This window comes from Salvelinus namaycush, chromosome 18 (assembly GCF_016432855.1).
Source record: "Salvelinus namaycush isolate Seneca chromosome 18, SaNama_1.0, whole genome shotgun sequence".
NCBI classification, from domain to species: Eukaryota; Metazoa; Chordata; class Actinopteri; order Salmoniformes; family Salmonidae; genus Salvelinus; species Salvelinus namaycush.
Window position 1 is genome coordinate 23,882,115 of NC_052324.1, and position 288,358 is coordinate 24,170,472.

The 288,358-nt window shown below is 43.3% G+C and overlaps 2 protein-coding genes across 6 annotated transcripts in view; one reads left to right on the forward strand and one right to left on the reverse strand.

Annotated features, from left to right (window-relative positions):
• Positions 1 to 17,383: 17,383 nt before the first annotated feature.
• galnt9 (polypeptide N-acetylgalactosaminyltransferase 9) lies at positions 17,384 to 140,371 on the reverse strand. The gene is made up of 11 exons (XM_039012819.1): positions 140,131 to 140,371; positions 117,847 to 118,030; positions 101,407 to 101,573; positions 95,443 to 95,617; positions 83,055 to 83,252; positions 68,809 to 68,926; positions 28,489 to 28,674; positions 23,640 to 23,777; positions 21,224 to 21,319; positions 18,012 to 18,179; positions 17,384 to 17,530 (listed from the first exon to the last, which is right to left on the reverse strand). The coding sequence occupies exons 1-11, from the start codon at positions 140,369 to 140,371 to the stop codon at positions 17,384 to 17,386; spliced, it is 1,818 nt and encodes a 605-aa protein (XP_038868747.1).
• Positions 140,372 to 278,303: 137,932 nt separating this feature from the next.
• The window catches only part of LOC120063255 (autism susceptibility gene 2 protein-like), a 462,402-nt gene continuing 452,347 nt past the window's right edge, over positions 278,304 to 288,358 (forward strand). For all 5 annotated transcript variants that reach the window (XM_039013504.1, XM_039013509.1, XM_039013505.1 and 2 more), the window contains exon 1: positions 278,304 to 279,678. In XM_039013504.1, the coding sequence (XP_038869432.1) occupies positions 279,385 to 279,678 (294 nt within the window). In that variant the 5' untranslated portion in view covers positions 278,304 to 279,384. The remainder of the gene's footprint in view (positions 279,679 to 288,358) is intronic.

Consider the following 288,358-nt stretch of genomic DNA (forward strand, 5'->3'; position numbering starts at 1 on the left):
CACTTACATTCAGTAATCTTGCTGTGATTTGTCATCCTGCGGATCCCAGAGATAAAATGTAGCATAGTTTTGTTTGATAAAATCAATGTTTATATTCAAATGTAGGAACTGGGTTCTACAGTTTGACCCCACTGCTGTCTCTGGCTCCACACCCACCTCGCCCGGCCATCTAGATGTGTGAAGGTTAGTGTATTTTCTGTAGGGAAGCTAATGATCCATAGTGTATGACATTCCTGGGAGTGTGTAAACTTACATTTTTGATTGTTCTCTATAGTTATGTACTTGTAAATGTATAAATTGACCAATTCAGCACATTTGGGCAAACTCCTGGCAGACTTGATAAAAATATTGTGTAGTGATGTAAATCTTCACTGGATCAGTCTGACACTTTGCACACACACTGCTGCCATCTTGTAGACAACATATAAATTACACCTAGAATCCTTTCTCAATGTATGGCCTTTCTCTTGCATTTCAAAGATGATGATAAAAAAAATATATATATATATATGTTTTTTGTTCATATTATCTTTTACCAGATCGAATATGTTATATTATCCTACATTAATTTCACATTTCCACAAACTTCAAAGTGTTCCCTTTCAAATGGTATCAAGAATATGCATATCCTTGCTTCAGGTTCTGAGCTACAAGCAGTCATTTTAGGCAGAAATTGAAAAAAGTTTCCGATCCTTAAGAGGTGAAGGATTTTAAGCTTTAAGACAATTGAGACATGGGTTGTGTATGTGGGCCATTCAGAGGGTGATTGGGCAAGACAAAACATTGAAGTGCCTTTAAATGGTATCCCCTTCAAATTAGTGGATTCGGCAATTTCAGCCACACCCGTTGCTGACAGGTGTATAAAATCGAGCACACAGCCATGCAATCTCCAGTGACACACATTGGCAGTAGAATGGCATTACTGAAGAGCTCAGTGACTTTCAACGTGGCACTGTCATAGGATGCCACCTTTGCAACAAGTCAGTTCGTCACATTTCTGCTCTGCTAGAGCTCCCCCGGTCAACTGTAAGTGCTGTTATTGTAAAGTGAAAACGTCTAGGAGCAACAACGGCTCAGCCGCAAAGTGGTAGGGCACTCAAGCTCACAGAACGGGACAGCCGAGTCCTGAAGCGCTCGGCGGTCCCAAACTGCCTCTGGAAGCAACGTCAGCACAATAACTGTTTGTCGGGAGCTTCATGAAATGGGTTTCCATGGCCGAGCAGCCACACACAAGCCTAAGATCACCATGCGCAATTCCAAGCTTCGGCTGGAGTGGTGTAAACCTTGCCGTCATTGGACTCTGGAGCAGTGGAAATGCATTCTCTGGAGTGATGAATCATGCTTCACCATCTGGCAGTCTGATGGATGAATGCATTGTGCCAACTGTAAAGTTTGGTGGAGGAGTAATAATGGTCTGGAGCTGTTTTTCATGGTTCGGGCTAGGCCCTTTAGTTCCAGTGAAGGGAAATCTTAATGCTACAGCATACAATTACATTCTAGACGATTCTGTGCTTCCAACTTTGTGGCGAAAGTTTGGGGAAGTGTAAGGGGTGCGTACTGGCGGCAGGGAAGTCAGGCGCAGGAGAGCAAAAACTTGGTTTACAACGGAGCAGTTTAATACATAAAACCACCGGCATCCAGAAAAAACAATCAATGGGTACAAAACCTGTCGCACACCAGATAAACGTGCACATGCACTTACAATAAACAAATCCGGACAAGGACATGGGGGGGAACAGAGGGTTAAATACACAACATGTAATGAGGGACTTGAAACCAGGTGTATGGGAAGACAAGACAAAACAAATGGAAAATGAAAAGTGGATCGATGATGGCTAGAAGACCGGCGACGCCGAACGCCGCCTGAACAAGGAGAGATACCGACTTCGGCGGAAGTCGTGACAGTAAGGCTCTTTCCTGTTTCAGCATGAAAATGCCCTCATGCACAAAGTGAGGTCCAAACAGAAATGGTTTGTCGAGATCGGTATGGAAGAACTTGACTGGCCTGCACAGAGCCATGACTTCCACCCTATCGAACACCTTTAGGATGAATTGGAACACTGATTGCAAGCCAGGCCTAATCGCCCAACATCAGTGCCCAACCTCACTAATGCTCTTGTTGCAGAGTGGAAGCAAGTCCCTGCATCAATGTTCCAACATCTAGTGGAAAACATTCCCAGAAGAGTGGAGGCTGTTATAGCAGCAAAGGGGGGACCAACTCCATATTAATGCCCATGATTTTGGAATTAAATGTTTGACGAGCAGGTGTCCAAATACTTTTGGTCATGTAGTGTAGATAGAAACCGTCTCTGAGCCTGTTGGTATCAAACCTTGTGCTCTGATACCATCTGCCTGATGGTAAGGGAGTGAACAACATGTGGCTGGGGTGTGTGGGGTCCTTGATGCTGCTGCAGGCCTTCCTCAGGCACCGTTTTGAGTAGTGGGAACACGATCCCACCACCGGCTGGAGGGTCTTGTGGTCGTGAAAGGAGCAATTCCCGTACCAGGCCGTGATGCAACCAACCAGGACACTTTCAACAGTGCAGCGGTAGTATTTTTCCAGCCGCCTTAGGAAGTAGAGACACTGTTGTGCCCTCTTGACAAGAGTGGTGATGTTGTTGGTCCATGTCAAGTCCTCAGTGATGTAGACGCCGAGGAACTTGAAACTGCTGACTCTCTCTACCGCATTCTCATTTATGCAGATCGCCTCCTCTGCTTCCTAAAGTAAACAAACAACTCTTTTGTTTTGCTGACGTTGAGGGAGAGGTTGTTGTCCTGGCACCTGAATGCCAGTTCACTTACCAACACCCTATAGGCTGACTTGTCATTGTTGGTTATCATACCTACAACCGTGGTGTCGTCAGCAAATTTGATGATGAAGTCGTGCAAAGCCACACAGTCGTGGATGAAAAGGGAGTACAGCAGAGGGCTGAGGACACACTCCTGGGGGGCCCCTGTGTTAAGAATCAGTTTAGAGGAGGTGTTGTTGCAAATCCTCACAGCCTGTGGTCTGGCTGTCAGAAACTCCAGGATCCAGTTGGTGTCCGACCCAGGGATGTGAGCTTGGTGGCGAGCTTGGAGGGAACAATAGTGTTGAATACTGAACTGTAGTCAATGAACAGCATTCTCACATAGGTGTTCCTCTTGTCCAGATGTGTTACAGTCATGTGAATAATGATGGGAATGGCATCTTCCGTGGATCTGTTAGAGGGTAGGTAAATTAGTGGGTCCAGTGTGCCTGGCATGCTGGCCTTGATGTAGGCCATGATCAGCCTCTCTAAGCACTTCATGGTGAGCGGGGTGAGTACGACGGGGCGATAGTCATTTGAGCATGTCACCTTGTTTTTCTTGGGCACTGGGAAGCAGGTGGGCACTATAGCCTGGGATTGGAACAGGTTGAAGATATTCGAGAAGACACCCCCCAGCTGGTCAGCACACACTCTGAGGACACGGCCAGGGATGCCATCTGGGCTGGCGGCTTTGTGAGTATTCACACTTTTGAGAGTTTTCCTCACGTCACCCTCGGAGAGTGAAAGCACCTGTTCATCCGGAGCAGCAAATGTCTTCCTGGATGGCTTGGTATTTTCTGCATCAAAGCAAGCATAAAATGTGTTAAGCTCATCTGGGAGGGAGGCTTCAGTGGGCACCACACAGCTGAATTAGCCTTTGTAGCCTGTGATAGTCTGTAGTCCTTGCCACATGTGTCGAGAGTCTGAGTTGTCGAACACCAATTAAAGTTTGACTGACTATGTATATTCCTCATTGTTGATGGATGAGTCCTGGGTGGATGAATCTTTGAACATATTCCAATCATTATCTCAAAACAGTCCTGCAGCATTGAGTCTGCCTCTGCCCAGCACCTGTAACGGTGTTCCTCCTCCTCTTCATACGAAGAGGAGGAGTAGTGATTTGACCAACGTGCAGCGGGTTGTGAATACATAATGAACTTTATTTAACAAGACGAAACTAAACACACGAAGAACACTTGATAATTTTACAAAACAACAAAACGAAGTAGACAGACCTGAACGAGAGAACTTACATAAAACATGAAGAACGCACGAACAGGAACAGACTATTACAAACGAACGCTACAGTCCCGTGTGGTGCGCAGACACAGACACGGACGACAATCACCCACAAACAAACAGTGAGAACAACCTACCTTAATATGACTCTCAATCAGAGGAAACGTCAAACACCTGCCTCTAATTGAGAGCCATACCAGGCAACCCCAAAACCAACATAGAAACAGAAAACATAGACTGCCCACCCAAAACTCACGCCCTGACCAATAAACACATACCAAACAACAGAAAACAGGTCAGGAACGTGACAGCACCTCACTATTCTCTGTGTTGGTGGCTCCCTCTTGAGTTTCTGCTTGTAGGGGGGTAGGAGGGCGTGGGATGACGTGGGATGGCTTTGTATGTGTTATAAATGTTGTGTATACATGGTCCAAAACTAGTTTTTTTCTTGTGGGGCAGGATACATGATGATGATATTTTGGAAAAATGTGTTTTAAATGTGCTTGGTTAACATTACCAGCGACAATAAAGACTGCTTCTGGATGAGAGGATTCTTGCTGGCTAATGATCTTGTACAGTTCGATGAGTGACGACTTGGTGTTTGCTTGTGGCGGAATGTAAACAGCTGTGATAATAACACACGTGAACTACTTCTGCATATAGTGGGGTCTGCATTTTAGCATCAGAAAGTCTGGTGAACAGGAGCTCGAAATGTTTTTAAGTTCGGTACACCAGGAATTGTTGATGAGAAAACATACCCCTCCCCCCTACTCTTACCTGCAGCCACCAGATCCATAAGGAAAATGGAAAAGCCACCTGGTTGAATAGCAGAGTCGAGTGTATTGTCCGTAAGCCATGTCTCTGTAAAAACAAAGACACAGCATTCCCTGACGTTCCTCTGCGATTGAAGCCTTTCTCTGAGTTCAACGTTTATTTTACAGCGATTGGACATTAGCCATCAGAATACTAAGAGGTATGTGTAGCCAGAAGAAGAGGCTGTGAAGCCAGTCTTTTCAGCCTAGCTTGGAGTCCCCCTTCCTTCCTCTTCTTCATCACCAGCGTTGCCTTTGGTCATCTTGGTCAGAAGCAACAAGAAGCCCACTGTGGGGAACAGAAGAGTTAATGTATTATTCCAGATCTGGGAGGCTGAGAGATACAGTCAGTGTATAGATTCTGATTCATGATCCAGAAGTGTTTGTCGGTCATAGGGAAATTATTGCACAAACATTCTGAGCAAATTAACAAAATTAACAATTAACAAAAACAAATCCATAAAAAAAAGCAAAGTCGAGTAGGAACCTGCAAGACGAGCACCCTCCTCAGCGCCGCCATCTTAATTACATCTCATGATATATTCCTGCTGTGCCACTATATGTCTCTCTATAGATTTTGCTTTCTTTGACTTCACTGCTGAGGAGTTGAACAGGAACACATATTGACCCATAGCTGAGTGTAATGAGCTGAAATGTTTTCTTTCCTCCTGCTCTGCTGTCTAATCAATGTCTTTGTTTACAGCACTCATGCTGGGAGCTGGATATAGACATATGCGTGCTGTTGGGATTGTTCTTATAGTTAGTGTAGTTATTCCCTTTATGTTTGAAGTAGCTCTGACTGACAGCCTTGTTGATAAGTTCAGAGCAGTACTGGATATAAGAGAGTATCCCATAATGTACACTCTTGTTGTATATTCGTAAGTACAAAAACTACCGTGCCGTAAATTAATTGCTCATTAAATTCATTTCTCTTCCATCTAAGCTATGTGGAGGTCAGATGCCTCTCCATACAATGTCAGTAAAAACATGTCAAATTCTTTACACATACTGTATGTCCTGAGAAGCAGCCAGGAGAGGGCATTAGAAAGCCACAGGAAAGGGTTTAAAGACTATAAGTATGCAAATTGTAGCTTGCAATTGAGGAGAATACAATTAAAATCCGCAGGTAAAATTGTTCATGTCTATTTGTCTAACTTAAAGGCATACTTATAGTGTACTGTTACACTACGCACCTATTATTATATCTTAACCAGCTGATTTAGATAAGAATAAATATTTCAACTTACATTAAACGCCAAGCCTCCAACAAACGCTGGTTTCTTTCAATGGCTGGTCATGCTTCACACAGACAGCATCTGTAATAATAACTCTTTATTATTCATCGCCTCCCAATGGCTTACATACTGTACACACTATTCTTTAACGGTCAATGGTACACAAGCGTGCATGCACGCACGCAAACACACGCTAACACACACATACAAACATACACACACACACACACACACTCGAAGGACACACACTGCACCTCTGTACTATTCTGTACTACTCTAACTTGGAGGTAGAGCTATGCTGGTCTAATTGTGTCTTGGAGCTACTCTTGTCATCTCTGGAGATCTCATTACAGGATCCACAAGCTGTTCAGGCACGTACAACCCCCCTTCACTCTCTCAGCACATTAACCCATAGTTAATGTACAGTACAGCTCACTCAGATGAATCTCTATTGCACTGCATTACATTGACGTCATACCTACATCAGTTATTGTTGATGATGAAAGTGTGCATAGTGAAAGCATCGAGAAATAAAACAGACACAGAAAGAAATTCAAATAATTGGTTCCTCAAGTTAGGTCTCCCTTATTTACTGCATACTATCCATCCATATCTGACATGTCTATTTTCTTCTCTCTCTCTCTCTCTCTCTCTCTCTCTCTCTCTCTCTCTCTCTCTCTCTCTCTCTCTCTCTCTCTCTCTCTCTCTCTCTCTCTCTCTCTCTCTCGAGCTAACGATGTGATGTCAGTTCCCTGAATGTTAGCAAAGTTTGGTCGTTGTTGAGGATGTAGCTGTAGTAGCTTACTGCCAAATACCTCTCTCTAGTTGATGACTGCTGACAGTATTGTATAGTAACTCATTGTGGAGAAGTTTAAGAAAGAACATTCTCTCTTCCATTGATTTGTAAAAGGAGAACAAAAATGTGATTTATAATACCTTTCTATACTGTAACTATGCAGATTTTAAGTCCTTATGAATTTCATGTCATGTATCTTGTAAGAGAATTGCAATACCAGGATATTGGGTTCGATTCCCGGGACCACCCATACGTAAAAATGTATTCATGCATGACTGTAAGTTGCTTTGGATAAAAGTGTCTGCTAAATGTTATATATTATATTTCAGGAAGGCCAAACCTCTATTCCTCTTGGGTGCAAAGTCAATCTTGGACCTGACCTCAACTTCTCCCAAAATGCTGTGCTGCAGGATGACACACTCTAAAGTGCAGTCATGCACAGCAAAAAACATTGGTAGGGCCTTTTAAAATCTTTTTTCCCCAAATTATGTTTTCTTGGTTTTGTTTTTCCTGGTTTTGGGTTTCCCACATTATTTTATTTTACCCCGTTTTTTTCACACTTTTTTAAAAACAAAAACAACAAAATTAGATTTTCTGAGTTCACAACAATGCTTAAACCACAGCAGAGGATGACTTTTGACGTCTGGGAAAAAAGAAACTTTGATTTTTGAGTGTAGTTGCTCTTTAATTCAGTGAGCATACCCTGCATTGTTGTTCGGTTAGCGGGTTTTCTGTAGTGCAGTAAGCGCACATGTGATGTGATTCAGCCGCCAATGGAATGGGTGGAGTAAAAGGCCAGAAACACTCTTATTCAGAGCCTCATGAAATGACACTATCTATACAGGACATTCTACTGACCCTACTGAGTATTACCTACAGTACTTTTACTGCTGCACCCAGAATAGTTATTGCTGTGAAACCAATATCTATTCGATATAGTTATTCACATATGTTGCATTTATTTGACCTTAGAACATGTTTTAAAATGTAATCCAAATGTCATTTAAATATGAACAAATATGAATCATTGTTAATGTTTAGACAATTATTTTTCATATATCATGAATGGTTATTGACCCTTTTCTAAATGTTTCTACTATTACGTGTGGGACTTGTATTGTTTAAAAATGTACAAATAAAAGGAAATGTGTGGTTTAAACATATATTTAATGTTTATTTGTTTTAGCTGTTAGATGGTGACGACAGACATGGCAGGTCTGCTTCTAGCCCCTAAGCAACTTTGCAGTATTTCGTTTTTTTGTGTGTTATTTCTTACATTATTAGCCCAGAACGTTTTTGTGTTATTACATACAGCCGTAAATAACTGTTGGAAATCAGAGCGGTGGTAACTCACCAACATTACTACCAGGAATACGACTTTCCCGAATTGGATCCTTTGTTCGCACGCAACAGAACAATTTAACTTATCCCAGAGGCTGCTCCAAAACTCTGCCGGTGGAGAAGAGGTATTCGGAGTGGACTTCTAGTCCGACTCAGGAGGCGGGCACACCATGCAGAAGTGTCTGGGAATGAGATTAGGTGTAATGTGACTAAAATGACTAAAATCGCTTTAGAGCATTTGCCATCCTTCGACCCAACATGTCACCCTTTATAAAGCACATGTTTATATCATATTCGACATTGTGCGTTATGTCACATTTGACATGGGTGATTATGTCACACATTTATGCCACATTTATCAACCCTTTATAAAGCATGACATTCAGTTATAGATGCTTTGTAACACATTTATGTAGTGCTTACAGTAATGAAGGCATTGTGAAGGCTTTATGAAGCCTTTTTAAGCTGAACGTCATTTAAAGCGGGACCGAATATGGGTGGTTGGAGGAATGGGATGGGAGGTTGGGGTTGGAGGCTCACTTCTTTTTGTTGATTTTCCTTTACATACTGGGTTTATTGTAACTTTTTTTATTCTGTAATTCATAATGATCAATACTTTACATTTATGTAAAAAAAAAAAAAATCTTTGGATGTTTTTTGGCCACCCCGGATTGAGATATTAAAATAGGTTAAATATTGGTCAAGTAAATTATATTTAATCTCAGGGAGCTCATAAACTAGATAACATTAATATGCTAAGACATGACCCATTTAAACTCACCATGAAGTTGCCTCCGACAAATAGTCAGGAATTGCATATGGTGTTGTAAAGGGTTGCGTTCCACATTCTTCTTACTGGAACTGAACTATCGTAAAATGTCCATGAAGTGCCAAACCTCCAACAAACGCTGGTTTCTTTTAATGGCTGGTCATGCTTCACATTTAAGCAAATAAAAGCCGGTCTCTATTAAATGCCAGGTCAAAAACGTGTAATTACAGGTACTGTAGGTTATGCATGTGCTGCGCTAGTGGAATTCCACAGTATCTCTTCTCTACCATAGAGAGTTCATATGTTTTTTCATCATCTCTGTCAATTCAATTCAAGGCTTTATTGGCATGGGAAACATATGTTAACATTACCAAAGCAAGTGAAGTACATAATAAACAAAAGTGAAATAAACAATAAAAATAAACAGTAAACATTACACTCACAGAAGTTCCAAAAGAATAAGGACATTTCAAGTGTCATATGTCTATATACAGTGTTGTAACAATGTGCAAATAGTTAAAGTATAAAAGGGAAAATAAATAAACATAAACATGTGTTTAATTTACAATGGTGTTTGTTCTTCACTGGTTGCCCTTTTCTTGTGGCAACAGGTCACAAATCTTGCTGCTGTGATGGCACACTGTGGTATTTCACCCAGTAGATATGGGAGTTTATCAAAATAGTTTTGTGGATCTGTGTAATCTGAGGGAAATATGTCTCTCGAATATTGTCATACATTTGACAGGAGGTTAGGAAGTGCAGCTCAGTTTTATTTTGTGGGCAGTGTGCACATAGCCTGTCTTCTCTTGAGAGCCAGATCTGCCTACGGCGGCCTCTCTCAATAGCAAGGCAATGCTCACTGAGTCTGTACATAGATTTCCTTAATTTTGGGTCAGTCACAGTGGTCAGGTATTCTGCCACTGTGTACTCTCTGTTAGGGCCAAACATTCTAGTTTGCTCTATTTTTTGGTGAGTTATTTCCAAAGTGTCAAGTAATTATCTTTTTCTCATGATTTGGTTGGGTCTAATTGTGTTGCTGTCCTGGGGCTCTGTTGGGTCTGTTTGTGTTTGTGAACAGAGCCCCAGGACCAGCTTGCTTAGGGGACTCTTCTCCAGGTTAATCTCTCTGTAGGTGATGGCTTTGTTATGGAAGGTTTGGAAATTGCTTCCTTTTAGGTGGTTGTAGAATTTAACCGCTCTTTTATGGATTTTGATAATTAGTGAGTATCGGCCTAATTCTGCTCGGCATAGATTATTTGGTGTTTTACGTTGTACACAGAGTATATTTTTGCACAATTCTGCATAAAGAGTCTCCATTTTTAATGGTGTTTTTTACATTGGATAAAAGTAAAGAGTCAGAGCTAGAAAATAGCATATCATACACTACAGTTGAGGAACAATGGGAAAGTAATTCTGCTTTGAAAGTTGATAAACTTGTCACGCCACTTTTGAGAAAATGGCCCTTGAATATTTTGGTGCACATACTGGAGAGCTCTTATTTGTCTAGACCCATTCAGCATCGTTCACAACCTCTTAAGCCTTAGCCCAACCCATCTCTTTAAGGATTTACATGCATGACATCAGCAGCCTGGGGGTCCAAAATAGCATAACTGGTGTATTTTAACGGCAACAAACCTATCAGTTTTTAAAGAAATTTAGTATATGTCAATCTAGCAAACCAGGCAACTAACTTTCTAAACAATGTTTTGGCTGGTTTCTAGCACATCATATTGCTGACAAAGTCTTATCTTTAGCTAATTTGTATTAATTATTACAGGAAAAATAAACTCACAACACTATCATTATTTACAAATTAATGGCAAGCTAATTACAGAAAATATCTTACAGTTGTGAGTGTGATGAAATAAAAGCAGGAGATTCTACCAGAGAATGTCTTGTTGGCCTAAAGTTATATATTCTGGTAAAAACTCATTATATCAAATAAAGTCAATGTTTATTTGTCACATGCATAGGATACAGGAGGTGTAAATGGTACAGTGAAATGGTACCTTGCATAGTGGAGTCTTTTGTTTGGACATGTACTGTAGCTAGCTAGCTAAACAATTAACCATAATGCCAACTCATAACGTTACAACCCTACATGAATCTGCAGGTAGCTAACCAACTAGACTCAATGTTAGTTAGCTAGCTAACATTAGGCTATAACTAGCAATGCAAATGGTTCTGATATACAAATAATATTACTACACAGATCATACATGTAACGTTAGCTAGCGAGCCAGCCAGGTAACTTTAGCTAGTTAGCTAGCAGTAAGCTTTAACTTGCAATGAAAATGACTTTCTGACACAATTAGAAATGCATACTATCTGAAAATTTAGCTAGCTAGACTCTCTTACCCGGATGAATGCTTCTCCTTCTCTGTCACGGATGCCATGGTTGCCCTTAGTTTGAAGATGTAATCCGGAGACAGGTGTTTCATACAACACCCTTCTGTGTGCTCTCTTTTCGACTCCCTCTGCATATTTGCAATCAAATGCCAGAATTTTCTCCATCTCCTTATCTGTCATACTCTGCTTCCACCGGGCATTCCCCTGATTTCAAAACTCTGTCCTCCAGAAAGTGGAGAGCAACACTTTTGCAGTTATTTGTGATATCTTTAAAAAAAGATGCATTAGAAAGGAATACCTGAGCAGCCCTTTGTTATAGACAGAAGCCGGCTACAGCGAGCTACATGGCAGACCAATCTGAACTCATCTCTCATGTCCAGCCCATCCATTATCTCAGTCAATCATGGCTAGCAGGAAGGTTCCTGGCTTTTTCTGTGGCTAAACCAACTAGAATTGTAATTTAACAATTGTATTTGTATTTACAGATGGCATACAAGTTTGTTATTAAGGCACATGAAAGTTAACATGTTCCAGAATACATTTTTACATTGAAATGCCTCGCCTGTGAAGTAGAGATGCGCGACATATGCCTAGTTTCCTGAAACAAGTCACATATTGTATCACATATCAAAATAACAGAACAGATCATGGATGGATCATTATTCAATGTATTTGAGCCTTCATTGGTACACCAAATATATACATTTTTTTATTTGACATATCTTCAAAGGATCTTATATCTACTACAGCATACAGTTGGTTTATGTTTCTTTCCCACCCCCCATTAAACTATGCTTATGAATATCCACAGAATGCTCTGGCTCAGTGGCTGACTAGCTCCAGTGCTGGAAAGCTATCCTCTTTCTGGTACTGTACATTCCAATAATTGCAGTCAATGTTTCTGTAGAATAATTCTCAGATTGCAGTGACGAGCTGCCTACGTACTGTATATGCAATCAGACAACGGAACATAGTTTATAGGCCAACAGTTTGCACTGTTCCCAAACCAAGTCTCACAGAATCTCACAGCAGTACGACTGACTGTATTTGGCAATGAGTCCTATAAGATTCTGTGTGATGCACCCTTCCCCCTTCATTTGTCAGGGATTGCTCCCTCCATCTGTCTGAGTAATGAAGTCACCTCTCCCTGTTGGTTGGGCCCCAGGCATAAAAATACTATTGTCAGCATGACAATGAGTAACTACCTGGTCCCCTGCTCATGACAGCTGTGTGTCCTTGTCCACCTGCAACTCTTGCCCCCAGACCACTCCTCCATCACTCCCCCCTCTACCACCCTTCTGCCACCCCAGCCCATCACTCACTGTCACACTATCTGTCTATGCAGCACGTAATCAACAATGACATGTGTAATGCATTCTCTGTCGGATGATCTGCTCCAGTCTCCGCTAGGAGTTGCGCAATAGCTATTGTGGAATTTAACTGTGTAATGCTAATCCACTCACACAGAGTTTCCGTTGTGAAAATGTGGCGACAAACATTTGACCTGCAGCATTTTAATTTACCGGTACATTTCTCTACCAATATGCATTGGGTGTGTATCCTGATTAGGGCGTCCACCCACGGTGCTCACAATGACAAATCACATTTTGTTTATGGTAATTAAATATTAACAGAACATGCAAGTCCAGGATGCAACGATGTGCGGTTCTTCTTAATGAATTCTGAGTACACTTTGAAGATGTTAGAATAACTGTCCACATTTACTTTTCCTCAGCCAACAAGACCAGTAACTAAGAGCAAAAACACTAACCTATGATTAGGTGGCACGTGAGTTTCAAGTTTGGGGAAGCATATTTTCATAAAGCATTTCATGCATCATCACATTTGCAGATTTATGTAAGATAGCCTACTATTCGTAATGTGATGAGTAGATTGGATAGTCGTAATTTAGGCTAATAATATAACTCAATCACTGTTCGCAAAAAAGACAGTTCAATGCATGGCTGAGCATGTATTGTGTAGAGGCCAGGCTATAGGCTATATCACATATGTTTCTTCTTTCTTTGCATGGGAAATACACCTTTCATGCAATTATACTACACTTTATATGACTGGAGACATTAGCAGAATCTGTTTTAATACAACAAATGACAGGCTAGTCTACTCTAATGACACTGACAAACAGGTCAATAAAAACTACGTTGTCCACATAATATACCTACGAGAAGAGGAGACACAAATATAATATGACGTCCATCTAAACTGGAGGAGGAAATGATTGTCCAAAAACAAACTTTTAAGTGGTACTGACCCAACAATTATAAAGAGTGAATATGCGCAGGGCACACTCAGGACGAGCTGCCAATGAGCCTATGTCAATCTACTTTCCCCCATAGTACAAACGTTTACCTATTCTATTGGTCAGCTTGTCGAGAAAGAAATAGCCCAAACAGACTCTGGGACAGTTGTGGGACGATAGATCCCACATTCATACAACCAATAGGCCTAGGCTACATTAAAAAAAACACTAAAAATCAATGAGTCTGATGCAACAGATCAGAATGTTTAGCTTAACATGTTGATAAACTATTATTTCTTTAACATTATTGCGCAGCAATGCTCTCAAGGCAGTAGCTACGCGCGAAAGTGCATTTGGCTATCGACAAATGAAAGAAAGTTGAAAACCAATAGAACATAGACTACGGATTTCAATGGTATATGGAAGTCTGTATACAATAATTGACTCCACAGATGTGGTTGGATTTTTCCAGGCTTCACTACCATTCAAAAGTCACTTAGAAATGTCTTTGTTTTTTAAAGAAAATCGAATTTTTTGTCCATTAAAATAACATCAAATTGATCAGAAATACAGTGTAGACATTGGTAATGTTGTAAATGACTATTGTGGCTGGAAACGGCTGATTTTTTTAATGGAATATGTGCATAGGTTTACAGAGGCCCATTATCAGCAACCATCACTCCTGTGTTCCAATGGCACGTCGTGTTAGCTAATCCAAGCTGATAATTTAAAAATGCTAATTGATCATTAGAAAACCCTTTTGCAATTATGTTAGCACAGCTAAAAACTGTTGTTCTGATTAAAGAAGCAATAAAACTGGCCTTCTTTAGACTAGTTGAGTATCTGGAGCATCTTCCTTTGTGGGTTTAACTACAGGCTCAAAATGGCCAAAAACAAAGAACTTTCTTCTTAAACTCATCAGTCTATTCTTGTTCTGAGAAATGAAGGCTATTCCATGCGAGAAATTGCCAAGAAACTGAAGATATCGTACGACGCTGTGTACTGCTCCCTTCACAGAACAGCACAAACTGGCTCTAACCAGAATAGAAAGAGGAGTGGGAGACTGCACAACTGAGCAAGAGGACAAGTACATTAGAGTGTCTAGTTTGAGAAACAGACGCCTCACAAGTCCTCAAATGGCAGCTTCATTATAAATAGTACCTGCAAAACACCAGTCTCAACGTCAACAGTGAAGAGGTGACGCCGGGATGCTGGCCTTCTAGGCAGAGTTCCTCTGTCCAGTATCTGTGTTCTTTTGCCCATGTTAATATTTTCGTTTTATTGGCCAGTCTGAGATATGGCTTTTTCTTTGCAACTCAGACATTAAAAAAAAAAAAATTTTAACAAACGATTGCATTTAGAATTGTTGCGCAATGACTGGACTTATAAAAGTGCTGTCTGACAGATTTTCCGCTCAAAGGCTCTGTATCTGTATGCTGTGCGCAGGTGATAAATAAGATACATAAGGAATGTACACATGCACCAATTTAATTCCACAAACTTATACAAATGAACCCATAGACCAATAAGCATGACAGGTCAAATGTATTTACGTCAATGGGTATTTCCATCAATGAATAGGCTAAAAAGCCTTATTTCACAATGGGATATTTTGAGGGGGACAATTGGCTGGAGCCAATTTTATTTACTGTGTTTTCCATTTTTTTGCCCCAAAAGCCGGCTATTACCGGCTAATGGAAACCCTGGCACATGCACGCACAAACACATACACACGCATTTACACAATCAGTGAGTGTACATGAAGGTAAGAGCCTCAGGGGAGCCTCAGCCTCCTCTAGTTCTCAGCTAGCTGCCATTAAGCCAATAGCTGTCATGTGTACTGTATTTGTGTACTGTATCTGTGTACTGTATTTCCCCCAAGGTGGGGAATGTAAAATATCAAGAACACTAGCCTATTTCACGGCACAGTAGTTGGCCTGCTATCAATTCTCCCAAGTAGAACATCATTACTCTGTATGTGTGTGTTCAAACAACGCATAATTGACAAAATAATAATTTCCTCTGTATTTACCAACACTATGAAACTGATTTGGCTCATCAGTGCTGTTTGTAAATCTTGCTGGTGTTTGAATAAGACATTGCAGTGGAAAGCCCAAGCCTTATGATGCGCTTGACATTTTTAGAGGACAGAAATTATGCATTGCTTTTATGAAATGATTAGAGGAGAGGTAGCGTGGCATGACACGAGAGCTCCAGCTATCTCTGGTGGTGAACCAGCTGGAAACCAAATTAAAACTGGCCTCAGGAGCACACAGGTGGATATAATGGCCATGCTTATTGGAGGAGGAACGTCTGCCTGCCTGGTGCTGCGCATGATATCTGTCCCTGGGTTTGGAGGATAGATGACATTCAAGGACATCTCTTGCAAGTAATAACAGCATTCAACAGCTTTAAAAAATATAACACACTTGTCAAGAAAATGTTGTCATTTGCACCTCTACATTTTGACCATTCATTAGGATGAATGAGGCACAAAATATGGTACCAAAAAGGTTTAGAGAAGAATTATTTATCTTCAAAGTTGGCCGGGCATCAGAAAATACAGTGGGGAAAGTTTCTTGTTGAGCATAATAAATTGGAAAGCTTTCAGTACTTTGTGAAGACATGCTATCCTGTGGGTGGGTTTTAATGATTAGAGAGTTGAGGCCAGAATCCAGTAGGAGACTAAGTGGAAACACAACAAAGGCAGATAATTGTGCTCGCTGTCAGTGTCAAACAACCACCAGCATCTGTCTTTACATCTGTAAAAATAGGCCCTGGCTTCCATGTAACATGCAGTGAACAGCATTGTGAGTAAGGAACATCTTTAGAAATCTTGGAATGTTCCATTATATACACTACCTTGCTCTGTGAACAATGGTTTACAATCTAGAATTCTTGAATGAATCCAGTTTTACAAAATGTACTCCTGGGTCATCATAAAAACATTTTTATTTTCCTAACTGTTCTTGGAGGACTAATATCAATTTGACAACATATTACTATTATTTAGCCATCTTTACGTTGGTTTATATATTAATTACTTTAAACTAATTTGTACATGCTTGTGGAATTGACATTCCCTGGTCAGATGACTCATAAGGATGGAAAAAGGCACGTTATTGCTCGGATAATCAGTGGCGAGCAATACAGTCAAAAAGAAAAAGAGAAAAGAATATCCTTTTGTATTTGTGAGAACAGTAGTTGCTTTGCATCCTAATCAGTTCATCGGGAGGATGAACAGCTTTTTGAAGCATATTAAATCTCTTAACAGGATAGCGAAATGTCCAAAGAAATTCTCCAAATGATAGCCTGAAGAAAATTACAAGTTGATATGGTGACTGATAAGCAATTTCATATTTTGATCTGCAAAGATTCCTGGGATTGGCTTTATACCAAATACACATTGCTTGTCATTGTCAGTGTTGAACCCCCCTTAGGAGTTGCATTCCATTGTCTTATTATTAATTTTGTACATAGGTGGATGTTCTGTAAAAAAGCATTTCAAACAGTACTGTATAGCTCGCTGTAGGCCTATGGTATGCTCTCCATGTTTGACCCCCAGCTCAGCTGAAAACATATATTCTTCTAAAGATTCAGCAGTTGAAAGCTCTATGCCCTAAGGGGAGGGCACAGTGCACACAGTCCATTGAAGAGTCCACACACTGAACTACTCATCTCATCAGTACCAAGGCCTATAGCTATCTCATATGGAATGCTCTCAGACTGTCTGTCCATGGGTTTGCCCTCCAAGATTGAAACGGTATTCTTTTCTCAGAGGTAATGTCTTGCCTCAATGCTTCGGATGCTTTATCCAGTTCCGTATCATCCACTTTTGACCAGAACACCTCTGAACCACCAGTCGAAGGCCGAAGTTGGCATCTTTGGACATCTCCACCTCCATGCACCGTCCAGTGTCCCTGCTGATGATTGGACCATTCTGCAAAACAAGATGGGAAAAGATCATATCAGAAACACTGAGATTGAAAAAGAACACATTCTTCCAAATAACTTTGCATAACCTCAAATCACTCTCTATAATCCTGATGGTAGATATTATGGTTCAAATAGTGTTATTATACTCAGTACTGGCACACTTCAAAGTAGAATCCACATTGCTATTATCCTTCTATGAGCCAGTTGTGAATGCAAAAGCACTGAATGAAAGTGGGAAATGTGTTTTGCTATGACTCAGTGGGATTTTGCATAGTCTTCTGCAATGGAGGGACCTTTACCAGCAGCAACCACATTTAATCTAACATTTAACACATGGCTCATCGTATTATACAGAACAAATTATTTTACCTCAATGCCTCTATATGTATGCATTACATGACTCAGTTATTCAAAAGAAGCCAGAGGCTTTTTTCAGAAACATTGATCAATTATTTGATTTTAATCCATTTGTGTTTTGTTTTTACCTGTGTAAAATCCCACAGCCTCTGGGAAACCCGCGAAACAGAGTCACATTTTTTCAAGCTGGGCGTGCGCCCTCTTCCGTCGTCGATGAGACATTTGGTGTCAGGCAGAAAGGTGGTCGACCCTAGGGGTCCTAGTTGTAGAAGCCCCTCTGTTGAGTAACGGGCAAGCTGAAACAGAGATGAACATCAGGCAGTTCATTTGATTGTAGCAAAAATAAGCATGGATCCAAAATACTGTACATTTGAGTAAATGCTGCAAATAAAATTGGCAAGTAGTTCATAGATATTGCAGTGCACCGGAAGGTATTTTCATCATCCTACTCTGATTCAGTGAGCAAATTCATTAACCGTATGCAGACTTCAATTATCTTAATATTTTTGGAGCTAAGTCTATTATGTGACTTTCCTAGGGCATTATATACAGATAGAAAGTATATAGTTAATTAATCCTAAAGATTTTCGCAACCAAATATTATCCCTAGACGTTTAATCCAGTACATGAAATGGTGTATGTCTGTGCCTCATATCTTTTACATAAGGATACAGTAGAGTTAACATATATTATTCATTACACTGATCCGCTCACAGAAATTAGATGCCAAAGATAAAGGGGTCTTCAATACAACCCACTTGACACACACTGTGAAATGCTGCTCTTCTCCATTGTTCCCCAGTCATCCAGCTAAGAGGGGGTATTGTAACGGAGCTACACGTAACTGTATGAACCAGAACAAGAGGAGGGTGATCAATGTAACAGAATGCTTTTGAACCCATACTGTTGAGGACTTGGCTTAGATGGAGAATATGTGAGCCTTGCAGCTGAATGAATGGCTGCTGATAGCTGCCGGTTTATATTTTCTGTTACCACTCTCTTAAACCAAATACTCAGAGCTGGATAAACGATATACGAGCCAGCTCATGTGGGGCTGTACTGTAGCTATGACTGAAGCTGACTGGGTGCCCTTTTAGCAGAGTGCTGCACTCATAAAAACCTTATAACGATTAAGAGACACCAATTTGGAACATATGAAAAATATGGAATGGGTTTGCCACGTACTTGTCCAGACTTTAAGGTACACTTGTTTGAAGGAGGCTATGGTTTGAGTAAAAAATATAAACTTTTACTACCTTGGGCCTGGTTAATATCCTTTTCACTATTTCTATTGAAATACCAAGAGAAAGTGTTTCAAATACCAATAAAGGTTTTTAAAACTATATGCTGTCTGCTGCAAAATTCCATTTGGAAGTGGGTTCCTGCCTGGCAGCAAGGCTAATAGATTGTAAATGATTAAGTGATTTATTTTGTAATTCATTCATTTCACTCTTCTTTTTCTTCCTTCAAAATACCTCAAAAGGATTTTCCATCCTAGTGTTTACGGGTTGTGAAATGTGTAGTAAACGGCATCATAAGATGATTTATCAGTAGTGTGAACAAGAACTGGGCACAGGCCAAAGACATAATCCCTGTTAAAATGTGTTGACAGCGTTACGGAGTGGATGCCTTTATTTCTTAATGCAGTTAAAATGTTACTATTACAAATACTTAGCCAACATAACAAAATTATTCTGCCAAGCCAATCAACCTGTTCTCAAAGCATTATATTAGAAGCTGATGCTCAATTACTTTCTTGACGCCATAAGGTTTGGGGGGAGCCTCTTTGGGTCAGGCTAATCATGTGTTCACTAATTGGCTCATTAACACAGTAGGGTAGAGCACAGTAAATTATGTTTGTGTTTTATTGTATAGGAGGAAGTATTTCAGAGGGAGACCACCTGCTACGGTAATCCCCTCTCCGCCCCTCGCTCTACCATGGAGCGACAGCACTGCAATGGCCCACTGAGATTACTGTACTTTGTGAGGGGCCATGCAGGCTTATGTTACATGTATGGCCCAGGCAGGTAGGCTGACCGTATATTAGCCTGGACAGAAGACAGGACATGTCCTCTCCCTATGGGGGCTGAGCCACAGCAGGAGACCAGTGTTTGATGTGAAACACCCTGTTTGTGTCCCAAATGGCACCTTATTCCCTATGGGAAGGGTGCGAAGGTTGCGATTTGGTATGCAGGCCATGACTACTACAGAGCCCCTGGCTGGGGACTTAAGAGGCCTCAGCATAAGTGGTGAAAACAGAAAACAGGGAGCAACATCCAGTGCTCCATGTACACCATACATAGCTGAGATTCCTGCTGGGATGAGCCAGGGGGTTGAGTGGGGAGACCCTGGGCCTGGAACCTCCATCCATGCCCTCCAGCCATGCCCTATATTAGGATTAGCCAAATGGACAAGGTGTGCCATTGTCCTCCTGGTTTTAAATTTCCTTATAGGAGGCATGGTGGAAACAGAGACAGACTTTTAAGAGGCACAATAAAGATTTATTCAGCACAATTACATTTTTCATACGGAATTGGAAAGGTTCAGTAAAATCTAAACGGCTCCAAAAATTGAATTGGATCCTGTGTAGTAGCATAGTGCCAGTCATCGTTGTAATCTAATGATACAATGGCATAAAATTCATTTCCATTTGTTTATTTCCCCTGAGGTTAGGATTAAAGACTTGATGTAGCTTTACATTACTGGACTGCACTGAGCTCTCTCAGAAGGAGGGAAGGAGGAAAGAGCCACCCAGTGCTCAACAATTTATTTATATTCAGCATGCGACTGATAATAAACATGTCACTCCGCATCTGGAGGGTGAAAAAAGAAAAATCAGCCATGAATAATATTTGCATGATTGTTTCTCAGGCATGAGCTTCAGTTTTGCTGCATGTGCACAACAAAAATAGTCGCAAAGCCCCTTTTGCCCCGGCACTCACAGGTCAGCACCTAGTGAACATTCTCTAATGAAACTTCCAGGGGGCTTTAGAGGCCATGGATTAGAATATTAGAACAAACAAATAAGAAAGCAAAAAGCTACTGGCTGATGAATTACTTCCACTTCAGGAGGACTTTGTAGTGCCTAGACTTCTTAAAACCACATTTAGCAGAATATATTCACAATTCTGAGCTTTTTCCCCAAAATGAAATGTTATTTTGCTTGGCTGTCAATAATGAGATACCATGGCATTACACTGTATAATGTAAGAATAATGCTTAAACAGTGTTATTTGTTGAAGAAAAAAGGTACATTCACGTTCAACCAACTTTGAAAATATGAACAGAGTCTTTATATTATTTGTAAATATCAAAGATAATAGGAGTGAAATCTGCTAACCTGTGAGGACATCCCGTGGCAGGGATAGAGGATGGCTTTGTCATCGTCCTCTGATCCCTGGTCCAGACAGTAGCCACTGGCTTTACTGTTTCGGACCTGCAACACAACAGACAGAGACCTTATTGTTCCTGATTCAGGTTAAAGTTTGCATTTGTTATTTTGAGAAGGAAATAAAAAGGTATAAATTGAAAACTGTTGTTATAACAGTCTTATCTAACACTTTTTCTATAATTTTTTGGAGGTGTGTGTTGGAGGAGGTGTGTGTTGGAGGAGGTATGTATTGGTGGAGGTATGTGATTTGAATGTGTATCACTTTATTTCCACCCTGTGAAGATATCTATCATGTTGTGTTGTCAGATAGGCTCTGCTCTGCTGGTCTGGTCAGTGCAGGGGGTGCAGCTGAAGTTCCAATGACAGATGAGCTTCAGCTGCTGCGCTATGGCAACACAAGGTAACTGTTTCTTGGCTTGTCGGAGATTTGAAATAGTGCCACCTAAATGGGAGCTGCTTTGAGGAATCCATTTGCAAGATGCCGGCGTAGAGAGCATTCATATCAAGACTGTAGAAGAACCAGGGCCACCAACATTGTGCTGCTTGATGAATCTGTAGTTTACTTCTGATATATGCCGACCATATATTTGAAAAGGCTGATTTTCTTCCCCTTCTCTGAATTTGAAATCAAAAAGTAAAAGGCTTGACTTATATTTTACAATGATTCTGAATTGACTGTCTGACTTCTTGCATTCAATTTCTCATCCTGTCAGAATATTTTTCGCTGTGCAGGGTTGTGCAGTCGAGCTTGAAACAATCAACTAGGCATCGAAAGCTAATAACTGTTTAATTAAATCTCATTACGGGGAAATTGCATTGAATCTTGTAGCTGTGCCGTGTTGCTATGGAAACATGATACCTTTACCTTTCAATGACTCCCTATGAATGAATTAATTTCCCTTCAACATGTAATCTTTGAAGTGCAGACGGGATGAAATACACTGTCAACGATAGATTGCTTGTGCATACAGTATTTAAACATATCTTGCCTAACACTGTATGTGATATTGAAACAAGCACTGCTTCTTATACTGAAGCATTCCTTACATCAAAGCACACTCTGCAATCACTGCTCGAGACAAGCTAATTCAACAGAAGACTGAAGAGGACATTTCAAGAATGTGTGGGTTGATGAATAAATGATCTCTTGGCAAACTAATGTGATGTTTTTATTCTTTGTAGAATGTTATTGTCAGCTTTCTTCAAACACACAGTAGGCTGCACATATTCCCCCTGTTTTTGTATTGTGTTGTGAAAATTGAGTACAGTACAGGTCTTCCACTACATCCAGTACAGGTCTTCCACTACAGGTCTTCCACTACATCCAGTACAGGTCTTCCACTACAGGTCTTCCACTACATCCAGTACAGGTCTTCCACTACATCCAGTACAGGTCTTCCACTACAGGTCTTCCACTACATTCAGTACAGGTCTTCCACTACATCCACTACAGGTCTTCCACTACATCCAGTACAGGTCTTCCACTACATCCAGTACAGGTCTTCCACTACATCCACTACAGGTCTTCCATTACATCCACTACAGGTCTTCCACTACATCCAGTACAGGTCTTCCACTACATCCAGTACAGGTCTTCCACTACATCCAGTACAGGTCTTCCACTACATCCAGTACAGGTCTTCCACTACATCCACTACAGGTCTTCCATTACATCCACTACAGGTCTTCCACTACATCCAGTACAGGTCTTCCACTACATCCACTACAGGTCTTCCATTACATCCAGTACAGGTCTTCCACTACAGGTCTTCCACTACATCCACTACAGGTCTTCCATTACATCCACTACAGGTCTTCCACTACAGGTCATCCACTACAGGTCTTCCATTACATCCACTACAGGTCTTCCACTACAGGTCTTCCACTACATCCACTACAGGTCTTCCATTACATCCACTACAGGTCTTCCACTACAGGTCTTCCACTACATCCACTACAGGTCTTCCATTACATCCAGTACAGGTCTTCCACTACATCCAGTACAGGTCTTCCACTACATCCAGTACAGGTCTTCCACTACATCCAGTACAGGTCTTCCACTACATCCAGTACAGGTCTTCCACTACATCCAGTACAGGTCTTCCACTACAGGTCTTCCACTACATCCAGTACAGGTCTTCCACTACAGGTCTTCCACTACATCCAGTACAGGTCTTCCACTACAGGTCTTCCACTACATCCAGTACAGGTCTTCCACTACAGGTCTTCCACTACATTCAGTACAGGTCTTCCACTACATCCAGTACAGGTCTTCCACTACATCCAGTACAGGTCTTCCACTCAAAACCTGAGTATGTTTTTGTATTGTACACCTATTATTGATAGTGAATAGGGAATGTCTCACCTCCCCATATGTGATGGTGTTGTTGTAGATGCGCATCTCTGGGTAGACATTCTCCAGGTACCAGCGGAAGCTCCGACACTGCAGCCTCTTCCTCAAGGCCACCCGCTCAGACACGTCCCCATAGTCAACCCCAGGGTTCTGGTAGCAAACACGGAGAAATCACATTAAACCAGGACACAATGACTTAAGCTAAGCAACATATGACTACTCTTCATGTAATTAGAAAAATGTAGGCCTCAAAAGATTTCTGGAAGGAGAAAGGGTGGAAAAAGAAAAAAGTTAAGGAGCCTGAGAGAAGAAGAGTGTATTTGGTTAAGAGATGGATGGAGGCTGTCATGTGGGACAATCATTGTTCTTTCATTAGACATGACAGTATGCTGTGCAAATTCTAATCAGCTGCTTAATTATGAGTGTTCATGGCCCTGCCACGCCGGGCAGCGTTGTGCATGGAGGTGGCTTCCCAAATTGATGTGGGGAATGCTTAATAACTGCTTTGCTCTGAGGTTTGCACTGTGCCCTGGCCTCCACAGCAGACATGCACTGCCTCATTAAGAGAAAGACTCACTGGCTGCGGTCCAAACAATGAAAAGACACACCCTATCCCCTCAGCCCTCAAATTAAGTGGACACTTCTAATGACGTATCATGACATCTGACGAGTATACACTTGCAGGGCAAGTGGCGAGGGAGGAAGGAATGATTTTGAAATGGACCACCCTTGGCCGGAAATGTGTCACTCGTTCAACCCGTGATGATTGTGTTTTCAGCCACCGGTAGCTTGTGGGTACTTTACATGCGCTACAGTCAATTATGATTGCATGTCTACTTATCTTCTTATGGCTGTAGTCCCGTTAACGGGATCGATATGACAACAGCCAGTCGAAGTGCAGGGCGCCAAATTCAAAAAACAGAAATCTCATAATTAAAATTCCTCAGACATTCATGTGTCTTATATCATTTTAAAGGTAATCTTGTTCTTAATCCCACCAAAGTGTCCGATTTCAAATAGGCTTTTCAGCGAAAGCACTACAAACGATTATGTTAGGTCACCACAAAACCACAATAATCACAGCCATTTTTTCCAGCTAAAGATAGCTTCACAAAAACCAGAATAGAGATAAAATGAATCACTAACTTTAGATTATTTTCATCAGATGACACTCATAGGACTTCATGTTACACATTACATGCATGTTTTGTTTGATTAAATTCATATTTATATCACAAAATCTGAGTTTACATTGAGGCGTTAGATTCACTAGTTGCAAAAACATCAAGTGACTTTGCATAGCCACATCGCTTCAACAGAAATACTCATCATAAATATAGATGATAATACAAGTTATACACATGGAATTATAGATATACCTCTCCTTAATGCAACCGCTGTGTCAGATTTCAAAAAACCTTTACGGAAAAAGAAACCCACGCTATAATCTGAGACGGCGCTCAAAAGTAAAACACCACAGCCGCAAAGATGGCGTCAACATAAACAAGAAAATACATGATAAATATTCCCTTACCTTTGATGATCTACATCAGAAAGCACACCAGGAATCCCAGGTCCACAATAAATGTTTGTTTTGTATGAAAAAATCCGTTATTTATGTCCAAATACCTTCTTTTGTTAGCGCGTCTGGTATACATATCCAAACACTAATTCTGGTCAGCGTTATATCGGACAAAAACTTCAAAAAGTGATATTACCGGTCGAAGAAACATTTCAAACTAAGTACAGAATCAATCATTAGGATGTTTTTAACATATAGCTTTAATAAAGTTCCAACCGGAGTATTCTTTCTTGTCTTCGTGAGCAATGGAAAGCAAGTTACTACCATGAGGAATAAGCATGATCAGAAAATGGCTGCTTGATGGACACCTGACTGATTCTGCTATCATTCACTCCCACAACACCATAGAAGTCTCATTATAATTTCTATTGATGGTTGACATCTAGTGGAACCCCTAGGCAGTGCACAATCATTCATATCTCAAGGGGATTTCATTGGGGACTCTGGTGAATACATACAAGCTCAGATTTCTGACTTCCTGTTTTGATTTCAACTCAGGATTTTGCCTGCCAATATCTCACAGACATAATTCAAACAGTTTTAGAAACTTTAGAGTGTTTTCTATCCAATACTAATAATAATATGCAAATATTAGCGACTATGACTGAGGAGCAGGCCGTTTGATATGGGCACCTTTCATCCAAGCTACTCAATACTGCCCCTTCAGCCATAAGAAGTTATATTACATATATAATTATTAATATATGCCTACTGTGTGATAGCTAGCAAATGTATTAGCTAACTTACGTTAGCCTGCCTAGATGGAACTTCTGAAGAAGAAAAATGTTTTATTTCTACAATTTCCAAAATTGTTTTTACTTACACTTGTACGTTGACTTCTCCATTGATGTTGTTTTTACGTTTTCGCAGACTTTTCTTAGCGGATGTACAATCGTCGCAAATTGAATTATGGGGAGTTTCAGGCCCTGGAGTGAACATAATTGTACACTCGCAAAGCCGACTGAAAACGAGGGCTGAGGGGCTTATGTTGCTTCCCTAGCTTGGCCAATCATTTGGACCGCCCTCCAAGATGGCGACGGGGATTCCCCAAGGGCATAAGGCGAGGGTAAGTGGATGAGGGTGTGTCTTTTAAGTGTTTGTACTGCAGCCTGTTTCTGTTTGGACCGCAGCTGTTTCTAAACCATAAATATCAAATCATTTGTTGGTAACAATTAAGTACCTTACTGTGATTGTTTACAATTAAAATTGCCAAAAATAAAACATAAATAGCTTCTTAGCAAAGAGCAATTTCTTAAGTGGGGAGGGGGAAACAGAAAACTAGCTGTTATTGGCAGAGAGGTTTGGAACTCTCTTTCTTATTGGTCTTGTGATGTAACCAGGAAGGCCAAAACTCCATCCCACCTAAACAGGCTGAAATTTCAGGAGGTATTTTCAAACAGCTCTTACAATAAAAAAACATTATCATAATTTTCTCAATTTCTGAGTATTATTCCAACCTCATAGCGTGGAAATATACACTGAGTGTACAAAACATTGTTCTTTCTATAATATAAACTGACCAGGTGAATGCAGATGAAAGCTATGATCCCTTATTGATGTCACCTAAATCCACTTCAATCAGTGTAGATGAAGGGGAGGAGAAAGGTTAAAGAATGATTTTTTAAGCCTGGAGTCAATTGAGACATGGATTGTGTATGTGTGCAATTCAGAGGGTGAATGTGCAAGACAGAATATTTTGGTGCCTTTGAAAAGGTATGGTAGTAGGTGCCAGTCGCACCGGTTTGAGTGTGTCAAGAACTGCAACACTGCTGGGTTTTTCACGCTCAACAATTTCGCATGTGTATCAAGAATGGTCCACCACCCAAAGAACTTCCAGCCAACTTGACACAACTGTGGGAAGCATTGGAGTCAACATGGGCCAGCATCCCTGTGGAACGCTTTCGACACCTTGTAGTCCATGCCCGACAAATTAAGGCTGTTCTGAGGGCAAAGGGGGTTGCAACTTAATATTAAGAAGGTGTTTCTTGTGTTTTGTACACTCAGTGTATACAAAACACAGGCAATTCATGTTTTGATTGCAATGGGCCTTTAAGCATACTTCACTACATCCAGCCACAGGTATCAGCCATATTTTAATATCTGTGAATAATGAGCACTGGCATTGTCCTCTGTTATTTTTATTAGCTATAACAGATGCATTCCATTTGAGAGATGTTGTTTGGACTACATGATGGTGGTAATCACAGTGAATCAGACCCTGCCACCAGAGTAATAGCGTTCTCCTCCAGCCTTTCTAACCAATAACAAGACTATGTGATCCTGTGTGTGTGGTGTTGGTAATGGGAGATATATTTGTTATAGCATTATGCACAAAATAACTCTGCACCATGGGACAGAGGGTTAATAGAGCACTGTACAACTGTGTTCGTAATTACATTGGACGAAGAATGTTGGGCGATGAGGCAGTTTGTTAATAGGGTGCTGTCTTAGTTACTGTCCTCATGCCTGTATCCATTGTGCCTCTCCCTGTGTTTTGAATGACCGTTCTGCCATATTAACAAAAGAATTGGCTTCCCTGGGATCATTAACGTAATGTGCCCCTGTGCAGGAGGCCTTGTTTGAGTGAAACACACTCCAAAGTTTGTTTCTAATGGCAATAATGTCTCGAAAACATTACAATTACTACCAGGCTATGTTTTAAAGCATTGTCACCGCCCACTGTGCCACTCAGATCATTGCAGTACTCCTTTACTAGACATGGCAATTAGTATTCTCCATTAATCCCTTTTTATTTATTATTGAAAATAGCTGTTTATTATTTTCCATGCCTATTTCAAAGGCCCTTGAAAGCAATTACGTCTTAACTGATGTGTATGAAAGTGGCACTGATTAAATTAGTCATTAATTTGGTTTCAGCTCTTCACTCCGCTCCACCACTCAGAGCCTGACGTCGTCGTTCAGATCTCACTGAGCTGCTCTGAAGGTTGAGTGGAATGAAATCTGAATATCCATTGAGGCCTAGCAGTCTGTCTAGAGGGGCCCACCCCGCTCGGCACAGAACAGGCTGCTGGTCTGAATGAACAAGTGGTGAGGATGGGATGGATGAATGGGTGGGGTGAAAGACCAGCCAGGCTCTTGTGACCAGCTGCGTTGTGAACCACAAGTCTTCAGGTCTCAAGCAAGGTTCCTTTAGATTAGCAATAGAATGCCTGTTGTGTCATATAATGTAATTATTTTTCTATGGATACAAAAGCCATGACTCTAGCCATTCTAGGTTTCTTCATAGGTCAGGTGCTGTGAGACTATGGTTACACTCACATTCATGGGGATGTTCCAGGCCATGTAGACGTGGGACCTGTACTCATCCATCCAGACCTCGGCGGCCCGCAGGGCGTTCCTCTTGGCGTAGTAGTCAATGTCGTTGTTGTATGGCTTCTTGGTCCGCTCGATGTGCGCCACTCTGGCGCAGGGCAGCACCTCCATGCTCCCCCCACACTGCCACACCTAGAGGAGAGAACAGCAGAGAGAAGACAGTGACCCTGCAGTATGCCAACTCCATCACCATCACAAGGCATCAAAGGCTAGACAGAGGCAGAGGATAACATCAGAGCTGGCAAGCAAACTGAATCACCCTCATGTGGCATCAACTGCATCAGCATCATCAAGCATCACCTGGCATCACCATCATCTAACTCAGATTAGGAGCCTGTGATCACTGATCTTCTGAGGGAGTCCTGCTCTATGGCTATGACAATGTCATCTTGTCCTTTATTTTGTTGTGTGTTATTTGTGTAACCCAAGTATGCCTAGTAGGCTAGCTCTACTGTGTAGCCTAGGCCTTCTATGTTTATGTATGTACATTTTTTAACCATCTTCTTTAGTTTTAAACAGCCTGTCTGGCATCGGTATGAGACAGAAACATTCAATCTAGTGTCAGAATTTACTACAAAGTGTAAATAGGATAATTTTGGTAATAAAGTCAGTCTCGTCCAAAACTGAGTTTTGTGTTTGTCAAAACTTACTGGAGGGTTGGGTATGAACTATGATCATGTCCACTTGCCCAATGCCCACTAACACAAGAGAAGCAGCTGTGCTGATTGCGCTCTATCAGCTGTGCGCTTTATCCAATCATAGCAGCCAGAACCTCCAGACAGTGAGACAGACCTGCCCATTACGCAGTGCCTCAGACTTGTTTAGTTTACATAAGACAACACGTCGCCAATGTTATGTTGAAATCACCCTTGGCACTAAGCCTTTTACGGAGTGGCCACTTCCTTTTGTGTTTGATAGTGTCAATCGCTCTAGTCTGCCCATTTGTTGGGCAAAATGAGAATTGAGACAATCACAACTGTAACTTCCCATTTGCGAGCATTTGTGTCCTCCCACGACCTGTTTTGTAACATGATTCCCTATGAAACACTGCCTGACAGACTCACACTCCGGTAAGTGAGAAAGTTGTAAAAAACTAAACGGCACTGAAGCACAAACGTCGCCACTCACCAATGACTTGATAAGCTGATTGTGGCCTGGCTGCTCAATGTGCCTACTGGCTACTATTTGCTAGCTAGCAAGTGATTTTGGGCACTGATAAATAGCGTGTAGCTTGTGCTTTATTTACGATAGTTTAACAGCTTGCAGACATGTTATTGTTCTCAGAAATCAGCCTTGAGTGCACAGACAGAATGTCCTGACTCAATAGACTGTATGCAGTGCATTTTAGCACATTTTTTTACTTAAAAAATACTGCACCAAACACTTTGCTAGATGTAAAACTGCATTACTAGGACCTCCTTGGCAAAAACGTCTAAATTAATTACAGCTTTCTTGATTTATCTTAGATATAATTCTGACTATTTTAAGAAAGTGACTATTTTGAGGAAGTGGCTATGTTGTTGCTATGGTGACTCAGGAGGGACAAACAACCGTACCTGTCAGGGTACAATATGCGAACATAACACACCCACATCAAATCACACCCCCAAGATAACTCTCAATTAGCTTCAGTCATTGCCGCTAGCATTTCTTAATGAGCAATCTTCAAAACGAGGCCAAATCAGGACGTGCAGTCACCATTTTAAAAGGACCACAACTTTTTTGTGTCATCCTCGATGATTTCAAATGCATTATCCACGTGTCGTTGTATTATGTTTTAACCTCTACAGGATCGGTGTCCCCCCAACCCCCATGGGACGGTTAAGCTAACATAGGCTAATGTGATTAGCATGAGGGTGTAAGTAACATGAACATTTCCCAGGACATAGACATATCTGATATAGGCAGAAAGCTTACATTCTTGTTAATCTAACTGCACTGTATAATTTACAGTAACTATTAAAGTGAAAGAATACCATGCTATTGTTTGAGGAGAGTGCACAATTATGTATAAATTATGTATAAAATTACGTATAAATAAACCAATTAGGCACATTTGGGCAGTCTTGATACAACATTTTGAACAGATATGCAATGGTTCATTGGATCAGTCCAAAACTTTGCACATACACTGCTTCCATCTAGTGGCCAAAATATAAATTGTGCCTGGGCTGGAATAATACATTATGGCATTTTGTAACGGGGTGCGTACTGGCGGCAGAGAAGTCAGGCGCAGGAGAGCGAAAACTGATTTACAACAGTGTCGTTTAATAAACATAAAACCACCGTAAACAGAACAATAAATGAATGGGTCAAACAAAACCCGGTATCCACCAGCATAACGTACACAAGCACTACAAGAAACAATTCAGGACAAGGACATGGGGGGAAACAGAGGGTTAAATACACAACATGTAATTGATGGAATTGAAACCAGGTGTGAGGGAAGACAAGACAAAACCAATGGAAAATGAAAGGTGGATATGCGATGGCCAGAAGGCTGGTGACGTCGACCGCCGCACGTCGCCCAAACTAGGAGAGGGACCGACTTCGGCTGAAGTCAATTTCAAAGTTGATGGTAAAAAATAAAATAACATGTTTTTTTTCTTTGTATTATCTTTTACCAGATCTAATGTGTTATATTCTCCTACATCAATTACACATTTCCACAAACTTCAAAGTGTTTCCTTTCAAATGGTATCAGGAATATGCATATTCTTGCTTCAGGTCCTGAGCTATAGGCAGTTAGATTTGTATATGTCATTTTAGGCGAAAATTGTAAAAAAAGGGGCGGATCCGTAAGAGGTTTCAAATGGTCAAATAAATATATCTATCTACCCTAGACCAAAGCCTGTTACAGGGAAAGCAACATCACTGATCTTCCATAATGGTAAATGGTAAATGGCTCTGACAGAGAAAACATTTGTATCTGCAGGATTTCTTGTTCGCTGTTATAGCTGCCTCCTTGTTTATCTTTTTACAAAGGAGTGCTTTTCCTTGATGCAGCAATTAGGTTGCACGGGCCATTATTTTCTGCTGAAGTAGGCAAAAAGGGGCCTAATAAATGGGTGTGTGTTGGAATGGCCCATAAATATGAGTGTCCCTGGAAAACTTCCTGTGACACATATAAACCCTGACACTGGATTACTCCCGAATAGTGTCTGCCTGTGCATAAGGGGTAATACATAAAACTAGACAGTAAATGCGTGTCATCCTGGAGAAAAACATCCATCACTGCCGAAAGTATTGATTGAATACAGCCTGAAAAAATGCTGTGACTCTTGCCCAGACACAAAGTTACAGCATAAAAAGAAAGTGTCACAACTAGTCACAACTAGAGAGAGAAAGAAATAGCTTAAATGAAAACTCTGTCCAGAGCAGAAAGACATTAGAGACGACAGCATATGGTAATGAACTTCTCCTGTCTTTTAAACTGCAGAGCCACCGGCACCCTGAGAGTCTCTTAATAACGATCATCACAACATAACAGATGTTCCGAACCATTAACATTCCACTGAACCCAACATTTACATCATTCTCAGAATACAAGGAGACAGACAACTGCCTGCATGCCGCAGAAAAATACCCTGAAGAAATCATGGAGCTCCACCAGAGAAAGTTATCGTACCGAAATACAAAGATGTACACTGAACAAAAATATGAACGCAACATGTAAAGTGTTGGTCCCATGTTTTATGAGCTGAAATACAAGATGTCAGAAATGTTCCATACGCACAAAAAGCTTATTTCTCTCAAATTTGGTGCACAAATGTCCTTATATCCCTGTTAGCGAGAATTTCTCAGGTGAGGCATATCAAGAAGCTGAATAAACAGCATGATCAGTGGACAGGTGCACCTTGTGATGGGGACAATATAAGGCCACTCTAAAATGTGTAGTTCTGTCACACAACACACTGCCACAGATGTCTAAAGTTTTGAGGCAGCGTGCAATTGGCATGCTGACTACAGGTATGTCCACCACAGCTGTTGCCAGAGAACTGAATGTTAATTTCTTTACCATAAGTTGCCTCCAACGACATTTTAGAGAATTTTGCAGTACGTCCAACCAGCCTCACAAACGCAGACCACGTGTAACCACAGTAAGATTTGGACCTCCACATCCGGTTTCTTCACCTGCGGGATCAAGTTAGACCAGCCACCCGGACAGCTGATGAAACTGTGGGATTGCACAAGCGAAGAATGCTTGCACAAACTGTCAGAAACCATCTCAGGGAAGCTCATCCGCGTGCTTGTCATCCTCACCAGGGTCTTCACCTGACTTCAAATTGGCATCGTAACCGACCTCTGTGGGCAAATGCTCACCTTCGATGGCCAATGGCACGTTGGAGAAGTAGGCTCTCCACGGATAAATCCTCGTTTCAACTGTACTGGGCAGATGTCTTGTGGGCGAGCAGTTTGCTGATGTCAACGTTGTGAACAGAGTGCCCCATGGTGGCTGTGGGGTTATGGTATGAGCAGGAATTAGCTACGGACAACGAACACAATTGCATTTCATCAATGGCAATTTGAAAGCACAGAAATACCGTGACGAGATCATTGTCATGCCATCTACCGCCATCACCTCATGTTTCAGCATGATAATGCATGGCCCCATGTCGCATGGATCTGTACACAATTCTTGGAAGCTAAAAATGTCCCAGTTCTTCCATGGCCTGCATACTCACCAGACATGTCACCTATTGAGCACGTTTGCGATGCTCTGGATCGATGTGTACGACAGTGTGTTCCAGATCCCGCCAATATTCAAAAAACTTCGCACAGCCATTAAAGAGGAGTGGGACAACATTCCACAGGCCACAATCAACAGCTTGATCAACTCTATGCGAAGGAGATGTGTTGCGCTGCATGAGGCAAACGGTGGTCACACCAGATATTGACTGATTTTCTGATCCACGCCCCTACCCTTTTTTTGTAAGGTGTCTGTGACCAACAGATGCATATCTGTATTCCCAGTCCTGTGAAATCCATAGATTAGGGCCAAATTAATTTATTTCAATTGACTGATTTCCTTATATGAACTGTAACTCAGTAAAATCTTTGAAATTGTTGCATGTTGTGTTCATATTTTTGTTCAGTGCATTTGAATGACATACTAATGATTCACCTCCCTAAGGGAGAATTTTGTTTTTGACTAGCAGTGACGTCACCATTGTTTTGGAGGGGTTAGTAAGGAATGCTTGACATGATGGGGGCTTTATACTGTAGGTGTACTGCTAATGTTGCATATTTTGTGCTAGCATGGACTTACACTGTGCTTTATGTCAAACATAAGGTGGTTTCATACCAAACCACATGCAACGATGCATGGTGGTCCACTGAGTGCATGTTGGTATAAGGCATAGCAGAGAGAATTGAGGCAGGAGGATAAAGGTCATTGCTCAAATTCGATTGATAGATGGATCCCTAGTCAGAACGTTTGACGCAATTCATCCTATCTCGAATCTTTCTGTTGGACAGGGTTGCATAAATAAACATAAATAAATAAACCCATTGCATTCACTAGGGCCTTCCACTGACACATTGAGAATGCTCTCATTAGGAAATGTTGGTTTGGCTGCGTTTCTGACGCATCATTTGTGCCCAGAGGGGACATATAGTGTATGCTGTAAGTGTATGACCCCAAAAAGACTGCTGCTATGCAGAGCATATACTCTTCCATCTTTTCCCTAGCAGTTTGTGGCAGCTTATGTTTTAACTTGTTGTGATTCACCACACATTACGCAGAGGTATTTGAGCGATAGTGTGACAAGCACTATACTAATATAGTATGCTGTGCAAATATTCAAATAAGCCAAACAAATTCTTGCTGATAAGTGGGTCTGTGAAATTCATCGAGGTAATATGTTGGAGCCGCTGAGCCACCGAGCCATATGGTACAGTGTGACATGTTCATGGAAATTACAGACATCAAATATTAATCAAGTTGTTGCTACCATAATTTACATTTACAGTAACATTCAAGTGTGTTTATGTGTGTGTGTTTAATTTAATGTTTCATTCACTGAATTAATATGGATGCTTTTTGACCCATTTCATAGTTGTGAAAAACCTTTTCACCTCCTCCATATCACACCCTCAATGGTTTCCTTTCACTCAACCAACCTCCATAATTACCCAGATTGGCTGTAAACCCTCTCTTAGATTAAACAGCAGTGGACCTTGGAGTGACTCTGGACTAAGAAATCAATCAGCCCCATTACCATTACTTACCCAATACGCACCTGCATGGCTACAACGTACCAACTACTTGCTTTCATTGTGAGTCTGTGGATGTCGTTGTAATGCATTCACTAATGGATGACTTCTCGTTTTACTGATCAATGATTAGGTTTCAAACAACAAACACAGACTTAATCAAACAAACACACACTAATCTTCAATGTTGCCTCTATTAAAGCACAGGCACTTCACAAATGAACATTCTGTGGTAATGCACTATTGAAACTTCTCTTTGCGGTAATGCACGTAATGGGAGGAGATCCAGGCCGGAAAGAATCGCCTTCCATGGGAGCAGACGGAGGCAGCGAAGGAGGAACAACGACGACACCGGGGTTCACGACCACGACGGAAGCCCGAGAGGCAGCCCCCCAAAAATGTTTTGGGGGAGGCACACGGGGTGGTTGGAGGAGCCAGGGTTTGAACCAGAGCCAACTCCCCGTACTCACCGTGGGGAGCGTGTGACCGGGCAGGCACCATGTTTTGCGGTGATACGCACTGTGTCTCCAGTGCGCATCCAAAGCCCGGTGCGTGCTGTGTCAGCTCCCCGCACTTGCCATTGCGAAAGTGGGCATCTGTCAGGACGGGTGGTGCCGGCTCAGCGCGCCTGGTCTCCAGTGCGCTTCCTCGGTCCAGGATATCCTGCGCCGGCTCTACGCGCTGTATCTCCGGTGCGCCTTCACAGCCCAGTGCGTCCTGTGCCAGCTCCCCGCACTTGCCGTGCGAAGGTGGTCCTTTGTCCAGGACGCGTTGTGCCAGCTCTACGCTCCAGACCTCCAGTGCTCCTCCACGGCCCAGTATATCCTGCGCCGGCCATACGGACTGTGTCTCCAGTGCGCCTTCACAGCCCAGTGCGTTCTGTGCCAGCTCCCCACACTTGCCATGCGAAGGTGGTCCTTTGTCCAGGTCGCGTTGTTTCAGCTCTACGCTCCAGAGCTCCAGTGCGCCTCCACGGTCCAGTATATCCTGTGCCAGCTTCACGCTCCAGAGCTCCAGTGCGCCTCCACGGTCCAGTATATCCTGTGCCAGCTCCATGCACCCGGCCTCCAGTGCGTGTCTCCAGCCTGGTACGTCCTGTGCCTGCTCCACGCACAAAGCCTCCAGTGATGATCCATGGCCCGAAGCCTCCAGTGATGATCCATGGCCCGAAGCCTCCAGTGATGATCCATGGCCCGAAGCCTCCAGTGATGATCCATGGCCCGAAGCCTCCAGTGATGATCCATGGCCCGAAGCCTCCAGTGAAGATCCATGGCCCAGAGCCTCCAGAGACGATCCAAGGTCCGGAGTCTCCATTGACGGTCTGCAGTCCAGAGCCTCCAGCGACGGTCGGCAGTCCAGAGCCTCCAGCGACAGTTTCCAGTCCGGAGCCTCCAGCGACGGTTCCCAGTCCGGAGCCTCCAGCGACGGTTCCCAGTCCGGAGCCTCCAGCGACGGTTCCCAGTCCGTAGCTACCAGCGACGGTTCCCAGTCCGTAGCCTCCAGCGACGGTTCCCAGTCCGGAGCATCCAGCGATGGTTCCCAGTACGGAGCCTTCTGCGACGATCTACGGTCCGGAGTCCCCGGCGATGATCCACGGTTCGATTCCTCCGGCGAAGAGTCACGGTCCGGAGGTTCCGGCGACGATCCCCGCACCAGAGGCGCCACCGAAGTTGGCGGAGCCACAAGCGGAGTGGGGTCTGCGTCCCGCACCGGAGCCGCCACCGAGGGTAGATGCCCACCCGGACCCTCCCCTATAGGTTCAGGTTTGCGGCCGGAGTCCGCACCTTTGGGGGGGGGGGGGGGGGGTACTGTCACGCCTTGATCTTAGAGATCCTTTTAATTCTCTATTTGGTTAGGTCAGGGTGTGACTAGGGTGGGCAATCTAGGTTTTCTATTTCTTTGTTGGCCGGGTATGGTTCCCAGTCAGAGGCAGCTGTCTATCGTTGTCTGTGATTGGGGATCATACTTAGGCAGCCTTTTTCCACCTGTAGTTTGTGGGATCTTGTTTTTGGTACTGTGCTGTTTAGCCCTACTAGACGTTTCGTTTTGTATTTGTTGTTTTTTCGGTGTTCATTTAATAAATTTAAATGTACGCATACCACTCTGCACCTTGGTCCGATCCTTCCATCGACGAACGTAACAGTAACTGCTGATTGAACAGAAACACAGTTTCATAGTAATCTATTTACGTACACTTGTATGAATATATCAAATGTAATTTGGAACAACATGTAAACAAATATTGTTTATGATACTGTAAACATACTGAACTTTAATAATAGACTATATTGTTGTGAAATTTTAAGTATTTTGTGTGCCATCTCTGCATTGGCTTGCCTCATTGAATAAAATGTATTTCTTAAAGCCTAACTGTTCTTTCTTTTACAATTTAAACACATTTAGCATAGAAAATGTAATTGTTGTAGTAGTCTTAGGCAAACCATCTTCATTATCACAGTGGTACTTCCTAGTGCCACTCAGACCTTCTGGGGAAAAAAGTATCTGGCATTGAACTTGGTAGTAGTAGTAGTACGTTTTAAGCTAGGACCCATCATCTCCTGCTTCGACATTTCATCTACCTAGATTACAAGGGTTGGATTCGCACTAAACTATTTCATGTCAGCACAAGGCATGTACAACATCTGGTATAATAATTAGCCTAATTTACATTGTCTACTGGTATGGTACTGGTTTTTAAATTGAGAACATATAGCTCAACAATATGTAAACAATGTGTGAGTTAAGCTATTCTCTGCTTCAGATGCACTTTCCAGTGGTGAATCATAAAGGCCCTAAAGGCTAATACCATTATACTGTACGCCTATGGCTGCAAAGGCATTGCATGCCATTATCATCAAATGCAAAATGGGTTCACATGGCTGATATCCAGAGATTACAATTGAACAAAAAGGTAATGTTAATTTGAGAATACAACACAGAAACACAGACAAATAAGAGACAGATTCCCTTCCCCTCTTTATTGCAGGATTGTGATCTGTGATGAATCAACATTGAATAATAGTTTTAAGTTAACAATTAAAACAAGTTTAAACACTTCACTTCAAAGAATCAACACTTTATTTAATATAATTTTAAAGTGTATAAGTAAGCTAACTCAAATATAAAGGTTAGTAACAAGTTAGCTATTATTACTAAAGCATAATTTCAGGTGAACAAAAAAAAGTAAATACCAGAGGAGGCCAACCTCACTCTACAGATCACTGATCTACTTGGGCAGCAGATTTCTATGCAGCCCACCAATAGCACACATGACTATCAACTAATTTGCTAAATTGAATCAGGTGTTAGTGCTGGGCTGGAACAGAAACCTGCACACCCAGCAGGGTTGGCCTGCTCCAGTTACAATAGGTTAATACATTGTGTGTGACTTTAAACTGTGTTTTTGTTTACAACATTTGCTAACATAGGCACACACACTGAGTGCACAAAATATAAGGAACACCTTCCTAATATTGAGTTACACCCCCATCTGCCCTAGGAACAGCATCAATTCATCGGGGCATGGACATGGGGGGGGGGGGGGGGGTGGGGCTCGAGCTATGCATTTGGTTTGCTAACTTGCTAGCTAAATGGCTACTTGCAAGATAAAGCTTTTTGGTTAAAACCAAACAGACAATCAATTCCCCCTCATTTCCTTAATTTGTTCTGTGTGTAGATAAAATGTAATAAATTTACATTTGAAAAGGACTAATGACCCTTATGTTGGCAGTACTGTATAGTACAGGAACGGTATGAAGGTATGAAAATATGAATACCGCCCAACCCTATCTTCCATGTCTGGATTTTGTACACTGACCTTCTTCTCAACCCTGTTCTTTGCGCACTGTTGTATGACGTCAGTGTCAACACGTGGGCACGTTCGAGGTCTTTGTTATTGCGAGCATGTTGCGCAGATGGGCAGATCTTGAAATGTGTATAGAAACCCTGGATTGCTGATGCTATGTATTGTACATTGAGAGGCTTAGAAGCCACCAGTAGGAGCAGTCCTCCATAGGAATGATTGGATTTCTACAGTATTTCAATCAATTGTTTCAAGGACAAAATAACATATATTTAAGTATTTTTATTGTTGTAATGGGGACAGTAGCATTAGTAATCTCAAAAAATTCTACTTCAATTTTTTTTCCTCCATTTTATGTTTTTTTCACATAATATTTGAAAGTATATATTGAGGTGTCTGTAATAGAATACATGTGTCAAAAACGAATGTAGACATTAATAAATGCATTTCTATAGCTTCCAAAATATAGATTTTTTATAAATGTTGGGGGAGTGCCAAGTAGAGGTACAGTGGTTTTACCAGCACCCCCTATCAGTCAACTAGTGTATATACAAATCATTGAGATCTTGGCATGATGCCTTAAGTAAATAATTGCACCATGGAATCCCATCCAAAAGTGAGAATGTTCCTCAACAGTAAAACTCTTGCAAGGTTACATGATGGAATAAGAGTTTGTCTTATGACCATTTTAAGTGCATTTATATTTAGACTTTTATTATATTTTAACTTTTTATTAACGGTTGTTGCTTAATTGCAGAGTTGTGTCAATGAGGCTGTCGATTTTCAATTGGCTAACACTTATCACGTGGTTTGTGCAGGCTGAAATATGGTGCGTTGGGATGCTATCGGAAACTTTTGCAACAAGCATGGTAACAAGCATTTGTTGTTACACCCCTCTAATTACAGACTGCAATTACCACCAGTTAGTTACATGTTGTTATTACAAGGTAACTATGAGTTATTACAATTAATTACAATACTTGTTACTTGTTAATAAAAAAAAACTTAAAATGAAGTGTTACCCTAACTGCAATCTGGACCCAGTCTTGTCAATTACAAAAGCATATAGACTTCCTGTAGTCTCTTAGTGACGAGAGAGAAGAAGACTCACATTGAGATAAAGCACAGTATGCTTGACTGCCACTGCTCAAATAGAGCGTAATACTTGGATATGACATGTTTGGACATGTAGTGGGTAGTCGCACATCAGAGAGAATTGATAAAACAGTTAGCTAGCAGAGAAAGAGCACAGTCAGGGACTTCAATTAGCTGCACAATTTCACTTCACTCTCCACCATTAACTTTGACGTTTTATCTGTCCTTCTGAAATTGCCTGTACTGTATCTGGTATGTAATGGCTGGTGTTGTTTGTCATGGTTTTCTCTCCCCCTTCTCCCCCATCTCAGTCACTGTGCACACAAGAGTAATAGCTGGATCATTGCAGGGATTTGCCAGATAAACGTTGTACTCAGTGTCATAATTTGTGCCCAGAAGGGACATATGCTGTAAGTGTATGAACCCCAAAAGACTGCTGCTATGCAGAGCATATACTCTTCCATCTTTTCCCTAGCAGTTTGTGGCAGTGTAACAGGGTTATATTGGTGATTCCCCTTGCCACTTTATTGTTAAGCCAATGGATTTTTGGTTTTAGTTTTGTCTTGCCTTCACCTACTCAACATGGCATCTTATTGGCTGGTTTGCGTAGCTTGCTTACGAGGGAGGATGTTTCAGTTAGAATTGTCCCAGTGAACAAGCACCAAACCAGCGGTAGGTTGTTGGTTGATGATTTAAATGTACAATTTATATAAATTTGTTTGTAAATGTTATTCGAACATCACACATAAGATGCAGCGTTTTTTGGTGAATATTTATTGTGCATTTTGTTGTAGAGAATTCCCGCCAATACTAGCTAGCAACTTACTGTGTCTGGTGGGGGGGGTTCGTATATTTTGTACAGTGCGTGAGTGCAGAGTTGGATGGTGAGCCGTGCAATTTTGTGCTGTTTCTATCAGGTACATTGTTCAAAATATTATATTGTATATTGTAATTGTTGTATTATTTTGGTAACTACATTGCCCAGTGAACAAGCACCAAACCAGCGTGCGTGAGTGCAGAGTTGGGTGGTGAGCCGTGCATTGCATGACGTGCAATTTTGTGCTGTTTCTATCAGAATAAAGCTCCATGACTGGTGCTACAAGTTGGAGTTCGTGTCGATGATAGATTGTACACAATGCAAGAAGAGTACTGTTACAGCAGCTTATGTTTTAACTTGTTGTGATTCACCACACATTACGCAGAGGTATTTGAGCGATAGTGTGACAAGCACTATTGTAACGTTCGTTCTCCTCCTCGTCTGAGGAGGAGCAAGGATCGGACCAAAATGCAGCTTGGTATGTTTCCATATTTATTAAAGAAAGACGAAGACGGAAAACACTTAATAAACTACAAAACAATAAACGACGTTACAAGACCTTGTAATGGCTGTCTAATGCCTCCTCCTTGGATGAGGAGGAGGAGTAAGGGTCGGACCAAAATGCAGCGTTGAATGTAGACATAATTAATTTATTTGACAAGACGAACACTGACACGAACTACACTTGATAATTAACAAAATAACAAACCAACGACGTAGACTGACCTGAACATAAGAACTTACATATAGACACGAAGAACGCACGAACAGGAAAGACTAGCCAAACGAATGAACAAACGAAACAGTCCCGTGTGGTGCAACGGACACAGACACAGCAACAATCACCCACAAACAAACAGTGAGAACAGCCTACCTTAATATGGTTCTCAATCAGAGGAAACGTCAAACACCTGCCTCTAATTGAGAACCATATCAGGCAACACATTTAACCCAACATAGAAACACATAACATAGAATGCCCACCCCAACTCACGCCCTGACCAACTAAACACATACAAAAACAAGGAAAACAGGTCAGGAACGTGACAGACCTGAACATGTGAACTTACAGACAACGAAGAACGCAATGAACAGGAACAGGCACAGGCACAGACTAACAAACGAAACGAAACAGCCCCGTGTGGTACAAACACTGACACAGGAACAATCACCCACAAACAAACAGTGTGAACAGCCTACCTTAATATGGTTCTCAATCAGAGGAAACGTAAAACACCTGCCCCTGATTGAGAACCATATCAGGCTAATTGAAAAGAACCCAACATAGAAACACATAACATAGAATGCCCACCCAGCTCACGTCCTGACCATACTAAACAAAGACAAAATAAAGGAAATAAGGTCAGGAACGTGACAACTATACTAATATAATGCCGTGCAAATATTCAAATAAGCCAAACAAATTCTTGCTGATAAGTGGGTCTGTGAAATTCATCGAGGTAATATGTTGGAGCCGCTGAGCCACCGAGCCATATGGTACAGTGTGACATGTTCATGGAAATTACAGACATCAAATATTAATAAAGTTGTTGTTACCATAATTTACATTTACAGTAACACTCAAATGTGTTTATGTGAGTGTGTGTGTTTAATTTAATGTTTCATTCACTGAATTAATATGGATGCTTTTTGACCCATTTCATAGTTGTGAAAAACCTTTCACCTCCTCCATATCACACCCTCAATGGTTTCATTTCACTCAACCAACCTCCATAATGACCCAGATTGGCTGTAAACCCTCTCTTAGATTAAAAAGCAGAGAACCGTGGAGTGACAATGGACTAAGACAAATATACAACATACCAACTACTTGCTTTCATTGTGAGTCTGTGGATGTCGTTTTAATGCATTCACTAATGGATTACTTTTTTTTATTGATCAATGATTAGGTTTCAAACTACAAATACACACTAATCGCACTATTGAAACTTCTCTTCCTTTTAATCTGTAGCAGAACCACATGCCTATTGTAACATACTGTATCTATTGTAACATATTAATACAGCTTGTTTTCTTTGTATACGGTATGCTGTTCAGAATGGATAAACAACCAGGGTTGTGTGTGTGTGTGATTGCAGTGCTTGGCTACTAGAATATACCCTTCCTTGCACTAAAAGTCCATTCAAGATCAATATCTTTCAGTCGTGATTTCCAAAGTGTCAAACTTGTGAATTACAACAGCATATAGACTTCCTGTAGTCTCTTAGTGACAAGAGAGAAGAATCACATTGTGATGAAGCACAGTATGCTTGACTGCCACTGCTCAAATAGAGTGTAATACTTGGATATGACATGTTCGGACATGCAGTGGGTAGTCGTACATCAGAGAGAATTGATAAAACAGTTAGCTAGCAGAGAAAGAGCACAGTTAGGGACTTCAATTAGCTGCACAACCCGCGCGGCGTGCAGGTCAAACGATTTGCCGTAAGCACCAACACTTAGTGCACTTAGTGTTAAATAGTGCAAAAACAATTGTAAAGGATGAATTGCAAAAAGGAATATTTGTGGAAATATATCCATGAACAGATATTAAAATAAATAATTTGTTCCGTGTGCACCTACCGACCTGGCAATGTCTCTTCTTTTCTCTCCCGGGTGTGAGCTGTGCAGGGGGGGGGGGGGCTTTCAGATGAAGACCCCACAATATTATCAGCATGGTCAATTTCAGGCGGCTCCATATCCAATCCATCCGACTCCAGCTCATCCAATACTGTAACATCTGCAATGCTGTCAGCGTCCATTCCTTTGGTTCGGCTTGCAATTGTGAACTACACACATCATATGTTGTAGTCAGTGTCTGATTATAATCTCGCCGAGGGAAGATTACATACAATTTCCAGCCTTTCGTAAATAAAATAATTAGACCGCTCAAAACGGCCACAATTGTTTATCATTACACTATTGTTCTAAATTCAATCACCCTCTTTACCCTCTTCATCATCCTCATCATTCAGTTAATTGAAATTCAATTGGGAAGTAACATGCACAAATATCAATTTCTATCGCCCATTCATCCATTTATGCCATTTATTCAGTGAGGAGAGGCAGATTTAGGTACCAACGTCCTACAGCACATTTGTCATGGCCCCTTAATAGGTGTAAAGAAAAAAAACAGGTAAAAAGCCTGTCACGTTCCTGACCTGTTTTATGTTATTTTTGTATGTGTTTAGTTGGTCAGGGCGTGAGTTGGGGTGGGCATTCTATGTTTTGTGTTTCTATGTTTAGGTCACTTGTAATTAGCCTTATATGGTTCTCAATCAGGGACAGGTGTTTGACGTTTTCCTCTGATTGAGAACCATATATAGGTTGGCTGTTCACACTGTTTGTTGGTGGGTGATTGTCTTCCGTGTCTGTGTCTGCGCACCACACGGGACTGTTTCGGTTTGTTCGTTCGTTAGTTGTAGTCTGTACCTGTTCGTGCGTTCTTCATGTTATATGTAAGTTCTCATGTTTTAGGTCAGTCTACGTCGTTATTTGTTTTGTAGTTTATTCAAGTGTTTTTTCGTGTTTTCGTTTTCGTCTGTAAATAAATCATTATGTATTCACAACCCGCTGCATTTTGGTCCTCCGATCCTTCTCTCCTCTCCTCGTCCGAGGAGGAGGAAGAACTAGACAATCGTTACAAAGCCTCTGTTTGTGGTTTTCTGACAACTGTGCAATGTAAAAAAAATATTAAGGAAAGATCAGGGAAGGAGCAGGATGTTGCTTTTTTTGGCAGATTTTTTAAATGTACAAAATCAAACATCAATGACCATTGGTGGTTCTAGTGTTAAAACGCAAAATCATCAGTGATGATGTGACCTTTGCAGCATGATGAGACAGCGAGAGAGAGCATCCCAGTGTTAGTCAATCAGAGCGAGAACAGGTGGCGTGCAGCAGACCAGTACCAGGCAGAAGAAGGAGCAGACTGCTGGCTTCTCATGTATGTCACGTCTGTTTCAGGATGTCTTCTCACACTGCTGTCTCGCTCTCGTATCTTTGGAGGTGTCAGCCAGGGCATTAGCAAAACAAATCAGACCAAATGCCTTCTTTTCCCTGGACACAAAAGGCATAATGATGATGTGATGATTGTTCCAGGGCTGCGTGGAAAACACATTTACGCCATGCTGAGAGAGCCTTGCCTGTAGCACAGCTCTCGCCTGATCTCCTCAAATAGGCAATAATTGATCTGCAGGTGCATCATCTGGCCCGTCAAGTCACATTAAGAAGTGGTTTTTTTACCATCAGTAATACACATTATTACCAAGGTAAAATAAACATTTGTCTCAAAGTTTGGTGTTTTCCCCTGATCTATGAGTGTTGACGTGTGTGCCTTTATAGGACTCCTATGGCATTCTATGGAGTCAACAGTCATGTATCATGGTCAGTTGGTAACCTACATAGAAGCATCATTCACACATGACCTTTTCACCTCTGAATAGATCAGGAAATAAACATATGTAAAGTCCTACACCAGTCTCCTTTTCAGCTCATTTATCAACTGATTTATTTAACCTCATGGCATGGCACAAATGGGGAGTGGGCCTTTCCTCTTTTGTTCTCTATTGCTCCTCTATTGTAAATCAAGCAAGGGGGAAGCCAATGACATCATTAATCCCCATCAGACTAACTCCTTGAACGCCCAACTAATTGATGTTTACAGTTGTGTCTAAAAAACACTATTTAATTATTATTTATTTTTTTGTGTGTACTTTACTGTATTTATACTAACAGTAAAAATTCAAAAATCACTGGAGGACGTCTTTAAGTATCCTTCTATGGTTTCATAGGAATACTGTATACACTGAGTGTACAAAACATTACGAACACTGGCTCTTTCCATGACACCAGGTGAATCCAGGTGAAAGCTATGGTCCCTTATTGATGTTAAATCCACTTGTTAAATCCACTTCGATCAGTTTGGATGAAGGTATAAGGGCACAAGGCGAGATCCAAATGCAGACACAGGAAGCAGATGGTTGAGCTCAGATATTTATTAATCCAAGGGGTAGGCAAAAGGTAGGTCTGGGACAGGCGAGAGTTCATAAACCGGGTCAGAGTCCAAAACAGTACCAGATGAAGGGCAGTCTCGATGTCAGGCCAGGCAGGGGTTCAGTAACCAGATCCGAGTCAAAACAGTACAAGGGGATAGGCAGGCTTGAAGACAGAACAGGAAGAGCGGTCAGGAAGGCGGGTTCGGAGTCAGGACAGGCAAGGGTCGAAACCAGGAGGACTAGAACCAAAGGAGACTGGAAAAAAATAGGAGCAAGGAAAACCGCTGGTTGACTTGACAAACAAGACGAACTGGCACAGAGAGACAGGAAACAAAGGGATATATACACCGAGGATAATAAGCGACACCTCTAGGGGGTGGAGACAATCACAAGGACAGGTGTGACAGAAGGGGAGGAGACCGGTTAAAGAAGGATTTTTAAGCCTTGAGACAATTGAACCTGGATTGTGCATTTGTGCCATTCAGAGGGTGAATGGGCAAGACAAAATATTTAAGTGCCTTTGAACGGGGTATTGTAGTAGGTGGCAGGCACACCGGTTTGAGTGTGTCAAGAACTGCAACGCTGCTGGGGTTTTCACACTCAACAGCTTCCCGTGTGTATCAAAAAATGATCCACCACCCAAATGACATCCAGATTCAGATCAACTTTATTATCCCACCAGGGGGAAATTCATTTGGTCATATGCTTTAAAAGGCAGTACATAAAACATGAAAACACAGAAACTACACAAAATAATTTATTCAAAGTGCTATAGCTACACATTTAAAGTGAAAGTGCAATATGTTGTATACTCGAGGGACCAATAGACTATTTATTATACAGCGTAATGGCTGTTGGAATAAAAGAGTCCCCTTATCTATCTGTTTTTATTTTCTTTTGAAGATGTCTCTTTCCCCTTGTCCGGCTGCTGCTGTGACTGAATTTTGAGTGAAGGGGATGAGTACTGTCCTGTGAAATGCTTTCAAGTTTTAGGGGGATGAGTTTTGTGTACAGGCTGGTGGCTGATTCTTGATCTATACCAATTATCCTTCCCGCCGTCTTAATCAAGCGCTGAAGCTTGACTTGGTCTTGCACTCGCATGTTTCTGAACACGCATATCAGACCAAAGGACAGCACACTCTGCAGGGCAGATTTATAGAACATTTGTAAGACATGGCGGTCAACTTTAAAATGGTTCAGTTAGACTGCAATTTCTTGCAATTTCTTTATCTTTGCAAAGGCACAGTCATTGAATTTCAGTTTATATTCTATTTTGATTCCCAGGTACTTATATGTGGTCACTCTATCGACTGATTCCTCATTGATCTTAAAAGGGGGTAGTGGAGTTTTGTTCCTTCTGAAATCAATTTCCATCTCTTTTGTTTTCTTAACGTTTATTTCAAGAAAGTTATCTGCACACCACAGGACAAATTTGACTGTTTTCTGTCAAAATCTTGAAGAGAGGCTTGGTCTGTGTAAGGGGTGCGAACTGGCGGCAGAGAAGTCAGACGCAGGAGAGAAATAACTGTGTTTCCAACGGCGCAGTTTATTAACAAAACCCACCGGAAAACAGAATAATAAAACACATGGGTACATAACCCAACGCACACCAGGACAGACGTGCACAAGCACTTACAACAAACAATCACCGACAAGGACATGAGGAGGAACAGAGGGTTAAAAACACAACATGTAATTGATGGGACCAAGGCCCTGACGAAGGCCATGCAGCCGAAACGCGTCGGTTTTTAAACAACTTTGTTTCTATTGAACATGCCATACTAATAAAGGCATTTTAATTTATTATATGAAGAGTGCCTTGGTCCTCCTTTCTTTTTGATGACCAATTTACACCTTTTACCAAAGAGCACCTTCTTTCTACCAAAATATACTATAGTGTACCTTAGTAGCGCTTCCCTTCCTCCTCTTTCTATCATGTAATTGATGGGATTGGAACCAGGTGTGATGGAAGACAAGACAAAACCAAAGGAAAATGAAAAGAGGATCAGCGATGGCTAGAAGGTCGGTGACTGACCGCCGCCCGAACAAGGAGAGGGACCAACTTCGGCGGAAGTCGTGACAGTCTGGGTGGAGGAAATCCACAACAGCGGTGTCATCTGCATATAAACAATGTGTGGGTTGCGTCAGAGGCTTGACAATTGTTTGTGTACAGTATTGTATGTATCGGTGAAAGTACGCAACCTTGAGGGGTTCCCGTATTCACCGTTGTAGTAGAAATGGTGGAGTTAAACTTAACTTGTTGAGTACGGTTTACAAGGAAACTATTTATCCACTTGATCGGTAGAGAGTTAACACCCAAATTCACCAGCTTATCCATGAGTAGGTGGGGTTGGATGGTGTTAAACACACTACTGAAGTCAATGAATACAATTTTCACTAGGCTATTTGCCTTTTCTAAATGTTCGTAAATATTGTTCAGCATGACCAGTAACGCATCATCAACACCCCTGGAGTCATGGTAGGCAAATTGGTTTGAGTCTATTTGGGATGAGAGACCAGAGAGATTATTTTTTTTTCATTATTTATTCAAAATTATTCATAGGTACAGATTTCAAGGGCTACAGGGCGTAATCGCTATATTCTTTTGGCCTGTTGTTTTTAGGTATTGGGACAATCAGTGACTTCTCCCATGAGTCTGGAATTATCCCACTGTTCAGTGACAGCTAGCACACCTTCTGGAATGGAAATGCGAGCTCGTCTGTGCCTTGCTGTTGACGCCGTCTGGACCATATGATTTTCGTGGGTTTACACATTGAAAGTATTGCTTGACGTTATTCACAGAGATCTGTATATCAACAGCTGGTATGCTGTCTATACTGTCCAATGCCACTTTCTGCTGCGATGTAAAATCACACATGTCAATAGAAACTGTTCAAATCATTTGCAAAAGCAAAGGTCATACACGATCATACAATGTCTCTTTGGTTTGTAGACTGTGATGGTTTGTAGCCCTTGCCAGGCTTTCCTACTGTCTTTCTCCTTGAAAAGGTTTTGTAATTTGTCCTTGAATGGTATCTTGCACTCCTTGTTTTAGTAAGTTGTGGGAACAATCTGGTGAGAACAATATGGGGACAACAAAAAAGATATGTTCCCAAAACACAAAAACTGTCCAGTTTGTATAACATGAACGTCTAGCAACCCAAAGGTTGCAAATTTGAATCTCATCATAGACAACTTTAGCATTTTAGCTAATTATCTTCTCTGGGATATGTGGGACGCTAACGTCCCACTTGGCCAAAAGCCAGTAAAAATGCAGAGCGCCAAATTCAAATAAATTACTATAAAAATCAAACTTTCATGAAATCACACATGAAAGATACCAAATTAATGCTAGACTTGTTGTGAATCCAGCCAACATGTCAGAATTCAAATAGGCTTTACGATGAAAGCACACCAAACGATTATGTTAGGTCAGAGCCAAGTCACAGAAAAACACAGCCATTTTTCCAGCCAAAGAGAGGAGTAACAAAAAGCAGAAATAGAGATAAAATTAATCACTAACCTTTGATGATCTTCATCAGATGACACTCATAGGACTTCATGTTACCCAATACATGTATGTTTTGTTCGGTAAAGTTCATATTTATATAAAACAATCTGAGTTTAGGCGGGACGCTACTGTCTCACTTGGCCAAAAGCCAGAGAAAATGCAGAGCGCCAAATTCAAATAAATTACTATAAAAATCAAACTTTCATTAAATCACACATGAAAGATACCAAATTAAAGCTACACTTGTTGTGAATACAGCCAACATGTCAGAATTCAAATAGGCTTTTCGGCGAAAGCAAACAATGCTATTATCTGAGGATAGCAACAGAGTAAACAAAGAGAGAGAAGCATATTTCAACCCTGCAGGCGCGACACAAAACACAGAAATAAAAATATAATTCATGCCTTACCTTTGATGAGCTTCTGTTGTTGGCACTCCAATATGTCCCATAAACATCACAAATGGTCCTTTTCCGTCGATATATATCCAAAATGTCCATTTATTTGGCGCGTTTGATCCAGAAAAACACCGGTTCCATCTTCTGCAACGTGACTACAAAATATCTCAAAAGTTACCTGTAAACTTTGCCAAAACATTTCAAACAACTTTTGTAATACAACTTTAGGTATTTTTTTACGTAAATAATCGATAAAATTGAAGACGGGATGATCTGTGTTCAATACAGGATTAAAACAAACTGTAGCTAGCTTTCTGGTCACGCGCCTCTAACAAACAGTACACTTCAAGTGACCCTCGTTCAAGATGGCCGTACTTCTTCATTACACAAAGGAAAAAACCTCAACCAATTTCTAAAGACTGTTGACGTCCAGTGGAAGCGGTAGGAACTGCAAGAAGGTCAATTAGAAATCAGGATTCCCAATGAAAACCCATTGAAAAGAGAGTGACCTAAAAAAAGAAAAATCTGAATGGTTTGTCCTCGGGGTTTCGCCTGCTAAATAAGTTCTGTTATACTCACAGACATGATTCAAACAGTTTTAGAAACTTCAGAGTGTTTTCCATCCAAACCTACTAATAATATGCATATCTTATCTTCTGGGGATGAAAATCCTGCCCCCTATCCTAGAGAAGTTAACAACTTTTCAACTACTTACTACTTTTTAGCTACTTTGCATGCTAGCAAACCCTTCCCCTAACCCTAACCTTAACCCTTTTGGCTAACCCTTCCCCTAACCCTAACCATACCCTTTTAGCTATCCCCTCTAACCCCTAGCCTAGCTATCTTTAGCCACCTAGCCACCTAGTTAGGATTTGTAACATATCATACAATTTGCAAATTTGTAACATATTGTTAATTTGCCAAATTTGTAAGTTGTTCTATGGTTTATAACACCAATTGTAATTTGTAACATATCATACGAAATGGGTGAAGGACATCCACAAATGAATACATATCATACGAAACGTAACATATTCTAAATGGAGTGTCTCAGATTTACGTACAGAATAATACGAAATGCTCTGAGACCAAGTTTCCCCCACACCGCTGGTGTTGTGGTGCGTGAGCGAGTGTCTTCGTAGCCAATCGCTAAAATAGAACTTGGTTCTATTTGAGACGCTCCAAATGATGCAAATCCCCTCCTAACTGTATATCAGGAACATACAAACCCATGTGGTTGCTTGAAAGACGAACGAGGATACTCATACTAACCACACTAACCTTACTATTTGTGATGTCATTTGAGTATGTAGTATGCTTATTGGTTATAGTATGGATATAGTTAGTATGCCAAAAGTTCCCGGATGTCATACTACATTCGTTAAAATACGAAGTGTACAAGCAGTGGACACTATTTCTGTGCTTTTGGGGCCCATAATGCAAATCTGTAATGCAAATAATGCAAATCTGTCCATCTGTAAATAGCACACACAACTACCTTATCCCCAAACTGTTCTATATTTTTTTTGCTCTTTTGCACCCCAGTATCTCTACTTGCACATCATCATCTGCACATCTATCACTCCAGTGTTAATGCCAAATTGTAATTATTTCGCCTCTGTGGCCTATTTATTGCCTTACCTCCCTAATCTTCTACATTTGCACACACTGTACATAAACTTTTTCTATTGTGTTATTGACTGTACGTTTGTTTATCCCATGTATAACTCTGTGTTGTTGTTTTTGTCACACTGTGTCACGTCCTGACCTTAGAGATCCTTTTTATGTCTCTGTTTTGGTTGGTCAGGGCGTGAGTTTGGCTGGGCATTCTATGTCTGGTGTTCTATGTTGTCCTTGTGTTGTATTTCTATGTCTGGCCTGATATGGTTCTCAATCAGATGCAGCTGTCATTCATTGTCTCTGATTGAGAATCATATTTAGGTAGCCTGTTCCCACCTGTGTTTGTGGGTGGTTGTTTCCGGTTTAGTTTTTGTGTCACCTCTCAGGACTGTGTGTTTGTCGTGTTTGTTGTTTTGTTTAGTGTTGCATATTTTATTAAATTATATGAATATTTACCACGCTGCACCTTGGTCCTCTTCTTCTCCTCCAAACGACAAGCGTTATACACTGCTTTGCTTTATCTTGGCCAGGTCACAGTTGTAACTGGCCTACCTGGCCTACCTACTGGCCTAAACTGGCCTACCTGGTTAAATAAAGGTTAAATTAAAAAAATGAATTAAAAATTCTTCAGAAAATGAGTGTGACTTCACAACATTTTCAGATTTGAAGAAAATGGCGGAAAATAAGCAGACAAAGTCTGACGAATGAATTATGACAAATGTTTAGAAAATATTGAGCAATGTAATAAAGTAATGCCTTTTCAAATAATAAGTTCTCAATGGACATTATTAATGAAGTTGTAAGATGTCTAGCTAGTAATTTGTTAGCTATGCTAACAAGATAGCAAGAAGTTGCATATCAACAGCATCAACTTCCGGTAGATAGGCGAAGCGCTAGTACACTCAACTGAAAGGATACCATTCATTTACACTATACTAAAATGAACTAATAGTATATAGTATGTAGTATATACTCATTAAGTATGTAGTATACAGTATGTTAGTATGGGTATTCGAACATAGCTTAAGTTTCCCTTTTTATCTGTAGATTAATCGTCGGAGTAACGAAACACAATTTTATTATGATCTACAAAGAACCAGCTAGAAAGGGGACCATATGCATGATCAGGTAAAATAACAACCCAATGTCTCCCAGGACAAACTGCTAGCAACACCTATCTAGCTTAATGTACATTAATATTTCATGTGTGTTTCGAACTGTCCCAAAATGTATATAGTTGGTTCACGGATGGTTTTAGTATTTTAACCTGCGTGTGATGATCACGTCTGGTGGGAATCGACAAAATCAACAAGCATATTCGCATGCACACATGTAGCCATGGTGTCAGTCTGAGATCTTCAGAAGTTTGGCTGAGGTCCTGCAGACTTTATTTTCTGCCTCATCTTACTTGACAGGCAGCTGACTGATTTGACAGAGAGTGTGGGAAATTGTCCAGTGTTAGTAACTAATACTGGACAATGTTGGTCCTTTCCAGTGACTGTAGAAGCTGCCTGGGGGGGCACAGAGAGTTAAGCTCTAATATTTACTAGTCATGTTGTTAGCATGGATGGCTGAGACAAAGGCAATGTACCGAGGTATGACACAAGGAGACCTCCATGTTGGAGTTTATAGCCAAAAGAAAACATACATTTTCCATAACTACTTCACTGATGGTCAACTGTAAATGTACTGTAAAATGCCCCTCTTTTGCAAATTGCACACCTTTTGAAATTGGTAACAATTTATAAATACTTTATAAATGTGGGTATATACCACTGTATGTGTCTATGTTCCACAAAGGGAGGTTTGCAATCAACCATATGGTTATGAAAATCTATACCTTAGACTTAGATAATGGCCTTCTCCCACTGACAATCACACAAATCACAAAATTGACATTTCTGAGTTATAACACTTCAAACATTCAAAAGTCTATACAGATCTCCCCTATATCGCATACAGTACATTTCTACGATTAGCATATACAAAGGTCTAGTAACAGTCATGTTGTCACGTTCGTCATATGAATCGGACCAAGGTGCAGCGTGGTATGCGTACATTCTTCTTTAATAAAGAAAGAACACTGAACAAATTAACAAAACAACAAAACTAACGAAACGTGAAGCTATATGAAATCGTGCAGACAGGCAACTAAACATAGAATAAGAACCCACAAACACCAAAGGGGAAATGGCTACCTAAATATGATCTTCAATCAGAGACAACGATAAACAGCTGCCTCTGATTGGGAACCATATCAGGCCACCATAAACATACAAATACCTAGACCTACAAAACCCTAGACATACAAAAACCCTAGACAATACAAAACCCCCTAGACAATACAAAAACTAGCGTAATCCACCCTAGTCACACCCTGACCTAACCAAAATATAAAGAAAACAGAGATATCTCAGGTCAGGGCGTGACAGTACCCCCCCCCCAAAGGTGCGGATTCCCGGCCGCAAACCTGAACCTATAGGGGAGGGTCTGGGTGGGCATCTACCCTTGGTGGCGGCTCTGGTTCTGGACGCCGCCCCATCTTTACGCTGATCCCTCCGCCTTTGTAGAACCGGACCGAGGATCATCGCCGGAGGCTCCGGACTGCGGATCATCACCGGAGACCCCGGACTGGGAACCGTCGCCGGAGGCTCCGGACTGGGGACCGTCGCCGGAGGCTCCGGACTGGGGACCGTCGCCGGAGGCTCCGGACTGGGGACCGTCGCCGGAGGCTCCGGACTGGGGATCGTCGCCTGAGGCCCCGGACTGGGGATCGTCGCCTGAGGCCCCGGACTGGGGATCGCCGCCTGAGGCCCCGGACTGGGGATCGCCGCCTGAGGCCCCGGACTGGGGATCGCCGCCTGAGGCCCCGGACTGGGGACCGCCGCCGGATACCCCGGACTGGGGACCGTCGCCGGATACCCCGGACTGGGGACCGTCGCCGGATGCCCCGGACTGTGGCCCGTCGCCGGATGCCCCGGACTGTGGCCCGTCGCCGGAAGCCCCGGACTGGGAACTGTCGCCGGAAGCCCTGGACTGGGAACTGTCGCCGGAAGCTCTGGACTGGGAACTGTCGCCGGAAGCTCTGGACTGGGAACTGTCGCCGGAAGCTCTGGACTGGGAACTGTCGCCGGAAGCTCTGGACTGGGAACTGTCGCCGGAAGCTCTGGACTGGGAACTGTCGCCGGAAGCTCTGGACTGGGAACTGTCGCCGGAAGCTCTGGACTGGGTACTGTCGCCGGAAGCTCTGGACTGGGTACTGTCGCCGGAAGCTCTGGACTGGGTACTGTCGCCGGAAGCTCTGGACTGGGTACTGTCGCCGGAAGCTCTGGACTGGGTACTGTCGCCGGAAGCTCTGGACTGGGTACTGTCGCCGGAAGCTCTGGACTGGGAACTGTCGCCGGAAGCTCTGGACTGGGTACTGTCGCCGGAAGCTCTGGACTGGGAACTGTCGCCGGAAGCTCTGGACTGGGAACTGTCGCCGGAAGCTCTGGACTGGGAACTGTCGCCGGAAGCTCTGGACTGGGTACTGTCGCCGGAAGCTCTGGACTGGGTACTGTCGCCGGAAGCTCTGGACTGGGTACTGTCGCCGGAAGCTCTGGACTGGGTACTATCGCCGGAAGCTCTGGACTGGGTACTGTCGCCGGAAGCTCTGGACTGGGTACTGTCGCCGGAAGCTCTGGACTGGGTACTGTCGCCGGAAGCTCTGGACTGGGTACTGTCGCCTGAAGCTCTGGACTGGGTACTGTCGCAGGAAGCTCTGGACTGGGAACTGTCGCAGGAAGCTCTGGACTGGGAACTGTCGGCGGAAGCTCTGGACTGGGAACTGTCGGCGGAAGCTCTGGACTGGGAACTGTCGGCGGAAGCTCTGGACTGGGAACTGTCGGCGGAAGCTCTGGACTGGGAACTGTCGGCGGAAGCTCTGGACTGGGAACTGTCGGCGGAAGCTCTGGACTGGGAACTGTCGGCGGAAGCTCTGGACTGGGAACTGTCGGCGGAAGCTCTGGACTGGGAACTGTCGGCGGAAGCTCTGAACTGGGAACTGTCGGCGGAAGCTCTAGACTGGGAACTGTCGGCGGAAGCTCTAGACTGGGAACTGTCGGCGGAAGCTCTAGACTGGGAACTGTCGCCGGAAGCTCTAGACTGGGAACTGTCGCCGGAAGATCTGGACTGGGAACTGTCGCCGGAAGCTCTGGACTGGGAACTGTCGCCGGAAGCTCTAGACTGTGGAAGCGCACTGGACGCCTGATGTATGGTGCCGGAACTGGTGGTACTGGGCTGATGACACGCATCTCAGGGCGAGTGCGGAGAGGAGGCACAGGACATACTGGACTGTGGAGGCACACTGGAGGTCTGATGCATGGTGCCGGCACTGGTGGTACTGGGCTGAGGACACGCACCTCAGGGCGAGTGCGGGGAAGAGGCATAGTTCGTACTGGACTGTGGAAGAGCACTGGAGGCCTAATGCGTGGTGCCGGAACTGGTGGTACCGGGCTGATGACACGCATCTCAGGGCGAGTGCGGAGAGGAGGCACAGGACATACTGGACTGTGGAGGCGCACTGGAGGTCTGATGCATGGTGCCGGCACTGGTGGTACCGGGCTGAGGACACGCACCTCAGGGCGAGTGCGAGGAACAGGAACAGGACATATTGGACTGTGGAGGCGCACTGGAGGTCTGATGCGTGGTGCCGGCACTGGTGGTACCGGGCTGGGGACACGCACCTCAGGGCGAGTGCGGAGAGGAGGCACAGGACGTACTGGACTGTGGAGGCGCACTGGAGATCTAGAGCTCAGAGCTGGCACAATGCGTCCTGGCTGGATGCTCACTTGAGCCTGGCAAGTGCGAAGGGCATAGAGCGCACCGGGCTATGAATGCGAACTGGAGACACCGTGCGCATCATTGCGTAACATGGTGTCTGACCAGTCACATGCGCCCCAGCACGCCCGCTCTGCAGCGCTCTCAATGCTAGCACCTCTCTCCGGAATCTTGCCGAACTCCTCATCCGACTCTCTGACTGGCTCTGGTTCGCTCCTCGGCTCCGCCGACTGCTCCATGTGCCCCTCCAAAACTTTTCTTGGGGTTTCTGTGGCCTACCTCGTTGGTATAACTCCTCGTAATATCACTGTTCCGCTTTTTCTGCCTCTATTTCCTCCTTCGGAAGGCGATACTCCCCAGCCTGCATCCAGGGTCCTGCTCCATCCAAAATCGCCTCCCAGGTCCATTCCTCCTGAACACGCTGCTTGGTCCATTTATGGTGGGTTCTTCTGTCACGTTCGTCATATGAATCGGACCAAGGTGCAGCGTGGTATGCGTACAAACTAACAAAACAACAAAACTAACGAAACATGAAGCTATATGAAATAGTGCAGACAGGCAACTAAACATAGAATAAGAACCCACAACCACCAAAGGGGAAATGGCTACCTAAATATGATCCCCAATCAGAGACAATGAAAAACAGCTGCCTCTGATTGGGAACCATATCAGGCCACCATAAACATACAAATACGTAGACCTACAAAACCCTAGACATACAAAAACCCTAGGCAATACAAAAACTAGCGTAATCCACCCTAGTCACACCCTGACCTAACCAAAATATAAAGAAAACAGATATCTCAGGTCAGGGCGTGACACAAGTTTCTCTAACACAGAGGCTCCTAAACACTTTTTGCCTTGTAATATACAGTACCAAATACAACAGTACCTAGAAAAACTTGAATAATCTTGTGATACCAATGAAACCAACTAAAATGAAACTAATTATAGCCTTTACCCAGTTTTACTTCATGACACAGAATGGGACTAGCCACGAGCCACCAGTGATTCCTGACTCATCGTTGGGAGGGAGACTGCCCTAAAGGTCCTTATTTCCATTTCTGCCATGGAGCTGCAATTCTGTGAAAAATGTTGCGTTAAATTAGAGTGAAGCAACAAATGGATGAGGGAGGATTAAAGGGGATTGGGATATCTTATTGCTTTTTAACAAAGCCCAGTGAATCCCTCAACAGCTTTACTGTCAGAGCCTTACAGAGATTTACACTACAACGCAGAGCGGAAATATTCACAACTATAAGAAGAAAGACTTGCATTTGTGGGCTTGTTTTACCACTTGACTTAATAAGCTGTGTGTGTGCTCAGTTGTGTCTTAGGAATTTGTCTCTCTGTCTCTGGTCTTAATTGAAATTATTCTCACTGGCTTCTAGACCCAGGAGAGATCTCCTCCTTTTAACATAAAATCTGAAAGATTTGCCCATTTCAAAGACATAGCAGGAAATCCTGACCACAACGTGATATCTTCTCCCATGAAGCTGTTTTGCTTTGTAAAGAAAAATAAATATCCCTCACATCCGTTTCTTGTATGCTTTTCTGACAGACAGTGTGACTTTGAAGACGAATTAAATTTGAGAACCCCACTGTGCAGTGTGGACACCTAGCATTCAAAGCACTGATGTAATCACTCCTCCATGCATATCACATATACTGTACATGAATTGATTCAGTACGTGGCCATGAAGAACAAAACATTTTAAAAGGAACTTAAAATCTTTCCCTCAAATGTTCAGTATGAATAGTAGAATAATTAAGCATGTCCTCTATAACAGAGAGATGGGCCATAAAAAAAAAAAAATTGCTACACCTTGGCTTGAGCATAATTCATTCGGCCTACACCCCCCACTGGTGTTTTTGTCAGTATTTACAGTACCAGTCAAAAGTTTTGTCACACCTACTCATTCAAGGGTTTTTCTTTATTTTTACTATTTTCTACATTGTAGAATAATATTGAATTCAAATCAAATCAAATTTTATTTGTCACATACACATGGTTAGCAGATGTTAATGCGAGTATAGCGAAATGCTTGTGCTTCTAGTTCCGACCATGCAGTAATATCTAACAAGTAATCTAACAATTTCACAACAACTACCTTATACACACAAGTGTAAAGGAATGAATGCCGAACGGCATAGGCAAGATGCAGTAGATGGTATAGAGTACAGTATATACATTAGAGATGAGTAGTGTAGGGTATGTAAACAGTATATAAAGTGGCATAGTTTAAAGTGACTAGTGATACATTTATTACATCCAATTTTTTATTATTAAAGTGGCTAGAGATGAGTCAGTATGTTGGCAGCAGCCACTCAATGTTAGTGATGGCTGTTTAACAGTCTGATGGCCTTGAGATAAAAGCTGTTTTTCAGTCTCTCGGTCCCAGCTTTGATGCACCTGTACTGACCTCGCCTTCTGGATGATAGCGGGGTGAACAGGCAATGGCTCGGGTGGTTATTGTCCTTGATTATCTTTTTGGCCTTCCTGTGACATCGGGTGGTGTAGGTGTCCTGGAGAACAGGTAGTTTGCCCCCGGTGATGCGTTGTGCAGACCTCACTACCCTCTGGAGAGCCTTATGGTTATGGGCGGAGCAGTTGCCGTACCAGGCGGTGATACAGCCCGACAGGATGCTCTCGATTGTGCATCTGTAAAAGTTTGTGAGTGTTTTTGGTGACAAGCCGAATTTCTTCAGCCTCCTGAGGTTGAAGAGGCGCTGTTGCGCCTTCTTCACCCCGCTGTCTGTGTGGGTGGACCATTTCAGTTTGTCCGTGATGTGTACGCCGAGTAACTTAAAAGTTTCCACCTTCTCCACTACTGTCCCGTCGATGTGGATAGGGGGGTTCACCCTCTGCAGCACTTGTTGACTGCTTTTCCTTCATTCCGCGGTCCGACTCATCCCAAACAATCTCTATTGGATTGAGGTTGGGTGATTGTGGAGGCCAGTTCATCTGATGCAGCACTCCATCACTCTCCTTCTTGGTCAAATAGCCCTTACACAGCCTGGAGGTGTGTTGGGTCATTGTCCTGTTGAAAAACAAATAATAGTCCCACTAAGTGCAAATCACATGGGATGATGTATCGCTGCAGAATGCTGTGGTAGAGGGCCTCCCGGGTGGCGCAGTGGTCTAAGTGTGCCACAAGAGACTCTGGGTTCGAGCCCAGGCTCTGTCGCAGCCGGCCGCGACCGGGAGGTCCTTGGGGCAACGCACAATTGGCCTAGCGTCGTCCGGGTTAGGGAGGGGTTGGCCGGTAGGGATATTCTTGTCTCATCGCGCACTAGCGACTCCTGTGGCGGGCCGGGCACAGTGCACGCTGACCAGGTCGCTAGGTGTACGGTGTTTCCTCCGACACATTGGTGCGGCTGGCTTCCGGGTTGGATGTGCGCTGTGTTAAGAAGCAGTGCGGCTTGGTTGGGTTGTGTTTCGGAGGACACATGGCTCGCGACCTTCATCTCTCCTGAGCCCGTATGGGAGTTGTAGCGATGAGATAAGACAGTAACTACTAACAATTGGATACCACGAAATTGGGGAGAAGGGAGTAAAAAAATTTATAAAATAATAAAAGAATGCTGTGGTAGCCATGCTGGTTAAGTGTGCCTTGAATTCTAAATAAATCACAGTGTCACCAGCAAAGCACCCCCACACCATCACACCTCCTCCGCCATGCTTCACGATGGCAACTACACATTCAGTGATCATCCGTTCACCTACTCTGCGTCTCACAAAGACACGGCAGTTGGAACCAAAAACCTCAAATTTGGACTCATCAGACCAAAGGACAGATTTCCACCGGTCTAATGTCCATTGCTCGTGTTTCTTGGCCAAAGCAAGTCTCTTCTTATTATTGGTGTCCTTTAGTAGTGGTTTCTTTGCATCAATTCGGCCATGAAGGCCTGATTCACGCAGTCTCCTCAGAACAGTTGATGTTGAGATGTGTCTGTTACTTGAACTCTGTGAAGCATTTGTGGGCTCCAATCTGAGGTGCAGTTAACTCTACTGAAATCCTCTGCAGCAAAGGTAACTCTGGGTCTTCCTGTCCTGAGGCGGTCTTCATGAGAGCCAGTTTCATCATAGCACTTGATGGTTTTTGCGACTGCACTTGAAGAAACTTCTTGACATTTTCCAGATTGACTGATCTTCATGTCTTAAAGCAATGATGGACTGTCGTTTCTCTTTGCTTATTTGAGCTGTTTTTGCCATAATATGGACTTGTTCTTTTATCAAATAGGGCTATCTTCTGTATACCACCCATACCTTGTCACAACACAACTGATTGGCTCAAATGCATTAATGAGGAAAGAAATTCCACAAATGAACTTTTAACAAGGCACACCTGTTAATTGAAATGCATTCCATGTGACTACCTCATGAAGTTCGTTGAGAGAATACCAAGATTGTGCAAAGCTGTCATCAAGGCAAAAGGTGGCTACTTTGAAGAATCTCAAATATAAAATATATTTGGATTTGTTTAACACTTTTTTGGTTACTACATGATTCTTATGTGTTATTTCATAGTGTTGATGTCTTCACTATTATTATACAATGTAGAAAATAGTAAAAATTTTGAAAAACCGGAATGAGTAGGTGTGTTCAAACTTTTGACTGGTACTGTATGTTATACTCATGCAACACCATGGTTAACAGAATCAGAATTAAATCAGACCATCTTCTAAGCTCTTGAGAATGATTAGAATACCCGGCAGCAGCATCATCATAATGTGTTGCAATGCAAAGGTAGTGTGTGTCTACCCTGCCCCTCCCAACGGTAATCCTGGACCTATGACATGAGTGATGTTTCAAAGCAGAATGAACTGAAGGTTTCATATACTCTTCCTCTCTCTCTCTCTCTCTTTCTCTATCTCTCTCTCTTTCTACATACAGAAAATGTATAGTTCAAACCAGGACATCTCAGGGATGTGATGCTGCTCTTTCAACTCTACTGTCAAAACATGCAAAGCAATTGAATCCCCTGCTTCTCCTCGGTAGTCCCTCTTGATTGTACTGCAGTGAGTTTGTTTGTGAAATGTCTAGCATACTTGCGAATTCCTCCGTTTTTTGTGTTACAGTAGATTAGATGTCAAAATAATGTATATCTTGTCAAACACATCGAACATCTATCTAACACCATCAAACACCACTCAATTAAAGTTAAGTTAGTAAAGTTAAGTAAGTATGGTGACTTCAGACAGAGTTGGGTGGTTAATAAGCTTAACTTTTTCGAGGCATAATAGTTTCTGAAAACACAGGGTTATGAAATGAACAATACGTCTTAATGCCTCGTCAATGTGTGTTTAAAGATAGATGCAAGTGAAGTCACACTTGAAAGAGGCCTTTAATGAAGTTTATGACTCGTGATAATAGGTGCACCGACAAGTTCAGCCTTATTGCTACTCCCTCTGGCCCTGAATGGGTAGAGCTAGTCAAACTATCTGACTGTCTGTCGAGTGCTACATTATGTTTTTGATACCCACATAACCATGGCAATCCTCAAAAGGCTGTTGGATTCAAGAATTTTAAAGTCTTGAAAATAAGCTGCATGGGCTGTTAGGGGATCAGTTTGCTTTTCAAAACCTGATTCACCATAAATTACTGGCAGATTACTGTTACAGCACTATACCTTATAAAACAATATAAACTCAGTCCAACACTACAATGCAAATTCTAAACGTGTTTTAATGCTATCTGGTTTTAAATGAAACAGCGCATTAAAACAACTTTGCATCAAAATGACTGCTTATGTAAATACATGTAATGTCATCGCTAATCACTTTGACATAGAGTACACAAAAGCTGCCCATATCTATAGCGTATTTACTTCAATATTAACTTTGAGAACTGGGACAGACACATTTTGTAAACTCACACCATTGAATGAATGGAGCTTTAAGAGTCCCTATATGGTATTATAAGAAAAAGAAAGCTATATATCACTGTAGTTCCTATTCTCCTCTGTCCTCCCTCCTGTGACAAGTGGTGAGGTAGTGAGGCACAACCTACTGTAATGAAGCATAGAGTAAATACCTCTGTCCATTAAGCTCTAGCAGATTGATTCAGGCCCTCTAAATAATGCATGTATTGAAAAAGACAAATGCTTGATCAATATGGTATGGTCTCCCCCATTGTTACCTTTGCACTGTGCCTATTGATAAAAAACGGATCTTTTCTCCCATGTCCTCTCGGTTAAAGGACTGTATTATGTGAGAATGAATCATTCATGTAATGGGGAGATGAGCCAGTGGAGGAGAGGAAGAGATACAGCATATCTGTATATCTGTAGTCGATATTTGATATACGACACAGATCAGGTCTCCTGTTGCAGTGATCTTTCACACTAATGTAAATATTTCTCATCTATCACTTTCTTCTCGCAAGGCTCATCATGTCTACCTTCAAACCATGACGTAGTTTAGCCAAATGATCAAATTCCCTCAGTAAGTGGCTCAAATCAGTCCTATTTTTTTTTAAAGTGGTCTGTTTGTTTTAGTGGGCCCACATATGGTCAGCCACTTTGTCATTTGCTGCCTGATGGACGTGGGCCTCCGGGTGATTTAGCTTTAGCAGCGGCTGGAACTGGAATGGCTGGTTACCACAGAAGGCTGAGGCTTAATGTGGGCTCATAATGACAGGGCTGACCTTTTCAAGGTGACTCTCTCGCTCTCTTTGCTGTGGATGTGGGGATACGGAGGAAAGCAAAGCAAACACCATTACAGAGAGATCTCCTCTCCTCTTCGATATTATGATTGTGTACCCTCTTCCCAGTATGAACTCTATTGTGATTTTGTAAACATCATAGAGCTATAACACTATTTAATTCTGTGGTCAACATGAACTGTGGTAAGTGTAGTGTGAGGACATCTTGAAATGTGTAGCTAACAACTATGTACCACCACCACCATTGCAAAATGACTTGTGTTTTTGATAAAAGGAACTATCCTCTAACAATCCATTTGGCAGAGTGTCGGTCTCCCGAGCATAAAAGGAACATTTGCTGTAAAAGGAACAAACAGTGGACAAACTAGCCACAGCATCTGAAAACAACAATTCAAAGTGGTGAGTGTTTTACCTGAAAGCTTTGGCATTACCCAAGTTCAATAGTGTACCAATCTTTGTCTGGTTTTCTTTAACTACAGAAATGTTTGAAGTTTCAAGACAAACTCCCTCCAATTATGTTCAACTGTAAAAAAAGAAACAAAAAAAGAACAGTCTTATTTAAAGGCATGTGAATTTCCTTTTCTACTGTGTGGATTCCCTTTTCTCCCTTTTCTACAAGTACCTGAAAATATCCTGCCAAACAACAAACCCTGAAAGTGAAGCGGCAGGAGTGTATCCTATTTTTTGGGTAGGAGAGGACCCAGCTGAGTTGAGCGATGTCCGTCTCCTCTACAACTTTGTGTTGATGTTTCTGGTGTTTTAATTAAGCCAATTCCCTCTCAAACTGAAGTGAGATTATGACCATATGCCAGGGATGAACCAGAGCCAGTGTGGATACGGTAGAGGGGCTTTCAGGAAATTATTGCAAAGTTTTTGTTAAATACATGTGCAATGGCTTGGGTTGGTTGAATTAATTTGATTGTCCCAAGAGAAGTGCCCTGGTGGGATCACTCACAGATGAGTTTAGTTAAATTGGGGCTGAGTAAAACCTGAATTCTTGAAGAAAACCCTGCAGAGCGCAAAGTGCCTATATACCGATAAGACCATTTTGGTGGGAACTAACCTGTAAAGAATATGTCTGTTTATCATTTATTTCTAATGTAACAGACTAACAAATGTCTTACAGACATACTTGATTTGTATCTACAAATTCATAAGTAGGTATTTATACTCCCTGTAACTCTTGATAAACCCTTTACAAACACGTGCAGTGTCACTCTTGACCCCTAGATATATTTTATGTATGTATGTACAGTACCAGTCATTTTGGACACACCTACTCATTCAAGGGTTTTTCTTTATTTTCACTATTTTCCACATTGTAGAAGTTTCTTCAACTGCAGTTGTGATGGTGTGGGGGTGCTTTGCTGGTGACACTGTCAGTGATTTATTTAGAATTCAAGGCACACTTAACCAGCATGGCTACCACAGCATTCTGCAGCAATGCGCCATCCCATCTGGTTTGCGCTTAGTGGGACAATCATTTGTTTTTCAACAGGACAATGATCCAACACACCTCCAGGCTGTGTAAGGGCTATTTGACCAAGAAGGAGAGTGATGGAGTGCTGCATCAGATGACCTGGCCTCCTCAATCCACAATCACCCGACCTCAACCCAATTGAGATGGTTTGGGATGAATCCGACCGCAGCGTGAAGGAGAAGCAGCCAACAAGTTCTCAGCATATGTGGGAACTCCTTCAAGAATGTTGGAAAAGCTTTCCAGGTGAAGCTGGTTGAGGGAATGCCAAGAGTGTGCAAAGCTGTCATCAAGGCAAAGGGTGGCTACTTTTGAATAATATAACATCTAAAACATATTTTGATTTGTTTAACACTTTTTTGATTACTACATGATTCCTTTGTGTGTTATTTCATAGTTTTGATGTCTTCACTATTATTCTACAATGTAGAAAATGCTAAAAATAAATAAAAACCCTTGAATGAGTAGGTGTGTCCAAACTTATGACTGGTACTGTATGTATACTGTAGCTACATATACCTAAGGGGACATGAAGAGCGATGTTGTGGTCTCATGAGATGGTTTATCAGCAAACAGTAAGTGAGAGATGAAAAAACCATGACGCAATAAATGTGTATTGACACCTCTGGCAGAATTCATAATTTCTATTCCTTCTTGACATTGTTTTCTCTTTGCAAACTCAGCCTCAAGGTAAGCAATATTTTAATGTCTGACACCTGGGTATGGGTTTCAAATTACACTCATTTGTAAGTCAAAGTGAACTGCATCAAAAATATACTACTTTAATACTAATATTTTATTGGAAGTGCTGCAATGGCATCGACAATCAACATCATTAATATCTTGGCTAAATTACCTACATTTTACACATACTGAGATAGATTGGCAAACTGTGTTATCAAGGTACTTTAGGTCATTTAGCCATGATATTAATGTTGTTGATTATCGATGCCATTGCAGATGATTCACACAGTCTCCTCTGAACAGTTGATGTTGAGATGTGTCTGTTACTTGAACTCTTTGAAGCATTTATTTGGGCTGCAATCTGAGGTGCAGTTAAGTCTACTGAACTTATCTTCTGCAGCAAAGGTAACTCTGGGTCTTCCTTTCCTGTTGCGGTCCTCATGAGAGCCAGTTTCATCATAGCGCTTGATGGTTCTTGCGACTGCAAAGTTCTTTAAATGTACTATATTGACTGACCTTCATGTCTTAAAGTAATGATGGACTGTTGTTTCTCTTTGATTATTTGAGCTGTTCTTGCCATAATATGGACTTGGTCTTTTACCAAATAGGGCTATCTTCTGTATACCACCCATACCTTGTCGCAACACAACAGATTGATACAAACGCATTAATGAGGAAAGAAATTCCACAAATGAACTTTTAACAAGGCACCCCTGTTAATTGAAATGCATTCCAGGTGACTACCTCATGAAACTGGTTGAGAGAATACCTAGTGCGTGCAGAGCTGTCATCAAGGCAAAGCGTGGCTACTTTGAAGAATCTCAAATATCAATATATATTTTTATTTGTTTAACACTTTTTTGGGTACTACATGATTCCATATGTGTCATTTCATAGTTTTGATGTCTTCAATATTATTATACAATGTAGAAAATAGTAAAAATAAAGAAAAAACCTGGAATGAGTAGGTGTGTCCAAACTTTTGACTGGTACTGTACATGCAGGTATACAGTTGAAGTCGGAAGTTTACATACACTTAGGTTGGAGTCATTAAAACTTGTTTTTCAACCACTCCACAAATTTCTTGTTAACATACTATAGTTTTGGCAAGTCGGTTAGGACATCTACTTTGTGCATGACACAAGTAATTTTTCCAACAATTGTTTACAGACAGATTATTTCACTTACAATTCACTGTATCACAATTCCAGTGGGTCAGACGTTAACATACGCTAAAGTGACGGTGCCTTTAAACAGCTTGGAAAATTCCAGAAAATTATGTCATGGCTTTAGAAGCTTCTGATAGGCTAATTGACATAATTTGAGTCAATTGGAGGTGTACCTGTGGATATATTTCAAGGCCTACCTTCAAACTCAGTGCCTCTTTGCTTGACATCATGGGAAAATCAAAAGAAATCAGCCAAGACCTCAGAAAAAATATTGTAGACCTCCACAAGTATGGATCATCCTTGGGAGCAATTTCCAAACGCCTGAAGGTACCACGTTCATCTGTACAAACAATAGTTTGCAAGTGTAAACACCATGGGACCACGTAGCCATCATACCGCTCAGGAAGGAGACGCATTCTATCTCCTAGAGATGAACGTACTTTGGTGTGAAAAGTGCAAATCCTTCCCAGAACAACAGCAAAGGACCTTGTGAAGATGCTGGAGGAAACCGGTACAAAAGTATCTATATCCACAGTAAAACAAGTCCTATATCGACATAACCTGAAAGGCCGCTCAGCCAGGAAGAAGCCACTGCTCCAAAACCGCCATAAAAAAAGCCAGACTACGGTTTGCAACTGCATATGGGGACAAAGATCGTACTTTGGAGAAATGTCCTCTGGTCTGATGAAACAAAAATAGAACTGTTTGGCCATAATGACCATTGTTATGTTTGGAGGAAAAAGGGGGAGGCTTGCAAGCTGAAGAACACCATCCCAACCGTGAAGCACGGGGGTAGCAGGATCATGTTGTGGGGGTGCTTTGCTGCAGGAGGGACTGGTGCACTTCACAAAATAGATGGCATCATGAGGCAGGACAGTTATGTGGATATATTGAAGCAACATCTCTAGACATCAGTCAAGAAGTTAAAGCTTGGTCGCAAATGGGTCTTCCAAATGGACAAATACCCCAAGCATACTTCCAAAGTTGTGGCAAAATGGCTAAAAGACAACAAAGTCAAGGTATTTTAATGACCACCACAAAGCCCTGACCTCAATCCTATAGAAAATTGTGGGCAGAACTGAAAGTGTGTGCAAGCAAAGAGGCCTACAAACCTGACTCAGTTACACCACCTCTGTCAGGTGGAATGGGCCAAAATTCACCCAACTTATTGTGGGAAGGCTGTGGGGGGCTACCCGAAACGTTTGATCCAAGTTAAACAATTTAAAGGCAATGCTACCAAATACTAATTGAGTGTATGTAAACTTCTGACCCACTGGGAATGTGATGAAATAAATAAAAGCTGAAATAAATAATTCTCTCTACTATTATTCTGACATTTCACATTCTTAAAATAAAGTGGTGATCCTAACTGACCTAAGACAGGGACTTTTTACTTGGATTAAATGTCAGGAATTGTGAAAAACTGAGTTTAAATGTATTTGGCTAACGTATATGTAAACTTCCGACTTCAACTGTATATTAACTCAATAGCCTGTTTGTTTAATGATAATGTCTTTCATTTTCTTCACACAATACCAGAACTAAAGAAAAGGTTTGAAATAAAAATACTGTTTTATGGTGAAAGACAAAGAGAGACTGTTATGCCGATGTTTGTGACATTGGTGTAAAGTTATTATTATATGACTCAAGGAGAGTGCAATTACTTTATGTAAGCACAGTGCAAATGTCAGACCTGACACAAGTCATCCAACTGAGCAGAATAAGAAAGAGTAGTACATCAGTATAGAACACACACTCCAGTGGATTTGTTATAACACTCTACTTAGTGGCCTTGTCTGAATGAATCTCCTACCCTATGAACCCACCCAGTGGCATGGTTTGCTGTGTAAAGACAGGTCCGGTGAATAACACAACACAGTTAACCTTGAAGACTGAAATTCGGGATGGCACACCGAATACTGAAATAACCATTAGGAGCAATGAGGAAGTTGACTGTTCACTGAAATTAAACCTGAAACAAACATTTACTGCATAATGAGACATGGAGAACATATTACTGTCTGAATGCCTCTTACTATTTGGGGGGGAAACCTTGCTATTGATGAGGATATGTTATGCTAGTCCAGTTGGAATGATGAGGACTCTGAGACGGTCATTAGCTACTATAACACTGCCTTCAGGTTCATCTGAGGGGTTGAGTTATCAATAAACCAACCAGGATCTATCCTCTCGCCTCTGGAGTCAGTTTTCAAAGGCTACAGATACCCTTCTGAAGCACCATTCAAGCATTCTGAAGATTTTGAAATGGAAGTGATGACATTAAATGAAGAAGGATCTTTCAAGCATTTCTCATTTCAATAAGCAGAGTGAGTTTACATTCAGAGTGCTTCCACTTGGCTGAGGAGAAACATTTTCTGAATTTAAACGCTACCAATTCTTCAACCAAGCCGCCGCTCACATGAAGCATTAAATTCAACTAAAATCAGCTGCAAAGATTTTTACATTTTCAGTATAGGGCTTTAAGGCCTTTGTGTTGACTGAATATTTATTTGCATTAAGGGTTTTCCCTCCCATCTGAGAAACTTTCTGACTTTGCAGAGTTTAAACATCTCTCTGTTGATACCTCTGGGTATTGAATCTTAAGCTGTAACCCTTTAAGCTACAAAAAATAAGGAAACTTAATCATGAGCCATTCCAAAGACGGGAAAATATATTTCATAAATATTTTCACCAGTGACTTCTAAGTGATCCGGCGCTACTGTACCTAATATTGGATTTGTAATGACTGCTATTGTGTTCCGGCACACTAGCCTTTCCTTTCCACCTAGCAATCAGAACCCAAACCCACTAGCTTTAGCTGAAGAGACTCATTAACAACCCCAACTTTTCTAATGGCATTTCTAACTACTGTTCTTGTGTGGTTATGATGTAATACCTTCATGTTGTAACTTCTCAAAAATAAATGTCTCCATTTGAGTATAGGAAAGGAATGTGGATGTATTTGATAAGCAGAATGAATCAGTGTTGTTGTACTCACCCGCATGCCAAGCTCAATGTTCTCGCCTCCATAGACTTCCATGCCAGGATCAAGGAGGCCGATCTCACCAAAGTATTCTCTGTCCACCACAAAGGAGCAGCCGATCATAGCTGGCGTCCTAGATGAAAAGAGAGAGGGAGAGAGGGGGAGAGGCTTTCAAAAACTGTGTTCAATTGTCTTGATCAGCTTCAGTGACAAACCTTTATACACCCACTGTGCATTCTGTTGATTAGAGCCTTTACTAAAACAACAGGATTCATAGTAATGTTTATAATCACTGCACACAAGGCAGTATGCACCCCGGGCTACATTGCAGGCCAATACACGATTGCCTTGAATTTATTTAGTTTCCAAATCTATGCAGAATTAACCTTGGAAAACCCTTGAATAACAATGCATTTTATATGTGTTGCTATAAAAATAAATAACAGAGGACACCATTGTTTTCTCTTAATTTTATATTTGCATGTGAGGTACAAGTGTACTCAGACATGAACGTGTTTTGATAAATCTACAGTCTGTGAAAATACCACAGACTCAGGGTTTGGCATGTCTTTAGATATGCATTTCTCCATGGGTGTTACTGTTAAACATCAAAAGGACCAACTTCCAGAGACATCCTAATAATACAATGTAACTAAGTATACAATAAAGCTTTTCAAGAAAGATTGCTTTAGGGACATTTGAGGGGTATGAGGGGGAAGCTATGATGGGGACAATGTCCTCTAGTAAATATAGATGACACTGTCAGAAATGGCAGGAAGTTTCCCAATGGAACACACACATGCCATGAGATGTGATGGCCTGAGGAGGATAGGATGGGTTACTCTTTTCCACTCCACCCTGCTCTCCCTCTCAGGGTCTCTAAAGTAGTTTTATTTCCGGGACTACTGTCACCATAGGCATGCTTTTACTGGCTTTATCCATAGAACTTTAAAGTGCTCTGTGACAAAGATTTCATACTTTATATAGAAATATAGCAGTCCATGTTGTGTGATGGCATGCATCGTTAAAAGGCTTCTTTTCAATCTGATCAGCGTTTAGCCATTATTTACTACAGCATTGTGCCTGCAGTTAGTACACCATACATGAACATGCAGTGGAAAGTACAGTCCACTACGACTGGGCCTACAGTAAATTAGTGGAAGGAGGCTATTGGAGAGGAAGGATGAAGAGGAGACTATAATGATTTCATTGATAATATTCAAAATAATGTTGTTTTAGGGCTATCAAGGATGCTGTGCATGTATATATTTGTATGCATATAGTTGTGTTTAGACGATAACTGTAGTAGTTTCTTTTTCACAATATAATCTGTTGGAGTGTGCTTTTTGGAATTATTGTGGGGGAAGAAAGAAAGACACACACACACTCAAAAAACAACCTAAGCATGTCTAATTCTCTCATCTAAAATGCTTTGTCACCACCTCCTACTGCAGTCAGTTCTCTATAGATATCTGGCAAAAAAGCTCCCTTTTCCAATGTACACACTGCTTACACCTTCTATTCTTATGTTATTACGTTTTCATACACTCTTTGTAACCTGACAAAGTTTATAAAAAGAGGCGCGTTTCGCTTTTATATTGAACGTGCCCAAATACATGAGTGCGAAGGCAATCGGTCTCAGCTCTGAATAGCCATAGGTCTATTGTTGGTGGGCAGAGAGCTTGAGGAAACAAGTACAGAAATGATTTCCAATATGGATCCACACGGCTGACACACTACCTGCCCCTTTAGGCACTCTGTCCAGTCATAGCAAAGTATCAATAACAGGACCGCAAATAGCAAACAGCACCTGCAATTTTTGCTGTTTTGTGACACAGAATTCTTAAGCTCATGCTTAACATTATTTCTGGCACATTTTGCAAGGCACATTTTGGAAAGACAATTTATGTCTAACTGGCAATGCATAGTTCGGTTGTACGCAATTCAAATAATGATAAGCAAAGTAGCATAGCCATATTGTCAGAACAGCCTGTTTGAAATCTTCCTTAAGAGGGTAAGGCTGATTCTTATCTTGTCTCTGCTGTCGCTCTTGGTTGGCTCCTGACATTGTGTGAAATTACAATCATATGCTAATATGCTTTAATGCCTCAACAAGAAGACAAATGGCCCATAAGTTCAGCAGTCACCTCCAGTGTTCAGACACAGCATTTGGGGTTATATGAATAATGAATTTAATCTCTTTATGACCTGATTTACCAAGTGTGTGTTTTCGACCTTGCCCAGCCAAACACGTCTGGAGAAATATGTTTCTGTGTGATGTAGAATATATGATATAACACTTTAATCGTGAACATATTAATTAAGCAATAATACATGAGAGGCCATGTGTTATGGCATTTTTATCACAATGGGCTACCAGTGTTAAAAAGCAAGATTCTTTCTCAAACTATACATTTTTCAACAAAACGTGAAGCTACATTCACTAACACTTGTTGTCCAGTGCAATCGTAGGTATTCTCTGGTCGTTAGTTTTATTCATATTGAATGCCATGTAAAGCAAAACTAACCAAGGCTGGTTGATAGTTCCAGAACTTTGCAGGTTGCTATGGTAAACAAAAATGGTTGCTATGAACTCCCCCCCTGCTAGCTAGCCAACAACACAGCTAACACAATCACTTCAGATTGAAGCAGGAAAGACAGCAAACTAGCTACATTTTGTTTCGTTTTGGCTTTTTTTGTATTGAAATGTTTTTGTATATATCCATAAAAATTATGCTGGTTCACGATTTCGACTGACTGTGAAAAGCTGGCTCTCTGTCTCCTCCCGACTTCCAACAATGTTTCACTTTTGAACAATGTTGCAAATGTCAGAGATAATGTCTAGATGCTTTTTACAGTGGAGATCAAGTTCATAAATTGCATGGCTGGACAGTGCATTTGTAAAAGTAGTAGTAGTAGTGTGTTGCTAGGTAACGACCTAAAGGATGGCAAGTTTTATGAATGAGCAGCCATGTGTAAATTGTCTATTATAAAACTGCTTGTTTGGATCCTGGATGGATTGGACGATCAGCGTTCCAAGGCGTGCTGTATTGGTCATCATCACAGACACTCCTATGCTTGCTAAAAGTTCCATCTGAAAATGAACACTGCGCCTCCATAAAAATATCATGGTAATTTTACTGTCCGAATTATCTCTTGTATTTATCTCAACACTCACATTATTTCCCCTTGCTTCCAGCTTAGCATTTAGTTTGGTACAGCATGGTTAATATAAGCCTAACTGTCTGCCTGCCTCGGAAACAATGTTTCACTTTTGAATTTCGATTTCTGTAGCTAGTACTATACATAGAGTGAATGGTGCCCAGACCAGACAACTTTTTTTTTCTGAGCCAGTCAAAATCAAATCCAAGTAAATACCAATAGAAAAGAAGCTCAAACAAACGAAAATGCAGCTAGTGTACTGTCATTCCAGGTTAAAAGTTTGACATGAGTGAATGAGTTAGCTGCAGTTGCCTAGCTAGCTAGCAAATAACAAGACATGTTTTCCAGCCTGCATAGCAACCATTTTGTTTAGATCTGAAGACCAGTCCTTTTGCATAGCAACTATGCCAACATAATTAATGACTAGGGTCGTGTCTGTAACAACATGACCAAAATTACTAACAACCAAATTTTTGTCTGGACTATCCACCTCATTTTCGAATGTTGCTATGGGCAAAGCCAAACAACGGAAGTGATGGATTCGACTTCCGCTTTACTTACCTACTGCAGTACACCCGTGGTAAATTTGCAAGAGTAAATTATTTGAACGATTCAATTTATAGTGTAAAAGTCAAGTAAACAAGTGTAAGTGTAATTGTATATGTATTTCATTCAAGTTCGCTAAAGGTGCTAGACCTACAAGTATAATGTTCTGTATTTATTTTCTTAGTCAACCTTGTGTTCTGTTTCGTTGTGTTCTTGAACGTAGCCCTGTTTCTTTGTGTTCTTCAACGTAGCCCTGTCTTTCATTTTTGTTCATTGATTTCACCTGTGTTAGTTACTCACCTGGTCTCATCAGCTCCTTATTTAGTTCTTTCTGTTTGTGCCTTTGTGAGGTATTGTTCGTTTTGACTCTACTAAGCCTTTTCCTAGCTCGTTTGTGAGAACCAGTTATAGCCTTCGGTCCTAGTTTTGATTCACCTGCCTGTTTGCCTACCTGTGTATTGCCTGCCTGTGACCACGATTCCTGCCTTCTGTAAAGGCGAAATAAACACCTGCCTCGCTCTGCGTGTGAATCTACACCCTTTTATCCATGAGTATTCATTACAACAGGTAGTTATGTTGTGATAATTACGTTAGTTGTGTTGTGTAAGAGTTAAGGGCCATCCACCAAGCCTATAACGATAACTATAATGATCAACTAGGCTACATAACTATAAAACGTTGGTGAGCATCCACAGGAAAGTTTATCGTTCTACAGTCCTGCACCTGTCAATCAACTGATCAACATATCCTATTGCACGCTGCCTATTAATGTGGTACCACAAGACAATTTGAGGTCACTAAGGCACAGATACTGGTTCAGACCATTCAGTGTTTTCAGGGTGTGTTCATTGTCATAGTGACAACTGCAAATAATAATTCAATGTACATGTAGCCCTAATGAAAAATAATATAGTAACTTGTGTAACAGGGTTGGTTATGTTTCCACTTGCCTCTAAAGAAATGTGTATTTAATGTTCAAGCATTCTTATTGGTTAGTTCAACTCTGATGACAATAAGGTGTGTTGTGATTGGCCCCGCTTGCAGATAGGGGGAGATCGCGAACGTCAGGTCTTCCCAGTAGGAAAATGTGATGCAAGGGGTAGGTCACGTTCTGAATACTGTTTTCTATTTTCTATTTTACAATGTGTACAAGTTTGCTGTACGTTACTGATTTATACATGTGTGGGTATATGGTACCTGTTAGGGATTGAGTGGCTTTCTGGGATGTGCTTTAGCATATGATTGCTGTAAATAAGTGTGTTAGCTAGCATACACCGATGGCATGGTCACATAAGCCACTGCTAACACAGTTGTCTTCATGCTATAGATTTTGCCATCGACAGTCATCAATACCGTTAAGCCCTGCACAACTAACGTGCTGTTTCCCATTTAACAGGTATTTACACATGTTATATTTTGTATTGTATTTTTGTATTTTGTTCGCCCAGTAGGAAAATGTGATGCAACGGATTTTGCCATCGACAGCCATCAATACCGTTAAGCCCTGCACACATCAACAACAGTCACCCACGAAGCATCGTTACCCATCGCTCCACAAAAGCCGCGGCCCTTGCAGAGCAAGGGGAACCACTACTTCAAGGTCTCAGAGCAAGTGACGTCACCGATTGAAAGGCTATTAGCGCGCACCACCGCTAACTAGCTAGCCATTTCACATCCGTTACACTCACCCCCCTTTTGACCTCCTCCTTTTCCGCAGCAACCAGTGATCCGGGTCACGGCACCAATGTAACAGTTTAACTTTATTCCGTCCCTCGCCCCGACCCGGGCGCGAACCAGGGACCCTCTGCACACATCGACCACAGTCACCCACGAAGCATCGTTACCTATTGCTCCACAAAAGCCGCGGCCCTTGCAGAGACTACTTCAAGGTCTCAAAGCGAGTGACGTCACCGTTTGAAAGGCTATTAGCGCGCACCACCGCTAACTAGCTAGCCATTTCACATCCGTTACACTTGTATTTAAATGTAGCAATTCAACAACAAACGCCCTTTAGCCTGCACATATTTTACGGCATGTCATTGTCTCATTGCTCAAGTGGTTTACAAGTGATTTCCATTTTTCTATTGGTTGTCTATTCCTTTGGGTATTTTTCACTGTGCTCATCTAGGCTATGTCCTGTGCAACTATTTGCGATGCATCAGTGCAACAATGTTATCATAACCGGCCAAAAGTGATCACACCAATGAACTTTCTCTCCTCCCCGAAATTGATTTTCTATGCTGTAGGCCTGTTTTACATTCGGCAATTAGTAAAAACAAGCCTGCTTCTTTCCCCAATTAGGCTATTAGGCTTAGTATTTTTTTAAAGTATCAAAATAAATGGCCTCTAGCTTTTGCAGCCTATAGCTTTCCTGGGATTTCACAATAAGAGGAATGGCCTATTGCGGAGAGGGTTTGTAGCCTATTGCCTGTTGGCACAGGAACAACTGCACAGGAACCGCTGGAAGAGAGGCTTGTGATGTGTAGCAGAGGTAAGAAGCTAAATATTAGCTAGATATTAGGCTATTCGTTAATGGATATTAGGCCATTCGCTGAATATTAGGACTATAAGCTAAATATTTCCCCGTCAAAGTGCAAGAAACAAAAGTTAACAGATGACGAAATGGCAAATCTGTACTGCCTTCCTCCAGGCTGCGCTCTGTGGTCCCCGGGCACGCTAGGTCTACGTTTTTAAACCAGTCAATTATTATACCTGGGCTACGACAACACAGTGCAACAAGGAATGTATTATTGTTTTCAAGGGAATACACAATTATTGTCCATAGGTTGTAAACTACAGTGATGTAGGCGAATTTTAACCGCTCAAATGTCCTATTTAGTTTCATGCCGAAATAACTGCATAGACCTACAGCCTAGGCCTGATTATGTAACCATTTGGATCAGTTTGGGTTTATTCTCAACAGTTTAGAAGAACAAGCAAGGTACCTTAGCAGGCCACTCATATGGTTTATTTCGTCAGGATGTATCCCAGTGTCAAGATAGGCCTACTATAGGCCAACACACCGCCCGTTCTTAGTACTGTAGCCTATATTACATTCAGCAAGCAAGAGCAAGCGTGCATCTCTCCTCCAATAGGCTATTAGTAGGCTAAAGAAAAAAAGTTTGAATTAAGTGTCCAACAAGCTTTTGTAATCTGGCTTTTCCTGGGACTCCACAAGATTTAAGAGGAATAACCGTGGCAGTAGAGAGGCCAGGTACTTAATTGTGCAACAGAACAGAGACCGGCTTGAGATTGAACCTATAGCCTAAGTAAAAGCATAAGCATATTAGACAATTTATAAGCTCAATGATAGGCTTAATACTGCAGTGAATATATTCAGTACATTTACACAGCGAAAGAAAAAAAAGTTTATCAGACAACGAAATCGGTAGTTACACTATGTGCACTCTCAAGGCAGCGACAGAAAAGCTCCCATGTTTCAGTTTAGGGACAAGAAATGTATTCTACTTAGGCTACAACAACACAGTGTAATGAAGAATGATATTATTGTTTTCAAGTGGGTACAAAACTCTAGTCTATGCTGTAAAGTGCAGGGAATAGCCTATGTAATAGTGGTGCGAGGGTCAGCTGTTTGTTCACCCGCACCCGTCCACAACCACTTACTGTATGTGATAAAGTGAAAATCTGAGGCCGGCACCCAGCCCTAACCTGCAAATATAAAAATGCGCTATAGGCTACAGTCAAAGACTGCAGAACGAGTTTGTGAAAGGGGTGCAGGATAATTTTTTTGCCTGATTTAGATATTTTTCTGCTTATAATTTCCGACATTTTCGTAGGCTATATGTTAGTCGACTTGTCTGTAATTATATACATGTAGTTTGTATCGATAGATTATCGATTAGATACAATGTAATATATCTATAGAATGAATGCTTCAGTCTAGTTGTTGTGTTGACCGTGTTGTTATGTTGTATTGCTACCATGCTGTGTTGTCATGTGTTGCTGCCTTGCTATGTTGTTGTCTTATGTCTCTATTTATGTAAGTGTTGTGTTGTCTCTCTAGTTGTGATGTGTGTTTTGTCCTATATTTATATTGTATATATTTTTAATCCCAGGCCCCCGTCCCCGCAGTAGGCCTTTTCCCTTTTGGTAGGCCGTCGTTGTAAATAAGAATGTGTTCTTAACTGACTTGCCTAGTTAAATAAAGGTTAAATAAAAATAAATAAATAGTTGACATCGGTGAAGTTTTCTTTGTCATCTTTCGCGGTGCAAAGCCGTTTAGGGGCTGGGGAGAAAATAGAATAAAGCAACAACAACAAAAACACGATTTTCTGTGCAAATACATCAGTTTGACCAGTTGTAAGGAAAAAGAAAGCTGTGAAAACAACCGAATGCGTTTCTGATAAGATTTCAGTTCGGCTTCGATGCATATTTTATTTGGTTAAAATACTATCAGCTTTTATGATGTTTTTATGATGAAGACAACACCTCTACAGATGGTATCTAACTGAACATTGCATTCTCTCAAGATGCAGAAAGAATCTGGCCCTCCCTTCTCTATATTTTCAACTCTCCTTTTGCAGCTTTTGTCATTTGTAATTAAACCGCTACAATGTCATTTTTGCCTCTAGATTGATGTTAACTTTTTCTGCCCGTTCCCAAAAGCATTATTTGGGGATTGGCTGTGTAGGCTATTTGAATAACCGCTCAAATGCCTTGCATCTACTGTAGCCTGCCTGCCTGATTGGGCAACCATTTTAATCCGTTTTTTTCTAGGCCGTTTAGTTTAGGTCCAGGCACATAACATGCTGACCAGACCGCTCCAGTCGCATGCGCCAGTGTTGCAAAATAAATGTAAACATACGTTATTCAATTATTGCACCCACACTGCTCTGCGTTGCCAAGGGCTAAAATAGAAGTCAGTTCTATTTGTGACGCTGATCACGGTGAAAGTCCTGCCTCTCCCATGTCCTCATTGGTTTATAGAAGCAGATACCCACATACCATCTCCTCATTGGTTATGTCAACGTGGGTGATTGAAAGATGAACTGAGTTGGGTCTTGTTGTAACTATGAAAGTTAGATGCCAATTGCCATATAAAGTTCAAAGAAGAAGAAGCCTGGAAGGAGGAGAGATGACTAGAAACGATTCGGTTGACCGTTTTATGTGTTGATTAATTGTCAGAGTAGAGGACCTTGTGCATTTCAGGTAAAATAACTCAACATTTATATCTCTGGACAAATTAGCTAGCAACAGCAAGCTAGCTAAATAGGACAAATTAGCTACCAACTGCAAGCTAGCTAGCTAAATTGCCATAAATGTTTAATGGTTTTCGACCTGTCCCCAAATTAATATGATTGGTTCAGAGTTTGTTTTGATATTTTAACCTGCGTGTCGTGATTGCGTTTGGTGTGGAGGGGCAAAATCAATTTGCGCACGATGCGCCGGTTTGGGTATGGTGTAAGGCCAGTAATATGATGTATTTCGTCAGGATGTTTCGGTTAACAGAAACATGCTAATGTAGGGATTTCTAGTGGCTCGCATATAAATTATGATAATACACGAGCATGGAGGAAGTTGTATCCATAGTTTCCGCGTTTGTCTTCCGTGTTTTAAAAGCGTTCGAAAATGAGGTGGATATCTTCTGGTGAAAGAATGACATTGTATGAATTGACTTATCAAAATAACATTTTAATGAAAATATGTAAATCATTGTCATTTTAATATGTCGTTAACAGTTTCATAAAAGTAATAAAGCACACTAGACAGTGCTATATCATGCATACAGTCACAGGTAAATGGCCACTGCCTCTTGTGTCTTATTGCTTAAAGTGGATCTGACAGTGTTTTAACTACTTTGCAGATATGAAACAAACAGACATAATCAGTCCAGATATCAAATTCCCAGTTTATACTTCAAAATCAACTTTATAAGAGGTTTAAAAAATAGGTTCTATTTCACTGAAAATTCCATGACAAACAGTAATGCATTGTTGGCACAATAGATAAATGCAGTTCAATGCACGATTAATATAATTCCCCAATGCATTTCTTGCTATCAGGTTGCAAATCACAGCTGGCCTGGTACATTGTTTGCTGCCACAACCCAAATGGGACCCACGAAATTACAGCACTCGCATCAGTGAATTCAACTTCAATTGCGCTGATTTCGTGGGTCCCGTTTAAGCGTGCAGCGGTGGGAAAGTGTATAGACACATGCCACAGTCCTAGCTAGGCTAGTAAAATGTTTTGAGTGCGCCAAACAGCAATGCTGCATTCAACCGCACCAGTGATCCATGCAGTGCAAAAAATAAATAAAACATGTTTGAGGTTTAAATGTTGCAACAACCTATAGCTATGTTTTTGTTATTTAGAGTTATTAAATACTTTTTGATTAGGGTCACAGCATATTATGCACATCTGCAAGTATAGCAGCAAAGGCTGGTCAAATATGATTTCTCTCTTTTGTTTTAATATGTTAAAATACTAAATACAGCATCCTAAGTATATACAGTTGAAGTCAGAAGTTTACATACTGTCACGATCGTCGTTAGGTGGAAGAGAGGAGGACCAAGGCGCAGCGTGATATAAATACATCTTCCTTTTTAATGAAGACGAAACACACACTTTTACAAACTAACAAAACAACAAACCGACGACCGTAGAGCTATACAAAACAAATAAGTGCAGACACTGGCAACTTACACTTACACATAGACATAGACAATCACCCACCACCTACCTAATGACTATGGCTGCCTAAATATGGCTCCAAATCAGAGACAACGATAAACAGTTGTCTCTAATTGAGAACCAATCTAGGCAACCATAGACTTACATAAACACCTACACTGAACACAACCCCATGAACTCTACAAACACCCCCTAGACAATACAAACACCCTAGACGAGACAAAAACACACACACATCCCCCATGTCACACCCTGACCTAACTAAAATAATAAAGAAAAACAAAGATAACTAAGGCCAGGGCGTGACACATAAATTTAAACTGTTTTTCACAATTCCTGACATTTAATCCTAGTAAAAATTCTCTGTATTAGGTCAGTTAGGATCACCACTTTATTTTAAGAATGTGAAATGTCAGAATAATAGTAGAGAGAATGATTTGTTTCAGCTTTTATTTCTTTCATCACATTCCTAGTGGGTCAGAAGTTTACATACACTCAATTAGTATTTGGTAGCATTGCCTTGGAAATGTTTAACTTGGGGCAAACATTTTGGGTAGCCTTCCACAAGCTTCCAACAATAAGTTGGGTGAATTTTGGCCCATTCCTCCTGACAGAGCTGGTGTAACCGAGTCAGGTTTGTAGGCCTCTTTGCTTGCACACACTTTCAGTTCTGCCCACAAATTTCTATGGGATTGAGGGCTTTGTGATGGCCACTCCAATACCTTGACTTTGATGTCCTTAAGTGATTTTACCACAACTTTGGGAGTATGCTTGGGGTCATTGTCCATTTGGAAGACCCATTTGCGACCAAGCTTTAACTTCCTGACTGATGTCTTGAGATGTTGCTTCAATATATCCACATACTTTTCCATCCTCATGATACCATCTATTTTGTGAAGTGCACCAGTCCCTCCTGCAGCAAAGCACCCCCACAACATGATGCTGCCACTCCCGTGCTTCACGGTTGGGATGGTGTTCTTTGGCTTGCAAGCCTCCCCCTTTTTCCTCCAAACATAATGATGGCCATTATGGCCAAACAGTTCTATATTTGTTTCATCAGACCAGAGGACATTTCTCCAAAGTACGATCTTTGTCCCCATATGCAGTTGCAAACCGTAGTCTGGCTTTTTTATGGTGGTTTTGGAGCAGTGACTTCTTCGTTGCTAAGTGGCCTTTCAGCTTATGTCGATATAGGACTTGTTTTACTGTGGATATAAATACTTTTGTACCTGTTTCCTCCAGCATCTTCACAAGGTCCTTTGCTGCTGTTCTGGGATTGATTTGCACTTTTCGCACCAAAGTACATTTATTTCTAGCAGACAGAACGCATCTCCTTCCTGAGCGGTATGACGGGTGCCTGGTCCCATGGTGTTTACACTTGCGTACTATTGTTTGTACAGAGGAACATGGTACCTTCAGGCATTTGGAAATTGCTCCCAAGGATGAACCATACTTGTGGAGGTCTACAATTTTTTTTCTGAGGTTCTTTTGATTTCTTTGATTTCTTTTGATTTTCCCATGATGTCAAGCAAAGAGGCACTGAGTTTGAAGGTAGGCCTTAAAATACATCCACAGGTACACCTTCAATTGACTCAAAGTATGTAAATTAGCCTATCAGAAGCTTCTAAAGCCATGAAATCATTTTCTGGAATTTTCCAAGCTGTTTAAAGGCACCGTCAACTTAGTGTATGTAAACTTCTGACTCACTGGAATTGTGATACAGGGAATTATAAGTTAAATAATCTGTCTGTGAACAATTGCTGAAAAAATTACTTGTGTCATGCACAAAGTAGATGTCCTAACCGAATTGCCAAAACTATAGTTTGTTAACAAGAAATTTGTGGAGTGGTTGAAAAACAAGTTTTAATGACTCCAACCTAAGTGTATGTATACTTCCGACTTCAACTGTAAGTGGACATTATAAAGAGACATATTTTTTCTAATAAAACAATGGCCAGTTTGGGTCGCAGTTGCTAGCTATTTATTTAACAAGATAAAAACACGGAGCCTAACGTTACCTAGCCATCGATTAAATGCAATTATCTTCATTGTCTTTGCTTATGCCTGCCCATACCATAACCCCACCGCCACCATGGGGCACTCTGGTCACAAAGTTGACATCACCAAACCGCTCACCCACACGACGCCATACACGTGGTCTGCGGTTGTGACGACCTACTGCCAAATTCTCTAAAATTACATTGGAAGTGGCTTATGGTAGAGAAATTAACATTCAATTCTCTGGCTACAGCTCTGGTTGACATTCTGGCAGTCAGCATCCCAATTGCACACTCCTTCAAAACTTGAGACATCTGTGGCATTGTGTTGTGTGACAAAACTGCACATTTTAGTGGCATTTTATTGTCCCCAGCACAAGGTGCACCTGTGTACTGATCATGCTGTTTAATCGGTTTCTTGATATGCCACACTTGTCAGGTGGGTGGATTATCTTGGCAAAGGAGAAATACTCACAACCATGGATGTCAACAAATCTGTGCACAAAATTTGATATAAGCTTTTTGTGAGTATGGAAAATGTTGGGTATCTTTTATTTCAGCTCATGAAACATAGGACCAACACTTTACATGTTGCGTTTATATTTTTGTTCAGTGTACATATTTGCAGAAATCTATTCAGGTGTATTCTGTGGCTTTGGAAAATGTGTTCTAATGATCTAAAGTCGAGCTGTTGCTACTGCCTGTTTACACACAGTCCAGTTCATGGCTTCTTTGCATATAGACCGACTGTATGTCTGATTGGCTATGGCACACCGGTCTCCGTAGACTCTGGTCCTGGTCAGGACAGATGTTTTATTTGCTGCAGTGTCTATTTATTGTCCAAATGCATGGCCGCTATAGAATTTTCACAAATTACTTACTATACGTCATTCCCAAACATTCTGAGAATTTGTGAAAATGACCATATCTGTCACACCCTGACCTTAGAGATCTTTATTTATTCTCTATGTTTGGTTGGGTCAGGGTGTGACTCGGGTGGGAAAATCTATGCTTTCTATTTCTTTGTTGTTTTGCCGAGTGTGGTTCCCAATCAGAGGCAGCTGTCTATCGTTGTCTCTGATTGGGGATCATATATAAGTTGTGATTTTCCGTTTGAGTTTTGTGGGGGTGTTATTTTCTGTTTAGTGTCTGTGCCTGACGGGACTGTTCGCTTTTGTTTTTGGATTTGTTATTTTTGTTTGAGTGTTTCTTGTAAATAAATATCATGAACACTTTCCACGCTGCGCTTTGGTCCACTCTTCCTTCCACCGACGACGAGCGTTACAATATCCAAGTGCTCGCATGGCAGAAAATGTAATAAAAAAAAAAAAAGTGTCATATTCTGTCTAGGGGTGTATGTGAACAGATTCTAATAAGATTTCATGTTGCTAAAATGCTGTCAGTTCCACTTTAAGTATATCATGAGCAGAATAGGCTCTAACAATGGGAATTCCAAATCACCCGTTGTATAAAAATACATAAAACATGATTTACCTGAGGCCCCTAGATTAATAATTATGGTAATCATAAATTCTATGATTACAGTGACGATATTGCTTCCATACAGTAGAGAACCAACCCAATAAACACAGTTGTGTAAACTAGAGTATTGTACAACGCTCACCCACCGTATGGAAAAACACAAATGACCCAATATTCAAGGCTTCCTCTCGTGCACCGCACTCATCAATAATAAGATATTTATCATTTTAATTAGATACTTTTTTTCAATAGAGAGGTTCACTGTTGGTTGTTTGGCCTGTACACTTGTACCAAAGAGCTATAGAGCCATATAGTTGATGGCTCTAACAATGTACAAGTCATATCCGGGACCTATCCATATTTCATCAAAGATCCTCATCTATAATGGAGGGGGTGCTCAGCTATGGTGAGGGGTGTTACCTGATGGGAGCTGTCTCATCGCCCTTGTCCAGCCACTCCTGAGGGGGGATGATGTACATGCACCACAGGCCCCAGTTGTAGCCGTGGGCCGCGTTGGCGTACTGCTGCACCTCGAATGTGTTGAACTTGATGTTGTCGATGGCCGGGAGGATGATCCGGGTGTGGTCCTCCTTCACCCTGGTCAGGATAGGCTCCGCCCTTAGTTAAAAGAAGAGACAGACATCAGGGATGAGCTACTGTACTGTGACACTGTCATAGAATAGTTTTCTCAAGCACAACCATCAAACAAACATCCATCAACATACCTTTAGGTAGGTAAAACAGTAAGGAAATAAATTGAAAACATATGCCCAGCAATAAAAAAGCAGTGTTGGCTCCCTTGAGATCTTTAGCTACTATTTCCCATGTACAGGGTTGCCAGTGATCCTCAATAAAAATCCGTTCTCCAAAAGCCTGCTGTTCAACAGTGGGTCGTGCTCTAGGGTGTTGTTTGGCACATTCTGTGTCAGAGTACATCAAGCAGTGAGAAGGACTGTGTTGGTGTCCCCAGGTCATTGAAGTGGCTGGCTACAGAGTTGACGTGTTTTGTGTCCTTTCTTTCCTACTCCGTTGGCCTAAGACATGCATGCTGATACCGTTAGGTAGATGGTAAGGGAATAATCCAGGGTCGCTGTCAATTATTTAGCCATACTGTCAGCCCTGGCTATATTTTGATCATCTGTCTAATGTCGGAAGGTCTGCTTCAGTACAGTTTTAGAGCAAATATCCATACCGAGAAGCATTATTCTCAATCTGACAGGAGGCTGCAATTACGACTCATAATTAAGGTAACTCTTAAAAATACCCACTCCCTTATCTCTCTCCATTCTCATCCTCTATCTCTCTCGCCACCTTTTCTTAAACTCTCTTTCCTCTTCTCTCTCGCTTCCTCCCCTTTCTCTCCATTTCTTTAAAACCAAGCCCATTTATCTTCCAAAAGCAGAATTATTCTTCATCACATCAAGGTAGGAGAAAGAGTGCAGGGGAATGGATCCAAATGGAGCTATAAGTGGGTTTGCCAGTAAAAATGACTGACAGAGGCACTACTTAGTAAAAGCAATCATTTAATAACAGTGGAGTGATTGTAAAAAGCTTCCCATCTCATTGAGAAAGATTGGCATATGAGAGACCTGGGCCTCTACTTACTTTAAGGCATAATGGCAATGATAAAAGTCTGTGTGGGAGAGGGTTTGAGTTCACCATCTGCTGTTGGAAAGTTGGTTTGTATCCAGGTAAAGAAAGGTGTTGATGAACCAAATTGTCTGACAAACATTATTTACCATATGTGTTTTGAAGTCAAACTGGAATGATGAAAAGAGTCAAACTTGAATGACGAAAACATAATAATTGAAGGGTGATAAAGAATATTGCAATGCTACTTAATATTGTCAATGAACACTTTGAAATTAATTGAAAATGACTGCATAAAGATTCATTAACTCTAGGATTTGTGTATAGCCCCCCCTACTCTCCCAGTTATTTCTGAGCTATCTATTGACATTGATATGTCATTTCTCAGCCACTACTAAATATAGATTTCATTCTGCTTCGAATGAGTAGGCTGTGTTTTAATTCCATAAACAACCTTCTGTAAGCTTCGCATTGCCATGTGCCTAACATGGATAGGCAAGGATGAATACAATCTCACATGCTGAGATGTTGCTGATGGTAGATTCTGTATGCATTCTCTAACCTTGAGGACCCAGAACCCCCTTCTCCAGTACACTCCATCAGCCATTCATCTTCCCTTGTCCTTCAGAGTCTAGGGTACAGTAGCACCCCAGAGGTAGCTAGCAGCATGCTCAACACTAGCTACCTCAATAGGTACCTCAGGGATCCAAGTGTTGATGAGGGAGAAGACAAGGCGTAGAAACAATGAGGGATCAGGTTTGACTGATGATGCTTGTCATTTTCCCCCTCTGCTCTTCCTATCTTTTCATATGCACCATCACCGGGAGGGTTATTCACCGACATCTGTCCAGATTCAATCTGGTTTCATATTCAAATAGTGTTTTTTCCCTCAGCGATGACTCATGTAATATTGTGAATACATTGTGGCAATAGGTCTTGCCATTAGTTGTTATTCTAGAGCTTCTCTCATTTTATTCCTACCTTGCCTGGTTTCAAGCCTTTTTCAAGAAATGTACAGACGTTTTGGAAAAACTGATTATTGTATCTGTTGTTTATTTCCATGATTTGATTTATTGAATGTCTACATGCTACAAAATAAACAGCCTTGCGTGTGTTTTTAACACACGCAAAACCAATTAAAAGATTGTCTAATATTACGATCAACACTGATTTTCCCAACCTAAGCAAAGTCACACATACCTGGGGTCGTGGAGCGTCATATGGCGGGATAAAAATCTGCTCAATCTCTATCTGTGTGTACTTGAGTCTACATGCCACCTTCTGAGGATGGCTCCTCTCCCTATCTGTCCTACTTTGTCCTCTGTACAGAGCCCAGAACGCAGGCCATGTAAGATTACAACTGCATTTTTCCAGATTAATGGAATTCCTGTTTGAAAAGTTTCTCAAGCACGGATTTATCAGATAATGGGATCTAGCTTCATTCACAACCATACACCCACAGAACTGCAGGCACCAAGTGCCTAAAATAGGATCAGTTTAATTTGTTTGCAGGCCAAATGCAGCAGAACATGTAAATTGCCTGTGCAGAAAGTAGAGGCAATTTCATTGTGACATACTGTAGCTTCCATTTACGAGAACATTAACGCTGTGTGTGTGTGCATTCACATTTCTGTGTGTGTTTGTTTGTGTGAGAGAGAGAGAGAGAGAAAGAGAGTGTGTGTGCGGGCATCTCAGACTTCATCGCTTCCGGTCATGTTCTAGCACAGTGATGGGCAACTTTGATGGGGCCACAAAAAAGCTGAACTCATCATGAGGAGCCGGTGTGGCTCGTGGGTCTGCGTATCTACATCTGATGATCAATGGCCCCCACCCCGGTCAGTAATTCGACCATGCTTACTGCAAGTTTAGATAGCTGGCCACTAGACTAATTTACCAATCTAAACATGTGCTAATTGAGTGACTGCCGATGCACAATCAAATTTAGAAATTGCACCTTGTGTATTCTATTATTCGAACTCTCAACAGTAAGTTGAGATCCCGACTGAGTTCCTAAAAAATGTAGGGTGAAATTGGTCCGCAGGCCTAGAAAAGGGGGGCCGCGGGCCGCCAGTTGTCCATCCCTGTTCTAGCACATTAAGACTGTACACTGTGCACAGATCTTAAACTATCCAGTCTTCAGAGTTGTTTCTTTGGATAAATAATGCTTGAATCTGTAGCAAAAAGATCAATATTATATACTAATCCTGTAAAAATGACTGCTCCAGATGAAAGGTAGGGAAGGTAATTCACACTGAATTTAAAGTTACAGTGAAATAGATTTTGCCAATATCCTGATAGATTCTTGATATTACTTTGTACGTTTTCAGTTTACCTGGTAGGTATACAGTATAGGCTTGGGGGTTAAGGCTGATTTGATAGCGCTGTTGCATTAGCAGCATAAATCTCTGTCTATTCTGTATTTTTGGATGCCTGCCTGGTGTGTGGTCTGAAGCACTCACTGTGTAAGCGTTTATACCATCCTTCTCTTTTCAAGATGGATAAACACTGAACCAAGACCAGTCAGTCAGAGCGAGGTGGAAAGAAAAGTCATGTTTCACTTTAGCTCAGAATTCAAAATAATACTTGTAGTAATAGACCTGGACAGAGCAGCAACACTGAGTTCTGTCACGGCTGTTGAAGGAACTGGACCAAGGTGCAGCGTTGTGAGCGTACATGCTTTTAATAGTCTATGTCACCAACAAAACAATAAACAATACCAAAACAAACCGTGAAGCTTAAGGCTATGTGCCATCAAACAAAGTTAACTTCCCACAAAGACAGGTGGAAAAAAAGGATACCTAAGTATGGTTCTCAATCAGAGACAACGATAGACAGCTGCCTCAGAACCACACCCGGCCAAACACAAAGAAATAGAAAACATAGAGATAAAGAAACTAGAATGCCCACCCTAGACACACCTTGGCCTAACCAAAATAGAGAATAAAATACTCTCTATGGCCAGGGCGTGACAGTACTGTCCGCAAAACCTGACTCTAACGGGGAGGGTCCGGGTGGGCTTACTTTACGGCGGCGGCTCTGGTGCGGGACGTAGACCCCACTCCGCCTCTGGCTCCCCCCACTTTGGTGGCGCCTCTGGTGCGGGGACCCTCACCGCCGACCCCGGACTGGGGACGCTCGTAGCGGGCCACGGACTAGGCACCCTCGTTGCGGGCCCCGGACTGGGAATCCTCGCTGCGGGCCCCGGACTGGAAATCCTCGCTGCGGGCCCCGGACTGGAAACCCTCGTTGCGGGCACCAGACTGGGCACCCTCGCTGGGGATTCCGGACTGGAGAACGTCGCTGGAGGCTCCGAAATGGAGGCCGTCGCTGGAGGCTCCGGACTGGAGGACGTCGATGGAGGCTCCGGACTGGAGGCCTTCGTTGGAGGCTTCGTGCCATGACTCCTCACTGGAGGCTTCGTGCCATGGATCATCACTGGAGGCTTCGTGCCATGGATCATCACTGGAGGCTTCGTGCCATGGATCATCACTGGAGGCTTCTTGCCATGGATCATCACTGGAGGCTTCTTGCCATGGATCATCACTGGAGACTTCGTGCCATGGATCATCACTGGAGGGAGGAGACGTATGGGCAGTCTGGTACGTTGAGCTGCCACAGGGCTCACCAGGCTGGAGAAACATACAGGAGGCCCTGTCCTTCTGGGAACAGGAACAGGATACACTGGGCCGTGGAGGCGCACTGGAGGTCTTGAGCGTAGAGCCTGCACAACCCGTCCCGGCTGGATGGTTATTTTCGCCCTGCAGATGCGGGGCGCAGGCACAGGACGCACAGGGCTGTGCAGACGCACCGGAGACACAGTGCGCAGAGCTGGCGCAGGATATCCCGGGCCGTAGAGACGTACTGGCGGCCAGATGCGCTGAGCCGGCATCCTCCGACCTGGCTGGATGCCCACTCTAGCCTGGCCGATTCAGGGAGCTGGAGGTAACGCACCGGGCCGTGCACGCGCACTGGAAACACCGTGCGCTCCACCGCATAACACGGTGCCTGACCAGTACGACGCTCGCCACGGTAAGCACGGGGAGTTGGCTCAGGCCTCCAACCTGACTCAGCCACACTCCCTGTGTGCCCCCCCAAAACAATTTGGGGGAGCTGCCTCTCGGGCTTCCTTGCTAGCCGTGTCCCTTCGTAACGCTGCCGCTCTGCTCTTGCTGCCTCTAGTTCCTCCCGTGGACGGCGATACTCCCCAGCCTGCCTCCAGGGTCCCTTAACGTCCAGGATCTCCTCCCAAGTCCAGGAATCCTGGACACGCTGCTCCTCCTTACCACGCTGCTTGGTCCGCTGTTGGTGGTGGGAAGTTCTGTCACGGCTGTTGAAGGAACTGGACCAAGGTGCAGCGTTGTGAGCGTACATGCTTTTAATAGTCGATGTCGCCAACAAAACATTAAACAATACCAAAACAAACCGTGAAGCTCAAAGGCTATGTGCCCTAAACAAAGTCAACTTCCCACAAAGACAGGTGGAAAAAAGGGCTACCTAAGTATGGTTCTCAATCAGAGACAACGATGGACAGCTACCTCTGATTGAGAATCACACCTGGCCAAACACAAAGAACAAGTTCATTATATCCATTAAAAGCAGGAGCACCGGAACTGGCAGTGTGAATCCAGGCCCAGCCAATCAAGGTGGCTATTATTGTTTTTATATACACTGCTCAAAAAAATAAAGGGAACACTTAAACAACACAATGTAACTCCAAGTCAATCACACTTCTGTGAAATCAAACTGTCCACTTAGGAAGCAACACTGATTGACAATAAATGTCACATGCTGTTGTGCAAATGGAATAGACAACAGGTGGAAATTAGAGGCAATTAGCAAGACACCCCCAATAAAGGAGTGGTTCTGCAGGTGGTGACCACAGACCACTTCTCAGTTCCTATGCTTCCTGGCTGATGTTTTGGTCACTTTTGAATGCTGGCGGTGCTTTCACTCTAGTGGTAGCATGAGACGGAGTCTACAACCCACACAACTGGCTCAGGTAGTGCAGCTCATCCAGGATGGCACATCAATGCGAGCTGTGGCAAGAAGGTTTGCTGTGTCTGTCAGCGTAGTGTCCAGAGCATGGAGGCGCTACCAGGAGACAGGCCAGTATATCAGGAGACGTGGAGGAGGCCGTAGGAGGGCAACAACCCAGCAGCAGGACCGCTACCTCCGCCTTTGTGCAAGGAGGAGCAGGAGGAGCACTGCCAGAGCCCTGCAAAATGACCTCCATCAGGCCACAAATGTGCATGTGTCTGCTCAAACGGTCAGAAACAGACTCCATGAGGGTGGTATGAGGGCCCGACGTCCACAGGTGGGGGTTGTGCTTACAGCCCAATACAGTGCAGGACGTTTGGCATTTGCCAGAGAACACCAAGATTGGCAAATTCGCCACTGGCGCGCTGTGCTCTTCACAGATGAAAGCAGGTTCACACTGAGCACATGTGGCAGACGTGACAGAGTCTGGAGACGCCGTGAAGAACGTTCTGCTGCCTGCAACATCCTCCAGCATGACCGGTTTGGCGGTGGGTCAGTCATGGTGTGGGGTGGCATTTCTTTGTGGGGCCACACAGCCCTCCATGTGCTCGCCAGAGGTAGCCTGACTGCCATTAGGTACCGATATGAGATCCTCAGACCCCCTGTGAGACCATATGCTGGTGCGGTTGGCCCTGGGTTCCTCCTAATGCAAGACAATGCTAGACCTCATGTGGCTGGAGTGTGTCAGCAGTTCCTGCAAGAGGAAGGCATTGATGCTATGGACTGGCCCGCCCGTTCCCCAGACCTGAATCCAATTGAGCACATCTGGGACATCATGTCTCGCTCCATCCACCAACGCCACGTTGCACCACAGACTGTCCAGGAGTTGGAGGATGCTTTAGTCCAGGTCTGGGAGGAGATCCCTCAGGAGACCATCCGCCACCTCATCAGGAGCATGCCCAGGCGTTGTAGGGAGGTCATACAGGCATGTGGAGGCCACACACACTACTGAGCCTCATTTTGACTTGTTTTAAGGACATTACATCAAAGTTGGATCAGCCTGTAGTGTGGTTTTCCACTTTAATTTTGAGTGTGACTCCAAATCCAGACCTCCATGGGTTGATAAATTTGATTTCCATTGATAATTTTTGGGTGATTTTGTTGTCAGCACATTCAACTATGTAAAGAAAAAAGTATTTAATAAGAATATTTCATTCATTCAGATCTAGGATGTGTTATTTTAGTGTTCCCTTTATTTTTTTGAGCAGTGTATTTTCGTTGTAGCCTATTCGCCAATAATGCAATAGGTCCACTTGATTCAGCTGCCCTGAATGCCCTGCATTCCCATTTTAAACCATTTTATTAGTGCGAAGATACCACCTCTGCCTACCCGGTGGGCCCAGAGAGCTCATTCAACACTTGTAGAAATCACACTCTCTCCCTCCATCCGACTGACCATCAGTCCAGTGAGATAAAGGTCATTTCAATGTATGCTACAACAACTGACCTATTACCAGTGTCATCATATAGCCTAGCTTGACACTCCAGTTTTGAAATATAAGGGTTATTTATATTAAGGGGAAGGCCTACATGGAGAAAAACAGACCTCTCTTATATGAAATTAGGCAAATTAATGAAACAATATCTATTTCCAGTCAATAGCCTGTAATTTTTAGGAATGTAATCTAATTGGAAATAGAATTTAGCTCTGTGCTTCTCCACCCATGCACTATAGTTAGGCCCTATAGACTATTAATCATTTCATTGATATCACACAATACATTGTAGGAGCACTTGATCTCCTGCACCCAGCAGAGAATTGCATTGTGACTCAGAAAGTGATCTCGACTAAGAAAATGTTGGTGACCACTGTTCTAGTCTATATAGGTTATGGAATATTATTATGTGTATTAGAATACTGTTATAATTGACCTTTCCTTTGATGGTGTTTAATATACAGGGCCTGGATTCACACTGCCAGTTCCGGTGCTCCTGCTTTTAATGGATAAAATGAACTTGTCACGTCCTGGCCATAGAGAGGCTTTTATTCTCTATTTTGGTTAGGCCAGGGTGTGACTAGGGTGGGCATTCTAGTTTCTACTTTGATTGGACTGCTCCCGAGCGGCGCAGCGCTCTAAAGCACTACATCTCAGTGCTTGAGGCATCACTACAGACACCCTGGTTCGAATCCAGTCTGTATCACAACCGGCCGTGATTGGGAGTCCCATAGGGCGGCGCACAATTGGCCCAGCGTTGTCCGAGTTTGGCCAGTATAGGCTGTTATTGTAAATAAGAATTTGTTCTTAACTGACTTGCCTAGTTAAATAAAAACTAAATGGTTACATTTGTGGCCGCCTACCCTACTATCTCCTGGTCTCTGAGACAGTGATCTGAGAGATTGCCAAGCCTATTAGGATTATTACTGTTATATCATGGCATTATATTCTAGTCTCATAGTCTATTAATTAAGCTATAGGACTCTAGTTTATTATGTGTAGGTCTATGTGAGTCATGGATTTACATAGGCCTACAAGACTATTTGATCTGTAATGTAAAATCACATGTTAGATTGTTTGTTGTGTGCGATTGATTACAGTAGGGTATAGGGTAGGTAATGCTTTTATGATAATTTAATGATGATTTGAGTGCCTACATTTTGTCCCACAAACATTTTTGCTGGCTGTGCCACTGATTTAAAAGTGATTAATTTCCAAGCTTTGAGAAATATGTCAGATTACTTTTTAATTGTTTCGCACATTTAACTACATGGGATAAGGTCTGTGTGTTGCCATCTATCCCATTTCCTTTGTTTGGAAAACAAGTGGTAAGTTCACAAATTTGTCTAAGATAAGCATCTAATTGAATTCTGTTTAAATATATAAAACGTTTCTGAACTACGAATGCAACGAATGCAAAGCACACAATCCAAACCAGTTGAGAGGTCCTTGGAAGAGGTTGGAACAGTCATATTGCTCTTTTCTCTTTTATTGGTCCTATTTTCCATTCCCTGACCTCAATCTGAATCCTGGGAAACGGTGGGATCACAAGGTGTAGCAGCATCACAGCACCATCAAAGCGTGGAGTTGTGAGCCGTGCATTTCATTACAGCCATGCAGCCAACATCCAACACCCACAACCTCTAATCTCCCCCACACACTCAGCAGGCACACATACACACATAGCGCTCGCGTGAACTATTCATTAATAACCTGAGATTGCAATGCTGCAGAATAAAAAAATAAACAATATCAATTTATATGAGGCTCTCCCTGTGAGTTCAGAGTTCAAGAGGCGTGGATGCTTATTACAACCCTGCTGTATTTCCACCACATTAATTGTATTTACTGAACAGAAAAATGGAGCTTAGTGGGATTAGAATGTTCGCCTCGGAATGAATGACCCTGTTTCTCAGCCTTGGATGTATAGTTGTACTGGAATTGCTTCAGAGGGAGGAAATGGATTGTTCACATATTTAGATGACACAAAATAATGCAATGATATCCTGTAAAACTGAATGTAAATATGTTCCATCCATTCCATTTGTGAAAACTATTCACATGAGAACTATCCACACTTAAATAAAACAAGTATGATGCAATTATATCTAACTATCCTATAAATCCAAACATGTGTATAATCAATTGCATACTAGACTCAATCATGGACACTCTTACTGACAGTTGTGGCTGCTTTGCGTGATGTATTGTTGTCTCTACCTTTGTGCTGTTGTCTGTGCCCAATAATGTTTGTACCATGTTTTGTGCTGCTACCATGTTGTGTTGATACCATGTTGTTGTCATGTGTTGCTGCCTTGCTATGTTGTCTTAGGTCTCTCTTTTTGTAGTGTTGTGTTGTCTCTCTTGTCGTGATGTGTGTTTTGTCCTATATATATGTATATATATATATATATATATATATATTTTTTTTTTATTCCAGGCCCCCGTCCCCGCAGTAGGCCTTTTCCCTTTTGGTAGGCCGTCGTTGTAAATAAGAATTTGTTCTTAACTGACTTGCCTAGTTAAATAAAATAAAAAAAATACAAAGGGTAAACAATATCAACTAGACAGCTTCTTGGCTTCAGAATTCCAGCAGGTTCACTTGGATCAGCAAACTGGATGCCTGGGTATGCACTGGTAGTTTTTACAAGGTCATTCACTGTGTCTCATGACAAAAAGGCAGGGGAACAATCCATCTCACTTATTACTGTAGTATGTGCCATATTGCATAGTCATATGATGATGAATACAGGGGCTTGTGACTATAATGAATGGACACATCTAAGGCTGCGCGCTAGCAGAACAATACACCACATACATTCAACAAATTTGTAATGTTTTTTCCCCCCTATTCCCACTGAAATATAATCTATTATACTCAGCTCTGTGCACACATACTGTATAAGCACACTCACAGTTGAAGTGGGGAAAAATGGACTGTATGCAACACAAAACCTGTTTCCTACAAGAATGTAGTGGCTGATGCTTTTCATCTCATATATAGTATCTCTATGTTTTTTAACATACCACAGCTTCTTCGATAGAATCAGTGGGATCCAAGTGCACAGCTGTACTTTTCAGAAATATAGACTCATGCAAAGCAAATGCACGGCTGCTGTATCGAACAGAAACCACGCTTTAAATGTAGAGTGTGAGTGTATGCGTGCGTGCGGCGTGAGTCATGAAGGCAGCAAGTGAGCTAACTCAAAGGATCATTTTGATAGATCCCTGCATGTAAAACAGGGGAGCGAACATCAGAAACAATGAGGGTGGACCCGTGGAGGTGAAAGGATGGTAAGGGGGCGGAAAAGCACATCCATTTTTTAACAGGAGCAGATGGGGAAACAGAACAGGGAACCACCAGGGTATCAATTATCATCACCCACTCCAACTCCTGATGAAACCAACCAACTCCCCGATGTAGCTGGCTGACTGGCAGAGACACCCTGTGGGTTTGGAATGTCCATTAAGTTCTCACTAAAAGTACTCCTGGGCGAGAATCAAGGTACATGAGATCCTCCTCTGCCCAGAGGTCAAAAAGATGACAGTGATGAATGATTAGCGGATCACAGTAGATGGACTGTCTGTGGCAATATGTGATTTGGTTTGATTTTGTATGATACTATCTGTGCTCATATTTGTGTATGTCTTTTTCAGTTGTATGCTGTTTATTATAGTCAAATCTGTGTTGGAATCACACAGTTGTTTATTCATAAGTAGTGAGGAGGAGACCAGGACTTTTTCCTGACCACGTGACCTGACTTGGTAAATCTAGTCAGACCACGTGACCTGACTTGGTAAATCTAGTCAGACCACGTGACCTGACCTGGTAAATCTAGGCCCTAGATTTTCATGTTACAGTCAAACTCTATGCTTTATTCATAACACGATAGAATTCAATACTCTTGAACAAGATATTTAACCACAATTTTATTGAAGCGATAAGTAAATATATTCTGCAAATATTTGTTGTCTTCTCTTCCCTTTCTGGCTGATGTTTCAGTTATGAAGCAGCGGTGGTATCTTGTTAGGTGAAGTGCTTGGGCTACAGCCAGGGAGGCAGACAAACAACTTATTACCCAAACCTTTGGTTCCAGCCCTCCCCCAGCTTCCCCCCAGCTTCCCCAGGAACACACCACACACTCTACGTCTTGAAAAGGATGACAGGCTCAAATTAGGTGCCAATTACAAGGCGCTTGAGTGACTTGTTTGGTGGTAAGCATAGGTGCCAGCCAGACATTGGGTTGAGACCCCCTTAAGTAATTTCCATCATGCTTATAACACTAAAGCCTAAGGCCGGAGGAGGGTGAAAAAATGTGGCAAAAACAACATTGAATCTGTTATCTCTTATTTCATTGTCCCACCACTGTAAAAACAAGGCTTAGGCTTATTTCAGCGACTTACCATACAGTACGGTACAGGTAACATAATTGAAACTCAAACAGTGTCTTTTCTATTGGCCATTAGTCACAGTTCAGAAGTGATGAGTTTGAACCTCAGGAAAAGCTTATTAACTGTTCTAACTAATTCAAAATGGAGGTCATGTTCCCTGAATGTGCTGCCTCAGTAACAATTCCTCATAGCGTAAGCACAGTTTAGCTGACGCTTAATCAAAATGCTTGAGGGGCGACCCGCATATTTAATATACGATTATGTAGGGCTACAACCATTGCACTCTAACATGAACCCCAAGAGTAAAAAGGACAATGAGGAGATACTGTATGAAGATGAAGCACAGTTCTTACCAGGCAGTGTTGAACTCTACATGGGCATCAAAGAAACCTACGACCGGGGCGGTTGCAGCATTCCAACCGTGTATCCTGGCTCGGATCAGGCCTTCCCTCTTACTGTTGCGGACGATCTTCACCAGACCTGGGTAACGCTTGTTCACATACTGGTCCAGATTGAACTTCAGCTCCACTGGAAAAACAAGAGAAAGAGAATCAGTTATTTTGGATAACAGAAACACTGACAAGTATTGACTTCACTGCAAATGGGCCTGTAAGTAAGAACTTCATGGTAAGGTCTGCACCTGTTGTATTCTGCGTATGTGACAAATAAAATTTTATTTTAACATTTTATTTGAAATTAATAGCTTGCAGAAAGTGTTGAATCTGGTATACAACAATACACTTGTTATTCTGAAAAGAATGGGGTTATGAATTGCCCCAAGAACAACAGAGCTCAGCATCATGAGTTACATAGAGTAAGTAAAACTAGAGCGACCCAGCACAACACAGATTACCTTATTCTTTCTGTACTGTAAAAACTTTATCTCCCTCTTACTCTACTCCAAGGGATGAGCCTAGCTTTCTTTCCGTGTCACTGTCATCCCTGGAAATAAAGGCTGTGAGGTAAACAAGCAATTCCACAAATGGCAGACTAACTGACTGACTGAGCCCAATGTAATGTTTGTGGAGGATTGACAAGTGTTTGAGGTTCTCCCATCAGGTTGCTAAGTACTCGACTTTCTATGGGAGGGAGAGAAAGAATAATAAGGGCAATTGGCGTGCACAGTTTTATAACGGAGCAGACGCCTGGAGCAGACGCCTGGAGCAGACTCCTGGAGCAGACGCATGGGGCAGACGCCTGGGGCAGACGCCTGGGGCAGACGCCTGGGGCAGACGCCTGGAGCAGACGCCTGGGGCAGACGCCTGGAGCAGACGCCTGGAGCAGACGCCTGGAGCAGATGCCTGCTCCGCACATAAATCAACCACTGAAAGAACACCAGGGCTAATAACAAATAAAATGTTATTTGAAGTTGACATTGAAAATGGTTAAGGTTAAGAATAGGGATAAGGTTAGGTCAGGGTTATGGTTCGGTTAATGGTAGGGGTGAAGGTTACTAACCGTGACAGTATGGTGCATGTCTCTGTGTCTCTGTGCCTGCCTGTTGGCTTATGTGAGTGTGTAGACGCATTTATGTTTGTTTACTAGAAAGGTTTGTGACCTATGTGCAAGCTGTGGCTACACAGATGTAGCTAAAAGATGATGAAACCCAACAGAGTGCAATAATTGCATGGCTGTTTTGCTGGGAGGGAGAAATGTTAAAGGATCCCCTCTGGTGCACAGCAAATAAATAGAAAGTTGGAATGCATCGGCAGCACCGGAGAATTATGGACCAAGGAATAGGTTTTAAAGGGATTGACAGTGCAAAACAGAAAATATGAGTTTTAATTTAATAGCCCCCGCGACATGCAACTGTTCAGGGAAGTCAGGAACCAATACATGCAGTCAGTCAGGAAAGCAAAGGCTAGCTTTTTCAGACAGAAATTTGCATCCTGTAGCTCTAACTCCAAAAAGTTTTGGGACACTGTAAAGTCCATGGAGAACAAGAGCACCTCTTCCCAGCTGCCCACTGCACTGAGGCTAGGTAACACGGTCACCACCGATAAATACATGATCATCGAAAATTTCAATAAGCATTTCTCTACGGCTGGCCATGCTTTCCTCCTGGCTACCCCAACCCCGGCCAACAGCTCCGCCCCTCCCCCCCCCCGCAGCTACTTGCCCAAGCCTCCCCAGCTTCTCCTTCACCCAAAACCAGATAGCAGATGTTCTGAAAGAGTTGCAAAACCTGGACCCGTACAAATCAGCTGGGCTAGACAATCTGGACCCTCTCTTTCTAAAATTATCCACCTCCATTGTTGCAACCCCTATTACAAGTCTGTTCAACCTCTCTTTCGTATCGTCCGAGATCCCAAAATATTGGAAAGCTGCCACGGTCATCCCCCTCTTCAAAGGGGGTGACACTCTAGACGCAAACTGTTATCGACCTATATCCATCCTGCCCTGCCTCTCTAAAGTCTTCGAAAGCCAAGTTAATAAACAGATCACTGACCATCTCGAATCCCACCGTACCTTCTCCGCTGTGCAATCTGGTTTCCGAGCTGGTCACGGGTGCACCTCAGCCACGCTCAAGGTACTAAACGATATCATAACCGCCATCGATAAAAGACAGTACTGTGCAGCCATATTCATCGACCTGGCCAAGGCTTTCGACTCTGTCAATCACCGTATTCTTATCGGTAGACTCAATAGCCTTGGTTTCTCAAATGACTGCCTCGCCTGGTTCACCAACTACTTCGCAGACAGAGTCCAGGATGTCAAATCGGAGGGCCTGTTGTCCGTACCTCTGGCAGTCTCTATGGGGGTACCACAGGGTTCAATTCTCAGGCTGACTCTCTTCTCTGTATATATCAATGATGTCGCTCTTGCTGCGGGTGATTCCCTGATCCACCGCTACGCAGACGACACCATTCTGTATACTTCTGGCCCTTCTTTGGACACTGTGTTAACTAACCTCCAAAGGAGCTTCGATGCCATACAACACTCCTTCCGTGGCCTCCAACTGCTCTTAAACGCTAGTAAAAACCAAATGCATGCTTTTCAACCGTTCGCTGCCCGCACCCGCCCGCCTGCCCGACTAGCATCACTACCCTGGACGGTTCTGACCTAGAATATGTGGACAACTACAAATACCTAGGTGTCTGGCTAGACTGTAAACTCTCCTTCCAGACTCATATTAAACATCTCCAATCCAAAATCGGCTTTCTATTTCGCAACAAAGCCTCCTTCACTCACGCCGCCAAACTTACCCTAGTAAAACTGACAATCCTACCAATCCTCGACTTCGGCGATGTCATCTGCAAAATAGCTTCCAACACTCTACTCAGCAAACTGGATGCAGCCCCTTATACCACCCACCACTGACCTGTATGCTCTCGTTGGCTGGCCCTTGCTACATATTCGTCGCCAGACACACTGGCTCCAAGTCATCTATAAGTCTATGCTAGGTAAAGCTCCGCCTTGTCTCAGCTCACTGGTCACGATAACAACATCCACCCGTAGCACGCGCTCCAGCAGGTATATCTCACTGGTCATCTCCAAAGCCGCCGTTCCTTCCAGTTCTCTGCTGCCAGTGACGGGAACGAATTGCAAAAATCGCTGAAGCTGGAGACTTAAATTTCCCTCACTAACTTTAAACATCAGCTATCTGTACATAGTCCATCTGTAAATAGCCCATCCAATCTACCTACCTCATCCCCATATTGTTTTTATTTACTTTTCTTCTCTTTTGCACACCAGTACCTCTACTTGTACATCATCATCTGCTCATTTATCACTCCAGTGTTAATCTGCTAAATTGTAATTACTTCGCTACTATGGACTATTTATTTCCTACCTCCTCACGCCATTTGCACACACTGTATATAGACTTTCTTTTTTTCTATTGTGTTATTGACTGTACGCTTGTTTATTCCATGTGTAACTCTGTGTTGTTGTTTGTCTCGCACTGCTTTGCTTTATCTTGGCCAGTGTCATGGACGTTGAAGGAGGAGGACCAAGGTGAAGCGTGGTGAGCTTACATTTTCTTTTATTTAATCAAAATGACGCCGAACAAAACAATAAACACTACAAAAACAAACCGTGAAGCTCAAAGGCTATGTGCTAAACAAAGTCAACTTCCCACAAAGACAGGTGGAAAAAAGGGCTACCTAAGTATGGTTCTCATTCAGAGACAACGATAGACAGCTGCCTCTGATTGAGAACCACACCTGGCCAAACACAAAGAAATAGAAAACATAGAAATAAAGAAACTAGAATGCCCACCCTAGTCACACCCTGGCCTAACCAAAATAGAGAATAAAAGCCTCTCTATGGCCAGGGCGTGACAGCCAGGTCACAGTTGTAAATGAGAACTAGTTCTCAACTAGCTTACCTGGTTAAATAAAGGTTAAATAAAAAATTAAATTAAATAAACATTTGAAGCATGAAATTCACACATATTGCACCGTACAGGTAGCCATAGGATTTCAGGGTGGTAATGGTAAGGTAGTGAGAACATGCCTAGCGTTAGGCAGGTAGCCTAGCGGTTAAGAGTGTTGGACCAGTAACCGAAAGGTCACTGGTTTGAATCCCGAAGCTGGCAAGGTGGAAAGATCTGCCATTCTTCCCTTGAGCAAGGCAGTTAACACACAACATGAACTGCTCTCCAGGTGTCAATGATGTTGATTAATGCAGCCCCATGCACCTCTCTGATTCAGAGGGGTTGGGTTAAATGCAGAAGACACATTTTGGTTGAATACATTCAGTTATGCAACTGACTAGGTATACCCCTTTCTTTGCTATAGATTTGAATTCCAACAGGCTCATTAAACCGTTTACATCTAATACTTTGTGAGCTGGAACAATGAATGAATGCTTGGGACTGTTACTGTATGGTATACACAGCTAGACTAAACCCTGATCAAGTAGAACATGCATTTTGCTCCCCCGCCCGCCCAGCTATGGCTAAGGAGCAACCCTGAAAAGAAACCTCTCAGCAACCAATAAATGTCCCAGCTAAAGGATATGTGTCAGAGAGACAATAAAAACATGTTCCCTGTGTGTGACTCATTATGCCACTGTGCTGTGCCTCAAGTAGCCAAGCCTGCATGTTAATAGTCTAATGTCACTGGAGAGAACAGCTTCTACATGTGCACACATAACCTTCACCAATCACAACCATTAAACAATGGGGTATTCAGAGAGGGGAGAGTAAGTGGGTTGGTATTTTGACGCAGCGGCTGCCATTTGTGCCTACCTCGTTTGGTTTAAATGGTTGCCTATTGCCTCTATGGGGACAGTAGGCATGTGCCAATGTTGACTCTTACTTGGTCCTCTTTCAAGATGTTATTTATGCGCCTCCTCTCTGCGCCAGCCTGGGGGACGCTGGGACTAAGCCCAACTCCATGCCAAGTGATGGAGGGCCAAGTGTCGGTTGGAATCTAGTTCATTGTCCCTGTCCACTGAAACAGGCAGGCTTCTGGGAGTCGTGGCTGAGCAGGGCTGGCTGCCATGGGGCGTGCAGGTGTGTGGAAGCAACCAAAACCTCACGCAGACCAAATCACAGTGGAGGTTTTTTTCTGGTTATTTTTAAACTCACTAACAGTGTTCAAGAGCACACCCCCGAGGGTTCATCATCCCTCTCTCCCGCTCTCTACTTTTCCCTCGTTCATTCTCCTCTCTTCTCTGAACACACACACACACACACACACACACACACACACACACACACACACACACACACACACACACACACACACACACACACACACACACACACACACACACACACAGACAGACAGACAGACAGACAGACAGACAGACAGACAGACAGACAGACAGACAGACAGACAGACAGACAGACAGACAGACAGACAGACAGACAGACAGACAGACAGACAGACAGACAGACAGACAGACAGACAGACAGACAGACAGACAGACAGACAGAATCCCACTTAAATTGGACATGTATTTATTGTTAAGAAACTTGACTAGTTTGTTTTATAGGGGAATTGACACCTCTGGCACTTTTCCCACACACAAACAGATGCAATTCTTGTTTGTGACACCACCCTCCACTTTTAAAGAGACAAACATGAATTGGAGAAGTAATGTTTGTGGAGCAATAAGCCAAAACAAAATGCAGTAACACAGGGATTGTGGTTCTTCTAATGAAATATTGGAAACAATCTAGTAGAATCTTCTGGTTTTGCTTGCTCTTTAATATCTAGGTCGGCAGACAGTAGCAGCACTGTAACAAATGCTGATGTAAAATGGGCTTTATAAATTCAATTGATTGATTGATTGATTGAGTACAGCCACAAGGAATGAACAGTTAGATGGTTATACTGAAGAAGCATCTAGACTAGAAGTCTTACCACTGTCACTGTTGTCGTCCACCAGGATGATCTCCTTGAGAAGGTGTGCAGGGGTGTGGTTGACCACGCTGTGGACGGACCGCAAGATGACCGACAAGGCCTCGTTCACAAAGATGAACACCACTGAGATCTGAGGGAGGTCCTCTGGGTAGGTCAACTGCTTGCACCTGTAATGAAACAAATCAGACCGTTTTAGAATTATGGAACACAATTCAGGATTTGGAGAGTGAAACAGTCAAAGTGAGCTGCCCTCTTTCATTTGAATACACCAAGTTTTGTTTGGATGTTCTAAACATTAATTGTATGAGACAGAATATGTTGAAATGCAAAATGTAGGAAGAGTTGTGTATGTACTGTATGTTCAGTGAATGAATGTTGTTTTATATTGTTGTCCCCTAAAAGTGTAACACGGTCCCAAACCATTTTCTGACAAAGCAAAGTAGAGGAAATAGGAACACATAACTTTCTTGTGAGGGTTGTGGCAAGGGAAAGCTGCAGCCTGGCTGTTAATGGAAGATGCAGCGCTTACCTGGCTAGCTCTCTGTCTCTGTCTCTCTGTCTCTCTCTCTGTCTCAACTCAATTCAAGGGCTTTATTGGCATGGTAAACATATGTAAACATTGCCAAAGCAAGTGAAGTAGATAATAATAAAAAGTGAAATAAACAATAAAAATTAACAGAAAGCATTACACTCACAAAAGTTCCAAAATAATAAAGATATTTCAAATGTCATATTATGTGCAAATAGTTAAAGTACAAAAGGGAAAATAAATAAACATGTCTCTCTTTCTCTCTCTCTCTCTTTCTCAATTCAGAAATTAAGAGTAAACATTACACTCACAAAAGTGAAATAATAATATAGACATTTCAAAGGTTATATTATTGGCTATGTGTTGTAACAGTGTTGTACAGTTGTACAGTGTTGTAACAATAGTTGAAATACGAAAGGAAAAACAAATAAACAGATAAATATAGGTTGTATTTACAATGGTGTATGTGCTCCACTGGTTGCTGCTGTGATCTTGCTGCTGTGATGGCACGCTGTAGTATTTGTGTTGTTTCACCCAAAAGATTTAGGACTCTATCAAGATTGGATATTTTTTTCAAATTCTTTGTGGGTCTGTGTAATCTGAGGGAAATATGTCAATAGCAAGGCTATGCTCACTGAGTCTATACATAGTCAAAGCTTTTTGTTAATTCTTTCCATGTGTCAAGTAACTATCTTTTCGATTCCTCATGATTTGGTTGGGTCTAATTGTGTTGCTGTCATGGAGCTCTGTTTGTGTTCGTGAACAGAGCCCCAGGACCAGCTTGCTTAGGAGACTGTTCTCTAGGTTCATCTCTCTGTAGGCGATGGCTTTGTTATGGAAGGATTGGGAATCGCTTCCTTTTAGGTGGTTGTAGAATTTAACATCTCTTTTCTGGGTTGTTCACTGACCACAACCCACTTGTTTTTCTGAGGTCAGACACATTGCTGATGCTCTGTCCCGTGCTCCTTTAACCTAGCTTGTATCTTTTCTCTGCTGACCCCTACGGGCTGTCTGAGCCTCTTTCCTCTTAAATTGCTCCCCAGGTATCAGGTCTGCTGAGTTTGAGGGGCGACAGTCAGCTGGGGGACACGGGGCTACTGCTAGGAGCCGGGATTGGTATCCTTTTTTAGTTTTTAGTTTTTTGGGGAAATTTGGATTGTTTTGAATATGTTGGAGGAAGTTGGGTTGAGGGTGGGACCCTCATTTTAAGGAGGGGGGTGTCACGGCTCCTCCTCTGCAGTGCAGGGGGCGGTTCCTCCTGCAGGCAGAGGAGGGTCGTTAGTGATTGGAGCCACCTGGGCTCAGGGTATAAAACTGCTTCACTAATCACCTCTCTCTCTCTGCTCCTCCAGGTATGATCCTGTTTTGTTTGTTCCTTTGTAGTTTTGCATAGTTTTCACTCAGTCATGTTCACACACACATATTCACGCATCCATGCACTTTACATACACCTTACATTATGATACTTCCACACCTCATTCCTTTTTCTTAGTTTAAAGTTAATAGTTTTGTTTATAATAAAGAACACTTTTAATTGGCCTATACCTGTTGTTCGTGTCCCCTCATTTTTGTCACAGGCTATGAGCCGGCTTGTGACAATAATAATGCAGTGGATTCTCTCTCCCTCCAGTCTCCACAGCCAACTCTCTCTCTCTCTCTCTCCAGTCTCCCTCCTTCTCTCTTGCTCTCCCTCTCTGTCTCTCCCTATCCCTCCTCTCTAACTCCCTCCCTCTCCTCCCCACACTCTCTCTACAGACCAGGAGCTCAACTGCTCCCACTGATTAGGCCTCACACCAACATCATAGTAATTGGAACTGTGGAGCAGTGATTCTAGTGATTGGAATCCGATTTCATGTTGCCGTTTTAAATGACCCAGTTAATGAAATGAATAGCACACGACTACAGTCATGGTTGCTGCTGTACACAAGCACACAAACAGGCACCAGACAGTAGCACTTTCATTATAGATGCTGTTCATTATCATAGCCGGTTGGACTCCTACCATTGCATTTACCTAGGGATTTCACAGTAGCGTAATACTTTCCAGGCATCTAGAGGTAAAGCTGGTCACACTGAAACTGATTCCTATGGCAACCACTGGTACACATGATCATCTTGTAAACCATCCCCCACCAGCATCCTAATTATATTTCAACTACAAATCTCTTTACGCTTCCCATGCTTGTTATGCTCAACAGTGCTGTGTTTTTTCATCTTCTATTTTTCTGGCGTAATCTGGTGATAATGAGGGTACAAGCCATAATGAGATGTTTACATTTTTGAAAATTTCTCACGTTTAGTTGAAATTAAATGTTTATGAGGTGGTGTAGGCAAAACCGCATCACAACAAATTGATTCAAACTTGACTACTAAATATTTTCCCTCTAATGGGCTTCTTCATTTTCACTCTCTCTTGCTCTGAGTAGATGAGAGCAGAGTGCACAAACAAAAATATTCCTTTAATAACATGTACTCTGCAGTCTACACATTATGCTCATTCAGCCTGGCCTCAGAGCCATATGAAGCATACTACGCATATTTTTCTGCACCTCCAAGACATATAATACGTACTAATGGTCTAGATACTTTAGACCGAAACAAAAGCAGTGATGTTGGTCGGGAAGGATGGTTGTGCATATACCACGACTCCCTATCAATCCAAAGGTTGCGTGTTCGAGTCGCGTCAGAGACAACTGTAGCATTTTAGCTAACCCTACCCCTAACCCTTATTCTAACTTTTCATTAAACCTGCTACGCCAAACTTTGTCGTTTTAGTTCTAACCTTTAACGTAAATCATCCTAACCTTTGTTGTTAGTTCTCCTAACCACCAACGTAAATTCTCCCAGTAAATTCTCCTTTGTTGTTACAACGCAACAAGCAGCCTGGTCTCAGAGACATACGTATAATACTCTACGTCCGCCGGGTGGTTGTTATCCTTGATGATCTTTTTGACCATCCTGTGACATCGGGTACTGTAGGTGTCCTGGAGGGCAAGTAGTTTGCCCCTGGTGATGCGTTGTGCAGACCGCGGTACAATTGCCATACCAGGCGGTGATACAGCCCGACAGGATGCTCTCGATTGTGCAGCTGTAAAAGTTTGTGAGTGTTTTAGATGACAAGCCAAATTTCTTCAGCCTCCTGAGGTTGAAGAGGCGCTGTTCCGCCTTCTTCACACCACTGTTCTGGGATACTGTAAAGTCCATGGAGAACAAGAGCACCTCCTCCCAGCTGCCCACTACACTGAGGCTAGGTAACACGGTCACCACCGATAAATCCGTGATAATCGAAAACTTCAACAAGCATTTCTCAACGGCTGGCCATGCCTTCCTCCTGGCGACTCCAACCTTGGCCAACAGCCCCGCCCCCCCCGCTGCTACTCGCCCAAGCCTCCCCAGCTTCTCCTTTACCCAAATCCAGATAGCAGATGTTCTGAAAGAGCTGGAAAACCTGGACCCATACAAATCAGCTGGGCTTGACAATCTGGACCCCCTATTTCTGAAACTGTCCGCCGCCATTGTCGCACCCCCTATTACCAGCCTGTTCAACCTCTCCTTCGTATCATCTGAGATCCCCAAGGATTGGAAAGCTGCCGCGGTCATCCCCCTCTTCAAAGGGGGAGACACCCTGGACCCAAACTGTTACAGACCTATATCCATCCTGCCCTGCCTATCTAAGGTCTTCGAAAGCCAAGTCAACAAACAGATCACTGACCATCTCGAATCCCACCGTACCTTCTCCGCTGTGCAATCCGGTTTCCGAGCCGGTCACGGGTGCACCTCAGCCACGCTCAAGGTACTAAACGATATCATAACCGCCATCGATAAAAGACAGTACTGTGCAGCCGTCTTCATCGACCTGGCCAAGGCTTTCGACTCTGTCAATCACCATATTCTTATCGGCAGACTCAGTAGCCTCGGTTTTTCTAATGACTGCCTTGCCTGGTTCACCAACTACTTTGCAGACAGAGTTCAGTGTGTCAAATCGGAGGGCATGTTGTCCGGTCCTCTGGCAGTCTCTATGGGGGTACCACAGGGTTCAATTCTCAGGCCGACTCTTTTCTCTGTATATATCAATGATGTTGCTCTTGCTGCGGGCGATTCCCTGATCCACCTCTACGCAGACGACACCATTCTGTATACTTCTGGCCCTTCCTTGGACACTGTGCTATCTAACCTCCAAACGAGCTTCAATGCCATACAACACTCCTTCCGTGGCCGCCAACTGCTCTTAAACGCTAGTAAAACCAAATGCATGCTTTTCAACCGTTCGCTGCCTGCACCCGCACGCCCAACTAGCATCACCACCCTGGACGTTTCCGACCTAGAATATGTGGACATCTATAAGTACCTAGGTGTCTGGCTAGACTGCAAACTCTCCTTCCAGACTCATATCAAACATCTCCAATCCAAAATCAAATCTAGAGTCGGCTTTCTATTTCGCAACAAAGCCTCCTTCACTCACGCCGCCAAACTTACCCAAGTAAAACTGACTATCCTACCGATCCTCGACTTCGGCGATGTCATCTACAAAATAGCTTCCAATACTCTACTCAGCAAACTGGATGCAGTTTATCACAGTGCCATCCGTTTTGTTACTAAAGCACCTTTTACGACCCATCACTGCGACCTGTATGCCCTAGTCGGCTGGCCCTCGCTACATGTTCGTCGTCAGACCCACTGGCTCCAGGTCATCTACAAGGCTATGCTAGGTAAAGTGCCGCCTTATCTCAGTTCACTGGTCACGATGGCTACACCCACCCGTAGCACGCGCTCCAGCAGGTGTATCTCACTGATCATCCCTAAAGCCAAAACCTCATTTGGACGCCTTTCCTTCCAGTTCTTTGCTGCCTGCGACTGGAACGAATTGCAAAAATCTCTGAAGTTGGAGACTTTTATCTCCCTCAACAACTTTAAACATCTGCTATCCGAGCAGCTAACCGATCGCTGCAGCTGTACATAGTCCATCGGTATATAGCCCACCCAATTTACCTACCTCACCCCCATACTGCTTTTATTTATTTACTTTTCTGCTCTTTTGCACACCAGTATCTCTACTTGCACATGATCATCTGATGATTTATCACTCCAGTGTTAATCTGCTAAATTGTAATTATTCGATTTATTGCCTACCTCCTCATGCCTTTTGCACACATTGTATATAGATTCTCTTTTTTTCTACCATGTTATTGACTTGTTTATTGTTTACTCCATGTGTAACTCTGTGTTGTTGTCTGTTCACACTGCTATGCTTTATCTTGGCCAGGTCGCAGTTGCAAATGAGAACTTGTTCTCAACTAGCCTACCTGGTTAAATAAAGGTGAAATAAAAAAATTAAAAATAAAACTGTCTGTGTGAGAGGACCATTTCAGTTTGTCTGTGATGTGTATGCCAAGGAACTTAACTTTCCACCTTCTCCACTACTGTCCCTTTGATGTGGATAGGGGGGTGCTCCCTCTGCTGTTTCCTGAAGTCCACGATCATCTCCTTTGTTTTGTTGACGTTGAGTGAGAGGTTATTTTCCTGACACCACACTCCGAGGGCCCTCACCTCCTCCCTTTAGGCCGTCTCGTCGTTGTTGGTAATCAGGCCTACCAATGTAGTGTCGTCTGCAAACTTGATGATTGAGTTGGAAGCGTGCATGGCCACAGTCATGGGTGAACAGGGAGTACAGGAGAGGGCTGTGAAAGCACCATCGTCAGGCCCCAGTGTTGAAGATCAGCGGGGTGGAGATGTTGTTTCCTACCTTCACCACCTGGGGGCAGCCTGTCAGAAAGTCCAAGACCCAGTTGCAGAGGGCGGGATCGAGACCCAGGGTCTCCAGCTTAATGACGCGTTTGAAGGGTACTATGTTGTTACAGTAAATGCTGAGCTGTAGTCAATGAACAGCATTCTTACATAGGTATTCCTCTTGTCCAGATGGGATAGGGAAGTGTGCAGTGTGATGGCGATTGCATCGTCAGTGGACCTATCAGGTAGGGTGGAGGTGATATGGTCCTTGACTAGTCTCTCAAAGCACTTCATGATGACAGAAGTGAGTGCAATGGTCGCGATAGTCATTTAGTTCAGTTACCTTAGCTTTCTTGGGAACAGGAACAATGGTGGCCATCTTAAAGCATGTGGGGACAACAGGCTGGGATAGGGATTGCTCTGAGGACGCGGCTAGGGATGCCATCTGGGCCAGCAGCCTTGCGAGGGTTAACACGTTTAAATGTTTTACTCATGCTGGCCACGGAGAAGGAGAGCCCACAGATTTTGGTAGCGGGTCATGTCAGTGGCACTGTATTGTCCTCAAAGCGAGCGAAGAAGTTGTTTAATTTGTCTGGGAGCAAGACGTCTGTGTCCGCGACGGGGCTGGTTTTCTTTTTGTAATCCGTAATTTACTGTAGACCCTGCCACATACCTCTCGTGTCTGAGCCGTTGAATTGCGACTCTACTTTGTCTCTATAGTGACGCTTTGCTTGTTTGATTGCCTTGCGGAGGGAATAGCTGCACAGTGTATATTCGGTCGTGTTTCCGGTCGCGTTGCCATGATTAAAAGTGGTGGTTCGCTCTTTCAGTTTTGCGCGAATGCTGCCATCAATCCACGATTTCTGGTTAGGGAAGGTTTTAATGGTCACAGAGGGAAATACATCTCCGATGCTCTTGCTAATAAACTCGCTCACAGAGTCAGCGTATACATCAATGTTATTGTCTGAGGCTATCCGGAACATGTCCACGTGATCGAAGCAATCTTGAAGTGTGGAATCCGATTGGTCGGACCAGCGTTGTATTGACCTGAGCGCGGGCGTTTCCTGTTTTAGTTTCTGTCTATAGGCTGGGAGCAACAAAATGGAGTCATGGTCAGATTTTCCGAAGGCAGGGCGGGGGAGGGCTTTATATGCATTGCGGAAGTTTGAGTTTGAGTTTGCATTGCGGAAGTTTGAGTTTTTAGCAATGATCCAGAAAGCTACCAGCTCTTATCGCACATTCGATGTGCTGATAGAATTTAGGAAGTATGGTTCTTAGGTTAGCTTTGTTAAAATCCCCAGCTACAATAAATGCAGCCTCAGGATGTTTGGTTTCCAGTTTACATAGAGTCCCGTGAAGTTCTTTCAGGGCCGACGAGGGATCGGCTTGGGGGGGGATATACACGGCTGTGACTATAATCGAAGACAATTCTCTTGGAAGATAATGCGGTCGGCATTTGATTGTAAGGAATTCTAGGTCGGGTGAACAAAGGGACTTGAGTTCCTGTATGTTGTTGTGATTACACCATGAGTCATTAATCATAATGCATACACCCCCGCCCTTCTTCTTACCAGAGAGATGTTTGTTTCTGTCTGCGCGATGCGTGAAGAAACCGGGTGGCTGTACTCTGACAACATTTCCCGAGTGAGCCATGTTTCCATGAAACAGAGAATGTTACATTCTCTGATGTATCTCGGGAAGGCAACTAGTGTACTAATGTCATCCACCTTGTTATCTAGAGATTGGACATTGGTGAGTAATATGCTTGGAAGCGGTGGATGGTGTGCTCTCCTTCTGAGTCTGACCAGTATGCTATTGCACGACTAACGTAACATAATATATCATTCAAAATGGAGGGAACAATATATGTATAAAATCCTACAAATTGCCCTGAGACCAGGTTAGCTTATCTGGTGAGATAACAGGGCATCCTGGCTCTGTGCATTCTGGGATTTGAAGTGCTGACGATGAAAAGCATGAGTTCAGGTGTAGTGACACATAAAAGCGCCGTGCGCACTGAGTCAGGGTTGTGTGCCTAGTGACAGTGGGGTTGTCCGGGAGGGAATGTGTGTATGTGTGTGGCTGCGTGTGTGTGTGCACCAGATGGAACTCAGCATGACTGCGTTCTGTCCTCTCTACCGATTGAAGCTTGTGGGGATTGTGCAGTCAGTCAGTGCTACCAATGACGTCTCAATGCACCAGAGTCCTGTGTGTGTGTGTGTGTGTGTGTGTGTGTGTGTGTGTGTGTGTGTGTGTGTGTGTGTGTGTGTGTGTGTGTGTGTGTGTGTGTGTGTGTGTGTGTGTGTGTGTGTGTGTGTGTGTGTGTGTGTTTGACTGGAGTGAAATTGACAATGATATGGAGAGGAGAGACTGTCAGGGTGTTTATACATGGTAAATTATACCATTAAATGATCTGATATATAACATTATATTATACCGTTAAATTAGAATCTGAAGCTGTTGTCTAAATAGGTCATACTATAAATCAGGGGTTCCAAACTTTTTTGGCCCGGCGACCCCATTTTGATAACAAAAGAAATGTGTGACCCCACCATGTAAAAAAGTGATGTAATGTTTTAATTGGGGCTATAACAGTCTATTACAAAGCAGTCTGACAGTAGTTTTGACAGTATTTCAATCTGAAGTAAGTATGGTTTGAAGTGACTGAAATGCATCAGGAAGGTATTGGAAAGTTTAGAAGATCATCAGGCAATAATTTTGTATGATCTTCTGTATAGAAAAGAACATCATCATTGATGATGTTCTTATTCCCCCAGTCGTCTGATTTAGTGCCTGGTCTTGTCCACTCTGTTCTAATGAGGCTTGTGGGTATTGTAGAGGGAAACAGAAGACACATACATGCTCTTGAGAGTCTTATCTTTCAGTGATGGGGTCATAATATTTTGTAGCTTAAACCATTAAAAAGATAGAGCCACATTTGTAGGAAGACAACAGAAACATCTGTTTTTACAACTGGATCTAGCGGCTGCCGGAGGTTACTGACGTAACCCCGGTTCTATGAACCAAGCACATTTTTAAAAATGTATTTAAGCGCTTCTCTCACGACCCCATTTTCAAATCAGGCGACCCATCATGGGGTCCTTCCTTTTCTCTCTCTTCAAGTTTCTTTTATTCTCTGTGACAGCTTTTCTACTGCCTCTTTCAATCAGCCATACAGGCATTATAAACACAAGTCATATCTGGCAATGAATACAGGTGAATCTTTGTGCAATGGATTTTATTTAGTGGGGACACAACCACAAGCTGACAACCATACCAAACCGAATGAGGTATGTTTTATTTGGGCTTAGTTCGATTTTTCATGCCTAGTTGTTAGCCAGCATATGTTTAATAGTTTCCATAATAATGACAGACAGAAGGAGATGGGGCAATGCACCAGATCACTTCAATTGAGTTGTGTCTATGGCCAAATTCAGTGTCGAGGTTGTTAAGTGATATTGTAGTTCCAATGCCCTAGTTACTGAGTCCAATTTAGGCCATCGTTCAACCTTAAATGTGTACCTGTCTGCAGCAACGGGGAGGCTTGTTGGTCCATAACAGGATGAGCGATCGACTCATCTGTTTGTAATGAAACTAAACTCACTGGCAGGCTCTCATAATTTGACCTGGAACGAGCTGTGACAGAAACAGAGCGGCAGATTAAGACTTATTCCCATCACACTCCCTCCTCGGCCTGCGACACTGTGCCGGCCGGGCCGGCCCGTCTGGTTTTCACAGCCATGTTATTCGCTATGAAATTTCACATTAACCTGAGATAACCTGTGCTGCACAGGAAATGTGAAAGCAACTCTCCCCCTATAGAAAGTCTGTTCTCAGAAAGACAATTGTTTACCTTGTCATTTCGCTGCCCTGTTGAGGAGATAAACTCAGCTTTCGGGGGAGAAACATACAAGCTGAAAGCATTTTACTTACCATTGACCACCGCGGTGACCTTGCGATCCCATTCCCAGGTATCGGAGGCTTAAGAAATGAGGTAGCGCACATCCACGTGCCCTTCCTGTTGATTTATAGTCTAGTTATAGTCTCCTAGTCACAGATACTGAAGAAGGACATGTCTTTGGGGAACCAACCACATCTGTTGCATTGCTTTGATAAATGTACCAACATGGATCTCAATGAATACTGGAGCAATCAAATCAAATCAAATTGTATTTGTCACATGCGCTGAATACAACAGCTGTAGACCTTACAGTGAAATGCTTACTTACAAGCCTTTAACCAACAATGCAGTTTTAAGAAAAATAAGTGTTAAGTAAAAAATAGATTTTAAATAAAAGTAACATAATAACGTAACGTAATTACATACATTAAATAAAAGTAACAAATAATGAAAGAGCAGCAGTAAAATAACAATAGCGAAGCATATACAAGGGGTACCGGTATAGAGTCAATGTGTGGGGGAACCAGTTAGTTGAGGTAATTGAGGTAATATGTACATGTTGGTAGAGTTAAAGTCACTATGCATAGACAATAAACAGAAAGTAGCAGCAGTGTAAAATAAGGGGGGAGGGGCAATGCAAAAAGTCTGGATAGTCATTTGACTAGCTGTTCAGGAGTCTTATGGCTTGGGGGTAGAAGCTGTTAAGGAGCCCTTTGGACCTAGACGTGGCGCTCCGGTACTGCGTGCCGTGCGGTTGCAGAGAGAACAGTCTATGACCAGGGTGGCTGGAGTCTTTGACAATTTTTAGGGCCTTCTTCTGACACCGCCTGGTATAAAGGTCCTGGATGGCAGGAAGCTTGGCCCCAGTGATGTACTGGGCCGTATGCACTACCCTCTGTAGTGCCTTTGCGATCGGAGGCCGAGCAGTTGCCATACCAGGCAGTGATGCAACCAGTCAGGATGCTCTCGATGGTGCAGCTGTAGAACATTTTGAGGATCTGAGAACCCATGCCAAATCTTTTCAGTCTCCTGAATAGGCTTTGTCGTGTTAATGCGGGTGTGCTCGGTTCTCCTTTCCCTGTAGTTCACAATCATCTCCTTTATCTTGATCACATTGAGGGAGAGGTTGTTGTCCTGTCACCACACGGCCACGTCTTTGACCTCCTCCCTATAGGCTGTCTCATCGTTGTCGGTGATCAGGCCTACCACTGTTGTGTCATCAGTAAACTTAATGATGGTGTTGCAGTCATGCCTGGCCATGCAGTCATGAGTGAACAGGGAGTACAGGAGGGGACAGAGCACACACCCCTGAGGGGCCCCCGTGTTGAGGATCAGCGTGGCAAAATCTACCCTTACCACCTGGAGGCGGCATGTCAGGAAGTCCAGGATCCAGTTGCAGAGGGGGGTGTTTAGTCCCAGGGTCATTAGCTTAGTGATGATCTTTGAGGGGGCTATGGTGTTGAACGCTGAGCTGTAGTCAATGCGTTCTGCATTCTCACATAGGCGTTCCTTTTGTCCAGGTGGGAAAGGGCAGTGTAGAGTGCAATAGAGATTGCATCATCTGTGGATCTGTTGGAGAGGTATGCAAATTGGAGTGGGTCTAGGGTTTCTGGGATAATGGTATTGATGTGAGCCATGACCAGCCTTTCAAAGCACTTCATGGCTACAGACGTGAGTACTAAGGGTCGGTAGCCATTTAGGCAGGTTACCTTAGTGTTCTTGGGAACAGGGACTATGGTGGTCTGCTTGAAACATGTTGGTATTACAGACTCAGTCACGGACAGGTTGAAAATATCAGTGAAGACACTTGCCAGTTGGTCAGGGCATGCTCGGAGTACACGTCCTGGTAATCTGTCTGGCCCTGCGGCCTTGTGAATGTTGACCTGTTTAAATGTCAGACGGAGACGGAGGGGATGAGGAGTGAGGATGTAGAGATCATTCAATCACATCGACTACAGAGAGTCGATTGATTGTTGATCACACAGTCAGCAGAACAGCTGATGCTCTCATGCATGTTTCAGTGTTACTTGCCTCGAAGCGAGCATAGAAGTTATTTAGCTCGTCTGGTAGGCTTGTGTCACTGGGCAGCTCGCGGCTGTGCTTCCCTTTGTAGTTTGTAATAGTTTGCAAGCCCTGCTACATCCAACAAGTGTCGGAGCCAGTGTAGTATTCAATCTTTGTCGTGTATTGATGCTTTGCCTGTTTGATGGTTCCAGTCACTGGCTTTATCAATAAATGCATCGATGACGTCGTCCCGACAGTGACTGTACGTACATACCCCAACCTGAATCCATGGATTACAGGCAACATCCACACTGAGCTGAAGGGTAGAGCAGCCGCTGTCAAGGAGTGGGACTCTAACCCGGAAGCTTATAAGAAATCCCGCTATTCCTCAATGCCATCGGAAGAATCCCAGAACATATTCCATGTGCTAGCAAAACAGTCCTGTAGCTTAGCATCTGCTTCATCTGACCAATTTTTTATAGACCGAATCACTGGTGCTTCCTGCTTTAGTTTTTGCTTGTAAGCAGGAATCAGGAGGATAGAATTATGGTCAGATCTGCCAAATGGAGGGTGAGGGAGAGCTTTGTACGCGTCTCTGCGTGTGTAGTAAAGGTGGTCTAGATTTTTTTCCCCCTCTGGCTGCACATTTAACATGCTGGTAGAAATAAGGTAAAACAGATTTAAGTTTCCTTACATTAAAGTCCCCGGCCACTAGGCATGCCGCCTCTGGATGAGCATTTTCCTGTTTGCTTATGGCCATACACAGCTCATTGAATGCGGTCCTAGTGCAATCATCGGTTTGTGGTGGTAAATAGACAGCTACGAAGAATATAGATAAAAACGTTCCTGGTAAATAGTGTGGTCTATGGCTTATCTTGAGATACAGTACCTCAGGCGAGCAAAACCTTGAGACCAGCTGTTCTATCCAACCGAAAAAAGTTTAAAACCCGCCAGCTGTATGTTATTCATGACGTCGTTCAGCCACGACCCGGTGAAACATAAGATATTACAGTTTTTAATGTCCCGTTGGTAGGATATACTGTACATGCTCGAAGTTTGTCTATTTTATTGTCCAAAGATTGTACGTTGGCTAATAGGACCGATGGTAAAGGCAGATTAGCCACTCGCCTTCGGATCCTTACAAGGCACCCAGACCTATATCCCCGATATCTCCGTCTCTTTCTCCTGCAAATACCTAGGATGAGGGCATTGTCAGATGTGTAAAGTAAATCCTTAGCATCCGACTCGTTAAAGAAAAAACCTTCGGTACCGGGTGAGTAATCGCTGTCCTGATATCTAGAAGCTCTTTTCGGTCATACGAGACGGTGGCAGAAACATTATGTACAAAATAAGTTACAAATAACGTAAAAATACACACAAAATAGCACAATTGGTTAGGGGACCGTAAAACGGCAGCCATCTCCTCCGGCGCCATTATTGCCCAATCCAGGTGTGAAAATCAATATCGTGACATGTCTTGATTACAAATGATACAGATTAATTGAAATAGAAAATATTGTATAATGTCTCATTTGGAATGAGCAGGGGGTCAAGAGGGAAACTAGAGAGCAACAGAGAGCTAACAGCAAGGAAATTCCATTTTCATATTGACTGTGAGGTATAGGCTAGAAATGTTTTTCATTTTCTTTCTCATTCATACGCTATTCTTTTCTGCCCTCTGTGAAGCTCAGGTGCTAGCTAGTACATTGCGGTCCCCTGTGGCTCAGTTGGTAGAGCATGGCACTTGCAACGCCAGGGTTGTGGGTTTGATTCCCACGGGGAGACCAGTACGAATGAAAATGTATGCACTCACTACTGTAAGTCACACTGGCATTGTGCTACAGGCCACCCAGCAGCTCCTGGCTGGGATAATAAAGCCTCTAGTTAACTTCCTCTGGATCACCATTAGAAAATGTCACAGCTGGAAGGATTTCCATCATAAAGCTCATACCACTGAATAGGGATAATAGGGTTTGTCCCTGGAAATGGTCGCTCTTGATAAATCCTAATTTGACCATGAGCTGTTAGTGGTATGTAATTAATATGAATAGATCGGCGGTAGGTCTTAAAATCCTACAAAAGGAGAAAATCTAGATCACATCCAATGGATACAGAGACGGAGGGGATGAGGAAAGAGGGTGTAGAGATCATTCAATCATCCTCCCAGCCTCCCTGTGGTCATCAAACACCTCTCTGCTCAATGACTCCTGTGCAATTACGGTACTAGATCAGAGGTGTCTTGTGTTAGCCTTTCCACACTCTCCTACCGACCCCAATCCTACACTGTGTTGGCTAGGGTATTTTCTTTTCACATTGTTCTTTCGAGCAATGTTTCAGAAACCAAGGGGAATGCATAAGCAGGTCAATGCAGTACAGATGGGCTTGGCTTGGATCAGTAGGGTGGAAATGGTATCAGTGTATTGACGGTGTGTCTTACATTGTTTCTGCACAGCTCAATTCAGTCCAATCTGCAATGCCATAAACTCACATAATATGAAAATAGCCCTAACCCAGGTTTTGATTACAATTAAAGTACTTGTCTTGTTTCGCTCAGTAGACATCTTGCTACTTGTCTAATTAACTACCCCAACAAGGTCATTCAGGGACAATGTTTGTTTTAATTTAATTCCAGCCGTGGTCCAATATAATTTTTTTAACCTCCTGTTTCAGGAAGTGATGTCACTGAGTAATGCCCCTATGTATAGGACCTTCCACTCCGACCTGGGATATGGATGCCTGATGAAGACCTAAGGGTCGAAACGTTGTAAATAAGTATCACCTGGGAGCGTAAGCAGCAGTGTGCGACGTTTTCCTTTCTGTTTTCCATGGGTTTTCCTACAGCTCCATCACCTGCGGAAACTACCTGGATGTGCCGATGTTCTTCAGCTTTTGTACCAATATTATGCAGCACCGTAAGACAAGAATACTTTAAGCTAAACATATTGATTTCCTTTATGCATATGAGGCTCACTTTATCTTCATCAAACAGTGTGTTTACAGTATGGCTATTATGAACTGCTTTGCTTTTGGGAGGGTTTCACCCTCTGGAATGATCTGTTTACATCTCAATATGGGCTACCTTGCTTAGCATAGGTTTGTTAACGGAAGAGTGAACAATTGTGTTAATTTAAAATAGAGGCATGTCGTTCAGTACTAATGCCAGGACAGATACACACAAACATGCACACCATTGCACACGCGCACACACACGCACAGACACAGACACAGACACAGACACACACAGACACAGCCACACAGCAGGGACCTGCATGTATCATTATTTCCACAGGGTATACATAACGTAGAGCCGAGTGTCAAAACACAGGACTGACTGCATCTATCACTAGAGAGTAAACAACAACATGGAGATAACCCGTTTAGCCAAACCACTAACACTGACTTTCTGTAGACATCAAACCGCTAACACTGACTTCTTGTAGACCTTATATCAAACCACTAACACTGACTTCCTGTAGACATTATCAAACCGCTAACACTGACTTCCTGTAGACATTATCCTCTTCATAAAGAACCATTTCCTAAAATCCTATTTTCCACCAAGCAGTTTTCAGCTGGTATTATTAATGAGTAACTTTTCTTTTCACTCTCTCTCTCCTTTCGTTGATTTTTCAGCGTGAAAGAAAGGGATAGGGTAGAACAAAGCGGTTTGCATTAAATGAATTGTTATCGCTGGCAAAGCCCAAAGAAGGCTCTGGCTGTCAGATTTCCTCCCTGAGTCTCTCTCTGTCTGTTTTTGTTCTTTGACACAGGCTGATCTAAACGCTAGTGGCAGGCCTTATTATCCGCTCCCAGTCATTGTATCGGAGATGTAGTCCTACATTCTAAATATGAAATTCATTTTAAAAAGACCATTAATATTCCCAATGGGGTATCCACGGTTAATTTTATAAGAAATGCTGCTGGACTTCTTTCTTTTACTGCATTATGTGAACTAGCCTGCTGCCCCACTATCAACATCATCTCTTACTGTCTGGCACAATGTATTTCATGTAAGGCTTACTCGTGTTTTATGCAATTTCCTTTGTATGCCGCCGGTCCTGTCTGTGCTTTGAGCTGCCCTGGATGCTGATGCAGCCTGCAGTGGCCTAGCTAGGGAGACAAACCTAAACTGCACTATTTACTTTATTGAAACTCTGTTGTCTGTTTCACTTATACTTCTCTGAAATAATAAATACACTCAGTTTGCTCCTCTATTCACGCACCTTAGTTAGAGAGCGACGTAAATAAAACATAAATAAATGAATAAAATGAATCCTACTTTTTGGGTCTGTAGTCGGGGATGCTGCGGTCCAGGGAGATGCGGTCACTGAGCTGGGCGTTGTAGCCATAGTCCTCGTACTTCCCCTCCCCGTCAACATGGCTGTCGTCCCCCAGAGTAGCAGCTGCTCCTCCCTGGCCCAGACCTCCAGGCCCCTCCACCAGCCCCATGGGCTTAGCCAGACCTGCAGAACACACACACACACACAAAGGCACATGCAGGCACACACGCATGCAGACATGAATGTGCACACACACACACACACACACACACACACACACACACACACACACACACACACACACACACACACACACACACACACACACACACACACACACACACACACACACACACACACACACACACACACACACACAGGGTGACAGAGAGAGAGACAATGATAGGTGAGAGAAGAGGCCATGCAGAGGGACAGCTGATTGACATTCATGGGCTGTGAGGATCATAGAGGGTGACAGCCCTTAGATTCGGCAAGGCTCTTCTGTAGGACATCATTACTCTGTCTGTCTATGGAGGTGCTGCAAATACCAACCTGGACATGGATTTCTCAAGATGACAGAGCAGAGCAAGGAACAGAGAAGAAGCAGTGGTAGTGCAAGACATAGAGATACATACAGTATAATGTTTCGATTAACATTTTTATGGCACAAGTATTAAATTACAGATGTGTACATTGCCATGGAATTGATAATTTTACAGGATATCAGGTCTAAAACCACTGTTGGAATTCTCCTTATTTGGAGAAGAACAGAAGATAATCTTTCGGTTAACCTAATTACAATTAAAACTAGCTGCCAGTGATTTTAGTGCAGGAAAATTGAAATCCGTTTTACCTCATTTCTACCAGCATGTCACCTGTGCAACAAGAGGGAATAAAACTCGAGATCACCTTTGCTCAACACACAGAGATGCATACAAAGCTCTCCCCCGGTCTACATTTGGAAAATCGGACCATAACTCTATCCTCAAACAGTGTACCAGTGCCGCGCTCAATATGGAAGTGGTCCGATGAAGTGGATGCTAAACTACTGTTATGCTACTCAGCCTATGCTTCCCTCCAGTCCCTCGACTTCTTGGCACTGACGGAAACATGGATTACCAATGATAACACTGCTACTCCTACTGCTCTCTCCTCGTCTGCCCACGTGTTCTCGCACACCCCGAGAGCTTCTGGTCAGCGGGGTGGTGGCACTGGGATCCTCATCTCTCCCAAGTGGACATTTTCTCTTTCTCCCCTGACCCATCTGTCTATCGCCTCCTTTGAATTCCATGCTGTCACAGTTACCAGCCCTTTCAAGCTTAACATCCTTATCATTTATCGCCCTCCAGGTTCCCTTGGAGAGTTCATCAATGAGCTTGACGCCCTGATAAGTTCCTTTCCTGAGGATGGCTCACCTCTCACAGTTCTGGGTGACTTTAATCTCCCCACGTCTACCTTTGACTCATTCCTCTCTGCCTCCTTCTTTCCACTCCTCTCCTCTTTTGACCTCACCCTCTCACCTTCCCCCCCTACTCACAAGGCAGGCAATACGCTTGACCTCATCTTTACTAGATGCTGTTCTTCCACTAATCTCATTGCAACTCCCCTCCAAGTCTCCGACCACTACCTTGTATCCTTTTCCCTCTCGCTCTCATCCAACACTTCCCACACTGCCCCTACTCGGATGGTATCGCGCCGTCCCAACCTTCGCTCTCTCTCCCCCGCTACTCTCTCCTCTTCCATCCTATCATCTCTTCCCTCTGCTCAAACCTTCTCCAACCTATCTCCTGATTCTGCCTCCTCAACCCTCCTCTCCTCCCTTTCTGCATCCTTTGACTCTCTATGTCCCCTATCCTCCAGGCCGGCTCGGTCCTCCCCTCCTGCTCCGTGGCTCGACGACTCATTGCGAGCTCACAGAACAGGGCTCCGGGCAGCCGAGCGGAAATGGAGGAAAACTCGCCTCCCTGCGGACCTGGCATCCTTTCACTCCCTCCTCTCTACATTCTCCTCTTCTGTCTCTGCTGCTAAAGCCAATTTCTACCACTCTAAATTCCAAGCATCTGCCTCTAACCCTAGGAAGCTCTTTGCCACCTTCTCCTCCCTCCTGAATCCTCCTCCCCCTCCTCCCCCCTCCTCCCTCTCTGCGGATGACTTCGTCAACCATTTTGAAAAGAAGGTCGACGACATCCGATCCTCGTTTGCTAAGTCAAACGACACCGCTGGTTCTGCTCACACTGCCCTACCCTGTGCTTTGACCTCTTTCTCCCCTCTCTCTCCAGATGAAATCTCGCGTCTTGTGACGGCCGGCCGCCCAACAACCTGCCCGCTTGACCCTATCCCCTCCTCTCTTCTCCAGACCATTTCCGGAGACCTTCTCCCTTACCTCACCTCGCTCATCAACTCATCCTTGACCGCTGGCTACGTCCCTTCCGTCTTCAAGAGAGCGAGAGTTGCACCCCTTCTGAAAAAACCTACACTCGATCCCTCTGATGTCAATAACTACAGACCAGTATCCCTTCTTTCTTTTCTCTCCAAAACTCTTGAACGTGCCGTCCTTGGCCAGCTCTCCTGCTATCTCTCTCAGAATGACCTTCTTGATCCAAATCAGTCAGGTTTCAAGACTAGTCATTCAACTGAGACTGCTCTTCTCTGTGTCACGGAGGCGCTCCGCACTGCTAAAGCTAACTCTCTCTCCTCTGCTCTCATCCTTCTAGACCTATCGGCTGCCTTTGATACTGTGAACCATCAGATCCTCCTCTCCACCCTCTCCGAGCTGGGCATCTCCGGCAAGGTCCACGCTTGGATTGCGTCCTACCTGACAGGTCGCTCCTACCAGGTGGCGTGGCGAGAATCTGTCTCCGCACCACGTGCTCTCACCACTGGTGTCCCCCAGGGCTCTGTTCTAGGCCCTCTCCTATTCTCGCTATACACCAAGTCACTTGGCTCTGTCATATCCTCACATGGTCTCTCCTATCATTGCTATGCAGACGACACACAATTAATCTTCTCCTTTCCCCCCTCTGATAACCAGGTGGTGAATCGCATCTCTGCATGTCTGGCAGACATATCAGTGTGGATGACGGATCACCACCTCAAGCTGAACCTCGGCAAGACGGAGCTGCTCTTCCTCCCGGGGAAGGACTGCCCGTTCCATGATCTCGCCATCACGGTTGACAACTCCATTGTGTCCTCCTCCCAGAGTGCTAAGAACCTTGGCGTGATCCTGGACAACACCCTGTCGTTCTCAACTAACATCAAGGCGGTGACCCGTTCCTGTAGGTTCATGCTCTACAACATTCGCAGAGTACGACCCTGCCTCACGCAGGAAGCGGCGCAGGTCCTAATCCAGGCACTTGTCATCTCCCGTCTGGATTACTGCAACTCGCTGTTGGCTGGGCTCCCTGCCTGTGCCATTAAACCCCTACAACTCATCCAGAACGCCGCAGCCCGTCTGGTGTTCAACTTTCCCAAGTTCTCTCACGTCACCCCGCTCCTCCGCTCTCTCCACTGGCTTCCAGTTGAAGCTCGCATCCGCTACAAGACCATGGTGCTTGCCTACGGAGCTGTGAGGGGAACGGCACCTCCGTACCTTCAGGCTCTGATCAGGCCCTACACCCAAACAAGGGCACTGCGTTCATCCACCTCTGGCCTGCTCGCCTCCCTACCTCTGAGGAAGTACAGTTCCCGCTCAGCCCAGTCAAAACTGTTCGCTGCTCTGGCACCCCAATGGTGGAACAAACTCCCTCACGACGCCAGGTCAGCGGAGTCAATCACCACCTTCCGGAGACACCTGAAACCCCACCTCTTTAAGGAATACCTAGGATAGGATAAAGTAATCCTTCTAACCCCCCCCTCAAAAGAGTTAGATGCACTATTGTAAAGTGGTTGTTCCACTGGATATCATAAGGTGAATGCACCAATTTGTAAGTCGCTCTGGATAAGAGCGTCTGCTAAATGACTTAAATGTAAAATGTAAATGTAATGCTAGCACAGACTGGAATATGTTCCGGGATTCATCCGATGGCATTGAGGAGTTTACCACATCAGTCACTGGCGTCATTAATAAGTGCATCAACAACGTTGTCCCCACAGTGACCATCCAGAAGCCATGGATTACAGGCAACATCCGCACTGAGCTAAAGGTTAGAGCTGCCGCTTTCAAGGAGTAGGACACTAATCCGAACACTTATAAGAAATCCTGCTACACCCTCCGACGAACCATCAAAGAGGCGAAGTGTCAATAAAGGACTAAAATCGAATCCTACCAGCTCTGACGCTTGTTGCATGTGGCAGGGCTTGCAAACTATCACGGATTACAAATGGAAAGCAAAGAGCTGCCCGGTAACACGAGCCTACCGGACGAGCTAAATGCCTTCAATGCTCGTTTCGAGGCAAGAAACACTGAACCATGCATGAGAGCACCAGCTGTTCCGGACTACTGTACAGTTGTAACGAGTACTTGTCGGGTCCAAGTGCCGCTGCCGAAGCAACCGGGGATGCCCCAGCCGCTTCGTCAGGCTCCCGCACCTCAGCTGTCTCTACACATTCCCGCGCCTTAGCAAAAGCGACTGGCCCGGTCCTGGTCCTTGGGACCATCCCTCTGGTCGGCGTCATCTGGCTGCTGGAGCCGCGCTTCAGGGAGGGGGTATTGTCACATTTACTCCTGCTCCCCCTCTCCGGAACGCGATGTCACCAGTTGTCACATCATTACGTACACCTGCCACCATCGTTACACGCACCTGCACCTCATGACACTCACCTGGACTCCATCACCTTCCTGATTACATCCGCTATATCTTTCACTCCCTTTGGTTCTTTCCCAGGAGTTATTGACTCTGTTCTTGTTTCATGTCTGTACGCTTTCGTGTGTTTCTTGTTTTGTACTATGTTCTATTTATTATAAAATTTGCACTCCCTGTACTTGCTTCCCGACTCCCAGCGTACACATTACAACAGTGCATTCGGAAAGTATTCAGACCCCTTGACTTTTTCAACATTTTGTTATGTTACAGCATTATTCTAAAATGGATTAAATAGTTGTTTCCCTCATCAATCAACACACAATACCCCGTAATGACAAAGCAAATCTGTTTTTTTAGACATTTTTGCACTTTTATTTGGAATAAAAACCGGATATATCACATTTACATGAGTATTCAGACACTTTACTCGGTACTGTGTTGAAGCACCTTTGGCAGCAATTACAGCTTTGAGTCTTCTTGGGTATGACACTACAAGCTTGGCACACCTGTATTTGGGGGGCCAATCAAGGACATTGAGACGTGTCCCGATATCACGATCGTCATAATGATTGGACCAAGGCGCAGCGTGCGTAGAATTCCACATGTTTAATAAATAATAAACTCACCAAACAAAACAGAAGAAAAAACGAAACGTGACGTTCTGGGCTGCTCACAGGCAGCTACACAAAAACAAGATCCCACAAACTAAAGGTGGAAAAAGGGCTGCCTAAGTATGATCCCCAATCAGAGAACCATACCCGGCCAACAACGAAATAGAAAAACTAGAATGCCCACCCAAATCACACCCTGACCTAACCAAATAGAGAATAAAAAGGCTCTCTAAGGTCAGGGTATGACACCCCAAGCCCATCCTGCGTTATCTTGAGTGTGTGCTTAGGGTTGTTGTCCTGTTGGAAGATGAAAGTTCACCCCAGTCTGAGGTCCTGAGCGCTCTGAAGCAGGTTTTCATCAAGGATCTCTCTGTACTTTGCTCCGTTCATCTTTCCGTCGATCCTGAGCAGTCTCCCAGTCCCTGCCGCTGAAAAACATCCTCACAACATGATGCTGCCATGACCATGCTTCACCATAGGAATGGTTCCAGGTCTCCTCCAGACTTGACACTTGGCATTCAGGCTAAAGAGTTCAATCTTGGTTTCATCAGACCAGAGAATCTTCTTTCTCATGGTCTGTGAGTCCTTTCGGTAGGGCTGTGGCAGTCACAAATTTTTGTCAGCTGGTGATTGTCAAGCAAATAACTGTCGGTCTCTCAGTAATTAAAAGTTAATTAACATCAACACATTTAGCATCTCCTGGCTTCCACACATAGCCTAAAAGCAACTGATGCAGACCTTTGTACCATCTACATTTTAAAAAGTCTAATAAATCCATGTAATATAGCCTGCACCTTCACAATAAATCCATTATTTATTTTAGACAGGTCTAAAGAAGCATGATATGAAGAAAATGTAGTCTATTTTAGAAGAACAAAATAGCATACTCTGAGTTGTCCTTATTTTATGTCCTGATCTGGCTATGCCATATGGCTGTGGACTACACGAGTTCATTTAGCCGACAAGTTTGCTTAGAATTCCGTGGCATTTTATAGTATGAAGAATACAATTGAACAAAGCTGAATAAAATAGAAAGGACATGTTCTCCAAACGATTTGAGGGGGTGCACACATATGGCTATTCTCTGTTGAGCGGTTAACAAAGAAATAGGTATTTCTATATGCTTAATTTAGAGTTATTCATGTAACTTTAATTGTTCTACAAACGTTGGGCTACATGTTTTGATTTTTAATACATTGTAAGGCTGCATGATGCGAATCTTATGAAGATTTGAAAAAAGTTGTTTGAAAGGCATGAAATCTGCTTAGTTTTATGCGCAGGCTGTACACACTACATCAGTAACTCATTCCCAATTTGACAAGCATTTGATAATTCCTAGAATTTCACGGTGGCATACCCTCTGTGTGACCGTAATGCACCCTAAAAAAATCCATGCTTTTTGCGGCCACTCTCCCTGAGTGCTGAGCCCCCCGAATCAGCTCTCACTCACATGGCTCTCCATCACATGATCAATTCTTTCTCACAGGCTACAAGTGAAGACAGACACACCGGGGACGCAACTGCGTGGGTCCTTATCCAATTCCGAGGTGCATATTGAAGATATTGGAAGAACTGTCCACATTTACTTTTCGTCAGCCTACAAGATGAGAAGGCCTAACGTACAGCAAAAGCACTAGCCTATGTCAATCTACTATCCCCCATAGATAGATCCCAAATTAATACAACCACTAGCATCAGCAAAACATTTTTTACTCAATGTGGCTGACGCAACAGATCAGAACGTTTAGCAGCAATGCAGCAATGCAGCAATGCACACATGGTAGTAGGCTATAAGCGCAAACGTTCCATTAGCAGAAAACACCAGTATCAAAAGTGACCGCAAATGCAATTATGCATGTAATGCTTTTATTATAAAAGTGCATTTTATATGTGAAAATGATCTTCCCCAAACTTGAAACTCATGCGCTGCTTATGTATGCCAGTTAGGCTCTACACCTCTTGTAAAGCTGATTAATGTGCTTAATTTTAAGAAGTTATTTGGCAACTTTAGTTGTAATACAAACCTTATCAAAACACAGAGCTAGGCTACATGAGGTGTGCGACTATGATTAGAAAAAGTCGCAAAAAAAGGCACTGTTTTTTTATGCTGGGCATCATTCACAAGTGATAATATACAGTTGAAGTCGGAAGTTTACATACACCTTAGCCAAATACATTTAAACTCAGTTTTTCACAATTCCTGACATTTAATCCTAGTAACAATTCCCTGTCATTAGGTCAGTTAGGATCACAACTTTATTTTAAGAATGTGAAATGTCAGAATAATAGTAGAGAGAATGATTTATTTCAGCTTCTATTTCTTTCATCACATTCCCCGTGGGTCAGAAGGGTTGGGATGTTGTTCTTCAGCTTGCAAGCCTCCCCATTTCTCCTCCTAACATAACAATGGTCATTATGGCCAAACAGTTCTATTTTGTTTCATCACACCAGAGGACATTTTTCCAAAAAGTACGATCTTTGTCCCCATGTGCAGTTGCAAACCGTAGTCTGGCTTTTTTATGGCGGTTTTGGAGCAGTGGCTTCTTCCTTGCTGAGCGGCCTTTCAGGTTATGTCGATATAGGAATCGTTTTACTGTGGATATAAATACTTTTGTACCTGTTTCCTCCAGCATCTTCATAAGGTCCTTTGCTGTTGTTCTGCGATTGATTTGCACTTTTCGCACCAAAGTACGTTCATCTCTAGAAGACAGAATGCGTCTCCTTTCTGATTGGTATGACGGCTGCCTGGTCCCATGGTGTTTATACTTGCGTACTATTGTTTGCACAGATGAACGTGGTACCTTCAGGCGTTTGGAAATTGCTCCCAAGTATGAACCAGACTTGTGGAGGTCTACAATTTTTTCTGACGTCTTGGCTGATTTCTTTTGATTTTCCAATGATGTCAAGCAAAGAGGCACTGAGTTTGGTGGTAGGCCTTGAAATACATCCACAGGTACACCTCCAATTGACTCAAATGATGTCAATTAGCCTAACAGAAGCTTCTAAAGCCATGACATTTTCTGGAATTTTCCAAGCTGTTTAAAGGCACCGTCACTTTAGCGTATGTTAACTTCTGACCCACTGGAATTGTGATACAGTGAATTATAAGTTAAATAAATTGTCTGTGAAAAATCCCTTGTGTCATGCACAAAGTAGATGTCCTAACCGACTTGCCAAAACTATAGCTTCTTAACAAGAAATGTGTGGAGTGGTTGAAAAACGAGTTTTAATGACTCCAACCTAAGTGTATGTAAACTTCCGACTTCAACTGTATAATTCACAAGTGATAGGCTAATATTATCACCCATCAGACTATTCTTGATCTAATCCTGTCTTTACATATACTAAATAATATATGTGGGAAATTAGTTTTGATTTAGAATGGACCATTATCATGCACCTGTATCAAAAAAGGGGCAGCGGGAAAAAATCCATGTCATCTATGCACTTAAATAGCGAATGGAGGACAGATTTCGCGTGGTTCTTTACATGCCAGCCAGATAGGCTATACTCCTGTTGTAAATATAAGCAATGTGCTTAATATTAGGAACGTTTAAAAATAAATATAGTAAGCCTAGAGAAAGCTAAGGGGAGCCTCCTATTTTTAGTAGAGGCCATCACTCCGTTTTCTCGCGCAATTGCATAAACTGTAGAAATGTTGCCCAACATGAGCTCAAGGGCTCTCATGAAGTGTTCGATTAGATTTTCGATTACATTTGCATTGATGTCAGAGTGAATAGAGGGACAATAGAGTGCTGAGTACCAGTTTGGTAGGCTACTAATGACTAAACGGTCATGTGGAATTTGACTGCCGTCATGACTTGTGACAACCTGTGTAGCAGTAATCTGGTCACCGCAACAGCCCTACCTTTAGGTGCCTTTTGGCAAATTCTAATCGGGCTGTCAGGTGCCTTTTACTGAGGAGTGGCTTCCATCTGGCCATTCTTCCATAAAGGCCGCATTGGTGGAGTTTTGCAGAGATGGTTGTCCTTCTGGAAGTTTCTCCCATCTCCACAGAGGAATTCTGGAGCTCTGTCAGAGTGACCATTGGGTTCTTGGTCACCTCCCTGACCAAAGCTCTTCTCCCCCAATTGCTCAGTTTGGCCGGACGACCAGCTCTAGGAAGAGTCTTGGTGGTTCTAAACTTCTACCATTCAAGAATGATGGAGACCACTGTGTTCTTGGGGATCTTCAGAAATGAAATGTTTCCCAGATCTGTGCCTCGACACAATCCTGTCTCGGAGCTCTACGGGCAATTCCTTTGACCTCATGGCTTGGTTTTTGCTCTGAAATGCACTGTCAACTGTGGGACCTTATATCGATAGGTGTGTTCCTTTCCAAATCATGTCCAATCAATTTAACTTACAACAGGTGGATTCCAATCAAGTTGTAGAAACATCTCAAGGATGATCAATGGAAACAGGATGCAACTGAGCATGCAATTTCGAGTCTCATAGCAAAGGGTCTGAATACTTATGTCAATGAGGTATTTTTGTTTTTTATTTGTAACAAATTTGCAAAAAAAATATTTTTTCTGTGTCATTGTGGGGTATTGTGTGTAGATTGATGAGGAACATTTTTATTTTATCCATGTTAGAATAAGGCTGTAACGTAACAAAATGTGGAAAAAGTGAAGGGGTCTGAATACATTCCAAATGCACTGTATGATCACGCTCTTCTTAGCCGATGTAGGACCTTTAAACAGGTTATCATTCACAAGGCAGCAGGGCCAGACGGATTACCAGGATGCATACTCAGAGCATGCGCTGACCAGCTGGCGAGTGTCTTCACTGACATTTTCAACCTCTCTCTGACCCAGTCTGTAGTACCTATATGTTTCAAGAAAACCCCCTTAGTCCCTGTGCCAAAGAATGGCATGTTAACCTGTCTAAATGACTCACATCTGTATAGCCATAAATGCTTTGAAAGGCTCACATCAAAACCACCCTCCCAGTAACCCTGGATCCACTCCAATTTGCATACCGCCCCAACAGATCCACAGATGATGCAATCTCTATTGCACTCCACACTGCCCTTTACCAACTGGACAAAAGGAACACCTACATGAGAATGCTTTTCATTGACTACAGCTCAGCGTTCAACACCATAGTGCCCTCCAAGCTCATCCCTAAGCTAAATACCTCCCTCTGCAACTGGATCCTGGAGTTCCTGACGGGTCGCCCCCAGCTGGTGAGGGTAGACAACAACACGTCCGCAAACACGGGGGCCCCTCAGTGGTGCGTGTTCAGTCACCTCCTCTACTCCCTGTTCACCCACAACTACATGGCCATGCACGACTCCAACACCATCATTAAGTTTGCGGACGACACGACGGCAGTAGGCCTGATCACCGATGACGATGAGACAGTCTATAGGGAGGAGGTCAAAGACCTGGCAGTGTGGTGCCAGGACAACAACCCCTCCCTCAACGTGGGCAAGACAAAGGAGCTGATCGTGGACTACAGGAAACGCAAGGATGAACACGCCCCCATTCACATCTACGGGGCTGTAGTGGAGCGGGTCGAGAACTTCAAGTTCCTCGGTGTCCACATCACTAAGGACCTATCATGGTCCATACACACAAACACAGTCATGAAGAGGGCATGGCAACACCTCTTCCCTCTTAGGAGGCTGAAAAGATTTGGCATGGGCCCTCAGATCCTCAAAAAGTTCTGCAGCTGTACCATTGAGAACATCTTGACTGGCTGAATCACCGCTTTGTATGGAAACTGCTCAGCATCTGACTGCAAGACTCTACAGAGAGTAGTGTGTACAGCCCAGTATATCACTGGGGGCGAACTCCCCGCCATTCAGGACCTTTATACCAGGTGGTGTCAGAGGAAGGCCCTAAAAATGTTCAACGACTCCAGCCACCCAAGCGGTACTGGAGCACCAGGTCTGGGACAAAATGGCACCTGAACAGCTTCGACCCCGAAGCCATAAGACTACTGAACAGTTAATCAAATGGCTAACCAGACAATTTATGTTGACCCCCGTTATTATTTATTGATCTTAATTGTTTTGCACTGACTCCCTTGCACTGGCTCTCACTAGACTCTACCCACACACTCATATTACACTGCCACTCCAACATACACACACACACACACACATACTACATACACTCACTCACTCACTCACTCACTCACTCACTCACTCACTCACTCACTCACTCACTCACTCACTCACTCACTCACTCACTCACTCACTCACTCACTCACTCACTCACTCACACACACATACACACACACAAAAACATACACATGCATATTGACGCCACACACACATAGACACACTTTCACACTTCATAAATGCTGCTGCTTCTCTGTTTATTATACAGTGACTGGAAAGTATTCACACCCCTTGACTTTTCCCACATTTTGTTGTGTTACAGCCTGAATTTAAAAGTGATTACATTTACGGTTTTTGTCACTGGGCTACACAAAATACCCCATAATGTCAAAGAGGAATTATGTTTTCCAAAATGTTTACAAATGAATTAAAAATGACAAGCTGAAAGTCTTGAGTCAATATGTATTAAACTCTTTTTTTATGGCGAGCCTAAATAAGTTCAGGATTTAACATTGGCTTACCAACTCACATAATAAGTTGCATGGACTCACTCTGTGTGCAATAGTAGTGTTTAACATGATTTTTGAATGACTACATCATCTCTGTACCCCACACATACAATTATCTGTACGGTCCCTCAGTCGAGCAGTGAATTTCAATCACAGATTCAACCACAAAGATCAGGGAGGTTTTCCAGTGCCTCTCAAAGAAGGGCATCTATTGGTAAAAATAAAAAAGCAGACATTGCATATCTCTTTGAGCATGGTGAAGTTATTAATTACACTTTGGGTGTTGTATCAATACATCCAGTCCCTATAGAGATACAGGCGTCCTTCCGAACTCAGTTGCTGGAGTGGAAGGAAACTGCTCAGGGATTTCATCTTGAGGCCAATGGTGACTTTAAAATAGTTAATGGCTGTGATAGGAGAAAACTGAGGATGGATCAACAACATTGTAGTTACTCCACAATACTAACCTAACTGACAGAGTGAAAAGAATGAAGCCTGTACATAATAAAAATATTCCAAAACATGCATCCTGTTTGCAACAAGAAACTAAAGTAATACTGCAAGAAATGTGGCAAAGCAATTAACTTTTTGTCCCTAATACAAAGTGTTAACTACATGATCAAAAGTATGTGGACACCTGCTCATCGAACATCTCATTCCAAAATCATGGGCATTAATATGGAGTTGCTCCCCCCCTTTGCCGCTATAACAGCCTCCACTCTTCTGGGAAGGCTTTTCACTAGACGTTGGAACATTGCTGTGGGGACTTGCTCCACTCAGCCACAAGAGCATTAGTGAGTTTGGCCACTGATGTTGGGCGATTAGGCCTGGCTCGCAGTCGGCATTCAAATTCATCTAAAAGGTGTTTGATGGGGTTGAGGTCAGGGCTCTGTGCAGGCCAGTGAAGTTCTTCCACACCGATCTCAACAAGCCATTTCTGTATGGACCTCGCTTTGTGCATGGAGGCATTGTCATGCTGAAACAGGAAAGGGACTTCCCCAAACTGTTGCCACAAAGTTGGAAGAACAGAATCATCTATTTGGTCCCGTGTGGCTCAGTTGGTAGAGCATGGCGCTTGCAACGCCAGGGTTGTGGGTTCATTCCCCACGGGGGGACCAGGATGAATATGTATGAACTTTCCAATTTGTAAGTCGCTCTGGATAAGAGCGTCTGCTAAATGACTTAAATGTAAATGTAAATCTAGAATGTAATTGTATGCTGTAGCGTTAAGATTTCAGGTCACTGGAACTAAGGAGCCTGAACCATGAAAAACAGCCCCAGACCGTTATTCCTCTTCCACCAAACTTTACAGTTGGCAGGTAGCGTTCTCCTGGCATCTGCCAAACACAGATTCGTTTGTCGGACTGCCAGATGGTGAAGCGTGATTCATCACTCCAGAGAATCTGTTTCCACTGCTCTAGTGTCCAATGGTGGCGACGCTTGGCATTGCACAGTATGTGGCTGTCCACATACTTTTGTATATATAGTGTATGTTTTGGGGCAAATCCAATACAACACATTACTGAGTACAACTCTTCATGTTTTCAAGCATAGTGGTGGCTGCATCATGCCATGGGTATGCTTGTAATCATTAAGGACTGGGGAGATTTTCAGGATAAAAAATGAACTGAATGGAGCTACAGTAAGCCCAGGGAAAATCCTTGAGGATAACCTGGTTCAGTCTGCTTTCCACGAGACACTGGGAGATGAATTCACCTTTCAGCAGGACAATAACCTAAAACACAAGGCCACTTACAAAGAAGACAGTGAATGTTCCTGAGTAGCCGAGTTACAGTTTTGACTTAAATCTACTTGAAAATCTATGGCAAGACCTAAAAATGGCTACATGCTTATGTAAATTACATATTTGTCTATTTGGTTTTCAACACATATGCAAACATTTCTTGAAACATGTTTTCACTTTGTCATTATGGGGTATTTTGTGTAAATGGGTGGGGGAAAACTATATTTTATCCATTTTGAATTCAGGCTATAAAATTGTATTACCTCAACTACCTTGTACCCCTGCACATTGACTGGGTACTGGTACTCATTGTATATAGCCTCGTTGTTGTTTTTATTGTGTTACTAATTCCTTTTATAGTTAGCAAATTTCTGTCTTACTTTTTAACTCTGCATTGTTGGAAATGGGCTTGTAAGTAACCATTTTAATGTAGTCTACACCTGTTGTATAAGGCGCATGTGACGAATAAAATTTGATTTGATTTGAACTGGAACTGACAGTGATACTACTGGCCACTAAAGTGGTTCTCTAGACTGCTATAATTCCCTGCAGAGGAAGGGGTCAACTGGGTAAATAATACAAAATCTATCAACAAACAAATACAGCTTTTCCACTACATTTCGATAGCCGTTCACTAGGTCAGGGCTTCCCTAACTCGGCCCCCCTTGTCTGTTTAAGTATAGAGTGAGTCTTATTGCTTTTTCTCCCATCTGGATATTTTAGCCTCTGCTGCACGTTACCTAGGTATGATGTCTCATAGCTTTTCTGGTTTGGATATTTTAAACTCTGCTGCACAGTGACATTGTAGGGGCTTAATTTGATATTCCTGTCATACTTCCAGAGTGGTCTCCACAGGAAAACCATGTTGCCTCTTCTCAACAGATGGACAGAAACAGCAAGTAAACAGCGCATACTAATGAAGATCTAGGGTCACACATTCCCCAACAAGCCATTGCAATAAATGTTTTTTGGGGAGGTTCTGGGAGATTTGCCATTGGAGCTGAACAGTTGGCAGTTGCAAACTGTCACCTCCCACGAGAGGGATCCCATCAGGGGCAATGCAGTGGTGTCATCTGACAGCCCGGGTGGGGCTCACTAGCATTATGGACCCAGTCTGAATCCCAATCGCCCACTCTCATGACATTGAGGCAATCTAAGAAGCAACTGAAAGTGAAATCTGGAGTGCCACTCTCTCTGCGTGAGACTCGGAAACAGCCTAGCATCCCTGCAGTTTTGTTTTCCGCGGTCCTGGTTATTTTGCTCCCCTCACTCCCCGCTTCTTCTGGCTGGCTGAAGCAAATTCCATTACAGGAGAAGCGGATGCACTCACAGAAGTCTGTCTGCTACTGCTGATGTCTGCTGTCTACAGCTGACAGAGTGGAGGAGAGGTATTTTAAAATAGGCCTAGTGCGACTGACAAGGTTTAAACCCGGGTCTCTTACACGTCAGAAGAACACATTAGCCCACTAAGCTAAAGCCTAGGCAGTGGCCCAGGGACCCAATGCTACTCTACACCTAAAGCAATGTGACTCATAGTGTGAGTGCGGTTCAGAGGACTGGTTTGACCCTGTATTGTTTTGACACTTTATTGAGCAGCAACAGCAAACAGAACCAGCTCAGGGATTTATAGAAGTGGTGAGTGGACAGTTTATGTGGTTTTTGAGCTGCCTTTGTTGTGCTGCTGCCGATAAAGTTGTGCTTTGGTAATACCTCAGAGGATAATTTGTTGTAGCTACAATTTCTCACTCTGCTGCTGATTCATCTTTTCATGTTTCTCATGTTCTTTTTATGGAGGCTGAATATTCTGTTGCTTGGAGCAAAGCAAGAAATCCTTACAATGCTACAACTTAATAATGAAAATAGACGGGGAAAAGAAAGCTTTCATTTTTGTTGTTAAGCTTTTGATGAAAACCGACAACTCCACCACAAAGATTTTTTTTACCCCTTTTTCTCCCCAATTTCATGGTATCCAATTGGTAGTTACAGTCTAGTCTCATCGCTGCAACTCCCGTACGGACTCAGGAGAGGCGAAGGTCGAGAGCCGTGTGTCATCTGAAACACAACCCAACCACTGCTTCTTGACACAATGCCCACTTAACCTGGAAGCCAGCCGCACCAATGTGTTGGAGGAAACACCGTACACCTGGCGACCGTGTCAGCGTGCACTGTGCCTGGCCCGCTACAGGAGTCGCTAGTGCGCGATGGGACAAGGATATCCCTGCATGCCAAACCCTCCCCTAACTCAGATGATGCTGGGCCAATTGTGCACTGGCCCATGGGTCTCCCGGTCGCGTCCGGCTGCGACAAAGCCTGGACTCGAACCCAGAATCTCTAGTGGCACAGCTAGCACTGCAATGCAGTGCCTTAGAACACTGCGCCACTCGGGAGGCCCGATGTATACTTACTTGACCCCCTAGATTCAATGCACGCACCTGTTCTGAAATCTAATTAGCATAATAAAAAAAGAGCCATCAAAATCCGTGTTTAAGCTAGAGACTTCTGGGTTTTTGCAAGGGCTGCGTCTCAATCAACCACGTCGATATTGGCCTTCTGCATCTACAGTGGAAGATGGCAGAGCTACAGTGGTGTTTGTCAGACCATGAGACATCCCGAAAATTGGTCTTCTCATGAAAACGTCCGTAGAGTCCAAACAGTTTTGACTAATATGACCCCACTATGGAAAGATGTGACTCTCACAAATACGAACGTGTTCTCCGTTTTGCTCTACGACGCCCACAAGCTTCACGTGACTCGTGAGAATGTCTCCCGTGACTGCTTTGTAAAAAATTCATGAAGATAAATAGGTATTTTTGGGACTAGGGTTACACATGTACCTTTTATTTATTTTTTATTTTGGTTCCTGATGCTTTCCTATATCCCTCAGAAGCATTTCAGACACCTCAAACCATAACCCTTTTGATTTATTTTTGGACTATATTTTTTTGCCATGTATGAACGCTTTATTCAATGCATTTCTATGGGCTAATAGCAGGCCAAATTCAATGTTTCATCAAATAATATTTTTTGGGGGGATATCGACATGGGTCCTAAAAGTCTAAATCAAATTGATAAATGGTCCATCTTATGACCATACTAAAACAATTATATATGTTAGCTTAGTAGATATTGCCATTTAAATATTAAATTCAACTGTGTTTTATTACAAACCACTGGATTGGTAAAGTCGATATTGTTAAGTGTGTAAAGTGACTTGAAATATTTAAATAGACAAAGCTCAAGCCATTTAATATAATTCACATTCTAGGCACAATCTAACATAGAATGATTGCATTCACTAAAACCCATGAGTAGGCCAAGTCATTTTCTACAACAATGAGAGACAATTGTGACACAGGCGAGGAAAACTATTGAGGCAAATGGCAAATGCTCCAGCTACCATAGTATTCTGCCAGTCCTGTGAATGTCAGTGGGCCTCTAAGCCACATCATGTTACTGTACTGTAATGTTAGCCAGACTGCGTGGGCCATTGGGTTGGACCTGTATGCAATGAGCTTAAACATTCACTTGTTCAGTCAAGGCAGACAACAGGCCTAACATGTTGTAGTTATGCGACTATTAATCACAATACATCTGGGGGGGAAAAATCAAGGATAGAAGGTTTTTCCAGGACACTGACGACAGACTTGTTAGATTGACCTGTAATTTATCGCCGATAAAACACTTTTTAGGTGACTTTGCCACTGCTTATTCACTATGGCAAAGTCAGCTAAAAGAGCTTCAAGCTTCTTAGCCTAACCAGAAGCCTCTCTAGAGATGTCTTTGATACTATGGTGTTGTGATGATTCATGTTGTATCACTGATACATCCTCAACACATTATCCTCTACTTCCTCTAGTTTCATTCTTCAAACTGCAGATTAGCAAAACACCTTCATTATCCCACAATGAAGTAATTACAGGGAAACATCTGGTTGTTCCACTGCAAACACACAGACACTATTTCCAGTATGAAGAGGTTAGCAGCACACTATGGGGAGATGAAGGGTGTGTGCCAAATGGTACGCTATCCCTATAGTGCACTACTTTTGACCAGAGTGTTATGGGCCCTTGTCAAAAGTAGTGAACTTTATAGGAAATAGGTTGTCATTTGGGACGCATAATGATGTACTGTTCCAACACCCTCAGATGGACAGATTTGTTTCTGTGCGGATATGGGGACAAGAAAGGCTGGCTACCATCAAACATCAATCTGGGTGCACTATGTCCAAGTGCATATCCATCTCGATGCTCAGTCGCTCACCTCAGAATCCATTTTTATAGAGGCGCCCACTACAGGATACATTATAGCGTCATAACAGTGATAAATTATGTAACAACCTTCAAAAAATTTCTGATTTGGGCTGATGGGATAGATTTTCAAACTGAAAGACACTTCCATTTTGTGAATGATTTAAAGGGAGAGTGGAGTTATGCGTGTCAAAAGTGATGCTGAGATGTGATAAATATTGATGTCTTGGATGTGGTTGAGTGATCTGCTGTTCAAATAGAGGAAAATAACTACCCGTAGTTGGTTTTAAAAGTTCAAATGTGGGCGATCCATAAAGCATTGGCAACAAGGGAAATGCATAACGCATAAAGGATAATGCATAAAGCCTTGATTTGCTGCTCATGACAGAAAAAAGGCAAGCTAATGGGTCATCAGGATTTAGAGGGGTTACTTGTATTTGTAAATTGTCATTGTCATTGTCATTGTCATACTGTATCTTGAGACCCAATGAATCATCATAACAATCCAAGCTTGCATGGTAACACATGCAAAGGACTGAAAGAAGAAAGTACTGTATCAAAAGAACAAGTGCACAAACAGCACCATTTAGCAATTCTTAGGCAAAAATACTTTACAGTCAACATGCAGTACAGTAGATCTGTCTATAAGTCAGGAAATATGCCAGTTTCCTAACGCAAATTAAATATTTTCACATGGATCTGACCTCTCATTTAGGAGGGCGAGGACAACTGATGTCAGGGCTTTGTAGGAAATCATGAAATTAAAGTTTTTAAATAGTCACAGGAATGAAATTGCTGGAGTTTTTGACCACCATATGAAATCTCTAGCTCTTCACAAAGTGTAATTATCTTGTAGCTCAAATGCAGATTGTCAGATGAGGCGTTGAATACATTACAGAGATTCAGATTCCTAAAAGCTGGAACTGAATAGATTCTCATCAGTTACTGAAAATGTTCGGTTGATGATTCCTCATCTACATATCATTACTGGAAAATATATTCCATCACAGGCTCCATTCCCCCACTCCAATCTGCTGGGGAGGTGTCTGTGGCTCTCCAATATAAAATTATACTCACACTGTGATGAATACCATTAAGGTACGGGTTGAAGCATCAAGTGTGTATGGGGTATGAGGTGATGAAACATAATTTCATTTCTAATTCTTCGTCAGGAGTTCTCTCTTTCCATACTTTAACATATAAACAACATTTATTTCTGCAGCATAATTGGAAATTATAAATACGAGTCATATCTACTGCTGCAGCTGGACCATCCTCAGAGGCTGCTGAGGATGGTCCATGCCATCTAATCACCTCCGCTCACTCAGGATGAAAGCAGGACTCAGTGACATGCATCACTGATGACAAACACTCAGCCCTGCTCAGCTCAGCCTGTCTATTTAAGGACAACAATGAGCCGGAGGCTGTGACACACTGCAGGGTCACTCAGTCAGAGGACAGAGAGGTGAGCTGGGGAGAACAGTGCATGAATGACAGGGCATTCATCTTGGGAGAAAGTAAAGTATCAACTGCATTATATTTTTTGCTTGACTTCATTGTGAGACTCAGAGCTGACCTTAGGCCAGTGTCTTAGGGCAACTTTATAATACTCCTTCGTGATCCATGATTTTAATTACATCTTGATACAACAGGGACCTTATCATATTAATGCAACATAAGTTGAAACGTGTAAATTAGGTATAACATATGAATGTCTTGATGATTATTGGTATACTTGTATACACGTATACTTGTTTTTAAAATTGTAGCCTAAAACATAAATACGCAGATCAGAGAGGATCTGTCGGTGAATCTTAAATTGCACTGAGAGGAAGTAGAGATCTGTCACTTTTAATGCACTGCTTAGGTCACAACACTGTCCTATAAGCCTGTTAACAAGAAGCTTAAACCCAGATAGATGATTATCCAGTAGAGGATAGTGCCTCTTCAGCAGAGGAGAGGAGAACTGCTGATGACCCTAGCCTCTTGTCAGTTATTTCCATAGTGAATTGCAAAGTTACAGATAGCACACTTTACTGTTGTTCTGGTGAGGAATGACCTCATGGAAATATTAGATAGTATTAGATTAGATTGCTCCTGTAATTGCTTCCCAAATGACACACTATTCTCTATACTGTATACACTAGAAAAAGTGTTCCAATGGGTTCTTCAGCTGTCCCCATAGGAGAACCCGTTTTGGTTTCAGGTAGAACTCTTTTGGTTCCAGGTAGAACCCTTTTGGGTTCCAAGTAGAACCTTTTCCACAGAGGGTTCTACCTGGAACCAAAATAGTTCTACCTGGAACCTAAATATCACCAATATCACACACCGAGTCAAAGAAAAAATTAGATAACATCGTCCAAATCACTGACTGAGCAGTACTGGAATAAATGCTTGCACAATGCACAGGAGCTGCATCACTTTGCAAAGCCATGTAATAGATGAAGAGTTTGTAAATGTCTTCTAAATCTAATCTAAGCCTTAATTCCTTGGTATGTCATTGTTGGACAATAAACAACTGAAAAATGGGCTAATTCTTCAAATCACTGTCAGACATGGTAATAGTTTTTGGCACACAAGGTTCTCACTCTGTAACGCCAATCCCAATGGCAATAGAATACAATCAGTGATCTGTTCCCCATTTAAAAATCGAAAAATAAATCAGGATATAAATGTATGATTAAGTGTGTCAATAAATATCTGGATGCTAAACATGGAGAGATGCTGACAGAAGGGAAGGATTCCTCCTGACTCTGTCTGACTCTGTCTCTCTGTTTGACTCTGTCTGACTCTGTCTGACTCTGTACACTCCAGGGCAAATACATGGTGGCTCCCCGGCCCCTCGCTCCAGACAAAGTCCCCTGAATGAGAGGATGCATTATACTTTTGGTGAGCCAGTGCCTCCTGGCTCCAAAGGCAAAGCATAACTCAAACTGACAGAGGGACCTCTTTCGTACAAAAATGATGCCAGCCAGCACCAAAGCATAGTAATAAGATCAAATAAAAACCCTCAAACTAGAAGTGTTTTGTGGCCATGCTATATAGCATTAAGAGTAGATACAGACTGTCCTTGACCACTTTTGACAAAGAGAATAATAAACTGACTTCACAACACTTTCACCAAAATCCTGTTTATAATACAATAGTTCTGACATGAACAGGCAGTTTGCTGAGCACCAAGCACAAATACTACCATGATAGTTTGATACAGTGGATACAAGAATTATCCTTTTTGAACCTGCGTCTATGGAAAGGATTTGATGTTAACCTTTTTACCTTGAGGTTTACCGACTTGTCAGCGGCAGAAGCTGGCTTTTGTTGACATCGACTAAACAGGGAGTTTGAGGGAATTATACTTTGTCATTAGATGCATACACTAGTTCAAACAAATCAGTGATGGCACAGGCTGCTTGTCTCACAATTTGTATAGGATTTCTATATACTATTGATAACATAAAATGTAAAAATGTAAACATATGGATGATTCTTACTGTAATTGTGGAATTGACTGAATGCTAAATAGTGATGCATGCATTAGCTGTCTCAAAATAAATGTTGGACTTTTCAGTGTCTGAATCTCTCATGTTTCATGAGAGAGTAGGACCATGGAGCATAATGAGAGATGAGATAGCCCGTAGTTGTTTTTAACATGATTTAAATGATGCTGTTTTGCCAGACAGACCAAACCTCCTGCAACACATTTCAATGACTAAAGGTAACATAAAGAAATAAGTCTGTTTTTTCATTCGATTAGAGAACCATTTAATTTGACCATCTTTTACATTTCAGACAAAATTATTGTATTTAGGCCAAGGGAATGACAAAAGCACAACTCTGTAGCCAGAGCCAGGGTTTTCACCCCTATGGGATTCTCAATAATATTCAACTCCATGAGTCCAATACTAACTACTTTTGGCTGGTGTTTTTGATGGGGATTAGACCAGGTTAAGTGCACAGATTAGGAACAGTTGCATTGATTTTACTTGAGTAAAACCCATTCACTTGTTGGCAATAATTTGTGGCTCCATGAAGAGCCACCATTCATCACTGGATGACTCACTCTGCACATAATAACTGTACCATAATGACTGATACTGTCTGAATGGCTGATATACCAGTTGCATATTTATCTTATTGTCCATTGTCTGATAAAATTCAATGTATTTGGAAAAGTAGGCTGTTTATAGTTTTAAATAGGCAGTTTATAGTTGCTCTGTAGTAAAATGACAGTAATTCAGGATGTATTTAACTATACAGAGATATGACTCCACAGTTAACAATGCTGAAAATGAGAAATATCTCATACTTGAGTAAAAGCTATATGCTGAATATGTTGTTAAAGTTATAATAATACATACCATTTAATTGGTTGTAGACAACGTCCTCCAGCCGCTCCAGTCTCTGAAGTATGGACTGCCTGTCCACCAAGTTGGAAACTTTGCCATTCCTGGCCCTCAGTCTCTGGTCTGATATCCTGCCGATCTGAATGAGTTCCTCAGAACGGTCCTGTATTCTACAATATACCGAGAACAATATGATCCCCACAAAAACAAAAATGTTAACCGTGAGCAAAGTTTTTATTTTGCGTGCCACAGCCATGAACCCTAATAGAACAGTTGGGCAGAAGCCGTTAAGCCAAATAATAATGCATTTGGAGTACTTTAGCTACTTCGGCTGTCGGCTGTATTGCAGTGAAAAGCAGATGCTTTCAGTGGAAGTCAACTTTGGGAGTCCTGAAACAAGGAGCTGTCCTTTCAGCACCAATGAGATGCCGGCGGAACGCTTCTCTAGGGCTGATGTGGGGGGGCTACTGTTGACGTCCAAGCTTCGAGTCTCCCAGACTGTGGTATGCAGATGCTGTTTTGAGGAAGTTCAAGGTTGGTAAGGACGCTGGAAAAACAATGCTTTCTCTTTAGATCATATGCAACGCCGCACGCCTGTACCTTTACAGAAGCGCTGCTGTTGAAGATACATAGAACGTATTCTGTCGTGTCCACTAGAAATAAATAACGTCAGACACGAACCATAGTCTTAAATAGGAGCGAGTATTTACTGTAGAAAAACATCTATGCGTGCACTGCAACGTGGAAAGTCGTCAAAATCTCAGTCACGAGGACAACATCAGCTCGTCCACCCTGAACAGTGCATTATTCCGTATTTGCGAAGCAGCATACTCTATTACTGCTTTGACATTTCCTCTCTCAAAGGCGTTGTGGTCACTGGATTCGCCCTGATCCTGAAATAGATTTGGATGTGTCTTGAAATGTGCACATGCCTCCCTCAAATATGCAGCGAGTTTCTCCCATCAATCCAACATTGGTCGCAATAGAACGTTGAGGTGCCGATAGATAGAAGTTCAGAACGGGTTTTGTCATCAAATGCTGTCAAACGGTTCCGATGCTCGCGCTGCCTGACTGCATGGTGAGTGAGCCAACCCTTCTCTTTTGCTAGCTCTCGCATGCTGTCTTGCATCCCACCCTCTCCCTCTCTCTTTCAGCCTCTCTCTCAGAGCAAGAGCGCTACTGTGTTGTGACGTTTAGAGGCATATTCATGATCTGTCTCAGGGATAAAATAAACATGAATATAAAAAATAATGTTATTTGAATTCATATGGTGCACTGCATCCGGTCAGATTCTAGTTTGATTGTATTATCCTAATACCAACAGAATAAATCATACATAGAATAAATAGTCATGTTGATTGAGCTACCATACTCCCAATAAGCATTTATTGAAATTAAAATAACCGATACACTTCCCTCTACTAATCACAACAACAGCCAGAAAAAGGTGTATCAATTATTATTGGTATATGACTTGATTGAGTGCTAATTGATTTCAAGTCCAACCTCATCAGAGATGTCTTAGACTGACCTCAGTGTAATTACACAAAATGCAAACAGGTATCACAGGTGGAAGTAGCCTATTATGTTAAATGTGTATGTACTGTACCTGCCTATGCAAATATCATGTACATACTGTAATAGTTTTGTACCCTTTATAATATAAAAGGGCAATGGCAAACTTTTCAGCCATTGAAGTCAGATACTTGAAATTAAGACGTTTGGCGGGAAATAGTGTAAACAATTAATTAAAAGAAGTAAAATATTTTAATGCTTTTAATTTATTTTTTACACTATTTTCCGCCAAACGTCTTAATTTCAAGTATCTGACTTCAATGGCTGAAAAGTTTGCCATTGCCCTTCCTACTAGAGACCAACTGCTGCCTGATCAGTTATTCCAAATAAATCACGATTCTAGTAAATTACAGCCAAACAGAGCCAATCCCTGAGCACTTTCTCTTGATTAGAGTAACCCAGAAGTAGGCCTTCCAAAAAAATAAATCCCTGGTCTCTCTCCTCAGAGGAGCCAAGCGCAGATTTATACTCTTTGATTTGTTTGACTTTCCAATACAATCAGATGTGGGCTAAAACTGTAAAACATTTATTGACTGCAAAATGCTCGCTTGGAAAATGGTAGGGGTACAAAGAGCAAAAGGCTTGTAAATGTTTTCTGGCACTAGAGTCAATTCCTTGATGAGATATTTTAAGGTTGAGTCAGATATATATTTTACAGATAGAGGTTGATAGTCCCAGTACACATTTTTATTTTTCAATCCATGTTATTTCTTCAGGCAACTGTTCTGAAATCAAGGCCTTCAAGTAGTAGCATAGTGCATTCTTCATTTTACATATATGGTTTACGTGCTTTATCAGGCCAGTGAGGTTGCTAACCTCGTCAGGCTCAATTGCTACGAGCTGGCTGGGGTGAGATTACCTAGTCACCAGCTTTACATTTATTTATCAGGGGCATCACTCTCGTTTCAAACTTGCCCACATTGGTAACGGTATTTTAATGCTGTTATCCCCATTGGTAATACCCACAAAACACATTTCTACATTGATTGTAGCACTCAATAGTCCCACCATGACTTCCTCAAATCTCCAAATCTAAAATGGCAACATCCTTTGTACATGGAGCCTTTCCCCCAGAACCAATCAGATGTTTTAGTGAAGGATCTTAATTGAAACCATTCTAATTCAAACCATTCCAACAGAATGGGAACGTGTAAATGAAAAATCTAAATTAATTTTCCATTTCATTCAAATGTAAGATGAGATAAAACAAGACACGTGGACTACTGTTTAACATGCAATGTTAATGAACGAGAAACAAATACATTGCTCTATTGAACTTCACAACTGCATGATAATAGGCCATGTGTCTATCCTGCTAGGCTCAGAGTAGGTAACACGCTAGGTAACACATTGGCTCCTCGGTTGTTATTCATACACTTGAATCTATCCCTTTTGTTCTCATGCTCTGCATGACAAGCAGCTTTGAAATAATTGGCTTTATCTGCGGAACGTAATGAGGGTTCCTGCTGAATATGAATCACATTACAAAAGGTGCTGATTTGGTTTGTGGAGAGAGAAGTCTGCTGCTGAAACAGACAGGCTTAGGGAATCATTCAGTAGCCACCTTATCCACCTCTGGTGACCCACTGCTGTTCATACTACTACTACTACTATTATAACAACAACTATGATACCAATACTACTACTACTACTATTACTACTACTACTACTATGATACCAATACTTCTACTATTACTACTACTACTACTACTATTATGACTACAACTATGAAACCACTATGACTACTACTACTACTACTACGACTACTATTACTACTACTACTATTACTGCTGCTGCTGCTGCTGCTGCTGCTGCTGCTGCTGCTGCTGCTGCTGCTGCTACTAGGAATACTGCAACTCCTACAACTACGAATATTACTATTACTAATACAGCTCTTAATATTACAGCAGCGAAAAAACATATTTTAATAAAATGTGTATGGTATATTATTGTATTATCTCCATTGCTCTGCCTTCTTTCTCCTTCTCTACCAAACATTCCCTGTGACCTGTTCCTGTTTTGTGTTTTCAGAATGAGGACAGCTAAGCCAGACACAATCTAGCTCTGAGGCCTTTTAGCCGTATTAGCCTGGCAGTCTGCCAGACACACCGTACTCTTCCAGCTCACAGTGTCTCTGCATGACTCTCTCAAACCTGTGAAAGTGACCGGATGGAGAGGAGAGGCTAATAAGCTTCATTTTCCATGTTGAGCACCAAATCAAATTGACATTTGACAAGAAATGCCACAATTTGGATGTTTTTAAGACACTGTAATTGAGCATGCATCCCATGTTCCAGTATGCTACAGAAATGTACACCGTACTGTATACGATATCCTTTTATTAACTTTTATTTAATCAGGGGAGCCCAGTTGAGACCAGGATCTCTTTTTCAATGGTACCCTGAGACCACAAAGCAATGGATAAAAAAATCTAACAAGATAAAATAAGATGTACACTACACCAGAACATCACCAACATCACAGCCTTTATAAACAAGTTACTAAATCAATCACTCAAAACAATTGCACACCTCTGTGAACTCATCATCAGGGTTTTAAAATGCCCTAGTGGCACCAGGGAATCCAAATGTAATGAATTTTGTTAGTGATTCAAAAAATGTGGAGCGTGAAAACTAAAAGCGGATTTACCTTATTCAGTGGAGACCTACAATGTTAAGAACTTAATAAAACAGTAGAAATGTCCAATATAATATGGGACTGGAGTTTTTCAAGTGACGGCTCAGTCACATAGTCAGGAAAAGCTCCTGAACTGTGTTACCCATAGCACATGTGGTGCCTAGTCTGAACAGAAAAACACATGAGCCATTGAGTCTCCACCACCTGTTTTCCCACCCTTGAACGGAAGCTTTTAGATGAGTGTACAGAACATTCTCATCCTCTGAAGCTGCTCTCCGGCTGGATGTGGTTCACAGGAGTCAGCCATGGACTGCGTCCCAAGTGGCACCCTATTCCCTGCATAGTGCACTCCTTTAGACCAGAGCCCCATGGGCCCTGATCAAATGTCGTGCACCATATAAGGAATAGGGTGTCATTTGGGGCACAGACATGGTCTGCTGAGTCCTTTAGAGATGTACTGCGGTCAGAAGAGATGCTATTACGCAAGAAAACCCAGAGGTCAGACAGATCATGGACATCAACGGCGGTGTATCTACTGTAAAAATACCCAGACCAAAGGAAATGGTAGAGAGAGTGCAAATAGACACCCACTCCAAGGCAGCAGTCGCCAAGGGCCAAATGTAGAGTTCACTGCGCTATTTGAGCAGGTAGGAGGTGTTAGAGAAGGTCTGGGGTTTTCACTGTTCAGCCTTGTGTCCACTTATAATGGAGGTTCTTTCATGGTATCTTCAATCAAATCAATCAAATGTATTTATAAAGCCCTTCTTTACAGAAACCCAAACAGCAAGCAATGCACATGTAGAAGCACGGTGGCTAGGAAAAACTCCCTAGAAAGGCCAGAACCTAGGAAGAAACCTAGAGAGGAACCAGGCTATGAGGGGTGGCCAGTCCTCTTCTGGCTGTGCCGGGTGGAGATTATAACAGAACATGGCCAAGATGTTAAAATGTTCATAGATGACCAGCAGTGTCAAATATTAATAATCACAGTGGTTGTAGAGAGTGCAACAGGTCAGCACCTCAGGAGTAAATGATTGGCTTTTCATAGCCGATCATTTAGAGTATCTCTACCACTCCTGCTGTCTCTAGAGAAATGAAAACAGCAGGTCTGGGACAGGTTGCACATCTGGTGAACAGGTCAGGGTTCCATAGCCGCAGGCAGAACAGTTGAAACTGGAGCAGCAGCACGACCAGGTGGACTGGGGACAACAAGGAGTCATCAGGCCAGGTAGTCCTGATCCAGGTAGTCCTGATCTTACTTTTTCTAATCCACTAGGCCAGTGGTTCCCAAACTTTTTATAGTCCTGTACTCCTTCAAACATTCAACCTCCAGCTGCGTACCCCCTCTAGCATCAGGATCAGCGCACTCTCACATTTTGAATGCCTGCCACACACACACTATAAGATACATTTATTAAACATAAGAATGAGTGTGAGTTTTTGTCACAACCTGGCTCGTGGGAAGTGACAAAGAGCTCTTATAGGACCAGGGCACACATAATAAAATAATAATAATCAATAATTTTGCTCTTTATTTAACCATCTTACATATTAACCTTATTTGTTCATCGAAAATTGTGAATAACTCACCACAGGTTAATGAGAAGGGTGTGCTTGAAAGGATGCACATAACTCTGCAATGTTGGGTTGTATTGGAGAGTCTCAGTCTTAAATCATTTTCCACACACAGTCTGTGCCTGTATTTAGTTTTCATGCTAGTGAGGTCTGAGAATCCACTCTCACATAGGTACGTGGTTGCAAAGGGCATCAGTGTCTGAACAGCGCGATTTTCCAAGGCAGGATACTCTGAGCGCAGCCCAGTCCAAAAATCTGGCAGTGGCTTCTGATTAAATCAAATTTTCACAGAACCTCTTGTTGCAATTTCGATGAGGCTCTCTTGATCAGATATCGGTAAGTGGACTGGAGGCAGGGCATGAAAGGGATAATGAATCCAGTTGTTTGTGTCATCTGTTTCAGGAAAGTACCTGCATAATTGCGCACCCAACTCACTCATGTGCTTTGCTATATCACATTTGACATTGTCTGTAAGCTTGAGTTCATTTGCACACAAACATTCATACAATGATGGAAAGACCCATGTGTTGTCCTTGTTAATGCAGACAGAGAAGAGCTCCAACTTCTTAATCATAGCCTCAATTTTGTCCCGCACATTGAATATAGTTGCGGAGAGTCCCGTAATCCTAGATTCAGATCATTCAGGCGAGAAAAAACATCACCCAGATAGGTCAGTCGTGTGAGATACTCGTCATCATGCAAGCGGTCAGACAAGTGAAAATTATGGTCAGTAAAGAAAACTTTAAGCTCGTCTCTCAAGTTAAAAAAAAACTTGTCAATAGTTTGCCCCTTGATAACCAGTACACTTCTGTATGTTGTAAAAGCGTTACTTGGTTGCTGCCCATATCATTGCATAGTGCAGAAAATACACGAAAGTTCAGGGGTTTGCTTTAACAAAGTTAACCATTTTCACTGTAGTGTCCAAAATGTCTTTCAAGTTGTCAGGCATTCCCTTGGCAGCAAGAGCCTCCCGGTGGATGCTGCAGTGTACCCAAATGTGTCGGGAGCAACTGCTTGTGCACGTTACCACTCCACTATGTCTTCCTGTAATGGCTTTTGCACCATCAGTACCAACATGAGCAGCAGTAATGGTTAATGTGATTGGATGTTAATTATTTGACTTGGCTACCTGTACTTGACATTGTGTTGTTATTTTCGCTGTACACTAAATGGTTTCATTTTATTTTTGGCAGTGAACCGAGGTTACTAATGCGGAGAAAAATAACTCACCAAAATGTATAGCAAATGTATAATGTGAAGAAAAGAAAAAAAGAAAAAAATGTGAATCACATTTTATTTGGCGTACCCCTGACGACATTGCAGGGGTAAGCGTACCTCAGTTTTGGAATACCTGCACTAGGTAATGTTGTGCCTACAGTAGCATTTATCATATGATAAGTTCTTAAGGCTAGGCCCCTTTTCTCTCCACTTCCTGTCTGAATGATGTGCCCAAAGCAAACTGCTTGTAGCTCAGGCCCTGAAGCCAGGATATGCATATAATTGGTACCATTGGAAAGAAAACACTTTGAAGGTTGTATAAATGTTAAAATCATGTAGGAAAATATAACACAATATATATGGTAGGAGAAAATCCCAAGAAAAACCAACCAGAATTTATTTTTTTTGGAGAGACCATCCTCTTAGAAATGCAAGAAAAAAGGTCATATTGAAAATTAGCTCCCTGGATGCAATTCTTATGTCTTCCACAGGGTGTCAGCAGTCTATGTTCAAGGTTTCAGACATGTAACTTAAAAAACGAATAAGAAATATCAATTTTAGATGAAGACATTACACACCTGCTAAAATCGGTTTCCTATTGAACATACTTCTTTCTGTAAGAAATATTACAGTTTGATTACATTTTAGGGTATCTGAGGAGTAAATAGAAACATATTTTGACTTGTTAATAAAACTAAGTTTAGTGGTAGATTTTCAGATTCCTTTCTTTGCAAGTTGAACAGGTGGATTACTCAAATCGATGGTGCCAACTAAACATACTTTTTGGGATATAAAGAAGGATTTTATCTAACAAAACGAAACTACATGTTATAGCTCGGAGCCTTTGGATGACAAATCAGAGGAAGATTTTCAAAAAGTACTTGAATATTTAATCGTTATATGTGAATTTATGAAACCTGTGAGGGTGGAAAAATATTTTGATGTGTGGGGCGCCATCCTCAAACAATCGCATGGCATGTTTTCGCTGTAATAGCTACTGTAAATCGGAAAGTGCAGTTGGATTAACAAGAATTTAAGCTTTCAGCTGATTTAAGACACTTATATGTACATAAATGTTTAAAATCCATAATATTTATGATTATTTATTTGAATTGCATGCCCTACAGTTTCACTGGAAGTGAGCGGGACTCCTATCCCTAAGAAGTTTTAAAGAGCAGCAGTAAATAACAATAGCAAGGCTATATACAGAGGGTACCGGTATAGAGTCAATGTGTCAATGTGCGGGGAGCACCAGTGTCGAGGTAAATTAGGTAATTATGTACATGTAGGTAGAGTTTTTAAAGTGGCTATGCATAGATAATAACAGAGAGTAGCAGCAGCGTGGGAGGGGGGGTAGCCATTTTATTAGCTGTTCAGGAGTGTTATGGCTTGGGGGTACAAGCTGTTTAGTAGCCTCTTGTATCTAGACTTAGCGCTCCGGTAACGCTTGCTGTGCCGTAGCAGAGAGAACAGTCTATGACTAGGGTGGCTGGAGTCTTTGACAATTTTTAGGGCCTTCCTCTGGTATAGAGGTCCTGGATGGCAGGAAGCTTGGCCCCGGTGATGTACTGGGCCGTACGCGCTACCCTCTGTAGTGCCTTGCGGTCTGAGGCCGAGCAGTTGCCATACCTGGCAGTGATGCAACCCGCCAGGATGCTCTCGATGGTGCAGCTGTAAAACCTTTTGAGGATCTGAGGACCCATGCCAAATCTTTTCAGCATAGAAGTTATTTAGCTCATCTGGTAGGCTCGTGTCACTGGGCTTCTCTCGGATGTGCTTCCTGTGTAGTCTGTAATAGTTTGCAAGCACTGCCACATCCGACGAGCGTCGGAGCCGGTGTAGTACGATTTGATCTTAGTCCTGTATTGATGCTTTGCCTATTTGATGGTTCATCGGAGGGCATAGCGGGATTTCTTATAAGCTTCCAGGTTAGAGCCCCGCTCCTTGAAAGCGGCAGCTCTACCCTTTAGCTCAGTGCGAATGTTGCCTGAAATCCATGGCTTCTGGTTGGGGTATGTACGTACAGTCACTGTGGGGACAACGTCCTCGATGCGCTTATTGATAAAGCCAGTGACTGGTTTGTTGTACTCCTCAATGCCATCGGAAGAATCATGGAAAATTATTCCAGTCTGTGCTAGCAAAACAGTCCTGTAGTTTAGCGTCTGCTTCATCTGACCACTTTTTTATAGACCGAGTCACTGGTGCTTCCTGCTTTAATTTTTGCTTGTAAGCATGAATCAGGAGGATAGAGTTAAGGTCAGATTTGCCAAATGGAGGGCGATGGAGAGCTTTGTACGCGTCTCTGTGTGTGGAGTAAAGTTGGTCTAGAATTTTTTCCTCTCTGGTTGCACATTTAACATGTTGATAGAAATTAGGTAAAACAGATTTAAGTTTCCCTGCATTAAGATCCCCGGCCACTAGGAGCGCCGCCCCTGGATGAGCATATACCTGTTTGCTTATGGCAGAATATAGCTCATTGAGTGTGGTTTTAGTGCCAGCCTCTGTCTGTGGTGGTATGTAGACAGCTACGAAAAATACAGATGAAAACTTTCTAGGTAGATAGTGTGGTCTGCAGCTTATCATGAGATACTCTTCCTCAGGCGAGCAAAACCCTGAGACTTCCTTAGATATCGTGCACCAGCTATTGTTTACAAATATGCATAGGCCCCCACCCCGTGTCTTACCAGAGGCTGCTGTTCAGTTCTGCCGATATAGTGTATAACCCGCCAGCTGTATGTCCTTCATGTCGTCGTTCAGCCACGACTCGGTGAAACAAGATATTACAGTTTTTAATGTCCCGTTGGTAGGATATACGTGCTTTTAGTTTGTCCCATTTATTTTCCAGCGATTGAACGTTAACTAGCAGAACGGAAAGCAAGGGCAGATTAGCTACTCGTCGCTTGATCCTCACAAGGCATCCTGATCTCTTTCTGCGAAACCTACGTTTCCTTTTCCAGTGAATCACCAGGATCTGGGCCTGGTCGGGTGTCCATAGTATATCCCTCGCGTCTGACTCATTGAGGAAGAACTCGTCCAATTTGAGGTGAGTAATCCCAGTTCTGATGTCCAGAAGCTCTTTTCGGTCATAAGAGACATATTACACTGACTTCTAATACAGTGCTGCCTGCCCTGAGAATGTGCCAGTAAGTTCATACATTATCACTTTGACCTCAGTCAAACACCTAAGACCCAGTGCTGTCTGCCTTAGCTCATTTTGATTCGCCCACTTCTCCTGCAGTACAACCGGGGCCGTTGATTTGCCTAATGCCTTAAAGTCAATTGCAATATTAATAACTCAGTGGACTGGAATCTATGCTGTTAAGTTTCAAATGGCTTGTTGGCGTTTTTGTTTTGTTTTTCCCAGATTAAAACAGTCTCGCTAAAGGGAGGCAGCTGAGCCAGCCGATGGAATGGAGTGTTTATTAGCAACAAGCCTCATTAAGAGACCATGTGCTTCCTGACTTTCATACACAAGTCTTTCTCTACCTATAATTCATCATTCTGAACCACTCTGGTCTCAGAAGCAAGTTGGACCAAACAGACACTCTTGAGGGAGTTTGTCTGTTGAACAGCAACCCAACACATTGGCCCTGAGTTGAGCTGGCTGTACGGATCGGCTGCTCAATTGTATGGACACGATGTAAAACTGTACGGACGGCTGCTCAAATGTATGGACACGATGTAAAACTGTACGGACGGCTGCTCAAATGTATGGACACGATGTAAAACTGTACGGACGGCTGCTCAAATGTATGGACACGATGTAAAACTGTACGGACGGCTGCTCAAATGTATGGACACGATGTAAAACTGTACGGATCGGCTGCTCAAATGTATGGACACGATGTAAAACTGAATTGACTGAATTAACAAGCACTGCTGATCTGATATTCCATCTGGAGAAGATGACAGCGAGTGTGATTGTTGTTTGTAATTGAACAAATCGGAATTAATATCAAAATTAATGAGTGGGTTTATCAATACGAACATAAACCTGACTTTTTCAGTGTGTACCGTATATATTAATGGACCAGGGTGGGAACTCTCCAGACTACCCTGAAATGTTTCTTGATTTATGGCAGAAGCAATTATGTTTTGCCAGTGTAGCGAGCGTTGATGGGCGAATCGGTACAGGTAATTAGAAAGAATAATGAAATAGCTAGCCAAGGGAATGAATCACTGCATCAAAAATCTAATCAAAGATAAATGGACTATCCATTTTACCTCATCATTATGCCAGTTATATTGTTGTTTTAAATCCCTGTGTGCACTGTCTGTGAACTGTCAAATACTTGTCCATAGAATTAGGAATTTGAATTCTAATTTAATAGGATCTCTATGCACTAGTCATTATTCTATACGGATGTGCTGGCTCTGTTCCTGTATGTATGCAGGTTGATTGGGTCTCCGTAGGTTCGTCGCTGGAGACAGAAAACGTTCCCAAAGCTTATGGTTTGTGTTTTACTGGCTGAATGCTAAAATAGGAAGATCATTGTTTCTTAACAATTTACTGTAGACATCCTAGCCAGGCTGCTGGAATGTACAGTCATATCACATGACCTGTGTGCATTCCACATGTAGGCCTATTGTACAGTGTTTACTTTTGTGAGTGTTTGTGTGTCTGTGTGTGGGCGCATTGGCGTGTGTGTGTGTGTGTGTGTGTGTGTGTGTGTGTGTGTGTGTGTGTGTGTGTGTGTGTGTGTGTGTGTGTGTGTGTGTGTGTGTGTGTGTGTGTGTGTGTGTGTGTGTGTGTGTGTGTGTGTGTACATGTTCGGGGGAGTGTGTGCTTATGGATAAGGTCTTTACGTCTTTAACGTAAAATGCACACAAACAGATGCTCTACAGAGGCCTGATGTACTGTATAGTGGTACTATGATGCCAGGCGGAAGGTGATGTACTGTATAGTGGTACTATGATGCCAGGTGTCAGATGATGTACTGTATAGTGGTACTACTGTATGATGCCAGGTGTCAGGTGATGTACTGCCATGCTGCCTGCCTATGTTGTTTGCGTCAGGAGATGAATGTTACAGTAAATGACAAATAGTGAAAGCTGAGAACATGTGCGGTATATGATCAATGACCCCATTCAAACAGGGGTGGCAGGCTCAGGTTGGTTGATGTTCAAGGACCAAAGACCATGCCAGCTGCCATTATCTCTCATATGTTTAGCGTAAATGATGTTAACACATACATTAGTGTGCGCATGTACACACACAAGCATGTAAACACATTTTTATATTTACATTTGAGTCATTCAGAAGACGCTCTTATCCAGAGTGAATTACAGTTGTGAGTGCATACATTTTTCATACTTTTTAGCAATGGCCCCCCGTGGGAATCGAACCCACAATCCTGTGCTGCAAAGTGTGTATTGGCAGCAGGGATCAGAGCAGCCCATATGGTCAGACTGAAATCCACATTTAGAACATTGCATTGGGGAGCCACTGTGTCAGGTCAAAACACATCCCCATTTCTCCTATCAAAAGCCTTTGTAAACTACTTCTGCAATAGCAAGAATGTGTTCTTCTTTACTTAACAGAGAATAAACTGTATGCTGTGGGAGTTAGTCAGACAACATTAATGCCATTTGTAGAAAAACATTGAAAATAAACTGGAGGCACAGCACAGGAGCCAGCCTACAGCCCTCTCTTTCACCCCTTGCTAAAGCCCCCATCTGTGTGATTGTAATTAAAGATAGAGGCGTGTGCAGTTCTTCCAGAGAAGATAATTATGTGACGATGGAGAGAGAGCGAGCGAGCGAGAGAGAGAGCGACAGACAGACAGACAGACAGACAGACAGACAGACAGACAGACAGACAGACAGACAGACAGACAGACAGACAGACAGACAGACAGACAGACAGACAGACAGACAGACAGACAGACAGACAGACAGACAGACAGACAGACAGACAGACAGTTACATACATTCATGATGACAGAAGTGAACGCTACGGAGCGGTAGTCATTTAGTTCAGTAATCTTTGCCATCTTGGGTACAGGAACAATGGTGGCCATCTTGAAGCATGTGGGGACAACAGACTGGGATAGGGAGCAATTGAATATGTCCGTAAACACACCAGCCAGCTGGTCTGCACATGCTTTGAGGACGCGGCTAGGGATGCCGTCTGGGCCAGCAGCCTTGCAATAGTTAACACATTTAAATGTTTTACTCACATCAGCCACTGAGAAGGAGAGGGGGGGCACAGTCCTTGTTAGCGGGCCGCGATGGTGGCACTGTCGGGCAAAGCGGGAAAAGAAGGTATTTAGTTTGTCTGGATGCGTGACGTCGTTGTCCGTGACGTGGCTGGATTTCTTTTTGTAGTCTGTGATTTCCTGTAGACCCTGCCACGTCTCGTGTCTGAGCCGTTGAATTGCGACTCCACCTTGTCCCTGTACTGGCATTTCACTTGTTTGATTGCCTTGAGGAGGGAATAGCTACACTGTTTATATTCAGACATATACCCAGACCTCTTTCCATGGTTAAATGCGGTGGATCACGCTTTCAGTTTTGCGTGAATGCCGCCATCCATCCACGGTTTCTGGTTAGGGTAGGTTTATATAGTCACAGTGGGTACAACATCTCCAATACACTTCTTTATAAACGCACTCACCGAGTCAGCGAATAGGTCGATGTTGTTCTCTGAGGCTGACCGGAACATATTCCAGTCCACGTGATCAAAACAATCTTGAAGCATGGCTTCCGATTGGTCGGACCAGCGTTGAATGGTTCTCGTCACTGGTACATCCTGTTTGAGTTAAGACGGAAGGAGCAAGATGGCGTCGTGGTCGGATTTGCCGAAGGGAGGGCGGGGGAGGGCTTTGTATGCATCACAAAAATTAGAGTATCATTGGTCGAGGGTGTTGCGCTTAACGCAATCAATATGCTGGAAGAATTTTGGTAGACTTGTTCTCAAATTTGCTTTGTTAAAATCTCCAGCTACAAGAAATGCATCCTCAGGATGAATGGTTTCCCGTTTGCATATAGTCCAGTGAAGTTCCTTGATGGCCGTCTTGGTGTCTGCTTGAGGGGCAATGTACACAGCTGTGAATATAACTGACGAGAATTCTCTTGGTAGGTAAAATGGCCTGCACTTGATTGTAAGGAATTCTAGATCGGGTGAGCAGAAGGACTTGAGTTCCTGTATGTTGTTGTGATTACATTAATCATAAAGCGTGCACCCTCGCCCTTCCTTTTTCCAGAGAGGTGTCTATCTATGTCGGCACGATGCATGGAGAAGCCTGGTAGCTGAACTGATTCCGACAACATATCCCGAGAGAGCCATGTTTCCGTGAAACAGAGAATGTTACAATCTTTGATGTCTCTCTGGAAGGCAACCCTAGCTCGAATTTTGTCTACCTTGTTGTCAAGAGACTAGTGGTATACTCAGGAGCGGTGTGCGATGTGCAGGGCTACGGAGCCTGGCCAGGTGGCCACTAAGTCTGCCCCTTCTGCGGCGTTGTTATTTTGGATCGCCTACTGGAATTAGCTCCATTGTCCTGGGTGGTGGTCCGAACAGAGGATCCGCTACGGGAATGTCGTATTCCTGGTGACACTGTCATGTCATGTCTGGAAGGTTGCAATGAGAATAAAAAAGTGTGTCAGCAAAATATATACAGTGGGCTCTGAAATTATTGCCACCCCTGACTGGCAATGCACAAACAATACTTTAAAAAATATAAACAATATAATTATAGAGATAAACTCAAAAGACCAACATGTGAGAAATACTGTGTTTATTAATGTTTCAATGGAACCAACCAAAATCATACAAACATTTAATACAAAATACATTTCACCAAATTCAAGGTTTCTGTCACGTTCTGACCTTTATTTCCTTTGTTTTGTCTTTATTTAGTATGGTCAGGGCGTGAGTTGGGGTGGGCAGTCTATGTTTGTATTTCTATGTTTTGCTATTTCTGTGTTTGGCTTGATATTGATATGGTTCTCAATCAGAGGCAGCTGTCAATCGTTGTCCCTGATTGGGAACCATATTTAGGTAGCCTGTTTTGTGTTGGGTTTTGGTGGGTGGTTGTCTTCAGTCTTTGTGTGTCTGCACCAGATAGAACTGTTTCGGTTTTCACGTTTGTTGTTTTGTAATTTGTAGTGTTCAGTTTTTGATTATTCATTAAAACATGATGAACACTAATCACGCTGCACTTTGGTCCTCTCCTTCTTCCACAGAAGAAAACCGTTACAGTTTCATAATTATTGGCACTCCTCATTTAGTACTTAGTGCAACCACCACTGGCAAGGATAACAGCATGGAGTCTTTTCCTGTAATGTTTGACAAGGAGGAACACATTTGGAGGGATTTTGGACCCTTCCTCTATGCAGATCCTTTCAAGATCCTTCACATTCTTGGGTTTGTGCTTATCAACTGCCCTCTTCAACTCAGCCCACAGGTTTTGGATTGGATTGAGGTACGGCGACTGAGATGACCATGACAGAACATTGATTTTGTTGTCACAGAACCATTTCAGTGTGGATCTTGAGGTATGTTTTGGTTCATTGTCTTGTTGGAAAGTCCAACTACGGCCAAGTCCCAGCCTTCTGGCAGAGGCAACCAGATGGTCAGCCAAAATTGCCTGATGCTTGGTGGAATTCATTATGCCATCAATCTTAACTAGTGCCCCTGGACCTCTGCAATTAAAACAGACCCAAAACATCACTGACCCACCACCATATTTCATCATGGGTATAAGGTGCCTCGCCTTGTATGCATCTCTGTTTCGACACCAAACATGCCGGTGCTGTATCTGACCAAAACGTTAAATGTTGGTCTCATCTGACCAGAGCACCTTATTCCAGTCATAATTTAAATGACGCTTGGCAAACTCCAATGCGCTTGCGTCTGTTTCTGGGGGTGAGAAAGAGCTTTCTTCTGGCAACCCTTCCAAAGAGCCTGTGGTTGTGGAGGTGGCGTCTGATGGTGCTTTTTAAAACCTGGTGACCCCAAGACGCCACCAAGGCCTGCAATTCTTTCACAGTGATTCTTGGGAATTTTGTTGCTTTTCTCACCATCCTCCTCCCTATCCTGGGGGGCAAAATTAATTTGCGTCCCTCACCCGTGAGGATTTCAACTGTTCCATATCTTTTGAATGTTTTAATAATTGCCCTGACAGTGCTCAGTGGTATATTCAATCGTTGGTGTATCTTCCTGTAGCTATTACCAAGTTTATGAAGGTCTACGACCATCTGTCTCTTTTGAACTGCTAGTTCTTTTGTTTTCTTTATGGTGTTTGATGACAAAGGGATATTACATGCGTGTTACCTCATTTTTTATACCCTCGTGAAACAGGAAGTGATGTACTGGCTGTCACGTTGGTATGAATGATTCGGGAGACAGACGCAGGAATGCTTAATATGGGTTTATATATCCCTCAAATTACGGCGTGCCGTGTAAGGGCACGGGGACGAAGACCAAACAAACGCGTAACAAAAACACAGGGTTAAAACCCAAACAAAAGAGCGAGGAGTACCTCGAAGAAATAACACACACGCACAATGATTAACACACGGGACGAGACCCGTAATCATCTGCACAATCCACAATGGCACGAAAGCCCAAAACACACAGCACAGGTACTCACACGCACCAACACACATTGTAACAATAATCGACCCACCAATGGAAACCAAAGGGCACATATATACAAATACTAATCAATGGGAATAGGGGACAGGTGTGCGTGATGAAAGTTCCAGAGGGATCCGTGACACTGGCTCAATATAGTTCCTCAAGGCTTATATAAACTTAAGTAAATGGAAATGAATTCCTGGTTTAATTTTGGTAAATGTTATTTACAATAATCTTTAAGTGTGCCATTAATTGTGAAACCTTGATTTAGAGGACATTGATTTTTAATTAAATCAATAAATGATGTTGGTGGGTTCCATTGAAACATTAATAAAGTACAGTATTTCTCACATGTTGGTATTTTGGGTTTATCTCTATAATTCTATTGTTTATATTTTTTAAAGTATTGTTTGTGCATTGCCAGTCAGGGGTGCCAGTAATTTTGGCGCCAACTGCATACTATACAATACAAGAGCTATGTAGAGAGCTATGGTCAGTGCATAAGTACCACTCTATATTCATAATGCTATTACTGTAGTACAGTAGTTCCCCGGGCGTCCAGTGGGGCTTCCCCCCACATCTCTCCAAAACCTGTATATGTGTATGTACAGTATTTGTGTCTTTCGGAGGGGTTGGGTTAAAAGTTTAAGTCAAATTTCAGTTGGACCTTGTGTTGAATTGACCAATAAAGTTATCTTATCTTAGTAACTATAGCATAGTGCTACTAAACAGGTACATACAGTAGGAGCAACGTAATGTAAAGTGTTACCATGTGTTGCCAAAATGTCTTTTAGTTAACAGGTTTTAATTATTAGCATATCTCCCGGTACAGTGATTTCATTATTAACATTGCTATCAGCAATCTACCCATTATGGAGTTATTTTTTTAAATTGAAAATGCCTGCATAAATACAAATATTGGCAAGAAAAACAGAGCAGCTTGTCCTTAAAGTCTATTATGCTAACTACTTTGCATATAATAGCCATCACGCTTTTAGATAATGCATTTCTCTGCCTCTAATGAAAATGAAAGGTTACTTTTTTTGTTGTTATGGCTTACCAGCAGACCGACCACAGAAACAAACCAAGTTTGAACTACAGATTGCTTGCTTACCCCATTTTTCAGTGTGGCATCTATTTTATCCCCAAGGGTAAGAAAGTCAATTGAAAGTTAATTCTAATGTGTTTGATTAATGGTTGCTGGAGGATGAACTCCTTTAATCTGTGCACTATTCAACTGTTTCATTTGAACCCACACACACACACACACACACACACACACACACACACACACACACACACACACACACACACACACACACACACACACACACACACACACACACACACACACACACACACACACACACACACACACAGGTAATTATTCAGAGAACTCTCCCAGAGTAAATGTCGGTGTTCCACCTTTCGCACCTCTGTTTCGAGTTGTCTTGATTCAAGGCATTTTTCTAAAACACCCAGCGCTGGCGGTGAATTGGTGTGAAAGTTATAGGCTAAGCCAATATTGTATGTTTGGAGTTCAATAATGTACTGCACAATGTAACTGGGTCTAGCATTTCACAATAATTATGCATGGTAACAGTTTGGCTGCTTGTTTGTCAGTGGAATAGTTTGGCTGCTCTTGGAGGGACAGCAGATATTGCACCCATTGTGCATGTGCTTTTCCATTGCTGTATGATCAATAATGACATGATAGTGAATCCAATCCTCTATGTCTCCATAATAAGACATCAGAACATCCTTAAATAACATAAAAGCTCCTGAGATGGAACAACAGAAGGAAATCTCAGCCAATGCTTTGTTGTCTGTGTAAAATTACGTTTTCATGACTCCCAGAGCATTTTGATGATGATTGTGCAAAATTCCTTCCGCCTATGCCAAATAGTACACTTTAAAAGCAGGATGTTAAATTATGTATTCTTTGAAGTACAGCCCTTTTGTCAGTTGGCCTTGTGAGAGAAATGTCTCTCTGTGTGGAAGTTGCATTATATCTATTTCCCATAAAGAAATATTTGTCTCTGAAAGGAAGCTTTCCTAAAATTCTGTGTTTGAAGAAATCTCCATTCACATTTTAGTGACCTCTAGACTAGATCTTGGAGCTGAAAGATTTCACATTTAATAAAGTGAATGGATGTGGTATGAAATGAGAATTGCTGTAGGAACAGAAAACTTTTCTAGTAACATGAACATGATAAAAATGTTGATCAAGGTAAGTAATAATCGTGCGACACTGCCAACCAATCAGTTACCATACTGTATGTGATCATTAACAGATCATCTCTTGTGGCTTGTGTAGGCCTACAACATGATAGTTGACTTTTAAGCAGCCTAGCTACCATATGCTCATCCTGATTTCTTCGAGTGGAGCATAAAATTGTCATTCGTGGCCAGTTCTTATCGGAATTCCTATAAATGACAATCAAGAAACATTTTAAGATCAACACAACAATATAACTGATTTGATTCACAGATTTGTTGATGGATTGTTGCTTCAGAGACCACAAAATAACGATGATCATGAATTATGCCTCCCTTGGTGAAATTAGGACGTGCCTACCAAATGGGCAAGGATGTTTACTTTATGTTTATCAACTTATTCATTTTCATGATCCTTTCCTTTTTCAATAGATTGAATATGTATTGCGCAATAAACTTATATTGGAAACCCCAATGTTGAAGGATTTCTTTCACATTAAATTTGCCATTTTTCTCATTGTAACAGATTCTAATTCTCTAACCCCGCTCTGTGGCGGTCTCTTTTGACTGCACTAAAACACAACGGTGCTCTCCCTGCCAGTATGTGTTCCCAATGGATCTCCCATTTTATGTCAAAGACACTAGTCACATGATCTCATTGATAGAGGGCTTAGGAAGGATACCAGAGGGCACCCTGCTGGCCACTTTTGATGTGGAGAGCTTGTACACTAACATCCCACACACTGGAGGCTTGCAGGTGCTACAACACTTCCTTCAGCAGAGAGACTCTACCCTTGCTCCATCCAATGATCGCATCTTACAACTTACTGAACTGGTATTATCCAATAACTACTTTGTCTTTGAGTCAGACTTTTTCCTTCAAAGTCGGGGTGTAGCCATGGGCTCCCCTTTTCTCCCCAACTATGCAAACCTGTATGTGGGACAATTTGAAGAAGCATTCCTTTATAAAACAGAGACACCCCTTACTTTCTAAAATACTTATATGGAAGAGATACATAGATGATGTCTTTGTGCTCTGGGAAGGAAGTCAGCAGAAACTAAATTAATTCCAAACTCTACTAAACGAGAGCTCTGAATACCTCAAATTCACCATGCAGACTGATGAGAGAAAGATAAACTACCTGGACTTATGGATCATCAAAGAGAATGATGCATTACACACAGACTTATACACAAAGCCCACAGATCGCAATACCTTGCTATGTGGGGATAGTGTGCATCCCCTTCCCCTCTAGAATGGTCTACCATATAGCCAGTTATGCAGGATTAAACGAATCTGTGGCCACCAGACAGATTTTGACAGCAACGCAAAAAAAATGACAGATAAATTCAAAATGAGAGGCTACAAGGACAAAACTCTTGATGCTGCAATGATGAAAATATCTCAAAAACCAAGAAAGGAATTACTAAAAACTCTACCAAAGAAGAAAAACAACGCAACCGTATTTTGCACTAAGAACACCAAGGGTTCGGAGAAAATGAAAGCAATCCTGAAAAAGCACTCGCTTATTCTGTAATCAGACAAAAAAAATCGCACACCTCTTCAAGGAACCCCCACTGGTGGTCTATAAGCGTGGTCGCAATATTGGAGATAGTTTGGTGAGATCTGACATGTCCTCTGAGCCCACTCAAATACTCTTGACACCTATCCCAAATGGGAACTACAAATGTGGCTCATGCACACAGTGTAATAGCACTATAAAAACGTCTTTCTTCAGACACCCACATACAGGTCGAAAGATCCCTGTTAGGGGTATCATCTCATGCAATACCAAGGGGAGTAATCTATCTCATCACCTGTTCATGTGGGAAAGCCTACGTAGGACAAATGAAAAGACAATTAAAACAACGCATAGCTGAACACCGCAGCTCAATCAGGTGTAAGAACATTGTTCATCCAGTAGCAGCTCACTTTGTTGAAGCTAACCATCCCATCTCCTCCCTCAAATACACAGGCATTGAGCATGTTGCTCTACCAAGGAGAGGAGGTGACATCGACATCTTACTACTACAAAGGGAGGCTTACTGGATATCCTATCTAAAAACATTGACCCCTAGTGGTCTGAATATTGACTTTGATCTCAGGCCCTTCTTATGAACACATTTTCCTTTATGAACAAGTCTTATAAATGGAACAATTATTTTTACAACGTATTAGCGTACACCTAATATGTTCCCCCTGTTGATGATGCTCATTATATATTAAGGTTGAACCAAAAGATTACATGTAACAAAAATGAAATGAAATACGAAATTATTATGTGAAATTGAATGAAACAATAATGTATGTTGATGCTAATATGATGTAGAATATTCCATTATGTTTCTATATGATAACAATAGCATAATATATTTAATATGCCATATACTCTTTTTTAACAGTTTCACTAATTAATTTTAATTAACTTAATCATTATGACACACCCCTCACTACTTTCATTGGTTACACTAATTGCACTGTGTGTCTACATAACCTGGTTCAAGTATTCAATACACACCCTGAGGAAGGCACAGTGATGCCGAAACGTTGGGAAATACCCATTAAATTGCTGGGAGATTATACATGGAGTGTGCGACTTTCTTTATTTTGATAGCCCAATGGACACTAAAACATCACCAAGGTAACAATTGAAATGGCAGTTGGATGCACTCTCAAGCTGATTGAGTAAAGCTCATTATCTGCAACTGTCACTATGAATCCATTTTCATTAGCCAAGCAGCTTTTGTATTAACTGTCCCAACTTATTTCATCCAATTGAATCTGCCCAGTTTTTTATCACCGTGGCAACCTTGACGCCAGACTCTCTTTTAAGCAAATTAACTTAATTTATTTGGATGAAACCTGTTATGTCTTAGTGGCTGGAGCAACATTTATGAACTGATTACATAAAGTATATAAAAATCCTTATAGAGAACACCTTATCTCAAATACAGTAAATGCAATGTTTTATTTTCTCTACCTGGATAAAGGGCATTGTAAACAGTCACAATTTCACTGTGGTAATTCCAGTGTCAGGTAAGTGTTATGTTATGTGTGCTATGAATATTGCTAAAGGTTTTCTGCAAAATGGATTTGCTGTTTCAATATCATTCACCCTACAGGAAAACTAAAGCAAACCAACACCCACCATGTAGTGAACATTAAAGCATTACGACTAGGGTTACAAAGCTACTGGTCATTTACCAAAGTTAACATTCAGTCATTTTGGTTATTAATCTATGGTAACTTTGGTAATTTATACTTGAATAACTTTTAGAAAAATGTATTCATATATAGTATTGAATTTTAGTCAAATAAAAGTGTGTAAAAATATATTTAAAGGATATTTCATGCTGAAACATTCATATTAAACACAAATGGTATTCACTAAGTTGATGGTTAATATTTAGGATAATGATTTACACCTTTGTCAGTTACAGTAATATACCCTCCCTTTGCAACCCTAGTCAAGACTATCAGGTGAACGCTACCTGCATCCCAAATGGCAACTTATTCCCTATGTAGTTCACTATTTTTGACCAGAGGCCTAAAGGACCTGGTCAAAAGTAGTGCGCTTTGGGCCCTGATCAAACGAAGTGCACTTCATAGGGAATAGGGTGCCATTTTGGACGTAGGCATATATATTGACCTGTTGACACCGAGGAGAGACATGACTATTAATAAATCTCTGTCTGGGATCAATCATACTGAATATTGTAATCTGCACAATGAATGTCTGGAACACAATAATATTGTAAAGTTATCCTACAGTCAACCTCTTAACCAGTTTGTATTACCTGGTGTCTTTCCTAATCTTTTAACTCTTTAGATCAGTGTTGTGTTTGAGACCACCTAAATTGAGGCAAGCCAAGACCAAGACAGGAGCAAATTGAGTCAAAGTCAAGACCTAGACCGGGAGGGGGGCAAGGGGTCCAAGACCGAGTCAAGACCGAGACCAGAAAAATGTGAGTCCAATTCAAGACCATGATTGTAATTGTGTCAAATCACCCCCATAATAAGAGTTCAAATTATCCAGTAGTTATGTGTCCATATTTCAGAACAACATATGGATTCTTTATACATTCAGAATGGTGAAAACAAATGCATGCTGAAGGCAAATAGAGACACAAAAAATTATTACTAACCAAAACAGGTCTATAATAGATGAAAAGACTAAATATGTAACAACTTCCACTGGTCTCCCCTTACTACTGTAATAGTGAGTGTGCAATTTTCTAAACAATTTCCCCCACTCTTCCCTACCAGCGAATCATGGAAATTCTAACAAGCGAGAAAGTTTGAGGATATTTTTCAAAGAAAGTAAAGGACAGTAAATTAGGAGTAAAATATAAGCCCAGGTTTCAGTAGACGATAAGATATTAATGTGAAAAGAGTGTGGATATTTGGACTGGTGAAGCGCTTTTATGTGCTGACTGAATGGGAGCTGACAATTAGTTTTTTTTTTACTCGGCTGGTCTCAGATGTGAGTCCCTATTGTCTGAGACAGAGTCAAGACCAAGTAAAAATGCATTCGACACCGAGACAAGACTGATACACTCAATATGTGGTCTCGAGACCTAGACCGTTCTCAAGTAGCCTATCACAACACTGCTTTATATCATTTCACTATGACATTGTCTGTCACTGAAGTAAAACACTGAACATGTTTGGTTAGCTAAGTGAGCAATAAGGCATGAAAGCCCATAAGTAAATCCTTAATAACACATAGCTAAGGGAGGTTCTTAGAAATGCCCATTTAGAAAGTTGCTCTGAAGCGAATAACTGAGACACTTCTTATCTTAAGTGAATTTACAAGTCTCAGTGGTACAGAAAGAAGAGGAGTGACTCAGCTAATGGTAGATCTTTACTGAACTGACATATGTACAGAACATCTGCTGCATTTGTCTACAGAACTGTGCTAACGTAGTATGGTCCTCTGAGTGTGTGGTTCAGAGAATTCAGTTGTGCTTCTTTCACATAATATCAACAGACGTGATAATGTGCATGAAAACGTTGAAGTGGTTCTAATTTTGCTGCAATTCATAACTGAGTAATAATTCAGTGACTATTCTGCTATTTAAAACCAATTACAGAGAATTAAAGCACCAGCTACAAAATTGTAAGCAAGACCCATAACAAAGTACTCTACAGTAATTCAATTTTGTCAGTTTGGAAACTCTGTAAAGACCCATAACACCAGGTCAGGGACATGTGAATAAATGTGTCCTTATCAACAACAACAAAAAACAAAACAAATAAGGCACTTCTTAAATGTAGCAACCAATTTCCGGACATTGTTTTTTCTCCCCATCTCTGGTAGTTAAATGCTTTTTATCCAACCAAATAGAGACTGGGAGTGTTAGAATTGAATGCACAATGAAAAGCTCAGCTCAGGATTCCTTGATAGCTGTGGAACAAATGCCCCTGCTGGGCTTGCTAATGAGTTTAACTTGAGTGCTCACCCATTTTCTTCCCCATCCACATATTAATTTCATGCAAATGTGTACTCGGAGCCCGATCAAAAAACAACATGTTTAGTGCCATTCCAATTTGTCGTTATCACTTGAAAACATTCTGACAGTGTTAATCTGCTGTCCACACAGTCCCCTGGTGATTCTGTATTTACAGAGTATGTTAGCTAGAACAAGGTGATGGGTACACCCCTGGCAGTGAGGTTACCTTTCCAGGAGAGAGAGGGAGAGAAACTCTGAATACATAGTGAGTGGTACCTCTACCTTGCCACGACCTGCTCTGCTCTGCATATGTTCAAGCCTGGCCTTGCTAGCGCCACACAGGCTACTAATCAGTTAGCGATTTAGACCACTTAAGAGTGCAGCCGTTCAATGTGGCCCCTATTTCTCGTTTGTTACAGCCATAGAATGAAGAGTGGGCTCTGGACAGAGCGTGGTTCTGGAACTGGAAGCTAGGAATGATCAATAACCTCACAAAGAGACATTGGATTTCTCAGAGTTCTACTGTGTTGTAGTGGTCTTTTGATTGGTGGGTTTTACGGGTGGGTTGGAGACTGGGGGTGTAGCACACGCCTCAAAGCTGCTAAATGTTACACGAGCAGCCGAGACAGCTCCTTCTTAGCCTCATGGGAGCATGTGGATGTAAATTCAGCCATGAAAGTCATGCGTCCACTCATAAAGACAGGGGGTTATGAGCAAACACAAGCAAGCATACAAGGCCCTCTCTCATCCGCCATTCGGGAAATCAGATCATGACTCTGTACTCCTGCTTCCTGTTACAAGCAGAAGCTCAAACAGGAAGTAACCGTGACTCACTCCGTTGAAAAATGATGGTCAGAGATTATGCTACAGGACTGCTTTGCTAGCGCTTATTGGAATATGTTCCTAGACTCTGCCGATAACATTGACGAGCTAACCATCTCCGTCACTGGCTTCTTAAGGAAATGCATTGGCAACGTTCTCCCAACAGTGAAGGTTCACAGCTTCCCCAATCAAAAGCACTGTATTAACACCGAGGTTGGCGCTGAGCTAAAGGACAGGGCTACCGCACACAGGGCTATCGCAGACAACCCTAAGGCTACGGCTGAAGACACAAACTAGTATAAGAAGTCCCTCTACGAGCTCCGCAAAGACATCAAACAAGCAAAAGGAAAATATAGGAATAATTTGGAATCATATTACATAGGCTCTGAGGCCTGCCGTATGTGGCAGGGGCTACAGTCCATTATGGATTACAAAGGAAGACCCAGCCGAGATCTGCCCAATGATGCCTCTCTTCTAGATGAACTCAATGCATTTTATGCATGCTTCGACAATAACAACACCATACTGTGCGTGAGGGCATCCACCGACCCAGAGGACTGGGTGATCTCCCTCTCAGAAGCCAATGTGAGTAAGGTCTTTAATCAGGTCAACACTCACAAGGCCGCGGGGCCAGATGGTATACCAGGGTGCGTTCTCAGAGCATGCACAGACCAGCTGACAGGCATATTCACTGTCATTTTAAACCTCTCCTTGTCCCAGTCTGTAATCCCCACGTCTTAAAATGACTACCATCATTTCTGTTCCCAAGAACTCAAAGGCTTCATGAAACAATGACTACCGCCCTGTAGCACTCACATCTGTAATCATGAAGTGCTTTGAAAGGCTGGTTATGGCACACAGCAACTCCATCATCCCATCATCCCAGACACCCTAGACCCACTCCAATTTGCATACCGCCCTAACAGATCCATAGACAACACAATCTCAATTGCACACCACTCACCCACCTACTGATAAGAGGAATACCTATGTGAGAATGCTGTTCATTGACTCCAGCTCAGCATTCAACACCATTGTCCCCTCCAAGATCATCACCAAGCTTAGGACTCTGAGACTGAACAACCCTCTGCAACTGGATCCTGGACTTTGTAAAGGGCCGATCACAGGTGCTGAGGGTAGGCAACATCACCTCCACCAAACACCATCATCAAGTTTGCGCACGACACGCGGGTGGTAAGCCTGATTCAACTGGGACGATGAGACAGCATACAGGTGCCGGGACAACTACCAAGGAGCTGATCGTGGACTACAGGAAACGGCGGCGAGGGAGGGCTGCAGTTGAGCTGGTCGAGAGGTTCAAGTTCCTCAATGTCCAAATCACTAACGACTTAAAATGGTCCACTCACACATGCACAGTCATGAAGAAGGTGCAACAGTGCCTCTTCCCCCTCAGGAAGTTGAAAAGGTTTGGAATGGGCCCTCAAATCTTCAAAAAATTCTACAGCTGCACCATTGAGAGCATCTTGACTGGCAGCATCACTGCTTGGTATGGCAACGCTACAGAGGGTGGTGTGGACAGGCCAGTAAATCACTGGGGCCGAGCTCCCTGCCATCCAGGACCTCTATATCAAGCTGTGTGAAAGCAAGGCCCAGAAAACCATTAAAGACTCCAGCTGACCAAACCATAGACTGTTCTTCCTGCTTCCGCACGTCAAGCTGTACTGGTCAAATCTGACACCAACAGGCTCCTGAACAGCTTCTATCCCCAAGCCAAAAAGACTGCTAAATAGCTACAGAATGGCTACATGAACTATCTGAGTTGACCCTTGTATTTTATTTATCTCTATGCACACTCACGGGATTCTACACACATGCACACTGACACTCCCAAACCATCATAATTTACATTGCTGCTACTCTGTTTATCATGTATCCAGATGCCTAGTCACCTTACCCCTATACATATCTACCTCTATCACTCCAGTATCCCTGCACATTGTAAATCAAATCATATCAAATTTGATTTGATTTGTCACATGCGCCCAATACAACAGCTGTAGACTTTACCGTGAAATGCTTACTTACGAGCGCTTTCCCAACAATGCAAAGTAAAAAATAAAGAAATAATTGCAAATAAGAAAAAAATTGGAAATATTAACACTATAAAATAACAATAACAAGGCTACTAAGTCAATGTGCAGGGGTACGAGATAGTTGAGGTAATTTAGGTAATCAAGAGCAGTGTGCAGATTTCTTCTTTTTTCTCATCGTTTTCCTGTCAAACTGAAATACTCAGACCCCTCCAGTGAAATACTTGGAGAGTGTAGAACTCTACATCACCATAAATCTAAATCACCATAAATCACAAAGGTAATCATAGAAAGTGCAGGAAATGGAAAATCGAGGCGTATCCAATCAATATGTACATCATACCATTATTTTTCTCAAATACTTGTCCTTTGGAGCGAACAATTCATGGTATCTTCGCCCCTTGACTCCATACATTCTTGTCTATAATTTTCCATTGTTGGTATAAAAGGTTTTTACAGTTGTATGTCTGTTTTGGAATCACTTTGTTGTTTTTGACAGACTCTCTCCTAAAAATGACTGACATGTATTTCACACATTGTGGTATATTCTCCAATTTGTAACAGCCATGTTCACACGAGGCGTATGGATGGCGTGAATTGGTAAGTCATATCTGTTTTGAGACTGAGGTGGCAGAGACACTTTGGACACTTGGACAATCATTTTATTCTCACCAGAGAGGGGTCTGGCAGTGACATTTCCCCCCTCCAGGGAATGCATGCAAACACACACACACACACACACACACACACACACACACACACACACACACACACACACACACACACACACACACACACACACACACACACACACACACACACACGCCATCCAAATGAAAAACAACAGGTCTGACATGTAGGGACAGTCTTGACAAATACAATGGGCCCCTGACATGTGACAGGTGACAGTCAGACATCCCTCAATAAAGGCCTAATTTCACCAAAGTGATTCAGTTCTTGAAGCACAGTTCTGTCCTACAGAACATTTGTCCTTGAATAAATGTGCCTTACTGCAAGGTGCAGGAATGAAATAAAGTTCTGTTCAGAGGTTCTGGGTGAAAGACAAATATACATAGAGGGTGTGACCTATAGCCACCACTGTGTGGCTTACTTAGTAAAGTGGTATGGGATACTGACATTGAGTCCTGCTGTATTCTGTGTTATTGCTTTATAGAGAATAGTGGTCATGTAGGCTGTTTGGCTTGCAACCCAGTGTTCATGCTAGTACTGTAGAGTGCCCTTTTTATAGTGTTTCAGAGACTGCACAACATATTTGCTCTTCTAAAGGTCATAAAATGCATGATGATTATATCCTAAAACATTTAGATCATGGGTTTTTAAAAAGCGCTGTATTTGAATATGCCTTTAATTTGCGTATAACGGTGTGCTGGGAAGTAGGCCAGGTGGCCAGGGACAGGCTGGGGATGGCACAGCACAGCTCATCACAGCTTGGCACAGCACTGCACTGCACATGAGGAAGTTAATCTGTTACATCCAGACCTAGGTCGCAAACAAAATGGCATTTGGGACTCAACTCTAGTCCGCACTATACCAGCATCCATCTCTGTGACTCACAATAGGCTAGGGCTAAAACTTCCATCCCATCTCACAGCCGGTAGCCTAGTGGTTAGAGCTTTGGGCCAGTAACCAAAGGTTGCTAGATCAAATCCCTGAGCTGACAAGGTAAAAATCTGTCGTTCTGCCCCGGAAAAAGGCAGTTAACCCACTGTTCCTAGGCTGTCATTGAAAATAAGAATTTGTTCTTAACTGACTTGCCTAGTTAAATAAATAAAATGAAGAGATCAGTGGAGATTCCTCAGGGAGAGCAAGAATGCTGACTAAAGCTTTGTTTTGCTGACAGAGAAGAGAAGTGCAGTTTGTTTGTGTAGGAAAGACTGGTGTATTGGATGGGGTTGTTTGTGTAACCTAAACATGTATCATGATTGTGTGAGCTGACCTTTGATGCCACAACCATATTTTTCTGCATGAGAAAATGAAAAACCAAAGTGTTCTCTTTTGATTTCCTTCTCCATTGATGGCATAATTCCGAGTTCAAGTAGAGTGGGCTCTGGGGTTAAGGAATCAATTTGTGTAAGGGTTAAGAAGGTATTTGATTTGAAATCTCAAGGGCACTGTACACCGCTAGACTTGTTCCATCTCCTCTGCCCATTACCAAGAGTGCAGCAACGTGTCATTACGCCCGGCACAAGGACAGGTGTGCCGGCCGGATCAGAGCTGTTCTGTAATGGTGCCGGGTTGTGATTGTAAATCCAGACTTGTCTGAATTCAATCACTGCAAAGCCAGGAGTGAAAGAGAAAAAATCCCATCTCTCCATCAGTGGAACATTAAAATTATGAGTGCATCCGGCAGTTTTTTGCGCTCGCTCTTTCTCAGGTCCCAGACGTCAGGTGTCAGAAAGGGCATTGTAGGATGGGGGAGGGGTCGGTTTGCATTGTGGAGGGTGGCGAGAAAAAGTGAGGGGACCCTGTCCTCCCATGTGCCCTTCATGGACTCACGCATCACTGAGCATTGCACCATGGGAGGGCTGTGCGGTGGCTGCTCCCAGATGCTGCTGTCAAGGGCAGGTCTCCAAAGTGTCAGGACACAGGGGTCACACAGTAGCCTGGATGCATGGAGGGGTAGGAGGAGGAAGAAGATGAAGAGTAGAAGGAGGAGGGGAGGGCAGTGATTTCCACAGCACTGATGACTCGGAAACGTGAGTGTTTATGGTTTAACATCTAATCAGATCAGAAGGAGTTTTGTGCACAGGGGATGTCTCAATTGCATCAGGGGCCCCTTTGTATTGAAATTGAGCTAAAATACCTTGTGAAGATGAGAACATTTTATTAGGTCATCCTCAATGTATAACACTAGCAAATGAAGTGTGCAGGTTGAGCTGAGGACCCATTGCATTCTAGTCCCTGGAGAGTGATGGAGAGACATTGGTGCAAAATGCCTAATAGTCTGCAAAGGAATTAAAAGATGGCCTTAGGCAAGCTGTGTTTTGAAGTTAAGTCTCTGGGAATTGTGGGAGAAACCAGTAATGCTCTCAATATCCAATTGCAGAAAACAACAAACATTTGTTTTAATATAGAGCTTGTTTGAAATGTCTGGCAGAGAACAATATAAGGTGCTATTGATTTTTTCTTTTTTGAGTGAAAGGCTGTCTGTTTTTTTCAGTTGTAAGTGTTTATTTCTGGATATCTCTCAGTAAATAATAGGCTCCTTTCTTAATTGTTGATGTTTAGATGCAAGTTTTTTAGCAGCTCACAGTAGTCACAGTATTGTTGAATACAAACTATCTCTCCATGCTTATCCGAACACCTGTTGTTTTCGCTTAAACAACTGAAATCATCGTTCAGTCATGCTGTGACCCTTTTGTGACAAATGTGTTATTTTGGTTTCTACAGAAATTAACGACTTACCGCATCTGAGTAAGTTTGTTTTCAGCAAAGTTCATTGGTAAGGAATACGACTACAGTGTTATTTCAATGTATGCCTGTATCCCTCATGAAACACTTTAAATAAATTGTAGATCCTTGTAGATCAATAAAGAATAACACAGCATTAACTGGCTCCTACAAATTAACAACATCTTCCTTTTCCACCGTCACCACTCCTTCCTTACCGCTCACCTTCCAACGTCTAGTGCAGACATGATGACACTTTATTCATCTTTCACTGCTGTCAGAGAGCAGAGATGTGAGTACATCTCCCCACTGGCATGCAGTGAGTACATCTCCCCACTGGCATGCAGTGAGTACATCTCCCCACTGGCATGCAGTGAGTACATCTCCCCACTGCCCTTATGGCATGCGGGGCAACCATCCCTAATGCGCCACAGACGGACAGACGGACGGTGGCGGTGGTTGCGTTGGACGCCACAACAACACTGCAAGACAAGGGCATCAATGACAGCAAAGCCAGGCGGCAGCTCCGTGTCTCCCCCCCCATCAAAACATGGCTGAGTCACTCTGCTCCGCCACGCAGCGGTACTCCGAGCTGCTTTCCCTCACCGCCGGGTCGCAGCACTTCATCTACTGTCGCTCCTATCACTGTCTGTCTGGCAATTTAAACGCGCCCCTGGACCTCCAGGCTCAAGTCTTTCCCTCCCAGCACTTTGACTTCTGTAATCGCCCGCCACAGACGTTCCCTTTTCTTTGCTCTGGCCCCTGGAAATAAGCTCTGTATCGTGTTACCCTCTGGGGTCAGTCTGAGTGGATGGACATCAGAAACACACCTGGAGTGGGGAGGATGGGAGAAAGGGGGAATGTGGGTCATAGGCCCTGGTGAACAGAGGTCAGTGTGGTGTGATGTAACTAAGCAAAAATACTTTAAAGTACTACTTAAGTAGTATTTTGAGGTATATACTTTTATTTCTTTTATTTTTCCACCACTGACTGTAATAAAGACAGTTGTCCTCCAGCCTATCTCAAGCTTCCCTCCACTACATCTCTCTAGCTACACAGCAATTTAAGCCCTGGCATTTCCTGCAGATGAGAGAGTCTGTAATCCCCCCAAACACACACAACCACACACACTCACACACACAAGCACACACACGCGCACATACACACAGTGTGATGCGGCGATGCCAAGCTGTGCTCTTTATAACTACTACACTGCTCCATCTCCAGGCCATCAGATGCCAAGCCACTGGCCTCCTAACCCAGCCGGGAGTGACAATTAAGTGGGAGAAGTGGTGGGCGACCCTTCCATGCCTTGTTGAGCTTGACCCGAGTCCCTGAGTTCTATGTGTGACAGGGTATTCTCAGTATCAATCCTTTGTTCCCTCACTCTACCGCGTGAGGGGAAGTCACAAGGAGAAAGAAGCAGGGTCTGTCAGTGGGGGTAGAGACTAGAGGGCATCCTCTCTCAGTAACTGAGCAGGGTGCGATGACGGATTGGGAGAGTGTGTTTCAGCCACTGCAGGGGCCTGATGAATGCACCTCTCCTCCACTGAGTGTGATCTAACCGGAGTTCCAGCGTGAGATAGCTAGCTCCATAGAATGGAGCACTACACACCCAGCTAAGAATTCTAGGGAGAGAACGTTTCTGTAATGTTACCTATAATGTTCCCTTAATGTATGAGTGTCCAGTTTTCCGTTAGTTATGGGAACATTATATCTATGTTATCAAAAACCTTCGGATAACTTTTTTGCATGTTTTGGTGTTAAAGATAGAACATTCTCTTAATGTCAAACAGAACTTATTTAGAACGTGGTTACAATGTTCTCAGAATATACAACAATAATGTTCTAGATGTGTTTTATGGGAGGTTTCAAGAACATTAATGTGTCCAGTTTTCTGATGTTAGGATAATATTAGTGAGGTGGGGGGGTTAAATAATAGTTAGGGGGGATCAAAATGTACTGGGGGAGGGGTGGTCCAAAATATGGGAGGGTTTGTAACGGGTGTCCTCCTCCTCTTCGGAAGAAGAGGAGGAGTAGGGATTGGACCAAAGCGCAGCGTGGAATTTGGACATAATGAAGTTTATTAAAGTAAAGACGAAAAACCGAAAACACTTCAACAAACTACAAAATAACAAAACGACGTAGACAGACCTGAACATGGAACTTACATAAATACACGAAGAACTCACGAACAGGAACAGACTACATCAAACGAACGAACGAACAAACCAAACAGTCCCGTGTGGTGCAACATATACAGACACAGAAGACAATCACCCACAAACAAACAGTGTGAACAGCCTACCTTTATATGGTTCTCAATCAGAGGAAACGTCAAACACCTGTCCCTGATTGAGAACCATATAAGGCTAATTACACCTGACCTAAACATACAAACACAAAACATAGAATGCCCACCCCAACTCACGCCCTGACCAACTAAACACATACAAAAACAAGAGAAAACAGGTCAGGAACGTGACATAACCCCCCCCTCAAGGTGCGAACTCCGGACGCACCACCAAAAGTCTAGGGGAGGGTCTGGGTGGGCATCTGTCCACGGTGGCGGCTCAGGCTCTGGGCGTGGTCCCCATCCCACCATAGTCAATCCCCGCTTTCGTATCCCCCTCTCAATGACCACCCTCCAAATAAACCCACCTAAATTAAGGGGCATCACCGGGATAAGGGGCAGCACCGGGATAAGGGGCAGCACCGGGATAAGGGGCAGCACCGGACTAAGGGGCATCACCGGACTAAGGGGCATCACCGGACTAAGGGGCATCACCGGACTAAGGGGCAGCTCCGGACTGAGGGGCAGCTCCGGACTGAGGGACGGCAGCTCCGGACTGAGGGACGGCAGCTCCGGACTGGATGGCGGATCCTGGCTGGCTGGCTCTGGCGGATCCTGGCTGGCTGACGGCTCTGGCTGGTCATGGCTCGCTGACGGCTCTGGCTGGTCATGGCTCGCTAACGGCTCTGGCTGGTCATGGCTCGCTGACGGCTCTGGCTGGTCATGGCTCGCTGACGGCTCTGGCTGGTCATGGCTCGCTGACGGCTCTGGCTGGTCATGGCTCGCTGACGGCTCTGGCTGGTCATGGCTCGCTGACGGCTCTGGCTGGTCATGGCTCGCTGACGGCTCTGGCTGGTCATGGCTCGCTGAGGGCTCTGGCTGGTCATGGCTCGCTGACGGCTCTGGCTGGTCATGGCTCGCTGACGGCTCTGGCTGGTCATGGCTCGCTGACGGCTCTGGCTGGTCATGGCTCGCTGACGGCTCTGGCTGGTCATGGCTCGCTGACGGCTCTGGCTGGTCATGGCTCGCTGACGGCTCTGGCTGGTCATGGCTCGCTGACGGCTCTGGCTGATCCTGTCTGGCGGAAGGCTCTGGCTGATCCTGTCTGGCGGAAGGCTCTGGCTGATCCTGTCTGGCGGAAGGCTCTGGCCGATCCTGTCTGGCGGAAGGCTCTGGCTGATCCTGTCTGGCGGAAGGCTCTGGCTGATCCTGTCTGGCGGAAGGCTCTGGCTGATCCTGTCTGGCGGAAGGCTTTGGCTGCTCCTGTCTGGTGGAAGGCTCTGGCTGCTCCTGTCTGGCGGAAGGCTCTAGCGGCTCCTGTCTGGCGGACGGCTCTGAAGGCTCATGGCAGACGGGCGGCTTTGCAGGCTCAGTACAGACGGGCGGCTTTGAAGGCTCAATACAGACGGGCAGTTCATGCGGCGCTTGGCAGACGGACAGTTCAGACGGCGTTGGGCAGACGGGCAGTTCAGGCGCCGTTGGGCAGACGGGCAGTTCAGGCGCCGCTGGGCAGACGGGCAGTTCAGGCGCCGCTGGGCAGACGTCAGACTCTGGCCGGCTGAGACGCACTGTAGGCCTGGTGCGTGGTGCCGGAACTGGAGGTACCGGGCTAAAGACACGCACCTTCAGGCTAGTGCGGGGAACAACAACAGGGCACACTGGACTCTCAAGGCGTACTATAGGCCTGGTGCGTGGTACCGGCACTGGTGGTACCGGGCTGAGGGCACGCACATCAGGGCGAGTACGGGGAGAAGGAACAGTGCGTACAGGGCTCTGGAGATACACAGGAGGCTTGGTGCGTGGTGTAGGCACTGGTGGTACTGGGCTGGAGACACGCACCACAGGGAGAGTGCGTGGAGGAGGAACAGGGCTCTGGATACGCACAGGAGGCTTGGTGCGTGGTATCAGCACTGGTGGTACTGGGCTGGAGCGGGGAGGTGGCGCCGGAAATACCGGACCGTGCAGGCGTACTGGCTCCCTTGAGCACTGAGCCTGCCCAACCTTACCTGGTTGTATGCTCCCCGTCGCCCGACCAGTGCGGGTAGGTGGAATAACCCGCACCGGGCTATGTAGGCGAACCGGGGACACCATGCATAAGGCTGGTGCCATGTAAGCCGGCCCGAGGAGACGCACTGGTGGCCAGATATGTAGGGCCGGCTTCATGACATCCGGCTCAATACTCAATCTAGCCCTGCCAGTGCGGGGAGGTGGAATAACCCGCACCGGGCTATGCACACGTACAGGAGACACCATGCGCTCTACTGCGTAACACGGTGTCTGCCCGTACTCTCGCTCTCCACGGTAAGTACAGGGAGTAGGCGCAGGTCTCCTACCTGACTTCGCCACTCTCCCTCTTAGCCCCCCCCCCCCCCCAAGAAATTTTTGGGGTTTACTCACAGGCTTCCTACCGCGTCGTCGTGCTGCCTCCATTCGCCGGTATCCCTCCTCGCACTGCGCCAGAGAATCCCAGGCGGGCTCCGGCACTCGCCCTGGGTTGATCGCCCACCTGTCGATCTCCTCCCACGTAGTGTAGCCCAGATCCTTCTCCTGCTTCCGAGCTAGCTCCTCGAAACGCCGCCTCTCTGCTTTCGCTGCCTCCAGCTCAGCTTTGGGGCGGCGATATTCTCCTGGTTGAGCCCAGGGTCCCTTTCCGTCCAATATTTCCTCCCAAGTCCACGAGTCCTGGTTCTTTGGCCGCTGTTGCTGGTTCCTCTCACGCTGCTTGATCCATGGTTGGTGGGTGATTCTGTAACGGGTGTCCTCCTCCTCTTCGGAAGAAGAGGAGGAGTAGGGATTGGACCAAAGCGCAGCGTGGAATTTGGACATAATGAAGTTTATTAAAGTAAAGACGAAAAACCGAAAACACTTCAACAAACTACAAAATAACAAAACGACGTAGACAGACCTGAACATGGAACTTACATAAATACACGAAGAACTCACGAACAGGAACAGACTACATCAAACGAACGAACGAACAAACCAAACAGTCCCGTGTGGTGCAACATACACAGACACAGAAGACAATCACCCACAAACAAACAGTGTGAACAGCCTACCTTTATATGGTTCTCAATCAGAGGAAACGTCAAACACCTGTCCCTGATTGAGAACCATATAAGGCTAATTACACCTGACCTAAACATACAAACACAAAACATAGAATGCCCACCCCAACTCACGCCCTGACCAACTAAACACATACAAAAACAAGAGAAAACAGGTCAGGAACGTGACAGGGTTGTCAAATGTATTGTTTTGCTTTGGGGAGGGTTCTGTGGTTTTTTATTGGGCACAGGGGAGGGTAGTGCGTTTTTCACCTGGTTTACATTTGCTCTTCTGCTCATATTTTCAATGGCTTGACTTACTTTTGATATTTCCCTAATAAAGTTTAGAAACGTTTGTAAAGGTTTGGTCTGGTGTGGCTATTATTAAACTTTAGCTACTGCAGGTCTATGATATGAAGGTAGTGCGCCCCGATGCTCCAACTGACACCGACAGTTGAATTTGAGGTGAGGAAGAATGTTTCAGGCCTACCAGAGTTACTCCTATAATCTAACAATATAATGCTTATCTTTATACAAAATATTCTGATACAATAATTTTTTAAAGTCTATATCTGTTTAGCAGACACAGTAGCCATCTGACATAAAGAAATACATGGCGGTGTCGTAGCATGCCACCAGCATATCTCTCTATATCTCTGGGGTTAGGCCTAAACTTCTCTTCCTTTACACTGAGTGTACAAAACATTAAGAACAGCTTCCTAACACCTAATACAAGGTGCCGAAAGCGTTCCACAGGGATGCTGGCCCATGTTGCTTCCAATGCTTCCCAGTTGTTTCAAATTGTCTGGATGTCCTTTGGGTGGTAGACCATTCTTGATACACACGGGAAACTGTTGAGTGTGAAAAAATCCAGCAGCGATGCAGTTCTTGACTCAAACCAGTGTGCCTGGTACCTACTACCACACCCCTTTCAAAGGCACTTAAACCTTTTGTCTTTCCCATTCACGTTCTGAATGGCTCACATACACAATCCATGTCTCAATTGTCTCAAGGCTTAAAAATCCTTCTTTAACCTGTCTCCTCCCCTTCATCTACACGGAATGAAGTGGATTTAACAGGTTACATCAATAAGGGATCATAGCTTTCACATGGATTCACCTGGTCAGTCTAAATCATAGAACATTGTCCTGTTGAAAAACAAATGATAGTCCTACTATGCGCAAACCAGATGGGATGATGTATCGCTGCAGAATGCTGTGGTAGCCATGCTGGTTAAGTGTGCCTTGAATTCTAAATAAATCACAGTGTCACCAGCAAAGCAGCCCCACACCATCACACCTCCTCCTCCATGCTTCACGGTGGGAATCACACATGCGGAGATCATCCGTTCACCTACTCTGCGTCTCACAAAGACATGGCGGTTAGAACCAAAAATCTAAAATTTGGACTCATCAGACCAAAGGACAGATTTCCACTGGTCTAATGTCCATTGCTCGTGTTTCTTGGCCCAAGCAAGTCTCTTCTTCTTATTGGTGTTTTTTAGTAGTGGTTTCTTTGCAGCAATTCAACCATAAAGGATTCACGCATTCTCCTCTGAACAGTTGATGTTGAGATGTGTCTGTTACTTGAACTCTGTGAAGCATTTATTTGGGCTGCAATTTCTGAGGCTGGTAACTCTAATGAACTTATCCTCTGCAGCAGAGGTAACTCTGGGTCTTCCTTTACTGTAATGGCCCTCATGAGAGCCAGTTTCATCATAGCGGTTGATGGTTTATGCGACTGCACTTGAAGAAACTTTCAAAGTTCCTGAAATTTTCCAGATTGACTGACCTTCATGTCTTAAAGTAATGATGGTCTGTCATTTCTCTTTGCTTATTTGAGCTGTTCTTGCCATAATATGGACTTGGTATTTTACCAAATAAGACTATCTTTTGTATACTACCTTGTCACAACACAACTGATTGGCTCAAATGCATTAAGAAGGAAAGAAATTCCACTTTAACAAGGCACACCTGTTAATTGAAATGCATTTCAGGTACCTCATGAAGCTGTTTGAGAGAATGCCAAGAGTGTGCAAAGCTGTCATCAAGGCAAAGGGTAGCTACTTTGAAGAATCTCAAATATATTTAGAGTTGTTTAAAAAAAAATTGGTTACTACATGATTCCATATGTGTTATTTGATAGTTTTGATGTCTTCACTATTATTCTACAATGTAGAAAATAGTAAAAATAAAGAAAAACCCTTGAGTAGGTAGGTGTGTATATATACAGTACCAGTCAAATGTTTGGACACCTACTCATTCAAGGGTTTTTCTTTATTTGGACTATTTTCTATATTGTAGAATAATAGTGAAGACATCAATGCTTGGAGTTCGTCGGTCCCCAAGTCTGCACCAGTAATGCTAGTTTGGTGTGCAACGACAGGTAGTGGTGAGTATAACCAGAGATACTGGAATATAATCAACGCTCTGGTATAATTTAGCTAACAATGTTAGATAATGTTATTGCTGGTTATTATAGTAGCTATCTTTTGATAAAACCAGAGGCTAAATAACGTCAGCTAGTGAGGCAGGCTAGCTATAGTTTTAGTTAACATTAGCGTAGCTAGCTAAATACTTCATTACAATTTAGTTAAGTCGGATTTGCAAGTGTATTGTCTAGTGAAAAACTAAATAATGGATGTAGCTAATTCATGTCTCTGACTAATACAGTGAAATAGGAGCAACAAACCGTAACAGCGTCACCGGCCTGAATCTAATCCAATCTGGAGCAACAGTTAGTTTACAATTAGGGTTTCCACTAGTTGCCACAAAGTCAAAAATGGCTATATCTTAAAAATGTATGAAATCAAAAATGTGTTAGGCATAAGGTTAGCAATGAGATTAAGGTTAAGAATAAGTTCAGGGTTAGGTTTTAAATAACATTTTAAGATAAATTGTCGAAATAGGCGGTCAGTATGAGTTGTGACTGTGTTAACTAGTGACATGCTAGAATGAAAAGTATTTGCCCCCTTTCTCATTTTCTCTATTTTTGCATATGTTTGATACTGAATGTTATCAGATCTTCAACCAAAACCTAATATTAGATGAAGGGACCAGCAAGGGGACGATCAGCATCCCGCCGACATGCCCTCGCTGTGAGCATTCCTATGCGTATAACAGAAAGGACACTTGAATCAGGTTGGTGGCATTTCACCTGGTCAAAGGTCAAAAAAGTTTTGTCCCAATTTACCTTCATAACCTAGCATGGTGGAACCAGCATGATCGCTGCGTTAAACATTCTTTCACTTCAGGTATTATGATATCTGAAGTGAAATAGAAAGGTGAATGCAGCAATCAGGTTGGTTCTACCTTGCTAAACAAAACCACCACTGGTAATGTGTTTGTGTGTGACCGACCAGTATCTTTGAGTGGCCAGTCGCTGTTCTACGCTGCCATGCCCATCAATGGGGCGCACGCAAAGACCTTACCTCCAGCCTCACCTCTTGCTTACTCACCAACGATCGTTGATAGGGAGACCAGAATTAGGTAAGTTTAGTCTAACCTGATCAAACTTCAACATAGTATATGTTTATTTGTCATATCACCTATCCAAACTGCAATTGGTAAATAAACAGTGACTGTATGTGTTCACAAATGCATCTATGGAGTCAGCACTGGAGACTTGCAAGATGATGTGATGTCCAGACTGACAGACAGGCTTGATACTGACGTCTCTAAATGAAGTGAGGCCTGGCACTCGGCATTAAAATTTTACAAGATACAACTTTTACTTCTACTGTATTTTTTATTATTATTTAATTTAATAGTATCAGTCAATATGGGGAGGGATAAATCCTGTGTGTTCTGCACCAGGATCAGGGAGCTCCTGTAATATACAGAACACCACACAGGAAGATATGACCACTCTGTCATGTTTGCCAAGGTAGCTCCATTACCACCAGACAAAATACCAATAGGCACAGTATCTGTATCACCTGGGAATGACAATGAACGTTTTAAAGGTACACATTGTTATATTAGCAGAACACTGCTAATATGGTATTATGTAAATTGTTTTTTATTCTACATAGACCTGCTGCTACATTTCAAACTGATCAAAACACTTAGTTTAGAATATCTACATAAATTCAGCAATTGCACTCTTCTCATATTACTCTCTAGGCTACTGCTGGAGGAAGCTTTGAATAGGTCATCTCACCAGACATCTGCCTGTAGTTATTGAACTTAACCTGCAGGAGGTTTATTGAGTGGGGGGAAACAGCTATGGGCAGTGGGTGTGTCTTGGTGGTGGAAAGGACACACCCACATCAAACCACACCCCCAAGCCAACTCAAGTTTGGCTTCTGTCATGGTCGCCAGCATTTCTTGAGGAGCAAGCAAAAAAGAGGCCAAATCAGCAGGTGCAGTTTCCATTTAGGTTCTGAGAACATGGTAACAACGTTCTGGGCAAGTTCTGTTGAGATTAAGGGAATGGTCTCTTGTAAACATTCCTTGCACATCATGGGAACATTCCTATGGAAATGTTAGTTAATGACCTAATGAGACTCTTATGGGGAACGTTCTCTAAAGTTGTGGAAATGTTTTTTGTTAGCTGGGCAGCCAGGCAGATGGGCATGGAGGCAGGCAGACATGCAGGCAGAGAGGCAGACATAGCCTATCCTTTACATGGCCTATCCGTTGCTTGGCTGGCTGGTGAAAATAGATAACCCTTCCCCAGTCCATTTGTTAGCAGGTGTGAGACTGTGAGTCTCTTAATGGGGAGATATTTCAGTGTCACCATGGAGCTGGGTGGGTGTCGGTGGGGGCTCTCAGCAGTACTGATCAGGCCCAGTCCTCCAGGGTCTTCCGGGGCCTGTAATCTGGCACATTTTATAGGTGTCTTTTAATTAGCGCCTGATGAAGACTTCGAAAAAATGGCTCTGCTGATCAATTGAGCACAAAATGAGATAATGCCCTTATAAAGATAGCTAGGCTGTGTGGGGGAAGCGAAAGGATGAAGTGTGAAAATATAAATTGTCCAGGAAGTGTTGCACTGTCTGTACCCAATAACTTCTTTGTATGTATATTGCTGTATGATAGGAATCTCAACGAAGTGTGTCTGTCACATTGTAAGGGTTGGTGAGTGTGTGTATATACTGCCCTCTGCTGTCTTTACTCTCACAATCTCCTTCACACATTCACTCATACGTGTACTGTGTGTAAAGATGTGCACTTGTGCAAGAGTGTGCATACACAAACACATACAAACATGTATGCATTCATGCATGTACATAATTTGATTAAAATCAAATCGTATTTGTCACATGCTTGGTAAACAACAGGTGTAGACTACCAGTGAAATGCTTACTTACAGGCCCTTCCTAACAACGCAGAGAGAAAGTAAATGGAGAAATAATAGAAAAGTAAAACACATAATTAATAAAAGTACTAAGTCGATGTGGAGGGATACGAGGTAATTGAGGTAGATAAGTACATATAACTAGGAATAAAGTGACAGATAAACAGCAGGAGCGTATGTGATGAGACAAAGTTAGTGCAAAAGAAGGTCAGTGCAGATAGCTAAATAGTCCGGGTAGCTATTTGGGTAACTATTTAGCAGTCTTATGGCTTAGGGGTGTACAAGCTGTTCAGGGTCCTGTTGGTTCCAGACTTGGTGCATCAGTACCGTTTGCCGTGCGGTAGCAGAGAGATCAGTCTATGACTTGGGTGGCTGGAGTCTTTGACAATTTCTATGGCCTTCCTCTGACACCAGCCTGGTATAGAGGTCTTGGGTGGCAGGGAGCTCGGCCCCAGTGATGTACTGGGTCGTACGCACTACCCTCTGTGGCGCCGAGCAGTTGTCATACCAAGCGGTGACGCAGTCAAGATAATCTCAATGGTGCAGCTATATAACTTTTTGAGGATCTGAGGGCCCATTACGAATCTTTTCAGCCTCTTTAGGGGAAGACGACTGTGTTGGTGTATGTGCACAATGATAGATCCTTAGTGATGTGGAGACAGAGGAACTTGAAGCCCTCGCCCTGCTCCACTACAGCCCCGTCGATGTGAATGAGGGCTTGTTTGGCCCTCCATTTCCTGTAGTCCACGATCAGCTCCTTTGTCTTGCTGACGTTGAGGGAGAGGTTGTTGTCCTGTCGTGGTGGACAGGGCACCCCTGAGGGGCCCCTGTGTTGAGGATCTCACCACCTAGGGGCGGACCGTCAGGAAGTCCAGGATCCAGATGAAAGATTCTTTCATTGTATGGCAGAATAAAAGAAGGATTTGTAAAAAATAAAAGTGGGGATATAGTGCGCCAAAGGAATTGTTTAAACAGGCTTATCTTAGGCCGTTGACCACAGAGTTGATAACAATTAGGATATTGTGTAACACTTTATTTGACTTCCAGTGTCATAAGTTATGACATGTCATAACCTGTTATAATATGATCATAACATTTTTAGACCTGTTGACATATTGTGATATTTTATGCCTTGTTATGACACCTACATAAGTGTGTCAAAACCCACAAAACCTACCACACATTGAATTATCAATGTGATTGTGCACACACTGATGCACCTACCCCAGTGCTCTGTTGCTCATGACTGGGATGAATGCAGGAGCAGATTTCAGGAGCAGAACAAGACACCCTCTTTTTGACTGATATAAGGGCATGTACGTGATAGGCCTATCTGGCTTATATGATTATGATGGTCATGATGCTTCTTGACAGTGTCATAAAGTGTATTTTCTTAGTCCAAGTAAAGTGACACAAGATGGTCATAATGCTTCCTGACAGTGTCATAAAGTGTATTTTCTTCAAGTTATTGAAACTATGATGAAAAATACATGACTGTAAAAAATGTATTAAAACAAAAACAAAGGATTTAGGAGAAACTTTCAAACAAAGGAAACTTCTTGGTAGGAGAAAAAGTAATTTGAATAAATGTGGGTTTTGACGCTCTTATGTACATGTCATAACTAGCCATAAAATAACTCAATATATATCACAACAGATGTAAATCTATCGGTCATGACAGTGTTATAACCATGTTATACAAGTTATATAACACTGGGTGTCAAGTAAAGTGTTACCGGATATTATCAGTACAATAATGCAGATGTACCGTGTGAGCATACAAAGGGAGTGTGATGTACTTCATTAACCACTTGAGGGCAGTGTTTTATCACAAGGAATTTGTCAATTTCATTAATAGACGTTCCTTTAAGACATTAATTCACATTACCTAACTAAACCATAACAGTACTATGGACTGGATGTGAAATATCCAGTCCAAATATCCACAAATAGTTAACAGGTTTGAAGTGACAAGTGTTATGCAATAATATGGATCTACATTGTAATTGCAATGGACAGTAGACCTAGCATATTTACCATGTAAAACAAAGTTTAAGGGGCACTTGGAATAGCCTAAATTGACCAAGAATAGATGTGTTGTTTCCTCAACTTCAGTTGTGTGTGTGTGTGTTAAAAATTATTATAATACTTATAAAGTATAGTATTACAAAGTATTAAAAAAAACTGAGAATAAACATTTAACTTCCGAGAATATGCTGCCAGCAAGCATATGAACATAGCTAATGACACAGATCTATGAAAACTAGAAGGATTGATGTTCCACATGCTGCTATTATAGATATGTTCTTGATACACTGACTCCATAAACACATTTATGTTTTTGTCTCTGATAGTTTGCAGTTGAAAAAGACTAGGTTATGAGAGTATTTATTTGGATCTCAGGTAGCTTTGGTAGATTGCTTTGGAAGGATCTACTCAGCCTTCCACTTCTTCACGGCTTGGAGAGTCAATGTTTTATTCATTGTCGTCTACACGGCTGCATGGCAGTACACTACTGCCTGAATAACAGATGTGGAATTTGAATATTATTGACACAGCAATCTGAATGAGTTGAGTTAAAATATGAGTATTTTGGTGATGCATTATATTCCCAAGTGTTACATTTTGAATTGCTGTTTAACACACTGAAATCGGTGTTATTTCACAATTGATTTACAGTATCAAGCTGCAAGGTGTTTCATTTTACATTTGGAGCACATTAGTAAGGGATCACTTTCAATACAAATATTTAGCCTGGGCACTAGTCGGGATGTTACAGACAGTCTTACTCAGCCTATGCCAGTTACAGTACTGTATGTAGATATCCAAAGCCCCAAATATCTTACTTTTATACCCGACTTAACCTTTTTTTTAAGGAATTAAATTCCCTCCTGTGCACTTGTTGGATTTGAGCTATTTTCCTTCCATAAAGCCCATATGCTCCAAAATGAAATCGCAGCCTAAAAGTTTAAACCCCTTAGTCTCTGGTAAGGAACAGCTTCAAAGGGCCATCTGGTACACAACCCAGCCAGGGAGAGGATTATCCTCCTTGATATCCTGAATTAGAGCAACTTTAGTTATATTACCACAATACTACAGAGTACAGATTTTGGCACTGTGTAAGGTGAGCCAGAGCCTACATCTTGGCCACAACATGCATAGGGACTGGTTTGGAAATACTGCAGTGTAGCCATGCATATCCAGTAACTTGCAGGTGCAGAGTATAAAAAGTAAACAGATGAAAGAAAGATAACTAGATACTGTACCTTCACACTGTTTATTGCTCCCGTAGTTTTATTGTGCAAAGTTTCGACCCGAAGGTCTTTGTTACAGCGAGAATTTAACCGACATGGCCCCCTATTCCGCCATATAGTGCACTACTTTTGACTAGCACCCTATGGGCCCTGGTCAAAAGGAGTGCAGTATACAGATGTAGGATCTTAATTTGATTACTAAAGTTTCTGAGAATCTTGTTGAACAGCAGGAAATGCGAACTTGAAGTGTATTCAATGTTTAGAAATGCTTCTAGTTCGTAATTTCCAATGTCTGACTGGATTTGCCCTACCGAAAAATCAACCCCTACAAATAATATCCATTAACTATAATCCATATAATAACTCACATTTCCTGTTGCTGCAGGATTATTGTCCTGCTGTAGCAAACTGTCACAAACTAAGATCGTTCATCTGTAGGGAATAGGGTGCTATTTGGGACGCAACCAGAGAGATGACTTCCTGGTAGTAAATGCCACTCTACAGCATCTGTGTGATCTGCGTGCAATTTTTTAAAATATATATGTATGTATATGTATTAATGTATTTTATTTTTAAATGGGGGCAGGCGATCGAAGTGAGGAGGATTATTTAAGATACTGTTTGAAGAGGTAGGGTTTCAGACGTTTTCAGAAGATGGGGGAAGCTGCTTCCCCCCCCCCCCCTAGCTTCAAGCTGCTTCCACCATTGGGATGCCAGTACAGAGAAGAGCTTGGACTGGGCTGAGCGGGAGCTGACCTCATGTAGGGGTGGGAGGGCCAAGAGACTTGAGGTGGCAGAACGGAGTGCTCAGGTTGGGGTGTAGGGTTTGAGCATAGCCTAAAGGGAGGGAGGGGCAGTTCCTCTTGCTGCCCTGTAGGTAAGCATCATGGCCTTGTAGCAGGGTGACATGAGAGAACTTGGGAAGGTTGAAAAGTAGGCTGGCTGCAGAGTTCTGGATAAGTTGCAGGGGTTTGATGGCGTAAGCGGGGAGTCCAGCCAACAGTGAGTTGCAGTAGTCCAGACGGGAGATAAGTGCCTGGATTAGGACCTGCGCCGCTTCCTGTGTGAGGTAAGGTCTTACTCTACGGATGTTGTAGAGCATGAACCTGCAGAAGTGGGTCACTGCTTTGACGTTTACAGAGAATGACAGGGTGTTGTCCAGGGTCACGCCAAGGTTCTTTGCACTCTGGGAGGATGACACTGTAGAGTTGTCAACCGTGATGAAGAGGTCTTTGAGTGGATAGAGGGAGGAAGAGCTTTACTTGGCTTGTACACATCCTGAGGTCCTTTGCTGGAGCTCAAATGCAATCACTGCAGGGAAAGGCCAGGGAAACATAAAAAAACAGAACAGTCATAATTGCCTCAGTGTTGAACCCAGCAGAGCCACCACACAATGCAGAACACAGCTGTGCCGTCATTCAGGGTGGTTTCTATTGATTTCAGCATCAAAGTAGATAGATCAATGTGGGTAACTGGTATATTAAAGACATGCTACAGAACTTTGGCGATTACTAAATATTTTTTAAACCTCCAGCTTTGGACTGGATGTGTCCATGCATAATCTATGAGCCGAATTACTGTCTTACCTCTATTAGTTTGAAATCAATTGTTTCTCTGAAAGCTGTGCTGTGCCATTTCCCTACATTTTCCCCCAACGTGGGCGTGCCTCCTAGCAATTCGAGTTCCAACCTATGAGCTTCAGCCCCTCACTATTTAAGTGGCATCTAGCAAGATGCACATGTAACGGATGTGAAATGGCTAGCTAGTTAGCGGGTACGCGCTAGTAGCGTTTCAATCAGTTACGTCACTTGCTCTGAAACCTATATGTAGTGTTGCCCCTTGCTCTGCAAGGGCCGCGGCCTTTGTGGAGCGATGGGTAACGACGCTTCGTGGGTGACTGTTGTTGATGTGTGCAGAAGGTCCCTGGTTCGCGCCCGTATCGGGGCGAGGGGACGGTTTAAAGTTATACTGTTACATTGATGCTGTTGACCCGGATCACTGGTTGCTGCGGAAAAGGAGGAGGTTGAAAGGGGGGTGAGTGTAACGGATGTGAAATGGCTAGCTAGTTAGCGGGTACGCGCTAGTAGCGTTTCAATCAGTTACGTCACTTGCTCTGAAACCTAGATGTAGTGTTGCCCCTTGCTCTGCAAGGGCCGCGGCTTTTGTGGAGCGATGGGTAACGACGCTTCGTGGGTGACTGTTGTTGATGTGTGCAGAGGGTCCCTGGTTCGCGCCCGTGTCGGGGCGAGGGGACGGTTTAAAGTTATACTGTTACACACACAGCAGCAGAGCGAGACAGAGAGAGCAATGACGTGGTGCACATACTGTATCTGCACGTATATGACATTGGGGTATTTTCACAACCCAATAGATGGGTTATGGCTGTTGGGTCGTTTTGTTGGGTTATGTTCTGCATGTTGGGTTGTTTTTGTATTAACTGCTGCAACCTGGTCTCAGAACATTTTGTGTTATTCTGTACATAAATCCGAGACACTCCATTTAGTATGATATGTTACGTTTCATATGGTGTGTATTAATTTGTGGATGTCCATCACCCATTTGGTTGAATATGCTATGAATTACAATTTGTGTTATATGTTACGAATTTGCAAGCGTACAATATGTTATGAATTTTCAAAATGTACTGCGAATTTGCTAAACATATGATATGTTACGAATTCTGGCTAGGTGACTAACATTAGCTAGCTGGCTAATGTTAGCTAGGCTAGAGGTTAGGGTTAAGTTTAGGAGTTAGGTTAAGTGGTTAATTAAGGTTAGGGGAAGGGTTAGCTGAAAGAGTTAAGGCCAAGAAGTTGCAAAGTAGCAAAAATGTAGTAAGTAGTTAAAGTTACTAATTAGCTAAAACTGTCTGTGATGAGGTTTGAGCTCTCAACCTTTGGTTGCTAGATGTTTGCATTATCCGTCCACCCATTCATCCTGACCCTGAGTAACCATCTGTCTTATGTAACCATACCAAACGTAACATATCATACATATCATACATGCCATGTTTTTAAACTCATACAAATATGTTTTATTTTAGTCTATTCAAATAGACCAAGAGCAGGTGTGGCCAATTAGTTGACTTGGCCAACACAGCTGAACACACTTAACAAGAGAGGATAGAGAGACTTTTGTTGATACTGAGAACGGAATACATATGTTTTTTAAATAACATTCTTAGAATGTTCTCTGAACATTACCGAAGTTTTCTAGTATTTTTCCTGGAATGTTCTCTTAACCTTCTTGTAACAATTTGAGAACAAACCTGCAGGAAACTTTATGTTGAAGTACTGAAATTCCCACGGAAGATCGTTGTTTCTTAACATTTTCTGAACTATTTGATAACATTCCCAATGTCAAACCAGGTGGAGAACATTCCTAGAACATTACCAAAATGTAAATGACATGTAATCATGTTTGAACTTTTAGGAAACGTTCTGTTAAAGTAACTGAAATACAAAGAAAAATATATATAATTGTCAAGTTAAATGTGCTGAGAATGTTTCAAAGCCAACCAACTATCCTGCTACATTCCCAGAAAGTGGTATGGAAAATAACCATAGGACAACCACGCTCTCACTAAGCTATAAGAAACATATGGCTCTCAAAACATTATGTACTAGCTAGTTCGTTCTCAAATCTGCAAAACAGTTATCTTATAAATGTCCATGTCCAGTTGCAGATGGTTCTACAAACACCAGTAAAAAATACCTCCTCCAGTAGTTTTATACTACTGGAGGAGGCTCCTCTCCATCTTAGCTGCCACACATCTAGCATTTCCAATCATCTTCGCAGGAACTAAACGTTTCTATTTGTCACGGCCGCAGCCACGTGTAAAAGTAAATGACAGCACGTCTCAGTGTGACCAAAACAAAGATCTACACACGCAAGAGGCATATCTCGCTAGACTCTAAACATGGATTAACTATTTTATATGGTGTTTGTAGAACCACCTGCAACAGTACACTGACATAAGATAACTAAATTCCGGAATCGAGAACTAAGAGAGTATTGCCAATACCAGGTTAGTTGAAGAATCTACAGTATGGGCATACCAATGTCCTGATCCAATATGTTTTCCTGATCACATCAATCATTTGAGATTTGTTTGAAATGTAGTTTTCCCCTATAGACCCATTTGGCGATGTGGCCCTGAAGATGTTTCCTGGCATCCTGCCTCCATCGTCATACAGAATGGATGGGGAAATGATACGCCCCTAATACAACCTGTAAGTATACAGGGTAAATTATTACACATACTGTAATATTAACATTTCTACAATGCAATCCACCTCTACTATCCGTTCAGCACAGAAATGCTTCCCTTATCCAGATAGTGAGACATTGCTAAACTGTCTTTGTTACTTTTAAAGCGACAATAACAAAGCATTCTCCTAGCCCGTATCGGTAAAAAGCTGAGGGATGGGGCTGGAGAAATGTAACCACCTTTATTTAACTAGGAAGTTGGGGCACCAAGGAAAATATTCAGATTACAAAGTTATAATGTTCCTAATATAACTTTCAGATATTTTAATATCTGATCAATTAGTCTTCGAATTAATAAATTATTCTTTACCTCACGTTAGTCTCATTCCAAACGTCGTAAATTGTTGGTTATCTGCACAAACCCAGTCTTCACTATGAGTCATCCATACATCAATTGTCTTAAAATCATTTATTTACTAACTAAGTAATTCACAGAAATGCATAACACAAACAAGCAAAATAGATATGTTTACAAAGAAACGATAGGGGGATGTGCCCTAGTGGGCTAAACCGGTATGGCGGCTTGTTAGACAGAGTGATAATTATAACAATTGAAATGCTAATCCTTTGCACATGAACGCTCACTCATTTGGGAACAATTGCAATCAATATATATATTTACGCTCAGTGTGTCGTCGGGATCTCTGTTGAAAAGTTTGTTTCTGTTGGAGAGTCTGTCCGCCCTCTCTCTCTCTGTCGCGGTTAGAATGGTTAGTTCAGAGTGACATTCATTCATGTCGTTATAGATAGATGTTTCGGCGGTTGTAGGTCTTTGCGTTCAATAATACCGAATTCCTAGCTGCAGACTAGTAATTTTTATCAAAGACTTGTTCTTATTCTGTCGGTATCGATAGTCTAAGAGTTTAACCACGTGATATGGTTAAAAGATTCAGCCATCTACTCCAACCTTAGCTTATAGTCTCTACTCAAACCTTGGCCCTCTCGTGGTAAGCTGGTCTGCAACCTTTAGCCATCTCGTAATTGAGGTAAGCTCGGTCTGGTGATAGAAAACCCGGGTGGGGGTTTTATTCGGAAGAGCAGAAAAGGGCCTGTCCCAGGACGCCAGACCATAACTGTGCTCATGGGCGGTCCTCTAATTTAGTTCAACTCCAAAGGGAATTGGAGTTTCCTTCATTAAACAGTCCAAAATCACATTACACAATTTCACAAACAGTATCCTCCTCACTCACTCATCTTATACAACAATTAGATGTAAACCTCATATCTGAGGCTATTGTATAAACAGCGTTATGGTAATGTGGCTGTATTGTCTCCCATGAGTTTCACAAAATTGTACCAAACGGACCAGTTCGTAGCTCGATTCTTCACCGATCTTTTATACCTTCTCCAGAACATAAATGTCGTTCGGTTCTCCAGTTCTGTGAGGTGGAAGAAATTCCTTTGTACTCTCTATGAACTCACTCTCTCTCTATACTGTCTGGCCATGAGGCAGGATCTTCCCTAGGAATTTACGACCTCTCTGACCACAGCAGGTTGTAGGAGACAGAGAGAGATGGTGCCGAGGTAGGGGGATGGTGCATAGAAAAGGACTGGTGCAGAGGGAGGGGGGGGGGGGGGGTAGTGCTCGCTGTACCCAAAGAGGGCAACATCATGACAACTTGTTTTAACTTTTACTTGACACCCCATGTGTTACCGATAGGGAGGGTGAATAGTGCGGGTGAGATATTAATGGGAACGTGTTTAAAATGTAAAGGTATAACATGGCAACATAACACTGCACCTCATGCACATGTGCTCTGGTTGTGTCCAAAACTAAAAGGCTATTGGGATGCTATTTGTTATGCAATATCCAATATAACACAAGTATCTATAAGTCCTGACCCACTGATAATGTAGCTACAGTATCTTTAGGAAAACTGCTGGTAGTTCTGGAATAACAAAGGTGGAAGCAAATGCCTTGGCATATGCCTGTCTGATTGCTAGAAACCTGATTTTGACCCACTGGAAAAACCCAAACCCAAAATCTTAAAAATCAATGGGTTTATAGCATGTTGCATTGGAGAAAATTAAATGTACACTATGTGGATCTACACATTTATTTTACAAAACACGGCAACCTTCTCCTTCTTTTGTTGAAAACGATACCAGTGTCTGATTATGTACCTGAGTTTACATTTGTACTCCTGTATACTGAGTATACAAAACATTAGGAACACCTTCCTAATATTGAGTTGCAACCCTTTTGCCCTCAGAACAGCCTCAATTTTTCAGAGCATGGATTCTACAAGGTGTCGAAAGTATTCTATAGGGATGCTGGCTCATGTTGACTCCAATGCTTTCCATAGTTAAGTCAAGTTGGATGGATATCCTTTGGGTGGTAACCATTCTTGATACACACAGGAAACTGTTGAAAAACCCCAGCAGCGTTAGTTCTTGACACATTCAAACCGATGCGCCTGGCACCTACTACCATACACGTTCAAAGACACTTAAATCTTTTGTATTGCCCATTCACCCTCTGAATAGCACACATTCACAATCCAGGTCTGAATTGCCTCAAGGCTTAAAAATCCTTCTTTAACCTGTCTTTTCCCCTTCATCTAGCCTGAAGTGGATTTAACAAGTGACATCAATAAGGGATCACAGCTTTCACCTGGATTCACCTTGTCAGTCTGTCATGAAAAGAGCCTGTGTTGCTAATGTCTTGTACACTCAGTAATATATATATATATATATATAATATGACGTGAACACCAGTCTCAACGTCAACAGTGAAGAGGCGACTCTGGGATGCTGGCCTTCTAGGCAGAGTTGCAAAGAAAAAGCCATATCTCAGACTGGCTAATAAAAATAAAAGATTAAGATGGGCAAAAGAACACATACACTGGACAGAGGAACTCTGCCTAGAAGGCCAGCATCCCGGAGTCGCCTCTTCACTGTTGACGTTGAGACTGGTGTTTTGCGGGTACTATTTAATGAAGCTGCCAGTTGAGGAATTTAGGCGTCTGTTTCTCAAACTAGACACTCTAATGTCCTTGTCCTCTTGCTCAGTTGTGCACTAGGGCCTCACACTCTTTTTATTCTGGTTAGAGCCAATTTGCGCTGTTCTGTGAAGGGAGTAGTACACAGCGTCGTACGAGATCTTCAGTTTCTTGGCAATTTCTCGCATGGAATAGCTTTAATTTCTCAGAACAAAAATAGACTGACGAGTTTCAGAAGAAAGGTCTTTGTTTCTAGCCGTTTTGAGCCTGTAATCGAACCCACAAATGCTGATGCTCCAGATACTCAACTAGACTAAAGAAGGCCAGTTGTATTGCTTCTTTAATCATCACAACAGTTTTCAGCTGTGCTAACATAATTGCAAAAGGGTTTTCTAATGATCAATTAGCCTTTTAAAATTATCAGCTTGGATTAGCTAACACAATGTGCCATTGGAACACAGAAGTGATGGTTGCTGATAATGGGCCTCTGTACGCCTATGTAGATATTCCATAAAAAATCTGCAGTTTCCAGCTACAATAGTCATTTACAACATCAACAATGCCTACATTGTGTTTCTGATCAATTTGATGTTATTTTAATGGTCAAAAATGTGCTTTTCTTTCAAAAACAAGGACATTTCTAAGTGACCCCAAACTTTTGAACGGTAGTGTACGTTCAGATCAACTGTGTAAAAACTATACAAAAGTACGAGCAAATCTCTTTAAGGGGAGGGAGGGAATAGGGTGTGGAAGGAGATGTGAAACCACTGTAAACAGTTTCCTTATAAACAGCGTACTACACATCAGGATGCTGGCATGAAACTGTGCCCTTGTCTGGGCCTGGTCTGATTCATAGACCTGCTTAACCTTTTGAGACAATTATTACTACACTCCTCAAATAGCCAGACAGACCCTGTGTGTCAGCCTGACAGGAAGCCACACTCCTCCATGAATGAGGAAGTGAAATCGCAGTCCCCACATCTCCTTTCTACTTCAGAAAGGAAGTGGTTCAGACATACTGTTCATAATGAGGCCAAATAGAATAGAAAGGAAAATAGTAGAACACAACAAAATAACTTTATTTCTAGGGACAGGAGAGTAAGACTGAAGAGTCACTGAAGAGTTATTAATCAGAGTTACTCATATTTCAGCCTCTGGTCAGATGTAATTACTGCATCTCCATCATGATTGGATGTGTACCATTATGGCCCAGAAAGCCAGACAAAACAGACCTGGTTGCTATGGAAACAGCCAGACACTCCATATTCAAGATCTGAGCTTCTACTAATCAGACCAGATTCCAAGGCATTCCAATTAACCATTTGTATTCCTGAAAGCATCAACACATACAATAATGTCTACAACAACAACAACCATCAGCCCATTCTAGTTCAGACATCCCTGACATCAAGCCAAGTTGCCTGGGCAGCAGTAACCGCAGCGGCAGCTCTTGAGTTGAAAAGACCACTGCACTATATAAAGTCATCACAGTACAATTGAGACCATGTACTGTGCTGACCCTCACGAGCCAAGCGGTGAGAAGACAATTGGAGTGGAAAGGACATCTCTTTTGTAGAGCCCCGGTTTGCTCTGGAGAGGCTCTTATACAGTATGTATGTCCCTCCCTCCCTCGCTCCCTCCTCCCACTTCTTCAGCTCTATTACTTAGCAGTTCGCTGGCCTAAAGCCTCAAGTCAAACATATCCACCTACCATAAAGAGACAGACGGGAAGGATACAGTATCATTTCATCCCTATAACCAGGGAGAAGGGTGTCAGCACATTGAGAGATTTACAATTGCCTGGCTGCCTGGCTCAAGGCTGAAAGACAGATATAGATTCCTTTACCTTTCAAGAGCAGTTTCACCCGCAAAAAGGATTCAAACTAATGGTGTTAGACACTGCAGGCCCGGCACATTAGATTCATTGGGTTTTATCGCGCTGACATTTCCAAAGGTTGAGCTTTGCCTGGTTGGCTGTGTGCAGCCGCAGCAGTGGAGGCGCGGCGGAATGGACCGATGCAGGGCTGGGTGACATATTGCGGGCCCAGGAGACCGAGAGCTTTAACAGACACAGCACAGGAGACCCAGCTTGCCCTCCAGCCAACCCTTTCCATTACCACCTAACATTATTAACACTTGGGTACTACAGACCATATCACTATACTGCACAGGCTTTACAGGGCCAGGTCGAGTTGTCAAGGGGAATTGTCGTTTTTTCTTAGTTATTAAGGTCAGCGTATGTTGATTTAGATGATCAGATCGTTCATATTATTCATGATGATACTGATTATTATATCCACAGGGTGATAGACAGACAGTGCAGTGTGGGCTATTTATTGGAAGAAAGTAAATTGAACCATGGTATCATTTTCATACCATTTGCCATTTAATTTCAATTTGTATAAACAAGACTCTCTTCAAGGGCATGAAATTACACTCTCGTGGTTTGAATTTGAATAGAATATCTTTCCTCTGGGCTCAGCTATTAAATGCTCATTCGGTAGCATACAGGCAGTACTAGACCTGCATAACAATGGTAATGTGGCCTCACATTCTCTACAGGATATCACTGGATGATGGCGTACTATTGGCACTGCTACAAACAAGTCTCCTTTTCTTTTGTTGAAAAAGGTGGTCTTATATTGCAATGGATTCTATCACATTTAGGTTTTCTGACCAAACAAGAAAATGTAACTATACTCCATGTAGAAGGCATTCAACAATCTACGTTTGTCTCACTGCCTTCAGACTAATCCCAACATTTTCCATCACAGCCGGACTACACTTTTGACAGAAAAATGGCTGTGTGCACCAACCCAGCCAACCACAACTAGACAAATAATACATTATTTCCTTGATTTGAGGCTTTGTTCTCAGTAAAGTGCACATTGTACGGCTGTCATCTCTAACAGAGCCAGACGGAGCCGGAGAGGCAGGCAGGGTGGAAAACCACCAGCTGAAATTGAAACGTAATTAAATTTACATATGGGCTGGCTTGCAGGCCTCTGCTGCCTGCCTCTGCCTCTCTCCTCTTGGCATGCAGTCGACTCTGTAAACAATAGGCTACACTCTCTGCATCATTACCAGAGTGTGTACTAAACACTTCTCTACCCAGAGAACAAAGCGAGAGGGAGAAGGGGGAATACATTAGCAAGCAAAATTAGATCATAAGCCACATTTGCGAGGTAACTATGAAATCATAACGCAAGGATGAAACATTGCTGCCTGTCTGTGGAGTGTTCAAAGCCGTAGAGCTGGGAGGGAGGGAGCGGACCGCCATGAGTGTTTGAACTAATATTTAGAGTTATTAGTTCTACTACATTTTCTCTTAGGCTAAGCATGGTGGTGCTGGGTGAGCATGGTGGTGCTGGGTGAGCATGGTGGTGCTATGTGAGCATGGTGGTGCTGGGTGAGCATGGTGGTGCTATGTGAGCATGGTGGTGTTATGTGAGCATGGTGGTGCTATGTGAGCATGGTGGCGCTGGGTGAGCATGGTGGTGCTATGTGAGCATGGTGGCGCTGGGTGAGCATGGTGGTGCTATGTGAGCATGGTGGCGCTGGGTGAGCATGGTGTGGAATGGGATGGGATGTGAATCATTCAAGCAATGACACTGAATTTTCATGAAAGATTAATAGCATTTCTCGTTGTTTCTTTTGAAGAACTGATTTTGAACCCAATTATGGAACTGCACAAGACAAGCGTGAACATATTTTTGCTTAAATTGCATGTAATTCGATTCAGTACCTCAACTCTACTTCCTGTGTGCCACCCATTGTAAGGCCCAAGCTGTCTATCAACTCTGGTCAAGAGTGTACACTACACAAGGAATAGGATGTCATTTGAGATCAGACCATATTGAGCATGTTCCTCAACCAAGCTGATTTTCTTACTAATATTAGGAGGGTTATTCCACAGAGACTTCCACACAGTAATATGTTATAGCTCAGCCTCAGAGAACTGATGAGTGACGTGATCAACCTATTATACTCCTCATGTTGTTTTGTAAAGATACAGAAAGTACATCTGATAATAAGTGTGCAAGAAAAAAATGGTCTCATGCTGTCCTGGCAAAGCTGCGTCTCTCCCTCTCCCTCTCTCTCTCGCACGCTTTTCACTGTGATATACAGGCAAGCTGCAAGGAGGCTTTTAAGCCATTTTTCTTTTAGCTTTGTAAGCACCATTAAGAGGTTCCTTTGAGTGTCAACAAGGCAAACAAACAAAAACAAATCAGTGTTGTGGAAATGTGAGCAGTGATAGCAGTGGTGCTCCCAGAGCGAGGCCAGATTGCTCCCGCTTGGATGTGAATTGCAGGCTCTTCAAAGCGGAGCTTGACTTCAAAAGAGGCCCTAATCCCTGACTAATGACTATCACTGGGAGGGTGGCCACACAACCTTCAGCGTCACTACGTTCACAGTCAGACATGTGCTGCAGCTGCCTGATGGCAGTATAAACAGTTTACCCTGAGAGAGGGATGGATGTACGTAAGCGTTTACCATGCTACTATGCATAGTCGTGATATGAAATGCTATGGTGGCTGCCATGATTCTGTTCCTATGCACAAACAGGTTATTGATTTACCATGGAGACGTGGTGATGTTGGATCATTCATCCAACAGCAGAGCTGAAAAGAAAATTGTCTAAGAGACGAAGGAGGTGGTTCGGGGGTGGTTAGGAAGTGGTTCAAGATGGTGTAATGCTGGGCACATCCACCAGATGTCAGTCTAAGTATTCTCCTTCAAATTCTCTCCGTCTTACATGATGATGTAATCCATATATAGTAGTGAGAGGAAGCCCACTGGCATGCAGTGGGAGAAGATGGAACAAAATGCATCATCGATGCAACATTTAATCTCAAAACAGTTTTCTGTTCACAAAACTAAAATATATTATGAACAGAGTGGACTAAGTTTTGCAGACTTTACCCTTTTGCAAAGTTTTTTAAAAATGGTGTTGTTTAGGAGTGCGAAGGTCGAATTGAGTTACTGCACATGCGCACTTCACAGAGTAGGCGTTGCCTAACGGAAATATGCAGATGCATTCTAGAACCCGCCAATAGTATCCCGCTAGCTCGTGCTTGGCTCTGCCCACCTCCTTGCTTGTTCTGCCCACTGACACATTTGTGACCCGTTTCAGGAAACTAGGTGTATGTCGCGGGTCACTACTTCACAGGAGAGCCGTTTAAATGTAAACCTTTTTTTCCCCTTTTTTTAATCAAAATGTTTATTTTTTAAGGGCAGAAATGTGTTCTCGAACATGTGAACTTTCATGTGCCTAAATAACAAATGTATATGCCATCTGTAACTAAGAATAAAATTGTTAAATTACGAGCCTAGTTGTTTAAGCCACAGAAAAGACGCAACCTTCCCGCTACCCTTGATTGGCTGAGATAATGAGTGGGCTGGACATGCCGAGAGATGAGTTTGGATTGGCCTGCTATATAGCAAGCATCTGTCTATTTGAGCTGGTCAGATTGTGTAGGTAATCCTGTCTAACACTGCTTTTTTTATGTATTGCGTAGTAGAACTTAACAAAAGACTCAACTGTGCAAGTATCCATTTCAATAGAACGACACTGCAACAACTGTTTCAGAGCATTCTCGTCTGAGTGTGCCAGAGCGCAGAATAACGCCTGATCAATTCATGATGAATTTACAAACGTTCAACACCGGTTGAATATGGCCGGTGTCAGTAAAGTAAAAAGAAAAGCGTAATTACATTGTTGTCAGGAGCACAGTTACAGTCTGTGCGCTCTGGATAACATGAAAATAGCCTAATCAGCTCACATTGGAAACGACAGGCTGTGGTCTATCTTGATTTAGTTATAAAAAATCTTTGGTAATATCACCCCACACAAACAGGCTCTTCTAATCTTCTCTGTACTGAACACGCTTTGATTCTCCTGTTGCTGTTGTCTGCTGCTTATTTACGATGACCGTATAAACACATGATTATCTTCCTATAATGAGTTTAATCTAATTCACATTGCATTGATTGGACAATGCAGATCCTGACCTGCACCAGCCAGCCTCATAGTCTATCTCCATATCTTTTCTGGTGGCTGGTACCGCCAACCTGGTCTCAGAGCATTTCGTATTAATCCGAGACACTCCATTTGGTATGATATGTATTAATTTGTGGATGTCCATCACCCATTCTGTATGATATGTTACGTATTACAATTTATATTATATTACGAATTTGCAAAACGTACAATATGTTACAAATATGCTAAACTTACTATATCTCACAAATTTGCAAAACGTATGATATGTTACAAATTCTAGCTAGGTGGCTAACGTTAGCTAGGCTAAGAGTTAGGGGTTAGCGTTAAGTTTAGGAGTTAAGTTAAAAGGTTAGGGTTAGGGGAAGAGTTAGCTAAAATGGTTAGGTTATGGTTAGGGGAAGGGTTAGGTAACATGCTAAATAGTTGCAAGTTAGCTCAAAAGTAGTAAGAAATTGAAAAGTTGCTCAAATTGAACTCCCAACCTTTGGGTTGCTAGAAGTTCAGGTTAAATGCACACCCATCCACCTGGACCAACCACGCTACTTTTGTTTTTGCCTTAAGTAACGAATCTCTCTTATGTAACCATACCACATGTAACATATCATACTAATTTCATTGTTCCAGATTTACGTTTACTATGTTATGTTTAGTCTATGAGACCAGGCTGGTACCGCAGGCAACTCTGCATCCTCTCCTGGATTATAAATATGTGTCTGACCTTAAGAGTAATAAATCAATTCACATGGCACTAATACTGTCTGCTCCCACTGAAGCTCTTAAACTTCTCTCCATCTCTCCTCCATCAAATAATTGAGTGGCTGCACTACAGCTACAGTGGCACAGACGAGAAGATGTGAACAAACCCTTATAAACTCTCCTCAGTGACGTCTCTTTAAAAATCATCTCGCAGCCAGCAGCACCATAATAGTGTCTGTCTCACTGCACAACATACAGTGAGATTACAGGCAGGAGAAAGAGAAGAGCATCTGCTTGAGGGAGAAACAATATGACTGCTCCTCTCAGGGGAGACACGCAAGTAAAAGACAATCAGAGAGATAGGGGGATAGGGGGGTGGGAAGGAGGGAGGGAGGGGGAAGCCATGAAGCCATGAAGCCATGTATCCATCATAGCCATAGGTCCCCAGGGAGCCTGCCTGAAGAAGAGCCCGCTACAGAACTGTCATTCTGTCTGTGTAGCAATCTGACAAACTCAAATGGAAACTGTTTATTGTTTAGCTCAGAACACTGTAGTGTGTCGCTTTTGATTGCCTCTAATTAGGCATGAATGAGCTTGTGGTCTGTTTTCAGTCGTTCACTTTGTCATACATCACAAGGAATGGAGTGCAGTCGATAAAAAGGAGTCACTTGTTTGCTCAAGGAGTACATGTATGACGATAGTGGAAGTGATTGTGGAATAATAACAATGCTATGGGAAATTTACAATAAAAGCTAGTGAGGAGTAAAGTAGTAATGTTTTTCCAACCCAAGGCAGCACCCAAAAGTGTTTGATTTTATATGCTAAGTGACATTGACTGAACCACTGTTCGGCAACACTGAGGGTGCTCCACACTCTCATGCTTCGAGTGCATTCTCCGACCACGTTCTCTTGAATACGTTCTTGTGAGGATGAGAGTGTGGAGAATGCATAAAACAATGCATTTGAGAAGCACTCATTCTCCTCCTACTGTATTACATCACGCTTCATCCCCCCATTCACTGAACCTTCTTCCAGCCAGGACAATGGCAACAATAGTCAAAACTAGATATACTGTACGCAAATCAAAGGTTTTACTTCATAATTATCAGCTAGATATGGGATTAAATCGTAATAATCTAGCTAGCCAGCTAGTTAAACAGATGTATATTTTTCGTGGGTAACTACCAATTATTCATGGATAGCTAGCTAGCCAGTTAGCCCTATTGAGTTACTATGGACTTACCCAATCACTGTACCGTCTTCCAGCCAGGACAACAATGGCAATAGAGACAAAACAAGATATACAGTTGAAGTCAAAAGTTTACATACACTTAGGTTGGAGTCATTAACTTTTTATGGCTGCAGGGGCAGTATTGAGTAGCTCTGTTTAAGGTGCCCATTTCAAACGGCCTCGTACTCAATTCTTGCTCGTACAATATGCATATTATTGTTATTATTGGATAGAAAACACTCTCTAGTTTCTATAGCCGTTTGAATTATGTCTCTGAGTGGAACAGAACTCATTCTACAGCACTTTTCCTGATATGGAGTGAGATTTCAGAAATGTTGGCCTCTGGTCCCAGGTCAGTTTTAAAGTCCCTGTAAATCCTATGAGGATACAAACACTGCCCACGCCTTCCTCTAGATGTCAGTAAGAGGTGACAATTTGAATGGAGTCGATTGCGCAATCAGGGCCTGTATAAAAAGCCAAAGACCGGATGTACCGTTCTTTTCCTGCTGCGCCTGACGCACGATGGACGTTGGACCTGCTCTCTTTCCAAGCTTGGGTTTAGCCAGTAATATTTCGCCGGTCATGTTTTTACTCGTTATAGGTGTTAAAGACATCATAAGGTAGTTAATTTAAACCGTTTTATAGCAATTTATATCCGTTTAGTGCGATTTTGAGGCAATTCTTAGTGATGCACTTTGAAGCTTTGGGCACGTTTCCAGTACCGGTCGAACGTTAGTGGGCATTTCGACGGACAAGAGGACATCTTTCGACCAAAAGAAGATTAGACCCAAGAAAGGATACATTGCCCAAGATTCTGATGGAAGATCACCTCATAGTAAGAAATATTTAAGATGATAAATCGTTGTTCTGTCGAAAAATTTTAAACGCATATTCCGCCATTTTCTTTGGTATAGCTTCGCTTGGCGAACCCTGTATTGCACAGTAAGGATAATTTTAGAAATGTAATTCAGCGATTGCATTAAGAACTAATTTGTCTTTCGATAGCTGTCCAACTTATATTTTTTTAGTCAAGTTTATGAATAGTTAATCATGAGACAAGATCACTGTCAAATATGGCGCCCGACATTTTCAGGCTAGTTTTGCTAGTTTTGTCATTGTATAACCACGGTTTTTTGTGGCTAAATATGCACATTTTCGAACAAACTCTATATGTATGTTGTAATATGATGTTACAGGAGTGTCATCGGAAGAATTCTGAGAAGGTTAGTGAAAAAATTAATATATTTTGACGATGATTACGTTATCGCTCTCTTTGGCTAGAATCAATGCTCTGGTAACGTTTGCACATGTGGTATGCTAATATAACGATTTATTGTGTTTTCGCTGTAAAACACTTAGAACATCTGAAATATTGTCTGAATTCACAAGATCTGTGTCTTTCCATTGCTGTGAGCTGTGTATTTTTAAGAAATGTTTTATGATTAGTAATTAGGTAATACACGTTGCTCAGTGTATTTATTCTAGTCGAGTTGTGATGGTGGGTGCAATTGTAAACTATGATTTATACCTGAAATATGCACATTTTTCTAACAAAACCTATCCTATACAATAAATATGTTATCAGACTGTCATCTGATGAGGTTTTTTCTTGGTTAGTGGCTATCAATATCTTTATTTGGCCGAATTGGTGATAGCTACTGGTGGAGAGAAAAAATGGTGGACAAAGAAAAATGGTGTCTTTTGCTAACGTGGTTAGCTAATAGATTTACATATTTTGTCTTCCCTGTAAAACATTTTAAAAATCTGAAATGGTGGCTTTATTCACAAGATCTGTATCTTTCATTTGGTGTCTTGGACTTGTGATTTAATGATATTTAGATGCTACTATTTAATTGTGACGCTATGCTAGCGATGCTAATCAGTGTGGGGGGGGTGGGGGATGTTGTCATAGGTGTACCGACCTCGGGCTTGCAGCCATAAGAGTTAAAACTCGTTCTTCAACCACTTCACAAATTTCTTGTTAACACACTATAGTTTTGGAAAGTCGGTTAGGACATCTACTTTGTGCATGACAAAAGTAATTTTTCCAACAATTGTTTACAGACAGATTATTTCACTTATAATTCACTGTATCACAATTCCAGTGGGTCAGAAGTTTACATACACTAAGTTGACTGTGCCTTTAAACAGCTTGAAAAATTTCAGAAAATGATGACATGGATTTAGAAGCTTCTGATAGGCTAATTGACATAGTTTGAGTCAATTGGAAGGGTGTACCTGTGGATGTATTTCAAAGCCTACCTTCAAACTCAGTGTTTCTTTGCTTGACATCATTGGAATATCAAAAGGAATCAGCCAAGACCTCAGAAAACAAATTGTAAACCTCCACAAATCTGGTTCATCCTTGGGAGCAATTTCCAAACACCTGAAGGTACCACGTTCATCTGTACAAACAATAGTATGCAAGTATAAACACCATGGGACCACGCAGCCGTCATACCGCTCAGAAAGGAGACGCGTTCTGTCTCCTAGAGATGAACGTACTTTGGTGCGAAAAGTGCAAATCAATCCCAGAACAACAGCAAAAGACCTTGTGAAGATGCTGGAGGAAACAGGTACAAAAGTACCTATATCCACAGTAAAATGAGTTCTTTATCGACATAACCTGAAAGGCCGCTCAGCAAGGAAGAAGCCACTGCTCCAAAACCGCCATAAAAAAGCCAGACTACGGTTTGCAACTGCACATGGGGACAAACATTGTACTTTTTGGAGAAATGTCCTCTGGTCTGATGAAACAAAAATAGAACTGTTTGGCCAAAAAGACCATCGTTATGTTTGGAGGAAAAAGGGGGATGCTTGCAAGCCGAAGAATACCATCCCAACCGTGAAGCACGGGGGTGGCAGCATCATGTTGTGGGGGTGCTTTGCTGCAGGAGGGACTGGTGCACTTCACAAAATAGATGGCATCATGAGGCAGGAAAATTATGTGGATATATTGAAGCATCATCTCAAGAGATCAGTCAGGAAATTAAAGCTTGGTCGCAAATGGGTCTTCCAAATGGACAATGACCCCAAGCATACTTACAAAATTGTGGCAAAAGGACAACAAATTCAAGGTATTGGAGTGGCCATCACAAAGCCCTGACCTCAATCCTATAGAACATGTGTGGGCAGAACTGAAAAAGCATGTATAAGTAAGGAGGCCTACAAACCTGACTCAGTTACACCAGCTCTATCAGGAGGAATGGGCCAAAATTCACCCAACTTATTGTGGGAAGCTTGTGGAAGGCTACCCGAAATGCTTGACCCAAGTTAAACAATTTAAAGGCAATGCTACCAAATACTAATTGAGTGTATGTAAACTTCTGACCCACTGGGAATGTGATGAAAGAAATAAAAGCTGAAATAAATCACTACTATTATTCTGACATTTCACATTCTTAAAATAAAGTGGTGATTCTAACTCTCCTAAAACAGGGAATTTTTACTAGGATTAAATGTTAGGAATTGTGAAAAACTGAGTTTAAATGTATTTGGCTAAGGTGTATGTAAATTTCGAACTTCGGGGGGGTCCAGATAACCGGATGTTCATGCCTGACGCAGACCTGGAGTGGGCCCACTCCTCCAGGCTTGACTGCCACCCAGGCTCCCATCAGATCCTAGCTGCCACCCAGGCTCCCGTCAGATCCCGACGTCTCCGCATTCATCGCCGCTTGCACGGTTTGTGCACAAAACAAGACTCCTCTGCAAGCTCCGGCTGGTCTCCTCCAACCTCTGCCTGTCCCTGGTCTCACATCTCTCTGCACTTTGTCATGGGTCTTCCCCCATCTGATGGCATCACAGCCATCCTGACTGTGGTGGATCAGTTTTCCAAAGCCACCCACTTATTTCTTCTCCCCAAACTACCCTCTGCCAGAGAGACAGCCAGCTCATGGTGAAGCACCGCTTCCGGATCATGGACTACCAGTAGACATGGTCTCTGACCGGGGTCCTCAGTTCTCGTCCCGGTTCTGGAAGGCGTTCTGCACCCTCATTGGGTCTTCGACCAGCCTGTCCTCCGGGTTCCACCCTCAGTCCAACGGCCCTTTGGAGCGAGCCAACCAGGAGACTACTCTGCACTGCCTGGTCTCCACCCACCCCGCCACCTGGAGCCAGCAGCTTGTGTGGGTTGAATATGCCCGCAACACCCTTCCCTGCTCTACCACAGGCCTATCTCCCTTTGAGTGTTCCCTGGGGTATCAGCCCCCGCTCTTCCCTGAGCAGAAAGAAGAGGTCGGCATGCCTTCTGCCCAGATGTTTGTCCGCCGCTGTCGTTGTACATGGAGGAGAGCCCGGCTGGCCCTCCTCAAGACCACCTCCAGGTATTGACGACAAGCGGATCGCCACCGGACCCTGGCTCCCCGGTATCATCTCAGGCAGAAGGTATGGCTGTCCACCCAGGATCTGCCCCTCCGGGTGGAATCCCTCAAACTCTCTCCCCGGTTTATTGACCCGTTTCCCATCTCCAAAATCATTAGCCCCTCTGCTGTTCGTCTTCTGTTGCCCCATACCCTTTGTATACATCCTACCTTACATGTGTCCAGAGTTAAACCCATGTCTCACAGCCCTTTGTCTCCTGTTTCCAGGCCCACGCCTCTCCCTCGTCTCATCGACGGCCAACCGGCATACACGGTGAGGCGTCTCCTGAAAGTTCGACCTCATGGCAGGGGGTTCCAGTACCTTGTTGACTGGGAGGGTTATGGCCCGGAGGAGAGGTGCTGGGTCCCAGCCAAGGACATCCTGGACCCAGGCCTCATTTCAGATTTCCAACACCGACACCCCAGTCAACCAGGTATGCGCCCGTGGGGGGGTACTGTCACACCCTGATCTGTTTCACTTACTCTGTGATTGTCTCCATCACCCTCCAGGTGTCACACATCTTCCCCATTATACCCTGTGTATTTATACCTGTGTTCTGTTTGTCTGTTGCCAGTTCGTTTTGTTCGTGAGACCTAACAGCGTTTGTTACCTTGCTCCTGTTTTCTAGCCCTGCAGTTTTGTACCTTATCCCACTTTACTGGATTATTGACACCTGCCTGCCCTGACCATGAGACTGCCTGCCTTTCTGGTCCCTTTACACCCTCTCTGGTTGATTGACCCCTGCCTGCCTTTGACCTGCCTCTGTTTTAGAAATAGACTTTTGTTTCTGCGACACTGTCTGCATCTGGGTCATACCTTAAACGTGATACCCATAGTCTGTTCTGGACTTGAGGACTGTGAAGAGACCTCTGGCAGCATGTCTTGTGGAGTATGCATGGGTGTCCGAGCTGTGTACAAGTAGTTTAAAACAGACAGCTCGGTGCATTCAGCATGTCAATACTTTTACTTTGAGCCATGAGAGATTGACATGTTAATGTTAGCTCTCCGTGTACATTTAAGGGCCAGACGTCCTGCCCTGCTCTGAGCCAATTTACATTTTCCTGAGTCCCTCTTTGTGGCACCTGACCACACGACTGGAGAGTAGTCCAGGTGTGACGAAACTAGGGCCTGTAGGACCTGCCTTGTTGATAGTTCTGTTAAGAAGGCAGAGCATTGCTTTATTATTGATAGACTTCTCCCAATCTCAGCTACTGATGTAAAAAAACAATCTTTGGAGAACTGTCAAATACCAAGAGAGCAAATGCATTTCCTTACTTATTTCAGATGCTTATCATGACTTCTCCAGTACCAAGAAAAAAATATTGTAATGCAGTTTTTCAGCTATCTGTTATACAGATTAAATCACCACATTTAAAATAAGTCTGTATCAATAGCAGTCCCTATGAAGGCCCAGCCTCTGCCATTCACCGAAGGTTAATGGGCTTAAACACATCTCAGACCAAGCTCATTAAACACCGACTGTGAAGGAGGAGATGGGAGGACCGGGGGGAAGAGAGGGTTGGAGAGGGGTAAGTGAGGAGAAGATCAAATCAAATCAAAGTTTATTTGTCACGTGCGCCGAATACAACAGGTGTAGACCTTACAGTGAAATGCTTACTTACAGGCTTTAACCAATAGTGCGGGAAAAAAATGTGTGCGTGTGTGTGCGTGTGTGCGCGCGTGTGTGTGTGTGTAAGTAAAGAAATAGAACAACAGTAAAAAGAGGCTATATACAGACACCGGTTAGTCAGGCTTATTGAGGTAGTATGTACATGTAGATATGGTTAAAGTGACTATGCATATATGATGAACAGAGAGTAGCAGTAGCGTAAAAAGAGGGGTTTGACGGGTGGTGGTACACAATGCAGATAGCCCGGTTAGCCAATGTGCGGGAGCACTGGTTGGTCGGGCCAATTGAGGTAGTATGTACATGAATGTATAGTTAAAGTGACATATAAGATAAACAGAGATTAGCAGCAGCGTAAAAGAGGGGTTGGGGGGGGCACACAATGCAAATAGTCCGGGTAACCATTTGGTTACCTGTTCAGGAGTCTTATGGCTTGGGGGTAAAAACTGTTGAGAAGCCTTTTTGTCCTAGACTTGGCACTCCGGTACCGCTTGCCATGCGGTAGTAGAGAGAACAGTCTATGACGGGTGGCTGTGGTCTTTGACAATTTTTAGAGCCTTCCTCTGACACCGTCTGGTGTAGAGGTCCTGGATGGCAGGCAGCTTTGCCCCAGTGATGTACTGGGCCGTACGCACTACCCTCTGAAGTGCCTTGCGGTCGGAGGCCGAGCAATTGCCATACCAGGCAGTGATGCAACCGGTCAGGATGCTCTCGATGTTGCAGCTGTAGAACTTTTTGAGGATCTCAGGACCCATGTCAAATCTTTTTAGTTTCCTGAGGGGGAATAGGCTTTGTCGTGCCCTCTTCACGACTGTCTTGGTGTGTTTGGACCATTCTAGTTTGTTGTTGATGTGGACACCAAGGAACTTGAAGTTCTCAACCTGCTCCACTACAGCCCCGTCAATGAGAATGGGGGCGTGCTCGGTGCTCCTTTTCCTGTAGTCCACAATCATCTCCTTAGTCTTGGTTACGTTGAGGGATAGGTTGTTATTCTGGCACCACCCGGCCAGGTCTCTGACCTCCTCCCTATAGGCTGTCTCGTCGTTGTCGGTGATCAGGCCTACCACTGTTGTGTCGTCTGCAAACTTAATGATGGTGTTGGAGTCGTGCCTGGCCATGCAGTCGTGGGTGAACAGGGAGTACAGGAGGGGACTGACCACGCACCCCTGGGGAGCTCCGGTGTTGAGGATCAACGTGGCAGATGTGTTGCTACCTACCCTCACCACCTGGGGGCGGCCCGTCAGGAAGTCCAGGATCCAGTTGCAGAGGGAGGTGTTTAGTCCCAGGTTCCTTAGCTTAGTGATGACCTTTGAGGGTACTATGGTGTTGAACGCTGAGCTGTAGTCAATGATAGCATTCTCACATAGGTGTTCCTTTTGTCCAGGTGGGGAAGGGCAGTGTGGAGTGCAATAGAGATTGCATCATCTGTGGATCTGTTTGGGCGGTATGCAAATTGGAGTGGGTCTAGGGTTTCTGGGATAATGGAGAGGGGGGTCAGTGGTGAGAGGGGTAAAGGTGATCATATTGAAAGATGGGTGGGAAGAGAGGAGAAGCTCAGTACTTGGGACCATTCAATGCATTAGAATAGCTGTGTAAACATACATGTCCAGATAGAATGCCAGGTTGTTACAGCTCACTCTGTGAGCATGCGGGAAGCCTTGCTGTTAAATAATGATCACCTTCATGTTAGTGATTTACCCACAGCATGTTGACAGTGCTGGTTAACATATCCTGTCTTTCTTTTACAAGACATCCAATAGCTTATCTCTTAACAATAGACAGAGGGAAAGTTAAGGGAACATTGAAGCATTTACAATACAGCTAAAGTGTTGCCCCATTACGTGTGAAAGTATGCATGACTACTTGTCCCATTTCCCACCATTATGTAGCGTAGTAAATAACGGCTGATAGTTAGCAGCAGCATTGATTTGCCATGGTAATCAGGTTCCCTTTTACACAAACATTCAGACAGAGGTGCTGTCCCTCACATTCATCAACCTGCCTGTCAGTCAGGCCCACTGATGTGTTCAATTACACACCTCTTTTTATGCAATTTACTCTGTGTGCACTTGCACGTAGGCACATCACGCACGAGCAAACCCTGTAGACCCCCAGGCAGCAGGATCAGCTGTAGCATGGTGGAGATGACGCTATTTAAGGCTGAGGTTGAGACGGTTTAGGAGGGGCCCAGAGTTGCTGGGAGGGTAAAGTGACAGCGTGAGATTAGATGCTTTCAGTGAGCGGTTTCTCTTCATGGACATTACCTACTCGTGTCCATCTGGTGCTGTGGAGAATATTGCATTACCACAGAATCACTCCAAAGTCTGTATTATGTAATAAATGTTTGCTCTTGTTCTCTATGGGGAAATCTCTGAGAACTGTCATTAGATATTATCTACATTACTTGCTATTCTCAATAGGATCCATGTAGTTTGGTTGATATAAGGCTGACATTCCAATTAAATTTTTAGAGAAAAGCAAACAGAAATGATCAAATCCAAAGTTGAGATCATACTGAATGTTTTATGACTTTGGGAATACTTCTGGTATCAAGAAAAATGATCATTTGCATGATGTGAGAGTGAAGCAGCAGTAGTTAAGAGCAGGTCGCTAGCTAACGACAGTATTTAAAATGATGGAAATTGATTTTGATTCAAGTCGTGACATACATCTCATTAATGAACACAAAGTTTCAAGCAATTAGCTCCGTAAGAATCTACAACCCATTTAATATACCCTCAAAGTGAATAAAGCATCTGCTTACAGCTGCACAGCAATAGAGAGGTTTGGCATTTATTTAATTTTTCAGCTAATGGCCAACAGACGGTTGTCTATATCAGAAACCTGTGTGTGGGATGTTTGTCTGTACCTCTCGGCTTCTCGCTAGCTGCCCTTCTGGCCCTTATAGCATAATATAAGACATCTGCAGAATCCTTAACTACGATTGACCCAGATCTGCAAGGGTCTGTAACGGCAGTCTAAGTCGTCCTCCTCATCGGACGAGGAGAGGCGAGAAGGATCGGAGGACCAATGTACAGCGTGGTAAGTTTCCATGATTTAATAACACGAAAACTAGACAAAATACAAAACAAACGAACCAACCGTCACAGTCCCGTGTGGCACAAACACTGACACAGGAAACAACCACCCACAAAATCCCAACACAAAACAAGCCACCTATATATGATTCTCAATCAGGGACAACGATTGACAGCTGCCTCTGATTGAGAACCATATTAGGCTGAACACAGAAACAGACAAACTAGACACACAACAATGAATGCCCACCCAGCTCACGTCCTGACCAACACTAAAACAAGCACAACACATAAGAACTCTGGTCAGGACGTGACAGGGTCAATATCTAACACTCACCAGGAGTGTCTTTTTGAACAGGTATTGTACAGTAACTGGTGTGACTGACTGGATTCAAACCAGTCAGAGTTAGCCCACTGAGCCAAAGGCCCAGGCATTAACTTGGGAAGCTGATGCAAGTCTCAGGCTTGGTTTACCCGTTACAGAAGCGTTGTTCAACAAACCACTTCTGTTACACTGGGATATCCAGCACATCAGATCAGTCATTAGGAGGAGTATATATTATTATATTCCTTTCAAGGTCTTAGAGGAGCATATGAAATATTATATTGGTTTGATACTGATAGGGGATTCAGTGATTCGAGAGCTTGGGACTATAAGCTTCTATCTGCATTTTTGTCAAAATGTAGTTATTGTCAGCGATTGTGTGCAGATATGTAGCGGAGTCAGGCGCAGGACACAGGGTTTGAGCAACACAACGGAGTTTACTCAAAAATCAAGCAAAATTCCAAATAGGAATAATTACAAACACACTAGCACATACAACAACCACTAACGACACCAACAATCACGGACAGAACAGAAATGTATGCCAGAGGGTTAAATAGGGAACATGATAGGGGAATTGAAACCAGGTGTGTGTAATACAGACAAAACAAAACGAAACTGAAACATGGATCGGTGGTGACTAGAAAGCCGGTGACGTCGACCGCCGAACACCACCCGAACAAGGAGAAGGGCCGACTTCGGCGGAAGTCGTGACAGTTATAGACATAGCCTTTTTCTGTTCAATGTTCTCTACCTATATATTATTCTAAATACCCCAATTCATGTTGTTAAGTTCAAAGCAATACAAGATAAAAATTGCTGATATCATTCAAATCAGTTTGGGTTTGGAACTTTAAAGCCAATTATCTCAGAATCATCTTTTTGCAGATAGAACCTTATAGTCCCAAGTTCTCAAATTAATATGATCATTGTGGTATTAATTTGAATCTTCTGATAACCAGAAATGAAAGGCAGTGTGAGTTACAAGTGTAAATGTTTTGGAGATGGTGATGGCTTTGTTTAATATTTACATACAGGGCTTTCTACACGGCTTATGCTGATTGTTCCCGTTATTCATATCTCAATTCTGGCTAATTAATCTTTATTAGAAGTCATTTTTTGGTATTGAACGACTGTTAAATCACACATAGAGAGTCATCTGTTGCCTGCATTTACCAACTGCCTGTTAAAATCCCTAACTTGGTCCTTCAGCATCTAACGATTCTAAGTATAGTTTAGACCTTTCATTCCAACCCTTGTCTTCCTTCTTTCTTTTGTCAGAATTTACTCAGTTTAAAAATATACGTACTCTTAAATTGTCTACGCTCTTCATTTAGAAAATTGTGTTACAAATACATGCAGCAGATGTATTCCTCTAATCCCAGCCAGCCATGCTGTGGCCCTCTAGGCGTGAACAGTAGCACAGTGCTGCATGATGACAAGAGTGGAATGTTTCAGCCGCCAGCTGCAGGACGACACGGCTAGGCAGGCAGGAAGCTAGCGGCAGCCAGAGGTCAGGAGGTCACGGTGTTTACTACCATGTTGTAGAGAGAACCTCTGCTGTGATGGCAGTTGAGTGCCTCTCTGAAAGAGGAGGAACACTAACGGCATGTGTAAAGCACTTTTCAGCAGCAACAGGTCTTATCCTTTTCCTGTCAGGGGGCTGAATGTCCCTATTGTTGTGACACGGCAGGTTCCTCTCTGTGGCCGAGCAGTGGCTTCTGTCTCTAGGGGCTGGGCCTTGCCTGGCCTAGAACAAAACACAGAAAATACAAATAAAATCTATTTTTCCATTTGACTTGGCATCAAATCTTGTGGATTGTGCTAGGATGTTGACGCAGTTTTGACGATTGTTGGTTAGAGTAAATACAATTGTGGACAAAAATACTCCAAATTTGTTTTGTCTTTTTGAAGAAGAATCAGTTTAGATGAAAAGGCTTGCCGTCTCAAACCACTGTACCTGTGAAATCACTCTCAGCTCCCATTGTAATTTCCCCCTCTGCTCAACAGATCATCCCAAAGAGCTCACTCATCACAGCCACACAATATAACTGAGTTTCCCCCTGATTGTACCCAGTGGGTAAAGATATAGAAAGATGAAATAGAAAAAGAACCTGTTTTGTTGGTACTCCAGTGCACCTCTCTCTCTCTCTGCCTGTAGAGATTCCACACATGTATTAGTGATCACTCCAACATGGACAAGGTGGGGTTTATGACTTCATAGCCCAGACATGCTTCAGAGGGTGGAAGAGAAGAGAATCTTCAGGGTGCAATCAATAATGCTTTTTTATTTCGTTGTTGTTTTTTCATTGGATAGAAATCTTGGTATGGATTCATCAGCTGTTACCGTGCAGTCATAACACAACCACCAGCACTTATGTTCGGTTCAGCTCCGAGGTGGTCTGAGGAGAGTCGTATTTCAGGCCTTCAGACAAGACTTACGACGCAGACAGAAGGAGTATTTCATTCTCAGAAGAATGTGTTGATGTTGACTTTGCAATAGAGAGAACCATTAGCGCAAGAAACATAAGGGACTGGAGCCTCTGGGTTATTATAGAACTGCACCCTTGGAAGCCTCCCAACAGGTTGCCTCATAGCTTGAATTCTGTTATTCACGTATAATGGAGGTACTGTATTTCTGTCTACTGAGGCACTATACAGGTACATTTCAACACAATAATATTCATTGAGGACTTTTAATAGCACACAACACAGGCCCTCCAGGCTACCATTAATTAAGACTTGTTGAACATACGTTATTCACATATGGAACCATGTTCTATGCAAAGAACTCAACACAATAATTCCAAAATAGCCATATTTCAATTCCAATGGAATCTGACTCTCTGTAGCTTTCTATTAGCCTGGTGCAAAACTAAAATCAAAGTTTGCCTGGTGTGATAGCTAGGATGAGAGGGAGGATGGCATGTGGGCACCATTCATAATGAATAAAGGGAAGGAAGGAGTGTTGGTTGAGATTACATAGAATCAGCTGGATGTGGAGGAGGTTCTCCTTAGCTCAGGGGCTGCCCACTCTCTCAGCCATGGCATTACTACTATACAAAGCAGAGCAGCACCAGGCCTATGCCAAGAGAAGCCATCTCTCTCTCTCTCTCTCTCTCTCTCTCGCTCTCTCGCTCTCTCTACATACATTCACCTCCTCATCATTTAGTCCAACAATTCCCCTTGAAGGTTATTATTAGCTGCAATTATGATTATTATGATATGTTATTCAAGAGGAGGGAGCCCTCAGGCACTGTCAATCAGTATGAGGCTTGACGCTAAGCCATATAGAGCGCTGCTCCAAGCTCACAGCTGTGTCTTGTCTATCTGTGGGATGTGTGCTAGAGGAGTGTGAGAGGAGGGTGTGTGTGTAAATGGAATGTGTCAGGGCTCTAATTTGGTATGGAGCTATTTCACACTGGGCTGCAGCATGCTGCAGACTGGTGAATAACTACTGTGGTGGTGAGATCATACACTCTGAATGGAACAACTGATCTAAGATAAGTGAGCCGGGTGCAGACTAGTGAGTAGCTGCCATTGTGAGATCATGTGACCTCTGAAACACTGATCTGGGACCTGCTGTGAGTCTTGGACTACAGTATTTGTGATTTTGAGTATTTGTGAAGAATCTTTGAGTTGTATGCCACGAATGTGCCATGTGAGAGAATAGAATCAACACACAGTTGATTTATATCTCGTTGTGGCAGCTGAAGGAATCCATGGAGGTCAGTTTTCAGACTGAATATGAGGGCCTGATGATGACCGAATGTTTTTCTTTGCTGTGTGGTAAATTGTTCTGATGAATAACAGCCTACATTACATCAGTAGCCGTGCTATCATGGGAAAATATCGGTATAAAAAGATATTGGGGAATGCACTAATTCCCTTTGAAAAAAATCCAAATGAGTTTCCTTTACCACAGGATTCTGAGGGAAAGAAGACACTACCCTCAATGCCATCACTTTAAATGAAACTGTATCTTCAAGAACACACTGGTTCTCAGTACATTATGTCTCATACCTAGCTTTCTCACAGATGTGAGCTGGCACTCATAGATGTAATTTAAACACTGCTATACTGCAATGGCAACTGAGTGATGGAATTGAGTGGCTGTCTAGAATGTTTACGTCTATGATCTTCTCACCACCATTCACACAACAAGGAAAACTAAGTCAAAGACTATGAAGGGATTTTATGTAATGGCAATAAAAAGCTCCATCGTAGAGTGACTTGACAATTTCATAAAAGCGATCAGAAAGGTTGCTTTACTAGTAATGGAAATGGGTTTGTTCAAATAAAAACATGGTTGGAATTCCAGCAAAAGCATCCTCCTCAACCTCTATTCTATTCCTGTATGTTGCATTATCAATCTCTGTGTGATCATCCATTTAGTTAGGCAATGAAGATCTATTTATTCTTGATGAAGATCACATCTGTGTGGTTGGTGAATGTCTGGGGAGCTGGCTTTTGTTGTTTAGCAATGAGCCTGTGGCAGACAGTGTTTCTAATACAGGCCTCCTCTCCCTGGGCTGTGTTCTGACAGATAGCTCTTTGCCCTCCCTGGTTACCGGGGCCAGGGCCATGCCATCTGTGTCCCCCACATGAGGAGAGGACACTGAAACTTGAAATCCAGAGGTCAAGGTCACTGTGGCTGTCCGTCTCTGCTGTCTATAGGTTTGACACAGTGGTGGGGATTGAGCAGCCATCTTGTACCATGACTGTACGTTTGACACAGTGGGGACTGGACTGAGCAGTCATTTTATGTCATTTGAGCCTATAACGGTACAGGGAGGTGGTATAGAGATTGATGGAACTCATGCGATTTATACGGCTTTCAAGTATGCTTCAGTTTCAATCTACAAGCTGTAGACCTCCCAACTCAAAAACATGTATACTTGTTAATTGCGATGCACTAAATAGAATAAACTAGAAAAGAGCGATAGCTATACATGGGTTCCAGCTACAGTAATTACTTTACAAAGAAATGGGTGTGGTTGCTTCTCACAGGAAGAGGTAAAGCCTCCAACTCACGAACATACTACACACTTCCTACTACACTGAACAAAAATATAAATGAAACAAGCAACAATTTCAAAGATTTTACTGAGTTAGAGTTCATATAAGGAAATCAGTCAATTGAAATAAATGCATTAGGCCGTATGTATGGATTTCACATGCCTGGGAATACAGATATGCATCTGTCGGTCACAGATACCTTAAAAAAAAAAGTAGGGGTGTAGATCAGAAAACCAGTCAGTATCTGGTGTGACCACCATTTGCCTCATGCAGCATGACGCAGCTCCTTCGCATAGAGTTGATCAGGCTGTTGATTGTGGCCTGTGGAATGTTGTCCCACTCTTCAATGGTTGTGCGAAGTTGATGTATATTGGCGGGAACTGGAACATGCTGCCGTGCACGTCGATCCAAAGCATCCCACATATGCTTAATGGGTGACATGTCTTGTAAGTATGAAGGCTATGGAAGAACAGTGACATTTTCAGCTTCCAGGAAATGTTTACATATCCTTGCGACATGGGGCCGTGCATTATCATGCTGAAACATGAGGTGGATGAATGGCACACAATGGGCCTCAGGATAAGTCACGGTATCTCTGTGCATTCAAATTGCCATCAATAAAATGCAGTTGTGTTTGTTGTCCATAGCTTATGCCTGTCCATACCATAACCCCACCGCCACCATGGGGCACTCTGTTCACAACAATGACATCAGCAAACTGCTTGCCCACACAACGCCTGCCATCTGCCCGGTACAGTTCAAATCGAGATTCATCCATGAAAAGCACACTTATCCAGCATGCCAGTGGCCATCAAAGGTGAGCATTTGCCCACTGAAGTCGGGTACAACGCTGAACTGCAGTCAGGTCAAGACCCTGGTGAGGATTACGAGCATGCAGAAGAGCATCCCTGGGACGCTTTCTGACAGTTTGTGCAGAAATTCTTAGGTTGTGTTAATCTACAGTTTCATCAGCTGTCCGGGTGGCTGGTCTCAGACAATGCCGCAGGTGAAGAAGTCGGAAGTGGAGGTCCTGGGCTGGCGCGGTTACACGTGGTCTGCGGTTGTGAGGCCGTTTGGACGTACTGCCAAATTCTCTAAAACTACGTTGGAGGTTGGCTTATGGCATAGAAATGAACATTAAATTCTCTGGCAACAGCTCTGGTGAACATTCCTGCAGTCAGCATGCCAAAACATGCGACATCTGTGGCATTGTGTTGTGTGACAAAACGGCACATTTTAGAGTGGCCTTTTGTTGTCCCCTGCACAAGGTGCCCCTGTGTAATGCTTATGTTTAATCAGCTTCTTTATATGCCCCACCTGTCAGGTGGATGGATTATCTTGGCAAATGAGAAATGCTAACTAACAGGGATGTTAACACATTTGTGCACACAATTTGAGAGAAATAAGGTTTTTGTGCTTATGGAACATTTCTGGGATCTTTTATTTCAGCTAATGAAACATGGAACCAACACTTAACATGTTTATTTTATATATTTGTATACATGGACATTATGTAGTTCCTTACATGACGAGATACAATAACTCTCCACCATCTGACCACACCTGTCATTAAAAAGGTTTTCCATCCAAACCCCCCAAAACCTCTTAATTATGCATGTGGGCTGTGCAATTCATCTCACTGTTCACTCCATCAGGCTGCCTCCTCCTTTGGCCTGCAAGCTGATTATGGCACCACAAGTGCTTTGAATTATTTAAATCTCTGTTAAACCTCCATACATACATCACTGTGAGAAATGGATTAAGAGTTGACATGTTTTTTGTTTTTTGTTTTTGTCTTCTTCACTCCCCCACACACCAACTAACCTCACCACAACCTACCACACAACTTCCCCAAAAGGCCCTCTACTAATAAGGATAAGCAATTTTCCTTTTCAGACATGTTGTACAGTATCAATTCCGTTTAGCCTTATTGGGACAGGGATTAGGCTACTGGTTTAAGTACAGGATCACTGTTTTCTACAATCCAGAGCTCAAACGGCCCAGAGGGATTAGCGGAGAGGACTTTTGTCCACCCAGGCAGTCCACCCACCCTGGAGAGACTAGCTGGCCCAGAGAAGCCTAACGGGAGTGGGTCGCTGCTCCTTGATGGATCCCCACACCCTGGAAGAAAGAACACAATCAATATTCACCCAGCCTGCCTCTCAGCGCAAATAAATAAAAACATGGCCGCATAAAGAGATTAACAAATTAAAGGGGGCCACTCTTTTTTACATTAGGCCGGATTGTACACAAAGGCAAAGCGGATATTGTATTTAGAGAGACCTTAATAGCCTCTCTTGCTCTCAGCAGGATGCTCGCCGCAAATGTATGTTTTTTAAAAACGATGCGTACATACCAAGGGAGGAAAACAGCCCCAGCTGAACTGTATCTGTGTAAAGCAGCTCGTTAAACTGACTTAAATTAATACAAGCGAATTGATTAGCGCTGGAGGGGTAGTCAGAATTTATGTTATCACATCATCTTTTTCAGCCCCTGATTATACTGTCATATTACACTACGTCCTATTCTTTCCTCCAGGTTGGTTTACAGAACATTGACAGTTGCATCTTGTGTGTGAAGTGGTACGTTGGTTAAAGTGCTATTTTGCAGCAGACTAATAGAGAAATGACAGCCAGGAGACAGTGGAGCTGTCACTGGCCTGCCTATTCGCTCAGTCTGGGAAACGAGGCCAAAGAAGGAGAAAGCTGTGTCGATCACACAGTAGAGATTCTGCTGAGTGAATGAGTGGCAGGAGATGAGCTCTTCAATGTACTCTCAAACTGCCTTGGAAATGAACTCTCATCTCCTCAATAGAGCCATTGCTGATCCTGGACAGGGAGTGAAGCACAGAACTATTAGCTATCCAACCCTTTTCCTGTCATATTTCTTCTGAAAGAAAAGACAATCCAAAGTTAGAAGACTGAGTGGTTTCTATTGTTTGGCCCATTCCTGTTATACTACTGTACATAAGTAATGATGACAGTAAACTGTAATGTAAGGAATAGGCACAGTGAAGGGCTACATTAAATAACCATATGCTTACATTTTAGCGTAATTAGTGGAATGGTATCAAATACATCAAACATTTACATTTAAGTCATTTAGCAGACGCTCTTATCCAGAGCAACTTATAAATTGGAAAGTTCATACATATTCATCCTGGTCCCCCCGTGGGAATTGAACCCTTGTCCCCCCGTGGGAAATGAACCCACAACCCTGGCGTTGCAAGCGCCATGCTCTACCAACTGAGCCACACGGGACCACGTCTCATTTGCCAAGATAATCCATCCACCTGACAGGTGGGGCATATAAAGAAACACATGGTTTCCATGTTTGATGCCATTCCATTCACTCTGTTCCAGCCATTTATGAGTCGTCCTCCCCTCAGCAGCCTCCTGTGCTGTGCCTTCAGAATGCCATACAACTCTCCTTCCGTGGCCTCCAACTGCTCTTAAATGCAAGCAAAACTAAATGCATGCTCTTCAACCGATCGCTGCCCACACCTACCCACCCGTCTAGCATCACTACTCTGGACGGTTCTGACTTAGAATATGTGGACAACTACAAATACCTAGGTGTCTGGTTAGACTCTCCTTCCAGACTCACATTAAGCATCTCCAATCCAAAATTAAATCTAGAATTGGCTTCCTATTTCGCAACAAAGCATCCTTCACTCATGTTGCCAAACATACCCTCGTAAAACTGACTATCCTACCGATCCTTGACTTCGGCGATGTCATTTACAAAATAGCCTCCAACACTCTACTCAGCAAATTGGATGCAGTCTATCACAGTGCCATCCGTTTTGTCACCAAAGCCCCATATACTACCCACCACTGCGACCTGTATGCTCTTGTTGGCTGGCCCTTGCTTCATATTCGTCGCCAAACCCACTGGCTCCAGGTCATCTATAAGTCGTTGCTTGGTAAAGGGCCGCCTTATCTCAGCTCACTGGTCACCATAGCAGCACCCACCCGCAGCACGCGCTCCAGCAGGTATATTTCACTGGTCACCCCCAAAGCCAATTCCTCCTCCGTCTGCCATTCCTTCCAGTTCTCTGCTGCCAGTGACTGGAACGAACTGCAAAAATCACTGAAGCTGGGGACTCATATCTCCCTCACTAACTTTAAGCACCAGCTGTCAGAGCAGCTCACAGATCACTGCACCTGTACATAGCCAATCTGTAAATAGCCCATCCAACTACCCCATCATCATATTGTTATTTATTTTATTTATTTTGCTCTATTTTGCTCTATTTATTTTGCTTTTATTTCTCATTTACAACTGCGACCTGGCCAAGATAAAGCAAAGGAGTGCGACACAAACAACAACACAGAGTTACACATGGAATAAACAAACATACAGTCAATAATACAATAGAGAAAGTCTATATACAGTGTGTGCAAATGAGGTAGGGTAAGGGGGTTGAGGCAATAAATAGGCCATAGTGGCGAAATTATTACAGTCTGGCAAATTAAACACTGGGGTGATAGATGTGCAGAAGATGAATGTGCAAGTAACGGTACTGGGGTGCAAAGGAGAAAAATAAATAACAATATGGTGATGAGGTAGTTGGATGGGCTATTTACAGATTGGCTATGTACAGGTGCAGTGATCTGTGAGCTGCTCTGACAGCTGGTGCTTAAAGCTTGTGAGGGAGATATGAGTCTCCAGCTTCAGTGATTTTTGCAGTTCGTTCCAGTCATTGGCAGCAGAGAACTGGAAGGAATGGCGGCCGAAGGAGGAATTGGCTTTGGGGGTGACCAGTGAAATATACCTGCTGGAGCGCGTGCTGCGGGTGGGTGCTGCTATGGTGACCAGTGAGCTGAGATAAGACGGGGCTTTACCTAGCAAAGACTTATAGATGACCTGGAGCCAGTGGGTCTGGCAACTAATATGAAGCGAGGGACAGCCAACAAGAGCATACAGGTCGCAGTGGTGGTGTCACACTCGTTGAAATGAGTAGACCAAGGCGCAGCGTGAATAGAGTTCCACATATTTTTTATGAACTGAAACTCACCAAAACAATAAAGCATAAACGAAACGTGAAGCTACAGATGTGCACTCAGGCAACTCAATGTAGACAAGATCCCACGAATACCAATGGGGAAATGGCTACCTAAATATGATCCCCAATCAGAGACAACGATAAACAGCTGCCTCTGATTGGGAACCATATCAGGCCACCATAGAAATACAAAAAACACCTAGATGACCACCCAAGTCACTATCACGCCCCAACCAACACAGAAAAAACAGCTTACTATGGTCAGGGCGTGACAGTACACCCCCCCTAAAGGTGCGGACTCCGACCGCAAAACCTGACTCAATAGGGGAGGGTCCGGGTGGGCATCAATGATGGATGACGCAGGGCGTCGGGGGCGGCTCTGGTGCGGGACGAAGTACCCACTCCGCTCGCAGATATGTCTTCCTCCATGGCGGTTCTGGTGCGGGGATCATCGCCGGAAGCTCCGGACCGTGGGTCGTTGCTGGAGGCACCGGACCGTGGATCGTCACCGGAGGCTCTGGACCGAGAACCCCTGCTGAAGGCTCTGGACTGCAGATCGTCGCTGGAGGCTCTGGACTGCCGACCGACACTGGAGACTTCGTCGCTGGAGGCACCGGACCGTGGAACATCCCCGGAAGCTCTGAACTGGGAACCACCACTGGAGGCTCCGGACTGCAGATCGTCTCCGGAGGCTCTGGACTGGGAATCCCCGCTGGAGGCTCTGGACTGGGAACCCCCGCTGGAGGCTCTGGACTGCAGCTCGTTGCTGAAGGCTCTGGACCGCCGACCGACGCTGGAGGCTTCGTCGCTGGAGGCACCGGACCGTGGATCATCGCTGGAGGCTCTGAACTGGGAACCACCACTGGAGGCTCTGGACTGCGGATTGTCACTGGAGGCTCCGGACTGCGGACCGTCGCTGGAGGCTCCGGACTGGGGACCGTCGCTGGAGGCTCCGGACTGGGGACCGTCGCTGGAGGCTCCGGACTGGGGACCGTCGCTGGAGGCTCCGGACTGGGCACCGTCGCTGGAGGTTCCGGACTGGGCACCGCCGCTGAAGGTTCCGGACTGTCGACCGTCTCAGGAGGTTCCGGACTGTAGACCGTCTCAGGAGGTTCCGGACTGTAGACCGTCTCAGGAGGTTCCGGACTGTAGACCGTCTCAGGAGGTTCCGGACTGTAGACCGTCTCAGGAGGTTCCCGGACTGTGGACCGTCTCAGGAGGTTCCGGACTGTGGACCGTCTCAGGAGGTTCCGGACTGTGGACCGTCTCAGGAGGTTCCGGACTGTGGACCGTCTCAGGAGGTTCCGGACTGTGGCCCGTCTCAGGAGGTTCCGGACTGTGGCCCGTCTCAGGAAGTTCCGGACTGTGGCCCGTCGTTGGAAGTTCCGGACTGTGGCCCGTCGTTGGAAGTTCCGGACTGTGGCCCGTCGTTGGAGGTTCCGGACTGTGAAACGTCGCCGGAAGCTCTGGACTGGGAACTGTCGCCGGAAGCTCTGGACTGTGGAGGCGCACTGGAGGCCTGATTTGTGGGACCGGTACAGGTGGCACCGGGCTGATGACACACATCTCAGGGCGAGTGCGGAGAGAAGGCACAGGACGTACTGGACTGTGGAGGCGCACTGGAGACCTGATGCGTGGGACCGGTACAGGTGGCACCGGGCTGATGACACACACCTCAGGGCGAGTGCGGAGAGGAGGCACAGGACGTACTGGACTGTGGAGGCGCACTGGAGACCTGATGCGTGGCACCGGTACAGGTGGCACCGGGCTGATGACACGCACCTCAGGGCGAGTGCGGGGAAGAGGGACAGGATGTACTGGATTCTGGAGGAGCACTGGAGACCTGATGCGTGGGACCAGTACACGTGGTACCGGGCTGATGACACACACCTCAGGGCGAGTGCGCAGAGGAGGTACAGGACGCACTGGGCTGTGAAGGCGCACTGGAGACCTGATGCGTGGGACTGGTACAGGTGACACCGGGCTGATGACATGCACCTCAGCACGCCCGCTCTGCAGCGCTCTCAACGCCAGCACCTCTCTCCGAAATCTTGCCTCGAGCTCCTCACTCGACTCCCTGACTGGCTCTGGTTCACTCCTCGGCTCCGCCGACTGCTCCGCCGACTGCTCCATGTGCCCCCCCCCCAAAAAATTTTTTTATTGTGGTTTCTGTGGCCTTCCTCCCAGACGTCGTTGCTGTCCTCTAATGCTCCTAGGCGACTCCCGGCAAGGAAGGCGAGCCTGTCTTGCCAGGATTTCCTCCCAAGTCCAGGATCCCTTCCCATCCAGGATCTCTTCCCAGGTCCAGGGTACTTCCTCCTCCTGGGCACGCTGCTTGGTCCTTTGTTGGTGGGATCTTCTGTCACGCTCATTGAAATGAGTAGACCAAGGCGCAGCATGAATAGAGTTCCACATATTTTTTATAAACTGAAACTCACCAAAACAAAACAATAAAGCATAAACGAAAAGTGAAGCTACTGGTGTGCACTCAGGCAACTCAATGTAGACAAGATCCCACGAAGACCAATGGGGAAATGGCAACCTAAATATGATCCCCAATCAGAGACAACGATAAACAGCTGCCTCTGATTGGGAACCATATCAGGCCACCATAGAAATACAAAAAACACCTAGATGACCACCCAAGTCACTGTCACGCCCCAACCAACACAGAGAAAAAACAGCTTACTATAGTCAGGGCGTGACAGGTGGGTAGTATATGGGGCTTTGGTAACAAAACGGATGGCACTGTGATAGACTGCATCCAATTTGCTGAGTAGAGTGTTGGAGGCTATTTTGTAAATGACATCGCCGAAGTCAAGGATCGGTAGGATAGTCCGTTTTACTAGGGCATGTTTGGCAGCATGAGTGAAGGATGCTTTGTTGTGAAATAAGAATTCCGATTCTAGATTTCATTTTGGATTGGAGATGCTTACTGTGAGTCTGAAAGGAGAGTTTACAGTCTAACCAGACACCTAGGTATTTGTAGTTGTCCACATATTCTCAGTCGGAGCCGTCCAGAGTAGTGATGCTAGTCGGGCGGGTGCGGGCAGCGATCGGTTGAAGAGCATGCATTTAGTTTTGCTTGCATTTGAGAGCAGTTGGAGGCCACAGAAGGAGAGTTGTATGGCATTGAATCTCGTCAGGAGGTTAGTTAACACAGTTTCCAAAGAATGGCCAGAAGTATACAGAAGGGTGTCATCTGCGTAGAGGTGGATCAGAGAATCACCAGCAGCAAGAGCGACATCATTGATGTATACAGAGAAAAGAGTAGGCCCGAGGATTGAACCCTGTGGCACCCCCATAGAGACTGCCAGAGGTCCGGACAACAGGCCCTCTGATTTGACACACTGAACTCTGTCAGAGAAGTAGTTGGTGAACCAGGCTAGGCAGTCATTTGAGAAACCAAGGCTGTTGAGTCTGCCAATAAGAATATGGTGATTGACAGTGTCGAAAGCCTTGGCCAGGTCATTGAATACAACTACACAGTATTGTCTCTTATCGATGGCAGTTATGATATCGTTTAGGACCTTGAGCGTGGCTGAGGTGCACCCGTGACCAGCTCGGAAACCAGATTGCATAGCGGAGAAGGTACGGTGGGATTCGAAATGGTCGGTGTTCTGTTTGTTAACTTGGCTTTCAAAGACCTTAGAAAGGCAGGGTAGGATAGATATAGGTCTGTAGCAGTTTGAGTCTAGAGTGTCTCCCCCTTTGAAGAGGGGGATTACCGCGGCAGCTTTCCAATCTTTGGGGATATCAGACGATACGAAAGAGAGGTTGAACAAGCTAGTAATAGCGGTTGCAACAATTTGCTTAGCCCAGAGCTGGTGAAAGGAGAATTGATAATGAAATGGTGCTGTATGAGGTACCTGTCAGTACAGTATAAGAGAGCTGATGGGTTATTTAAGTAAGAGGGAAGGCACAGCAGATACATTTTGGCAGGATAAAGAATTACTCTGAAAACTGAGCCAGACAGAAATCAGAGATTTCTCAGAAACATGCAGAGGATCGCACAATGATAAAAACAGCCGTGGACATGATGACAGTTGTACAGAGCCAAGAGGATAATAACCTACATTCATTTCCAATTGTAGCACAGCAAACCTGACACAGTGGCAATGATACCACCTATTTGACCAGAAAATTGGCACCTTGTTGTTAACACCTGTCTCTATTATCTCTGCTGTGCCCTGCTCTTAGGATACCTGGCTGGCTGACTATTCTCAGTGTAGTGTTTAAAAGCAACTTGTGTGTGTGTGTGTGTGTGTGTGTGTGTGTGTGTGTGTGTGTGTGTGTGTGTGTGTGTGTGTGTGTGTGTGTGTGTGTGTGTGTGTGTGTGTGTGTGTGTGTGTGTGTGTGTGTGTGTGTGTGTGTGTGTGTGTGTGTGTGTGTGTGTGTGTGTGTGTGTGTGTTCAGCACGGAGGCTGGCCCTGGCCCCACTCTAATTGCTAATAAAATGTGTAATTATCCAGTGAACGCAGAGAGAGACAGAGAAAAGAAGAATGACGAGTTTATTCTGCTGATTAGAACTAAACGTGTCTTCCTCATTTGGTACCAGGTCATCCACACTGTTGTGATCATCTTCTTTTAGTCATATTAGGCTGTACCGAGGACAGGGTTTGGAGGTGGATTGTGTTTTAGGCTGGATGATGATTGGATGAAACAATGACTGGATGACTGGATGAAACAATTACTGGATGACTGGATGAAACAAGGAATATTCAATCAATACTCAAACAGTCAAAGGAATAGTGACTTCTTGCCACTATGTAGAAAAATTAGCCAGTATCTTCATATCAAACTTAAAAGTGTAGGGCAGCCTAGCCCCCAAAGTGACTCTTATCAACTGTTTGCAAGGATTTCCTTTGTGTTGTCTTAGGAAGTCAGCCTTCCCTGCATTATCTCACCAACCCCCTCTTGTCACACTCTCCTCAGACATATTCCAAACAGGCAGTGGGTGGGTCCTGATTCTCTACCTCTTCTCCCAAAGGTTGGCCCAGAAGTAGAGGCTTGGGTTGAATGCATTGAGGAGATTCGATTATCTGGCCCGGGTTCCCCCGGTAGGAGGATTTTCACCAGGTGAGGGTGATTGCATTAGTTTTGGACCCGGGATGCCTCCCAGGTGTGAGCCTCGTGCCACACTCTGGCCAATGGCAAAGTCGGCTGAATACAAAAGGGACGTACACTACCATTCAAAAGTTTGGGGTCACTTAGAAATGTCCTTGTTTTTGAAAGAAAAGCACATTTTTTGTCCGTTAAAATAACATCAAATTGTGTTAGCTAATCCAAGTTTATCATTTTAAAAGGCTAGCTAACACAACGTGCCATTGGAACACAGGAGTGATGGTTCCTGATAATGGGCCTCTGTACACCTATGTAGATATTCCATAAAAAATCTGCTGTTTCCTGCTACAATAGTAATTTACAACATTAACAATGTCACTGTATTTCTGATCAATTTGATGTTATTTTAATGGACAAAAAAAACAAGGACATTTCTAAGTGACCCCAAACTTTTGAATGGTAGTGTAGGTGAAGTGCATGGATTAATGAGTAGGATTTTGCATTTTCACATTAAAAGGAATTGTTTTTTATAAAAATACTTGATCTGCCTAAAGTAATTAGAAAACTCAAACATACAGTATATTATGGAAAAGAGATGTTGTATGTTTCTGGACGATGCAGCATGCTGCCTTGTTGACAACATAACGGAGTGGTACAGATTACCGTTCCATTTGAGAAGGGCGCTCCTCCCTCACCACTTTTGTCCATTCACGTCACAGGCACAGATTAATAGGAGAAACCCTGGAGAAACATATACGTATCTTTGGCTCTAGAAGCTGATGAAGTCTTCAGGTCTAAAAGCCAATTCATTCTTCATCCGAAAATGTGGTCGGGGGTTCCGTATGGAGGGTGTGACGCATTTGCGGAGCCTCCAGAGGCATGCAGAGGACAAATTGAGCTCTGTACCGCATCGCTTTTGTAACAATGCAGAGGGCTGGTATAGCTCCGCATTTACATGATTGGGTGACAGTAGGTGAGGGCGGGAGGTCCTGTATAAACACAAACTCACTTCCTTGACAACTTCCTTCACAACAGCTCTACTCAACAGCGCTACGTTGCTCCGCAAAGCACAAGAAGTATGAATGCTCTGACTTCTGCAGAGGCCTTATCACCATAAATGCTGCACGTAAATGCTGCACAGCCAAGGCAGATGTCGCATAGACCATGCAGCGCCTTTTAGGCAAGGATAGGCCTAGGTCCTATTCATCATCCTACTACCTCTAGTACACCTGACCTGCTGAGTAAAGAAATACCCCAGAACAGTCTTTCACACTCCTTTTTCAACTAACCTTATTATAACCAAGTCTAACATTTCAGAGAGCTTAAAATCCCATGGAACAGTTCCTCAGATGTGCTCTTCCTTTTCTGCTTGAGTTGAAATATTCATTACTCTTGTGAAAGCGACAAGGAGAGCATGCGGGTAAATTGGCTTTTGCTCCTGGCCTTGCTTTGTGATTAATGGGCATAGTGTTTCTAGCAGCAGCGATGGTTGAGGCTAGCGCTCCTCTGTGAGAGGGTACTGTGACAGGCTAAGGCCTGCTGCTCGGCTGGCTCGACCACCTCCACTATGCAACCTCCTCTCCTCAGCCCACAGATTCATCTTATAGGGTCCATGGCTACTCAAAGGGCACAGGCCCTAAACCTCCAGTCCAAATGATTGCTTTTGTGCAAAATGTATCAGGCCTTGTAAATAAAGCTCATGTTATGTTTTTCTATACATCAGCCCAGCACAGTTTTATTTATGTTTTTGTGAGAATATATTGAAATATGGTAAAGTTACAGTTTTAAATGGTCTATTATCAGGAGGATATTCATGAGGCATCCATGTTGTTGCCAGTAACAGGTGGCTAATGCAGGATCTTCAGAGGGAGAGTGACACAGTCAGATTGGGAATAGGCCTATGTAACCAGTGTTAAATGGCTAGCTAGTTAGCGAAAGGTAACGATGCTTCGTAGGGTGTTAGTTGTTGATGTATGCACAGGGTCCCTGATTCGAGCCCAGAAAGGGGCGAAGAGAGGGACGGTAGCAAAAATGTTACAACTACACCCAGTATGTAGCCTATGTTCCTCAGTACTACACTACTCAGTGCAGTCCCTCCTTAAATGAAAAAAGCAGTTTCTCATTGTATTTCTTCAAGTCTTTAGCTTCACATATTTGAGCCTGACTAGCAAAAAAAAATATTTGCAATTTCCTAATTGAATTCACCTGACAAGGAGAGTCCGGAGAGGAGCGCGCTGCTCCTTTAAATCCTTCTTGCCTATAGCGGCTATCTGCTGCGCTTGAGTAATCAGAGACTCAGGACGAGATAATCTTGTTTGGTTTTTCTACCCTTGTATTATGACAAATTAAAGAGGTCCGGAAGCCAAATTTTCCGAGCAGCGTCTTAGCTTGTTATTACCTAACAGACTACCAAATTGATTAGTATTGATATCCTGCCATGGCTTCGCTGGAGGCTGAGCGGCCGCACGCCTCGCCTCTCTAGTTCTTGGAGGACCTGAGGTAAAGGTCATATCACGCTCGGCTCAGAGTAAAGGATTTCAGGCAGCAGCACTATCTGAGATCTGAGACAAGATCAGAGTGGCGATAAGGATTGTAAATGTCATTTAAAGAAATTAAAAACATGGTGGTATTACAGTCAGTTGCATATGATACAACACTTTGCAACTGTGTAACACATTCACAGCAACACTATCAGGCATTAAGGGGTGAGTGCAACATTCAATCTCACTTCAGAGTAGGCCTACATTGTGAACTGTCTGGTCAAGTTGAAATAATGTTGAAACAACCAGACACACAATAGCAGCTCTCCATGTTAGGGAACCAAGTGTATTTATTGTTCACATTCCAGGCTGTCACCACTGAGCCATCCCGGAGGAGACAAGGTCTGCTGGGCAGGGAGGGTAAAATAAAGGTTTTTGGAACAGCCGGGGCTAGATGGACTCTGGTTGTGTCTCGCGGTCTTTCAGGTTGTCATGGTAACAGGGAAAGTACCCATTTTTAGTGGCCGTCTCTCTGGCCAACAAAGCATCTTGAGGGTTCAGTGTTGCACGTCCATTTGGAATGAGAAGGTTTAGAGGCCTAAACACACAGATGGAGACAGAGCCATGGAATATGGTGTGAAGCTAAATCATGTAAGACTATTCCCAATGCGTTGTATTACCACCTTTTAACAATGTGAATTGGGGTTTTTATGTGTGTGATCTCACATGTGTGTGTGTGTGTAGCGTGAGGCTGCTGTTGTGCTGTTCCTGGCTGTAGATGTCTGCTCCAGCACTGAGAAAAGGACAACTGAACCTTTTCAGTCAGGATCTACGCTCTCTACTCAGATCATCGCATAGGTAAATACAAACACACACACAGGTGTATTATATTTCAGTTGGTCTTCTCTCTCTCTCTCTCTCTCTCTCTCTCTCTCTCTCTCTCTCTCTCTCTCTCTCTCTCTCTCTCTCTCTCTCTCTCTCTCTCACACACAAACACTCTATTCTGCACATTCCAGGAACCTTGCATACATACGTATTCCAGTATATTACATTGAGATTGGTTGTAATCCAATTAGTGTCCTCACGGGTCAGACGTGTTATGAGGAGTTTAAAGAGCTGAGATGCTGGCCTGGATTAGATCTGGTTTAGACATCTAGTAGAGCTGAAAGCAGCTCTTACACTGTTGGTCATTCATTGGTAGTGCAAGAGGCTATTTGAATGCACAGACAGCTCTGGAAGGCCAGTATTCCATTTGATCAGATTAACTTAAAGATGTTCACGTGTCAACCCCCATCAGATCCAAAGAGGAGAGAGAAACCTTGTTTGATTGACAGCATGTGGTCGACTTTGAGAGTTCTGAATATTGTAGCGTCTTGGTACTACATAGTGGATACATGAAAAGAAAAGACAGTGGTTGATTTTCTCAGTACACATTGTGATCTGCAAATGAAAGTGTGGTGCCTTTTATTCATGGTGATATGACTACATCATGGTATATTCAATTGCAAAACATGCACTACCCAGATAATCACAGAAGCTGTGTTTAGAGTAATGCCAGACAGATTGATAATCGATGCTGTTTAAAAACAAATCTAAGATTTCTGTGTGATTTCCAGCCTTTAATATCTACTTAGAGGGGTGTTAGCTATGGATTATGATTATTGATTTAAAAAATCATTAACATGATGCAGTCAGAAATCCATAATACCACAATTTATATACTGTGATGTTCTGAGTAAAGGGATACCCCGTCCCTAAATGTTGTTAAATCCTTAAAAGAGATTATCCATGTAGATCTGGCATACTGTATGTCATTCACTGTACCGTATGTATGCAGAATGCTCACACTACATGGGCCAACTTCATGAAAGTAATTCATGTTGTATGTTAATCATTTTTGTAATTAGAATATTTACAGCAACATGATCATTACCACACATCGAGACATCGCCTACATTCACGTGAAAATGCATGTTGTTCATACAGTTATGAAACAAGTGAAAAATATTGACATATTCTGAAATTATTATTCTAATTGAGGTCATGGTGTCTTGTTGAGTATCAGGTTGGAGTCATATCGCAACCATTTCCAAAAGAAAGAGCTGAGGAGAAAAGAAATTGGCTGCTTCTCAAATGGTACCGTATTCCCTACGTGTGTAGCCTATTCCCTACGTGTGTAGCCTATTCCCTACGTGTGTAGCCTATTCCCTACGTGTGTAGCCTATTCCCTACGTGTGTAGCCTATTCCCTACGTGTGTAGCCTATACCCTACGTGTGTAGCCTATTCCCTACGTGTGTAGCCTATTCCCTACGTGTGTAGCCTATTCCCTACGTGTGTAGCCTATTCCCTATCTAGTGCATTACTTTTGACAGGGGCCCATAGTGCTCTGGTCTAAAGGAATGCATAAAGCTTGTATGATAAGTTCATATCCGTGACCTTTTTCACCCACAGGTAAAGGAAATGGAACGGACGGCAGACGGCAGAGAGTCCCTTTAGCTGATGAGAGTGACACCAGCGCTTCCCCAGGGCTCCAGGGATGCTATCCCAGCACATAGTAAAGAGCGTTACTCTATCCCTTCATGACAGCCCACACTAATGTAAAGGAACCTCAGTGAATACAGGGTGTCCAGGGACGCAATCCCAAAACACAGTGTGACAGAAAGTCAGACAGGCGGGTGGGTGGGCGGGCAGGCTCACGACCAACATACAGACAGACGACAGACAGACAGACAGAGAGCAGACAGACAGCAGACAAACAGACAGATCCTCAGCCTGGATACATTTATAAGTGGAGAGCTCCTGAGCCTGGAAAGGTCTGCCAGAGGACTGCCTGCCTGCCTGGCAGTATGACAGGGGCTTTAACACACTACACCTGCTGCTGCTTCTGCCCTTATCTGGGCAAACGCCTCGCTAGCTAACACACTGCCTGGCTGCCTGACTGGTTGGCTGGCTAGGACACCGACCGGATCTAAAGTCTGCCAGTGGCACTTCTCCCATGTAGTACTTCACCTCCAAATAAAAGGGTTAACTGTTAGACAGAGTGTGTGCCAGTCCCACTGCTCATTAAACATTCCTTTGATCCCATTGGCCCCTGTGGGTCACTGAGAATCTCATTGTTGTTTCTGTAGAGACCAGCTGCTGTTTTGGTTTGCTGTATTATTAATGTACAGTATTTAGCCATAAGGTTTTTTCCATTATCTGCCCAGGAATATAAATGATGCGTTAGTCTACTTGCCAGCCAGCATCCACCCTCCACTCTCACCCACCTTCCTTTCATTTAGATGTTGTTGCTATTAAACAAGACAGCAATGTGCCCATTAAAGGAAGTCCTGAATAATAAACAATCTCACATTTTGTCTAAATTAACCTTTATCATGCGCCACAATCAAATTAGCATTGTGAGGCTGCATTTTAGCTATAATTAGATCTCCTTTAGAAATGGTTGGAGGGCATCTTGTACTAAACAGGCTCTACTTAGCAGACACACACTACTCAGGGAGAGAAAATAATTCAAGGAGAAAAGCATCATTGGCCCCCAGCAATTACAGAGGACCCTGACATTGTGTCAGACAAGGATGTTATGACAGCGTTTGATGGGTTGATGCCACCGTGCAGAGTAATTCACCAGTGAGACAGTTCCCTTGGGGCTTATGTAGAGACAATCAACTCAGAATAATTTGATCTATTTATCGTCAACCGCACAATTGTAAACTGCTGCGCATTGGAGAGCACCAGGGACCAGCTCTCACTTGGGAGTGGTGGCCGGTGGCTGCACATACCAATATAAATATCTCATTATCGATTAGGCCTGTTACTTTCTGATCTGTAGAGATCAGCAGGGAAATGGAGCAGGTGATGTGGCTTTCTGATGTGTATAGTTCCTTGTGCCTAGCGACGTAGAGAGAACAGCACTGGGAGAGGGCAAAGCCACACATCGCTAATCGAAAATGGCACTTCACCGGAAAACGCTTCCTTCCTTCCAATCCATTTGATGTTAATGTCCCCTTGCATTATTTATCTTTGCTTTCTCCTATTTCCCCCCTTTCTCCTCCCCTTTCTCCTCTCCAGACTCCTCCCCTTTCTCCTCTCCAGACTCCTCCCCTTTCTCCTCTCCAGACCCCTCCCCTTTCTCCTCTCCAGACTCCTCTCCAGAATCCTCCCCTTTCTCCTCTCCAGACTCCTCCCTGAATATAGTACATATCAAAAGCAACGCCCCACAGCAGAACATACACTGATTTATCAGCAAGGTATCATTTACCTCTTTGACCCACAGGCCTTTTCTGTGCCCGCATATCTCTGCTTTAGTATCCTGTTGACATTTAGTGCGAGAGCCTTGTTTTATGTGTGTAGCAATGAAGACACTCCCAGATGCTGCATGTCCAGGGGAATATAATATTTTCCATTGCATGTTGAACATGAAAACATTGCTGCTAATGCAGAACAACAATCCTTGATTCAATGGTCCCTTGTGTCGAGCTCTGGGAGCAGGAGGGTGACACACACACACACACACACACACACACACACACACACACACCACGCATACACCACTCACACCACACACACACACATACACGCTCATGGGGAACATATTCTGTCCTACCAAGGGGTTTCAGCACCAGAACAGACTAGAGAAAATTGTGTGCCTGCAAAGAGGACTAGGCTTAATCTGTGTCCAGCAAACTGTCCCATTGTGTTACATTTTGAGGGCTATGTTTAGAACACTTCTGTCTAATGTTCCTCTTCTGACACCAGAGAAGTGGCAGGGAGAGGAGAGGCAGGCTCTGCTAGGAGAATGGATGTTCATCCTATGCCCAGCCTGGCCTAATTTCCAGGCTAGTGTTGCCCATCCCTCCCTAATCCCTCCCTGGTACAATTGCCCTACTTTAACATGTATCTGTCACTATTAGACAATGTGTGGTGAGGAAATCACTTCCCTATAAGGTTTCTATATGATGACAGTTCCCGCAGCAGCCTTCCATGACCCTCCACTCCACTATGTAAACATTGATCTGTATGAATACTAACAAATGCTGCACCGACTGGGTGTCATAATGGCATTATTACAGCAGTACGTCCCCTACTCCCCTCATTCCATACAGCTCAATCACTGCTTGCTAATGCTAACCCTATGTACCACACTTCCTTTCTTTGTCCCCCGCTGCACACTGGACACAGGGTTAAGGTCTAAGGCAAAGCCGGGTGCCTGGGGCAAAATGTAATTACTGTGATTGCTTAGTATTTGTAATTAATTTGCGGAGAGCTTAAAGGCCCTTGTGGCTGGGAAGAACACAGGCAGACTGAAGGCTGACACACACTAATTAAAAGCTGATGCAGATCACGGGGACGGGCATGGGGATAGAGATTGAGTCTGACATGGGGACAGAAATGGGGACGGGCATGGGGACAGAAACTGGTAAGGGGATGAAGCTGCAGTGCTGTGGCAGCAGTGTGGGTTTGCCAGCCTGATTTGATTGTGATTGTTGCTGAAGGGCCTCCACCAGCCTGATCTAGCCTTTATGTGTGCCAACAGTGTGTTCAGCCTGCAGTGGAGGATGTATGTCATTTGTAACACAGGCTACTATTGGACATTCAGATGTGCAGCTTTTAATGTGTACTGTACATGATGAGTAGAGAGACCCTCTGCAAGTGTACTGTACCTCGATGTGATACAAGCTGCTATTAGAAAGGACATCTGGACAGGATGGGCTGGTTTAATGTATACAGTACTGTACATGATGAGCATACAGTATAGAGTGATTACGCACATGTGGGCTACCTTAATGAATTAATGAAGACAACCACCTGGTCATCATGTTTATCATGAAGAGAGTTATTAAAGTGACTATGCATAGATAATAAGGAACATACTTAATACTTCAGCATTTCAAGTGTTTCTAGGAATCTAACTACCAAATCACATCCATTCTCATTTTTCCAGCAGGATGCCACATTCCACACAGGAGAATCAATCTGAAGGTGGAAACTAAGGAGTTAGGCTGGCTGAAGTAATGTAATGCATCCCATATGTAGGCATTCCTGCACTGGTGAGTCCTGTGCTAAGCACAGTTATAAAATACCACTTAACTTACATCTGCACCTCTTTTGCAGGAACATATTGCAAAACTAAAGAAAACCCCTTCAGCTGCCTAGATTAACTTCTTCTGGGGTTTTAGAAGTCAAGTCCTCAATTGCTTTCTGCCTCAGGCACTTCTTCTCTCTTTCGCTCGTTCTTTCTCTCTCTATCTGATTTCACCTGTAAAGCTACCGCTTCCTCCTCCCACGGCCAAACTCTGACGGAGCCAATTGAAGCAAAGAGAAAATTAACTGCTGGCTCACTGGTTTTTATTGCTTTGTCTTTGAAAAAAATCTGTTGTGTTATTGCTGTTGCTAAAGTGCGACAGAAACAGAACTGCTTCGCCTCCGGCTGTTTTTCTATTTTGGTATTTTAGTATGCAACCCTTGTCTCCTAGCCTGTAGTGTCTGTCAGCGTCTCATATTCTGGACCTTGAAGTTGATTCCTCGGCAGCCAGTTGCATCCTGGGAAGGCTGTTCCATGGGTCCAGGCTGGGAGTGAATCTCAAATGTATTTTTTTGATTCCTTGTGTACTTTCTCCTTGATTTCTTCTCCAAGTTCATTGGGGAACAAGGTCTAAGGGGAGGAAAATTTGACCATTTCTTCCAATGTGTTTTGAGAAGGAGGTGAGAAGAGAGGACAGGGGCAATCAAGGAAATACAATTGAGATTCACACAGGAGCGCTCCTCCTGTCCTGCGTCGCCCTGCTCTCATTGGCAGACCCATCGTCAGCTCCAGCAGCTGCGTCTCTGTCTATCTGTCGGCCTCACCCTCGGCCCCTCGGGACATTTAGGTAAACTTTCCAGGCAAGGACACATAAATCCCTACGCTGCATGTTTAGTCATGGCCAAATGTGGTGATTTAGAGATGCTAAAGCCACTCACAGAAACACTCCAAAGAGCTGGGAGTCTGGAATTAGATTGTGACAGAGTGGTAGAACTCCCATTTTACTTATAGTGTATCTCAGGAGAGAATAGAGGCTTGATAATAGCACCACAGGTGGTCAGTGTTCAGTCAATATGTAACTTGTATGATTGAATACCCCTATAACAAAGTGTCATGTCACCAAAGTGTCACCTAATCACCTAATTATTAATTAAACAGGGTAGTCATGTTCACAGGCTAATTGACTAAGGCCTGTGAGATCATTTGAGGCTAACCAGACTCCTTCACAACAAGGCTATAATTAGATAAAAATCAATTGTGGGCTACATGGCTGCAGAGCATTTGGTCTCATTAACGCCTTATTTATTATATCCAGATTCAAGGGTAGGAGGAAGAAGAAGGTTATTATCGATCGTTATTAAATTGGCATTTGTCCAAGGAACAGCAGGGCAGGTCTATCTGCAAGTTCAGTGAAACATGAAATAATGGACTCTTGGAATCAGAATCCATAATCTGCACAAACTGAAATTCTATAATGCATCTCTATCAATGATCAGCTGGCAGCTGGGGCTGGAACTAACTACTTTACATGAAATGAAACTCAGCACCTTTATTGAGATGGAATTGTACTTAATTGGACACTCATTGTATAGACAGACATGTTCATTGTATATTGTCCGGTGATTGCTCTGTAGTGATGCCTCTTGTCCGCTCAAAACCGTTAAAGCACAATACTTAGGACTCAAACATAGACCACAACTAAAAAACATTGCATAAAGCTTTTCAGTCTCCACATATCCATGAACTTTGCGTATTAGTTTATCATTGTCGTAGGATGCTGACTACTTTGGGTTCTGCTTCCTGGCTCTGCTTGAATCTGCTGCTGCACAGGGCATAGCTACATGTCGACAAATGGAACTGTTAAATTCATGGAAGGGCTTTAAGAAAATATTTACATAACCAGTGTTGAAACTAAACCTTGCAAGCCCCAGGGTTATTAGTGGTATTTATACTTCATAAATCCATGCCCTTCCCTTGCCAAACACACTTACAGGCCCTGCGGCTCCATTTGAAGTTCTCAAGCTTTATAGGCAAAAGGAAGTAACACGCAGATACACAGATCCAGAGGCAATAACACTTAAAGGCTTTAAACAGCAGACATATTGGAGTATACCCACATAAAAATATACTAAAGTATTCTATGGCATCACTGTAGTAAAGTCCGCAAAAACACGACAGTGAATTCTGTAGTATGTACTGTTGTATACTGTAGTATTTCAAATCAAATCAAATTGTATTTGTCACATGCGCCGAATACAACACGTGTAGATCTTACAGTGAAATGCTTACTTACAAGCCCATAACCAACAATGTAGTTTTAAGAAAATAGAGATAAGAATAACAAAGAATTAAAGAGCAGCAGTAAATAACAATAGCTGGCTATATACAGGGGGTACCGGAACAGAGTCAATGTGCGGGGGCACCGGTGTCGAGATACTTGAGGTAATATGTACATGTAGGTAGAGTTATTAAAGTGACTATGCATAGATAATAAGGGTGGGTGTGGGGGGGGGGGGGGGGGGGGGGGAATGCAAATAGTCTGGATAGCCATTTGATTAGATATTCAGGAGTCTTATGTCTTGAGGGCAGAAGCAGTTTAGAAGCCTCTTGGACCTTGTCACACCCTGACCATAGTAAGCTGTTTTTTTCTCTGTGTTGGTTGGGGCGTGATAGTGACTTGGCTGGTCATCTAGGTGTTTTTGTATTTCTATGGTGGCCTGATATGGTTCCCAATCAGAGGCAGCTGTTTATTGTTGTCTCTAATTGGGGATCATATTTAGGTAGCCATTTCCCCATTGGTATTCGTGGGATCTTGTCTACATTGAGTTGCCTGAGTGCACACCAGTAGCTTCACTTTTCGTTTATGCTTTATTGTTTTGTTTTGGTGAGGTTCAGTTTATAAAAATATGTGGAACTCTATTCATGCTGCGCCTTGGTCGACTCATTTCAACGAGCGTGACAGAAGATCCCACCAACAAAGCAGCGTGGCCAGGAGGAGGAGGTATCCTGGACTTGGGAAGAGATCCTGGATGGGAAGGGATCCTGGACTTGGGAGGAAATCCTGGCAGGACAGAATCGCCTTCCTTGGCGGGAGTCGCCTAGGAGCATGAGAGGACAGCAACGACGTCGGGGAGGAAGGCCACAGAAACCCCAAGACATTTTTTGGAGGGGGCACATGGAGCAGTCGGCGGAGCCGAGGAGTGAACCAGAGCCACCCTGAGGTGCGTGTCATCAGCCCGGTGCCACCTGTACCGGTCCCACGCATCAGGTCTCCAGTGCGCCTCCACAGTCCAGTACGTACTGTGCCTCCTCTCCGCACTCGCCCTGAGGTGTGTGTCATCAGCTCGGTGCCACCTGTACCGGTCCCACGCATCAGGTCTCCAGTGCGCCTCCACAGTCCAGTATGTACTGTGCATCCTCTCCGCACTCACCCTGAGGTGTGTGTCATCAGCCCGGTGCCACCTGTACCGGTCCCACGCATCAGGCCTCCAGTGCGCCTCCACAGTCCAGAGCTTCCGGCGACAGTTCCCAGTCCAGAGCTTCCGGCGACAGGTCCCAGTCCAGAGCTACCGGCAACAGTTCCCAGTCCAGAGCTACCGGCGACAGTTCCCAGTCCAGAGCTACCGGCGACAGTTCCCAGTCCAGAGCTACCGGCGACAGTTCCCAGTCCAGAGCTTCCGGCGACAGTTCCCAGTCCAGAGATACCGGCGACAGTTCCCAGTCCAGAGCTTCCGGCGACAGTTCCCAGTCCAGAGCTTCCGGCGACAGTTCCCAGTCCAGAGCTTCCGGCGACAGTTCCCAGTACAGAGCTTCCGGCGACAGTTCCCAGTCCAGAGCTTCCGGCGACAGTTCCCAGTCCAGAGCTTCCGGCGACAGTTCCTAGTCCAGAGCTTCCGGCGACAGTTCCCAGTCCAGAGCTTCCGGCGACAGTTCCCAGTCCAGAGCTTCTGGCGACAGTTCCCAGTCCAGTGCTTCCGGCGACGTTTCACAGTCCGGAACCTCCAACGACGGGCCACAGTCTGGAACCTCCAACGACGGGCCACAGTCCGGAACCTCCAACGATGGGTCACAGTCCGGAACCTCCAACGACGGTCTACAGTCCGGAACCTCCTGAGACGGTCTACAGTCTGGAACCTCCTGAGACGGTCCCCAGTTCGGAACCTCCTGAGACGGTCCCCAGTCCGGATCCTTCAGCGACGGTCCCCAGTCCGGAGCCTTCAGCGACGGTCCCCAGTCCGGAGCCTTCAGCGACGGTCCCCAGTCCGGAGCCTTCAGCGACAGTCCCCAGTCCGGAGTCTCCAGCGAAGGTCCGCAGCCCGGAGTCTCCAGCGACGGTCCGCAGCCCGGAGTCTCCAGCGACGGTCCGCAGCCCGGAGTCTCCAGCGACGGTCCGCAGTCCGGAGTCTCCAGCGACGGTCCGCAGTCCGGAGTCTCCAGCGACGGTCCGCAGTCCGGAGTCTCCAGCGACGGTCCGCAGTCCGGAGCCTCCAGCGGGGGTTCCCAGTACAGAGCCTCCTGCGACGATCTGCAGTCCGGAGCCTCCTGAGACGGTCCCCAGTTCGGAACCTCCTGAGACGGTCCCCAGTCCGGAGCCTTCAGCGACGGTCCCCAGTCCGGAGCCTTCAGCGACGGTCCCCAGTCCGGAGCCTTCAGCGACGGTCCCCAGTCCGGAGCCTTCAGCGACGGTCCCCAGTCCGGAGTCTCCAGCGACGGTCCGCAGCCCGGAGTCTCCAGCGACGGTCCGCAGCCCGGAGCCTCCAGCGACGGTCCGCAGCCCGGAGTCTCCAGCGACGGTCCGCAGTCCGGAGTCTCCAGCGACGGTCCGCAGTCCGGAGTCTCCAGCGACGGTCCGCAGTCCGGAGCCTCCAGCGGGGGTTCCCAGTACAGAGCCTCCTGCGACGATCTGCAGTCCGGAGCCTCCAGTGGTGGTTCCCAGTTCAGAGCCTCCGGCGATGATCCACGGTCCGGTGCCTCCAGCAACGAAGCCTCCAGCGACGATCTGCAGTCCAGAGCCTCCAGCGATGATCTGCAGTCCAGAGTCTTCAGCGACGAGCTGCAGTCCAGAGCCTCCAGCGGGGGTTCCCAGTCCAGAGCCTCCGGCGACGATCTGCAGTCAGGAGCCACCAGTGGTGGTTCCTAGTTCAGAGCCTCCGGCGATGATCCACGGTCCGGCTCCTCCAGCAACGAAGCCTCCAGCAACGGTCGGCAGTCCAGAGCCTCCAGCGACGATCTGCAGTCCTGAGCCTTCAGCAGGGGATCTCAGTCCGGAGCCTCCGGTGATGATCCACGGTCCGGTGTCACCAGCGACAACCCACGGTCCGGAGCTTCCCCCCACCAGAACCGCCATGGAGGAAGACGTATCTGCGAGCGGAGTGGGTACTTCGTCCCGCACCGGAGCCACCCCCGACGCCCTGCGTCAGCCATCATAGATGCCCACCCGGACCCTCCCCTATTGAGTCAGGTTTTGCCGTCGAAGTCCGCACCTTGGGGGGGGGGGGGGGGGGGGGTACTGTCACACCCTAACCATAGTAAGCTGTTTTTTCTCTGTGTTGGTTGGGGCGTGATAGTGACTTGGGTGGTTATCTAGGTGTTTTTTGTATTTCAATGGTGGCCTGATATGGTTCCCAATCAGAGGCAGCTGTTTATCGTTGTCTCTGATTGGGGATCATATTTAGGTAGCCATTTCCCCATTGGTATTCATGGGATCTTGTCTACATTGAGTTGCCTGAGTGCACACCTGTAGCTTCACGTTTCGTTTATGCTTTATTGTTTTGTTTTGGTGAGTTTCAGTTTATTAAAAATATGTGGAACTCTATTCACGCTGCGCCTTGGTCTACTCATTTCAATGAGCTTGACAGACCTAGACTTGACGCTCCGGTACCGCTTGCCGTGCGGTAGCAGAGAGAACAGTCTATGACTAGGGTGGCTGGAGTCTTTGAGAATTTTTAGGGCCTTCTTCTGACACCGTCCGGTATAGAGGTCCTGGATGGCAGGAAGCTTGACCCCGGTGATGTACTGGGCCGTACGCACTACCCTCTGTACAGTTAACTATAGTATAAATGCTGTAGTAAAAGAAAACTGTAGTATATACTGTAGTAATTAATGTAGTGTTTTTGTGGATCGTAGAATACTGTAGTATTTACTATAGTGTTTTTGCAGACATTACTGTAGTATTTACTATAGTGTTTTTGCAGACATTACTGTAGTATTTATTATAGTGTTTTGATGTATTATCTTTGACATAGAAGTGGAGGCTTTGTCCTTCAGGAGAAAATGTTCCATAACCTGTAGTTAGGTAGGACTGGGGTCTTAATAGATAGTTCAGAGCTTTTGCTCTTTTCTATAACCTGTAGGGAACACAGTATATGGTCTATACTTGGCACAAATTGCAATATGGGGGAGGGGAATGGGCAGGGTATATACAAATTAAAAACTGGAGTATTTACTATAGTTAAAAAATTGTCCTTTTTTTAGGACTAGTGTTTTTGCAGACATTACTGCAGTATTTACTACTGTGTTTTTTTGCGGATAGCAGTGTACTACAATATTCTATAGTATGTACTACACATGATCAAGGTATAAAACGGTGTGTAGTATCGTATTCTACAGTATACTACAGTTTACTATATAATTATATAGTAAGTACTGTAGATTTCTATAGTAAACGGTAGTATTTATTCATGTGGGATAGCTATATCAGGCTCAAATGCCTGTTTCTCTGGTAATCAGTGAGTTATGTCATCTGAGTGGTCAGTACTACTGAAAGACAGTTACTGACTTGCTCTCCATACAGGATTACTCTATTACTAAGGGCCAGGATTCATACTGTAAGATGTGTACTCTGTTCTGACTACTAAGGCAGTCAAAAGAGTCCAACCTAAAATAACTTGGCACTCTTCACTTGACTGTATGCTAATTTGCATTGGGAGCCATGAAATCTTTTTTTGTCCTTATCCTAGCAGCACAAGTTTTTGTATGGAAATAGGTTTCCTTAGTAACCCTACAGGCTGGAGTCAAAACTACTTAAGTACGGAACAACATTATTATTTAACCCTTATTTAACTAGGCAACTCAGTTAAGAACAAATTCTTATTTACAATGACAGCCTAGGAACAGTGAGTTAACTGCCTTGTTCAGGGGCAGAATTACAGATTTTCACCTTGTCAGCTCAGGGATTCGATCTAACAACCTTTCGGTTACTGGCCCAAAGCTCTAACCACTAGGCTACCTGCTGCCCCGATATGACCCCTTTCATCCAAACCATAAAAACTATGGACATAAAGTCAGATGTAAGCAATCACTCATTTTTTGATTGGGAAATGCTAATGCGTTTTGGGAGACATCCAATAGAGAGTTGAGAGAAGACATTTTTCTAGGTTTAGCTTCAAAGAAATGGATAGATCTGTATTCAATCTGCCAGATTAACTGTGGAAATCAAACATCAAATAAATCTGAATGAAAATTGCTTGATTTATTGTGTAATAACAAGCAACTGACAATATCTGCTAACAGTGAATTGATTGCAATATCTTCTAGTGAGTAGTTTTCGGTTTATCAATAGTAATGCAAAAACAAATCAACAGCTTGTTATTGTGTGAGACTTTACTACTAATAATGCCTTGCATGAATTTCATGTATATTCAGCATTTAAAGTACAGTATCCAGTCAGACAGGTCTATTGAAACAGTGCAGTGTACAATGGAAAAGTGTCTTGTTATTGTAAAATGTCTTACTCTGTGTACATTTCTCAGTCTTGGACCTGAGAGCCAATAACCCCTGAAATTTCTCTCTTAACAAACTTGTAAAGCCTCGGTGCTGTTTTAGAACTGATGAATAGCTAGGCATGGATCTTGTCAAGGGTCTATCACCCATGGAAACATTTATCAATGAAGAATAATAGAGCTGAACAGAACCAAGCCGGCCAGGTCCTTGAATGATCTAAGACTGTACAGACGACCTGGGTCAAACACATATCAAATATTTGATATGCACTTTCAGTTAGTTTGCCTGGTACAATAGAACCAATGGAATAGTGTAAAAAGAAATACAACTCCAAGCTTATTTAAGCACACTTCAAATAGTTTCAAATATGTGTTGTAATGTATCTGACCCAACTCTGCTGTACATATTCTGAGAAGTACACCCTAGAAAAGTCCACTTCCTGCCCTTGGGGTATAACTCCTTTGGAATAATGTAGTGGAGTGAAACTCCAAAGATAGTCAGACATCCGGGGGCAGTCTATCTAAACACCATTAATCAACATCCTATACAGCTAGCCATGACTACCACGGCCAGGCAGCCACTTAGTCCTTTATATAGGAGGCAGGGAGAGAAACTAGAGTGGGATGGGGATGCACCCATTGTTGTGAAAATGAGTAAAGAGTGACAGCTCACCCCAACAACATCACACAATTCACTGAGAAGAATGGCCTGGGGCCAGTGATGTCAGAGGCTTGCAAGGAAGAGAGACAGAGACAGAGACAGCATGCGGGACCCCTTAAAGGAAACCCTGTCAATGAACAGGGGAGAGAAGAGCAGTCAGAGCAGAGCCTAAAGCCAGCAGAGACTGGTGTCATTCACAGCCAGATTAGAGAAACCTGTAGCCAGACCTTTGTGTTTCAACAAGTGTAATTTAGTAATCCGTCTGTTTGCACGGTAGGGAGGCACTAGTTGGGATGTCATGAGAGGATGGCAGTTGCTAAGGCCTTCTGATATTTATTGTCATACTAGGAGGTCATGAGGGAATGTGAAACCGCTGGAATGTGAATCATGATACTGTTTTGTTTCCCTTTGATAATGCCTGATGGGTATGGTAAAGTAGTATAGATCTCACTACATTACACCTTCATTTATTTCCTTGTTTTACACAGTCCCTTCCTAGAGCTGTAGGTTTGTGGCTGCTGTTTATTGAACACTCCATCGGACAGTCATGGAAGGCCAGCCACAGCCACTGTTTCAAACGAAGCCATCAGATTTGTTATTCTTACAGTGGCTCACCCAACTGTAGTTTACAACGATGACTGTGCAGCCAGCCGGGCTGAATAATTCTGTGCATACAGTTACAGTACACAAGAGCTAGCTGAGCGAGTTTATCTTTATTGCACCGGAATGCTGACCTCCTCAGATAATTGAATATCTGGGTGAGAGAGTGAGAGATACAAGATTAACAGCCCTCCCAGCTCCTCTCTTCTCTTCTCCCAGCCACTCTGGAACCACTGAGGAGTTTCTGTTTCTCTGTGACCCACTTCCTTCTACTCAGCCTGGAAAAAGACACTCTTGTTTCTCCCAGTACGAGGTGGACGTATGGAAGGGAGATAAGGCAGAGGGCTTTTTCAGATGCCCTAGGGGGAACATTGTTAATTTTAGGGAGACAATCTAATGCTGGGTGGCATTTAATTCCACTGTCCATAAAATTCAACTTTAGGCCTAGACACTGTCATTGGGTAATTCCTCATCTCTGCACTGGGTGAAAAGTGAGTGGTCCTCACCCTATCTGTCAACTGTTTCAACCATTTCAAACCATAGATAAAAACTGAATCTACCAAGCCGACAAGAGTACAAGTTTGTGTGTATGTGTGTATGTGTGTGCATGCATGTGTGTGTGTGTGTGTGCATGCGTGTGTGTGCTTGTGATATATGAAAGAAAGAGCTGCCTCTATCTCACACTCCTCATATCTAATTACAAGTGGTGTCTGGTGGAGTGGAGTGCTGGAGAGATAAAACAGCTCTCTACTGTCAGACGGCCATGTTCCTTTGTTCCATTCCAGAGGCCATTTACAAAACAGCTCTGCTCTGTCTCACTCACACACACACACACACACAAACAAACACATATCCACTGTTTAGGCACTTGGCCATTCATACAGTGTATCGAGAGCTAAATCCAGTCCTCAAAGTACAGGGAGATAGCACCCAAGCACATGCCTGTACCATTAAAATATCTTAAGTTTACCTTTTAAAAGCTGATTTTATGGTTGAAGTGTTTACCCCGTTCTCAAAACAACACAATATTCATCATCAAACGTATTTTATTCAGCCTTGTTAAATTCAGCTATTTGATTTTCAATCGATACATTTCCTGCAACTAGGCATTTACTAAATAACTGGGTAAATACTACATGGATATTTGTTCTTCTTCGACTATGCACCGGGAAATAAATCCAACGTTTTGTAATGTTTACCCCGATCAGTTAACCTGGATAGGAAAATGGCGCCGACAGATAGGGCTGCCGTGCTTCTAGCGCTTAGTAAACTTTGCAGTATTTAGTTATTTTATGTGTTATTTCTTACATTATTAGCCCAGAATTGTTTTTGTGTTATTACATACAGCAGGGAAAAACATTTGGATATCAGAGCGACGGTAACTCACCAGCATTACGACCAGGAATACAACTTTCCCGAATCAGATCCTTTATTCGTACCCCCCAGGGCAATTGAACTGATTCCAGAGGCTGATCCAAAACACCTCCGGCGGAGGAGAGGTACTCGGAGGGGACTTCTAGTCCGACTCAGGAAGAACGCACATCACCCATCGCTTCTGAGTATATTACTCGCTAATATTCAGTCTCTGGATAATAAAGATGACGATCTCAGGGGACGAGGATTTCCTTCCAGAGAGACGTCAGGGATTGTAAGATACTCTGTTCCACGGAAGCATGGCTCTCACGGGATATACTGTCTGAGTCCTTACATCAAGTTGGGTTCTTAGTCCATCGCGCAGACAGGAATAAATATCACTCCGGGAAGAAGAAGGGCGAGGGTGTATGTTTCATGATTAACTACTGATGGTGTGATTGTGATAACATACAGGAACTCAAGTCCTTTTGTTCACCCAACCTCACAATCAAATGTCAACCGTAATACCTCCCAAGAGAATTCTCTTCGATTATAGTCACAGCCGTGTATATACCACGACGGCCCTAAAAGAACTTCACTGGACTTTATGCAAACTATAAACCACATATCCTGAGGCCGCATATATTGTAGCTGGGGATTTTAACAAGCAAATTTGAGAAAAATGTTACCGAAGTTCTATCAACACATTGATTGTAGTACTTGCGCTGCTAAAACAATCGACCACTGCTACTCCAACTTCTGGGATGCCTATAAGGCCCTCCCCCGCCCTCCCTTTGGCAAATATGATCACGACTCCATTTTGCTCCTCCCTTCCTATAGGCAGAAACTCAAACAGGAAGTACCCGTGCTATGGACTATTCAACGCTGGTCTGACCAATCGGAATCCACACTTCAAGATTGTTTTGATCATCCGGACTGGGATAGGTTCTGGGTAGCCTCTGAGAATAACATTGACGAATACACTGATACGGTGACTGAGTTTATCAGAAAGTGTATAGAAGATGTTGTACCCACTGTGACTTTTAAAACCTACCCTAACCAGAAACTGTGGATAGATGGCAGCATTCGCACAAAACTGAAAGCACGAACCATCGCATTTAACCATGGCAAGGTGACTGGGAATATGGCCGAATACAAACAGTGTAGTTATTCCCTCCTTAAGGCAATCAAACAGGCAAAACGTCAGTATAGAGACAAAGTGGAATCGCAATTCAACGGCACAGACACAAGACGTATGTGGCACGGTCGACAGACCATCACGGATTACAAAGGGAAGCCAGCCACATTGCGGACACCGACGTCTTGCTTCCGGACAAGCTAAACACCTTCTTCACCCGCTTTGAGGATAACACAGTGCCACCGACGCGGCCTGCTACCAAGGACTGTGGGCTCTCCTTCTCTGTGGCCAACGTGAGTAAGACATTTAAGCGTGTTAACCCTTGCAAGGCTGCCGGTCCAGACAGCATCCCTAGCCGCGTACTCAGAGAGCATGCGCAGACCAGCTGACTGAAGTGTTTACGGACATATTTAATCTGAAATTGTCCACCCACACAGACAGCGTGGTGAAGAAGGCGCAACAGCGCCTCTTCAACCTCAGGAGGCTGAAGAAATTTGGCTTAGCGCCTAAAACCCTCACAAACTTTTACAGATGCACAATTGAGAGCATCCTGTCGGGCTGTATCATCGCCTGGTACGGCAACTGTACCGCCCGCAGGGCTCTCCAGAGGGTTGTGCAGTCTGCCCAACACATCACCGGGGGCAAACTACCTGCCCTCCAGGACACCTACAGCATCTGAAGTCACAGGAAGGCCAAAAAGATCAAGGACAACAACCACCTAAGCCCCTGCCTGTTCACACCGCTATCATCCAGAAGGCGAGGTCAGTACAGGTGCATCAAAGCTGGGACATAGAGACTGAAAAACAGCTTCTATCTCAAGGCCGTCAGACTGTTAAATAGCCATCACTAGCACATTAGAGGCTGCTGCCCTATATCGACTTGAAATCATCACTGCCCACTTTAATAATGGAACACTAGTCACTTTATTAATGTTTACATATTTTGCATTACTCATCTCATATGTATATACTGTATTCTATCCTATTCTACTGTATCTTAGTCTATGCCGCTCTGACATTGCTCGCCCAAATATTTATATATTCTTATTTCCATTCCTTTACTTTAGATTTGTGTGTTGTGTGTATTGTTGTGAAATTGTTAGATATTACTTGTTAGATATTACTGCACTGTTGGAGCTAGAAACACAAGCATTTCGCTACACCCGCAATAACATCTGCTAAACATGTGTATGTGACAAATAACCTTTGATTTGATTTGGAGGAGAATGACTTCTTGTACTCAATAATTCTCTCACTTCACAGTTCAACGATTACACATTTTCTTTTTGCTGGAGAATTTAACTGTGGAGGGAGAAAGTGTCAACCACACTCTGGCCCGGGCTATTGAAGTTATAATGGATATCACAGGCTTCATACTTTACTTTTCATAACACCAATTAAATCATGCAAGGCATGAATAATGGGCGTGCTGAGCTGAGGCAGTGGGAAAAGGCATGTTCAGTATTGATGGAAATCTGACTCAATTCCCACCTTGTGCAGAGGGGGGATATGCTTCACTGTGACAAGCTAAACATATGTTCTCATTTTGCAAGGAATAAAAAGAGGTGGGGCTGCTGGAGCTAGCAGGATAGGACTGACCGCATATAATGGTTCTAAAGCCTCTGTCTCATATAGTTTGTAGGCAATAGGCCTGGTGAGGGAGGGTACAATGCACAGTTAGGATGCACAGTTTGTAGTGCATTACTTATGAGCCCAAAGTTGTGCACTATATAGGGAATAAGGGGCCATTTGGGGTGCAGGCTTAAACTCCTTGTCACATCTGCTCCTGCCACGCCCTCTAATGCTCTCCTTGACCTGCCGCCACTCCCCCAGTGCTCTCTCCCTCTCCCTCTTTCTCTGTGTGTGTGTGTGTGATTGTGTGGGTGGAGACAGGTGTGCTGGAGTCAGAGCAGATCTCCACCAGCTGCAACCTGTTCCATAATCAAGACCTCTACAAATACTCAGTCCTGCCACTTCCACACTGCCAGATCGTAATCTCTGCCCAGTCAGTCCATGTTTCTAGCTGTTTCTTCCTGTTGTGCCTGTTTTCCCTTGCCTGACGCTGTTTTCCTCTCTGCTACAGTTCTGCCTGCTCTGACTCTGGTCTCTGTCTCCAGTCCGTCTTCTCGTCAGTCCTGCTACTCTGTCTTGGATTCCCCACGCTACGCTCCCTTGGATTCCCCTCCGGACCTGCTTACCCTGTCCCAACACCTCTCGCTCCAGCCTCAGCCTCCACACCTGGTTTCCGGCAACCCGCCCGAGCTTCCCCTGGCCCGCACTTAATCTTCCCCCCGTGCTTCAATAAATACCTTGGTTACCTCATCCCAGTCTCCTCGTGTGAGTCTGCTCTTGGGTTCAGCTGTTCCGCTCCGTGTGACACTCCTATAAGTGCAGAGGAGGCAGAGAGGGCCCTGTCTGAGCATGTGTATATTAAGATGTATATTATGGGCATGATTAAAATCGGTTTGTTTCTCAGAACATTGTTTTACCGTCATTCATGCAGGGCTACAAATGCTTGTGTACACTTTGCAGAGAGCTGGTAAGGTAGGGAGGGCAGCAGAAATGGACTGGCCATTGGGCCGTTCGGGAAAATGTCAGATGGGCTGGTCCATATGTAGCTCAGCGGGCCTGTCTAAATTGTTGTTTTGTGTGTATCAGACCTGGGATAACTACAGTTTTAAATATCCTTTGTGATAAGTAACTTTTTTGGGGGGGTTACAAATAGCTACTTTGGAGGTCACTACTACAACAAAAAGTTACTACATTTTGAAAATATTTAAATATAGATCTCAGGAAGTGACTCCTTTTCAGAAACTACTGAATTGAATAACTTTCAAGTTAATTGAAATCCTAATTGTATCTCTCTAGGCCATTCATAAATGGGGGTTCTATCTGAGAGAAAATAATCCATATACTAAAACAGTAATAAACCAAACAGAAAAGTCAGATTAAAGTAAGGACCTGGGGGGGGAGAAAATGGCTTTATTCCCTATGAATCTCATCTTAGAGGCTCGGTTTGAAACTCTCCTGGTTAAGTTTGCTCTGTGTTTCAATGCTCAAAGATCTGTTAAAGTGATCCTTACAAGAGTAATATCCACTATAAAACTGTCTGGCTTATGACCCGTTTAGTGGCTGAGGCACTTTAGAGCCTTCAGACTGAGATTTTGTGTTCTGTTAGGTTTAGGTGTGAAATTCCATCAGTGAAACCTTCCTGGAGCTTACCAGATTTTACTTAGATGTGTAATTTGAGACTCAGTCAAAGAGAAGTCACAAGCAAGGTGTTGCTGTCAAGTTGTGCTCTGACTGCACTGCCTCTCTACCCTATCCATCTCTCTCTCTCTCTCTCTCTCTCTCCACCCCGTCCATCTCTCTCCTCTGGCACAGATAGATTAGAGAAGACAGACCCAGAAGCCACAACACAGCAGGTACACACTTGCTTGGCATGGTCAAGGTCAAGGTTCACCTGGCCTGTGCCCAGTCACACTGTGAGACACAAAATGCGGCTGGCTAGCTGTAACTTAAGCAAGCAACTCCATTACTTGCAAGTGTTTTAGACTTCTTTAATTGCTCAACTGTTTCAACCCGGCCTCTGCCGTCTGGCAGTATTTTAATCAGATATGAGGTTGTTAAAAGCAGGGCTCCCCGCATGGCATGGAGCGGGCTGAACAATGAGAATTCCTTTGATTAATAATCCTGACAAGTCATCCCATTATTATAAATTAAACTGCCACAACTGCAGTATGTGTTGTATTATCTTCCATTTCATAAAAGGCATGAAATGGATGCTGCTGTTTAAGACCATGCAGCTGATTAGGCAGCACAAACACTTTTCTCCTCCTGCTGTGAGCTATGTGTGTAGTTAGTCGCTCCCTCTCTGTTTTTCCACAGCTTCCACATGTCACTGGGTAAACTATTTTCTGCGTCTGTGATTGCATGTGAATTCAATCTATGCCTAATTTGAAACCCAAACAGTGATACACACACGAATGAACACACAGATGCATGTGCATACACGCAGACACACGCACGCACACACACACAATCACTCACTCAACTACACACATACCACAACAACAACAAAAACAAGTACACAAGAAAGCACATCCAATGATCCATCAACTCCAGTCGCATACATGTTACATGTGACCAGGGTATTTTATTATCCGGCTGGCAGTGCAAATTCACTGTCGACAACATAACCCGGGAGCAGTGTGCTGGAGAAAGGAGTGCTGTTGTGCCAGGTCAATCCACGTCATTCCCCAGTAGCAGGGCTGTTTGTGATGAGCCGTGGTGCTCTGTGCTCAGTGTGGTGCTCTGGTGGCTGGGGACCTGTCATTATGGCTGCTTCCTGTGGCCTGGCTGCCTGGCTAACTGTCGCCCTGACGGGTTTCACAGCCACAGAGCGAGAGAGGTCTCTCTTATGATGACAACTGGCTGGTTGGTTCACCTGCAGCTGCAGCACCATCATAGATAATCAGGTTTAGGTTAGGGTCTGGGACAGGGACAGAGTGGATAGGATAGCAATTTACAACTGAAGGGAAGACTGTTCTTTATGAATGAGGTTCATATAATAGCCTAACAACAATAATATTAACACGTTCATAATTCTGTAAAATGTAACAAAATAAATCCAGTTTTACTGATAAACAGTCAATTACTCTCAATCGCAAGGCACTTGGGTGGTTTTGGGTCTTGCTTGAAAAAATACAGTAATGTACACTGAGTATACAAAACATTAAGGATTCCTGCTCTTTCCATGACATCGACTGACCAGGTGAATGCAGGTAAAAGCTATGATCCCTTATTGATGTCTTGTTAAATCCACTCCAATCAGTGTAAATGAAGGGGAGGAGACAGGTTAAAGACGGATTTTTAAGCCTTGAGATAACTGAGACATTGTGTATGTGTGCTATTCAGAGGGTAAATGGGCAAGACAAAATATTTAAGTGCCTTTGAACAGGGTTGGGGAGTGCAACCCAATATTAGGATGGTGTTCCAAATGTTTGGTATACTCAGTGTACACTTTTCTAAGGTAAAAATGTTAATCACACAGCATTGTGGGGACCATGCAGATGTCGACATTGCATTTTTATAGCAAGCTGGTGGAACACGTTTGTAAGCAAAATTCACGTTCGGATACGAGCTTGGTAAGTGACAGTTTAACAATATCTCTAGTCAGCTTCCAATTTATGGGCATTTAGTTTTATGAATTAACCTGATTTCACTTGTACCTTGTGGGATAACGTTTTCAGTGTATGGTGGATGGCTAGCTAATGTTAGGAGGGCGCAGGCATAACGCCACTGCTAGAGCAAGCTACCAGCACAGACAGAACAAAAAGCACGAACCCAGTGATGCCAACTAAGCGACTTTGTCGCTAGATTTAGTGAGTTTTCAGACCCCTCCAGCGACTTTTATCTGTAAAAGAGTATAGTGACAAATGTAGCTACTTTGTAAGGCTGCCCCAGTGACTTTTGGTTGATTTAGCGACTTCCTTGTTTGTGTGTGCCCGCTCAGATGTACTGCTCTGCAGTTCGATCCCTGTCGGGGGTTCCGCCAGCTGCTGCGTGTCTGCACGAGTCACTTGAGCCCCTTCCCCTGACTCTCTCCTCTGCCTCTCCACTCTAGCCTCAGTCCTCTCCCCGCTGCTGCAACAGCAGTGAAGTTCATTTATTCTTTCTAAATCTCTCGGTGACAAACGCACTTTTTTCCTTCTCTTCATCCGTCCACATGGCTACAGGCTGCGCTTTGCTACCTGTGAAAATAATTTAAAAAATGTGCCTCTTTTGTAAGTACCCCAAAAAATGGAGACAGTGGGAGAACCTACTCAATTAAGTAAAAAAAAAAAAATTATTAAACTATGTATTATTAGCTAGCTATCTAGTTGGCTACAGTAGGCCACTTTGTAGGCTAACTCAACTAAGCTGCTAGCTAGCTAACTGTACACACTGTTTAGCTAAGTGTATTAAATGTTAGCTAGCTATCTTGATGTAATCATTGTAAATTAAAAAGGCCCTTAATGCATTTGTAAATAACAGGGTGAAATTGCAGCGCCAGCTGTCATGGGAGAGTGTAGGCTACTGGATAGTGCAGGTCATTTTGTGGGAGGACATTATGAAAAGATTCACAAGTTCCACTCCCTAGAAGGGAAAACGTTGACGACAGAGAGATAGTAGCAACATAATATTCGGTGCTGTCTAATTTGAGTATAATGAAGTCTGTTTCTCTGTGATGTTTTCATCCTCAGATATGGAAACCTGTGAAAGCAAGTTCGCAGATGTAGAGAGAGATCACAATGAATGTCTCAAGAGACTAAGCACTCGGTCCCTTTCAGACAATTTTTGTGAATAACTTTTTGTGCAGTGTGAACACTCCAAAGGAACTTAGATCCCCCGAGAGAGCCCCCGAAGCGAATCGAACTGAGACCATCTCAAGAGGTGGAGTTCAGTTTGCTTGAATTCCGCAGTCCGGTTCCCTTTTTTAGGACAATGTGAATGCAAAGCTCCCCAGGTTCGCTTATTCCCGCACCACACACTAGACTACCGCAACACCGTTTCCCCTGCCATAAACCCTCAATGATGGTCTATGAAAAGTGGGTTAACTGCCTTGTTCAGGGGCAGAACACCATATGTTTACCTTGTCAGCTCAGGGATTCAATCTTGCAATCTTTCGGTTGCAAGTCTGACGCTCTAACCACTAGGCTACCTGCCGCCACGATGATCAAGGACGCACAGAAATTCCAAAATGTATGGAGTTTTTAGTTCAGATTATTTGTTTGTAATATGTGATCTATAGGCTAAGAGCTCCATAAGCTGTTTATTGATTGTGGGGTTTGAATAGAGAAGACAATATATTTGGTGAGAATCACAACATAGGGTACAAAATCTATTCTAGCTCTTAAAGGGGCAGTAGCCTACATTGGGTGTACAATTTATAATTACAGCATTATCATTATTTATTCTGCAGTTATTCTATTGCTATTTATTTTATTACCAATCAAATGTACATATTAATAGTATCTTAGTATCTTCTGATTACAATTAGTATGTCTCATATTTTAACTAAATGCAATCTATTAGCTATATGTGAAAACACCCTAAGGGTATATCCTATATGCCATGGGTTAAATGTACAGGCCTACATATGTTAGCAAATGTTGTATGTAACAATACTGTTAAACATCACACACTGTATAAACCTATTACAGTTGAAGTAGGCCAACCCCACTGGAGGTCTGCTGGGTGTGCAGGTTTCTGTTTCAGCCCAGCAATAACCCACCTGATTCAACTTTTGCTGGGTTGGAATAGAAGTCTGCTCACCCAGTAGATCAGGGATCAGTGGAGCAAGGTTGGCCACTGCTGGTCTGCAGTGTATTTTGTTCACGTGTAATGGTGCTTTAGTAACAATAGCCTACTTGTTACTACTCAATTATTTATTGTTGTTTAGACTGAGATGTCTAATCTTTACATACGAGTTAGCTTATTTGTACTTTCTTTGAATTCTTTGAAGTGAAGGGTTTAAACTTGTTTTAATTGTTAAACTATTATTTAAAATGAACTAGTGTCAATGTTAATTAATCACATATCACAATCCTGCAATAAAGAGGGGAAGGGGTTCTGTGTTGTATTCTTAAATGAACATTTACATTTTGTGTGGATCTCCAATCTGATTTATGTGATTGTCACTCTCTCTCAGTATAACAGCGATGCGAATCCATTTAGCAGCTTATCGTATGACATGCATCGCCAATGTAGCCATAGGTTTATGGGCATCTGTCAACTGAAGCAGATAATAGCTGAACTCACACATTGTTTACATGTTGAGCTATATGTTCTCAATTTAAAATGATAGCAGTAGACAATGTACACTATATATATAAACAAAAGTATGTGGACACCCGTTCAAATTAGAGGATTCGACTATTTCAGCCACACCCATGCTGACAGGTGTATAAAATTGAGCACACAGCGATTAAAATCTGTATAGACAAACATTGGCAGTAGAATGGAATTACTGAAGACCTCAGTAACTTTCAACATGGCGCCGTCATAGGATGCCACCTTTCCAACAAGTCAGTTTGTCAAATTTCAGCCCTGCTAGAGCTGCCCCGGTCAACTACAAGTGCTGTTATTGTGAAGTGGTAACATCTAGGAGCAACAAAGGCTCAGCCGCTAAGGGGTAGGCCACACAAACTCACCGAACGGGGCTGTCGAGTGCTGAAGTGCGTAGCGCGTAAAAATCGTCTGTCATCGGTTGCAACACTCACTACCGAGTTCCAAACTGCCTCTGGAAGCAACGTCAGCACAAGCACTGTTCATTGGGAGCTTCATGAAATGGGCTTCCATGGCCGAGCAGCCGCACGTACACAAGCCTAAGATCATCATGCGCAATGCCAAGTGTCGGCTGGAGTGGTGTAAAGCTCGCCGCCATTGGACTCTGGAGCAGTGGAAATGTGTTCTCTGGTGTGATGAATCACGCTTCACCAGCTGGCAGTCCGACGGACTAATCTGTTTTTGGCGGATGCCAGGAGAATGCTACCTGCTCGAATGCATAGTGCCAACTGTAAAGTTTGGTGGAGGAGGAATAATGGTCTTGGGCTGTTTTTCATGGTTTGGGAAATCTTAATGCTACAGCATACAATGACATTCTAGACGATTCTGTGCTTCCAACTTTGTGGCAACAGTTTGAGGAAGGCTCTTTGCTGTTTTAGCATGACAATGCCCCTGTGCACAAAGCGAGGTCCATACAGAAATGGTTTGTCGAGATTGGTGTGGAAGAACTTGACTGGCCTTCACAGAGCTCTGAACTCATCCCCATCGAACACCTTTGGGAGGAATTGGAATGCCGACTGCGAGCCAGGCCTAATCGCCCAACATCAGTGCCCGACCTCACTTACGCTCTTGTGGCTGAATGGAAAAGGTCCCTGCAGCAATGTTCCAACATCTAGTGGAAAGCCTTCCCGGAAGAGTGGAGGTTGTTATAGCAGCAAAGGAGGACCAGCTTCATATTTAATGCCCATGATTGCGAAATGAGATGTTTGACGAGCAGGTGTCCACATACTTTTGGTAATGTAGTGTATATGAGTTAAACCATATACCAGATTTTGTACATGCCTTTTAAGTAATGACATATACAATTGTAACACTTGTAATTTAGGTACAGTGTGAAAATAAGGAGATGACAATTAGGCTACAGGAGATTGAATTAATACATTTTCATTTAATACATTTTAGCAATTTTGTTGCAAAATGATTTCAGTTGTTCCCATAGATAGACAGTGCATGGTTGCTCTATGTATAATTGACCCTGGATACGCTTGCGACTAGGCTAACACGACTAACCTTTTAGGTAAAAAATATTTTTATACAAATGTTGTTGGCTTTATAATCGTGAAATAAATTTGACTAGCTAATAGCTACAGTATCTATTTAGTTATACCAAGGTAGATTGCAACTTTAGCTGACTTTTCTCAAAATGAACCTCATTGTGGCTAGCTACTTCTTGTCCCTCTTACTAGTCTTTACAGCCAAATATCACTTCAGAAACATAAACATATTGATATGCCCAGCATTGTAAACCATTTCTCCCCTCTTGCTGCTGCTTAAGTTCATATCGAAATAACAAAGGAATTCTGTGAAAACCAGCGAGCTGCAAACGTTCTAAAATATGTCACCAGTGCTTGTTTTGTTGAAATCTTTAGTCCTCGTGCACTGTTGTTCCTACGGCACTAATCTGGTGAGCACCTTTAGAGCTCCGCTCAAGAAAGGCATTTCATTGGTTTGACTTGTTGTGAGGAGTCATTGATTTACACCGGGTTCCCATTTAGAGTTAAAAGTAATATCCACTTTTATGTCACATGTGCCTCGAACACATAAGGGCCACTCCACAGGACAACTGTCACGTTCCTGACCTGTTTTCCCTTGTTTTTGTATTTGTTTAGTATGGTCAGGGCGTGAGTTGGGGTGGGCATTCTATGTTGTGTGTCTAGTTTGTCTGTTTCTGTGTTCAGCCTAATATGGTTCTCAATCAGAGGCAGCTGTCAATCGTTGTCCCTGATTGAGAATCATATATAGGTGGCTTGTTTTGTGTTGGGGATTGTGGGTGGTTGTTTCCTGTCTCTGTGTTTGTGTTCTGCACCAGATAGGACTGTCTCGGTTTTCACGTTTGTTGTTTTGTATTGTTGTAAGTGTTCACAGTTCGGTAAATTAAACATGTTGAACACTAACTGCGCTGCATTTTGGTCCTCTCCTTCATCCCAGGAAGAAAGCCGTTACATAATCACCCACCTAACCCGGACCAAGCAGCAGCAGCAGGAGAGGCTGCAGCAGCAGCAGCAGCAGCAGCAGGAGAGGCTGCACTATTTGGAGGAATGGAAATGGGAGGACGAATTAGACGGCAAAGGACCCTGGGCAGAGCCAGGGGAATATCGCCGCCCCAAAGAAGAGCTGGAGGCAGCGAAGGCGGAGAGGCGCTATTATGAGGCGCTCGCACGGCAGAGCGGCTGGAGGCCCGAGAGGCAGCCCCAAAAATTTATTGGGGGGGGAACACGGGGAGTGGGGCAGAGTCAGGAGTCAGACCTGAGCCAACTCCCCCTGCTTACCGTAAGGAGCCGGTCAGGGCGGAATTGGAGGTGAGCGACGCAGAGACAGTGAAGGAGTTAATGGGGAAATTGGAGGAGAGAGTTATGAGGGAGGTGCTGGTTTGGTGCATGAGGCACGACATCCGCCCGACTGAACGTGTCGGGGAGTTGATGTCACCGGGAACAGCTCTCCATACTCGTCCTGAGGTGCGTGCTAGCCGTCTGGTTAAGACTGTGCCAGCCTCACGCACCAGGCCTCCTGTGCGCCTCCCTAGCCCTGAACGTCCTCTGCCAGCTCGGCGCTACAGCTCTCCCAGCCGGGCTTCCAGTGGAGAGAGAGGGCGTCGTACCGGGCAGGCACCGTGTTATGCGGTGGAGCGCACGGTGTCCCCGGTGCGTGTGCTTAGCCCGGTGCGCAACATCTCAGCTCCCCACATCTGCCGGGCTAGGGTGAAGATCCAGCCAGGGCGGATGGTGCCAGCCCTGCTCTCAAGACCTCCAGTGCGCCTTCACGGTTCGGTCTGTCCAGTACCACCAGTGCCTACACCACGCACCAAGCCTCCTGTGCGTCTCCAGAGTCCTGTACGCACTGTTCCTTCTCCCCGCACTCACCCTGAGGTGCGTGCCCTCAGCCCGGTACCACCAGTTCCGGTACCACGCACCAGGCCAATAGTGCGCCTCGAGATTCCAGTGTGCCCTGTTCCTGCTTCCCGCACTAGCCTTGAGGTGCGTGTCTCCAGTCCGGTACCACCAGTTCCGGCACCACGCACCAGGCCTACTGTGCGCCTCAGCAGGTCAGAGTCGGCCGTCTGTCCAACGCCGCCTGTACTGCTCGTCTGCTCAACGCCGCCTGCACTGCTTGCCTGCCCAGCGCCGTCTGAGCCGCCTGCCTGCCCAGAGCCGTCTGAACCATCCATCTGCCCAGCGCCGTCTGAGCTGCCTGCCTGCTCAGCGCCGTCTGAGCTGCCTGCCTGCCCAGCGCCATCTGAGCCATCCGTCTGCCCAGCGCCATCTGAGCCATCCGTCTGCCCAGCGCCATCTGAGCCATCCGTCTGCCCAGCGCCATCTGAGCCATCCGTCTGCCCAGCGCCATCTGAGCCATCCGTCTGCCCAGTGCCATCTGAGCCATCCGTCTGCCCAGCGCCATCTGAGCCATCCGTCTGCCCAGCGCCATCTGAGCCATCCGTCTGCCCAGCGCCATCTGAGCCATCCGTCTGCCCAGCGCCATCTGAGCCATCCGTCTGCCCAGCGCCATCTGAGCCATCCGTCTGCCCCGAGCCATCTGAGCCGCCCGTCTGTCCCGAGCCGTCAGAGCCGTTCGTCAGTCAGGAGCCGCTAGAGCCGTCCGTCAGTCAGGAGCCGCCAGAGCCGCCAGCCAGTCAGGAGCCGCCGGAGCCGCCAGCCAGTCAGGAGCCGCCGGAGCCGCCAGCCAGTCAGGAGCCGCCGGAGCCGCCAGCCAGTCAGGAGCCGCCGGAGCCGCCAGCCAGTCAGGAGCCGCCGGAGCCGCCAGCCAGTCAGGAGCCGCCAGCCAGTCAGGAGCTGCCAGAGCCGCCAGCCAGTCAGGAGCTGCCAGAGCCGCCAGCCAGTCATGAGCTGCCTTCCAGTCATGAGCTGCCCTCCAGTCATGAGCTGCCTTCCAGTCATGAGCTGCCTTCCAGTCATGAGCTGCCTTCCAGTCATGAGCTGCCTTCCAGTCATGAGCTGGCCTTCAGTCATGAGCTGCCTTCCAGTCATGAGCTGCCTTCCAGTCATGAGCTGCCCTCCAGTCATGAGCTGCCCTCCAGTCATGAGCTGCCCTCCAGTCATGAGCTGCCTTCCAGTCATGAGCTGCCACTCAGTCCGGAGCTGCCACTCAGTCCGGAGCTGCCACTCAGTCCGGAGCTGCCACTCAGTCCGGAGCTGCCCTATAGTCCGGAGTTGCCCTATAGTCCGGAGTTGCCCCTCAGTCCGGAGTTGCCCCTCAGTCCTGAGCTACCCCTCTGTCCTGAGCTACCCCTCTGACCTGAGCTACCTCTCTGTCCTGGGTTACCTCTCTGTCCTGAGCTACCTCTCTGTCCTGAGTTGTCTCCTCTATTTAGGAGGGGCCTTGGTGAAGGTTCCTGGACCAGGGTCGGGGGCGAGGGTCGCCACTCAAGGGACGCTAAGGAGGGGGACAAAGACAATGGTGGAGTGGTGTCCTCGTCCTGAGCCGGAGCCGCCACCGCGGACAGATGCCCACCCAGACCCTCCCCTTGAGTTTTAGGGGTGCGCCCGGAGTTCGCACCTTGAGGGGGGGGTTTTGTCACGTTCCTGACCTGTTTTCCCTTGTTTTTGTATTTGTTTAGTATGGTCAGGGCGTGAGTTGGGGTGGGCATTCTATGTTGTGTGTCTAGTTTGTCTGTTTCTGTGTTCAGCCTAATATGGTTCTCAATCAGAGGCAGCTGTCAATCGTTGTCCCTGATTGAGAATCATATATAGGTGGCTTGTTTTGTGTTGGGGATTGTGGGTGGTTGTTTCCTGTCTCTGTGTTTGTGTTCTGCACCAGATAGGACTGTCTCGGTTTTCACGTTTGTTGTTTTGTATTGTTGTAAGTGTTCACAGTTCGGTAAATTAAACATGTTGAACACTAACTGCGCTGCATTTTGGTCCTCTCCTTCATCCCAGGAAGAAAGCCGTTACAACAACAAACCGCATCAGTGCCAGAAAGACCAATTGAAAATTTGGGAGAACCCTCTGGTGTGTCTGTTACTGAGAATGAGCAATATGTTGAGCCAGAGGAGGTTGGCCTTAACAGTGTTGAGTAATCCCTGTTTTTGAATAATATGACATTTTTCTACATGAAACTATAGGCAAAACTGTTATTACCATCTATTACGTATCTATTTTCTAAACTATATGAAACTTTGATTGGTCTGGGGATTGCAGAAACCTACGTGAAGAATGTGATTGAGAAAATTAAGGGGGAATAAATCTCCTTACAGCATGCAATTGTAGATCTTTATGCACTGACCAGAGAAGAAAGACCACTTTTAAGACAGAATTGTCCTATGTTGACCCTGTACCACTGTTTTTAGGCAAAGATGACTCTGGGAAGGAATGTTTTACCCAGTATGTCCCTATTAAGAAAAATGTAAAAAGTGCAGAAACAGTTGTTTCATTAGTTCTCTGTTGATATAGTCTCAAAATGTTTTGCATGTCACCAATCAAGTTAAGGTATATAACTTTCAGAATACAGAAATAATTTAGCCAAAATACATCATACCATCTGTATTTCTGTATTTTGAAAGTTGTATACAGTTGAAGTCGGAAGTTTACATACACCTTAGCCAAATACATTTCAATTCAGTTTTTCACAATTCCTGACATTTAGTCCTAGTAAAAATTCCCTGTCTTTGGTCAGTTATGATCACCACTTCATTTTAAGAATGTGAAATGTCAGAATAATAGTAGAGAGAATTATTTATTTCAGCTTTTATTTATTTCATCACATTCCCAGTGGGTCAGAAGTTTACATACACTCAATTAGTATTTGGTAGCATTGCTTTGAAATTGTTTAACTTGGGTCAAACGTTTTGGGTAGCCTTCCACAAGCTTCCCACAATAAGTTGGGTGAATTTTGGCCCATTCCTCCTGACAGAGCTGGTGTAACTGAGGCAGGTTTGTAGGCCTCCTTGCTCGCACACGCTTTTTCAGTTCTGCCCACAAATTGTTTCATCAGACCAGAGGACATTTCACCAAAAATAATAATCTTTGTCCCCATGTGCAGTTGCAAACCGTAGTCTGGCTTTTTTATGGCGGTTTTGGAGCAGTGGCTTCTTCCTTGTTGAGCGGCCTTTCAGGTTATGTCGATATAGGACTCGTTTTACTGTGGATACAGATACTTTTGTACCTATTTCCTCCAACATCTTCACAGGGTCCTTTGCTGTTGTTCTGAGATTGATTTACACTTTTCGCACCAAAGTACGTTCATCTCTAGGAGACAGAATGCGTCTCCTTCCTGAGCGGTATGACGGCTGCGTGGTCCCATGGTGTTTATACTTGCGTACTATTGTTTGTACAGATGAACGTGGTACCTTCAGGCATTTGGAAATTGCTCCCAAGGATGAACCAGACTTGTGGAGGTCTACCATTTTTTTTTTGACTGATTTCTTTTGATTTTCCCACGATGTCAAGCAAAGCGGCACTGAGTTTGAAGGTAGGCCTTGAAATACATCCACAGGTACACTTCCAATTGACTCAAATGATGTCAATTAGCCTATCAGAAGCTTCTAAAGCCATTACATCATTTTCTGGAATTTTCCAAGCTGTTTAAAGGCACAGTCAACTTAGTGTATGTAAACGTCTGACCCACTGGAATTGTGATACAGTGAATCATAAGTGAAATAATCTGTCTGTAAACAATTGTTGGAAAAATTACTTGTGTCATGCACAAAGTAGATGTCCTAACCGACTTGCCAAAACAATAGTATGTTAACAAGAAATTTGTGGAGTGGTTGAAAAACTAGTTTTAATGACTCCAACATAAGTGTATGTAAACTTCCGACTTCAACTGTACCTTAAACTTGATTGCTGACATGAATTTTTTTTTGAGACTATATCAACAAAGGGCTAATGAAACAAATACCAAAATATTGTTTTTGGGTGGTTTTCCTTTAAGGATGTAAGGAATGGAAATTTGATGATGCATAACCCATTATTTCAGACTGAACAATCATCTCTTGGATTGATCTTGTATCAGGATTCATTAGAGGTGGTGAATCTGTTAGGTTCAGGGTTCAAGAAACACAAGGTACTTACAGTTTACCTTACTCTGGCTGACATTTCGCCTCATAATCGGTCAAACATTGGTTACATGTAGCTTGTTCGTCTCTGTATACAACAAGACTTCAAATCTTTTGGACAGGAATTGGTTTTTGGCTCTCTGATCAAAGGCCTGAATGATTTTGAAGAGAATGGCATCATTTTAGAGGACGGGTGAGTTCTTAAAGGTGGTTTGTTTGCAACTTCTGGTGATCCTCTCGGATCCCATAATATTGGAGGCTTTCTGGACAATTTTAGTTGCAGCATTCATTTCTGTTGCTATTGTGAAGTAGACCGAGCATAATTTCCAACCTCACCACAAATGTATGGCACAAAAAGAACTGTACAGTCCTATAAAAATGATGTTCAGGTTCTAACAACCAGTGGTGCTGATTCTGTGTGTGGTCAGCTAAGGTTCTTTCATCTTTGTCAGCCTGGATTGCCGCAATGCCACCGTGCCTTAGAAATGATGTTTTTGAAGGTATTGTGTCTTTTGATCTAGCTTTGTTCATTATTCTCTTGGTTTAAGTTAAACATTTGACTTACTCAGAAGTCAGTACTGGATCGATTCAATGACCAATTCAAGTATCTAGGAAGTGATGCTCTTGACAAACCTGCAGATGTGTATTCAAGGAGTGGAAAGCTAAGTGGTCACGGTGCAAAATTAGTGCTTTTTGAGGTAACTTCCTCAGTTATTCGGAGACAGGATCAAAGATCCTGAAGTATGGCAACTTGTATTATAGCTGAGGGAAATTGTTGCATTTATCTGTGCACCATCGATATCAGCAGACCAGATTGCGTGTCTTAAAGTGCTCATCGAGGAGCACATACAGTGCATTCGGAAAGTATCCAGACCCCTTGACTTTTCCCACATTTTGTTATGTTACAGCCTTATTCTAAAATGGATTCAGTTGTTTTTGTTCCTCGTCAATCTACACACAATAGCCCATAATAAAAAAGCTGAAATATCTCATTTACATAAGTATTCAGACCCTTTGCTCAGTACTTTGTTGAGGCACCTTTGTCAGCGATTACCACCTTGAGTCATCTTGGGTATGATGCTACAAGCTTGGCACACCTGTATTTGGGGAGTTTCTCTTCTCTGCAGATCCTCTCAAGCTATGTTAGGTTGGATGGGGAGCGTCGCTGCACAGCTATTTTCAGGTCTCTCCAGAGATGTTTGATTGGGTTCAAGTCCGGGCTCTGGCTGGGCCACTCAAGGACATTCAGAGACTTGTCCCGAAGCCACTCCTGCGTTGTCTTGGCTGTGTGCTTAGGGTTGTTGTCCTGTTGGAAGGTGAACCTTCACCCAGTCTGAGGTCCTGGGCGCTCTGGAGCAGTTTTTCATCAAGGATCTCACTGTACTTTGCTCAGTTTTTCCCTTGATCCTGACTGGTCTCCTAGTCCCTGCCGCTGAAAAACATCCCCACAGCATGATGCTGCCACCACCATGCTTCACCATAGGGATGGTGCCGGGTTTCCTCCAGATGTGACACTTGGCATTAAGGCCAAAGAGTTCAATCTTGGTTTCATCAGACCAGAGAATATTGTTTCTCATGGTCTGAGAGTCCTTTAGATGCATTTTGGCATACTCCAAGGCTGTCATGTGTCTTTTACTGAGGAGTGGTTTCCGTCTGGCCATTCTACCATAAAGGCCTGATTGGTGGAGTGCTGCAGAGATGATTGTCCTTCTGGAAGGTTCTCCCATCTTCACAAAGGAACTCTGGAGCTCTGTCAGAGTGACCATTGGGTTCTTAGTCACCTCCTTGACCAAGGCCCTTCTCCCCCAATTACTCAGTTTGGCCGGGAAGACAGCTCTTGGAAGAGTCTTGGTGGTTCCAAACATCTCAAGGATGATCAACGGAAACCGGATGCACTTGAGCTCAATTTCGAGTCTCATAGCAAAGGGTCTGAATACTTATGTAAATAAGGTATTTCGGATTTAATTTTTTATAAATTGGCAAAAAATTCGAAAAACCTGTTTTCGCTTTGACATTTATGGGGTATTTTTTATTTTTTTTTAAACATTTTAGAATAAGGCTGTAACGTAACAAAATGTGGAAAAAGTCAAGGGGTCTGAATACTTTCCGAATGCACCGTAGACTCAAGGATTGTGCTTTCCACAGAAAATCCTTCAAAACATAATTATTTGTTTCACTACCCAGATCTTATCACTCAATTTGGTCCACTTATTTGTCTCTGAAGATTGAGATTAGAAAGCAAACAATACCTTTTTTTAAGTAATGTGCAAGATAATTACACAACTTTAAAAACCTGTGTAAGACATTAGCTGAGAGACACTAGCTACTTCAGGCATATTTGAGTGCAGGCAACTTGTTCTCTCCGCATACACAAGTGGAGAAGGGGACAGAGTTCTCATCAAATTACTATAATGGCAATATCAGGGATTCTGTAGCAAATTTTGATTTTCAACCCGAGAACACAGTGGCTGGCTGCTAATGAAATTACAGTGAAGGGCACCAAGTATAAGAAAGGCATGTGTGTTTTATTTTGAAAAAAGATGAGAGATTACAGGTTGGGAGGCTAAAGTAGATTTTGTCTCATTGAGATTTCAGTTTATTTTGTCTCTGAAAAACCCTTTTTGGAGAAGTTGAGCGAATTTTGAGGTTTATTGCCAGGGAGCAACAGAAGAAGAATGTTTGCATTAAGCAATAGGATCTGTTAGACTATTACTCTCTTCCAGATTGCAAAGGTTTTGCCATGTCACTAATTGCCCTTCACCAGTCTTTTGCAGAGAAATGATCTGAGTATGTCAGAGCAATGTCTAATATAGAGGAGATCAGGGAGGCCATTTTGTCAGCTGTGCTAGGTCTCCCCAAGGAGAATGTAAATCCACTACTCAAAAAAAAATCCACTACTAGTTGGCGTGGAGAGTACCTTGGACCTGCGCTATGTTAAAGAAGAGGGCCTTGCTGAACATGTCAGGCTTATCCAGTGCCCCAAGTTATTGATTGCCTGGAAACCTGAAGGTATATAATTAAAAAGGATAATAATATGAATATTTGTTTAAAAAATCTGAATATTTTTGATGAGTACAGAATTACTTAGTACATAATGTGTACAGAATTACTGTAATTGAGAAGACAGGCAGTGGCAGACATTATTCTATTTATAACTCGTCTAAGTGCATTGATTGTAAAAGTAAAGTGAAACTCTATTTTCAGATCGACCATGGACTAGTACTCGTAATGGATCTCCACAGAGTCATGCCACCAGTACTACACATGGATCTCCACAGAGTCATGCCACCAGTACTACACATGGATCTCCACAGAGTCATGCCACCAGTACTACAAATGGATCATCACAGCCTACTTGCTCAATCATTAGACAATTCCATCTCCTCCTTTCCGGTCTAGAGAATGCACATGGGCTGACAACTTCACTGTACCATGGGGTAGTATAGCAAGTGGCATTAGGTCATCCAACCTCAGAGGTCCATCACCTGGGGATCGCAGAGAGATGATTAGGGTGCCGGTCGATGACATGCGCTGCTATGATATCAACCTTTTAAGAAAAAAGTGTGAAAGAATTGCACAAAGCAAAGTGAAGCAAGTTTTGCTGATGTGCTACAAGGTGGAGGTGTCATTGGATATGGACACACCTCCCTTCTCTACCAAATCAAGACAAGGGTATATCATGTAAACCAGGACAAACCTACAGCACGTTGCCGAAAACCGAGGCGTGTGCAGTCTGCTTCAACAGATTCCATCCCATCCAGAGGCCCTGCTGACCAGTACAGATGTGTGAAATGGCAACTTGAGACCTTCCCTCAGGGGAGACGCCGCCGAACCTAGAGGTAATGCGGCAGCAAATGAAAGATGTGCACTCTGAGGAGGGCATCACTGGGCAGAACGTGAAATGGTGCAGCAGTGTCTGAGCAAAACATACTACCTCCATCGACTTGAGATGAACAATAAGCCAGCACCCCCCATTGCTGATGTGCCAGACAGGTGGCCTTACCTTTTCACAATCAACTATTTCTTCACTCATTTCCATCTTCTCACTGACATTCCAATCCTTACCAAGATTCATTTGGAAGGCACAAATATTCTCAACTTCTTAATGGAGAAGACTCTGTATCACAACCGCTGTATCACAACCTCTGTATCACAACCGGCCATGATTGGGAGTCCCATAGGGCGGCGCACAATTGGCCCAGCGTCGTCTGGGTTTGGCCGGTGTAGGCCGTCATTGTAAATAAGAATTTGTTCTTATCTGACTTGCCTAGTTAAATAAAAGTTACACAAGACCACAAATCCTGAATTGGATAACACCTTGTACATGTTTGGAGAAAAGGAAAACTGCATCCCCTGCATCATACATACTGTTGCTTGTTGCGCACGTCAAGGAGAAGAGAGATGGCATCATCATTCAGGTCGATGTGAGTGTCTTAAGGCTTCAGTTCATTTTTTTTTACTTGAGATTTTCAAAAATCCAACAGCTGTTCTTTAATACATCAGTAATTTAAGGAATTCCAGCCTGTATAGAGTCTGTATGCAATTATGATGTGAAGCCTAGCTCCAGGATTTTAAACTTTCAGTTACTGGCCCATTGGATAAGTTTGTTGGATATTTGCAGTTTGTGTATTCTATTCTACAGTATGTATTTCAGCAGAGGCACTGATGGCTACAGGCCGCTGTCAGTGGAAGGAATAGAGGTGAACTTCACATCTGTCTTGGTGGCGCTCTTCTCCAGCTTTTACAACTTCAACCTGTAATACCCGGAGGAGGCAGCCTGCACTCTTGAGTTCATCCAAAGGGAAAAGCAATGGAAGACAGATGGAAGACAGAGGTGACCACCTGTGCTAATTAGCTATCTAGCGTGCTCCGAACACCTGTGTGTAACAAAAGAAGGCCGCCAGAAACGTGTGGTCACTGAAAAATAGTGTTGGCTGCAAATGTGTTAAAACTGGTGTACAGTAAGTGCATATTTTGCATTTGGGAAATTATTGATGTGCTATTTTTATTTTTTATTTAACCTTTATTTAACTAGGCAAGTCAGTTAAGAACAAATTATTATTTCCAATGCCGGCCTATTAAAGTAAAGGGCTTTATGTTTCTAGAACCGTATCACAATTGAGAATAGATTCATGTTTAGATGTAGTATTTGGCTGTTTTGGCTGCCAGAGCTTGTCTACCTCTGAAAATAACATGTCCTTGGACGTTTAGGAGTAACGGTAAGATCACCTACAGTCCTTAACAGTACATTTTGTGCTACCTCTATCCCAGCTCAGAAACAAAACTTTTGCCAACAAACAAAACTGTCACCTTACTTGTAATATCACGGAAGTACTAGCAAAATCGTAGAGAAATATGTGGTACATTTCAAAGTTGTCAGAGATTCCTCCAGAGAAAGAATGGAGAAAAACCACAATAAACTAGGCAAAGGCTCACACACACATTGCTTTGTGTACATTAAACAGGAACTAAAATGGTGTGCAATCAACTGAAAGATAAAGTATATTTCAAGATCTCTTTATAGATATCATTTGAAAAAATACAACTATGATGAGTCTTTCAGCTCTAAACATGGTTCAAAATTGCACGGCTGAGTCATCCATCAATCTATGGTTCTCATTCATTCCCAAGACATTTGGAATTAACCCACAGAAATCTAATTAGCATAATACATATATCCACGTAAAAATCTGTCAATTTAAGCTAGAGAATTTTTTTCATTGGCTGCGTCTCATTCCACTGCATCCGCCTATGTCGCACTTCCACATCTGCGGTGAAAGGTGACAGAGCGGTGTTTGTCAGACCATGTGAAAATTGATCTTCTCACAACATCGTATGTAGCGTCTGAACGGTTTGGCCCCCATAAGCATCATGGGATCCGTCTGAAGTCGGACCACAGTCGATCTGCCAACTTCTGTCTGTAGCGTCCAGACAGTTTGGGCTAAACATAATATGATGAAGGTGAGACACTCACAGGTGAGACTCACAGACACGTACATGTCGGTTGTTTTGCTCTAGGACGCCCACAGGCCTCACAAGACTCGTCTAAAGGTCCCCCGGTACCAGTTGAAAAAAATGGATAAAAGTGTATATGGAAACTGTTTAGTGCCAGAAATAAGGGATTAAATACATGGCTCAGATGTAGGACAGACACTTCATAACAGACTTCCTTTAGATTTTTGGGGGGGACTATCTGTTGTTCCATGTAGCGAATCTGTTATTCAATGTGTTTGTATGGGCTAATAGCAGTAAGGCCCAAATACCCCCCCCCCCCCCCCCCCCACCTTATGGGTTTTAAAGTCCATCAGTTTTTTAAGGAGAGTACACAGATGGATTTATTGCTTGGCGTCTTTTCTTCTACTTTGATCCCTCTGATAGGTTGATGCCAACAAAGCCTCTGTAAAAACAATGCAATGCAAAATATTGTTTTATTGTTAGATATTTAGGCAACTTTTAACTTTATATTGTAAGCATATTCTTAGGCACAAGAGGCACAAAATTCTACAAATTCAAACTTCTGGCTTCTTTTGGTCCCCTTTGGACTTTGACTTAAAATGTGATCTGTGTTTACATTTCACAAGATTTGATTAAAGTTGCAATATGTCACTTTTTGGGCATCCTGACAAAGTTCACATAGAAATGTGAGTTATAGATCTGTCAATCTCTTTGAACGCAAGTCTAAGAAGCGGTAAATCTGCTTATCTGCGCTATTTCTTTGCGTTCCATTTTTATGTTTAGTTTTTACATTTTTTACTTTCGGTTTTGTACACCAGCTTCAATCAGCTGAAAATACAATATTTTTGGAAATGGAAAATTGCGGTTTAGATAGTACAATGATTCTCTCTGTTTTGTCACATAAACTGAAATTAGGCAAATTATTATAATTTTTTCACAATCTGATGAATTGATTACAATGCAGCATACAAATGAACTATACAGTACACAAAGCTCCTTACAGTAGCAGTTCTGACCAAGAATCACTTTAGCCGTTTAGATAATAATAAATATGATTACATAGACCGTTGGGGACCTGATCCTAGATCAGAACTCCAACTCAGATATTATATGTGAAATAAAGACCCAGGCCTGAACACGAACATACAGTATATGTCAGAACATTCTGAATCTTATCACATGGCACACTATAAAACCAAGTGTGAATGGAGCCTTTATGAGCCTATAAAGGCTCCATTCACTGTAACATGGAAATATGGCCTTGTGAGAGCACTGATTTGTAGTAATTGTACCTTTTTTGTATTCTGAAAAATCTTTCTCAATTATATGAAACTAAACTTCCAAAGGTTTCCAAAACCATATAGCAAGCAAGGATTATTAACATGTAGACAGAGCATCGGGACTATGGTACACAGTCCTGCTCTGTCATCAATGGTTCAATTGAGAACCAATATAGGGCCCCTGTCTTACAAGAGTTGAATGTTCATCTTGTCAATATTGTACTGCCAAATATTATTACTGTGGCCTGTCTTTGAGTTTAGCTTCGAGAGCTATTTAAATTAAACTTTAACTGTACTTAAGAAGTTACTGGTGCCTCATTTATAGTAATTTACTGGCAATTAAGTTTCCAATAAAGTATTGTAATATTTATGATTAACAGTGAGTTACTGGTGTTCATTAACAGTACTATAATATACAGTACCAGTCAAAAGTTTGGACACAACTACTAATTCAAGGGTTTTTCTTAAGTTTTTTTTACTATTTTCTACATTGTAGAATAATAGTGAAGACATCAAAACTATGAAATAACACATATGGAATCACCCTTTGCCTTGATGACAGCTTTGCACACTCTTGGAATTCTCTCAACCAGCTTAATGAGGTAGTCACCTGGAATGCATTTCAATTAACAGGTGTGCCTTGTTAATTTGTAGAATTTCTTTCCTTCTTAATTCGTTTGAGCCAATCAGTTATGTTGTGACAAGGTAGGGATGGTATACAGAAGATAGCCCTATTTGGTAAAATACCATGTCCATATTATGGCAAGAACAGCTCAAATAAGCAAAGAGAAACAACAGTCCATCATTACTTTGACTGACCTTCATGTCTTAATCTCAAGATCTTTGAACGTTTCTTCAAGTGCATTTGCAAAAACCATCAAGCGCTATGATGAAACTGGCTGTCATGAGGACCACCACTGGAATGGAAGACCCTGTGTTTATTTACAGTAATATAATTATAAGGGCACAAGGCGAGACCCAAATGCAGACACAGGAGGTAGATGGTTGAGCTCCGATATTTATTATAACAAAGGGGCTAGGCAAAAGGCAGGTCGGGTACAGGCGAGAGTTCATAAACCAGGTCAGAGTCCAAACAGTACCAGGCGATAGGCAGGGTCGAGGTCAGGACAGGCAGGGGTTCAGTAGCAGGTCAGAGTCCAAACGGTACAAGACGATAGGCAGTCTCGAGGTCAGGGGCAGGCAGCGTGGTCAAGCAGGCAGGCTCAGTCAGGACAGGCAAGAGTGAAAAACAGGAGGGCGAGAAAAGAGAGACTGGAAAAAGCAGGAGCTGAGACACAAAAATGCTGGTTGACTTGACAAACAAGACAAACTGGCACAGAGAGACAGGAAACACAGGGATATATACACCGGAGATAATAAGCGACACCTGGAGAGGGTGGAAACAAGCACAAGGACAGGTGAAACAGATCAGGACGTGACAATAATATATATTTACAGTAAGTTACTGGTGCCTCATTTACAGTAATTTAATGGCAAAAAAAGATTCACAGTACTTCATTGCCAGTAATTTACTGTAAAATGTACAATAACTTTTTTTACAGTCAAAAACCCACCCTTAATTGGGTTATAATATGTCACAGATTACTAGCTATTAACTTGGCATTTACAATTTGTAAATAACACATACAGCTGAGTGGACACATTATCATACTGCAGTGAAGTAATCTTACCTAATCCTATTTCCAGACTCTCTGTTGTTGTGATCAGGCAGTATATAGCTAATTTCTCCACTTAATTTGGTTGTTTTCACATTCATTGCTTTTATACATTGTCCTCTCAGCAGTATGTTCCCTACCTGAGGCTGGAAGCCTAGATATTGAGAGATTAAATTGCTGATGGCACCACTAATGGGTCTGTGCTGTGGAGCTATAGCCAGCCCACACTTGCACTGAGCTGAGAAGGCCTAATTGGGCTTTTAGATAGAGTTGACTCAGATACTGTACACTCTAGTCCATGGCTGATTCAGTGAGCTGGGCTATAGGCTATAGGAGCCTTTAGCCATCCACACTCAATGACTTCTTCATGGGAGATAAACCAATGAATGCACCCCCCCCCCCCCCCCCCCATCCACACTGATGGAGCTATAATTATCGAGAGCACTGGACTAAATTTAGTGCATAAACTCCACTTGGAGAGGTAGAACGGGGGATCGATGGGAGGTAAAAGGGACCCGGCCAAAGCTCCATTGGCCGCTTGGAAACATATGTTGTTGCAGCCAGGGCTAGCCCTAAAGTGCCACTCTGGCTCAGTGTGTGTGAGAGAGAGAGGAAGCGAGAGTGTGAGGTCAAGACAATAAAAGGGGAATTTCTCTGGGTCATGACTCATTAAATTGTTAGCTTGTAATGAATCTATATGAGATGCGAAGGCATTAGTAGTGCAAGGTATGCCTTAATTATACATCACATTTCTTCAACATTACATTTGTTTCCTATTCAGCATCACATTTGTTTCCTATTCAGCATCACATGTTTCCTATTCAGCATCACGTGTTTCCTGTTCAGCATCACATTTATTTCCTATTCAGCATCCCATTTATTTCCTATTCAGCATCACATTTATTTCCTATTCAGCATCACATTTATTTCCTATTCAGCATCACATTTGTTTCCTATTCAGCATCACATTTATTTCCTATTCAGCATCACATGTGTTTCCTATTCAGCATCACATTTATTTCCTATTCAGCATCACATTTATTTCCTATTCAGCATCACATGTATTTCCTATTCAGCATCACATGTATTTCCTATTCAACATCACATTTGTTTCCTATTCAGCATCACATTTCTCTCCTATTCAGCATCACATTTGCTTCCTGTTCATCATCACATTAGTCTCCTATTCAGCATCACATTGGTATCCTATTCAGCATCACATTTGTTTTCTATTCGGCATCACATTAGTTTCCTATTAAGCATCACATTTGTTTCCCATGTATCACGGAATGATGTATCATGATTTGTTATCCCATTGACAGCAACTCTGCTTGTCTGTTTTATTGTTGTGTCCCTAGTGTGATTATTCCACCGCTGCTGCACAGTTCAATAATTTAATAATATACAGTACAGACTCAATAGTACAGACACAATGAATTACTCACACATAATTCCCTTCCCAGACACAGAATGATGAATCTGGCTTCTCCACCACCGCGAGCATGCCTCAAAACACAACTCTTAGAGTAGACTTCTCTCTTTGTGTGTCTCTCTTCTCTCTTCTCTCTCTCTTCTCTCTTTCTTCTCTCTCTCTGTCTCTCTCTCTCTCCTCTCTCTCTTCTCTCTCTCTTCTCTCCTCTCTCTTTCTTCTCTCTGTCTCTCTCTCTCCCTCTCTCGCTCTTTCTCTCTTGTTTTCTCTATCTCTCTTTCCATACCTTTATCTCTTTCTCTCTCTAAGCAAAAACAAGTGCCTGAGAACACAAATGAATACTCCAAATAACACTTAATGTGACGTCTAGACCCAGGGTAATTTGAGACCGCCTTGCAAACTGCTTCAATTTGTTGTTTCCTCTTTCAAGAGCATTGAGATTACCACTGACTCACATCATGCATGTTCAAGGCTTCATCACTGTGAAGTTGTCAAAGTAATCCATTTTTATCCATGAACGTGTGTTAAAGCACCATGTGAAGAACACATCAATAAACGTAAACACATGTTCTGGCTTGTTTTCATGCCATGGGTCTCTGTTGTTGAACAGGAATGTTGACTTGAACACAGTTTGCCATTTGAGAGTAAAAGGCAGCAATAAGAGGCTGACTACGACTGCATTAAGAACCATGTCTAAGGGGACAGACAGTACAGAGTGCAGTGACATGATGGCAGAGCTCCCTCAGCCCCAGATGAGCTCATGTGAAGTGTTTGAAAACCAATCTGCCGTTCACCCACGGGGTCTGGCTAATTAGAATTGCAAACGCATCTCTCACCTTTAGCTCAGGCCAAAGGAAACTGCAGAAGCTGAAAGTCAACCTGAGAGAGGGGAACAGGAGGGAGAGGAGGAGGAGAACAAGGAGGGAGAGGAGGGACTCATTACCAGAAGTTTTTTCTAAAAGACACCACGGTGCTAAGACTGATAGTGAATGAAATATCAAAGCCAAACAGTGTGCAGTAAGGATCTTGGAAGTGGCTGGCTGCTCGGCTGTTTGATCCGACAGAGCCTGCTTGTTTTTTACTAAAAGCTTTGGAGAAACCACTGGGTGTGAGGGAGAGGAGTGAAGTGAGGTGGAGAATGCATCCCTCTCTCTCTCTTTACCCCTCTTTCTCCCCCTCTCTCTCTGAGCCTGTCATCTTGGGCAAATTGTAAGAACTCCTTTGGGCACAGCAGGATGAGTGAGGTGTGTGTCTGTGTGTGTAAACACACATCTGTGTGTGTGTGTGTAGTTGGACAACATTTTGATCCTCTCTGTGCCTCAGGTATAAAAACAGTTTTTTTGGAAGCGAAAGCTGTTTCTCCTTCATCACTGGCTCTCTCTCGTGTTCAGAGGTTAGCTGCATCTCTAGGGGAGGAAATCAGTGAGAGGAGCCTGGAGCAAACCAAGAGAGTGTCTGCTGACTGAAAGGAGAACAACTGGAACTCTCCCAAGAAGAGAGCGAGAGAGAAAAAAAGAGACAAGCAAGTGTCCTTGCTCTCTATTGTGTTGACACATTGTTTCTGAAGAGTTCCTTACCTTCTATATTCCCATAAAGTCAACACCTGCCATATTTCAGTATCAAAGGAGATGCTGTTGCACCTACTGACCTCAGAGCTAATCATGCTCATGTATCAAGAGATGGAATGTAGAAATGGTGCACCGTCAAACACACACACACACACACACACACACACACACAACAAATGTTTCTCTGTTTTGCCTATTTGCAGGAACTAGTGTAGTCTAACATGAGCTTGTCTCTATTCCCTCCTTGGGATTGTACCATGTATATCGAGGCAGATCTAATGATGAAATAGCATCCTCAGACACAAGGATATATAGATATTGAAATGTCAAAAGCTAGAGTGAGTATACAGTATATCAGCAAACACTGAGACGAGTTTTGGTCATTTGAGCGCAGGGATTCTTTTGGAGTGAGTGTGTGAGTGTGTGTCTGTGTATGTGTGTGTACCGTAAAACTTTGAATTAAACGCTAAGTCTCAAATAGCCTGCACTACCTTTTAATAGCCGGGAATTGGCACACATTTCAGCAAATAAATGCCTGATTAAAATAAATGCCGGATCTAAATGAATTGTTTACGAGTGAACTTCAGTGAGTACCGTAAAGATTGTTTACGAGTGAACTTCAGTGAGTACCGTAAAGATTGTGCAAAATAAGATAAAGGAGAGTAACATCGTTGCCATGGATGAGACAGCATTGTGGTTTGACATTTTCGACTCAACTACGGGGGATACAAGGCACAATGAGACGCAAATCGGGCTGTATTGGGTGAAATCGGGGGTGTATGATAGGCAGCTTAGTTTAAGCAAGTCTGATATGTGATGAATTCATTCTCCTCCTTCATAGTGATTACTTGTCCCAAGTCATCTCTTTTGACAGGGTCCTTGTCAATATCAATACAGTAGCAATACAGGGGAAACTTGTCTGTCATGATTCCTCTGAAGTCCATTTAGAGATTAGTGAATACAAACTCACAAAATATCCAAGCTAATAAAAGGGGGTTTTGTGTATTGGACTAGCTGACATTTCCAACCACATAATCCTGGCTTGGGTTTCACTGCAGACTGCAGAGTAGATATCATTCTTTCTGTTCAGTGGAAAATGTCATTGACATGTCAGCAGGTTTCCATCGGGCGGCAATAGATTTTTCACAGTGTGCCTACACCCAGCCACCACCTCCAAAATCTCAAAAAACATAAATGGTTTGGGGTGAGGGAAAGTTAAACAGGCATTAAAAATGGAAATATAGCCCAACACATTCAGTCACTCCCCTGTCTGAAAACCAAGAGGTGTTTTGTAGGGCTATCCAATGTATATTCATAGCTGAATAAGCAGATATGAATATTTGTACTGCATGTAGTGGGTTGTAAATTACAGCAACAACAAACTGCATTAATAAAGTTACATCAATTTAACCCAACATGAAAGAAAAACACACAGCATAGTCATGATGGTAAATCTGTTACAATTGTAATGATGATGTAGTCATAGATATTACATTTCTGCCTTACATACTTCAGGAATTCAGTGAATAACTTATGAAAGTAATATCTATGACTGATTTTAGTGAAGTCATTACTAGATATGATCACGTGAATTGAGAGTTCTAAAGAAGCGACTATTTCTATCTTGAAAGAGATGTTTGGATGTCTCTCTTTACTTAATTTAACAGAAATATCTCTGTATAATCTATTACAGTAAACCCTCACATTTTGTCTCAATTTATGAAATCCCTCACAGATGCTGTCCATTCAAAAGACATGCGAAAGGTTGATATTTATCAGTGTGCATTCTGATGAGTGTAAATGGAGCCGAGTGGCAGGTAATGACATACAACGTAACCTATATCACAGGCTGTCAATATCACATTTCTATGCTCTGTCCCAAATGGCACACTGTTCCCTATATAGTGCACTGCTTTTGACCAGGCCCATAGGGTTCTGTTAAAAAGTAGTGCACTATATAGGGGATAGGGTGCCATTTGTGAAGCAACCTTTATCATATTTAAACAGCTTAGAGCGACCAAGACAACCGACCACACATACAGTACACTACTGTATCTACACAGCGTGAGGCCCTCAGTCAGTCTGTGCATTGCTAACCAGAGAAAGCCACATTGCACATTGTCTCCCTGTGTGGATCAACCGTTTTTCCTATAAAGGTGAGGAAAGTGTTTAGTACAGCATGTGCCATCGTTCATCTATAAGCATGAAAAGCCTCTTGACATGCAAATGGAGACGAGAGGGCTAGGAGTGCATCTTATCTCCATGCTTGTGTTTGCTAATCAAGTGCTTGTGAAAGCCTGCAGGGGGACCATTATAAGGAGGAGGAGAGTATGATGTGGCTGCTCAAAGCCCTCTGTTTGAACACAGACTCATTTTACAGGCTTTTAACTTTCAATCGGCTGCTGCTACTGTTTATTTGAATCCGTTGATTAATTTCCCTACATTCCTATCATCCAGTATGGTAGAAAAGGTTGCAACTCAAACCTAACTGTGAGTTCAAACTCAAATGTAGTTTTGTGTCAACACAGCTCCAGGGGTAGGAGAACAGATAAAGGATTAGTAATGTTTTAGAAGATAAATCCTTGAGAATTGCTCTGGGGATAAGGAGGGTAATGTACGTCTCAGGTTCACCTAGATTTATTATCATTAGATAGAACAGAAAAGCAGCCGAAGACTTTCCAACAACTAGGTTAATGTTTCTCGGTTTTACTCACAAATAGGCACTAAAGTGGAAAGGTGGATGTGGTAAAATGGAAGATCTTGATCTCATATGTATGAGCAAACGTTTCATAGATTTAGAATGTTTGTGTAGACAAGGAGGCATTAGTCCCCTCATGGGCTGAAATCGAACATACAGAGTTCTCTCTGGTGCCAGTTGCAAGCCTGACACCAACGCTTCAAGTGTTTACGCTCTGTATTGACTTTTTACTTGTCATAATACTCTGCAGATGTACGTGTGGAAACCACACACATAAACAGAGAGAGAAACACACTTCAATCTCTCCCTCCCTCTCTCCCTCCCTCTCTCTCTCTCTCTTTCTCTGTCACACTGCACTCATAACAAAACAACACAGAAAGACAAACCCTTGGGAGGGTGAAATACCATGTGACAGTTTGTGATAGTGTGTCAGTCTGCTGAGTGTCATAGTGTAAATATCAGCCCTGCTAATGTTCCCTTCGCTTCACGTTGTTTGAGGTGGAGGAATCTGCCACTTGTGAACAATTACAAGGTACATCACCACCACATTACTCATGCGCTACAGTGCCCAAGTCCGACATGTCAAAGTAAGAGGAAGGAAAACAGTACACACAGTGAGCGCTGTGGTCCCCCATGCAGCCAGACTCGCTCTGTGTTTGGGGACTTGGGTGAAGGCTACAGTTTATGGGGTTTCTAATCTCAGGTGTTAATTGTGACTGGTGGGTATACTGTTCATCTCAGCCACTCAGACTGACACAGTGAGGAAGGAAAAGGAAATAGTGTGTTATGAAAAGAGCAGTTACGCAGTTACATAAGATCAGTCATATAATGCTGGGGTAATCTCATTACTTTTCACTTGCTGATGTCAAATAAAGATTAATTTTAGATCCAATAACATATTCACCCTTAGTGGTTGATTTTTAGTAGGTATATGACATAGATATAATATACTGTTGGGATGTCTGTAGAGCTGTAGTGCTGTAATGCGCAGGAGGTTGGTGGCACCTTAGTTGGGGAGGTTGGGCTCGTGGTAATGGCTGGAGTGGAATAGGTGGAATAGTATCAGAAACATTCCATTTGGTCTATTGTGCATTGAATACTCTTCCCGGTGTGTGTTGGCCTTTAATGCAGTCAACGACCAAAAGCGCCCTCTTTGGCCTCGTGGCTGGTATGTTATTAATATTTTCCATAATTTCCTAATTAGTAAAGTTTTTTCTTTTTTTACAATGAAAATCTGGTGTTTCTACGTCAAACAGTTTTGTTATATTTCAGTGATGTATATAAAGTGTAAATGTAATACATTTCAACTCTATATCTGACATGGTACAGGTGTCTTCTTTTTGTTAAGCCCATAACAATGTGTGTGAGGTGTATACTTCTGTTTCAAAGTAGATTTGTTTAAGACTACCAAGAATCACTCTGTGTGACCCTGATTTAGCCTACTGCAGTGAAATGTTAACAGGATCACTCATGTGCACAAATGAGGTCGTCAGTTTATCCCCCACTGAAGTAAATCTATACGGTGTGCTGGAGAAATATTGATCGCTTTAGGTATCTTCTATGAGAAGCTGTGCTGACATCTCTTGATGTGATTTGGAGAGGGAGAGTGTTGTTACTAATAGTGTAGTAGGCAGACCAGACAGTCAAGATCAATAAAACCTATTACACAACTTCCCCAAAATGTTGAGCAATGCATTGGACAAATATCTAAAACGGGGGATTTTTGGACTGAAGTCTACACTCTATCTAGAAAAACGTGCTATCGAGAACCAAAAAAGGTTATTCGGTTGGCCCCATGGAAGAACCCTTTGAATAACCCTTTTGGGGTTCCATGTAGGACCCTTTGCACAGAGGAACCTTTTTTTCTAAGAGTGTACTTCCAGCAGTAGGAAAAACAAAAGAAAGAAAGAGTAAAAAACTGTCTGTTTATATTTCTTACCAGCTGTACTTTTTTATTATGACATTTATCGTGACATTTATCCACGTCAATCTCTTAACTCTGTTTATTTCACTAAAATAGCAGGTCAGATGACTGATTTCACCCTGAATGATGCCTGTGATAAAAACTGAATTGGCTTTTCATGGGCTGCCAATAAATTCTGCTCCTTTCTTTTCATACACACCTCTCCCAGGTCAATCTTTCTGTTTGATTAAACTTTGTTCCTCCATGGTATGAAATATCCAAAGGCTCTTAGATTTATAACCAGTTCATTAAATTATTGACTGCTGCTTTCACTATCAGCCTTGGAGAGTAAGGATAATCTATTATTTATTTTATCCAACTTGATTGTCCTTGGATAGGCATGAAACCTTTACAGCAACAGACAGATGATGTCTTTGAAGCAAGCAGGGACAGCAGTAGCAGTATCATTCTAATATTACAGTATTATAGCATTATTGTAGCATTTTTATTAGAAGATACAAAAGAATACCACAGTATTTCAATACAATGTAACAGTAGACAGTATAAAAGAACATAACAGTGTTTAATCAAAAGAAACAGACATGAATGTGCTCAAATTAGGCTGGAAGAGCACTTGTGATGTGATAGCCTACAGTCACAGAGAAAGACAACATGGAGAGAGAGAATTGAATAAGAGAGAGTTTCTAGCGACTGGGAGAATGGAAGCTCTGGTTTGGTATAGCTAAGAGGTTAATATTTTATATCATGGAATACTGGGCCTACCCCTCTCCAGACAGGGGGTTTCTCTAACTTCTCTAGGTTGCAGCCCCTAGGCACTTTCATGTTGAGTATTTTGCCAGAAAAAGACTGAATTACTCTATGACATGTCATACAGTCAACTAAAAACCCCATAGTTATTAAACATAGGCTTGTGTTTTTCTTCCTCAGTCATTCCTCAGAGGCAACTAGGCCACAGATTGGGATGTCTAATTTATGCCACCAGACACTCAATCTTCAAATCAAGCATATATAGTACAGATGGTTTAAATTACTGTGGGGATTTTCAATGGATTAAATAAACAAACGAATTCGATAAACATGTTGCCTCTGTAATCACCACAAACAATTCTGACTTTTCCAAGCATTTTACCCCCAATTGAGTGTAACTAAATCCTGACTCCTGATGTGCTTTTTGTGTGGAAATGTACTTTATGCCTCTTATCAAGAGAGCGTAAACAAATTAAAAACATGTCTACCATCTAACATTCTAAAATCTTGACAGCACTCTTATGTGCTTATACAGTAGAATGGTAAATCATTTCAAAGAGAGTTATGTATTCATTTGAATGAGAGCGATGTGAGGCTCAGTCAGTCTGTATAGGTTACCAGGAAATACAGTGGCATTAGGAAAACAGAGGTAATCTCTCCCCTCTAATCCAGAGGCTCTGCTCCTCTCCTCCATACCTGTCCCTTCTCTAATCTCTTTACTGAATTATTTCATACAAAGCAGTTCAACAGAGAGAGAATATCACTCTACAACGCCAGAGGTTGCACTAGCATGAGTATAATAATGCACTAAGTCTTCAGAGACTTTATTACCCTACTAAACGATTGGGGTTCTCTTTGGTCAACATTTACTACAATTTCCTACTGAATTGGTGATAATTACTACATACTGTATATACCCATTTCCTGCACTAATTGTGATATTTCTTTCAGTTTTTGATAGTCCTGCACCAGTAATACTTATCATGACATACTGTTAGCCTTATTCAAGCACTAAACAGGCCTACACATCAATAATACTGTAGGCCTATGTAATAACTTTGCACCAGGGATGGGCTTGAGGTTGAGCCTTATGCTATGTGCTTTTATATAGTAGGCTGTCTCTTCCCTTACAATTTGACTGTGTGCACTAAAGGCTGGTAGTAAACCGAGCCTGAAATGCAAAAACCATACTCTTGTTTCCCAGGCAAATATCTGATGAGGTGAAGTGCAGAAAGATAAGCTTCAGTGAAGTAGACTATCTGCAACTGAGCGCTTGGTAACGGAGATGTACACTACAGAACATATGACATGTCATGATTCATCAGTAGTGGAGAATGGACACCACTGGAGAGTGCCACACAATTCAATTTGGCAAGTATCCAAATAGATCAAATGAATGATGAAAGAGATGAATAACGCCAATCTTCTGACCCCACACAAGCGCAAGTCAAATCACGAATCATAGTTGGAAAGGTTTTCTAGCCTAAAGTGTTGGGCTGCATTTCTATTCGCTGACAGTAGGACGTCAGAGTGGGGCGACTACATGGACCGTAGGCTGCGACAGACATACTGTAGGACTACGTGTAGCCAGCCGCATTACACAAAAGTAATGCGAATAGTGTAGCCTATGCCTCATGACAAAGTTACTGTGCGTGATTTAGAAGTATAAACTAGCTCACTTCCTTCTGGTAATTTGCAGAGGTGGCGGAAGTGCGTCAGTTATCTCGGCTCTCTGAGGCTTTTACTGCACACTAATTTCAGATGTAGGGAAAAGAGGGGAGAGGAGATTTTAATCACTCAGCCGCTTTAAGGACACTTATCAAAGCTTTGCATTATGTGAAAACGAAAAATACGACGAGACACGAGTAACTGAACAACCAAGGACGGAATTCAAGAGTGGATTTATAACTTACGCGGGCCTGGAATAGCCGATGCCTTTGGCTTATGGGGTTTGATCATATGCAGTGGATGGTCGTATGCTGAAGTAGCTAAACGGAGGATCATTTTGAAAATATTGCGCATAAGTAGCGAAAGACTTGGAAATCCCTGCCCTCGTAGCTTTTATCGCGCAAAGGTTTACCCTACGGCGGAACTTGTCAGAGGAATATGGTTAACCGTTGAAACTCGCCAATGCAGAGAGGATTATCCAGTTATGTATTATCTCATACATAATTGTTAATTAAGCACCTAATACGCATTTTGACGAATGTTATCTATAGTCCTTTTTTGACAGCGGATCATGGATTGGGTAGTGGAAAACAACGGGCAGCGACATTATTTCTCTGCGCTGTCTGTGGTATGCAGCTATTAACATTGTGTTTTTCCAATGCAACAAAGTTGCAAAGCAAGTGGAATGCATACATTTGAAGTATTTCGCCGTTTTACACCTGCTTATGTAAAGAACGCGTCGACCTTATAGTATCGGATCGCTTCAAATACGTGAGGATTTGCGTTCCTTCTTCCTCGCCTGCATGGAATATTTTAACATTTGTTTATTGTATTCGGGAGAAATATTCAAGGTCATTCCGTGAATCTTATTATATATATGTATTATTTATACATGCGTATCTCCTCGTGATAGCACAATAGTATCTTATTTCGCACAGGGAATCCGCTTTACGTTAGGCGCTCTAGAGTGATTTTGTCATTGCAACATTTTTAAAATGGATGGAAAATTGAAGCAGAGCCGGAGATCCCGTTCCAAACGTGAGAGGGTACGGAGACGGGAGGCAGTGGGCAGGGATGCCCGCAGTCCAAACCCTTCATCTTGTTCAGATAGGGAGCAAAGTCCTGGGAGGGATCTCGCCTCCCAGAATGGTAAAAAGGTTCCACACTCGACACCTTCTTCCAGAGCCTCACGTCCCCCTCGTCGAAAGAGACGAGAGTCCAGTTCTCAAGAAGAGGATATCATTGATGGATTTGCCATTGCCAGTTTCGTCAGCCTGGACTGTCTGGAGGTAAGGGGATTGGCTTATAATTACACATGTCAAACACGTCAGAATTTGCATAAGAGCATAACTTTTCAGCTTGACTAATGAGGTGCTATTCATGACATGCTCTGACATAACGGTTTGTTTGACAGCATATAAACATGTGCTGTTTTCTCTGCGTGTTGAGGAGGGGAATGAATTGTAGATCTTTGGCTTGTCCTTGTAGTTATGCCTTTTGTTGTTCTATGCAACATGGGTCTGCAGCCCCTTTAGATTTCTTACTCTTTACTACACAATTTCCATAATTTTATGCCTCTATAACCATATGCCCATATGGAGTGTGCATATTCATTGGATGGTCCAACATGTGCAATGTGTCTTTGATTATGTGTTTCTATTTGCTTTGAAGGTGATTAAACCTCAGGTGAAGTTGAAGTCTACAAATGAGATTGTGAATTTGATACAAGTAACCACTGTCCTTAGATCTCATTATGATCTATTCTAATAACATGAAACAGATTTAGCCAGTGGTAACTAGTGGAACAGACACAGGATGGAATGCCACCCGTTGTATAATTGAATAACGTGAAACATCTTTCCAAGTACAGTTGAAGTCTTCAAAGTTGACATTTGTATTGGTAATACCTGTGTACCTACTTACATAGTATCTGCAATAATTCCTTAGCCTGTTAGTGGCTGACTGTGGCTGCAAAGGTCAGGAACTAAACCCATAGACACCTGCTACTACTCTACTCAGTTGAGTGTAAGCAACACAGTCAGTTGTAATTGCTACTTGTTCCCCACAGAGACAATACCACCAGCATGGTACAATAGACTGCATTACATAGCTTGACCTATTGGCTTATTACTAGATTTGAGTCCATACATAAGTATGAAATATTGTCCAAGATATGTTATTTTTTGTTGGTGTTGTGGACATAAATGTCCAAAGGACTGTTCACTCACTGGGAGCTTGTCATTGATTTGTCACCTCCCCTCTGTTAACAAGGTTAATGTGGTCCCGTGTGGCTCAGTTGGTAGAGCATGGTGCTTGCAACGCCAGGGTTGTGGGTTCAATTCCCACGGGGGGACCAGGGTTCAATTCCCACGGGGGGACCAGGATGAATATGTATGAACTTTCCAATTTGTAAGTCGCTCTGGATAAGAGCGTCTGCTAAATGACTTAAATGTAAATGTAAATGTTAACCTGTCAGGGTCCTCAGTAATTACATTACTCTTCCGTTAACTTAGGCCTTCCATGCCACTTACTAGAGTTTTGTGTGAACGAAGATAGTGTCTAAGAGGGGCAGAGGGTGAAGTGCATGGAAGTGTGTAGGAGAGGGTGATGGAGAGAGGCCTGGTGTGTGTGTGTGTGTGTGTGTGTGTGTGTGTGTGTGTGTGCACGTGTGTGTGAGCACGTGTGTGTGAGCACGTGTGTGTGAGCACGTGTGTGTGAGCACGTGTGTGTGAGCACGTGTGTGTGTGTGTGTGTGTGTGTGTGTGTGTGTGTGTGAGCACGTGTGTGTGTGTGTGTGAGCACGTGTGTGCATTATATGCTCTGATGTGAAAGGTATGTGTACGCGTGCCTCCGGTGCTCGCTGCTTATGGCAGTCTGACAGGTGCTGACTATGAAGGCCTCTGGGAAGTCTGAGCGAAGTGCTTCTCAGATAGGATCTGATCCCACCAGGAGAGCAGTGCATAGGCTGTCTGTAGGGTCGCTTCCTTCAGTGACATCTACAAGTGAATGAATGCTGTACTCAGCCAGACAGCTAATCAGGGTAGGCCGTCATTGTAAATAATAATTTCTTCTTAACTGACTTGCCTAGTTAAATAAAGGTTAAATATATATATTTATATATATATCACAAAAGTGAGTACACCCCTCACATTTTTGTAAATATTTGAGTATATCTTTTCATGTGACAACACTGAAGAAATGACACTTTGCTACAATGTAAAGTAGTGAGTGTAACGGCTGTCTAATGCCTCCTCCTCGGATGAGGAGGAGGAGTAAGGGTCGGACCAAAACGCAGCGTTGAATGAAGACATAATGAATTTATTTACAGACAGACGAAGACGGTAAAACTCTTAAACAAACTACAAAACAACAAACGACGTAGACAGACCTGAACTTGAGAAGTTACATATACACGAAGAACGCACGAACAGGTACAGACTACACAAACGAACGAAAACACGAAACAGTCCCGTGTGGTAGACACAGACACAGGAACAATCACCCCACAAACAAACAGTGAGAACAGCCTACCTTAATATGGTTCTCAATCAGAGGAAACGTCAAACACCTGCCTCTAATTGAGAACCATATCAGGCAACACATTTAACCCAACATAGAAACACATAACATAGAATTCCCACCCCAACTCACGCCCTGACCAACTAAACACATACAAAAACAAGGAAAACAGGTCAGGAACGTGACAGTGAGTGTACAGCTTGTATAACAGTGTAAATTTGCTGTCCCCTCAAAATAACTCACACAGCCATTAATGTCTAAACTGCTGGCAACAAAAGTGAGTACACCCCTAAGCGAAAATGTCCAAATTGGGCCCAATTAGCCATTTTCCTTCCCCGGTGTCATGTGACTCGTTAGTGTTACAAGGTCTCAGGTGTGAATGGGGAGCAGGTGTGTTAAATTTGGTGTCATCGCTCTCACACTCCCTCATACTGACTGGTCACTGGAAGTTCAACATGGCACCTCATGGCAAAGAACTCTCTGAGGATCTGAAAAAATGAATTGTTGCTCTACATAAAGATGGCCTGGGCTATAAGAAGATTGCCAAGACCCTGAAACTGAGCTGCAGCACGGTGGCCAAGACCATACAGCGGTTTAACTGGACAGGTTCCACTCAGAACAGGCCTCGCCATGGTCGACCAAAGAAGTTGAGTGCACGTGCTCAGCGTCATATCCAGAGGTTGTCTTTGGGAAATAGACTTATGAGTGCTGCCAGCATTGCTGCAGAGGTTGAAGGGGTGGGGGGTCAGCCTGTCAGTGCTCAGACCATACGCAATACACTGCATCAAATTGGTCTGCATGGCTGTTGTCCCAGAAGGAAGCCTCTTCTAAAGATGATGCACAAGAAAGCCCGCAAGCAGTTTGCTGAAGACAAGCAGACTAAGGACATGGATTACTGGAACCATGTCCTGTGGTCTGATGAGACCAAGATAAACTTATTTGGTTCAGATGGTGTCAAGCGTGTGTGGCGGCAACCAGGTGAGGAGTACAAAGACAAGTGTGTCTTGCCTACAGTCAAGCATGGTGGTGGGAGTATCATGGTCTGGGGCTGCATGATTGCTGCCGGCACTGGGGAGCTACAGTTCATTGAGGGAACCATGAATGCCAACATGTACTGTAACATACTGAAGCAGAGCATGATCCCCTCCCTTCGGAGACTGGGCCGCAGGGCAGTATTCCAACATGATAACGACCCCAAACACACCTCCAAGACGACCACTGCCTTGTTAAAGAAGCTGAGGGTAAAGGTGATGGACTGGCCAAGCATGTCTCCAGACCTAAACCCTATTGAGCATCTGTGGGGCATCCTCAAACGGAAGGTGGAGGAGTACAAGGTCTCTAACATCCACCAGCTCCGTGATGTCATCATGGAGGAGGGGAAGAGGACTCCAGTGGCAACCTGTGAAGCTCTGGTGAACTCCATGCCCAAGAGGGTTAAGGCAGTGCTGGAAAATGATGGTGGCCACACAAAATATTGACACTTTGGGCCCAATTTGGACATTTTCACTTAGGGGTGTACTCACTTTTGTTGCCAGCGGTTTAGACATTAATGGCTGTGTGTTGAGTTATTTTGAGGGGACAGCAAATGTACACTGTTATACAAGCTGTACACTCACTACTTTACATTGTAGCAAAGTGTAATTTCTTCAGTGTTGTCACATGAAAAGATATACTCAAATATTGACAAAAATGTGAGGGGTGTACTCACTTTTTTGATATACTGTATATATAATCTGGCATGATAAAGCTTTCATAAATCAATTCAATTAAAATGGTTGGAAATGGAGTAAAACAGTTCTCTAAACAGTAGTTGTCAGATTTGCATGAAAATGGGCTGATGGTAGTTAGTTATACTTTGTATGGAGCTAAGTGTGGGTTGGACCCACATCTGGAAAGCATATGTGAAAGGGCCAAGCAGGAATGTTAAATGCTAATTTCCTATCAATTATACAACTGACACGGCACCATTAGCCATTCAATAACACATTGACCTATTGCATCATTCTCTAATAAACACAGTACAGTTGAGAGAGTGTTCTTAACCTCATATAATTCACTGATGGTCAATACAGGCCTCCCTGTTCATGACAGGCCATTGAGACTGATTAGACTGGGCACTTTCACAGTATATTGAGATCAAACTCACATTTTCTCTGGGTTCATTGAACCTCTATAGCTTGCTGCTCAACAATACTGTACACAATGTTTATGTGAATGTGAGTGTTTTGCTTTCACGTTAAACATGTTTCAGTAGTGGGTAATATTGCAGCCTTGGATTGAAAGAATAAAGCTGCCTGCTGCTCTTGGAGCTTATGTTGTGTGTAATGTATGCGGGAACCTGCTCTGCTCTCATAGCTTAGTTCATTATGGTAGAAACCAATCCACCACATTGGCCACGTTTGATTATAATTTGTTTATTTGTTTTGAGTCCACATTTCACCCGGAAAGCCACTTACCTATGTAAATTAACCGTACAAACAAGACATGCCTACTTTGTCAAACATGGCTATGCTATAGTGACTGGAAATGTCAGTGAGGAGATGAGGCATGTAGAATAAAAAGCCCTCTCTCAAATGCCTATTAAGACAATTATACAATACTGTTAAAGCCCCTCAAAAGTCCCCCCGTGGGTAATGTACTAACAGAAACAATAAGAAAATATTGCCATTATCCACCTTCCATAATAGAAATGAGATGTGATATTTCCCTCCTCTCTTTGTGTGACGTTGATACTAGTGGCAAATCCCCCTCTCTAATCCACACAGAGTTGATCCTTATGTTTAACTGTTTAGGCTTGAATTGACTTTTTTCTCTCTAACCGTCAGTAGTCATTTGTAATGGAGGGGGATTTTGACCTGTTTATTGTCACATTAACACAGATTGTGTGTTAACATGTGTTATTACACTGTCTTACATTATATCCCTTAAAATAGTATATTTTCTCTTGTCATAAACAATCAGCCAGTAGCCTACTGCTTCCTCTTACGATTCGATCACACCGACAGCGTCATTGCATTTTGGTACACCAGAAGTACATTAATTTCCAATGAAACGCTGCGTTTGCTGTGCAGCATTGTGTTGCAGAGGCAGTTGCAGTGCTTTTGGTGTGGTGCAGATGTTGGATTTATTGAACGTATGCGTTAAACTGTATGAGTAGACGGCTTGACAGAAATGGTAGCGGAAGGTGAATGTTAAACTTTTGTTGCACACATCCAGCTGATGCTGCATACTATTTTGCGCATTGACGCTGTCGGTGTGTTCGAAGCCTTATAGCAGGTGTAAATGAAGCTGCATCTGTAACAATTCAGCAGTGTGTTGGATGAACAAACCGTACAAGCCGTACATCAACAGTATAGTATTTGGTCTAGAGACTTGTAACTTGTTCAGTGTTGGGATGTTGCTAAAAGCTGTATTTATAACAACTCAACACTTGTGTTGAACGACAAGCCATAAAGCAACATTATAAACTGGGTGGTTCGAGCCCTGAATGCTGATTGGCTGACAGCCGTGGTATATCAGACCGTGTACCACAGGTATGACAAAACATTTATTTTTGCTGCTCTAATTACGTTGGTAATAGCAATAAGGTACCTCTGGGGTTTGTGCTATATGGCCAATATACCATGGCTAAGGGCTGTGTCCAGGCACTCCGCGATGCGTCGTGCGTAATAACAGCCATTAAATGTGGTATATTGGCCATATAGCACACCCCCTCGTGCCTTATTGCCTAAGTATACCATTTGGTCTCTGGATCCAGAGGCCTGTTAAACTGTGTTGTATGGTCATCATGTTGCAATACCGCTCAGTGTTTTCGTTACACTCATAGTGATGGCTGTAGTGCATCATACTGTATGCTGCCAGCCGGTGACAAACAACAACTCCCCTTTTAATTAACAGGCAGGCCCCCGGAGGCGTCGGTGCTCAGAGCCTGACACGTCCCATGAAGAAATGCTTCTTAAGGCCCATGGGACCCATCTCTCCCGTGGCGGAGAGAGAGTAAGAGAGATAAACATTTTGGCTGTGCTGTGTGTGTGTGTGTGTGTGTGTGTGTGTGTGTGTGTGTGTGTGTGTGTGTGTGTGTGTGTGTGTGTGTGTGTGTGTGTGTGTGTGTGTGTGTGTGTGTGTGTGTGTGTGTGTGTGTGTGTGTGTGTGTACTGTCATGCTCGATAGTGGAGAGAAAGTGGAGAGATAGCATCCTTTTGGCTGTGCTGCTGAGGCTGTGTGCCCAATATATTGACAAATGATCTAAATATCCTCCCTAGGAAGCGCTTGTTCTCTCCAGAGGATGTGTGGGGCGGAGGTTACATACAGCCCTTATGGTCCCCCTGCGGAACAGTCTTCATTGTCCGTTATGAGAAGTAATGAATAGCTTGGTTGCTGTGACTGTCACTGTAGTAGATGTGGTGTGTGCTGCTGCTGGCTTTTCCTTTTGTTTCCCTCTTCATTTGGTCGTTGTTTCCCTATGAGAGGTATTGAACAGTCTGGCTAATGTCACTGTCAGTGTTCTAGATGTGTTGTGCTGCTGGGTTGTATCTTCCTCCTTTCTCTCTTGGTCTGCTTTGTGTGGCGAGTGGCAGGATGCAATTATCAAGTGATTAAGATGTTGTCCTGAAGCCTGGTGAGAAGGATTAGACTTCTGACTGGTTAAAGTTGCCTGTTCATCCACTGGCTGCTTTGCTTTCTGTTTATGGGATTTCTTGAGTTTGACCAGGCTCTGCTTTGCTCTCTGCTCTTTCACTCATAATCAATGATACAGCGTTGAATAAAAAGGGTAGTTATTGAAATAATACGTGTTTCCCTGTTTGCCACCCTTGCAATTTAGGATCACATATTGTGGCATTTGGCTGCAGAAAATTAAATGACTGGCTGGCAATGAGGCCTGAGAAAGATTTACATTACAAATCATGAAACATAAGTAGAAAGAACAGTAAGTGCCTGTAAGTGTTTTTTCCTTTTGGCCTAGTCCACTCATTGACTGAGAGAGCAGTAGAACAGACAGTGAATGGCTTGCTTGTTCATACTTGTACAGTTACATCAACATCTCTCAAGTGAATCCCTTTAAAAATGTGCTTGTATGCAAAAATTATTCATTTTCCAGGGACTTGGGCCCATCAAGTTCAACTGGTCTATTGGTTGGCTTTGCTGAGTAGGGCCTTAACGAAATCCCCCTCAAATCATCTCCCTAAGCTCACAACACAAGACTTAGTCTAATGCTCGCTTTCAGAATGAAGTAGTAAATACAGAGGCAGTTTGACATTTTATTTACCATTGGCACATTCAGTACAGTGCAGTAGAGAGAACCCAATAATAGTCAATGTTTTGCTAATGCATACTGTCACCATGCTACCTAGACCGTCTTGCAGGTCAACCAAACATCCACTATTTCTCACAACTTATTAGTATCGGCATGATCTAGTGATCACCAACATCTTATGTTAATACCTGATTATGTACGCCTATATGAGTGAGCGGAGAACGATAAAGGAGTCTTTATTTCACTAGCATCAACGTCCACTTAGTTTTTGTCTTGCCATGACATCATGAATGGTGAACCTGTTATTTTGATTGGGTGAAAATCAAAGCAGATCGGCCTCCAGTCTTTCTCATGATTTCAGGGTTTGAGCATTTATTCTGAGAGATGCCGTGACTGGCTATAGCTCCATAGAGGGTCTCAGAGCATGTTTTCTTTATAAATGACTAGCTGTGAAAGCAATTAGTATAACAGTTGTCAACATGCTCCTTGCTACAAATGTGAGATAGGAACATTAGCTCTGAGGGGAATAGTCTTTCTGGTTGGAGTGATACTAACAATAATCACTGCAGAGCTCTATTCCCAGCCTGAAATAAGATATTGAGACGGCTGCTACTTGCCAGTGCTGCTGCCTCGCTTGGTCTCCCTCTGTGGATCAGCCTCTTTCTGCCTCCCTTGGTCTCCCTCCGTGGATCAGCCTCTTTCTGCCTCCCTTGGTCTCCCTCCGTGGATCAGCCTCTTTCTGCCTCCCTTGGTCTCCTTCCGTGGATCAGCCTCTTTCTGCCTCCCTTGGTCTCCTTCTGTGGATCAGCCTCTTTCTGCCTCCCTTGGTCTCCCTCCGTGGTTCAGCCTCTTTCTGCCTCCCTTGGTCTCCTTCCGTGGATCAGCCTCTTTCTGCCTCCCTTGGTCTCCCTCCGTAGATCAGCCTCTTTCTGCCTCCCTTGGTCTCCCTCCGTTGAGCAGCCTCTTTCTGCCTCCCTTGGTCTCCCTCCGTAGATCAGCCTCTTTCTGCCTCCCTTGGTCTCCCTCCGTTGAGCAGCCTCTTTCTGCCTCCCTTGGTCTCCCTCCGTTGAGCAGCCTCTTTCTGCCTCCCTTGGTCTCCCTCCGTAGATCAGCCTCTTTCTGCCTCCCTTGGTCTCCCTCCGTGGATCAGCCTCTTTCTGCCTCCCTTGGTCTCCCTCCGTGGATCAGCCTCTTTC

Excerpts from the sequence above, each read along its gene's own strand:
- galnt9 (XM_039012819.1), bottom strand. The coding sequence starts at position 140,371 with ATGGCTGTGGCACGCAAAATAAAAACTTTGCTCACGGTTAACATTTTT. Across the intron at positions 118,031-140,130 it reads TGTCTACAACCAATTAAATG|GTCTGGCTAAGCCCATGGGG; the intron begins GTATGTATTATT and ends TGTGTTCTGCAG. Across the intron at positions 21,320-23,639 it reads ACACCATCACATATGGGGAG|GTCCGAAACAGTAAAGCCAG; the intron begins GTGAGACATTCC and ends GTTGTGTTGCAG.